Source organism: Opisthocomus hoazin, chromosome 2 (genome assembly GCF_030867145.1).
Source record: "Opisthocomus hoazin isolate bOpiHoa1 chromosome 2, bOpiHoa1.hap1, whole genome shotgun sequence".
NCBI lineage: Eukaryota > Metazoa > Chordata > Aves > Opisthocomiformes > Opisthocomidae > Opisthocomus > Opisthocomus hoazin.
In genome coordinates, this window is record NC_134415.1 from 60119125 (window position 1) to 60407482 (window position 288358).

At 42.5% G+C, this 288358-nt stretch overlaps 3 protein-coding genes across 10 annotated transcripts; 1 reads left to right on the top strand and 2 right to left on the bottom strand.

Moving 5' to 3' along the window:
- Positions 1 to 31620: 31620 nt before the first annotated feature.
- Positions 31621 to 59279, top strand: OPRM1 (opioid receptor mu 1). Of its 2 annotated transcripts, none has more exons than XM_075413821.1 (4): positions 31621 to 32062; positions 50689 to 51041; positions 51977 to 52497; positions 58649 to 59279. In XM_075413821.1, the coding sequence occupies exons 1-4, from the start codon at positions 31719 to 31721 to the stop codon at positions 58685 to 58687; spliced, it is 1257 nt and encodes a 418-aa protein (XP_075269936.1). In that variant the 5' UTR covers positions 31621 to 31718; the 3' UTR covers positions 58688 to 59279. The 2 variants fall into 2 exon arrangements, with proteins under 2 accessions (XP_075269936.1, XP_075269937.1); XM_075413822.1 differs by lacking the exon at positions 31621 to 32062 and adding an exon at positions 33917 to 34073.
- Positions 59280 to 77925: 18646 nt separating this feature from the next.
- On the bottom strand, positions 77926 to 166124 carry IPCEF1 (interaction protein for cytohesin exchange factors 1). 7 transcript variants are annotated; one of them, XM_075413827.1, is made up of 12 exons: positions 166048 to 166124; positions 131725 to 131948; positions 127179 to 127229; positions 120733 to 120769; positions 119896 to 120065; positions 111013 to 111086; positions 109332 to 109403; positions 106297 to 106358; positions 102393 to 102481; positions 96539 to 96905; positions 87192 to 87385; positions 77926 to 83670 (listed from the first exon to the last, which is right to left on the bottom strand). In XM_075413827.1, the coding sequence occupies exons 3-12, from the start codon at positions 127200 to 127202 to the stop codon at positions 83470 to 83472; spliced, it is 1290 nt and encodes a 429-aa protein (XP_075269942.1). In that variant the 5' UTR covers positions 127203 to 127229; positions 131725 to 131948; positions 166048 to 166124; the 3' UTR covers positions 77926 to 83469. The 7 variants fall into 7 exon arrangements, with proteins under 7 accessions (XP_075269942.1, XP_075269943.1, XP_075269940.1 ...); XM_075413828.1 differs by lacking the exon at positions 166048 to 166124 and adding an exon at positions 163410 to 163787; XM_075413825.1 differs by lacking the exon at positions 166048 to 166124 and adding an exon at positions 157022 to 157095.
- Positions 166125 to 176782: 10658 nt separating this feature from the next.
- Positions 176783 to 239190, bottom strand: CNKSR3 (CNKSR family member 3). The gene is made up of 13 exons (XM_075413823.1): positions 239093 to 239190; positions 205331 to 205494; positions 197317 to 197519; positions 195836 to 195923; positions 192966 to 193007; positions 190989 to 191108; positions 189199 to 189258; positions 186378 to 186446; positions 185481 to 185627; positions 183608 to 183732; positions 180750 to 180958; positions 180204 to 180293; positions 176783 to 178692 (listed from the first exon to the last, which is right to left on the bottom strand). The coding sequence occupies exons 1-13, from the start codon at positions 239142 to 239144 to the stop codon at positions 178394 to 178396; spliced, it is 1668 nt and encodes a 555-aa protein (XP_075269938.1). The 5' UTR covers positions 239145 to 239190; the 3' UTR covers positions 176783 to 178393.
- Positions 239191 to 288358: the final 49168 nt, after the last annotated feature.

A 288358-nucleotide genomic window follows, 5' to 3' on the forward strand; every position in this document is an offset into this window, starting at 1 on the left:
GGCAGTTCTTGCCTTTTTATCTGATTTGCTATTGTTTGTAAATTGCTTAGTGAATGTAACCTCTAAGAAAAGAATATTAACGATCAGTTGGGAGCCAGGATAGAATATTAGCAAGAATGTGGCTTGGTAGCTTAGTAGGTTAAGCATTCAGATTAAAGTGAGGAGTCCTGGGTTTCCACCCCTGGTTTACAGACCATTTGTGCATTCTAGCCAATGGCTGCTTGACATAAATACCCAAGGCATTTTTGAAACAGAAGCTCCAAGTTCTCTGTCTCCTAGGTGAACATCCTAAACATGTAGCTAAAGATCAGACCTTTTTTTTTTTTTTTACCTTCTTCCACAACTACCCTCACCTCTTTTATGAACAACACCACAACTGTAACAGAAGAGCATGACAATATTTTCCTAAGACAAAAGCACAGTCCTCGGAGAAGGAAAATATGGATTCCTTTTCTCAGGGGGAAATGGAAAGTGATGGCAGGTAATGCTGAACTCTGCATACGTGATGTAACCAGGGAGTTCTTGCTTAGCAAGGGGACATTTTCTTGGAAAGAAAGCAATGGTCACTGCAATATCACCTGCAACCTGGGCAGTGTGCTCTGAAATTGCCTCCAAGATCAAACCCCTTTATATAGACAGGCAGAGGAACACCTTCAATGACATCTCATAAGGACTTCCTTTACTTTGCCGTAAAATGGAAATGTCACAGTCTGATACAGTGCCTCAGCTGAGGGAAAAGCTGCTAGCAGCTCAGGGGTAGCAACTGGATGCTAGTTGTTTTATTTAATGTCTTCAGGTAGCTGTCAGTGGGGATAGCTGAAATGAACTTTAAGTCAGTGCCAAAGTTCAACGTTAAGTCTTAATTCAGATGTCCACATTCCTTTCACAGATCTTGCAATAACCTAACATTTCTGTAATGCGTACGGCTCCATATGATATTATCTCTGAATCATACACAGCAGCTAGCTATAGTGGTTTGGAAATCTCCCTTTTCCCATTTTCAATATGTCACAATCACCAAAGAAAATTGAATGTACAGATGTTTTACAGAAATTAAATATAAAATAGCCTTCTTTTGTTCTTTAATTTATGCTACATTAAACAAACTGTAAATGCTGAACTTGTGACTTTCTGCTCGTCACAAACATCACCTTTCTCTGCACCTCTCCAAAACTCAGCATCTCAGTCTCCCCTTACAATTATTTTACCAAAACATTACAAAAAATGAAGTCCATGGAAAGCTGATTATATTCCTAACTAGCCCTCAAAGAATCTGTCAGTGGTCAACACTTATATACACTTATATACAGTTCAATTAGCAAGCAGAGAGCAATTTGACCTCAGAGGGAATTACTTGCACAGAAGAAATGCAAACTGGGCCTACTTATTGATTCATTTCTTACTTGTTTAAACATTGTCAGACATATGACATATATTGTTAGTTCCCTGTTTAAAATTTCATAAAGCATGGAGCATTCTATCAGTGCTTGTCTTTCTTGTACCAGTGAGCAGATTGCAGGTGTCACAATGTTCAGTTTAACTCTTCTCAGATTTTTGCCCATGTGGCAATTCTTTCCCCTGGCACCAGAACCAGGTCCATCCCATTCTCAGACAAACCTTGGAGTGAAATATTTGGGAAGACTGAACTGCCAGCAGCAAAGTCTACCTGTTGAGTCTTGTCCTTTTTCTTTTACTTTCAATTCTTCTCTTAACGGTGTACTTCTGACTTCACATAACCAAACCTTTAGGCATCCTATGTGATAATTAAAGATCTGAGCCAAAAGCTGTCAAGAGACTCTACTTTTACCTCTGTCTTTGAAAAAAATTAATATAGAAATTATGGAGATTATAGAAATTATAGCATTGGTGGATAAGGGAAGAGCAACTAATGCCATCTACCTGGACATGTGCAAAGCACTTGACACTGTCCCGCATGCTATCCTTGTCTCTAAATTAGAGAGACACGGATTTGATAGGTGGACCACTCAGTGGATGAGGAATTGGCTGGATGGTTGCAGTCAAAGAGGTGCGGTCAATGGCTCGATATTCACGTGGAGACCAGTGACGAGTGGCATTCCTCAGGGGTCGGTATTGGCACTGGTGCTGTTTAACACCTTTGTTGGTGACCTGCTCACTTCCGTGAGGTTGGACTAGATGACCTCTACAAGTCCCTTCCAACCCAAAGCATTCTATAATTCTATGATTCTATGAAAGGCTAAGAGAGTTGGGCCTTTTCAGCCTGGAGAACAGAAGAGAGACCTTATAGCAGCCTTCAAGGACCTGAAGAGGGCCTACAAGAAAGCTGGAGGGGGACTTTTTACAAGGACTTGAAATGACAGGACAAGGGGTAATGGCCTTAAACTGAAAGAGGGTAGATTTAGACTAGACGTAAGAAAGAAATTCTTTACTCTTGAGGGTGGTGAAGCACTGGAACAGGTTGCCCAGACAAGTTGTGGCTGCCCCCTCCCTGGCAGCATTCAAAGCCAGGCTGGATGGGGCTTTGAGCAACCTGGTCTAGTGGAAGGTGTCCCTGCCCATAGCAGGGGCGTTGGAACTAGATGCTCTTTAAGGTCCATTCCAATCCAAACCATTCTATGGTTCTGTAAGAACACTACTCAGAATGACTGAATAGAGCAAAAAATGATCAAACGAAAAATGACCCTAAAAATGGAAGCTCATCTATTCTGTGCCTCTTTAAAGCAGGATTAGTTGTTGATGAATGATGGGTGGGCCACTCTCCAGCTTTTTTAAAACTTTCCAGTGCTGAAGAGCCTATGATCTGGCTGAATGGCAGAACTCAGAGGGTTGTCATCAGCGGCGCTGAGTCTAGTTGGAGGCTAGTGACAAGTGGTGTCCCCCAGGGGTCAGTACTGGGCCCAGTCTTGTTTAACTTCTTCATCAACGACCTGGATGAAGAGTTAGAATGTACCCTCAGCAAGTTTGCTGACGACACCAAACTGGGAGGTGTGGTAGATACACCAGAAGGCTGTGCTGCCATTCAGCGTGACCTGGATAGGCTGGAAAGCTGGGCAGAGAGGAACAGAGGAACCTGATGAGGTTCAACAAGGGCAAGTGCAGGGTCCTGCACCTGGGGAGGAACAACCTCATGCACCAGTACAGGCTTGGGGTGGACCTGCTGGAGAGCAGCTCTGCGGAGAGGGACCTGGGTGTCCTGGTGGATGACAGGTTAACCATGAGCCAGCAGTGTGCCCTGGCTGCCAAGAAAGCCAATGGGATCCTGGGGTGCATCAAGAAGAGTGTGGCCAGCAGGACAAGGGAGGTTCTCCTTCCCCTCTACACTGCCCTGGTGAGGCCTCATCTGGAGTACTGTGTCCAGTTCTGGGCTCCCCAGTTCAAGAAAGATGAAGAGCTACTGGAGAGAGTCCAGCGGAGGGCTACAAGGATGGTGAGGGGACTGGAGCATCTCACCTACGAGGAGAGGTTGAGGGAACTGGGCTTGTTCAGCCTGAAGAAGAGAAGGCTGCGAGGGGACCTTATAAATGCCTACAAATATCTGAAGGGTGGGTGTCAGGAGGATGGGGCCAAGCTCTTTTCAGTAGTGCCCAGCGACAGGACAAGGGGCAATGGGCACAAACTGAAGCACAGGAAGTTCCGTCTGAACATGAGGAGGAACTTCTTCCCTCTGAGGGTGACGGAGCACTGGAACAGGCTGCCCAGGGAGGTTGTGGAGTCTCCTTCTCTGGAGATATTCAAGACCCGCCTGGACGGGGTCCTGTGCGGCCTGCTGTAGGTGACCCTGCTTCGGCAGGGGGGTTGGACTAGATGACCCACAGAGGTCCCTTCCAACCCCTACTATTCTGTGATTCTGTGGTTCTGTGATTCTGTGATTCTGTGATTCTGTGATTCTGTGATCTCCTAAGGCAAGGTTTAGCTGTCTCCAACCAGGAAGACACTCCTCTGCAGGGCCAGATAATTGTCCCAGGCAGCATATCGTCCTGTCTTGTCTGTGACACAACAGTCCTCAAAGCATCAGGTGGAGTAATGGCCCATTATATTGCCTCAGCTCCAGAGCATACCTCAAAGATCAGGTTTACACTTTGACTAGGTTTTGCACTTAAAATAGAGCTGAACTATTACAATATAAAACGAATCCATCGAATATGAAATAGCACGTTTAGAATGAAACCAGACCTCCTCCCTTAACCTTTCTGCGCTTTCTTTGACTCAAGCCCACAGACCAGGGAAAGCTGAAACAAGATTCTCACCATACTAAGTGCAAAAAATTATTTTGTATCAATTATTCTGATTATTCAGGCTACTAAAATGATTGAGTGATAGAAGCGAATTCCAAAAATATTCCTTTCCTCTAAAAGCTGGAAGCCTACCTGGATAAACTTCAGGCACTGAGTAATACCACAATATGTAGCTGTCAGATTTGGGAGAAAGAAGGGCTAGTTAATTACAGCCTTCAAAGGAATCTCTTCACTACAGTTGTTTCGAGCTACTTGACGATGCATTGAACACCATTTAAAATGCATATCTTTGGCAGTTGTGTGGATACCAACTGAAAGCAAAAATAAATGTGAGAGGGAAAAAATAACTATTACAAGTCAGAAGTCAGAGCCATATTTAAAGCTAAATCGTTAAGGTAGAAAATTTTGCCTAGTATCAGAGGAAGGGTTCGAGGAGGCTTCTGGAGCATGTGGGAAACTCAACATGTATATGAGTTCAGTGCCAGAGGAGCACAACCTTGGCAAAGGACTATTCTTTTATTATCTTTATCATTAATATAAAATCATCTTAACATATATAAAGTGACTGGATAGCATTGTAGCAAACGTGTCATCTTGCATCTTGCATCAAGAAGAGTGTGGCCAGCAGGACAAGGGAGGTTCTCCTTCCCCTCTACACTGCCCTGGTGAGGCCTCATCTGGAGTACTGTGTCCAGTTCTGGGCTCCCCAGTTCAAGAAGGATGAAGAGCTACTGGAGAGAGTCCAGCGGAGGGCTACAAGGATGGTGAGGGGACTGGAGCATCTCCCCTACGAGGAGAGGTTGAGGGAACTGGGCTTGTTCAGCCTGAAGAAGAGAAGGCTGCGAGGGGACCTTATAAATGCCTACAAATATCTGAAGGGTGGGTGTCAGGAGGATGGGGCCAAGCTCTTTTCAGTGGTGCCCAGTGACAGGACAAGGGGCAATGGGCACAAACTGAGGCACAGGAAGTTCCGTCTGAACATGAGGAGGAACTTCTTCCCTCTGAGGGTGACGGAGCACTGGAACAGGCTGCCCAGGGAGGTTGTGGAGTCTCCTTCTCTGGAGATATTCAAGACCCGCCTGGACAAGGTCCTGTGCAGCCTGCTGTAGGTGACCCTGCTTCGGCGGGGGGGTTGGACTAGATGACCCACAGAGGTCCCTTCCAACCCCTACTATTCTGTGATTCTGTGATTCTGTGTCCACTGCATCCTTTACAGTCAAGCTAGTTCTACTGGCTTTCTTGCTTGGGGAAATCCCTAAGTCACCTCTTTTTCTCCTGTCAGGTTTCCAGTCATTTAATTTTCAACTTAACTAATGCTATGCTGACATAAACCACTCAAAACAGTTACTCATATATGCTACACTGCTACTTATATCTTATTCTGTCCCTAGTGGTTGTCATGTTTTATTTCGTATATTATCTGACAGTAACTGCTACAGTTAGGACTGCTAGAAGAATTGGTTTAAATGCAGAAATAATACAACTACCTGAAGAAACTGCAAATTTTGTTTATTTTTAGATCCAGCCCTGGCTTTAATTAACCTAAAGCATGTAATTTAAATAGGAAGTTAATGTATGGATACCCCTCTGGCTGAATTGCAAATCATGAATTCATATACTAAGGTCACAGCTTTCTTAACATTCATAAAGCATGCCTACAGATTCAATTTTTTCCTCCAAACATGGGAACAATTCAAATAACACCAAAAATTAATCCATCACTGGATTTTTGCTCATGCAGTAAACAGCACTCACTTCCTGAGGAGAAACCAAATGAGGTAAGAGTAGCAGTCCTAAGCCAGTTTTCCTCCAGCTGTGAGGCAGGGGCAAAGAAAAATGAAAAGGAAAAAAAGGAGGTGTTCATTTTTTGTATTAAAAAAAAAGAAGAGCTTGCTTTTCCAGTTTGGCACATTGTTTTCTTTGCCAAAAATATTTTTTATAACCCCAAGGCTTTCTGGCTTTGCATGCCTTGTCCCATTAGTTTTCTTAATGGAACAGCATATGAGGACATGCCTAGGAAATTCATTCAGCTTTGACATGGTAAAGGACAATGCTGATCAAAGATTAGGTGCAGCATTAGCAAACGAACAAAACTACTTCTCTGACTCCAGAAATTATTAACAGGAGAAATGTATTTCCACTTTAGGAACTATTTACAAAGATAGTACTGGATGTATGTGTAAAGTATGCTGAGGCAAACTGGGTGCTTGTCTGCGTGTCAGCGCTCAGGAAACTCCTCCATCATGCAGACCTCACTTGGCAGCAGCCCAGCCTGAGACCTGCGAATCAGCCTGAAAGGTGTGAGCTTCCTCCTGCCCCTACAGACTACTCTGAGCTCTTCTAAAGCCAAAACCATGCAAGAAAATGCATAATCTTTGCATCTGCAGTGCTGCCCAGTTATACACAGAGGTTGGTAAAGTCATAACTGGAACTGAGTCAGTGAATAGGGAAGGATACTTCTCTGTTTCATTAATTACAAGAATGCCCTGTAGAGCTGCCTGGCGGTACTGGAAAAAGCTTTTTCCAGCTCCTACAGACCTGACAAAAGATGCTGTTAGTCTCATGTAAACCAGAGCCAAATCAGAAAAGTCAAATGCTGGCATCGTTCCAATGACAACTATTTAAGTTCAGATTTGACAATGGCATGACATCAGGTTAATCAGAAAACCAATTAGAGGTCAGCAAGTCACTGTTGAGAATGCACATGTAGTGGATGGCAAACAGTGGCCAAAAAAAGCAGAATATGATACAAGAAGAAATAGGAATTGTTGTACAAAATGGCTGCATACCTAACATTTTATATATTATTAAATATATTATATATAAAACTCCATCCTTAACTGCATTGCCTACTGGCAGTCATGATGCATTGGTAGAGGAAGAGACACTGACATTTGGAAATATTATATTAGGTACAGATGGGTGTTAATGTCTTTCAGACATAGAGAGCTAAATACAAAATGCCTACAATTTAATTCCGTTGTTATTTACAGCTGACAGTGGATTTCTGTTTAATATGTTAGGATAAAGATAGGTGTAGTCTGCTCTCAGACAACAGAAAATAGCGTTACCATATACCACACCTAGTTGTCTATGAAAAAAATTACAAGATTACAAATGGGAGCCAGGGAAGGCTCACTGACAGTTCCTCCTGGATTATTTTAACTCATTATTGCTATATTTATAATAAAACCTCTTCCACTTAGGGGAAAAAAAAGAAAAAAAAAAGGTTGAGGAATAAGAAATCTAAGCATTCATAACTGGCATTGCAATAGTGAATGGAGAGTGATTCCCCACAATTTCTTTCTGCAATACCTCAGTAAAAACTAGCAGGTAGCTGATTAAAAATGAGCAAAAGGTCACATTTCTCACATAATGGATTGTTAAATCATGTACTACTGAAGGCTGTGGATGGTAAGAAGTTGCATAGGTGCAAAGGGGATTGGATGAATTCCAAGAAAAAATAAGTTGTGTCTTAGCAAATGCAAAGATACCCTTCCTGTCTCAGGAAATCGCCAAGTGAAAACCAGAAGAAAATCTGAGGAAGCACTGCTACATGCTTGTCCTGCTACTATCCTGTTCCCAACAACACCTGCCATTGATCGCTATCAGAATCAGGATTTAGGCTAAACATTTTTATATTCTTACCCTGTCTGTGGTTTTGTGAACCATAAATATTATTCTGGCTTTCCCAAGAAAACACAGCCTTGATCCTTCAAAGGTCTGAGTTCTGCTAAAACATGTCAGTAGGTGATATGTTACAGCATCTGCTTAACACTGGATTCAGTGCAACTGCTGATATGATTCACTTTAGATAAACCATAAGGACAGGATTCTTGTACTATTTAAGGACACTGTGTGGCTGCAATGACACAAGACTTCCTGAAGACACAAAACAGGAGGCTGGGGGAACACTGTATAGGATATCTTTAATGGCAATAGATGTCTATGTTCAAGCAACTGAACTTCACCCTGTCTGGACTGGCCACTGAGGAAGGCTACAACAATTTGTGACTGAGCCCTACAATTCAAGTTCAGCAGCCTGCATTTCACAAAGCTTTTAGGTGAATAACTGTTAAAGAACACTTAAATGTTCTGCTGCCTGGGGACACCGAGAAGGTACTAGTGGTCTAAAGCCAGAGGAGAAAAAATGCTCTGGGACCTGCTCTGGAGAAGGCCAGAAACTTGAAGATTTTGTTCATTTCATTGATTAATGTAATTCCAATACTTTGAACATAATGGGAGAAACAACAGGGACTCCAACACTAAGTAATACAATGGTGCAGAGCGAGAAGATCATTCCACACACAGAAGCAACACAGTGAACCTTATAGAGATGGAGTGATAGAAAAAGACAAAGATCTTGGTATCAGAACTGGAGGTTCTGGGAATACTAAAACATTACACAGAGTGCCATGACTGTGGCGCAAACTGATAATTTTAAAATGTCTGATTTCATATATAATTGGAATGAAAGTAAATCTTCAAAACTGAAATTCTCTGAGAGAATAAATTTCTGCTTTGTGTGTCTCAGAAAGGGATTCTGGATGGGCTTACGAAATTTACACAGGAACAAGTAATTTTAGAAGGAGACAGAAAAAAATGCAAGTAAAAGTAAATAATTGAAATTTGCACTATCAGGCAATTTAAAACTGAATTGCTTTTGAGCCACTGGACTTTTAAATTACATCCAAATCTTGCTCGGACATAAGGAGAAGGTATTCTAAATGAAAGTAGCCAGAGAGAAAAGGCGTCTTGTGCTCTCCATTTGTGGTGTTATTAGTTATATCACAATGGATTATTTATTTTTTGGTGCCCCCAATTTCAGTCTGGAATATAGACTCCTGACTTCTTTTAGTGTTCATCCAGAGAGAGACTTTAGAGGGAGGCAAAGGAGTTGATCTTTTCATCTATCTGGAGGACCATACAGAGGAAGTCACATGTTGTGTACATGATATGTCTATCCACAGGTATTTTTCTTCTCTTTTCCTCTTCCTTCTTCCCCCTTTCCTCTACTCTTAATGCTAGAAATAAACTTCACAAGTTTGGTGGGCTTTGTAGGAGTGGGGAGTTAAAGCCAAAATAGAAATATAGATCCATCTTTATATTAAAGAACATCATATAAACTGAACATTGATAATACCCATGCCTATACATTCTTAAACACTGTTCTGCGATTACAAGCAAACTTTTTTTTAAAGTGAATGGCTTCCAGCCTGCAGGGCACAAATCTAATGCCTAAGATGACTAGAAATGTCTGGTAATGATGCCTCATCCCCTCTGCCACACAAATATCTATTAGATGGAGCAAGCAAATCCTTTAAAAAGGAGATATTGGGTTGTTCTAGTGGCACACTGGGACAAAATCAGCCCTTCACTCTTATAAAAGAGTGCATAAAGCTACTCTACTCATATCTTTCTACACCACCAACACAAGTTCAAATCAACAGTTAAAAATAGCAAGATATTTATGGTGGGAAGACACTCACATCACCTCCTAATATCTGATGACAGATATGGTGATTAGTATACTTTGGTTTATTTGCTGGTGTTGCTTATAGAAAACCACAAAAAAAAAAAAAAAAAAAGGAAAATGTAGAGCAATATGTACAAAGCGAGGAATCAGCCCTGGCACATCCCAAGTGTACTTGCCAGAAGAGGCAGGTGGTACAGTGGGCACCCAACTCCGTGAGGGCACAGCTTGGGATCTGAACGTGTGCTGACAGGTCCAGCAGCAAGGAGCTGTCTGTTGAGGAACCAGACAGGGAATGTGCCCAGCCCCCATTCAGGGTTCAACCCCTTTGTGCAGGCACTGGCGCCTGGAAGCAGAAGCGAGGACTAGCAAACAACTCCTTTTATCAGCAAGTTACATCAAGTCAACTGATCTATTCTCCCCCACTCCTTTCTCAGGTCCACACAAATGGTAAAACTCGAACTACTCCCTCTCAGTTGTTGCAGCTCACGTGCATCCCTTTACCCCTCTCCAGGGTTGTGACAACAAGCACCAGAGTCTGTCCCAAAGGAAGAAGTCGGTACTCTATTATACCACAAACTTACAAGGAAGATTAAGCAGAATGAATTCAAGAGAATATGGTACCAGCTGTATTGAAAAGGCACAAGTCCACTGGCTTCTGCAAACCTACCTCAATTTACACCCATTAGAGCAAAAAAGCTGTTCCTTGCTGTGTCACAATGCCATGGAAGAAAAGAAATAGGCATGTCAAACTTCTGTTGCCTCAGCCTGAAAAACTCATGGTTTTAGTCAACCAAAATTATCCCAGCTTATCCCAGGGTAATACAGGACAGGACATGTTCTCATGGGCAAGTTATTGCACAGGAATTAATGAAATTGAAGTCTACATTCATTTTAATTACATTTGGGCACTTAACAGGGGCACCAGGCTTAGGGATTTTGAGGTCCAGCATGGACACAGTCAACAGGGAGACAGAAGCTTCCTTAGGAGGGAGAAATCCCTCCCACACACAATTCAATGTACTTCCCATTGTAGCTTTGTCCTTTCTCCCTCTTGTACATCCTGCAGTTCTGGGACTCTTTCTCCAGTTCCTGGCAGGAAGGAAATCTCATTATGACTGGGCTGGAATAACAGCAGGTGCCATAAGAAAAGTGATACTGGAAGTTGCAACACTCTTGTGATACTTGAGCACAAATGAAAACTTTCCTAGCAGGACCCGGAAGGGAAGAAATAAGCTCACTAGCTTGCTGAGTTATTTATTACAGCCAGATCCTCAGCTGCAATTAACTCTTCAATATTACAGATGAAGGACTGTATGCATTTGCTTACATTTTATTTTGCACTTATGCTCTAACCCCAAACAGCATTCAATGGTACAATGCTCTCCTGGGTGCTTGCGTTTTGAAAGCTCCATCAGAAGGGCCACCTGACTGATCAAGTGGGCTATTGGAAAGCATGAATCACTGGGGACTCTGAAACTACCTTCATCATACTTGTATATAAAAAGCCTTTATTCATTCAAAGAGGGCAGACTGACTTCAGCCTTTCTTCTGTGCAAATGATTCATTCCAGGACTAATGAAACCTCAAGGTTTTGGCAATCCATCCTCCCATAATCTGCCATGCAAAGACAGTCATGCATGGCAGGTGAAATCTTCACAGTGGCAGGATCATGGCTCCTGCCTTCTAAACTTCCTTTCCTTTGTGCTTATTTTCACACTAACTTCATAGGCTCTTACGAGTTGCTGGACTAAGAATTGTTAAGATTTTCCTGTAAATAAAGTCTTAAAAAATGACTTGTCACTCTCTCTTCAATTGTGAGCAATTTCAATGAGCAAAAAAAATCTCACACCTCCTAATGCTATGTTTGGCCAGTACCATTGCACCAGTTCAAGTGGACTTCTAACCAAGAAAAGAACACTTCTACTCAAGAGTAACTTGCTGAAAGATATATACGCATGAAAAATTATGCATTCAATAGGTAATAATAATTTTGTGTGCTTCCACTGTACATGTCATCTGAGGATTGCAGAACACTTCTCAAATGTTAATTGAACTTCGTAATACCCTTCTGAGATACATAAAAGATGTAATGAATGCTTCAGCTCCTCAGTAAAATGTACTAGCTTCCAAGAGAGAACCAAGAAATGATCTGACAGTATATAAACACTTCAACAGGAAGTGAGAAATGACAGCATATTACTTTGAAATAAAACAAAGGGAATTCAGTAGCAGTTTATTCTAGAAGGCTAATATTTCCTTTCGCATCGGATCTACTGAATCATTAATGAACACATAAGTCAGGAATTCATTCTTCTCTCCTATTAGGACAGCGGATCCTTTAGTAATACAAGTGCCCCCAGGCTCCTTCTGAAATACTGGCGCAGTAACAATTCTGCCAATGTGCCATCCATTGCTTCTCTGCTCCACCTCTTGCAGTATTTGTTATCACAGCATGGTACATATACCATCAAATATGGCTGTTGTAGAACCTCCCAAACCTGTGGCCCTGACATGGCTGCCACATGAGATGGTGTGGCCCCAGGGACCACTAAGTAGGTGAAGGGCTTATGGTTGCCGTTTCCTTTCTCCTTGGCAGCCCCAATCCATAGGACCAAGGCTCTAGTGACCTCGTTTGCCATGACTCTTTGCCCTGGTACTCCACACAATTAGTTAGAGGAAAAGGAAGACCTCTTGCCCCTCAGAACTTGCAGTCTAATAAATCAATATACTAGACAGAATCTGTTCCCCCAGGTAATGACAACTGACAAGTCTTTCCTCAACTTCCTTTTTCCCTGTGCAGCTCCACTCGTTTCAGTGGAACCATACCTTACTCACTCCAGTATATAAAAACCAAATTAGTCTTGTAGTTTACTTTCTCATCAAATGATTTATGGTACATAAAGATAGTGGCACCCACAAAAGGAACAGTTTTGCTATTTGAATGTGATGCTAAGGGTAGCATACCCAAAACAGGCAAGAGTAAGGCTAACACAGATACTACTATTCTATCATTTCAAGCACCTCAAATAAATAAAAATATTTAAAAACAAAAAAATTATGCAACTACAACATCCATGGTTTTAGTCATCTGTCACACGACTTTCCACTGCATTCCTCATGTGTGTTCCCATTTACCTCAAGCAAAAATGCACATGCTTCTTCACTCTATTAATTCTTCTCAGCAAAGACAACATCAGTCACATTTCACAGGTTACAAGAGATCTCAACTTAATAGACTACAGATATTTCATAGGAGAGAGAAATCAAAGAGAGAAAAGATTTTCTAACACAGTTGAAATTATGGAACTTTCCATAAACAGTAATTTCTACAGTCCAAAGGTGAGGGGGGGAAGACTATTTTTTTCTTTCACTTCAAATGTCAGTGTATCCCGAAAGGACACCTTCCTATTGCCAGTCGCTGTTAGCATCCAGAATCTTAGCCACAGATTAAAGGTCATCTTCCTGTATGTCATCTCCTACTTCAAATTAGCTTTTGCAGTCACTAATTGATGAGAAATTACAAGTGCTTATTATACAGACAAGTGTGAAAGCTTCACTTGAAGTTGTTTTCTTTCTACTATTGTGGGGTTTTAGGAATGAATCATCTACGATCTCTTTTTAGTAACTGCAGGCTACTTACAAATAAACACAAAATAGAAAAGGAAGGAAGACGGAACAAAACCCAGAGAAATCAGAAACAAATGTTTCTTTCAAATTTTAGATTTTATGTCACTTAAAAATACCTAAATAAATACAGAACATACTTACAACCTTTCATCCTGTTATAAGTAGTACTATTATCCCTCCTATACAAATGTGAAAACCATGACTCAGACAAGTTGTGTAGTTTGCTGACTCTGTTATGCATTTGATAAGGAAGCTTAATAATTCACTGAGCAGAGTCTATGCATGCTTGCACGCATTCACAACACAACTGCATGCAATAATACATCTTCATGTTCCACGGAAATACTATGTCATGTGGCATCAAGAAAGAGTGCAACCTGTTCCGAAGTTGTCTCTCGTACTTGCTTCAAAGAAGTAAGTTCAGCAGGTATACATCTCCTGCAAAAATTAGTCCGGAAAACTGTTTCTTCTCCTGCAATGTCTCCTTTCACCACGTTCATCATTCAGAATGGATTACTGTGGGAACCAGGCTACAGCAATTTGCCTCCTTCTTCAGCCCATGAACTGGCAAGCTACAGGTGAAAGAAGGATCATCCCAAGATAGTTCTGCTTTCTGAGGCAAGAGAATTGGAGAAGTCTAAGTGCCTTTCTTTGGTACATCATGTAGAGACACAATACTTGTAAGATACAATCTTGAACATTTGACAAAGGTATGACAAGGACAAATGCAAGTAAGCAAGCTCAGAAAGACAAGTGGTGTGTTTTCTGTCATAAATCTAAACTGAAGCTCAGGAGACTACATCAGCATTCTACTGAAGGTATTCTATTTAGACAATGTTATTATCTGGCAACAGTCATCTAAAGAGGATTGAGTGGGTTGAGTTCAAATGCAAGTGTTTCTTTACAGCAAGCATTTGCAAATGTTAAAGGGAATTTGAGCACCAAAATCAGCAGTTCTGCTTGGAACTTAAGTCCCCTTACCCTACAGTAAGGGTATTGATATCAATACAGGCTGGTGGATGAAGGGACTGAGAGAAGCCCTGGCAAGACGGACTTGGGGGTACTAGTGGATGAAAAGCTGGACATGAACTAACAATGTGTGCTTGCAGCCCAGAAGGCCAACCATATCCTGGGCTGCATCAAAAGAAGCATGGCCAGAAGGTTGAGGGAGGTGATTCTGCCCCTCTGCTCCGCTCTGGTGAGACCTCACCTGGAATCCTGCATTCAGCTCTGGAGCCCTCAGCACAGGAAAGACATGGACCTGTTGGAGCAGGTCCAGAGGAGAGCCACAAAAATGATCTGAGGGCTGGAGCACCTCTCCTACAAGAAAAGGCTGAGAGAGTTGGGGCTGTTCAGCCTGGAGAAGAGAAGGCTGTGGGGAGACCTTATTGCAGCCTTTCAATACTTAAAGGAGACCTATAGGAAAGATGGGGACAATCTTTTTAGCAAAGCCTGTTGTGATAAAACAAGGAGTAATGGTTTTAAACTAAGAGAGGGTAGACTTAGACTGGATGTAAGGAAGACATTTTTTACAATGAGGGTGGTGAAACACTGGAACAGATTGCCCAGACAGGCAGTGGAGGCCTCATCCCTAGAAACATTCAAGGTCAAGTTGGATGGGTCTCTGAGCAACCTGGTCTAGTTGAAGATGGCCCTGCTCATTGCAGGGGGGTTGGGCTAGACGACCTCTAAATGTCCCTTCCAACCCAAAGCATTCTATGATTCTATTCTATGATTCTAACACTTCGGGGAGATGCCTCCTTCCAGTTTGAAATCACAGCCATGATTGAGTGCCCATCTCCATGTCACTTCATAAATCACTGCTCCTGCTGTGATGCTTTTTCCCTCATGCATCCTAACCAGCACCACAAGGACAAGAACACCTGCTTAGGAGCTGGAAGGCCTGAGCTCATCTCTCTCGTGAGATCAAAAGGATCTAAACCAAATTTTCAGCACAGTGCCTAAACAGTAGATGATAGTTCAGAGGAGGTGAGGAGAAAAGCAGAAGTGAAAGCTCTTTCTTTTTGGAAGCTGCTCCACTTTGCTCTGGATAACTAACTGTTTACTTACTTGGAGCAGAGAGATAATGATAATTCCAAATTCAGTAACTAAGCAGCATTTCTTCCTGAGGTGAACCTTAGTAGCAGTTGCTATTTGAAAGAACACTATAAGGATAAAAAAATTAGCATCTAGTGATAAATGGCAGCCAAACAGAAGTGTGGAACTTTACATTTTGGAAAGGGTTTGTGAGTTGGTGTTCACATATCTAAACCTTTTGTTCAAACTGACCTTTTGTGGCTAAACTGATGACTTGACTTTTGATGGCCTGACCGTTGAACTGTGTTGCATCTCAAGGCAATTGTTCCCACCACCCGGTGACCCAAACTGAGATTTAGCCTCCCTCACTGTTCACAGGGGTTTCTGTGGCTGCACCTGATGTGTATGAGAAGCCAGAGTTTGACATTAGACTCTTTATGGAATTCATGCTTTTCCGGTGTGTCTCTTCCCTTTCTGTTGTTTACGTCTTTGCTTAGGCTTTAGCCCTGCTCTGCCTTCTGGTCTACATCTGTTAAGTAGAAGCCTTAAAGTGTAGCACTCTGTTACAGAAAACAGGCAGTCTTCCAGACCAGTTCTGAAAGAAGCAAGGCATGCTGCCCGCAGCAAGAGCGCACACGAATGTTTCAAGGAGTATTTTGAGTATTCATTGCCATAGCAGACAAATCAAGTAGGAAACAACAATTACTGTCATGAGCTGGCAAACACAGAGCCTTCTTTTACACTAATTGATATTTACTGGGAAGACAAAAGAGACATTAATTCATCTTACAATATCAGTTAATGTTGAAAGGTTGAGAAGAATAGCCCATGGCGTGCCTGTAGGCAATAGGTCCCAGTCAGGTTTGTTACTGGTGACTTTTGCAAGAACTGTTGTGAGGACACTGCTTTCACGATTTATATGGTCTTCTAAAATTATCTCCCATGAATTACTGTAGATATGCTGGTGAAGTGTGCTTCCTCTGCATGTGGAAGAATAGAGAGATAAAGGCTGTGAGAAGCTGTGCTGAATTTTTATTTTGGCTCATTCAAGTGGTGTCTCAGTTCTGCCTTATGCTTTCATGAGGGAGCAAGCAGAGTATTTGAAGGGCACATCAACAGCTTTCTCTCTTTATCCTCATTTAATATATTTTATTCTACTTGACCTGACAAAAAAATAATGAAAATAATAGCAAAAAAAATCCTAAAATATAACATTTACTCTTTGTTAAGAAACTTCACATTTCTTAGAAAAAAATTTTCTAGGTTTTAAGGTCCATAAGCTGAGCCAAAAAATTCATGTCTTTTTTGCTTCTTAGTAATATAGTTTTTTATTAGCCCTTTGAAATTTTCCACCAACTTCATACAGTATGCACGGTTCCCCAGTGGAACACTCTGAAACACTGTTGTTCCTTTAAATTTTCTGAATGGCGTAAGCTTCTTCTAGGAAGTTTATTTTTTTGTTTGACATGAACGGCAAGTATATTTCTGTTTCTATCAAAATAAAAAGCTGGTGTGTGTGAACAAATATATAAAGATCATTTGGTATTACCACTGGCTTCTTATACTAGAAGCTATCTGAGTGCAAAGTATCACTATAGAGTTTAAAAATCAATAATTATCTGAAAAATACAACTAATATCTCCCCACAAGACTCTGGAAAACATGTTCTTAACTTTTCCAGTGATGCTAAGCAAAAGAGATCACAAGTCCTTAACTAAGACTTAAATTTAAAATACTGTCTTTAGGACTTATTTGAATTCCAAAGGAGTGCTTTATAGGCAAGACTCACACACACACAAAACTCTAAAACACTGACTTAACTGTCACAGCATTGACCACTGTGTGCTTAGCTGACCACCCGGTCTAGCTGTCAAATTGAGAACATTGAGTCCAGGGTTCTCAGTTCCCTATGCACCAAAAAAGCACATTTAGGCTTTTCTGAATGAGATCCGCCGAGGTCTACTGGCCAAGGATGTGACCCCCTATGTTAGCCAACATGATACTACATGTCCAATGGCAAGGACAAAGCTGAGTCTGGACAGTTTTGCCTTGAATATAAAGCTAAAAGGGATTGATTTTAGACAACAGTTAGTAATTCAGAATGAAGACAGACAAGGGTTCAAATCCTTCCTCTACCCTATGAAAACCTCTGGAAAGCAGTCTGATATTCCTGTAGAAAATCCAAGATTCAGTGGATGAAGAAGAGGAAAGTAAGCATATAAACATATAATCTAATAATTAGATCATACAGAAAGACCTCTTCCCCCTAAAAAGAAATTTATCTATTATCACTTAATACAAAATACATAAACAAATTTTGCAGCAGGACCAGAAATCTCCCCAAAGCCCTGAAATCTCCCAAATGCACATACACTTACCAAAATAATCCTCACTCTCCTTTTGTGGAGGCTGAAGTTCAGCTAAGCATAGCAAGAAGTTTCTGAGCAACTTTAAAGGTGTCTATGGATCTCAGATTTCTCCAGGATTAAGGAATAACTGATAGGTTCATAATATGAATCTCAGAGCCTAAACCATGCTGACATCCCGCTGACCAAGATCCTCAAGATATTTTGTATATTTGTCCATGACAGGATGTTATCTGAGTATATTTAAGGCAAATTATGACTCCTAAGTAAACTGTATAGAAACTAAGGGAGTACATAAAGGGAGTGAAAACAAGAAAGAGTGAACTCACTAACCTAAATGAAGCTCACTGAAGACATTCACAGTTCCTTTCAGAAGAACACAAAGAATTCAACTCCCATTCAATGTTCATAAAAACCAATGTATCCATTAGGATGCTGAACACCTAACATTTAAATCTAACTAACCTTTAAAGTATATCTTGGCTGCAAATGAACTCGCCAGAAGGAAAAGCATACATCTCTCCAATTTAGGCAAGCCGCTGACACTGTGCTGTCATCCATCAGCTGCAGTTGTACGCTTTTCTCAGGAATTTCATCTTGTCTCAGTGCATTAAACCCTTGTGAGCAAACAGCAGAGGAAAGGCAATGAAGTACAAACATCATCACACGAAGCAACAATCCATTCCATGCTGCACAAATTGTGCAATACTTCTAGCACCAGGATGTCACTATCAAAAACGGAAAGAAAATTTGCCAAAGCCTTGCCACTCATTAGATTTTACGTTGCCTTCTTGAAATTTAACAAAATATTGTTCCTACAACTTAAGGAGGCAACAGTTCCTGCCATCAAAGAAAAAAAAAAAAACTTTGATAAACAGTAGGAACTTGTAGATTTAATTTTAACAAAACACTTTCAGTTCATGTGGTTAAGCTGTTTTCACTAGGGGGCTGTTTAAAGTAACTCAACCTATATTTTTTCTTTAGTTGCATACACTTAAGATCAAAATAACAGAGACTCTAATCTTGGCCAGCACATAGAAGAGCAATTCCCCAAGTCAGGCCCATTCTGAGAAGTCTGACATTGAAAATTTTCTATGTAAAGATGCATGAAAAACTGTGACTGAAGTCACTGCTGCTTACTGCTTGTGCTATTGGGACTTCCCCCCCCTTTTAGATAAAAAGAACAACTTCACTGTTGCATGCCAAAAGACAAGGCTGAGAATCTGGCTGAATATGACTAAAAGAGGTGTCACAGAATCACAGAATGGTAGGGGTTGGAAGGGACCTCTGTGGGTCATCTAGTCCAACCCCCTCTGACAAAGCAGGGTCACCTACAGCAGGCTGCACAGGACCTTGTCCAGGCGGGTCTTGAATATCTCCAGAGAAGGAGACTCCACAGCCTCCCTGGGCAGCCTGTTCCAGGGCTCCGTCACCCTCAGAGGGAAGAAGTTCTTCCTCATGTTCAGACAGAACTTCTTGTGCTTCAGTTTGTGCCCATTGCCCCTTGTCCTGTCGCTGGGCACCACGGGAAAGAGTCTGGCCCCATCCTCCTGACCCCCACCCTTCAGATATTTATAAACATTTATTAGGTCCCCTCGCAGCCTTCTCTTCTTCAGGCTAACAAGCCCAGCTGCCTCAGCCTCTCCTCATAGGAGAGATGTTCCAGTCCCCTCATCATCCTCATAGCCCTCTGCTGGACTCTCTCCAGTAGCTCCTCATCTTTCTTGAACTGGGGAGCCCAGAACTGGACACAGTACTTCAGGTGGGGCCTCACTAGGGCAGTGTAGAGGGGAAGGAGAACATCCCTCGACCTACTGGACACACTCCTCCTAATGCATCCCAGGATCCCATTGGCTTTCTTGGCAGCCAGGGCACACTGCTGGCTCATGGTTAACCTGTCGTCCACCAGGACACCCAGGTCCCTCTCCGCAGAGCTGCTCTCCAGCAGGTCCACCCCAAGCCTGTACTGGTACATGCGGTTGTTCCTCCCCAGGTGCAGGACCCTGCATTTGCCCTTGTTGAACCTCATCAGGTTCGTCTCTGCCCAACTTTCCAGCCTGTCCAGGTCATGCTGAATAGCAGCACAGCCTTCTGGTGTATCTACCACACCTCCCAGTTTGGTGTCATCAGCAAACTTGCTGAGGGTACACTCTAACTCTTCATCCCCGTTATTGATGAAGATTGTGCCCAGTACTGACCCCTGGGGGACACCACTTGTTACCAGCCTCCAATTAGACTCAGCGCTGCTGATGACAACCCTCTGAGTTCTGCCATTCAGCCAGTTCTCAATCCACCTCACTGACCACTGATGCAGCCCACACTTCCTGAGCTTCTCTAGGAGGATGTTATGGGAGACTGTGTTGAAAGCCTTGCTGAAGTCGAGGTAGACAACATCCACGGCTCTCCCCTCATCTACCCAGCCAGTCATGCCATCGTAGAAAGCTATTAGATTGGTCAGGCATGATTTCCCCTTGGTGAATCCATGCTGACTACTCCTGATAACCTTCTTTTCCTCCACTTGCTTAATGATGACCTCCAGGATAATCTGCTCCATCACCTTTCCCGGGATGGAGGTGAGGCTGACCGGCCTGTAGTTCCCTGGGTCCTCCTTCTTGCCCTTTTTGAAGATTGGAGTGACATTGGCCTTTCTCCAGTCCTCGGGCGCCTCTCCTGTCCTCCAGGACCTCTCAAAGATGATGGAGAGTGGCTCAGCAATGACATCCACCAGGTCCCTCAGTACTCGTGAGTGCATTCCATCGGGGCCCATGGATTTGTGGGCGTTCAGATCGCTTCAGCGATCCCTCACGCAGTCCTCCTTGACCAAGGGAAGGTCATCCTCTCTGTGGGCTTCTCTTACCTCCGGGGCCTGGGATTCCTGAGGGCCTGCCTTGGCACTGAAGACTGAAGCAAAGAAGGCATTCAGTAGCTCTGCCTTCTCTGCATCCTCCATCACCAGGACACCCACCTCATTCAGCAGTGGCCCCACATTGTCCCTGGCCTTCCTTTTGCTGCTGATGTAGTTGAAGAAGCCCTTCTTGTTGTTTTTGACATCCCTTGCCAGCTTCAATTCCAGGTGGGCCTTGGCCTTCCTTGTTGCATCCCCGCATGCTCTGAGCACATTCCTGTATTCTTTCCAAGTGCCTCCTTGAAGAGGCCAAAGTTAGCTCTTCTGAGGTTCAAGGTTTTGATCCTACTTATTGCCCTGCTTCCTCCACGCAGGACCCTGAACTCCACCATTTCATAGTCACTGCAGCCGAGTCTACCTCCAACCTTCACATCCTCAACCAGTCCTTCCTTGTTTGTTAATACAAAGTCCAGCAGAGTGCCTTTCCTTGTTGGTTCCTCTACCGCTTGCATCAGAATGTTATCATCGATGCTCTGTAGGAACCTCCCGGATTGTGAATGCCTAGCTGTGTGGTCTTCCCAGCTGATGTCAGGGTGGTTGAAGTCCCCCATGAGAACCAGGACCTGTGACTGTGAGGCTGCTTGCAGCTGCCTGTAGAAGGCCTCATCAACTTCCTCTTCCTGGTCAGGTGGCCTGTAGTACACACCCACAGTAATGTCACCCTTATGAGCCTGTCCCTTAATTCTAACCCATAAGCTCTCAACCCGTTCCTCATTTGCCCCCAGGCAAAGCTCAATGCATTCCAGTTGCTCCCTCACATATAGAGCAACTCCTCCACCTCTCCTAGTTGGCCTATCTTTCCTAAAGAGTCTGTAGCCATCCATAACAGCATGCCAGTCATGCGAGTTGTCCCACCACGTTTCTGTGATGGCGACCAAGTCATAGCCGTCCTGCTGTATAATGGCTTCCAGCTCCTCCTGTTTATTGCCCATGCTACGTGCGTTGGTATAGACACACTTGAGCTGGACTGTCAATCTCACCCCTGACCCTGGCACGCCAAACCTGGGCTCATCCCTAGTGAGCTGGGTGATGTCCCCTTCCCCCTTTGAACCTAGTTTAAAGTCAAGAAAGATAAATCTGCTTAGTGGTACAGGGGACCTGCCCCAGGGGTAAGTTAATCAACTGTTTAAATCAAATCCTGTCTCCTCCTCTCTCTCTGTCTTTCCAGTAGCCAGGATCCAAACATTTTCACTTTTCCAAACTTAGAAGCTTACAGCTGGCTTTCCTGAGGGCTGAAGATCATGATTTTGCCTTCAGAGCAAGCTGCCATATGTGCTTTACCTAAACTTCCAAAAATTGAGATTCATATCCCAATATTGAGATTGTCATTATGGAACACAGTTATTCAGACTTCGCATCCTATTTTTCTTTCTCTAAGCTGTGGAATTTTAGAAATGCATGAAGGTGCAGCTCACAGTATATTTTTATTAGCTCTCCGCAGTTTTGTTTCCTGCACCACAGCAGCCAAGGGAGACCTGGAGCACACCAGACATGAGTGACTGTATGGCTCTAGAGATGATACAGCCATGGGACCCCTTTTGAGGACCAAGAACTGTTGGGAAGAGATGGCATCCACCTGCAGTGGGGCAAAGGCCCACTGACTGTCCAGCCTGTGAGGAGAGCTTTGAACTAGGAATGATGGGGAGGGAGTGGATGACCATCAATCGAGTGAGGAATTGGTGGACTAGGGTGACACACAAAGTAATCAGGATGATATGAACAGGAGATAATTAGCAAAAAAGGGCATAAGGGGCCCACCCCAAGGGGATGCAAGCAAACAAGCAAGTGCCTACATGACAGCGTGGTAGAGGAAGACCTAACACCTCTTCTGGAGAACCCACGTAATTGAATGCCTCTTTGAAGGGCCTGTGCACTAATGCACATGGCATGGGAAGGCCACAGCAGGAATTAAAGATCTGCGTGCTGTTGCAGGGTTATGATCTCATTGGGTTCACAGGGAAAAGGTGGTACAGCTCACATGACTGGAGAGCTGCAACGGCTGGCTACAGGCTCTGTAGGAAGGACAGGCTGGAACAGCAAGGAGGGGAAAGAGCAGTGGGAATACAGAGCTCTGCCTATGGATGGATGAGGACCCACCTGAGAGATTATGGCTCAGAATTAGTGAACAAACTAATGTCTTAATTGGGCAGAAGACCTAGTGACAAAGCACAAGGAAAAGACCAAAATATTCAATGCCTTCTTCCCTCAGCTCTTACAGATAAAACTGCTGTTCAGCAATCCCAGGTCTGAACCCCTTTAGAAAGTCTGAAACACGGAAGACTTACCCTCAGTGGAGGAGGATCAAGTTAGGGAACATTTAAACAAACTGGACGTACACAAGTCCATGGGCCCTGAAGGGATGCACCCAAGAGTGCTGAGGGAGCTGGTTGGTGTCACTGGGAGGTCATTCTTCATTGTCTTTGAAAGGTCATGGTGATCAAGAGAGATTTTGGAGGACTGGAAGAAAGCAAACATCACTCCTGTCTTCAGGAAGGGCAAGAAGGAGGATCTGGGTAATGACAGGCTGGTCAGCCTCAGCTCAGTCCCTGGGAAGGTGATGGAGCAAATCTTCCTGGAAACCATTGCCAGACACCTTACAGACAAGGTGATCAGGAGTAGCCAGCATAGATTGTTACAAAGGGAAAGTCATGCCTGACCAACCTGATAGCCTTCTACAGTGAACTGACTAGCCTGATGAATGAGAGGATAGTAGTAGATTTTGTTTATCTTCTCTCTAGCAAGGTTTTCAACACTGTCTCCCATAACATCCTCACAAACTAATGAAGTATGGTCTAGATAAGTGACGGTAAGGTGGGCTGAAAACTTGTTGAATGGCTAGTCTCAAAGGGGTTATGACCAGCAACACCAAGTTCAGCTGGAGACCAGTCAGCCATTAGTAGTGTACCCCAGGGGTCAATACTGGGGCCAGTGCTGGTTAACATCTTCATTAATGACTTGGACAATGGGGCAGAGTGCACTCTCAAGAAGTTTGCAGATGATACAAAAATGGGAGGACTGGCTGCTACAACAGAGGGTTGTGCTGCCATTTGGAGGGAGCTCAACAAGTTGGAGAAACGGGCGAACTGGATTCTCATGAAGTTCAGCAAAGGGAAATTCCCAAGTCCTGCCCTTGGGGAGGAATAACTCCTTGCACCAGTATGGGCTGGGGGCTGAGTGGCTGGAAAGTACCTTGGCATAGCAGGCCCTGAGGGTCCTGGCAAACAGCAAGTTGACCATGAGCCTGGAGTGTGTCCTCGCAGCAAAGAAGGCCAGCAGCCTCTTGGACTGCATTAGGAAAAGCATTGCCAGCAGGTTGAGCGAGGAGGTCCTTCACCTCTGCTGAGCATGGGTGAGGTGTGCCTCTGGGTCCAGTTCTGTGCTCCCCAGTACAAGAGAGACATAGAAATACTGGAGATAGTTGAGCAAAGGGCCACAAAGATGATTAAGGCATTGGGGCATCTGACATATGAGGAACAGCCGAGAGAGCTGGAACTGTTCAGCCTGGGGAAGAGAAGGCTCGAGAGAATCTTATCAGTGTGTACAAGTACCTGATGGTGCAGTGTAAAGAGGATGAAGCCATCAATCGGCACAAACTGAAATACAGGAAATTCCATTTAAATATAAGAAAAAACTTTGTTACTCTGCATGCTTGAACACTGGAAGAGGTTTCCCAGAGAGGCTGTGGAGGCTCCGTCCTTGGAGTTACTCAAAACCTGATAGGACAACCCTGAGCAATCTGTTGTACATGGCCCTGCTCTGAGTGGGCTGTTGGACTACATTATCTCCAGAGGGGCCTCCTCACCTCAGCCATTCTGTGATATCTGTGATCTAGGACAGTGGCACCATCCTGAGTATTTGCACAAATACTGAGAGACGGGTTAGCTTTTTTCTTTGCAGTAGATCCCCATCTTCTCCCTTGCAAGGCAGCTGGAGAACAGAATTGATGAAGACATGGAGAACCAGGTAAACGTGCACACTATGACTCATGATACATTCAGGTCTGAACCACTGGTGCAACAAAGTTCATGATGTATGAGAATGACCCTATAAACACACAATGTGGAGATCAAACTGTGCTTGGACAGCTCCTGTTGACCAAAGTATGCATTATCTTTGACATATGGGAACATGAATAATTGTGATTACGTCAGCAGAGATACAGTGGACAGAAGATTTCCCCATGGCAGATCAAATGTACCTCCTTCTTATCACTTCTTTTAAGTGCTGCAGAGGAAATAAGAAACAAGAAAGGATTTGAAAGGAAACATGACATAAGTTTGAAGGATGGAATAAATAATGCAGTCCTAAAAAAGATCCATTAAGGGTGCCCAGGAAAAGGTTTCGGAAATGTAAGCAGGTAGAGGCAATGAAATGTTAAGTTTGATAAACATGTCAGGCAACAAGATCCCACAGTTGGGTTTATGGAAAGAAGCATAAACTCACACTTCACACGGGAGCAAACTGAGACTATTTCCTCATTTGAAAATAAGTAGATCTTGTAAGATTTTAAATTCTGTAGCATTCAACTATTTCTAAAATACTGGAAAATTCTCAGGAACGTAATCAACATTTTCCTTCTCCTTTTTAATCTGAAATTAATTCATTTCTCAAAATGAAATCATATGGAGAAATCAAAAAGCTAGGCATCACCATGCCCACTCTAGCAATTTCACTGGTGTTCTTCCACTCCAATAAGTCAAATTAATTTCTTTATTCTGCAACATTCTATTATTTAATTTCATTAAACAAAGAATGGGTGTCAGTTGCTTAGTGTCGCATAATGCTCTATTTTCAGTGCTACCAAAATGGCATTAAACTGTGATTTAGAAATTATATTTTTTACAGGACAGTTTATGATTTCTCCTCAGAGTCTTCTGTTTATTTCAGAATCCTTTGTGGAACCTGTGAGACCGATAGCAAGTACTTTACTAGTGCATTCTGAGGATTTCCCAAAAGTGTATAATTTTTTTTTAAATTGCCAGTTTGAACCTCCTCCATTCAGCAAAAGCCAACTGTATCACCACAGAAACATTTTTCCCTACATTACCACCTGCAGCTGGGCAGAGGAATCACAGAATCACAGAATCACAGAATGGTAGGGGTTGGAAGGGACCTCTGTGGGTCATCTAGTCCAACCCTCCTGCTGAAGCAGGGTCACCTACAGCAGGCTGCACAGGACCTTGTCCAGGCGGGTCTTGAATATCTCCAGAGAAGGAGACTCCACAACCTCCCTGGGCAGCCTGTTCCAGGGCTCCGTCACCCTCAGAGGGAAGAAGTTCTTCCTCATGTTCAGATGGAACTTCCTGTGCCTCAGTTTGTGCCCATTGTCCCTTGTCCTGTCACTGGGCACCACTGAAAAGAGTCAGTCTCTTTGTGGACAGTATTTCTCCAACAGGTGCATCCTTTGCATATGACTAATACTGTCTCTCTGGTGTACCAGAGAAATCAGTATTTGGCAGTGAGATTGCCAAAGACGACTCTGAAATTATGCTGTATGTGCCTGCATACATGCAAGGAGCACAGAGAGACAGTAAAAAGTGGGGCAACCTAAACGATGACCTGCCCTGGCTACTCCAGGGCCCCGGGCAAAAAGGCAGGTGAGGGAGCCCCAGTGATGCCATGAGAGAAATGACATCTCTCTCTAGACTGTCCCCAGGCTGTTGCAGGTAAGCCTCAGCACCAGGGGTCAGGCACGGCACCCAGCACCACGGGTCAGCCAGAGAGGGGAACCAGATGAGGCCGTTAGTGCCATTTGTGCTTCTGTGAGTGCTGAGTGTGTGTCTGTGCTGGTCTGCGTGACCAGCCGTGTCTGTACGTGTGCGTATGGGTTCTGTACAGCTGTGTGCGTGAATGACTGCTGGGGATGTAAGCCCAGCCTCACTACTGCTTGGACCTGAGGGCACAGAGCTACAGCAGCCTCCCGTCAGTTGAGCTACTGGGTTTGGAAAGCCTAAGGAATGACCATGAATTAAACTTGCAGAGTCAAAATATTCAAGAGTTAGAACGTGTGAGATTGGATGAACTTATGTGTTCCCCTTACTATAGTGTTTAATTATACCACATACTAACTTCTTCTAGACCCCTTTGTCATTCAGTACAGTGGCAGTTTTTCAGAATACCTTTCATTCTTCTCACTCAATATGTAGCTCCAACTCAGCAAGTGCAACATTATTAGTTTCTTCAAGGACAGTTCCATCAACACTGTTCTTAACAAACATTAATGAATCTGCTTAGTAGCCTTGCCAGATGAGGAAGTCCAAAGTCCCCAAACCATGATGCCCTTCAGACTTGTTATACAAACACAAAAGCTATCAGTCATAACTACATTTATTAAACTTTGACGATACATTTTATTTTTGTAAGTGCAGAAGAACTCAGAGATCCTGGAGCCTAAAGTACTTATTTTCAACTAATGGATTTAGTATTTGCCACCCCACAGATTACCCTCATCTGCAGAGCCAGTCACAGCTTAGCAAAGAGACCCAGGTGACCTGGGTCACTAATACAGAAGTAATGCAAATGACTGAGACTGCTTCTTCAATGTGAAGAAGGAAAAAGCTGAACACAGAAACTTCTACTTTCCATGAAGATAATTGACTGGAGACCAGCCTCGTAAATGAGTTACTAATACATTATTATTATTATCCAAATTCTAGAAAATTAAGCAAAAATGTTAGTGTCAAATTTGTTAAAGCATTCAATAAATTTTAGGCACCCAACCTGTAGCAGGCACGTCACATATTCCTAGCATGCCAGAATTCACAGTAGCCCTCCAGGCCATTCGGGCTGTTGGCACTGGTGTCCCTCTAATCCAAAAATCAGTCCTCATATAGCGACTACAGAGCGCAAACTAATCAACTCCAAACATACAGCTTTAAATGATGTGCACATCGATTTTATGCCAGAAGTCAGGACAACTCTCATTTCCCCAAGTCAGCACCTGGTTCCCTCACAGCTAAACGCCTGTAAGACTGAAGCAAAAGCCCTGCTACATCACAGCAGTGATCTACCTCGCATCTAACCTCTCTGACACTGGCTTGTACTAGACACCTAAGCCGAGTCGGTTTTCTCTTTGACTCCATTAGCACCGGTCCATTTCCCTTCCAGTAAGTCACACCGTAGTCCTACCCAAGCCTCTCATGTCCTGGATCTTTCCTTCACTACGACCTTCCTTCTACCACCTGCTCCGTACCCTGGCCTCTGCATTTCTTCTCATTAGCTACACCCTTTTGCCCTAAATTCTTCTTTGGCTGGCTAGCTCTCAGGCTTCCGCTGCCAAAATCTACACAACTATTTTCATTGTCTGTGAAGATGAGGAGCAGAATTTTCAAAAGAACATAGGCCACTGCTACACATTTTTACACATCCTTAAGTTATACGAGAAAAAACATTGAAATCTACGATACTAGATTGTGTGTATTTGTCATCATCTGAATTCTGTAGCTTAAGTCTAAATTCCAGGATTATGTAGCATCATTGTATAAAAACCAAATTTAAAATCCCTATACTTTTAGCAATGGAGATTTTGTTTACTTCAAGTAAGAAAGGCAAGTTTTGGATAAAACACTGCACTGAAACTAAGGAGATGGAGACATGCTGATCTCAATTAGTGTCATTTTCAGTAAATGACTTAAAGAAGTAACAAGACATAGAGAAATTATCTGATCTATGTTAGATAAAATATCAGCCAGTGTGACCAGTCAGCCCTTCTGGCCACTGAGATATTAATTAACAGACTTGCCTGTAAATTCTTAAATAGCATTTTCCATGCCATACATTCCTTACACTGCCTGGTGAACCGGGCTCTGCCCAAACCCCATCCAAACCTGCAACCAGGTCATATAGCCTGCTAGTATCGTACACGTGATTTAAAATAGCCTTCACAATACTGCTACCAAAACACTATCACCATATCACCTTGAGGGGAGAAAGGAGGATGTGTCTTTGGAGGACTTCAGAACCGGTTATAGGCTATCATGCAAATGGCTCTGGGATTACTGAAATAGTCCCCTGCTTCCCCACTCTGGCGTGACTTCTCCTGCTCCTCACTCCTCAGTATGTAAGAACGCAGCACAGGCTTGCTCTGCAAAAAGGAATACTTCCACCAGCAAGGTTGAAGGAGAGCACAGTCTGCTTCCAGAGCCCGTCTTGCCCTGCTGCTAGAAGAAACAGGTCACACCACCATGCTGCTAGTATACAGGCCATGTCTACAAAGCACCAGGCCACCACAACCCATCTCTCAGCTCTGTTTATTAACTAGCCTGTAAGCAAGGCACATGGTTTCCATTTAGTTTAGGACTCACACAGAGACTGTGGAAGTGAACTTGCTACACGAAACTGTGGTTTTGCTACTGAGATGTATAACTGCCTCAGAGTGACCTCACCAACCAGTAGTCCTAGGACAGTCTTTGATATACTATTTTAACCCTAAAATTCTCTGCAAGTCTTGAGCCCTTCTCAGGTCTTCAGCCCACCTGCTTCTAGTTACAGCCCTGAGAACTTGCCTATTCCTAGTGCTTTGGCAGAAAAGAGACTAGAGAAGATCTGATTAGAGATGGAGGCTGTGATTCTGACCCTAACCTGATGTCGAGACATCCATTTAAAACGTACATGTCAAAGCTGTGCACTTCCCTTTCCTGCACGCACTACCCTAATACCCACAAGAAGGAATTACTGGTCTGCAACTTTACAAATACCTTTTCAGCAGAATCTTTACTACACAGTCCTTCATTATCTCAAATTACTTGAAGAAAGGGTCTCGTGCATTATTATACCTAAAATGTCCTTCACCATCTGAAAGCATTATTGTAAAGATTTATTTCATATTGCGTATGTCCTTGAGAAATAACATTTATAATAACTTTGCAAGGAGGTGCATTTGACTCTCATTCCCCTACCTTGAAATTCTGCTTAATGAGGCCTATCTTAAGCGGGCTCAACTCCCAGGGCTTTTTGCCAGTCCTCTCTGCAGCCTGAGTTTTCATCTGCACCTGCCAAAAGGTTGATTTAATCGGGCGTAATAATTCTTCTGTCTTTAATAAAAAAGACTTGTATATCACACTAGATTTACCTGAGCATCTATTTTTGAGGCTTAAGACACCCGTTTTTAATACACCAAAGGCCCTTCCGACAGCGAGGACGATACAAATCTGGCTATGACACAAGATACAGAGTGGATCTCCTAGCAGCCTTGATTTTTGTTCCCGACCTTCCCCAGCCCGGCACAGGTGTGTTCATAGGGCTAAATACTAATTGCGTCCAGACTTACATTAAGCTCTTCTGATGGCTTTGGCAGACCAAAGGGCAAGCACGGAGAGAGGCTCCTGCACACTACGCACATACCCAGAGATAAAAGTCTTTGAGAATGGTCCAGTTTTAAAGCCTTGTTCCTCCCGCTCTGTGTATGACTAAACACACTATGCTGCAGAAGGGGATATAAAGAGGCTGTGACTTTGACCATGCGAAATCTCTGAGTTCTTGCTTTCTTTTCCCCGGTCCACAATATTTTCCAGCAACAAAATAGCTCCTATTCTAAAGCTCTTTTTTTCTGAATATGATGCTAAATGGTTCTCTCCTGTCAATAAAGGATGCTGAAAATACTCTCTCTGGCCATGAAGTAGTACACGCTATCCACAAAAAGTGCCCATTAACAGCTTACTTGATCTTCTTCCTCCATTCCCCTATATGCCTGATAAGGCTTGACAGCACATCACTTGAAAAAAAGGAATAGCAGTTGCCCAGATCTATACCCACCTCAAAGTCCAGTGACACCCCTTTCCCTTCCCCTCTTCTTCCTCCCAACTGCTGATGATCAGAGATACTTTGGAAGAGTGTGTGCTCTACCTCTGCTACTGTTCCCCACCGTAACGGGCACTGGCTCCCATTGCCTGTGGCACGGAAACATGGGACCTCCTCAGACTGAAATGCCTGGGGTTTTGCACCTCTCTGTCAGGGTGCAACTTGCTGCTTCTTCTCCACTTCTGCCATTCCCGCTCTCGAATGAGCAGGAGGTCCATTGCAGGTGGTGAGCAGACACACTGAGCGTGTGTCCGTGACGAGGCAGCCGGAGCAATCACTGCCACTCTATCTCCTCCCTACTCACCAGGAGTTATTTTCCTCTGCCTTACCAAGGATCCCCTCTGATTTCATTGATGAGGCAGTAAAAGAGGTAGGTCCTAGGAATTAGCGATCAGCCATCCAGCAGGCAGTCCTGGAGATGCATCTCTGTGCTCATCTGGAACAAACTGATCACGAAATGAGCTCATGCAAGTAAGCCATGCGCGAGTCGAGCACCCGGTACGACGCGCGCACAGTTCAGAGAATGGCTTTGGTGTCTTTCTTATCTGTGCTATCACATCCAACAACAAGCACACCGATGCCCAGGGGAGAGCAGCCCTGGAGCTCTGGAAGAGAAAGCCCCCTGAAAACCCTGAGGATCCGTGGGATCCGAGCCATTCCAAAGCACGATTCTGTTCACGGTCACCCCTCACGGCGCGGTGCCGTACAGTTCACCACATTCTGTTACTAGCGATGCCTACCCCGAGCTCTGTGGTCACAGAGGGCAGCGTTTTGCACGATCCCTGACTCGTTACGTTAACGAGTCGCGCACTGATCCTCCTCCCCGCCCCGGCCCGCAGCCCGCCGAGTCAGTCTCTCCCGCTACTTCCTCGCCGGTTCCCGCGGCGCTCGGGAGCGGAGCGTGCCGAGCGCTCTGCTCTCAACTGCCCGCGGCAGGGCGGGGGAACCCTGAACCCGCGGGGCGCTGCGAGGACCGGCGGGGCGGGCAGGCCCGCTCCGCAGCAGGGGGGTCCCGGCGGGGGTCCGCTCTCCGCGGGAGGGGGCACGTCGCGGGGGGGGGGAGCCGCGCCCCACCGGGCCGGGAGGGAGCGGAGGGGGACGCCCCGCCTCCCCGCCGCTCCGGCCGCCGCAGGCCCCGCCTCCCCGCACATGTGCCCGCAGCCGGCGGCGGGGCTCGCCGTCGGGGCGGGCGGGAGCCGCCGCCTCCCCGGCCCCGCCACCGCGCTAGCAGCGCAGCGCAGCAGCCCCGCGCCGCGCCGGGCGTCCCTCGGGCGCGGGGAGCCGGTGGTCTCGCCATGGCCGTCGCCTACCTGCTGGGCAACGGCTCCGCGCCGCTCCTCGCCGGCGCGCTGGAGGCCCCCTTCGCCGCCAACACCTCCGCCGCCTGCCGCCCCGCCGCGCCGCCCTGCGCGGCCGCGCCGCCGGGGGCCTGGGGCAACGCTTCGGCGGCGGCGGCGGCGGGCTGGAACCGCTCCGAGCCCTGCGGCGGCGGCAACGGCAGCGCGGGCGGCGGCGGGCCCTGCGCGCCCGCGGGCGGCGGCCCTTCCGTGGTGACGGCCATCGCCATCATGGCCGTCTACTCCGTGGTCTGCGTCGTGGGGCTCTTCGGAAACTTCTTGGTCATGTATGTCATCGTCAGGTGAGTGCCGCCCCGCCCGGCCCCGCAGCCCCCGGCCGCCGCCGTCGGGGCGGGCGCTCCGCCGCGGGAGCCGGGCTGCGGGTCGGCGTCCCGACGGGGGGACCCTCCGGTCGCTCTCCGGCAGGCAGCGGGCGAAGGGCCGCGCTGGGGAGCTGCGGGGGAGCGAGGGAGGGAAGAGAAACTTGCGGCGGGGCCGGCGGAGCCGGGCGCTCCGTCAGACACTGCAGCGGATCCGGGCCCTCCGTGCTGCCGCACCCCTGCGCGCCGCTCCGGCCAGCGAGGGCTGAATCCCGCGGCTGTCCGCGGAGGAGGGCGGGTTGAAGGGGCTTGCGGCGCTGTGAGCGTCTGCGGGTGCAGGGTCGCACACGGACACGCGTCTTTCCACCCTCGCCTGTGCCAGACGCTCAAGCAAAATGCGGATGGCATCGCGGCTAAACGCTTCTCTCTGCCCGGGTTTATCGATCCTCTGCCTCAAGTCTTGATACGTGTGTTTGTGTTCATACGCATTTATGTATGTGCGTATGCATACTCGCGCGTGCACACGTGTACAAACACGACAGGACGGCGGCCGCTGTCCGTGATCCCGGCTCTGCCACAGCGCTGCGCGACTCTCTGTCCCGCAAGCCCACCCGCGCGTTTGCAGGTCGTTCACGGGCGTGCCTTTCACGCGCGAGAGACCTCCCGTACCCGCACATCGGCGCGAAGCGGCTGAGGGGGGACCCGAACCTGGGTGCCGGCGGGCGGCCGTGGCGGGGGAACACTGCCACCTCCCGGGAGCGGCCGGCGGGAGCTGGCAGGGCAGCAGCACCGGGGGCTCTGCACCGGGGGCAGCTCGCCCTTCTTCACGCAGAGCTGGCTGTAGAAAGCGGTGGAGGCAAGGGGGTCTGCAGCACTGCGGGGATGTGCTGGGGATGTCACCGCAGAGCCTGTGCAGCTCATAGAACCTCACGGGGACGCGAGTAGTGTGCATCAGTGGGTCAGACCACAGCAGTTCATAAATCTGGCGGGTTTAGCCGTGCTTGAGAGGTTGCGTTTGAAGTGCGCGGAGCTGGGGAGGTTCTCTTCCGCCCTGTGGTTCTGGTCGGTCCGAGACTCGAGCCGTCCGTGTGAAGACAGAGCTGCAGAAAGGCTTTTGAAGTGAGTGCCATCGGCTGAGCAAGTGCTGAACGCATTCCTGTGGGAGAAGAAGCAGATGCACAGTGTAACAGAGCCAGGACTGTTGTCAGCAGAGAAATATGCCACAGGTTGTCCCTGGAATGATATGTTTGTACCAGGCGTAACCCATACTAGGTTCATATTTCTTACACTAATTAATTGAATTACACTTGCACCACAAAGCCAAATTGAATGAGGCACTTGCATTTAGGTTTCTTATCTAAAGAGAGCAACTTTCCCTGAGATTGCAGCTTAAAACCAAAAACCAGAAGCAACAGGAGAAAGCGAAAACTTATTTTCATTTTGCAGAAGAAAACAAACAAATTTAATGGCTTCTCCAAAACCATCCAGAAATTCTATGGCTAAGGCAGGACGGAACCCAGGTCTCCAGTGCAACAACAACTTTCAGTATGACAGAGTTCCTTCCCAATTAATATCATGCAGCTGTTTACCAGTTTGGAATGGAGAAGAGTTTGCATGTTAATGGTTGAATAGAATCTGTGGTTCAAATCAAAATGCATTTAATTTCTGTGCTTTGCTATAGGTTTAGTGTATCTGGACAGCAATAGGGAACTTTTTTATTGATTTACTTTTGCAAGCTGTAGTAACATGACAGTATTCCCAGTCATACAAGACACATATCTGAAATGGTGAGTATGTGTGCTCACATTCATGTATCCTTGGATCCAGCTACAGAAGACAGACCTTTCACTGGACTGAATTTGGCATCATGTGAAGCTCCCCTTCTTTATGTGCCTTTCACACCATTCCTGCTCAGGAAGAACAAAACATTGAAGTTTGTGTTAATTTGAAGAAGAAGTGAGACTACTGGAAATAAGAGTTTAAAGTGATATTGGTACGTAGTTTGCCTTGAAAATACTAGGAGGTGGGAGGTAGGTGCTAAGATATTTGAAACTCTGTCCCTATTCTGCTTTCACAATCCAGCCTCAGTGAAAGCAACAGTGACTTTGTATTCAGTGTGCTGCATGCCAGTATCTCATGCTTGGCTTTTTTAGAAATACTCTTTTAATAATTATTACATTGTACTTACAAACATTATTCTTACAACTTTTCCGCATGAAGCAGATCCATGGGTTTGGAGCCAGAGCTGTGAAAGTACTTGCCTGCTGTGGAACTGTCACTGTCAGTCCACAGTGCCACCCTGTTATCCCAGCTGGGGCAAACAAGGGTTGGAAAGTGGAGGTGTCCAACAAGGAGTTAGAAACATATTGTCGTTATTGATACGAAAATCAGGCAAAGCAGGTCCATGGATTTCCAATTTATGTATATGTTACTCCATAATTAAAGCTTTCTGATCCACCCTCTTCATTCTTCCGTATGGTTCTTGTTCAGCTGAATACTTTCATCCTTGGATTAATATTTGCGTGTTGTATCTGTAGTGCGTGAGGCTGAACCCCGTGTTAATAACACAGAGCTGTTTCGTTTGTCAAGTAGAAAAAAAAAAAGCCTTCTGAGTGACAGCAGTAATAGTCAGATTTTACTGCCAGCCATGAATTTCCTGTACTCTAAAATCTATAGATAATTTTTATTACCTATTTTCCTCATGCGTTTTGTGTAAGTGTAAATTACTAGTATGAATACAGTGTGGTTATGGCTGTGTCAACAGCAAATGCTACTCCTAGCTGCTGCAGAGTACAACAAGACAGCGTACAATTAGTACCATGTGGTACTGAATTAATTTACAGAGTAATCTGTAGGTTTTTCTAGCTCTCACATCGAGTCAGTGGGATATTAGTCACACATTAGAGTGGGAAGAAGAATATGCCCTGTGATTAAGGCAATATGCTAGAAAGCTGGGATAGATCATAGATGAAAATATTCAGCACCACTGGTCTGGAGGAGAGTAATAGCCCTGGGAGGCCCCGGTCCTCCACGATGCCAGGTGCCCCGAGAGGACTGTAATTCCAAAACAGCCGCTGAAGTCACTCAAGTCAAAGAGTGATTCCTTAATTGCTTTCTTATTAATTTTGTCACATACTGTAAACAAAGGGGCCTAAAGTTCTCCGTTATCCTTCGCCGGAGGAAGGAAATGTCTTGTTTCATTAGAGTACATGATTATGCTGCTTAAAAAAAACCAAACAAAATTAAAACAGGAAAAGAAGTCTTCTCTGAAATGAAGCAATTTCTTTCTACGTTTCTCAAAACAGCCTCTTAATAGTGTTTTGAAAAAAAGAGCTGTGACTGAAACATCATCTGTGCAGTACTGAAACGTCTGGTTGCTTCAGCTCAGCTCACACTTCAGGAAAACTGTTTTACGAAGTAGAATAGAATTTGGAATGAAATTCCAATTGTAGAAAGAATTGATGTCACCAGAGGAATAAATGTTCTCACACATGTTCAGAGGAAGGGAAAAGTGAGGGGTTTGGAAAGAGGTTATAACATACGAAGCAGAGAGAGTCTGTTCAGAGAAATTAACTGAAAATGATCCCAAGCCTTAAAGTGGCTGAAGCAAAGCAAATTTTTCTAAAACACAGGGGTTCTTCTTTGCAAGGTGACCTGGAGTTCTGGATGGAGTGTGAAAGAAGGCCTACAGCATCTCTTTTAGCAGCATAGATCAGGGAATTTGGAAACCAAGAGATGCATAAAATTCATTCTTTTCTCTCCTGTCCACGGCCACATGAAGTCTGCATTTTGATGGCATGGCATTGCATGTGCGCATGTGTCCTGACTGTTCCACTGTCTGCAAAGAAAAGGTTCCCCTGTTGCTAAGAGCTGTTAACTAAAGCCACAAGTAGCCTTAACCAGTCGTGTAAATTATGAATTGGTGCTGCTCACCAGCACAAGTCAGAGAAGGTCTGCGGACAGAACTGAAGGAGCCAGCTTGGGCAGGAACACCACAGAAGCTGAATTAAATGAGTGGCTGGGGGGGGGGGGGGCGTGACCCTCAGCATCCTGAGTTACAGAAGGGCAGGGGTCTCTGTTTGAGCACCGTCTGTGACAGAAGTTTGCCAACCTCTTCTAGCGGGTAAATGTTTGACTAGCAAGTGCCGCCCCCCCCCCCCCCCAAGATCAAGGAAGGCAGACAGATAAAACGGCATGTATACCTTTGTATTCCTTTTTCTAAAAATATATTGGTATGGCTATGGTCAAAATTTAGCCCAAAATACATTAGCCTGCAACCTGGGGATAACCCCCACTTCCCGGAGGGAGCAGAAGTGACTGCGGGATGAGTGAGAGCTCTGCAGCCCCACACCCATCTTCAGACCCTGTGCCACCCTGTGCCCCCCCTGTGCCACCCTGTGCCTGGTCCCAGCGAGCACTTGCCGGCAGGACAGCACGCCTGCCCCCAGGGGGCCAGACCCCTCTGCTCTGCTAGCAGCTACCCCTGGGCACTTCTGGGCAGAAAACATCCCCCCTCAATCAATTTCTCTAGAATGATCCCACTGTATTTTTCCTGGAGTATCATTTTGGTAAAGGCTCTCATGAAAAATAATGTTCAACACTTCCTGATTTGTTTTTAATTTCCTTACCAACTTTTCATGGCTTCAGTAAAAGTAGAAAATATTTTAAGCGCATATTGTTTATATTATGTAATTATTAGCAAGCTAATGACTAGTGAGCTAATTAGCTAACATAATCCTGAAGTACTGCTTTTTTTCAACTTACAGTATTTTTTCAAGTCGTCAGGCATAGGTTTTTCTGAACATTGTTGATAAACTTTTATACTTTTTCTAGATCAAAAGGTGACATATTTATAAAAATATCTCAAACATGATGTGATATAAGCCCAAATGTCTCAGAACCATAGTCTAGCTTACTAACCTCTTTTCCAGCCATAGTCAGCAGCTGGTGTTTCATCAAAGATTGAAACAAATATGAGCATCACTGTGTGAGAATCATTCTAACAGTCTGTTAGGCTGCAGAGAGGCTTTCTGAGCTGCAGTTTGCATCAACATTTTATTCAGTATTTTTTTGTGGACATTTCTACCATGCAGCAGTCCAAACAAAAATCAGAATAAAAAATAATGTTGGCAGTAAAAGGTCACAAATATTACCACATCTGAACAAAGCTGTTTTGAAACAAACATTCTCTAAAGTAAAATTTCAAAATTCTGCAACATTTTTAAAGATTTTAAGTTGGTTATTTTTGAGCTTAGGTGTTCTAAGATGAATGTTGTAGAGATCCTCATTAACAGACAGTTTAAAAAAATTATGTTTCATTTTGATTCCAAGTGATAATAAGTTTTCAGTCCTTGATCATTATAATTGAATTTAAATAAATGAAAGCAACTATTCTCTGAAGTGCTGTGGTTAGGTTGATGTCAGATGAAGTTCTTTTTACAACCATCTGTGTCTTCTTTGGTTTATACCATGAAGTTTGGATTTATGGTACTATAAGTAGGATTGCTACCATTATGTTTCAAAGAGCCTGCTCCCTTTTGGAAGTTGCCTTTTAATGGTGTTCACTAGCAAAGAGTTCCACAGCTTAGCCCAGCTGTGTTAAGAAGCATTCTCATTCATCCGTTTAATGTTAAACACTTTTAAATTTTGTTTATGTTTCCCTTTGAACTTTTATGATGAAAAAAGGTACAGATGACAGACTATAGCTAGTCAGGTAACTGTGAAAGACATGAAATAGCATCTTTTTTCCACATTTTCACTGAGAATTGTTCAATTAGCAGCTGTAATATCTTAGCTGTCCGATTAGGAACAAAAGTTAAAAGAAAAAGTGTTTGAATGTTTGTGTAGAATGGAGCATCGTCTGCTCATTGTGTTGTATGGAGCAATCCCATCTTAGAAGAGTATCTTTTTTGGGGGGTAACAGAGAGCAGCAGTTAGGATATCTTTTCCTGTTTTCCCCTTGCACAGTGCTAACCTCCAGCCCTGGGATGTGCGGCCTCTATAGAAAAATCATCCAAGAAGCCAATTTCCCAAATCCTTCTCTAAAGATGATGGTCTCAGTACCTCCCTCAGAGCCCCAGTTTCAGATGCAATCTCATCCTTGTCACGTGGAGACTAAATCCATGGTTCCTGGTACTTTTGATCCAGTCTTCTCAAAACCCGTAGTTATGCTCCTTCTTTCTGTCACGGCAGCCTCCACCATTGCCTGCTTTCCCCTTTCTTCCTGTCACAGGCGAGTCTTCCTCTGTGTCTGTTCTCTCTTCAGTCCCATTGTCTCACCTCTGTTGCTCCTTTCCAGACCACACTGTACAGCTTCACTAGAAGATCCCAATCTCTTGTATGCGAGAGACCATACCTTGTATACTGACCATTACTTTGATCTGTACAGACCATAGTGCTGCCTCGAGCCCCATGCAACCTCCCTAATGCCCTCTGACTGGGAGAGATTACCACTGCTGTTCCCCATCACGCCTTTGAGGATCTCACATCTACTAGCAGTAGAACTGTCTTGAAATGCTTCCCTGCCGAGCAGGTTCCGGTACAGGCCTCACCTGAGAGATCAGTCTACACGTTAGGAGGAGGGAACCAGCACCTGGAAGCCAGAGAAAATAGCGGTTAACTTGTCCCCCCTAAAAAAATGTCACCGCAGTTGTCATAGACGTAGTCAGTGGTTTTACTCTCAACCACGCTTCCCTGAAAGCAGAGGGGAGAAAGTTGAGCAGAACACACTGGCAGTTTTCCTTTCCATGTCTTCCTAGCAAAGCAAAAACTTTGGCACTAACCTGCTGCTGGATAATGGCAATATGTTGGACTTAGTTTTTTTTAGCACCATTGATTTATTTCAAGAAATGTGTTACACAATAACTGCAAAAGCAGCAACTTTATTGGAGACCCATATATGCCTCAGCACCAGTCAAACAGAGACTTAGCTACAGGTGGTTTAACATCAGGCCAGATTAAGTCCTGGAATAATTGGCAGATAATTTTTCTCCCATTTAACTAGGCTGGAAGGGAAGGAAGTATACCAGCAGATGACTGTTTGGGCATTGGAGCGTACATATTACTGCCATTTGTTTTTTTATCATTAGGTAGCTTTTTATGTCTGGGAAAAGAAGAAGAAATGAGTGTAGTAGGAGTTTCAACATCTTAAATGTTTGTGTGGCAAGTTGATAAGACTATATCTATAAAAACCTGTTCTTGGCTAGTTCTCCTCCCCTTTTTGGGAGAAAAAGAAAGAATGCATCACATCAACTTTATTTTGTATGGATTTCTGCCAGCATATTTTGCATATACATGGAATTAAAAAATGCCTGAAAATAATAAAAGAGAAATAATAATAGTTATGACTACTGTGGAGTTTCTGTGTCCTGTCCAAAGTAATCTCCTTCCTCATTAATCCTCTCAGTCAGACATCAAGGGAAAGGACCAGCCTTCCTCCCCAAAACAGCTATTTTTACCAATGAAACAAGCTTGGTTTGCTTTCTCTGGGGAGGGTCTAAACTCACTGGTTCAAATTAAATAGCGGACAGAGGACCGCTATATGATGCCTTTCAGTAGCAAAAAAGCAGGAAGAGCCAACAAGTGAATTTTAGCCCAAAGCCCAACGCAGTGTTGTACTTGATTGAAAACAAGATGAGTTGGATGCCGTCCCAGCTCTCTTGGTGGCACATCATTCCGAGAAAGACCAGCACCAGAATCCAAAGAAAGCTGACTCTGCCTAAAGGACTTTCATTTAGCTCTCCATCTCACAAAGCTGAGGTCTGAGAGAAGTCGCCAATTGGTTCTGAGTACAGGAGAAATGGCCCTGAGCTGGTGCTCCTCCAGGAGAAGTGGGGTGCTCTGCTTGCTTCTCCTGCCAGGGTCCTGTGATCAAATACTGGGGGACCTGCACATGCCTTCATGCTGCCCTGATGCACAGAAGGGGCAAGCTGGAAAGTCAAAGATGCTAGCAAGATAACCCGAGGGAAGGAAACTGTGGTGAAATTCTGGCTTGATTTCATTTGTGCTATGGACGAGAACAAAGTGAAAAAGAAACTTGGCACTGGGAAAACAAAGTATTAGGGAGAAAAGAGGTAGCAGGTGAAGTAACTACAGTCCAGCAGATACCGGCCCTATGTTCAGATCCACATTCAGCACATACGTTCAAACTCCTGCAGAAAACGAACATCGCCTTGCCAGTGTGTGAGGAAGGGAGGGGAAGGCTGCTCCAGCATAATGTATGTGAAGGCCTTGCTGTGTTCCTGACCAAGTATGTCAGATAACTAAGCCTTGTGATTTTAGATCTAGTACACTCCCTTCTTATGTCATGCCTTGGCACCTGAAGTGGTGGTTGATATCCGTGCGTTTTTTCACCTCTCTAATTAAACCACCTTCACCAGTCACAGCAGTGACCGAGTAGCACCGTGTTGGGAGTCGTGATGCAAGGCTTTAACAGGAGGAAACAACCACTGCCTCTGTCTTTCTTAAAGGCAGTGAAATCTTCCTGCCTTCCTCAGTTCAGCTTTTACCCACAAACTCAGAGTCAACGCAGGAAGTAAGTGAATGTGCTGCAAGTTCCACAATTTCGTTGTGACTGTGAACATTTTCTGCTATAATGTTGTACCTGCTGGAGGGGGGGGTGTTTATTGATCTGTTGTTTGTTTGTTTTCTCTGAGGGCTTGTTATTTTTAAATTACATCCTGGTATATGTTCTCTTCAGAAGAACATAAATCAAAAGGACAAGTAGATTACTAACCACAATATGGCACCTCCAATCTGGGTGGCCTGACCACCTAATAACGTGTAATGGTGGTACACAAATTTATGGTGCTTGTACTCAGAACTTGAATTTAATGGCTTAAGGCATAAGCATTCTGAAGTATCCCTGAATAGAAAAATCAAAGACTAAGTCTTCAAGCTGATTAAACCATATGCTCCCAGACAGGTAGGTTAGGCTTATCCCTAATTTATATGACTTCAAAACTTTAGTAGGTAGCAATCTGCCACAGCACACATCACAACTGTGTCTGAGATACAGGATGAGTCTTTGACTCTATAGAGACCCACTACCATCCAAAGAAAAAAAAAAGGACAATGAGGTGGGATGGCTATCGGTTATGTCTATCCTTTGGGACCCTTTAGCTCAAAGATACTTTCCAGCGTATGGCCTAGCTGAGAGACATCATTTCAGTTTCAAACATATGAATTGGATTGGTGGACAGAAGAAATTTCTGAGGGTTTTTCCAGACCTTCCTGAATATGACATGGTCTTTGTCAAAGCTTTAAGGGCTCAATGAAAATGGAAAATACCTGATATCTGTCATGGTTTAGCCTCAGCCAGTGACAAAGAACCATACTGTCTCTCACTCCTCTCCTCTGGTGGGATGGGGAGGAGAATCGGAAGGAAAAGGCAAAACTTGTGGGTTGGGTAAAGACAGTTTAACAGAACAGCAAAGGGAGAAGAAAAAAATGACAAGAATACTGACAAAAACAATATAGAGTGCAGTTTCCTCACTGCCCGATGCTCAGCTCATTCCAGAGTAGCAAATTACCCTTCCCCAACCAGCTCCCCCACTTACTTACGTAGCAGAACATCCCCTGGTATCAAATATCCTGTTTGCTTGGCTAGTTTGGGTTAGCCCACCCAGCTTCTTGTGAAAATTAACCCTATCACAGCCGAACCCAGGTAAGATCTCAGGAAAGCACACAAAAAATATCCCTCTTTCCTGCTGTTTTTGAGTTGCATGTACAAGATACATCAGAGCAGCCAGGGACATAAACGTTCATTTAAATGGGTTCAACTATTCATACTTCACACGTTTTAATCTTCCCACCTGAGGAGACCTCAACTAATCCAATGTATGCACATGATGATTCTTTATTTGTTTAATAAGTCATTTATGCAAGAAGAACATGAATTTGAAACACTAACGTAATCTCCAGCATCAACAAGAGTTATGTCAGATTGTCCGTATGCGAGGCCGCATTGCTGGCTTTTGTTTGTTTTAGCAGCCAAACCATTTTCACGAACGACTGCTTTCTGCAGTGAATCTCCTGTAATTAAGCCAGTTTTTTTGCATTGCACTTAAACACAGATCAGTTGAAGCAGTCTTTGTTTCCAGATTAGCATTCTGTGGACAAAAGCTTGCATGCCTTTGTGTTGCTGAAAGTAGTGATTACCGATCTATCATCAGCCAGCCCATTTCATAAGTGCAAAAGACTGTTTCTGCTTTTCTCCTCACTATTGTTATTCAGATAGGATCAGTTTTCAAATTAATTTGTAATGGTATATATTACTATATTCATTGGGCTAAACATGGACCTGCTCTTTGGCTTCCTTGCACCAGCCTGGTGGTACAAGGATGCTATAAAACTGATCTGGTACAGAAGTGAAGGATCTGGAGGAGGGTATATTTCAACACATACATGTAAACAGCTTGTGCAAGAAGTGGTAGGAACAAGACTCGGGTAGCAGTATATGAACTGTGTCTAGTAGGCTTAGATAAAGTGTGATGTGAACCAAAAATCTCATTATTTTTTAAAAGATACGGTCTGCATGTTATTTCTTTACTTTTGAGCCATAGAGGCTTAAAATAAAAGACTTCAAAAATTTTTGGAGGTGATATGGTGGAGATTAAACCATTGGAGTGGGCAGGCCAGAAACGGAGCTGTGGCACATGTCTTGCAGAAAGAGACAGGCGCAAGCATGCTCGCATCTCTCGTCATATGTCTGTAAGGTGGAAGGGAGGGTGCTCATGGCTTCTGCTCAAGATGTTAAGTTTTGTGCAATAGAGCTGAGGGTCTCTGTAAGTTAGTTTGGTGAACCTTCTGTTTGGTTTGCAAACTACAAGTGGCCCATGGGCTGCCAGTAGAAGAGGTAATTTCAAGACTTTCTATTTATCCTTGAATGCTAGGAACTGAGTGACTATATGAGTAGGATTCTTACGCTTTTCTCTATAGCTTTTTCTTTTTCTAAGCAAATCCCAGTTGAGTGGACCTCTTCAGCTCAGATCTTCAAACTTCAAGTACATTGAGTAGCTATCTCAAAGGGGAAAAAGAATTCTTCGCCACAAGCTGGCGGGGCTCATTGAGAGGGCTTTAAACTAGGTTCGAAGGGGGAAGGGGACATCACCCAGCTCACTAGGGATGAGCCCAGGTTTGGCGTGCCAGGGTCAGGGGTGAGATTGACAGTCCAGCTCAAGTGTGTTTACACCAATGCACGTAGCATGGGCAATAAACAGGAGGAGCTGGAAGCCATTATACAGCAGGACGGCTACGACTTGGTTGCCATCACAGAAATGTGGTGGGACAACTCGCATGACTGGCATGCTGTCATAGATGGCTACAGACTCTTTAGGAAAGACAGGCCAACAAGGAGAGGTGGGGGAGTTGCTCTATATGTGAGGGAGCAACTGGAATGCATTGAGCTTGGCCTGGGGGCAAATGAGGAACAAGTTGAGAGCTTATGGGTTAGAATTAAGGGACAGGCTCATAAGGGTGACATTACTGTGGGTGTGTACTACAGGCCACCTGACCAGGAGGAGGAGGTTGATGAGGCCTTCTACAGGCAGCTGCAAGCAGCCTCACAGTCACAGGTCCTGGTTCTCATGGGGGACTTCAACCACCCTGACATCAGCTGGGAAGACCATACAGCTAGGCAGGCGCAATCCAGGAGGTTCCTACAGAACATCGATGATAACTTTCTGATGCAAGTGGTGGAGGAACCAACAAGGAAAGGCACGCTGCTGGACCTTGTGTTAACAAACAAGGAGGGACTGGTGGAGGATGTGAAGGTTGGAGGTAGACTCGGCTGCAGTGACCATGAAATGGTCGAGTTCAGGGTCCTGCGTGGAGGAAGCGGGGCGATAAGCAGGATCAAAACCCTGGACCTCAGGAGAGCTGACTTTGCCCTCTTCAAGGAGCTACTGGGAGGAATCCCGTGGGCCAGGGCTCTCGAAGGCAGGGGGGTCTGAGGGTGCTGATCGCTCTTTAAACAACACTTCTTCTATGCACAGGAGCAATGCATCCCCCTGAGAAAGAAATCGAGCAAAGGAGGCAGGAGACCTGCATGGTTAAACAAGGAGCTTCTAGCAGAGATCAGGCAGAAGAGAAAGGTCCATGGAATGTGGAAAGAGGGGCAGGCCACTTGGGAAGAGTACAGAAACGTGGTGAGGGCGTGCAGGGATGCGACGAGGAAGGCCAAGGCCCACCTGGAATTGAAGCTGGCAAGGGATGTCAAAAACAACAAGAAGGTCTTCTTCAACTACATCAGCAGCAAAAGGAAGGCTAGGGACAAAGTGGGGCCGCTGCTGAATGAGGCGGGTGTCCTGGTGACGGAGGATGCAGAGAAGGCAGAGCTACTGAATGCCTTCTTTGCTTCAGTCTTCAGTGCTAAGACTGGCCCTCAGGAATCCCAGGCCCCGGAGGTAAGAGAAGAAGCCTACAGAGAGGACGACTTTCCCTTGGTCGAGGAGGACTGTGTGAGGGATTGCTTAAGCGATCTGGACACCCACAAATCCATGGGCCCCGATGGAATGCACCCACGAGTGCTGAGAGAGCTGGCGGATGTCATTGCTGAGCCACTCTCCATCATCTTTGAGAGGTCCTGGAGGACAGGAGAGGTGCCCGAGGACTGGAGAAAGGCCAATGTCACTCCAATCTTCAAAAAGGGCAAGAAGGAGGACCCAGGGAACTACAGGCCGGTCAGCCTCACCTCCATCCCAGGAAAGGTGATGGAGCAGCTTATCCTGGAGGCCATCATGAAGCAAGTGGAAGAAAAGAAGGTTATCAGGAGTAGTCAGCATGGATTCACCAAGGGGAAATCATGCCTGACCAATCTAATAGCTTTCTACGATGATATGACTGGCTGGGTAGACGAAGGGAGAGCCGTGGATGTTGTCTACCTGGACTTCAGCAAGGCTTTCGACACAGTCTCCCATGATATCCTCCTAGGGAAGCTGAGGAAGTGTGGGCTGGATGAGTGGTCGGTGAAGTGGATAGAGAACTGGCTGAATGGCAGAACTCAGAGGGTTGTCATCAGCGGCTCTGAGTCTAGTTGGAGGCTGGTAACAAGTGGTGTCCCCCAGGGGTCAGTACTGGGCCCAGTCTTGTTTAACTTCTTCATCAACGACCTGGATGAAGAGTTAGAATGTACCCTCAGCAAGTTTGCTGATGACACCAAACTGGGAGTTGTGGTAGACACACCGGAAGGCTGTGCTGCCATTCAGCGTGACCTGGATAGGCTGGAAAGTTGGGCAGAGAGGAACCTGATGAGGTTCAACAAAGGCAAATGCAGGGTCCTGCACCTGGGGAGGAACAACCTCATGCACCAGTACAGGCTTGGGGTGGACCTGCTGGAGTGCAGCTCTGCGGAGAGGGACCTGGGTGTCCTGGTGGACGACAGGTTAACCATGAGCCAGCAGTGTGCCCTGGCTGCCAAGAAAGCCAATGGAATCCTGGGGTGCATCAAGAAGAGTGTGGCCAGCAGGACGAGGGAGGTTCTCCTTCCCCTCTACACTGCCCTAGTGAGGCCCCATCTGGAGTACTGTGTCCAGTTCTGCGCTCCCCAGTTCAAGAAAAATGAAGAGCTACTGGAGAGAGTCCAGCGGAGGGCTACGAGGATGATGAGGGGACTGGAACATCTCCCCTACGAGGAGAGGCTGAGGGAGCTGGGCATGTTCAGCCTGAAGAAGAGAAGGCTGCGAGGGGACCTAATAAATGCTTATAAATATCTGAAGGGTGGGTGTCAGGAGGATGGGGCCAAGCTCTTTTCAGTGGTGCCCAGCGACAGGACAAGGGGCAATGGGCACAAACTGAGGCACAGGAAGTTCCGTCTGAACATGAGGAAGAACTTCTTCCCTCTGAGGGTGACGGAGCCCCGGAACAGGCTGCCCAGGGAGGTTGTGGAGTCTCCTTCTCTGGAGATATTCAAGACCCGCCTGGACAAGGTCCTGTGGAGCCTGCTGTAGGTGACCCTGCTTCAGCAGGAGGGTTGGACTAGATGACCCACAGAGGTCCCTTCCAACCCCTACTATTCTGTGATTCTGTGATTCTGTGATTTTAAAGCTTTGCTGGATTGAAGATAGAGGCAGGGCTGTGCTTTCGCTACAGAATTAGACAGACATAAAGTATATTCTTACTGTTGTAAATCTGATTTATTGTATATTACTACCAGCAAAAAAACACTTCATAAGTATAGATATTTGATGATACAAGACCTGCACTCAGGATATAGAAAGAGCATACCAGTGAGTGTCAGTACTATAATGAGCATAATTAATTTGAATATGTATCGAGAGCAGTATTGAGCTAAATATTCACCAGAAAATTGGTGAATTCCAATCATGTTGGTCTATTAGTCTTTCATTGCAGAATTGTAAAAAGTAATGTGACCCAAAGCCAACTTCTGTCTGTACTTGCATCCTTTCTCATTATCGTGCAAAATTTAGTATACTTAGTGTTTTAGATGCTGAAATTTCAGTGTGATATAAACACCATCATTCAGATTGTAATGGGTGTGCATTTAAGACTCTTTCTTTACACATCTGTTCATTTTCAGATTCTCTAGTGGCCTTGAATGAAAATGTGAAAGCAACCTCTGTTAAAAAATTGCATTTATAAACAGAGTACTTTTGGTATTATAAATCATACGGATATCCTGTGACTTTAATTACATATAAAGTCCAGTCCTTCTGAAGTACAGAAAACTCATCATGTACACATCTGTGTCTGGATGATAGAAATGTTTGTGCTGCTTATTCATATAGGTAGACTGATACCTTAGCAAAAAATTAGAGGAGGTTGTAGTGAGGCAGGTGTTGGTCTATTCTCCCAAGAAACTAGCGATAGGACAAGAGGCAGTGGCCTCAAGTTGCGTCAGGGGAGGTTTAGGTTGGACATTAGGAAAATTTTTTTTACTGAAAGAGTGCTCAGGCACTGGAACAGGCTGCCCAGGTAGGTGGTGGAGTCACCATCCTTGGATATTTTCAAAAAACTTGTAGATATGACACTTCAGGACATGTTTTAGCAGGCACAGTGGTGTTGGGTTGACGGTTGGACTTAATGATCTTAGAGGTCTTTTCCAACCTCTATGTTTCTATGATTCTGTGAAAAGATGTAATAACAGCTAAGGTCAAGGTTTTGAAGAGCTCCATTCTGAGGGACTGTTATTTTTCATGCTGTTAAAATTACTTTTAATCAATTGCTTCAGTATTTATTTGTTCATGCCAAAAAAATAGTCCTGGGGACACTGATAATATACTTATTTGGAAAAATACATGTTTAACTAAATGTACCTTTCAGCAATAAGCCCTTTATAAAATCTTGAAATATTCAGTACAGAGAAACACCCAAATCCTATAGAAGTCACTGAAAAGAATATTGTGGGTTTCAAAAGGCTTTTGTTGATTAGGAAATTGTGGAGGTAAATACTTTGTATCACCGCAAAAGCTCTGCTTCCTTTCTTTGAAAGAACAGCGTGATTAGAAATATAAAGATTACAGAGTACATCAAGCAAAATCCGTCATGAATAGCCTATGGAGCCCATTAAATGAAACTTTTAAGCTTAAACTGGCAATGAAAGCAAGACAGCAAAACTGAAAATCGTATAGCAGCTAAGCAGGATAAGGCACATACCAGTCCTACTGAAGTAACTTTATTCCATTTATTCAGAGCTTTTCCCTGCCCATCGTCTGGCATGCTAACCTGAGAGTCACTTACATATCGGTTGATGTATTTGGTTTTTTGGTGTATCAAGCATTCCCTTTAAATCATAACAATGGCTTTAATTACTGATTAAAAAAACATTATCATTATCAACTGATGACGTCCTCTCCAGACAGAACTGTGCCAGTCGTGCATGATGGCAGCAGCACTGAGCAGCGTACCTAAGCATGCTTTCTTGTCGGGCCATTAAGGTAGGGCAGTCACCTCAGGGGTGAGCATGGATCAGCAGCCAGGGTGAGGGCGCAGGATCCTCGTCGCCTTTCCTTGTCTGTGCAGAATTGACAGCAGCTGCCCCTCCGCTGCTGTTGCTGCCTGAGCAGATCAGACTGGAGTAAGCTGGATATGTCTGCTCACAACACAATCAAACCTCATCGACACTGCCTTAGCTCATCCTGGATCTGTTGTCAGACCTATGGAGAAGACATTCATTTTTGAAGGAACAACAGAGGACATGGGAAAAAGAGGGCTTAATGCAGCACTTTCATTCTGGGTGATTGTAAAGTCAGTATAAAAATATGGCTATTTTCATTCTCCTTTGAAAGATTCTCTGAAAAATTCCCCAGAAATTATTTTGTCCTCCCTCCAAACTGTTTTTAGAGCTGCAGCTTATTGTGTGCCTCTCCCATGCTGCAATCCTGTACATTTTTTCTAAGTAATTCCCGGCACAGAGGGGCATGGATGCTTGCAGCATCTACCTCTTCCTAAGTGTTACAATCATGTTGGATAAATGGAGCACTCCTGTAAGAAAAGTTTCTAGGGTACCTTCAGAATATAGGTTTTGTTTAAAGCTTGGAACTATCATACTCAGATCACACTTTCTCAAGACAGTAGTCAAGAAAGAATCACAGAATCACAGAATCACAGAATGGTAGGGGTTGGAAGGGACCTCTGTGGGTCATCTAGTCCAACCCTCCTGCCGAAGCAGGGTCACCTACAGCAGGCTGCACAGAACCTTGTCCAGGCGGGTCTTGAATATCTCCAGAGAAGGAGACTCCACAACCTCCCTGGGCAGCCTGTTCCAGGGCTCCGTCACCCTCAGAGGGAAGAAGTTCTTCCTCGTGTTCAGACGGAACTTCCTGTGCCTCAGTTTGTGCCCATTGCCCCTTGTCCTGTCACTGGGCACCACTGAAAAGAGCTTGGCCCCATCCTCCTGACACCCACCCTTCAGATATTTGTAAGTATATATTAGGTCCCCTCGCAGCCTTCTCTTCTTCAGGCTGAACATGCCCAGCTCCCTCAGCCTCTCCTTGTAGGAGAGATGTTCCAGTCCCCTCACCATCCTTGTAGCCCTCCACTGGACTCTCTCCAAAGAGCTTGAATATATCTGAAATTTTTTTTTTTAAAAACCACCATAAATTGAAATTAGGGTTTTTAGTGGCTCCTCATGGACAGTGCCAGAAAATGAGAGAACAAAGCTAGTACAAATTTCTTCAGATGTTCATCGTAAAAGCTATCTAGATACATTCAGAAAGAAGTCTGCATTTCTCTAGATCCTACCAAAAAAGTTCTGAGTGTGTGTTCCCTACGCTGCCCTGTCATTGAGGTTTTTTGCAGCTGACTCATGCTCTGAAGAGATCAAAGTCAGAGAGAAAAAATGAAATACTGTATTTTACACTTTGTCTTCCCTGGCAGGTTGCCTGAAAGATCTTTTCAAATGGGCTGTTCCTCTTGCAGATCACTCTGTAAAATGTTTGATCAAACACGATACTTGTTACTGCAGAAAGGGAAGGAAGTTTTATCAAAAGAGCAAGCCATCTGTCCCCCCGAAAGCCAGGCAGCTACAGTGCCCAGGAACCTCGGCAGCAATCAGGACAGCAGGGCAGCATGGTCAGGAACATTACTTAGAGCAAAACATTAATTGTACCACTGCAGAAGTATAGCACCCTCATAAAAAGTGGATTTCAAGTGCCACTCAGCTGACACAACGGGCTTGAAGTAGTGAAGGGCTCTTCAAAAATTTGATGAAACTAAGGAGGAATTTGAACTCTACTTTTAGCAATGTAAATGCAAATTAAAACATAAAAAGCTCCCCCTGCTCAGCTGTGATTGAAATGTGACATATTCAAAATTCAGGAAGCTTTTTTTGGGTTGTTAGCAGCACAGACTTAGGAAGAAGAGTGTGCAATAGCAGCTGAAGAGCCCTCTGCTGAAATCGGCACAGTGGAGCAGAGCGAGCATTCCTACCTCAAGCAACAGGGCTGCAGCATCCACCTGGGAAGGTGGTTGTATTGGTACATTCGATGCATATGGTTTATAGCACCTGTCTTCTCATTTGATTGGAAGAACCTATAACTCTGACTTATATTGGACACGGAGATTAGTAAAGCAGTGTAGTAACCATCGTTACAAATTATTTTAGGATTCTGTAATTATAAACAAATGAGAAAGTCTAAAAGCCTGAATTTTTAGAAACAGTGGGTTTGATAATTATAATAATCTTTTAGGTACTTATTCCCTAAGGAATTACATCATTATTACTCCACAGCCTACAAATGAGCTACCTCTGTCTTTCTACAGAACATGGTTCTGATAGTTGACATGACATCAGCAGACACAGAAAATCTATCCATTTGGTACAGTGTCTGATATGTACAAACACAAGTTTTTTTCAGCTTCTCAATTCTTTAGCATCTATAATATAGTTTCTTCTATGTGTTTCCTTTGTCTCTGCATAAGTTAATCTTTTCTTTTCTTTCTTACACCCTTTAGCTAATGCCTCACTGAACTGCAAACATTATTGCAGATAAACCATAGCAAGGTCATTTGGTTAAAAGCAGAAAAGATGAGCTTTGACAGTATCCAACACATTATTCACAGAAGTTTCTTATAGATGGTTCACTGGACTCAATTTTGTTTAATATTGTCAGTTGTCGTCATTCACATGTTTCGCTGATTTTTTTTTCTAGGTACACGAAAATGAAGACTGCCACCAATATCTATATTTTCAATCTTGCACTGGCAGATGCCCTAGCAACAAGTACTCTGCCATTCCAGAGTGTGAATTACTTGATGGGAACATGGCCATTTGGTACCATCCTTTGTAAGATAGTTATATCCATAGACTACTACAATATGTTCACCAGTATCTTTACACTCTGCACCATGAGTGTGGATCGCTACGTAGCTGTTTGCCACCCAGTTAAGGCCCTTGATTTCCGTACCCCCAGAAATGCTAAAATTGTCAATGTCTGCAACTGGATTCTTTCTTCTGCCATTGGCCTGCCAGTAATGTTCATGGCAACTACGAAATACAGGCACGGTAAGTCTGTCTTTCATTCCTAAATTGAGTATTTCACTGTTTAAACTCCTTTCTGCATTGCTTCATTCTACTGTAGAGGCACTGAATTAACTCCTGACCTCCAGTCTGTATACAGCAGGTGTCAGCACGCATGGACCCCTTCAGCAATTTTGCATACGGCTGTAGCTGACTGGACACAGCACTGCACGTGATGTGTCTTGTACAGCAGGCAGCTCCAGCTCCTTCTGTGGGTCTGTGCGAGTCTCACTGCCCCGCACAGGTGCTGTAGTGTTCGGAAGAACATCTGTGCCTGCCTGCCTGCCTTCTGCTGTGGGGTGGTTACGCACTGTGCTACAGCACAGAAGCCCGTGCTTTACCCAGGATACTCCCATGGAAGGTGGCAGTCATAGGTATGTTGCACCTGGCAAGGATATGATACAGCGCAGAGAGCACATTCTGGATCACTGGTGCTCAGAGACCTTCCATGAACTGACAGGGTCTCAGCATAAATCCAAACACTCCACTGGGCAGTTACGAAGTGTCATGTCACTCTCTTCCCCATTGCCCTGAAATGCTCAAACTCTCAGCAAATATGGTGGTTGTCATCTTTATTTCCACCACATTTTATAGTGAAAGTGAAAATGAGTCAAAGTTTAAGCATTTATGACAATTCAGTTCTTTTTCTTGTCCAATATACATGCAACTCCAAGCAATAAAATGCAAAACAGAACATGTTACTTCACTTTTGTTTTTCTACCTCACACTTCATACATATTCTGCAGCACTGTGTTCTTTCAATGTTTGTGCTGATGAGAGGTCACAAGTTGCTTCATTTTACTTGTTTGCTTAGTATATCTTCGTATATTTGTTTGTGATTGTTAACAAAAGAGGTTTAAAGAAAAGCAAATGAAAAACTGACTCGCTTGTTCTTCTGTGCTGTTTTCCTTTTTCTCCAGGCTCTATTGACTGCACGCTTACGTTCTCCCACCCTGCATGGTACTGGGAGAACCTCCTGAAAATCTGTGTGTTCATCTTTGCCTTCATCATGCCAGTGCTGATCATTACCGTGTGCTACGGGCTGATGATTTTACGCCTGAAGAGTGTTCGCATGTTATCTGGCTCCAAAGAGAAGGACAGGAACCTACGGAGAATAACAAGGATGGTTCTTGTAGTGGTGGCGGTGTTTATTGTCTGCTGGACTCCCATCCACATTTATGTCATCGTTAAAGCGCTGGTCAACATCCCAGAAACTACTTTCCAGACTGTCTCCTGGCACTTCTGTATTGCTCTAGGGTATACAAATAGCTGCCTGAATCCAGTCCTTTATGCATTTCTAGATGAGAATTTCAAAAGGTGTTTCAGAGAGTTCTGCATCCCCACTGCCTCAACCATTGAGCAGCAAAACTCCACCCGAGTCCGACAAAACACTCGTGACCATGCTTCCACTGCCAACACTGTGGACAGGACTAACCATCAGGTATGACTAGCAGTGGAGATGTCATCTCTGGATCCAGGCCTTCCGCTTGGAGATGACATGTACTCTGAAGTTACAGTTTATACCGATTTGTAGCTATTTGAAGGTCTAAACACCTTCAGCATTATATTTGAAACTGGTGTGTGCATACACAGAGACCCCAGTCCTGCATGGTGCTAGTTGTTCTCTAGTTGATGCTTAGAAGCTGAGGGCTTTCAAAGGAACCTTGCACGACTGGGTCTAGCATGCATGCATATACACAGCACACAACATAGATTTTCATTCGGAGGATGTTTACAACAGGTGACTGCTTTAGATCTGGTTGGAGATTAATCACAGATTTCTCTATTCATACTCCTTGTCTGCTGACAGACAGGAATGGGACAGAATATAGATCTCTCTTCTTCTCCCATTCAACAGTGAACAAAAAAGAGAAGAAACTGTGCTTGTACACTTCTGATGGATGTACAAAGAAGGCCTACCTGGCCTTGTTTGTCTTGGAAGACATGCAAGAATTAGACAAAGACTCGTCTGCATGCAGTTCTTGTATCAGATAATTGTCTGTGTTGGCTAAAGTGGGTTTTGAGATACATATATACAAAATATACACACATTAAGGAGAATTGTGCCATATAAGTTGTACTGAGAATCTACCTCTTCCATGTAGAAAAAGCCTTTGAGAAGTAGGGATTTTATGGCACAGCAGATACGAAGAGAAATAGATTTTTTTTTTATTCAGGCAATTTTTGCTTGGCTTTTGCAAGGAAGCTTGTTTGTTACACGTTCAACATCCATGTTCTTGTGATTAGTCCTAAGAATTTCCAATCCCCATTCCTCAGGAACATCAAGCAAAACATGAAGGCAAATCGTAACATTCAAGGAAGTAACTCAAGTGCATCACAGGCACTAGAAAAAGTTTGAGTCATCTCTGTAATTTGTTAAAAAGACTCCTAAAGTCGTAAGCCTAGTTCATTCCTTGCCATATCACCTTTCAGCAATATGCTTAGATTGCTCCTGCACCAGTTTCTCACTGCTGCCACTTCAGCCACAAGCTAGCTGCCTCCTCGAGGTGCAGAAGTCACTGGCTTCTTGTGAAAGCAGCTGCATACCTGCCATCCAGCTGCTGCCAGAAAGCCCAAAGCATAACATTGCCGTCTCCAAACAGACAAAATAGTAATTGCACCAGCAAAGAGGAGGGAGCAGTCTAAAGGGAGAAGGGCTAAAGGGAGACGCTTTATTAAGCATCTGCAGTTAGTGGTGTTGTGCACCAGCATCTGATTCATACGTGCCAAACTGTAGCCTGTGAAATCAGTTAGCACCTGCTCAGTCTTACATTTTCTTTGGTGGTCGAGCAGAACTGCCAGACTTGGCATAGGCACATACATATATGTGTGTATGTATATACATGTAGTATTTACTAGGTGTAGCAAAAATTTATTAGACAGATTCAGCTGTTAATAATGCATTTGTAACCCTCAATGGAGTCAATTTTGTGCATGTGTCTGACAACAGAATTGTATTTATATCTAGTACAATTCCAACTTTTTACAGTGCAATGTGTATGCACACATTTTCTACATTTAGTTATGTACCTTTATATTCTTTTTAGGAGAGCTGTAGCCTTCTAAACTTCTACCCTTAGCAAAGATTAAAGTGGTACTGCCCAGACACTGAGTGAAATAAAGTCTGTTTCCCTGGGCACTGAGCAAGCACAGAATATAAGATGATCCTGCCCACATAGATCTTTCAACCTACACCAACAAGCAAAAGCCAGCTGAGGCAGGGATAGACTAAGCAGTTGAAGTGAGCTTTATAGTGGCAATAAGGAGGAAGCGAGTCTCATAGGTGGGTCCTTTGCTGGTTTGGGGTTTTTTTCCTTCAGGGAAGAGTGATGAAATTAGTTGAGAAGAGATAAAGCATATGTAAAGAGAAGTGGAGGGGAAGATGCTGACGGGAAAGGGAGGCGAGAGGAAGAGTGCAGAGGAGAAAGGGAAACGTGAAGAATGAGGTCTGAGTGAGGCAGTAAGGAAGGAAACTGAAGCAAAGAGCCAATACACACAGAACAAAAAAAGCATATGCAGACTGTAAGAAATTGTTTGACTACCCAGCTTTGACGATGTTGGTAGCTCTTCCTAGCAACTAGCCATCAGTTTTCCCCAGGACCAGGGAGAAGATGATGACACTTGGAAGCTCATGTCCTCGTAAATGGGTGGATAGGTCTCTTTGCATGGTCTGGTGTTTGAGAGCATTTGAAGTGGCCATAAATGGGCCCAATTTCCGGTCCCGCACCACCTCCCTACAGTCCTTGCTTTGGCAGCTGCTGCCGCTGGTTTATTTCTGCCAGATGTGCTCGCTGGATGCTGACCTGAGCCTTCTCACTGCTGCGCTCCCCGAAGTACAGCACACCAGCCATCGGGTGCAGTCTTTCTCACTGTCTACAAAGTCTATAGAATACATTCACACCAAGCCATGTTCAAACTTCAATATTAAATTTCACTTTTTTTTTTTCCAGCAAACATTTCTGGTAGAGACAATATTTTTGTTGTCTGCTATTATCAGAATGACAGACTAATCTACACTAAAAAGGTTCTCTGGGACAGTACTTAAAATTGTAACATCTAATATTTATTATTATTACTGTTTTTTAAACAGAGAAAACCCTAGGGTGAATGCAGCTTTTGCTCTCAGAAAATAAACTTAAAAAAAAGAAAAAAACCTAAGCAAACCACTGTTTGCTCAAACAATGAGCTTTTGTAAATTCTATTCATAGGACATTCTTTTCACAGGTAAGTGCTTTCTGTACAAGAAAGTCTAGTTAGTATATCTGTATTGATCTAAGTATACTGACAAGCTCTTTGTTGTATAGACGAGGCCTTGGAGAGCATTTGGTATGAATTCTAATTGCAAGGCTGTATAGTACTCGGCACAGTTCAAGTCATTTTCGAAGAAACAGATGTTCCACAACTTGCCTTTTTGCCAAGTGAGAATTCTTTACTCCTGCTACAGTTAATGAGAACTGCAAGCACTCAGTCGCTCAACAGCTTAGGGCCTCACACTCGAAACCCTTAAAAATAAACATTCAATGGTAGAAGGAACAACTGTGTTTTTAATCAGTGCAAAAGCAGTAACAGGAAGCATCACAAATATTTGTATTATTCTGAGTTAAGATACTGGCCTTTGGCCTACTTAATGGCTCCTTGGCATTACCATAAAGTTCTTCTAGATTAAGGGTTTGATTATTGTTTTATAAGCATTTACAAGAAGTGGAAGAGCAGAACAAGTTCAGACTTCCTCCAGAAATGTCGCTTCTTTCAAATGCAGAGAGTAGCAGCTGATCCATAACACTGATGGCGTGAGCATTGGTAGAAACAGTACATGCTCGGTAGAGCAACGTAGTTCTGAGGGAGAAAAGACGGTGGCTAATCAGGCATGCAGAAACTGGAAGTGTTGTAAGACTGAGATATTTCAGTCTGTGGGGGAAGCATCCTGTGTTATACTCAACTAACTCCTGCAGTAAAATGCATAGGTTACATTTATTCCAAAATGAGCTTAAAGGCTTGGCTCACTTTAATTTTCAGGCAGGCCTACGCAATCTTATAAGAGCGTTTGCACGAGGAGTTAAAATGAGAGTAGGAGTGATGGAATCCTGGAAAAATTGTTTACAAAGCAGAGCTGCTTACTTTGAACTTTTCACTGTATGACCCAATATTTGTAGGGAATGGTAATAAAGAACCAAATACCAACTTTTGCAAATAACTGAAGTTTTTTTGGTGTCAATGACATTAACCTGATAACAAAGACCTTAACAAATATTTTGAACTAGCTTTTACTTCAGATGCACAAACACTCTGCATTAATTTAGCTCCTAGATTATTGACTGTCTTTTAAAATTTGCAATTCACGGATAATTCTTTTTTCCTGAAAAGTATATTTTCCAAATACCTTTTATTTTTGTTAATATCTGTTAATAACAAAAAAATCCTAAGTACTCAGAAAAATAGATTATTAACAGTTATGGAAGTCTGAGACACTGAATTTGTTTCAGTGAGTTAATTTCTTTGTGACCCATTAAAGTTTTTACAGCAGCCTCACCTGAATGTATCCAAGAAACTAAGCAAATCACGTATAGGCACATTTTCAGAACTAGCTAGTCATCCTATGTAACTACTTTTTGTATTTTTAGTTTCTGATGCTTTCTCCTTAACCACTGAAGTGTCTAAATGCCATAATAGAAGCTGCAAGTCCCTCTCATACGCTGCAAATGAGGCCTTAGATATGTTCTCTAACCAGAAACTCTGGTGTTTGTGTTCAGCCCTGAAAGCTTTGCCTTTATTGCTGGGATTGATAGCCACATGTAGAAATAAAAAGGATATTGGATTAAAGAAAAATTATTTTAAGTAGAAACAAGGAAAAATTGAAAGCTAGTTTCACTTTGATTAACTAAATGAAGAAAGTACTTCCTTACACTTTAATTTTCCCAGTGCTATTTTGCAGATTGCAAACAAATATGGTGAATGCTGATGAGTCCTATGCAGAAACATGACAAAAATTGTGCAGATTCTGTAACTCCAAGCCTTGGTAGATTAACATCTACCTGTATTAATAGAGAATGGCCTTAGAAAAAGAATGTATCTATCTCCTTTGTAAATAATACTGTATTTTAATAATAATTACAAAGTATTGATTTTTTATAAAGCCCATTTCTGGCAAGATAGTGACATCTATGAGAAGCTTGTCTAAATTGAATAGATCGTTAAAACGAGGCTTGCTTTTGTAGCTCATTTGCACTGACCTGGGCCCTTTGTGAATCTTCTAGGTAGCAGAGAAGACAGAGTATGTTTGTCAGACTATTTCATGAAAGGAAACAAGAATAAACTATGCTGTGAGGACCAGAACTAATTAGATGGCTTCTAAGGTTTGTGGCATTCCTTAAACTGTGAATTAGAATAAACAGGGAACAAAACATTTCATTTTTTTCCTTAATAAATTAGAAAAAGTTTGTTGGTAAAAAAAATTTGCTTCTATTTTATCTAATCCCTAAAGACAGGTGAAAATGGATTTCAAAAGTAATTTCTGGCTCTAGACTTCTCCAAACGACAGGGACGTTTACATTTAGGATCAGGTCAGTTTCTGGCCAAAAGGAGCTGAGGAGAAATATTCCCAATACAGACTAAAGAAAATCCCTAAATATAGAATGTTAAATTGAACAAGCATTTGACTTATGTTGTGGCCTTGGAGCAATTTATCTCCAAATCGAAAGTCCCCACAGCCTCCACTCTGCTGAATGTGCTTGGAAAGCGATCCAGTTGGAAAATGGACTTTCCTTCTCCCTGCCCCCAAATCCTTACCCGTGTCCCATTACTTTTACAGGAGCACATTCCCTCTCCGGTCTCAGGCAGGCTTCGTCTGTGACTCTGCTTTCCATACTGTAAACACTTCATTTGCAGTATCTTCCACAGGTTCTAGTGCTGCAGAACAAATTTGCTGGGCAGGAAAAAGGGTTGCAGATTTCAGGGCGTGCTGTGCAGTAAGCGGATTTTCTTGATGAAAACATCTGTAGTGCTATTGAGCCTGTGTGCAAATGGCACTTAATATGGATGCTGTGTCACACACAGGGCTGAGAGGTTGTTGGGTTTCTTTGCTGGTGTAAGCCCACCCCACACAGAATTTAAACTAGACTTCAACTGCAAATCCAAAGGTTACCTGGTGTACTGATGTGAGCACAGAATGTATCATCTAACATACTAACTCCCCTGCAATTGCCACAAAAAGCATACAGGGAGGGAGCAAAATCTTTCCATACTCATGAAATTCAGAGAGAGTTCCCCTCTAGAAGGAGAACAATTGGCTTGGTATGAAATATATTCTGATCCTAATTCAAATATCAGATCTACTAATGTTTTTGTGTCTTTGAAGGTCAGACATGAAACTTCCTCCTCATCGTTTCCTCCTGCCTTTGTTGCTTCATGGCAAAGGCATAGCCTTGCCTTGGTCTCTGGGCTACCTGTTTAGCTTTGTACAGCAGGACAGTAGCTGCAAATGAGAAGGAAATTCCTGGTAGAAAAAAACCCACACATGCAAACACATACACAAACTTGTGGGTGGGAAGAAATCCAGTAACTGTTCATTGTATTTGCAATTTCTTTCCTTTCAGTTGGAACTTCAAGAAGCTGAAACTACTCCACTGCCGTGACAGGGTCTCCTGCCGCATAGCTCTCAAAGCAGTTGCACACCAGTGCCACGGTGTGTCTGGGCAGTATGCTATGGGAACGTTAGGATACACTTTCCCTCAAAAAAATAACACAGAGGAAAGTGCCTGCATTTCCAGTCTGTCAAAAATTGCTTCTGCAGCACTTCTCCATTGCGCATAACAGAAGCATGAAACTTAACGGCAAGCAGAGCCAAGAGATACAGGGGCTTGCCAGGCTCCCGTGTTCAAAATGGTCATGTCTAACAGGACTACATACATTGGTCTAAAACAAAGCTACTGCACCTGTAGCGATCTGACATGCTTTTGACAAGTTAGAAAGGTTGGAAACAAAAATTAAAAGGCTAGACAGCTAAGTCTGAAAAATGAAGGTGAGCTTTTAATGATGGAAAATAATGGGAAATGAAGGTGTAATGCTGTTGGGTACTCAATTTACTCTTAAAATTTATTTGTAGAGATGTTTTCTGTGCAGGTTATTTGTATGCTGAAGTGTCTCACAAGATCATCTAGAACAATACATTTGCAGTTCAAAAGGTCTTCTCTTACAAGGACTGCATGTTCCACAATTTCAAAGGAAAAATAGTACTTTCAGTGCTCACGAAACAAAAACAAAACTCCAAGCTTCACCTTCTGTTTTTGTTTCTCACATAAAAAATAAACTTTGAAATCAAAACTATGAGCTATCATTTGTTCTGAAAGAGATGAGTAAATGAACTTATTCCATGTTGTTATTTATTGTCAAATGATCTCCAAAACAGCATAGACTCTATTAACATAAATTCCTATGTGAAAAGAAATCTAGCGATGAGCCTGTCAGAGCTAGCACAGGCTAATGATGACTTCTCTTTCAAGCAGTTTCTCAAATGTCGGCTGCCCTGTCTGCAACATTTTGAATTTGTAAGTCATCGACAGTCCCTATGTGAAGTGCTTGGAGCGGTTAAAAAAAAAAGTTACATTTTGCTAGACATCTATTATTTTTTAGCCAAACCCATACTATGTTTGCTTTTCTAGCTAACATAATACAGTCTGCCTCTCCATTTTGTATCAGCTGCTAAAACACATTAAGGTTTATGAAAGAAACATTGTACTGAAGTAAATGCCACCTTAGCTGTTTTTTAGTATGAAAAATAGAAATATCCATGTAGATAATTTGTGGTGCAATGGTATTTTCTAGCCATTGTTTGTTACTTGCTTTGTAAATAAATCATCAGTAGTTAAGCAAGGGAAAATGTACTTTGACGAATTTAAGTGTATTCTAAAATACAACTCTATGGAACCAGGGTTTTGTTTCTTTTTATTTGCAGCCAAAATGTATGTCTTATTTTCATTGTCAAAGTCTATGTAACAATGTGCTTTTAATGTGAAATTGTTTGTTTCTGCCATGGACTGCATAATAAAGATTGAAGACCAAATCCTTGCAAGTTGTAAATTAAAGTAGCATTTGAGATTCATCACTGTGTTGCAGCTAAATATGTAGCCCTAGATATCAGCTGAATACAAAACTAGATATAGCAGAAGTGCCTTAATTTTTTTTCCCTTTTCTGTTGAAAATTGCACTGTGCTGTCATAGGGATTTAATATTTAATTTTGTATTGGTTTAGCAGGATCTCCTCATAGTCATCATTAAGGTTTAAACCAGAGTCATCACCTTCCTAAGAGGTTTTGCATCTAGATTTTAAACAGCACAAGATAGGCACTTGGAAGGATTTGACATTGTTTTGCTCTGCACAGCAGTATTATTTAGGTAACTAGAAGAACACAGAACACACAAGAAATGCAAACGGATTAACGTCGTACAACATCATTACTATCTGGCGGGTTCTGAGTAGTCTGCTGTGCTCACGTACAGCAGCCTTGCAAAATTGAAATACATTGAATAACTATTTGAAAAGTCTTAATTGATAGACCAGAAATATGTTTAACTAAACCTAAAATCGTAGTTTCATGACTAGTCCAAAGTTCATCACCTTTCACAGAATTTACATAATGAATTGAAACCATTATTTCTTCTGTACTTAGTATGGAATGCTCACAGGCAAAATTCAATGCCTTGCCAACAGACTGCCTGATATTTTTGAAGATATTTTCAGTTTCTGAAGTCCAATAATTAATTGAGCAACTTGACTGGAAATATTTTTAGCAGTAGTAATGTTGTTATAGTCTTGATGGTCTAAGGATATGGGGAAGCAAATTTTATTAGCAGAGCATTAGCAAAAATAAGTAAAATGTCTTACTTTTTACCAGAAGGCTTGAATGTTCATTGGTAGTGCTTTGCAGTAAGTAGCATATTGTTACACAACTTCTGTATCTGCATTATAAACCTTTAATAAAAATGTTTGTGTTTCTCATATATTTGCAACATATTGTATTCAAGTATACATTGATTATGTCATGCCATACATTAATAGCTTAGCTTTAAAAAATGCCATGAAATCAACTGATAACAACACAACGGCCTTGAAGGTTCTCAGATGACTTGACTGCTTTAAAGAATATGCTGTATTTTTTTATTTTAAATGGGAAGTCTCAGTCGTTCATTATTTTAAAAAATATTTTAAAAAGCATATGGGCAGAATTCAGTTTTGATCAAAATCGCAAGTGTCCCTCTCGCTGAAGGGGCTCAGCTCCAGGAGTCAGCCAGCGCAGGAGCCTGTCTCCGGCAACAGAAGGACAGGGTGGGCAGAGGGAAACTTTCCAGCTTCTGGCAGACAGAGGCTTCCCAGGCTCGTTCATATTAAATTAAATAGCCTGGGCATGTGGGCAGGCACTGGAACAAGCTTGCCTGTACCGCAGACCTGGAGGCAGGGTAGAGGCTGGTGCTGCTGCCTGGCTCCCTGCTGACCTGCGTGCTCCTGTGCAATTTTGGAGGCTAAAAGAATTTACTAGCGCTAAATGCAAGCTTCATTGTCCCAACGGGTCGTGGTGTCCTGACAATGTTACTAGGCACATTTTCTCTATTGTTGTAGAAATACTAATAATTTTTAAAAGACTTTGGTGTATTTTTCTTTATGGAGTGACTGGACAAATTCCTTAGTCTATAAAATGATAGACGTTGTTACCTAAAATGTCCTCTAGCAAGGAGTGCCATGGTTGGGTTGTGCTGAAATATTCATGTTTTGTTGATTTTAAAAGTTCTGCCAGACATTTTTGGGGGGCATAACTATTTTTTAAATTCAGGAGAGTGGGGGAAGTGAATAATGGCCATTTAGTATGACATTTGAGCGAGATGACATGAATATGACTATTCAGTAAGGAATAATCATGACAATTTTTATGCTCTTCTTCATTCTGGTCATGATTTTACATATTTTATTTTATAACTCCTCAGTTGTTTCTTCCCTAGCATGCTCATTGCCATTTTGAACACTGTTGAACACTGCATGTGTGTTTTCAGGGGACTTCCCACAATGACTCTTAAGATCTTTGGCCTAATCAGCAACACCTAATTTACTACCCACAGCTATACATATATGGTTGGGAGTTTTTTCCTACACACACACACATTGTTTGGTGTATATCAGCTTTGCATGCCATCCATCGTTTGATCCCCCAGTCATCCAATACCATGAGCTCTTTTTCACATCTGGCCTACCTTTGGCTATTTTAAATAACTGCGTGTTTTTATAAACATTATTACTTCACTGCATGCCCCTCTTAGGCGAAACATATGACAAAAAGGGACAGCAACTTTCCGAGACATCACTGAAAACCTCCCTTCCACTTGCTATTCATTCCTACTGTTTGTTTCCTGCCTTTCATCCAGTTACTAATTCATGAAAGATTTTTTTTCCTTTATATCATTATGCTCTGGTTTCTTTCAAAGCCTTTGGTGAGGTACAGTGTCTAACAGGTTTCTCAGAACTGATGCACACTGTATGTCAGCTGGATCACTTTTTTGCACATGCTCATCAGCTCCTCCAATGACCTCTGAAATGCTGGGTCACTTCTTCATTCTGTCATACTTGCCATGTATCTATCCATTCTGCTCTTCCACCTACCTGGCTTACTGAAAAACCAGAATTATCTGTCAGTAGCTCTCCTTTCCTTAGGCTCTTCTATTTTTGAAAATGTGAGGTTCCCAACTGCCACGTATTATTTTAGTTATAAAGTCAATGTTAAAGTGCATAATACAACACAGTTGGTATCTCAGCAATTTCATACCTGAGTTCTTTTAGAACCCTTGAGTGAATAACATCTAAACCTCACTATTTAATCCTATTGGAAAACCTGATTTAGTCTAAGCCACTTCAGCTAATACTTCATTCTGAGATGCCTCTTCAGGCTTCTTCTCCATGAAGGATGTAACACAGAAACTCTCCTAAGTTCCTCTGTAATGAACTCTCATGTGAAGGATTGACACTTCTCATTTTCCACCGGATCTTTTATTTCCTAGTTATTTATTGGACCCTTGGCAGCCTTCCAGTCTGTCATGCTATGTTTACTCTAGATCTGAGTATTTGTTCGTATTACCAACATGTAACAGGAGTAGTCAAAGTAGCTAAATCCATAGCAAAAAAAGCTGACTGATCTGTGATCACTGTCAGTTAGACACTGCATCATTTGGAGAAATATCACAAATAACAGAGAAGTAACTCAGTATATCCAGAGATCCCTTCAATACATCATTTCTATTATTCTGTGATTGCGTAGTACAGCACTGAGGGCCTCAGTGAAGTTTTGGGTATAGAAGAAGCAAATGCTCTGTATTAATGGCCTTGCTTTATGTCCATTCTTCACCCACATTTCTCTGTCAATAGAAGTGAGATCAAGCAAGCCAGCAGGTGCTGAACACACTGCTCTCAGCCATTCCCAGCCTGCGTAAGCCCCCCGGAGCAGAACCATTGTTCTCAAGGAGCATATCAGCTGTCATTAGGAACTAGCCTAATGACACAAGGCAAGAGGATCCTGCAGAGAGAAAAAAGATGATACAAAACTGCATCAATCCCCAAGTTCCATTTGTTTCATAGACACCACCTGGTCAGAAAGTAAGAGAGCATCCAGACAGAGTAAACCATGTGCTGATGTCAAGAAAGGATGGGGAGGTAACATGAGAGAAACCACAGCAGGTTCGGTTCCCAAAGACACATTTGTATGTAGTATGCAGCCACAATTGGTCAGCCCCCCGCACCTGAACTGTGGAGCACGGCCTGAACCATGATGCCACTTTGGGCAGCACTGACCATTCAGTTTCTCCAGCCTTCAATCTTTCAATGGTTTGGTTGCTTTGGAAGAGGTGAAAGCCCAACTGTGTGAGTTTACATCTTCCCTAATGCACTATCTACTGCCTGGATAGGAAGCAGTGATAAACGCCACTTATGATCCAAGGGAAGCTGCACAGACACTGCGCAGCTCCCCAGCAAGACATAGCTGACCTCTGGGGTCTAGAGCTGTCTGCAACCTCCCAAAGTCCCACGGTAAAATGACTCATCAGGTTAAGGGCAGGACATACTGTTTTCTTTGGATGAGGATCTTTGCAACTTTTTCATACTCCTACTCCCCCTGCTAAAGTTTACAGTAAGGATCAGTGCAATAGCTATACACAAACCTGAATTCAGTTTTTAGTGTAGCATCAAATTAATTCCACTGCACCAAATTCACCTTTGGTATTAGCTGAAGGAACAGAAGATATTTTTTCTTTGTTGGACAATTCACTAAAAATTTTGGTGTGATTTGTAATATCAGACGAAGTTCCTAAGTGCTACGTTAGTGAGGAATATACAAGTACTATGGCTAAAGATGAAAGACAGACATTTATTGTGTATTACTCCAATTAATTACTTCTTATCCGACAGCCTTTTCTGAAGTACACATAAATTTGAACATTCACAGAGATTCACAGATTATTGTGCTGAAATTTATTGCAATAAAACAAAACACCTTGAGCTTCAAGAAAGATGTGTTCACAGAATCACAGAATGTTTGGGGTTGAAAGGGACCTCTGTGGGTCATCTAGTCCAACCCCCTCTGACAAAGCAGGGTCACCTACAGCAGGCTGCACAGGACCTTGTCCAGGCGGGTCTTGAATATCTCCAGAGAAGGAGACTCCACAACCTCCCTGGGCAGCCTGTTCCAGGGCTCCGTCACCCTCAGAGGGAAGAAGTTCTTCCTCATGTTCAGACGGAACTTCCTGTGCCTCAGTTTGTGCCCATTGCCCCTTGTCCTGTCACTGGGCACCACTGAAAAGAGCTTGGCCCCATCCTCCTGACACCCACCCTTCAGATATTTGTAAGTATATATTAGGTCCCCTCGCAGCCTTCTCTTCTTCAGGCTGAACAAGCCCCGCTCCCTCAGCCTCTCCTCGTAGGAGAGATGTTCCAGTCCCCTCATCATCCTTGTAGCCCTCCGCTGGACTCTCTCCAGTAGCTCTTCATTTTTCTTGAACTGGGGAGCCCAGAACTGGACACAGTACTCCAGATGAGGCCTCCTTAGGGCAGTGTAGAGGGGAAGGAGAACCTCCCTCGACCTCCTCACCACACTCTTCTTGATGCACCCCAGAATGCCATTGGCCTTCTTGGCAGCCAGGGCACACTGCTGGCTCATGGTTAACCTGTTGTCCACCAGGACACCCAGGTCCCTCTCCGCAGAGCTGCTCTTCAGCAGGTCCGCCTCAAGCCTGTACTGATGCATGAGGTTGTTCCTCCCCAGGTGCAGGACCCTGCATTTGCCCGGTTCCTCTCTGCCCAGCTTTCCAGCCTATCCAGGTCACGCTGAATGGCAGCACAGCCTTCTGGTGTATCTACCACACCTCCCAGTTTGGTGTCATCAGCAAACTTGCTGAGGGTACATTCTAACTCTTCATCCAGGTCGTTGATGAAGAAGTTAAACAAGGCTGGGCCCAGTACTGACCCCTGGGGGACACCACTTGTTACCAGCCTCCAACTAGACTCAGACAACCCTCTGAGTTCTGCCATTCAGCCAGTTCTCTATCCACTTCACCGACCACTCATCCAGCCCACACTTCCTCAGCTTCCCTAGGAGGATATTATGGGAGACTGGATCGAAAGCCTTGCTGAAGTCTAGGCAGACAACATCCATTGCTCTCCCCTCATCTACCCAGCCAGTCATATCATCGTAGAAAGCTATTAGACTGGTCAGGCATGATTTCCCCTTGGTGAGTCCATGCTGACTACTCCTGATAACCTTCTTTTCCTCCACTTGCTTAATGATGGCATTCAGAATGAGCTGCCCCATCACCTTTCCTGGGATGGAGGTGAGGCTGACCGGCCTGTAGTTCCCTGGGTCCTCCTTCTTGCCCTTTTTGAAGATTGGAGTGACATTGGCCTTTCTCCAGTCCTCGGGCACCTCTCCTGTCCTCCAGGACCTCTCAAAGATGATGGAGAGTGGCTCAGCAATGACATCCGCCAGCTCCCTCAGCACTCGTGAGTGCATTCCATCGGGGCCCATGGATTTGTGGGTGTCCAGATCGCTTCAGCAATCCCTCACACAGTCCTCCTCGACCAAGGGAAAGTCGTCCTCTCTGTAGGCTTCTTCTCTTACCTCCGGGGCCTGGGATTCCTGAGGGCCTGCCTTGGCACTGAAGACTGAAGCAAAGAAGGCATTCAGTAGCTCTGCCTTCTCAGCATCCTCCGTCACCAGGATACAGTGTTAAAGCCTTTAAAATTATTGAACACTCACGGTTTTTTTTGCTTCATAACACTTTTTGGATATCATTTTATTTCACTGTTCTTTTCATCATGAACAGAGGAAAACAGTGATGCTTCTCTTTACCCTCTCATTGATATCTCTGCAAAAAGCCCAGCAACAGGCATCAAATACATTAATAGAAACTATGCATTTAAAAGGACAAATCATTTCCAGAAAGGAATAGGACCAGAAAAAAAAGCATTACGCAATGAATAGACGATTGCTGCTGTGCTGGGGAAGAAGCAGCAGTAGCTCTGCTGAGCTTACACCAGACAGGAGGTAATATAGCAACTACAAAGCAGAGGCAGTAATGTTAGAGGGAAAGGGGTGGGGGAGTGGGAAGGGGAAACTTTAGTCAAAAAGCCTGTGGAGGTAAGCACCTGCGTGACGTTTAGAACTTGCCCTGGGTTTTACTCCACTGCAGGTAATCCTGATTTCACTGAATTTTCCTGCATAATAAATTCACTTATACTGTTCTGTTTGTTTTCTTTTTCTCACCCACTTCTAAAATGTATTTTATTGTTGATGTACATTTGTTCAGGGCCTGTAAGAGATTTGCTGAAGTTTTGACATGGTTACCTAAACTCTACTGCTGCTTGTGGCTTATATTATTACTTTTAAACAAAAGCACTCTAAGGATTTCTTCAGATGGTGTTTTACTTATCCCTTATGGGCAAATTCACCGATCCAGAGATTTGAAGGCCAAAGTCAAATGCTATACCCTTCTGTTCAGACCTTCTACAAAATCATTCTGCCTGTCGTTTACCAAGTCCAAATGATCCCACAGCATGATGTAATGTTGGTGGGTTTTTTAGAAAAGTAGGTAGGGAGAGTATTCTTGATTCAATGAGTTTAAAGGACAGAAATCCCATTACATGATCATGATACCTCTGCCCAAATCATGTATCTGTGACATATATTTTACACAGGGAAGCTACGTGAATTGGCCGTTGCTTCCCTTCCTACCTATTGCAATGCCTTTTCTAAGAGTTTAAGGACTCCCTGCTGTTAGAAGTCACTTCCTTGGATATTGGCTTTGTAGGAGCTGCTTCTTAGAGGAATAACTTCAATCTAGCAAATTTATTATCCCAACTTTCCCTTCAGTAAATTCAAGGCAGAGAGGCACGCTCCTACAGGGCTGTTCAGAGCATTTATCGCTGGGGCCTCATCTGAACTGGGGTGAGGTTCAGCCTCATTAGGAAAAAACAGACCATTGCAAAATCTTGCTACTTCTTCAAATACATTAAATGAAACACTTATGAAATGAATACTTCTGAAAATTAAAATTCTTAATTTTCTTCCTATAAGGCATGTTTTCCAAATTTCCATTCATTGTGGATCACTTATTGCCAACTAGCCTGCTAATACCAGTGTCTGTGTTGGTGTGGAAATGAGAACAGTAACCAAAGTTTCAGACGTGGATGACATTTCAGAAATGCATCCATATACTAGCCACTACCCTTCCTGAAAAATACATATTTAGGGAGAGGTATATTCATCCAAGGGCTTTATTCACTTTATCAGCATCATACTAGGAACTCCTACTCATTTAATTGCTTACTTTTATCTATGAATGTGTCACAGTTACTTTATTTCAGTGATTTTTTTGTTCCCAGATTCATGATTTTGTATCTGCCTGTATCAAAACATACAAGGTTCAAATGAGTCTCCCTTGCCAAACTCGTTCATCAAAAGCCAAAATAATAATAATGAGCAAACATAAGTTTGAACATGAAACTGAAGCAAACTCTTCAATCTCCTAAAAACCAACTCGAGAAAATTAAATGGTGATAAAATTAGTAAATTTTTTTTTAAAAAAATCTATTAGCTATCCACATTCAAATTTAAAACTTCTAGATGGTGAAGGGTCTAGAAAACAAGTCTTATGAGGACTGGCTGAGTAAATTGGAGTGTTTGGTCTGCAGAACAGGAGGGTGAGGAGAGACCTTACCGCTTTCTGGAACTGCCTGAAAATAGGTTCTAGCAAGGTCTCTTCTCCCAAGTAACAAGTGGTGGAATGAGAGGAAACAGCCTGAAGTTACAGCAGGGGAGGTTTAGATTGGATACTAGGAATCATTTCTTCACTGAAAGGGTTTTTAAGCATTGGAACAGGCTGCCCAGGGAAGTGGTGGAGTCACCATCCCTGCAGGTGTAGATGTGACAGGGACATGGTTTAGTGGTGGATTTGACAGTGTTAGGTTTACATTTGGACTCAGTGGTCTTAAAGGTCTTTTCCAGCCTAAATGATTCTATGATTCTACTTCAGCGCAACCGATGCACAAAAACACAGGTGGTGTGACTGCAAATTTGTATTTCTGCTGTTACTCCTCCTATTTTAATACAATTAATGTAGAGTTTCTCTGCCACTTCTAATGCATGGCTTTCTCAGGACAGAAGAAAAGATTTCTTACAATTATCGCATATTTGAATTCCAAATGATAGCGAAAATGATAGCAATTTAAAAAGGAATGTAAATGCTCTATCAAATACTTTAAAAAGTCTTGTGTTGCTCTGTAATGAACTGCATTAAGCCAGAGACCATCAGCACAGAGGGAGGTTATACTTATTAGTAACACCAATGGGAGGCCTCCTGTTCAGAGTTCTTCTAGTGACAATACTCATCTTCTCCATTACCAGGAATAAATGTCAGTGCATGAAATTCTGATCCGTCATAAGTTGATGCTTAGATTTGACCTGATCCTCTCTCGGAAAAAAAAAAAAAACCCAAAACCGAAAAAAATAGAACTCTAACAATGTATAACAACTTTTGTGTTAGTCGGTGTTATGATGCCACCATTCTCTGCTTTTATGTAATTGCATTGCGATACACAGAAGCAATCTTACTTTCTAAATCTTTCAGAGCAAGAGGGTTTGATTGCCCTCATCATCAGACCCATAACACATTTAGATCCACGAGGTTGTATTTATCCCTCTGACTCAACATTCAGGGAACTGGTAAGAAAGCTTTCTTCTGATGCTGCATACTAACAACATTACAGGAGAAACATAAAATAGATACTTGCATAAAGAGGCTGTGACAGTAAAGAGAAGTGCAGAAACACCCAAGTAATGCATCATTTACATGTGAACAGTGTGTGCTTTCAGCCTTCCCATCCCCTGGTCTTTTGTCTTCTGATTCTCTGGAACATCAGATACACGGAATATTCCAATGAAGGAATATAAAAAAAGTAATGAAATTTGAACAGCCTGTATCATCTCTGCACTATTGATTAAACTAAGCAAACATTCAATAAAAGAGGTTGAGTAGGTACTTTCAGAGACTTGTTAAGCAATGAGAGAGAATTTGGATTATCCTGAAATAAATCGCACCTTGTTCAGAAATATATTGCTTCTTCCAGAAGTTCAAAAGAAAACACTAGTTGCTAGAAATCTCCCGGGGGGACAGAGGGAGGGGGAAGGAGAATAATATGAACCCATACCTGGTAAAATTCAGCCAAAATATATGAAAGTACAAGTAGTTTTGCCTTCATTCTATTCGCTAAAATGTGATATATGGAAGCACTAATCAGGAGAAAAATTTACAAAGGTCAAGAGAAACGGCAGATGGTCAAATTAGGAACTGGATACCACTGGAAGATAAGGTGTTGATCTTATCGTCTGGTTTTGAGATTTCAGTACTGAAAATCCCTATATGATGTATTTTCCAATCTGTTATCAGTCCTGCCATAAGACTAATCAATTTGATCCTCTATGATGCAGATACAAGTTTGATAAAAAACAAAAAATGGAAGGAGGCCTTTCAGTTTGTTTGTAGGAAAAGGCTTTCAAGAGAACTCAGCATAACCTTAAAAAACATAGTTAATGGAAAATCAAATAACTGAGAAGTAAATCACTACAAAAATTATTAACTAGTCTTTGGAAAATCATAGCTAATCTCTTTTCATGTTAGTTTACCAAAACAGTGACCCTACATTGAAACCTTTTTTTGGTAAAAAAAAAAATCCAATCCAGTGAACAGTAAGTAGCAAGGAGAACAGGGACACCCCCAAGGGACCGTGGCTGCAGGCAACACACATTGGGGCAGGGACCCACCTGAGGCCACCAACACAGTATTTTGACAACTGCAGCTAGCACATTTTAGTTGATTTCCAGAGCTTTTCCTCAGTACCTGAATCCTGCTGAAAAGTTTCTGTTATTTGGCAAGAATTAGTCGAGACTGTTTTGCCCATGACACAATCTGCTATCAGCACCCTATATTTTTCTGTTAATTTGGAGACTTGGAGGGGCCTGATGTGGATTTCTAAAGTAGCCTCCCATTATTCAAAATGAGAGTCTGATGCCTGTAGCACGGGTAAGCCTCCTCATGCTGCCCTGACTTTAGTAATGATAAACCAAAAAGACAGGGAGTTCAGCTGTTGAGCCCCACTGCGCAGGGTGCCAGCTGAGCCCACCCCTCCCTTCATTAGCTGAGTCAGCTGGCACAAGCCCGCTCAAAGCCAGCTCAGTTGCGTATTTCTTCTGCAAAGGCATCTGCAATTGCACACAGCCATGTTCTGGCTGCAGGAGAGACAGTCACACAAGAAGAATTGGGCTCATGGGATCTAAGTCTGCAGTGGACGATGTCAACTCCAGGATGCAGCGCCTCTTGTCACACTTCAGCAGTAAATCTCTTCAACTTTCCTCTTCCTTCCAAAAGTATATAGAGGCCTCTGAAAGTATATAGGGAATTGGATAATGTCATTGCCAAGCCACTCTCCAGGATATTTGAAAAGTCATGGCAGTCAGATAAAGACCCTGGTGACTGGAAAAAGGGAAACATTACACCCATTTTTAAAAAGGGTAGAAAGGAGAACCCTGGGAACTACCAACGTGTAAGCCTCACCTCTGTGCCTGGGAAGATTATGGAACAGATACTCCTAGAAGCTATGCACGTGGAGGACGGGTAGGTGATTTGAGACAGCCAGTATGGCTTCACCAAGGGCAAGTCCTGCCTGACCAACCTAGTGGGCTTCTGTGATGGAATGATGTCCACTTCAGTGGGCAAGGGAAGAGCTACGGATGTCATCTATCTGAAATTCTGTAAGGTCTTTAACATGATCCCCCACGACATCCTTCTCTCTAAATAGGAGAGTTATGGATTTGATGGGTGGACTGTTCAGTGAATGAGGAATTGGTTGGATGGTCACATCCAGAGGATAGTGGTCAATGGTTCAATATTGAGATGGAGACTGGTGACAAATGGTGTCCCTTAGGGGTCTATATTGGGACCAGTGCTGTTTAATGTCTTCATCAATGACCTAGACAGTGGGATCGAGTGCACCCTCGGCAAGTTTACAGACGACAACAAGCTGAGTGGTGCAGTTGACATGCCTGACAGAAAGGATCCATCCAGAGGGACCTAGACAAGCTCATGAGGTTCTACAAGGCCAAGTACAAGCTTCTGCACCTGGGTTGGGGCAACCCCTGGTATCAATACAGACTGGGGGATGAAGGGATTGAGAGCAGCCCTGAGGAGAAGGACTTGGGGGTACTAGTGGACATGAGACAGCTATGTGCACTCACAGCCCAGAAGGCCAACCATATCCTGCATCAAAAGCAGGATAGCCAGCAGGTCGATGGAGGTGATTCTGCCCCCCTACTCTGCTCTGGTGAGACCCCACAAGAGTCCTGCGTCCAGCTCTGAAGCCCTCAGCACAGGACAGACATGGACTTGTTGCAGCGGGTCCAGAGGAGGGCCACAAAAATGGCCAGAAGGCTGGAACACATCTCCTGCAAGGAAACGCTGACAGTGTTGGGGTTGTTAAGCCTGCAGAAGAGAAGGCTGTGGTGAGACCTTACTGAGGCCTTTCAGTACTTAAAGAGGGGTTATAAGAAAGATTGGAATGAAATTTTTATAGCAGGGACAGTTGCAATAGGACAAAGGGCAATGGTTTTAAACTAAAAGAAGGTAGATTTGGAGTGAATATAAGGAAGAAATGTTTTACAGTAAGAGTGGTGAAACACTGGAACAGGTTGCCCAGAGAGGAGGTACATGCCCCACCCCGGTAAGCATTCAAGGTCAGGCTGGATGGGGCTCTGAGCAACCTGGTCTAGTGGAAGATGACCGTGCTCACTGCAGGGGGGCTTGGACTAGATGACTTTTAAAGGTCCCTTTCAACCCAAACAGTTCTATGATTCTATATTGCCAGCAGCAACCCACATATGAGTCATCAGTCCTCAAGATCTGAAAGATTCACCAGGTTACCATTGATTGTCACAGCCTATATTGGGAACTCTGTGTCATCCTCTAATGAGTGGAGTAGCACTGCTGGATTTACAGTCCTCTGCAGCAGACACTTCTCATCACCAGGTTACAAACAGGCGACTGACTGTGTGGGTAGGAGTGATTTAATCAATATTATACGTGTTATCTGTGACTGGAAATTAAACTTTGGTCCTTCAAATCTACATCCAACATTGTACACCTTAAATTATCTTTTCCAGCCATATGCATTTCCTCTGCACAACAACATTGCAGACAGGAAATTTATTATTATTCAGAGTATACCAGACACATTCTTCTGGGGTGAAATAAAAAAATTACATTACACTGCTACTTCTAACTTGACTGACCACCCAAGGCCATGTTATACATCACTTCTTTTCATGCACTGTTACCTTTGCTGCCCAAAGAAACACACAGCATCACTTAGGCAGCAGGGCAGGAGGGCTAAACTCAGAGCATGGAATGACTGTGGAACATAAATCGCAAAAGGGCTACTGTCATCTCCTTTTGTCATTCTAAAATATCCAAATATACCTTTTTTTTTCTGATTTTCCACAGCCAAATTTTTTTACAGCAGAGATCCTAACAGGAAGGTGGAAGTCCATGGGTAGCTCTTTCATGGCAACCCCACCTATAAACTACCTTCCAGTGACTCCATGTTCTCCAGACTCCTTGAGCATGTGCTGGGCTTCTCTGCCTCTCTGCCCGCACCAGACCCGACCCAGTCCCATGTTCTACCTCAGTGCATTTAAGAAAAGATCCACCAGAAACTTTAAAGTTCATTCTGACAATGTGAATGTATCAAATATAGCAGTTCTCAGTATTTCCACATCCACATCCACAGGTGAAGCTCTGTCCTCACAAAGCATTCAAAGTCCCTTTATTTAGCAGGAAGCAGCTGAGGTCACCTGAAGACACAGAACCCAGACACCAGTCTCCAAGGCTGCGCAAGTTTGGTTTTGCTTGAGCCAATATCTGCGTTCTTTTTGTCGGTCCCCATTTACATCAAAAAAGAACAATTATGAAACCCCTTTTCGTACACAAACTGTGACTTCCTCTGTCAGAGCTTACCCAGGAGTTCTGTCCTCTGTCTCCATCTTTGCTGAGGCACAGAACTTCCCTCTAGAATAGAGATAAAATTTTAGGGGAATATTTATGATTTTTGAAGCAGTATTCGGTCTCTGAATACTTCGGGATAACACTCATGTAATCAGGGACTGATGAGCCTGCAGTAGTGCTGGGTCTTGAAAGAGACTTTTAGTTACATTTAAGGCTATTACAGATAAAAATGACAATTAGGGCACAGGTAGAACAGGTCTAGGGTGGACACACACTAAGAAGAAAAACATCAGCACATGACCTAACCCTAGCCCAGATGTTAGTTGTCACCCTAATGGGAGAATGCCACCAACCCCAGATGAAAATTAGAAGAAAAGCAACAGCCTGTTCTAATCCTAAAATATCCTCTGAGCTTTTTCTGCTATCTGGAAGATAATCTGTACATTCAGCTCTCACTGTGCCAAACTGGAAACAACCCTAGTTGTGTCTACCCCTGGATCTCCTGTCTTAAATTGATCCTGTTTGTTCATGAAGGACCTAGTAACAGAGATACTAAATTATTTTTCCTGAACCCTGACACAGTCTAAGACTAAATTCAATCATGAGCATCCCCTTGGCACACACCAAAGTCACGGCTAGAAATAATGCAAAGATAGGTGCATGATGCAGTGCTTGCTCACCTCTGTGACCTCTCCTACGCCCAATATTAACTCACACTTTCTCTGACACAAGAGATAATCTTAACTTTAGACTAATCTTAATCAGCAAGAGCAACTGGACCAACACTGAAATACGAAAAAGAAACCCTGGCCAGCCTTAGATGCAACTGCAGTCCAAGGGCTTTCACAGGATAAGGCCAATAAACCAGGCGTTTCAGTCACTCCCATCCTGCACCCCACTGTAGATGTGCACAGGCAGAAATTAAAATGCAGAACTAGACCAAATTATCTAAGCTGGGTTTGGATCCACAAGACAGCATCGTGTCAGAGAACAGCTAGCATGGGTGGTAGCGTCCACAGGAAAGGCCTGGCCATGTTGTCTTTCATTCCTCTGGCCCAGCACCAAGGCTTGCCTAGGGTATGGCCCAACCAGGTTGCCGTGCAATTGCTCAGAGCAGCCATGTTCCCAAACCAGCCAATACCTGCCCGCATCTGAACTTTGTTCCCAGGTCTTACTTCACACTCAGATTTTTGTATGGACAGTGCTGTCACACAAACTCTGCCTTCATCATTCCTCTGATTCCTCATGGGATTGGCTTCCTTTCTTTGTTTAATGAGTGAAGTTCCCATATCCCCTTTTCAAGACATATATGTAATTTGTGTGACTGTCTCCAAAGTGCTGAGCTTTGTTTGCTGCCTCAGTCTTGAGACCCTTGCCTACTTCTTCCAATCAGTATCAGCACTATAATTCATCCTTTATTGTGTGTTAGAAAACACAGTTCAGAAACAGCACACAGGACAGAGGCACCCAAATTGCCTCAACTTATGATCAGCAAGATGAGCAGAATAAATTATTTCACAGAAAATAAATGATGCTCACAGTGAAATATCACATCAAGCTGGAAAGGTGATGTGTGTGCTTTACAACAGTGTGAAATCTTATATAGGGCTCCTGCTGGCATTTGTAGAGCAAAATTTTCAAATGACAGAGGAAAGGACACCACCATCAGGGTCATCTTCATCACTGCTGTAATTTATGAACTGAAGTGCTAGCCAAGGTGAACTGAATTTACTGTCTGTAATAAAAATAAGATTTAAGAAAAAATTCCTTAGAAACATACCTTCTACTTCAGCAACAGGACCCCAAGAGCACGGAAAGGCCTGTGGATTTCTGGGATGTAGCTGCCATTGCAAGGGCTGAGGACATTGGAGATGCCTTTGAATTTTCACGTCTTCCTGTGCCACACCGTGATGGTGGATTTTGGGTTTTACCAGACTTGTGCAGAGGTTTCACAAGGGACAGGGCCATGCCATTGTCCTTAACACCAGCATGAGAGCATTTTCCACAGAACAACCTCTGACCTCTAAACCCTCATCTTTTAGGGTGGTCTGCAAAACAGCTTTGACAAGTTACTGACTGACATTCATGGATGTTCAATAACCAGATATTAAAGATCATCTGGTCTGAGACATGAATTGTATGGCATGTTATGGGTTTCCACTGATTTCATGCCCCTCATTTTCCCATAGGCAAGTATTACCCCACCCCTCCGCCATGCCCCAGATTTAGAACCTCTCCTTTCCTAGCGCCTGCCTCGGCTCCTCAGGTGTTAACTTGCTTTTCCTCAGAGAGCATCTGTATCCTCAGACTGTGCTTGGTTTGAGTTTGCTTTTGTTTCAGGTCTGGAGAGGGCCAGTGTGCCAGACAGTGTCTCCATTTTTCCACCTACAGCAAATACTTTCACCTCCCTGTAAACCTTGCTCAGATGTAGACCGAGACCATCACGCCTACAGCAGTAACACTATTGCTTCCACTTTTACATATAAACCTGCAATCTTCTCCCTTGCTTGCTGTCTCGCCAAGAGCCAGCAGGCTGTGCTAAGGGATCAGTTTTCTCCATCTGAAAAACTTGCTGAGACTCGTTTGCAAAAAGCTGTTTTCCCACCGACAATACAAGGCGAACTTGTGTGTCTGCCCGAGACTGACACTGCTCTGCCCAGAAGTGGAAAGGGGAGAGACAGACGTTTCCCCTTCAAAATAACAGAGCACAGTATCCCATGCACTACCAAGGCATCTGTCAGACAGTTTGAAACATCCCTTGATGACAAATAGGTAACCTCTTGAGCACAGGAAGATAATATAGGAACTTTCCCCCTGACAGTAGGCACTGTCTTCCAGCAATAAGACTCAGCTCATGATAATAATGTCAGAAGAATGATGACTGAGCCTTTCCAAAATGTGAAAGGATGAAATAGGGTCAGATGCCAGGAACGGCACCTTTGCCCACTGTGTTGCCAGTGATCATATTGACCCCAAACTCCTGCAAAATGTCTGGAAGCCCAGGGAAGCCCAGCATTGGTTTTTTTTGTTTAAAGAGACGAAAGACAGATGTCCAAATCATGATGAGCAATTAATTTCTATTCTTATAAAACTTTGGAACCGGTTATATTTTGTACAGCCACAGGAGGGTGTAAATCAAAACCCAGAGGAGAACAGCAGGCAGTCCAAGCTGGCGAGGTGTGGTTTCATAGGTAGCGTAAAAGGGTGCACATATGGTGCTCCAGCCCCAGTCACTGCCTCTCTCATGCCTGCACCAGCATCCCACAGCAAGCATGCCAGGAAGGATCCTAAACAGAGCATTGGTGTTTGTAGATATCGGCTTTCAGGCCCAGAAACAAAGCTTCTGTCCACGCATCAGGCGTGGAAAGCAAGAGCGCAGGCTAAAGTCACAGTAAACTCCGCATGAAAACAGCTCCCTCAGGTTGTCTTCACAACAATGCGTTGCAGGGGTAAAAAAGGGAAATCAACACTTAGTGAAAGTGAAGCTACAGCTTGGCAGGAGGCTGAGTCAAGCCAATGCTCTACTTCTAAAAGGAAGATATCCTCCTCTTCCCTCCCGCTTATGCAGCTCTTCTTCCTTCTGCTTCTGCCTACAGAATCCAGCTGCCTCCCTCTTGAGGGCTCTGGCAGGCACTGAACTTCTCCATAAGCCAATTTTATTCACCATCGCAGTACATGACTATCCAGCTTGCTGTGTCTATTCTTTGCTGCCTGACTCGTTTGAGCTGATAGAGGTGCCATGTGATGAGCAGATTAGCCCAAGACAAGCAGTGCGAGCATGTAGCAGATTGGGGGAACAGAGGGGGGCAGGGACATTCTTCCTTCGGGGCAGTTGAGCCCTTAGACAAGCTCATTTCTTAGGAAACACACCTTCACTGTGCTGCTATCTGGCTCACCTACCCAGCTGAACAGAAACTCTTTCAACAAAGATCCCAATCCTCTTTTAATTGAAACAGGCTGCTCTGTGAGCTAAAAAAAAAATAAAATCCAGCAGTGTCCCAGGCCTGTCAGAAGAGACTATCCTTCCTTAATTGGTTGCTGTAACCACCCTTAAAGAGAGTTAAGTAATTTAACAGCAGTTTCAAAAATTACATTGCCAACTGTTGGAAGGCATTCTTCAGTCAGACCATTCATTGACTCTTCCCGGTTCCAGATTATTCAACTTAATAGTAGTATTAGTCCCAAGGGAAAATTGCTTTTTTAAAGGACCAGTAAACCCTAATTTTATTATACAGCAATAAACTGAAAAATTTGCCGTGAAAAGTGAAAAAAAGGCTGAGCAAAATATTCTCTCATTTCAGTTTTTAATTGACAAGTGCAAACATAAGGCTCTCATTCTGCAAGATGTGTGTATCATTCCATTAAAATCAAGTCACATGTGTGGGCAACAAGCAGTGAAAAGGCAGTGCTGAGTGCAAACATTGTGCTTCAAGTTTGAAACCAGTGAAAAAAAAATAGACTCAGCAGATAAAATACCAAATTGAGATTCCATATAATTTCATGGTGCTGCAGGCCCTGCCCCTGCCTAACAGATCTGCTTGCAAATACTTCCTTCCCTGTCTACACAGAGGGTAATGGAACAGACACCCCCATTCCTCAGCACTGGAAGCTTTGCACAAGAGCACTGCTGTTAGTATGCACATATGGCATTTCACCCGGTGAGCTGTTTTACCAAATAAGTAAATAAAGTGACTTACCTGAATCTTTCCTAGACTAGTGCTAGTTTCTCTTCACGTGAGAGTGGGAGACGTATTTTCATATCCTCTTTTCTTTAGTTTTAGGTGGGGGAAGGTAAAACTGCATAAGCAACTTCAAGAGTCAGAATAATTTGTGTAGGTCCTAAGGCATCTAGGACACAGGGAGTGTTAGAGTTCACATGGTTCCTAAGCTGTGGTCTGATGCCGTAAGCTATCTGCCCTATAGAAATGCCATACAACTACATCCTCAGAATGGACGTTGTGTGGGCCACATGGGGTACTTCAGCCTCAGATGCTGTGGTAGCTACAATGGTTTCCCAGAACAAAGGATTTTCTGCATTAGAGGCTGAGTCATCTGAAGTCAGTCATTTCGAGGTAATACATCAAGGTTGATGAACTATCAGTGAATTGCGTATTTCATTTCTGCCAGCTTATAAGCCACTCCTTTTGGATTTTTACCAAGAAGAAATAAATTATTAAAAAAATAAAAAAATCACTCCTCCAGAGCACACAGGTCTTGGAACTTCTCCCATAGCAAATTTCAAGGAATGTAGTACTCTCCTCAACACCTGACAATCTTTTTTCAGTGTTGAAATGCCTAGATTTTGGCAAGCTTGACTCCCATTACCTTTATGCACAGAGAAAACACTCCGCCTGGTCTTAGGTCAGAGCTTTTCTGTTTTGTTTTTCCTTTTCTTTTTTTCACCTCAATTTTGTTTTAGTTAGTAATGAAGCTGGTTCTTAAAAACACAAAAATGTGGCAGCTTGGAGCAGACCAAAATGGAATATATCCTCAAGCCACCAAGGAAATGCTGGCTGACATCTTAAAATGTCTGCTGCTTCAAAATGCCCCACACATAACAGGAAATACCACTTTGGCTCTACTACAAGAAAACCATTTTGGCTTCCTGTTAACAGAAAGACATAAATGAAGTAAGCCCAGGCTCTCATTGCAATCAGTCACATTTGTACCAAAAAAGCAAAACAAATAAAAAAGGCAAAACCCCAAATTTTAACCACAGTACATGGAGTTCTTCACATAGAAATATGCTTACATGGATTCTCTTGCTACTTTAAGAGTTAAAAAATACAAGTTTTTATGTTGTGTCTGTAATAGGCATGTAAGCTTACAGGCTCACACAATGGATGTAGCATGCCCATAATTTTTCCTAGTTAGAAATCATGTTAAATTCCGAAATTCCACATAGTTTCAAATCAAATACCACCTCTTTTCTTCCCTTCCCTCCCTGGGGGTCCCAAAGCAGCTTGGTTTCTCCAAAAATAAAATTGTTGGGTGAGGGGGTGGGAGGGGAGGTTGTAGCACATCATTTATTCCTGTTTAGTCCTGTTTCAGGCAAAACCCAGTGTTGAGTAAATCATCAGAACAAGATGCAGAAATTATTCACAGTCCCCACATGAAACCTCTCCCATCTTAGGAAAGGAAATGTGATCCCAGCTCACTCTTGTAGCTCATGAGATCTACACCACCAACACAGATTCTATTTCAAGAAAAGCCACCAGAGACAGGGTGCAGAAACAGCTAAAGTTAGATATTGTCATTAGTTACTCCAAAATCTGTGCTGCTGGACCAATGTGTGCACCAATACCAAAAGGCTTTACCGACAAAGGAATAAGTTTGCACGTGCACACTTCCATCCACACACTTTCTCCTGAAAAAAAGTACACAAAACAAATCCCATGAGGCAGATAGTTAAAAACTTTTAGACATGCACTAGGGATGCACGCTTTCCCTACGCTATGAGTCAGTAGTGCAGGCCTTCAGAATTCAGGCCAACAGATGCCATTTACCCCAAGCATCACTGAGTGGAGCACAGAGTTGTCGAAGTTTCTCCTGCTGAGGTGACTCCCCATTGCATCCACTGTTTGTAGCTGTCGGCTTCTGTACACTTCTTTCTTCGACTGTGGCTTTCACGCTGCTGCGCAGCCTGTTGTGATGAATCCAGCACCAGGTCAAAACCGTCACATTAATTAGCAGTGCTGGAAGATGAATCCTATTTTACTACAGTTTTCACTTCACATTTCCCAAACTTGCCATTTGTTTTGAGTCTTAACAGTAGCTGAGGAGAGTGGAGATAGACTCCTAGCATTGCACTTGCATAAAACCCACACATTTGTTTTCTTGAACACATAGAAATTTGTTAAAATAACAACTGCATTAAAGTAACCCTGTTCAGGACCTTTCTGTAATTTTCAAAGAGGATGATACAGCGCTTACTCTGCAGGTTTTCAAAAACTCAGCAGTTCAACAATAAGTATCTACTCACCATCTGAGAGTCATTTAAAATCTATTTTGGGCTACGTAACCTTATCAAAACCAATAGCAGAGTTTGGGCAGTTCAAGGACATTTGTCTGTATTTGGGAAACCTGTTTTGTACATGCTTAGAAAAGCACAGTGTGAAAACAGCCAACACAGCACGTGCAGGCCACATAGTGCTTTCCTGTGTATAGTGCAAATCTACTTCAGCAAACAGAGTTGATTAGGACTTTGCTCAGAACTGCAAGGCACTGACCAGCCTGGCTCAGTTCTACAGGCCGCTTAAGCACGTGCTTGTTTTCAAGATCTAAGTGGAGATGCTTTTGAAGAAAAGTGGTGATTACATGTTTTGTTTCATGAAAAACTGAATGGTTGGCACCTGCAAGAGAAAATCTGAAGTGTACATTCAATTTGACCTCCATTATTTATCAATTATTTAGCACCAAGTAGTTAAAATTCAGATGGACTAAGCAGCTTAATCCCTACACTCCTAACTTCCAGTTTGTGCTCAGCAGTTAATTGACATCCTGTCAAATTCAGGGGTTATCCCTCTCCCACCTATGCATCTGCTTTGAAGAATTTCCTTCAGGAGCAGGACACTCACAGAAGTCCAGTGTCTAGAAGGTCTTCTGGGAACAGTGAAAGATAAAAAAACCTTAAAATGGGCTCAATTTTTAGGAAGCGATTACTCTCAACCAAGTTGTAACAGGTATTGAGCTTGCTTAATTTCTATCACCTTCTAGTTAGAATTACTGAAATGATGAAATCACCGCTCATATGACAACCTTCTGAGAACAATAATAGCTTTTTAACCAACCTGGGTTTTATATCTGCTTCCCCATTTAGTCATTGTCACCCACTTCCAGATCTCAGCTAACATTTGTTCCCCACCAGCAGATTAGCCCTAATTATTAAGTCCTGACCCAATATCAGCTCTTACCCCTCACACTCCTAAACCCTATTATACCTGAGACAGTGATGCTATCCAAAGCATAGCTCTGCTTCTGCATTCAACCAGCCCATTTCCCCTGACCCTCTCCCATTAAAGCCTATATCAAAGGAGCCTACATTCTTCCTCTGATTGTAGCTTACTGTCTGCTTCTCAGTTCTTACACTCCACACAGCCTTAACTGCAATTTTGTTATGCATTGAGACATAATTCCATGTCTCTATTTTAATAGGAAAGCTGCTGAGTGTTAAAAATGCAATATCAACAGTCAGACATCACTACACAAGTGGAAAAGATTTCACTTTCCCATTAACACTATTAACTTGTTTTCTCAATCAAGCAGTGAAAAAGCATATAATATACAAAGACTGGTGACTATGGCTGCATCTGTATAGTGTATTTTGCTTTAAAAGGTAGACTGTGTTGAAAACTAATGGCAAAGAATATCTTTACGAAATAGCCAACGGAAGTGAAGATTGCCACAGTTCCTGTAGTGGCATTAATTTGAGAACAGTGGGCTAACTCTTGCTTTTCAAAATTCAGCAGTTTTCAAACTTCCTCATACTTGTACACATGCAGAAGATGTGAAGGCAAAAAATCCAAACCTTGTACTGAGGACAATGAAGCCAAAAAGTTATGAACCTGCAGCAAAACCTCTTAACACTTATTTCTGTTTGCCCAGAGGGAAATCCAGGCATTTTATAGAAAAGTGCTTTTCCTGCCCTAAACTGTACAAATTTTCTGCATCTAAAACTCAAAGCTGGAAATACAGAAGAAAAAGTTAGAGCAGATGTACAGCGGAATCTCAGTTATAGAGTCATTACTGTGATTCATAATGGAACAAAAAACAAAGAAGGATCTCAAGTTGACCTGTAAGCACTCTCATCTGGGTGGGTCTGGTCCATGTGTGCCTATCTACATTAGGAAATACAGCATATATAAATATATAAATAAAACATATATACAGTAGTCACATTCATATAAGCCAGAAAATGACATATATTTACAAAAATATTTGCAGCTATATTTTACACTTTCAGGTCCACATCAAGATTTCAATTATTTAACTTCTGCCTTGTGAACTTGATCACCTTCCCAAGTAGGAATCTAGGATGAACTTGTACCTTATATATTCGCAATTGTCAAAAATAAGAAAGAGAAAATAATCTTCCAAGGAATTCTGCCCAGTCCATAAGAAAAGTTGAAACTTATTGAAGCATTAGCTGCCTCACTGAAGAGTAAATACATGTTAGCAAACACTGAGATACCTTCTCTTCTTCATGTAGAAAGCCAGTACCTTGGTCTAGTCCATAAATAAATTTGAAACTCAGAAAACATCAGGCAGAGCACAAACTGGATGCCTGACAGCTCTCTGTAGTATAAACTCATGCGTAATTACTATTCTATTTGTTTCAGTTGAAACTGGTAGAGTGGTGAAAGTGAATGAATGTAGAGATGAAAATGCATACATCAGGTTACCTTACAGGGTAAAAAGGTAGAGAGTAGACTACATAATTCTGTTGGCATTGCTGTAGCTTCCTTTAACAGTAAGTTATGTGTTTAAAACAACCCCAAGGATCTCACATTTATACAGTTCATATTATACAGTTCTGTGATTTCCAGGAGTTGGACATATTCAATTTACTTCTCCGAAGATGGAAAAACATTTCTTTGCTGCTTCACGAAATAGTCTTCTTAGGTATGCAGCCCAGGTTCGGGCACGCTTTTGTAATTTGGGGGATTTGCCCTTTTGACATGAAATAAGTTTTGCAAGAGAAATTAAAACTTTGGAGAAGGGATTGTTTTCCTTTCAAAGAACACTTGGAAAAAACAAACCTCAAAATGCAGCAGTTTAAAGTGCCTGTATGTGAAGTCCCATGGGGAAAAATCTTGCCATGAACCATTGAACCCTGGCCTCAGATAGCACTTTCAGCAATAGGCTGTGGAGTCATCTCCTGCTCCTCGCTATTCTCTGTGGACACGTCCTGGACCTCCTGCTGCTGATAGATATCTTGGACCAGCATGATGTTTGTGTTCCTCCACTCTCTGTACTTCATTGCCGTCAACTTTGGGTCTTCTAGCAACTGGTTAATTGTGGCCAGGTCATGTTCCTTACACTAGGAAGAGAACAAGTGGTTATTTCCCACAGAAACTGTCAAGCTCGTTGTCCGTAACAAAAACACTTTGGGAACATTAGAGAACCATGTCACAAGGAGATGGCCAATTATCCAGCCTCTTGGCAACTTGTTCCCATTTCTAGAATCTAGATCATCAATGTGAAGTCCACAGCAGAAATTCATCCCAGTTGAAGGCAAGACTGTGACTTCAGGTAGTGTTTTTTTTTTATAGGATTCTTTGGAAAACTTCATGAGAGAGAATTCTTGTGAAAATTAGACATTGTTACGCTGTCTCACAACAAGCTAGTACTTGCGTGATAGACATAACAGCATGTATTTCTATAGTTCACACCAGTTCCAGCCTTCTCAAAAAATACTTATTCCCTGATAATATTATAAATGGCTCTTCTCCGAGAGCTAGACAGAAAATAATTTTGGATGTAATTCACGCACCGGCAGTAGAGTTTCTGGATGGCTAGAGCACATGTGGCTGCTAATACATCTACAGCCAGCTACTACTAACAAATCTGGTCTCTACTTTTAAACAAGAGCAGCTCAGACCATGTATTGCAGGCACCCTGGTTCAATCATGAGACAAACAGTTACTGATACAGGGAGACTGAGATCCTGTATGTCACAGAATCACAGAATGGTTGAGGTTGGAAGGGACCTCTGGAGGTCATCTGGTCCCATTCCCCCTTGCTCAATCAGGGACACCTAGAGCAGGCTGCCTGGGACCACGTCCAGATGGCTTTTGAGTATCTCCAAGGATGGAGACTCCACAGCCTCTCTGGGCAACCTGTGCCAGTGCTTGGTCATCCCCACAGTAAAAAAGTGTTTCCTGATGTTCAGAGGGAATCTCCTGTGTTTCAGTTTGTGTCCATTACCTCTGGTCCTGTCACTGGGCACCACTGAAAAGAGCCTAGCTCCATCTTCTTTGTACACTCCTTTCAGGTATTTGTATCCATTGATCTCCTCACATTTTCTGACATAACAAACCACTTTGCTTTTCCAGCTCTTAGTGCCTATCCATGGAGTGGATAGAGAAGCCCTATTTAGCAGCTACAATTTCTTAATGGAGGCACCGTGCTGCAGTAACAAGCCTTTACTGCTTTTGCCTGGCTCCATCCCCCTCAGTCTGTGTGTTAAAGCAATGGAACAGTTCTCATCATCTTCTCCTGCTGCCACCCGTTTCATCATGTCTGAGGACACTGTGGTAGTGGCTGCCTTGAAAACACCCTGAAAATACTCCTACACATTCACAACACTTCCCCGATAGTAGCAATCAGCTGCTTACACATCCATATCCCACTACTACTCTAATGAACTATGAACTACTCTAATGCCTGTGATGCCTGAGCTACTTTTGAAACAGAAAAGCTTGTTGAACTGTTGGTTTACACAGGTCCTACCCTCAAGACCTAGTGCCAGCCCTTGTAAGAGGGCTTCTGGCATCGATGCAGAGATATGTGCAGTTAGTCTAATAGAAGAGGAGATAGGGAGGTAGAAGGGACAGAAGAGTATTCCCAGTGGACAAACTTGGTGGCAAAAGACCATGCCGTGGAATTTTTCTGTAGCACTAAATCTATTTCCCACATTCATTAAGACTGCGATGCATTTGCACACAGCTTCCCTCTCTTCCAAACTATCCAAAGCATGTTTTGTTAATGATATATTGTGACAGCAACATCAATCTGTTGTTAAAGACATGGAGTCAAAAGTCCAAAATTAAAATTGCCACTGAACCTTGCATAAATCACTTGTCTCAAACTAATAGGGTTTTGATTAAAGCAGAATAAATGTGGATCATACGCAAAACTTCCCTGATTTTTAAGTTTCCAATAGATCATTTCCAATTATCTCATGTCTCATGTCATACGTTAAGAAAATTTACTTTAAAAGCACATAATCCCACTGATGCAAAGAATGTGGCCCTTTCCCACTGCAGGCATTTGCCTTTCAGACAGGCTAACTTAAACACTGCTGTGTACAGAACTCTGTATCTGTGTGAAAATGTCTGTGCTATATTTGTTTTGTCAATACTCCAATTTCTTAGTTTGAAGAAAGCAAAAAAAGATCAACACATTTTATACATTATGAACACTCTAAAAATGTTTTTTTCCATATTAAATGCAAGTGTTAAAGAAGTCTAAGGTTATAAACACTACTAATAACAAGTTACACAATACTCCCGTGCTAAATCAGTGCAGAGCTGTCCTCCTTGCTCATGTCTGGCAGTAAGGCTTCTAGGCTTTCATTCAGCTTCATACTAATGAAATTGATTGTCCCACAAGATACAACTGCTTTCTACTAACTGGCTCTTAGATTTATTAAGTGAGGCTCCCATTGGGGTAAACTGCAGTATGTTTCTATATCTAGCTTCCTGTCCCATTAAATAGGGAGAGTTTTTAAGCAAACTTTCTGTTATATGGTGGGCTCACTTTACTGCTGATGTAGGTGAATACGGCCATAGTCAGTAATGTCACTGAAGAATCTGTGATGCTGAGGAGAGATTTCACCATGTCTCATACAGACCCTAGAAGCCCTACAGCAAGGAGAATGCCCATATTCCCACTTGTCTTTTGAATTGTATCTTTAGGAAGTTTAATACAGGCCAGGGTGCCACAGCCAAGCTCCTCTTCCCACTAACAATCAATTCAGTGATTGTGCTGGTAGGAGACGTTTTTCATGCATTTCTCCAGCGTATCATGCCTGAAACCAAACACATGCACTTGAAATAAGATACTCAATTCCTGCTTCTAATGCATACAAAAAGAAACAAGTGAAGCTCCAGGTTTGCATTTATTCATTCTTCTCCTTGCAATTTAAGTTTTATGGTTAAGCTTTCTGTTTCCCTCAGTACCACTCAGAAGCAGGCTTTGAAATCCCGTGACACTTGAAATTATGCTGGCAAGTAAACAGCCTCATAAATCCGCTTACTCCAGATAGATTTACTGGCCCTTTCATGGAACGTCCCCTAAACCCCTCCACCCCTCCAGTTCATGATATGTTTCCAACATAAAAGCAGGATGCTTTTGTTATTAAAAATATTTTAGTTACAGGAGGTCTTTACAATAGCTTTGGCACATCCTGTACATTCTCCAATAATCACATAAGGAAAACTTTTTTTGGCTCACGGTCATTTTCATGTCCTTTATCATCAACATTCTTTGTCCGCTCTTCCTTTTTTAAGGCTCCCCTGTTTAGTGCATTCAGCTGAGCTTGCACATTTTCCAGCTAAGAGAAACTTTCTTTATTAAATTTTCCAAATGGGCTGGAAGGAACTTCTGCAAGAAAAGTCCCTTCTGAACTACTGGCTCTGCTTCCATTTCAGGTTTAACAACAAAACGCAGATCAGTATTCAGAATGAAGTAGAAAACAATTCCAAAAACTTAACCAAATTCTCTGGGGCTTTAAGTAAATATGTAATTAGAATTTGGCTGAAATCTGGGCTTACTTCTTTTTTCAGCCAAACTGTTTCTTTCTCTCAGGCTTTTTCTTGGCTTGCTCTGAGACCTCACCTTTAACGTGCTGTTCAGCATTCGAATCTTGTGGAGTTTCTCATTAATGGAGGGGTTTTTGCTACGTTTGATAAATGACTTTCTAAGCTCCTTCTTCGTTGACAGCCGACGATCACCAATGGGAGACAGGCTTGCTTGTTCTAATGACTTGTAAAGTCGCTCCATCTCATCATCATCACCACATTTTTCCTGATCTGCAAGGAGAAGAACAAATCGGGTATGAGAACGTGAATATGGCAGCAGATAGCAGAAATGTTAAGTTCAGCCACCGGGAAGGCTCTTAGCCAAGTCAAAAGCTAATGGTATTAGAGTTAAAACTAAGAGCAATTTTTAGGGTAATTTATAGCGTAATAATGCACATGAAAAAGACATACTACCAGATTCAAATGTTTTTAAGCATCAGGTCATGATTGAAACAGATACAAGCGTGTATTTCCACTGATAGAGTGCCACTTTAATGCTCTGAACATATCACAGACTTTGATCAACTGTCACTGATGCTACATTTGAATGAACACGAGTTTGTTGGTATCTACATCCATTCACCTTTCCCTGCATGCTGCACAGAGTGAATTACATTTCTACCTGGCAACTCACAGGTCAAATTCTATTTGGTATACCAATTCACTGCCAGGTTTTGGTAATTATTGAAACTAGAGTTTAAAAAAACTGAGCAATGAAATTAAACATTTCAGGGGCCCCAAAAGAAGATCCCTTGAAAACAGATTAAAGCAGGAATCCTTGGGGCATCTGATGCCTAACCCCTGAGTTTCACAAATTGAAGCACAGAATTTGGTTATGGTGCCTCACAAGCCTTGATTATCTCCACCTTAATTATTCTGATGGGTCCCAAGATGCAGCACCATGTTTCACAACAAAGAGGGAAAGAAAGGAAAAGCTAGTAGGCAGCTGAGAATGCAATAGCATAAAGATAAAAATTGAAGCAAAGACATTTTTCAAAATAAAACAACTTATAAATGAACAAACTAAAAATGTACCAGACATACACAGGGTCATTTTGGCAGAAGGCCATTTTCAGTGACAGACTGCACAACTCACTTCTTGTCCCTCAGTCCACATTGCAAGAAAGGAAAATCTTAAAGATACTGGTGTTTTCAGGGTGCTAATGAGTCCTTCAAGATCCTCTGGGATAACATTTGTTTTTATTTCACTGGGGATAGTATTGGTGATTCTTCTCGACTGCAGTCCTCCATGTGCCAGTCAAACTGGCTGAGCACTTTTTTCATTTACGGAAAATCAACTTCAGGCAGCCAACACTTTTTGAACAAAAGGAAGAAATCCTTTTTTTCACTCATACTGCAGCAAAAGGACTTCTCCAACATGTCAGCACACTGAGGCTGTCTCTTATCTTTTCCATGTTTTAAAAAGTCAGCATCCTCCTACACTTCTGTTCTTTCTAAATATTAAGACTAAAAGAAAGGTTTATGATATGCTACAAATATTTGCCTTCCCTATGTTGCTGGCCTTTTTTTCACTACTTTGTGATTATAAAAAGCCTGCTGTAACTTAACAAGAGCTAAATATAACTTCCAACATTGGTACAGTGCTGGGGGAGGAAAAGGAGAACTGTTGTATACTTAACAAGCTTCAGGAAATAGAAAAAAAATGCAAGTGTAAGGCATAAAACATGGCAGTAGTATTTCCTGAAAACTGTCATCTCGTGCCATGAGGCTCGCAATTATAACCAATTTCCTGCCTACTTTCTTGGGATGAAGCAGCTGTTTGTTTCATTAGCCATCTCCTGCACAAGACTGGCTAAGCTCTACTGTAGACATCACCAACCAGGACTGTACACACTATCACTTTCAGAGATAAACTGACCTTTATCAGATATCCAAGAAAGAGTATAGAAGAAGAAAAAAAAATTGCATTGATCCTGTCCAGTGACTTTAAAAACAATCAAGCCATGGGGGACGTAAGGTCCCTGCTCCAGGTATTTTCTGAGGTTAACCTATAGTGCTCGTCAGTGTCCTAAAAGGGTTAACAAAGCAGCAAGTGTGAGAAAACACCCTCACTAAACACTCTGCTTCCATGCTAAGTGCTCTGATGTCTTCCATGCACTTGTGGGTGAAGGTGACGAGGACAGTAATACTCAGCAGAAGTTGAGGAGGACAGTAATACTCAGCACAGAACAAGATGGAGCCAAAGTCAGAAAAGCCCTGCCAAAGGCTCTCAGATGACGCACTTGACCAACAATACGCACTCAGCTCCTGCATTCTTTTGAGATTGAAACCTTAAACACCTCTCCTATTTCTTATTCTTCCACCACTCTCACCCCCAAAAGATTGATCAGGGTCAGGTAATTACAGAGGGGAAGGAATACACGAGATACTTCAGATCAGGTGGATGAAGGGAGTGACAATGGAGCAGCTAAACGGGATTTCAGGAAACAGCTGGAAAACAAGCATGAGTGAAACCTACTGGCTTTGTAGAGCCAGGTATGAGTTATATAGTACTTTTTTCTCCATCTTTGTGTGCACTGATGAGCAGCGAACTTCTCCCACAGCATTTAAAAGACAACAAAGCAGTATCTTAATACTGTGTTTTTGTATAGAAGCAGATACTGTTGCTGTTGACAAAGAGTAGGTCTGCCAATAAACCTCTAGAAATTGAGGCCAGACTGTCTGATACCTATCTGAACTTTCACCTTCACTGTCATGAGTTCCCCTGAGCCTAGCTCAGAAAGCAAAAGCCCATGCTTTGTAGACTTGAAGCTGCCACTGAACACAATAGATAGATGCTGTAAATCCAAAAGGAAGAGAGGTAGTGGGGGAAAGGGAGAGGCATTATGCCTAGAAATCAAGTAACAAGCCCAATAAAATGATCTGTGATAAGAAAATGTATTTCTCCTCACTCACACAATGGTGCATTACAGTATTTCACAAGCCTCTTAATGCCATGAAGGTAAATGAAGAAAGCACTACCGGTAGTTTGCTTGCTTGTTTTCCCCACAAAACACCCAAGAGAAAATTAAGGTTGGATAACAGAGATAAAGCAATGTGACTCAAGGCTTAAATACAGACTGGACTTTTTCTCCAGCTTCAAACATTCACACAGCACATTTTCCCAGAACTTTGTATTGCTGAACTCCCTTGCACCTGGAGTCAGAGCACTGGCCTGCAGATAATCAAGTGTCTAACAGAAGCACAGGCATTCACAAGTTCTGTATATTTAGGCTTCAGTGATTTGGATTCCTCCTGTGAACCCTGGGCTGTCTAGACCATACTACTGAATTGTTACAATATATTTGCTTTCCATTACAACGTAAAAATTTACATAAAAAGCACATAGTGCACAAGATCAGGCCCCAGTGTAAAAATGAACAGATTGTCTGTGTCAGCCTCCCAAAGACAAATGTACCACCCCTACTCTGAGCTTTATTAACCTCCAAAGGTTTGTAATGATGAATACATTACGCTGACAAAAATTCTTAAGAACATGGACAGGTTGGGCCCCACTAGCACTGCTCTGGAGTGAGTCTCTCCATCCGGGCCACACAGCTAACGTCAGGCATGTTCAAAGTCACTTCAAAATATAATATTGCAAATTATCTCTTCTACCGGTACTCTTTAAGCTAAGCACTTTCCGTCTCAGGCACGCAAGTTCAGAAACTCAAATGCTACTACAGCACTTCTTTATCTCATCCTATTCTAGAGATAAAACACATTCAGTTTTCTCTCAGGACCTACTAAAGAATTAGTGGTAAGGAACAAATGGCAACAGTGGAAGGATATTATATATTGTGTGCTTTTATGAGCATGTACATGCACACAGGAGAATGCTTGCGTTGTGCACTTTTCCCTTCCCTTGGCAGTGTTAACTATAAGCAATTCTGTTGAGTGATGCCACAGGAGGGATCAGTCTTCCTGGGCTGCTGCGTAGCGCCCTTCACTCACAAGCCTTGCAGCCTGCTAAACCTTCATAGCACTTCTATAAAAATTATATAGTATTGTATGGCTCTCAACTTTGTCAGACTCAACAGTGGGAGAAGTGGAAAAGAACCAGTGCTGATCTGAGGAAAAGGGAAGTCCTGACCTGAGCTATTTTAACATTCAAGAGAAAGAGACCGTCTAGGTTGGGGTGAGGAGAATAAAGTAATATTTCAGGCAAGTCAGAACTTCTGACAAAATCTGTTTCAGGAGAAGTAAAACACAATTTTGTGGCTTGATGCCACTTGTCTGGAATTTCCCTCTAACGTAAAGAAGATATCACAGACAGGAGCAAGCTGCCAGATGTTCAACACGCCAGTTCTTCACCTCTTCAATTTTCAGCTTCCACTGTCCTTATGGCCAGCTTGCCACAGATGGGAGACATTAAGGTATTGAGACTCCCCACCTTGCAGCAGTAATACAGGAGCCTGCCCGAAATCTCAACTTTAATACTCTTTAAGCCTACAAAACTGACATTATCCAGAACTTTTCAAAAAGCAGCTGTGAAAAATCAAGCTGATTGTTTCCCAGAGGTAAAGATACAGAAATTGGCAATGTTTGACAGAAAGAGCATTTTGCATTGAAAACCACCTCCAACAGAACATATCTTATTAACTCTAAGCAGAAATGTAAATAGTTATTCTCCCATTCTCTAACTGAGATCTCACAGCTCTCCAACTGTGTATTAATCCCAGGGAAAAAAAAAAAATCTGCTTCTTCCTCTTATCTTTGCTACTTGTAGCTGATTCTGCCAAAACATTTGATGCCAATGGGATAACATATAGAACCAGCTGGGGACAGGAGAGGAAAAAATCATAAACCACTTTTGCCCATACCTACCTACCTACACACACCACTCCACACCCATCCATTCTGCATAGTGGTAGTTGATTTCTCAATGGGAATATGACAACATCTCAAGGAAATCACATTTTCCACAGAACAGAAAAGACAGGAAACATTTGAATTAGGAGGGCATAGCTTAGGCAAACACCTTACTGGCAAATGTAGAAATAAAGGTAGGAGACAGTGAGAGAAAATAACAGGAAAAGTGTGTTAACACCACCAGTTAGATGCTCTTGACTATAATGCTATAGCAAACTCAGCAGTGAGGGATGCCATTTTAACAAACTGTGACTGAACTGGAAACAACACAAGAGAGTCACAAAACCGTAACACCATGCTTTCGTAGTAATTTCCAAAGCCTTTATGATGAGTAGCAAAATAATCATTCAAACACAGTTTTTTCTCTCCACAGTTGTTCTTGCCATAGGCATACTTCTTGGCTAGTCTCAGCTACAATCTAGCTATTTTCTGTAACTTTTGCAGAAGGAACAAAAGGGCCAGAGCACACCAGAGAATCTGTTCTGGCTATTACTGGCACAGGCAGACTTCAGAGGGGAAAAGGATGTCAGTTCTGAGAAAAGAAGGAATTGACTGCATCCAGCTCCTATTTAACCAACTCCTTCCCACAAAACCAACCCAGACAAAATTCAAATGGTGCGTGAAAAGCTTTTCAGGTTTTTCAAAATACCAGCACACACCAGATCTTCTACCAGCTACTGTGAGCTAAGATAAAATGAATAAGCCAGAAGTGGTGCCATAAGAATTCCTTGCCAAGACACGTTAACTTCCCATGATCATAAAACCCTCAGAAAATGCAAGGAAGAAGGATGTTATTGCTGTAGTAGAAGATCCCTAAATAAATACAAACACACATTTCTCCGTTCTTATAGTAACCTCTCAGTTTCCGTGGCTTCCTTTTGTTATCATAGTTTTTGATGATGGTGGTGGTGTGTCATAGTCAGATAGTTTTTGTTCTAGCGGTTGCCAGAAGAAATACAAAGGATGGAGTTTGGCTGCAGAGTGCATCTAGTCATCCCAGACAGGACAAGGCCAGCTTCTGGATATAGAGCACGTAGTCAGATAGTTGTTTGTATGCTCAGCCGTTTCTTGTTTGCCTTTCAGTTTCTTTGTGTCACAGGCAGCTTTGAATCCTTTGTCACTCTGCTTGTAGCAAGCTGCAACATGGAAGTATTTAATATTCCTGCAAAGTAAATGGAAACCTAATGCTGATCTCCTTTCAAAAGAGAAAACTGTTAAACTCTCCTTTTTTGTACCTTTGTCTTGCCCCCTGGTACGTAACCTCTTCCCAGTAATCAGCGCTGAGTATTAAGGCTTAGAATTATCATAACACCACCAAGAATGGCTGGAAAGTTTGTTAAAAATATCGTATGATACAGCTCCTTGCACCAGACACTTAGAGTTGCTTAGCACATTTCATTAAATACTTTTCACTGAAAAAATAATCCATGATCATTTAGTTGAATCTGTAGTTTCTCTTGCAGAGATTCATCCATTTATCTCTGAGAATTTTTTTTCTTTGTTTAACTCATTGCTGAAGTTTCTTCACTACATTTGTATTTTCACGATAAGCTGTTCCCACAAAGCCACAGCTACTCTTTCTTCCTTCTAGGTGCCAACTTTTCATGTTTTGGCCTCTGTTTCTGGCTTTTGCCAACAAAAGTGCTCTTCAGTTCTCGAAAACTTTTGCCTCAGCTCCAGGGTGCTATCAGCTACAACCACAAATTCCTCATGGGGTTTTACTAAGCAGAATGTGGCCACAAAGCAGAGTGTGTGACAGGTTTTTTCTGTTCTTTCCAGGAGAAGGAGAGAGCATGAACACACATGAAGGCTCTGAGGGGAGTGGCTTCAAGGGGCACATAGCTGTTTCTGATAAGAGCAGGGCCAGCTTTACAAACACGGGACATGCGCCTTCAGGATAGATGCCGATGCAAGACAGACCTGTCTCTTCTGGATGTAGTCTCATTACTCTGAAACATGATGAGCTGTCAGAAATGCACTATTCAGAAGCATTGTAAAGCAAACAATATGGACTGCATTGAGGTATGCAGCCTTGTTTCGCATCAGATAACAAGGGTGTTTTTACGGGTGTTTTTATTAGTTATTGTAAGGAGGAGGATTTGCAGCTAGCATTTACTCCACAATTTGAACTCATCTCACAGTACTTGTGCACACCCCTGTCAACTAGCTGGAGGGGGGAATTCTTGGGGGATAAGCCACAGAACCAGAACTGCATCCTTTTTGAGAACTTTCATTTGGAACTGAATTGCTACTTTACATTAATCCTTTTTCCACCACATTCTCAAACTGAAGTAGCTTAACTGATCTCTTTGCAAATTATTTCATTTATTTTTTCAGTGGCCATTGGAAGGAGGGGGGGACACAACCCCGCACTGACGTGCTCCATCCTATCCCCATCCATACTATGCAGACTGATAAAGGAAAGAAAAATGCGTGTATGGTGTACGTCTCACTTGCTCAACAGCGGGTTATGATGCAGACAGCAACTAGTGAGGTTATGCAGTTTCCATAGTGACTGCCTCACTGAAATGATCTATTTCTGGAATTTCATCAGAGATCACCAGTGTGGCTAGAATGGAAGTGTTCTGCAATCAGGGTCAGCCATCAGCTAAGTAGTGAGCAACGGAAGAATTCATTTCCCCAGGAATATTTTTTGGAAAATTAAACCTTCTTGCAAATGGCAGGAATATACCAAAATGTGCCTTGCTTTACATTTTAATCCCTTTTTTACTGTTAAGTATTACTGAGTCTATCAAACTGTGCTTTAAATGACTATGAATATGTCATGCTAATTCTATGACCATCCATAAAATTATCTGTCAGCCTCAGGTTACGATGGAAAGCATTAACCTATGCATTATTGCAGGATTTCTGACAATACCAGAGTAACAGATTCTAAGCAAGAGTTTAGATTTCTGAAGAGCAATCACTGAACCTTGCTCCAAGGGATCTATAAGACACCATGACGTATATGGCCTACACTCCAACAATCCACTTGAATGTACCTAAAATTTCTTCCCAAAGGCATTACTTGGCCAAACTTAACCCAGAAAGTCAAATTACAAAAGGCAATGCACTTACTACATCTTCGTGACATTTTAATTAGGGACCCCATGTCTGCCAGCCCCAGCCATTTCCCTGATTACAGTGCCAGAGCTTATGGGAATTAGATTCCATGGGAACTCTCTCAAAACATCCACTCTTTTCCACCACATACAAATACTACATGTGCTCACTCTCAGTTTTGATTCTTATTGATCTTCATTGCGACAGAAGTCTCTAGCAGAGCAGCCTAAAAGATGGATAATGAAGCTAAGTTCAAAATACTCTGAAATTAATTTTCACTTTTCTTAAGATCTGTACTTCGCTCAATTTCCTTTTTTTTTGTAAAATCAGAAAAATATATGACAAACTAAAGGGGTGCTAACTATTGATATCTATCAAACAACTGGGAGACTGACAATGTAACTAATGTTCCTTATACTATCAGTTATGTGATTCAGCTCTCAGTGGCCAGTTCACCTACAAAGAAATACCTGAAGTTCCCAATGAGTCCAGTGCTGTTTCTTTCCAAATTTGCGTTACCTTCAGCCTAAACTTTTGGAGGCAATGTTGTTTTGCATTGAACTGAGACTACACTGCTCCTTCAGCAAAGTACTCCAAATCTTTATAAGGAATTCGAATCATGGGTAGAGCCAATGCACAAGAACATCATTCTTTCCTTATGTATTCTCTCTCCAGGGAGCATGCTGAGTATCTTCTCATTTCAGAATATTGTATGCCAGAAACGCCTCTTGTGCTTCAACTGCTTTTAATGCAGGAAGATGCAACTTTGATCAAAAGGCAAGGCACATTGCCTCGCTGTGGTAGGAGAGTTATTAACAGCAACAATGACTAAATTCTGGAACTGTGCCACCTTTTTAATTTAGCAGTACACTTTGGTAGGAGGATATCTATGCCGATACCCATTGTCTTAAACAAAATCCAGTCTTAATGGACTTTCTGATTCAGGATTGCAGTTGTTTCCCCTTGACTACAATGAAGTTCAATGAAACAAATAGGGAATACGTACTGGAAATAAATGCAACTGCTCTTATTTTTAAAATTGGATTGACCTAATCCCACGTTCACCACTTCCTAGGTATGCCATTTTGCTTAGGGTGTCAGTTCTGTGACACACTTTCTTAAATTTTTGATTCAATCCTAACTAATAAAAGACAGTTGTATTGAAATAAAGTAATAAAAATATGTCTATGATAGGATTTAATACACAGGCTATGATCTTAACATATAGGTAAAATTTGAGAAAAGCTGTAAAGGTACTTAGCAGTTAGATACTAGGTTATACACTTAATGCACCATAACCCAAATGTTTGTTATAAATGATGTACCGCTGGAAAACTCTTCAGTGAAGACCATAAAGGAAGGAAGGGGAAAGGAAGTTGAGGAAAAATCCTAAACTCCCACAGTGTATGGCTCTGCAGACAAAAGTCTCCACTTTCATTAGCTCACCTTTGGCTAGTGATCTCTGTCCTGTTGCATCTGGCACAGCTAGACAATGCGTATCCGGATCTAAAAAAGAGTTTGGGGATCCACCACTGGACTTCGAAAGCTGGATCTCCTCACTTTCTGCTGCTTCTTCAGAGTCTACTTCTGGCGGCTCATCAGAGTGAATCTGTACGCAGAAGGTTAAAGGCTGATCACCCTCTTCTGTGGCAGAGCTGTTAACTAGGTCAAGCCAGGACTGCCTCTCGGAATAAACCACTTTGGACGTCAAGGAAGAAGACGACTCTTGAGAGTTGAAAGTGCTTTCAGGAGAGGAGAGAGAACAAGATGCTTCACTTGACACCGTTGAGGTGAAAGAAGACTTCTGATCCTGCTTTCCAGGAACAAATGGAACAAATTGGGGTGGGTGAAGGGAGAGGAGAGAAAAGAAAATTGATTTTTGGAGTTATTCCTGTTCATAGGTTCTACATGTTACAGATATGCAGCTGAAATGCTAACTGACCAAAAATTGATGTAATCTGATTAATTATCCATCCAAACAAGCCTGAGGTATGGCAGCCAATCTCCTGCAGAGCAGTAGTTGCAGAACTAAGCCACAAGAAAGCCAGAGGCAAAACAGATAAAAACCTGACAATGCCTAGAAACAAAAGAAGGAAGAAAAATATTGTGTTGAATGTAGCATTACGTGCTAGGTCTCCTACTCACGCTCACTCTTTACTTTGTCTTCATTTTATTGGTCTAATCATGAGTGTGGAACGGAAAGTCTGAATTAGCCATTGAATATGAAGTTGTCTTGAAGCATTCAATAAATCCACCAATGCCATAACCACGGATAGACAGAAATGGGCACAAGCACTGAAGCACCTTCACCTTCTCAGCACACAAAGCCATTTTACCTGGTCCATTCAAGGGACTAATCATTCACCAAGGCAAGGAAGCTGGCGAGTAATATGATGCCAAGTTAATGGTGGAAAAGGAAAAACAGACAGCCATGGAGCAGAGGGCAGGATAAGGGGAATGGCACAAGATTTGTGCTGCTCATTCACCTGCTAAAATTCATTCTTCAGCACATGAATCTAGAAAGGGACACAAACATCACTAGAAACATACCAGAAATTATTAAGACATCCTAGGGCCCTCCACACTGTACTTGTCACTGTGCCTTAACAAAAGTGCTTACAACCAGAGAGGTCTCAGAGACACCTAACAGTAATCATTAGGAGCTAGGAGTGGAATGAAAAAGGATGTGGTAGATGTATAGTTCCATGTAAAGAAAGGTTGAGAGAAAGAATAAAGTTTTGAAAAGTATTTAGCTTCCCAGACAAGCAAATAGATGCCTAGGTCTTTGTCTACAGTAGGCATGTAAGTTGATTGAGTTGTACTATTATCTGGTCACCAGAAGCAACTGACACAATAAGAACTAGCACTAGTCTGCTTCTTAGCCACCAAACACCACGGAAAAGATGAGCCAAGAGAGTCAAATACACAAGTAATACATACACAAACACACAAATATACATATAAATACCCAGAAGAGGATTAATTGACAGTAATAAATAAAGTAATGGAAGACAAGGGGAGACAAAGCATGATAGTGAAGCTCTCAGCAGAAACTATCAGAAATCGTGATGAGATCATCATGATATGAAAGTCAGATTTCTTGTATCTGCTACTGCAGAAATTTACTCCTTCTGCAAATCATCTGCTACTGGCAAATGCCAGAATCAGAATACCAGACTAAATGGACCACAATTCTGGCGAGTTTATGTTCTCAATACATATGTAGAATAGATCTGTGTAAGGATTAAAACAGATGATAACTAAACTGGAAGTACTGAAAATTACTGTGAAGGTGTTGCTAGGGAAACCCAGACAAGCTCCAAACACAATAAAGGGACCATCCTGGAATACTTGTTAATAACCTGGTAAACTACGAATCAGATGTTTTCCTATAAACCAAACCAAGAGTGACAATTTTTTGGATTATGATATATAAGCTTCTGCAATTCAGTGTTGCTGTAATGTATACAACTTCCTTTTTACATTAAGAAAAAGCAAATTAGATTTGCCTTCCTGTGCTTCTGGTCTAGCTGTATCATGTAGCTACTAATGAATTCAGAAGATGAGAATGACCAATATCAGATTGTGAGTCACCATTTGTTTGTAGCACTTTCTTCACTTTTGTAAATTTTCAAAGCCATTCCTCAAAAATTGTCCCAAACACTGTGGGCACCAGACAATTTATATTGCTATTATGAGAAGTACAGCATTGTGTTTCAGGTGCGTTTTTGTTTTTATGAAGGAAACCTTCACAAATGCACCCTAAAGCAAAGGAGAAAGAGATGCTATCATAAACTACAAGTATGAATGATGAAAACACCCTTGGGAATAAAGATGACCTGAAGCATTTAATCTAAGAGATCCTATTGCAAAGACAAATTGTTGAAGCATTTCTGCAGCCAAGCAGAACAACTGAACAGTAAAACCTCTTGCTCACGTGCTGGTTTAATTTCAATTATTCAAATACAAGGAAGGAAGATGTTAGATCACACCTCTATTTTTCTGGCATTCGTCCATGTAAAAGAAAGTGCGACTGAAACAAATACTGTGCCTCACTGAGTGGAATATATTTTTGTTTTCATTTTCATTCTGTGTTAAATTAAAAAAATTTGGGTGAGAATAAAGATGACTGCCAGCCAGAATGTATTCCTCTTTCTCTACATGTGTGTTGGGGGGGGGGGGGGGGGGGCGTTCTTTGACATGACAACTGTTTACCTAACTTACTCGAATGGTTTCTTTGGAAGTTTTGCAATCATCCATATAATAATAAATCTCCGTTTGGGGACATTTTAAAAAGCAGATGCTTAAGCCAGCAAATCATAAGGATTCCACTGGAGAATAATGAGTCTCTAGGCATCTTTTAGGGAAAAATTATCACCATGAAACACCTCAACAGTTATTTTGGGACTGCTGCAATCTATTGTCTCAACATAGCTGCTGGTTTCTGAACTGCAAATCCACTCACATGAGGAGAAATTAACACAAATGTTCAGTTTAACTTCTGTCCTGCAGATGTTAAAATTTACTTCTTCCTCACTTGCTTTTTTCTTCCACAGAACCCAAAAGCATGCATAAACATAGAAAGTTTATGATCACTTCTTTTTTGTTTTTCAAGTTTCAAAATGGTTTGGGTCAGCAGAGAACAGGACAGCAAGTGAAAACTTTGTGCTAGAAGTACAGCAAAAAGTTTGCTGCTCTAACACGTAACAGAGCTTGCACCTGGGTTGCTATTAGTTTCTGGACTAACAGTATTCAGTCTGGAGTTGATCTGAAAAAGTTTGGAGGCCTTTCTGCTTAAGACAGCAATAGTTTGCTTTTCCAAAATGTCCGTAGCTCCTAATTCCTATTTTGCAGAAATCCTTTAGCACTTGGGAGGAAGAAGTTGTGCAACTTTCAAAAAAAAGACAGAAATAATAAAAAGAAATGAACCCCAGTCAATGCCTGTGGCATTCTGGATGCTGGGCTGGGTTTTCAGGGTGGTTTTCTCTTCCAGTAGCAATCAGAAAAGATTCAAGCAGGCCTCCCAAAAGTGATGTACCCACAGAGTATCAACCCAAACCCATCACATGGTTGGGACCTCACAGCTTGGTTGAAAAACCCTGTAGCAAATAAGCAAGCAGCAAGCAATCTTTAATCAGCCTTCCCTGAGACAACCAAGAGCTCCACTCCTAGAGCTGACTTTCCAGTGGAAGCTGTGCTTGCCTGACCCTTCCAGTGGTTTTCTTGCTCCAGTACTTCTTCAGAAGGGAAAGGGGCATTAAATCAGGTATTTAAAAGATGATTCTGACTTGTTGTCAAACACATCGGTGTTGGTACCTAACTGTTCCAACCCACCACATAAGCAAGCTGAGCACAGGGCAGACCCATAGCAGCTGGAGCTTATTCCAGTGACCACTTCTGGGGTGAAAAGATGACAGCTTTGCTCAGGAGGAGACACTAACCTTTGTCCATGGGAGAAGGGATTTTAACATTAGGATGAGGAGGAGAGAAATCAGCTGAGAGAGGTAAACACTGGAGGGAAGCTGACCTTTAAGGGAAAGGCTGAGGAAGCAGGACCCCCCGGCACCTGCAGCATTGCCTGCCTCCCGTGCATCCCCTGCTAAAACCTGGAGGCCAGAACTCAAGAAGAGTGTATGGGAAGGAGACAACTGGAGATTGCCTCTGCAGCAACGGACTGACAAGCAGCAGGAAGCCAGAAAAACAGAAAACTAAAACACAGCACCTGTTTAAAACCCATCATCTGGAAAAATGCAGGCATTTGCTCAGAGATGAGCAGACAGAAAAGACATCTACAGTCTCTTAAAGGCAAGCGACTGAGGTATAGAATTCAAGACACTTCATTAGCGGCCCTCAGCCCAGAATATCTCTTGGAAATGTATTACCAAGGTTCTTATTTTCTCCGATATTTATAGCCACTCAGCCACATTTAACTTCCAGTTAATGCAGGCAATAAAGAATCATGTTCTACACAGCAGCGAACACCGTGCACTCCCCGAGTGCCAGCTGGATTGTGATTAACAGTGATTAACATTACACAGCCCTTTCAGGAGAGGAAGTGGAGACTGACTTATCTGACTGAAACAGAAGGGGGCAAGTGGGTGACAGTGGAAGCAGATACGCTCCCAGCTTTACGCGAGCTAATTAAAGATTGCCAGAGAGGCAATTTCTTTTTATTATTGCCTGTGACCATGCAAGCTTCTCCAGCTCATCTGTATATTTCAAATTTGTTCCTGCTTCGCTGCCTCTGTGCCCACCCCAGCTACTGGATGTCATTTCAGCGTGCCATACAGGAACCTGTACCACACCAGTGAGGCAGCAGACACTTCACTTACATGAGATGCAATGTGATGATTTAGTACTAAGTATGTTTCTTCATACCCCTTGATGTTAACTTTCAGCTGGGAAACGGAAAGGCTTGAACTCAGGATTCCCTATTTTAGCGCATTACCATCCCAAACCAGATTGCTCATTTCTAAACACAGAATTAAGTAAACCTCGTATCTTAAAGAACATGTAAGGGGAGATGAGATCACTGGGAAAAGGAACAACACAGAAACAAGATTAATAGGGCGATAAGTGGCTAATAATTAGGTGAGTTAATTTGATTAGACACATGAGGGTGCATAGTGCTTATTCTAATTTATGAAATGAAGCTAGGCAGGAAGGAATATTCTGGGCAAATACTCTACAGCAAGAGAGAAAAATAGTAAGATTTTGGGAGGATGCCTATTTTCTTTTTTTATAGTCTATTTTTCAGATGTAAAGGAAAAGACCTGATTTTATCACTGTAAGAAGAGGCCTCTTTCCCTTCAATTCTCTTCACTGCCACAAAAGCCGCTTCAAATTCTGCAGTCTTAAGAACAGCTCACTCAAATAAATACATACAAGTCTGTTCGATGATGCTACCTGTGTCACAAAAAGAAAGAAGATTTGGGACTGATTAAAAAAAAAAAAGAATAGAATGAAAAACTAGGTTATGTCAGCATGTTAATAACCTGGTAAAGAAAAGACACAGTGTGTGTATGAGGTAGGGTGACACCTTCCTTTCTCCAGCAAGACAAATATGCCTCCATCTGAAGGAGCTGTTCTTTTACAGTGTGAGGGTCCCGGCAGTGCAGGCTGCAATAACCGCGTGCTCTGCCATGAGGCAGGGACAATCAAAGCACCCTCATTTCACAGGTGCACAGGGTGAATATTTCCAGCCACTGTTTTAGGTTATTCCTCAAAGGTCCACCACCTCAAGAAAGTTTTGTTCCAACTGGCTAGCAACAAGAAAAAAGATAATTACTGAAACACTTACCGAAGGAGGAGGTGGTTGCTGGACTGTGTAGGGAGGAGGCGGTGTGTCTGTTATTTCTGGATCATCATGTTCACTTTCGCTGTAGCATTCTGAGGCAGACATGGAAAATGAGGAAAACCAAAGTGTTAGACCAACACTCATTTATTCCTCACAGTGCTCTGGTAACCAAAGAGCACCAAGTAGGATGCTCGGGGCTGAGGACCACACTGTAACTGTCTCCTACAGTGAAAATTAACCCACTTGTGGTAATGCTACACTACTTCACAGCAACATTTTTTTCTTTTTCAGCAAAAAAAAAAAAAATTTGCTAATTTGCTATGGCAGGAAACACTAGGTGGCACTGCTCTAGGCAGCTTCAGGAATTAGTTTGGGTGCGTTTTTTCTCCTCCCTTTGCAGTCTTTAAAAGAAAGTCTGTATTATTTGCAATATAAGTTAGGGAGACCTGCTGCAAGTAGCATATGCTGTCCCTTAATCTCTGTAAGCAGTAAGTTTTCCTGGAGCTAGCAACAGGCATTGGTATTCTGGCTGCAGTTTTGGAGAGAAGAGATTGCTCGCATGGTGCTTTGGAAACCACAGAGCAGCCTTATGAGAGTCTTCTGTCACCACATGGTAACTCACACAGGCACGCCACGTGGCATGGCAGTACATATGCAGAGCTAGTACTAGAAGTCAATGCAATACTCTAGGACTATACACCCCACTTTTTTTTTTTTTAATAAAAAGCAAGCTGAGACAGACTCAGTATCTCTTGACATGAGGCAGAGAGGCAGTCATGTTGTTATTTGCTTCAACTAGCTGTGTAGCAGGTGAAAACATTTTCTTAATTTAATCCACATTTTAAAAGTGGATTAAATTAAGTGATAATCACTGATAAAATGAGACACAGAAAAGGGGAGGCAGTAAGTTGCTGGTTCCTATTCCCAGGAGCTGGCTGTAACTACTGGGCAAGATCACTTCCCTCTGCTGAATCTCCCAGCCCGCATCAGCCTCTCACATCCAGCCTTTACAGGAGCAAGTGCTTGCATCCTGCCCTGCACCACGTGTGAAGGGTGACAGCGCTCACCCTCGCCCAACTGAGCTGAGGACATGAAAGGTTGCAAAGACATAGATGGAGCTTAATGAGGACAACATGAGCGAGTGCTGAGTGCGACAAGAGCCGAGGCTGCCCATGCGGTCTCCATGGGAGCCGGCACTCTGCGCTGCCTCTCCCTGCGCTGGCTGCATGCAGCAGCTTGTGCTGTCCAAGAGCAGCTGGGTCTCTCCGGTGGAAGCCACCAACCCTCCAAGCTCTTTCCCCAAATGGGCAAGGGTTGGTCTTGTTCTGGGAGCACTGCATAAGAGCTGGACTCAATGGGTTCGCAGCACTAGAAAACAGTGTGTTAGCACAGCCTCTGGGAAATCACCTGTAATTATGTCACCTTTCAACTAAATTAATACCCGCACACTTTCTTTTTGTGCATGTCATTTGGGGGTTTAAGCACAGTGCAAGGCAAACAAAGTTTTGAGAAGAATTTGATACAGGAGAGAGAAGTTTCTAAGACGTTAACAAAGTGAAACTTAGAGATTCATTACTTTTGCTCCCCGTACCGTTTGCAGAACTGTAGGGGGTTTTAACATTATAGCTGCTACTCTTTTTAGTGGGAATACGTGCTGGCACATCTTAGCATAAAAGACTGAGACTGGCTGCAGTAAAGCCTGTATCAAATTCTAAGGCTCTATTAATGCCTTCTTGACTAACTCCTAGTAAAGAGCTTATTGATTCTACAGCTCCCCTTTTAGGCACACAGAAGAACTGAGAAAAAAAAAATCGACAGCTGTTTCTCATACTCTAAACAGGCAAAAAGGGGCTGGGGGGAGGGTGTTAAAATGCATAGAAAGTACATGAATACACAAGAACTGCCATAATGAGAGCCAAGACCCTCCTGCAGAGTTATGGTGTGTGATACAGAGGGGAGAACTAGGTCAGCAGAAACATAAGTGACTGTGAGTAATGACAGTGTTTTTCTGAACCATAGCAATGCCTCTGCAAGGGCATGTCCAGTCAGGCATGTCGGTGGGCTGCTGAGCCCATGGTCAAGGCAGCTGCTGGAGCACCTGTGACAAAACACACATGGGAAGACAAGGGGGAGTATGATGCCAGAATAAGAGTGCCTTTTTCTGAAGGGGAAATGGCCCATCAGCTTTAAAAGCTGAAGAAATCTTGGCCATGTTCTGTTTATTGCAGAGTAATTAGATAACCTGCTGCAGAGGTTATTAATGGATTATTTTGTATCTTTCTGTCATTTTTTTTAATTAAGATTAGTGGGCTGACTAATTTTGAATTGTTTTATAATTCTTGGCTCAGCAAACACGACCAAAACTACATATTATGAGGCTTTAAAAAAAAATATTTTTTTTCATGTACAGAATTTTGACAATCCTCATCTTCCAAACGCCTCCTTTGTGAAAACTTGGACAACATGTTTGGACACTTCCTCCCCAAGTACAATGACCATGCAGTTCTTGCTAGAAAGTCTAATACTCAATATCACAGAATCACAGAATCACAGAATGGTCGGGGTTGGAAGGGACCTCTGTGGGTCATCTGGTCCAACCCCTATATATTCTTTTATGCTAATTATCTCAGACTGTTTTGATTAAAAATTGGGTTCAAAGAGGACACAGGCATTTTGGAGGAATTTGGAGGTATGGAAGTTAATAAGTTTCCTGACAAAAAAGTAAGAAAGAACTATGAGCTGAACACAAAGAAATTGATGAGACCTGCTGAACCTCCAGTGGTATATATGTTTACCAGGAAATTGGTGGTATGTGTTTATCAGCCCCAAAGCTGCTTTTAATGGCAGAGTATAAATGAAGCAAGAGCACAAACAACGCCAGATCAGGCTAATCAATAATGGCATTACGCATCCAAAGCCTGGACATAAACCACAACCTTATTCTGGGAAACAGCAGAAGGAATGTGGAGAGGAGCATTTCAGTGCTTAGACAACACAGGTTGCATCACCTAAGTGTTCATACTACTACAAATACCAGTTTCTTGTTCATAATGCCAGCTCCTTCACAGGCTGAGGCTGAGCCATTCTAAAAAAGGTGCTGGGTACCAATACTCTAATGGAGGGTCAAAAACCCAGAAGATGATACATTTCCCTCAGGTCAGAGTCCATCCCTGGTTTGCTAAATAATATTACTCACAGCACTTCTCATTCTAAACCAATTCCCATCACGTGTGTCTTCACCAGCAGCCTTTCCAAGCACTCTGACAGGTGACTCACTTCATCCTTTACCCAGATTTGCGATTCAAGTGCAGGTATCCTCCCACCAAAAAGTTCCGTTAGGTCAGTGTGCAAGTTAAAACAATAAATAAATTGCTAAGGAACTTTATAAATAACTCATTCCACAATGAACTCTTGGGCTTGGCTCTGAAGGAATTTGTATGCTTCAGTACACCACTACCACCCCCACCCCTCTTACACTGCTGGTCTTGAAACCCACAGAAATGCAGGAGACACTAGGGACAGGTCTACATTGAACAAGATGTTCCCAAGCTTGCGAGCTCCCGGGCTGTAGCTGAAGTCCTATAATTTACTTTACCAACTCAAAACCCAGAGTAGCACAACTGTTTCTCTTCGCATTTGGTAGGTTTATCAAGCCAGCAAACTGCCAGAAGGTAGCTACACAGCTCTCATTAGATCACCGAGTGTCTCTCAGCGGCACTGTTTCTACCATTGTTTCTTTTTCTGTGATTACTCTGTGCTGTGTCAGGGCAGTTCCTGTGAGCTCATCTGGTAGACAGTCCCAAGCTGACAATTTAAAAGAAACAAAAGAGCTGACACAAATTTGGCCAAGCAAAAACTGTGAAGAAAATGATGTAGTTACACACTGAAACCACCGCTAGGAGCATACCTTCTTCATTCTTCCCGTTGGGTCCCTGAGGGTCTACAGCCATCCCCAACTTACTTAGCCACCTGTGTTTGAAACATAGCGAATACAGAGTTAAGAATACTTGCATGCTGTTCGGACAGAGCTTTGCCCCTTTCAGATGTGTTCTACATCACCACATCTATTTTCATTAACTTGAAGACTAAATGTCAAAGTTTCTTTCTATTTCTTAGGTCATCTTCTAGAAAAGCACCAGTTACCTGAATACAAATATTCCCTATGTGGAGCAGGACTAGTTGCCTGGGACATCTTCTTTCGCTGATCCTGAAAAAAGCACTGCTGATGACCAAGGAGTAGTGTTCGTGGAAGCTAAAGGCAAAGTATGTGCGCTATAACACAATGTCAGTGGCTCAGCCCTGCTGTTGAGCTGTCATGTTTCACCTGAAATGGAGCTAAAGGCACAAGAGCCATAGAAGATGACGTCAGCTGCCCTGGCCAAAGCACAGTCTAAGAATGTCAGCCATTTAAAACCAGACTTTCAGACCATTACATACTGCTTTCTTCAACTCCCTGTGTACTTTTGTTTTTAGTAAGTCTCACTTCCTGTGTTGCTTTTGGTTATTAACAGGGGTGTTTTTTTCATTTCTCTTCCTTTGTGGCTGCATTTTTGTAGTGCTAGAAACAATCCCTAGATGTACGTTTTGCATGTTGTGTTTGCCTCTAGGTCATTCGGTTCTATCCCGGTTTTAAGAAACTAACAACCAAAAAAACCTTAAGTCTTTCAGATTAAAACTCAAGGCATAAATAGGGAATGTATGAATGGCAGGAATTAACTCTGAAAAAACATTGTGTCTGATCTTGATTCTACTGAAGCAATGGGAAATTTGCTGATAAGATCAGTGTTAGAGTAACTGAATTTTTAGACTGCAGTATGAACAACAGAGCCACGTAACAATTCAAGAAAACAAAGTGTCATGTCTATGACAGTGCATTACTGACTTTCTTCTAACAGCTAATCATAACAGAATGGGGTTTTTTGAATAAAAAATCTTAGCAAAAGAAAAAGTTTTCTGAAAAATCCAGGACTTCATTAACCACAAGGTCAGACAGATCACTAGTAACCATGTGCAACAGGCCAGGTAAATGCACGTAGCTAGCCAGCACGCGTTTATTTTTCATGTGTGCGTGACGATGGCAAATGCATGTTAAATTAATGAAGCAAATGACTATATTAATAAATCCACTGTTGGTTTCATAGATATATACGCATGAAGAGCTACGAAAGGTCATGATCCATCAAGCATTTGTGCACACCAGTAACTCGACACAGGCAAATGCCCCAGTGAGTTCAGTGGAACAACTCACACGCATATGTATTATGCAGTATTGGGATTGCAGCCAAGAGAACAGATGTCTTTTAGTCTGTTTTGACATATGCGTGAGTATGCGTGTACTTTATGTATTAAATGCACAGATTTTATACCTTGCCAAGGAAAACATCATCAGTTACAACAGTGAGGAATTAGTGCAGTAAGGTGCAAGCTGCTCTAATGCTAGGCTGCCTAGCTTTAAGCCAAAATTAAATTTATTTGAGGAGTGGAACGTGAAGAAAATTATTCTGGGGGCATAAAAGCTGGGACACCTGCATAGATACCAATCACTCACTCACACGAGACTAAACATTTCAAAAGTGTCATTAATACACTGAGAATTTCCATCTGGGTTCCAAATCGGCTGTTAGCACTCACTAATGTCCCCCATCAGCTCTAATTTTCCCTTTCCTTGTCCCTACATCCTTCCCTCTCTTCTCACTCAACCAGGGTTACTCTCTCTACAGAAATACTCCTGTCCAGCAGTCGCTCATTCTCAGTCACCCTCAGCCCATCTGTCTTGAACTTCTCACTGCTTTCAAGAGCACTGGTAAGAAACACAACACCACAGACATGGATGGTTATCTCACCACCAGTATGCTCTGTGTTGCTCCAAGTTGCAAAGGACAACACATTCTTTCCATCTATATTTACTTGTATGCATCTATAGAGTACAGATTTATGAATATATATGTACATACACTACTGTAGTATTGTACATTTCTGTATTTATAGCCCTTTCAGAAGGTCACACATGTTCTCTCAACCTCTGTCCTTTTCTGTTGTGGTAACTATGTATGAGATCTCCTCTTTATAGAGGGAAAGAACAGTCAGTGACCTAACAAGAATCACACAAAGATCACCAGCAGAGCCATGATTAAAATCCTGACCTGACTACCATAGGAGCTCTCTTCCCATTTAAACTGTACCGCTTTGTGTCCAGTGTTCGCCCATTTAATGCAATAGCGTGGGCACAGATTGCAATCTGAAGTCAAGAAGACAAAGAAGACATGAGATGTACCTAAATCAGCCAAAACTGGATCAATAGCAAGTAATACCTATTTCTGATAGCTCAGTGGTTTCTAAAACAGCAGTTTCATGTCCATTTTTACTTCTTGCATTAAAAGCTGCATGAATGAATTGTTGTTCTCACAGACGTTTGTGGAAAGAAAATTCCTAATCTGCCGTGAGGATTGTTTAACTGCAACATAGTTTGGTGGTGAAGTAAATGCTTACTTACATTAAATAAACAGCCCTTTCTATATCTTTCACCCTCCTTGCTAACTGACATGCGACTCTGAAAGCAGACAATATTATGTTCTAGTCCTAGATCACTTCTAGGACAAAACTATATTAAGCTTTTCCCTCTCTCGCCCTTCTTCCCTCACTTCTCCCAAGGTGATGAACTTGCTATCAAACCTTTATGCCTCTCTGATGGAAAGGGATTTATACCAGGAAATGTTGAGAAGATCAGTATCAAAATCAAGCTAATAATGTGATACTGATTTCAACTATCATTAGTGAACAAATAGCAGTATTTTCCTTCTATACAGTGACCAGGAAACAAAACAGACTGAGTAATTCCCCAAATAACTGTGTCAACAACTGCTTGACAGTGAGAGAAGGAACTTTCAAAGGGTGTTCTCAGGTGTGAGACAGGATGAAACATGGCCAGTTGTTCCTACTTACGTGTTCATTTCCAGAACATTTTCTGCCGCAAAATAAAATGTCTTGATTTGTGGGTGGCTGATCTTAATAGCACTTTAAAAAAAGAAAAATAGAAGAGATATGAAGAAAAGTAGTTTATATAAGAAAAGAAAAAAAATAGCAGAATGAATTATTTAAAATATTTATTCACTCCACTACATTAATCCAGATCAGCTTATCCATCCATATAGGTTTTTCTTTACAACTTTAGTCTATTTTTAGCTCATTTCCTATGCCACACATTATTCAGAGTGTATGAACTACAGGAACTAAAACGGAAAGAATGAAGAATAGAAGAAAGACTTTCATTATGCCGTTACATATTTCAGTGGTGTGCCCACATCTCGAATACTGCACACAGCTCAGAAAAGCAGAGTAAACCTCAAAAACGCTCAGAGAAAGCACCAGAGGTGACCCAAGGTGTGAAACAGCCTCCATCAGTGATTAATCAGGCTAAGACCCCATAGCATGGAAAACTGATGGTTGAGAAAAGGGAAATATCATACAATGAAATCACAAGTGGCACGCAGCAGGTGAATAGGGAATGACTCTTCACTGTCTTTTCCAAGACAAGTTTTAGGAGGTACCAAAGAAGCAAGTAGGTGACAGGTTTGAAACAAACAAACTGGAGGCAGTCCCTCAATATACCAATAATTAAGCTGCTGGCCTCAGCCCCAGACTATGCTTTATTTGAATAGCCATCAGTAAGACTTTTCAGAGGGCTTTTTTTCCCCCCCTAAAACATAGTCTCCAATCCTAAGACTGTGTGGCTTCCCTCTTGTTCCTCATTAGATAACTGACTTTGTCCCATGGAAGCACACACTATTTGACTGGGCCCCAGCAGCCCTGATCCCTCTCCACAGTTCTCCTAACTTACTGTCCCATGTAAGTGATGAGCACGTGTTTTCCTCCCAGTCACTGACAGCCAACAGCTGCAGAAGTGAAGGGCAATGTTTTCTTGTGGTCCTGTACTGTGTGACTCAGCCTTTCCTCTGAGAAAACAAAATGGAACTCCCCATATTCAAGAGAGTTGTCCCCTTTCCTTGGAAGAGTCAAGCCTGCAGTTAGTCTCAAGAACACCTCCAGCTAATGTCAGCATGAGAGCCAAACAGAAGAATGAAGGCTTTCTCTTGAGGGACAGAATAAAAACCATGCTGAACTTTAGAACTCTGAACAGCAACAACACTCGTCCAAACCTTTGAAGGGTACTCAGAAGCAGCTGGAAGTCAGTGCTACATACAGAGTTTGGAGACAATATTTTGAAACCTGTATGCTGCTAAACAAAGTTGCACCACAGCAGCCTAAAGAATAGTCCCAGCTTTGAGGGAAGCAGCATTAATTGCACCACTGTTGACCTCCCCTTCGAAGAGAAGGTATCTCAGATAGAATACAACTTACTCATATTCAGCAAACAAAGAGAAGAAAAAAAAAAGCTTTTGGCATACTGATCTACTTTTTTGTTTGTAGCTTTAACAGAGCACATCTGGCAGAGATGTTCAAAAATATTTTTGCAATATGGTTTTCTTTCAGTAGCTCAATTAATATCTCATTATTCATACAACACAGAAGAGCTCCCTACAGCTTCGTTGTCAGGCACTACTGATATTCAATTCTTTACAACATTGTAAAAATCATGAAAACTGGGAGCAAGAGATAAACTTACTGCTTTTTTTTGCATTCGGTCGCTCGATCAACACTGAAGTCTGGAAGTCTGATGAATCCTTCTGCTTTTTCAGCCTGCAATAAAAAAAAAAAATTAAAATCACCACATCAACCAATTGGTAAACTACCAGACTCCAATGCTTAGCAATATTTAACATGCATGTGCTTGGTTTTGACAGCTTTTTATAGTGAGAAAATATATGCTCATCACCATGGGGACAGATTAGCACCTGATGTTTTGGCTGATATTTGGGAAGAAGAAATATTTCTATACCAGCTACTATTTGTGCAAGTCCTAGATGTTAGAAAGCCACCACTCCTGTCTGTGCAAGTCGCAGAGTGTGAGCATAGGATTTGTTGTACGCTTCCAAATATCAAAGCACCTGAAAGAGGAAGGATCATCAACTCCTACAACAGAGCTGAGGTAAATTCCCCCTCTTCCTCACCTCGAAGTACTTGTATCAGAACACCCTTATCTAAGATCCATGATTAAGTCCTAAGTCTAGTCCAGAGTCTGAAATTGTCAAGGGTAAAATTTAGGTTTGAATCAAACCAGGACTAAAAACGTCAGGAAGGTGGAGGAACCTGATTCCTTTGCTGCCATCAGTGACCACATAACTTCTTTTGACAAAGAGACCAGCCACTCTTTGTGCATAGACCACAGAAAATGAAACTACTGAATCTCAACTCTAAAAACAGAAGCCTCTCAAAAGAGATGGATGACATAAGAAAGGGCGAATAAGGGTTATACCATTCATTCAGGTCTGGGTGTTACATACAGTCTCGAAGGAGCCATTATACAGCCTGCATGCGGGTAACACAGATGTGTAACAGCACTGCAGATAATGACATATATGTATTTGAAAAATACATGTCTGTAGCAATGGGAATTCAAAAGTGACCCAAAATGACCCTAGACAGAGATGGAGGAGGGTCTCCCCTGGGTAATTGTAACATGGACTGTTTCATAGCATCACCTATGTATGCCTGTACATGAGCAAGGCAGAGGCAATGTGGGCTGCTCCCATGCCAGGAGGTCAAACAGAGCAGGGAGGTGGTTCCACGCAGCTGAGCTCTATTGTTAAACAGAGCAAACCAGCCTCAGATGGCTTTGGCCATCCAGCTATCGCTCCCCCACCAAAATTTGCAGGCAAGGTACAGGAGGCAGCAAAAGCCAGGCAGACATTTTCAGTACACTGTTTAGATGCAGTCACCCTTTTCTGAATGGGAGGGAGTTTACTGAGCATTGACATCTGTGTTCCGGGTCAGCCAGACTCTGCGTCAGAGAGTGGCTCCAGCAAAACTGAAGTTACCTGTTAGCCTCAAATCCCTGTTCTGGCTGCCTGTCTGAAACAGCTTGCTTTACTACATCTATCTACATTCACCCCAACAGCTGAAATAAGACTACAACTCCTCTGAAGAGGAGCACTAATGTAGACAAAAGTCTGGAGCGCACAATGTCAGGAGAAAATGTACTTCCCAAAATGCAGAAAGTGTTCATTCCTGAATCACTTTCTTGCTGCTCCCAGCCCTTGTCCCTGGGTACATCAAAATTCTGAAAAAGTAGACTGAGTTAAAGCAGGTAAAATATACACAACAATTACAAAGACAGAGGATAAATGAAGATGACTGACAGCATTTCAAGTAACATTGTGCATGAATAAGATGAGACTATAAAAAGACATTCATCAAGACAAGTCTTTGAGCTTTAATTCTTGGAAGTATGAATCTCTGAGAACTGAAATATGGATACAGAATGGATCTTTCAGTGCGTAGCTTCCCCGCAGCTCTGCATATCTGTTCTTTTGTACACAATAATTCATGGCATAACTGTCATTCCTGCAGTTTACATGTATCAAATATTCATACGAGAGGTTTATATTTTGCATCTTCATCAGTAAATGGTTTTGCCTGCTCCAGGACCAAAAAAAAAAAAAAGCAGCAGTGGAAGCAGTTTCTTTGTTATTTGCTTTCGGTACAGCAGAAATAGTACTGTTTATCAGTATCTGGGCTGCAAAAACTGTGATTTTGCAACATGGCTTATTTTGTACCAAAACCTGCTTATTTGCTATTGTGGGTTTTTCATTTTCTCTGATTGTATTTATATGTGTCAAGCTTGTTTAAAGCCTGGCTTGAAGAGCTGTTTCTTCATGCCACATCTTGGAATTCAATGGGACTAATCTTATTGAGATAAAAAAACAATTAACTAAAGAAAAACAGTGACAAGATTTTTAAAAAACTTTTTTTTTAAAAAATGTATATTTCAATCAATCAGACCTTAATCTAGTATTTTCATCCCAGATTGATAGTACACTAAGTATATAGGGATGAGCAAATGAGTAAGGATGAGTAAAGGAGGAGCTCTCTTCATGGGCTGCATTGTACTAAAGATAGAGAACATGCTATCCTGCATTTCTGTACCAAAAAGTGTGGTCACTTACTAGACCAGGTGCAGCAAAAACACCAAAATACCTGTTTGGTTCCCAAGACCAGTCTAAAAACACAAGAGACAACCCTCAAAAAAGCAGTTCATGAGGTATTGTTATCCGTAAATGTAAAACTTCCACTTACTAGAGTGATTGTAATTAAACTGAAGTAGATCCTTGCTGTTTTGAGAAGACAGCAAAGCTCTAAGATAAAGGACCATTATTACACACATTGCTGGATAAGAAACGTATACAATGCCAGTTGTTTCTCTGCAGTATGAATCAATAAAGCCAGTTTAAAAAAAAGAGATCCAGAAGACCCTGTGTGAAGGAACATACCCAGGTATCTTCTCACCCACACACCAATAAATCCATGGCCTGAGCTAGGTGAGCCATCAGGTGGGCGAGTGGGTGACTAAGGTCTGGGGTGGGTTGGCCTTATGTGTTACGAATGCAGTCACAACTCAGCCATTTTTTGATCTATTTGTGCAGTAGCCATTGGTCTAGACTGCATCCTATAAATTGCTTAGGGTGCTGCACAAGCACTCATGAGGCAATTAAGTCCATGCACTACACAAGTCACTGTCTCTACTGTCAACGCATACAAATATTTGAGCATTCAGATTTTGTATTGCACTAGTGAACTATCAGGATCCTGTGAGCCAGTGTGAGGACACTCACCTGGGGTACTCCCACCCATGCAGAGATGGAACTTGGACTCGAACCACTGACATATCCAATGAGTATCTGAATTAGAGGAGTACTCTCTGAATTCCTAGTGAAAACAGGTGTGTAGGTTTTGACTTCAGTAATTTACATCTACCAGTTTTATAACAGAGAAAACTCCAGACTTCTGATGCAGTTTTTGATATGTTCCAGCTGGTAGAAGATTACATTCAATACATTCAGGTTTTATGTTAATTCTGTCAGTGATTTCACATTTGTTCATTTACATGAAAAAATTACTGTTTCATTTTATGTATGAGTGCAAGAAAGGAGGATAACAGTGTGATTTTTTTTTTAATGCATTATTGGTACACATCTCAGATGTGCCACCTATATAACAGAAAACAGGGGTTTGATGGGTAGGTAGTTCCATAATTGGCAGAAAAAATTAAGGAAAAAAGGAAACCAAATCATAACAGTAAAACCTTTTAAGTGTTATTACAGTCAGCAAATAGAATTCCAAATAAACACTAGGAGCAGAATATGTGGAAGTCATCTTTTTGGTCATTCTTGGAATTAAAATGACATTTTAAAATGTTAAAAGTGTATAGAAGTCCTAAATGCTTTTCTCTGAAATGTTATCTTTAACACGACTTTAAGAATGGTATTATATAACGCACACATTTCACTCAAACTTCCTTCATATTTTATTGCAATGCTGTAAAATAGTCCTAAAAAAACTCAGATTAAAAGAACCTTGACCTGTTTCCTATTTAATCAGGATGATTAAAAAAATAAGCTGTTATCTCATGTGGGTTTTACGCAGGTTAGCAAAACGTTCAGATTTATATGTTAGGCTATGCCTAACTGTGGGAAAATAATTTTAATAATAACAACAGTCTCTGCAAATGCTTGGGGCAAAAAGAAAGCAACCATTTTTTTGCAGAAAAAGCTTTTCCCTCAAAAAAAAAAAAATCTCAAACATACTTATGAAACATAATGCATGAATGTAATGAAAGAAGCTAATGTCCTTTTTATCCTGCCTCAATACATTGTCTAAATGTTGTGTGTTTAGGAGATTTAGTAAATCATTTAATAGACTTTTTTCAATATTGAAAGTGAATGTAATGATGCAGAAAGGTTTTAAAAAATAGTGTTGTAAAGTGAAAATATCTAGTTATTGTGGAACAGCTCCAATCTGCAATTCAGGGTACTCCTCATGGCTTGACCACAGTGTTTTAGCACTGCCCCCAGAAGACCCTGTGGAGGAGCAGATCAGTCCTCACGCATTTTTGGTCTTTTTTCTCTCTGACAAGTACATCAGTGAGGCAGCCTACAGAATTGTGAATAATTTGTGTAAGAGATTGGACCAGAGGTCCTCAAAGCCCTTAGCACAACCAGATGACATCAATGACATTTTATCATTCATGTAAGCAGCTACTATAACTCAAAGGTAAAAGGTTTCTATTTTAAAAGACTGCAATTATACAGCTCCTGGCAAAACTGTTGGAGTAAGGACCAATTTAAATGCAGTGAACGGGTAAAAAAAAACCCCAAAGATAAATAGTGACAGTAGATCACAGCCTGCAACCCTTTGATTTTTTATTTATATTTCTTTTCAGCTGAATCCCCATGGCAACCATCGTTAACACATCCAGCAAAACTATATTTCAACTCTACTTGGAAAACCAGCCAAGCTGTCCTAAAGGCCCACAAGACAGAGGCGTTTAGTCCTCTGTCTGTTTCCAGCCAATGCTATTCAACACAGTCGCAACAAGCACAAGAAGCCAGGAGCCTGGGATTACATGTGACAGTCTTCCCCACCACCTCTCTTCCTATGCAGGAATATTGATTCCCTCCAGGGTTTCAGTAGGAGAACTAAAAGGGGCAGACTCTTTAAACACTTGTCTTCAAGACAGCTCCCTGCAGAGAACAGTACTTGAGAGAGGGGACCAAACGCTAAAGAAGAGCTGTTGTCCAAGGAGTCTGGTGTTCCTGAATGCACCCAGAAAGTCTGACCGCTCAGATCCATTTTCTGACAGTTTCTGTGTTTCCATTGCAAAACCAACCCTTCTGTCTTTCTTCCTAGTCCAGACAGTTTCCCCTCGCCAGATTGGGTGCACATCCATGCTGCAAACGAAAGTTTACCTGCCTCATGTGGTGTCCATGTTTTTATAGAAAGGGCAAGAATACGGGGGAGGAGATTTCAGGGCAATCTACCCAAGCTTGCTGCAGACCACCGGGGCCCTAACTTCACTACTCTCAGTAACTCAGCTAGCCGGTCAAAAGCTAATTTGGATTTGCCTTTGCCTGTGTGCTCTGGTTTGCTTTCAGTGAAGGAGAAGTTTGACTCTCAGGCTGTCTGATCTGCTGTTGCTGATCCTTCTCAGCATTTTATTATTTTTTTTCCTCTTTTGAATTGTGGCTTTTGCAACATATTTCATGGTAAATTGAAGGAACTACCATCTGCAAATGTCACCACAAATGTCCTATATTGCCTCCCCCAATCTGCCTCATGTGAAAGACCCAGAACCAGACTGGCTTGAAGGCAAATTAAATCAGGGTGACAGTAACATCCAAAGCTTCACAGGAGCCTGAAGACAGACTTCACCAAGAACACGATGTCAGCTGAAGTTACCTACCCAAATCTGGGAGAATGCACGTTCCTGTACAAATTCCACCCACTCCCTATTTTCTCCATCTCCATCAGAAAAACAGGTTAGGTCCAGCACCCTGTTGCTATGCTACAGCTGCTAGTGTCTGGTTGACTGTGGTTTCCACACAGCTGCAAACAAAACAAGCTCGTTTCTCACAAGAACAAAACTGGTCAGGCAGAGCTACAGGCAGCTAGTGGCCCTAGTTCCTTCAGCCTCAGCCTTGCTCCTCCACCACCACCTTTCACTTCAGCCCCAAAGAGGCACTGTCATGGGAAGCCTTGGGCACGTGAGGAGCAGGGCTCCTCCTCTTTCAACACAGGTATGTTCTTATGATTGTCATCTTGGTTGCCCTGTTGGGACCAAGGATTAACTCCACTGAAGGCAGTGGAAGTGCAGGCAATATTAAAGCCAGTCCAGATAATAAAAAGAAACATGAAGCAAGCAAGTGAATATGTCACTGCTCTTTCTGCTTCATCAATCTAGAAGTGAAAATATCTGTGAAAATACAATGGGTCTAATTCATCTCAGATATGATTGAGCATGGCTCTGGTCTCATCAATTTAAGCAAGCAGATCTTAGCAAAGGACATCTCCTCTCCTTCCCACACCCTAGAGTTACTGCCATTCTGCAAACATTGCCTGAATCTACAGTTACGCAGAGGCTGCACTTTCAGTCATCCAAAGAAACCTCGGGCTTTTAACATCAAGTAGTGTGTGGAGAGTCAGCAGAATTTGAAAGCAAAGAGGTGCTACCAGCTAGCATGTTTACAAGCAGAACTGTGATAGGCGAGATGCCAGGGCTGACATAAACCAACAGTATTCTGAAACCGTATGATCTCTTTAAAGCATATGAAATAAAATGGAAAGAGGCTGCCACCCATTCTTCAGTCTTGTTCATTTGGGGGCAGTCAGTGACAGCCAGAAAGTAGGCATGGACTAAAGGGATGAGTTCACTCAATTGACACACGCTGTCAAGGAGCACTGGGATCAGCATGACCATGGCTTCTCTGGATCCCAAGAGTGGAATCGAACCAGTCCACAACTACTAAAGGAAGCAGAGGAGATTGCACCTCTCCCTCACTACTCGTCTCTTCACAGAAGGCAAACTTTGCCTAGTCTTGCTTCATTTTATTTCCTCCCAGCTTGATCACTCCTCAGAATAATTCCTTTCTGATGCTTCCCATGTTTAAAAGGCAAATTAGCCAGCCAGCTCACCTTTCTTAATACTACTTGGCCAGAAGTACAACTGCAAGCAGTGATTTAGAACAGCCAATCCTAAACAAGGGTTTGCAGGGTATTAACGCCGCTGATGAGTATATCTACCAGGCCATGTCTTTCAAGCAAAGATATTGTAAGCATTGGAAAAACAAAGCTTTTTTTTTTACTTTTCCTGTATCTTTTCTTTGTCTTTTCTCTTTCTCTTGTGCATGTATTTGACTTGGTCTTGAAAGGAAGCTAAATCAGACCACCACAACACCACAAAAACCAGCAGGCCAAGACCAGCAGAGTTGTTTGCACTTTCCCCAGAATAAAAGCTAATACCATCTTCAAATGCCAGTCAAAGTTGTTATTCTGTTAAAAAGAACCACAACACTGCACCCACAGCTGAAGGGAGAATGTGAAATACTCTTTATGAGTAAAGTTTTGTTTAGGGTTTGGGGGTTTTTTTAATGATTTAAACTATTTTATTTGTTCCCTGAAGCAGCAAGATTTTTAATTGGGATTACTGCAATAGAAATAAACAAGTAGAAACAATCCAGATGATTGCATTTAATTTCTTAAAACGCACTAAGAACTAATAAGGGTTTCTTTCATCTTTCATCCTTTGCTGGGCCTGTGACATGCTGATTTCCAGAGCAGCCCATTTGCATTCAGGAAATCTGATGCCCATCCACAATTCCACGTTGAAGCTGCTGAGTTTCAACCAATGTTGTTGCTGATGTCCCCTAATCCTATGCACATCCCAATTCTGGGCTCTTTCAGTCCATCATTTGAATGTGATAGGAGCTTTCTTAGAGGGAGCAGTGCAAAAGAGCAAAGATAAGAGAATAATTATGTCTGAATCTTCCTAGGACAGGCAAGACACCCTCTCTGCCCAATCAAGGCAAGCTGTAGCAAACAGCCAAGAATAAAACCAGCTGTTCCCTGGGACTCACTGCTTCTCTGCACTCAGCCATAATCTCACATTAAAAGCGTTCCTCTGGATTTCTCATTACATCATCCCCCCTAACACCCTCCCCAACCCACCTGCCTCCCCTTTTTCAGCTTTTAATTCCTAATTTCTTCACTTAATCACAGGAATTGAGGACCTGCTATTCTTTGTCTCACACTATTTCCCACTCGCACTGTAAGTGCAGTGGGCTACTTGGGCTGGATCTTCAGGAAGAGAAATGCTATCTATACCAGCTGTCCAGAGGAAAGCTCATCCTCTGAAGAGAAAGCTGGACGTTGAATTCAAAACACTGTGTCCTCCTACACATTTGACTTTTAGCATCAACTCATCAGAGCACAAAGTTAAAAATCAGCAGAACATGAGAACCTTTAATTAGAATGTTGTGGACGAGACATCAGCAAGACCGGGAGTAAAAACATCACCGACTGACAGTGCTCATATCTACAACCCTACTAGTGCAAACTGTGGATAAAGAGAATGAAAAAAAGAGAAGAAATTAGAAAAAAAAAAAAAAAACCACCACAAACAAACAGATTAATGTCAGTGTGGAAGGGGATGGAGAGAGAAGCAGAAGAGAGACTTCTGAAAATTTAACTAATTAGAAGCAAAGAAGCGTTCCTGTTTTGAGTCTTGATAGCAAGTGTCTGCAGACTGTCCAACCCAGGAAAACCTTTCCCAAATTCAAATGTCACAAGTGCCTGCAAAGAGCAGCTCTTTAAAGGGCAGAACAGACAGCAAGTTAACATTTCACAAGTACTCACTGAACTAGAAAACACAGTTTTCTGCACGTTTCACATTCATATAGACGCTTCCCAGATTACAAGAAATGTCAGGGCTGAGAAATAAACCCAGTCATTTGTACATCTCCAGGGTGCATCTAAATTGTGACCCCAGCTCCCCTTCTCTCCGTCCCAGCAGATGCTGTTTGTCCGGCACCCCGAGCTGGATGGATGCTGTACTCACCAGCTGGCTGCTGTACCAATATAGCGATGACTCCTTCAGCACACACCAGAACTTTTTCCATTTGTTGCCAATGAAAGCTCCTTTTTCTTTCTTTTTGTAGAGCCATCCTTGGCAATCAGCTTGCCCCAGCTCTTTACACGATATCCTCCTTCGGCTCATTATAAAGAACCCTGTGCCATTAAAAATACAGTATTCTGCTTGTTTATAAGTGCATTACCAGGAAAGATGTTGCTGCCAATTAAAGATATCAACCTTACTTAGCAATCTCAGCAAGTCATCCAAGCGTATCTTAAAAAATACTTAGAAGTCATTCAGCTTTATAATGGCTGTGACAGTAACACACATTCATTTGAAAGGCATTCTGATATGCAGAAACAAAATAGTAAGCTATAGATAATGCAGACACTAATTAATTCTAAGATAACTATGCACAAGCTTTTGTAAATTAAAAATACATCCTTTGATCCTTTTAAGAGAAGCATGCATATATTTCCCTTCACACAGCTGCACTGAAAAGAATACATCTATTTAAGTCAGCTAGAGAAAACTATTATGCCAAGTACACGAAAACCACTAGTGTGTGTTTATGTGCAAGCAGCTGATTCCACCTTACTGATTTCCAGCTTTGATTCAATTAACATACCACAGGGATTTAATCCAAAGGAACAGCCCATTGTTATTTTTCTCAGAATCGGTGCAAGAATCGGTGGAGTTAAAAAGCAGCCTTCAACAAGCTGAGTAGCAGTATAAAGTCCTCACCCTCCCGGGAAAAAGACATACTAAGAAAATAACAAAAAAGGAACCCAGAAGAGAAAAGAAAAAACAATCTCTCATTACCTTGACTTTTCTTTTTTGTCTTCTGACGCAAAGGAACCTGTAAGAAATGCAGGAAGGAAAGAAAAGAGGAAATTTCAGATTGTGTTGCAACATTTGTGTAGAAAGGGGAGGGGGAAGCTGGAGAAGGACGTGGTGGTGATGCTGGTGGTATATGCAGGATGGAAACGCATAACCCACTCACTGCTGAAGGGACGCTAGTAGCTGAAGCATAAAATGTGTTAATTAAAATTGATGTATAGCTAGCTGAGCAAGAGCAAATGTAACTCTATTATATGTGTGTCTATCTACTAGTGCTTCCTGTTTCACACCCACGGGTAGCTTCTACTTTGCTGTGTGTTTGCCTGAATTGTATTCTCTGTTCAGAAGTTAAAAAATAGAAGTTAGAACTCAAACATTTTAATGCTTCATTACACTCCACAAGGGGGATTTACAAACATGGAGAGATTAAAAATACATGCCAGGTGTCTGATTGTACTTTAGCTCATTCTAAGAAATCCTGAAAAAGAAAAAAATTTGATTTTCCACTCCTCTCTGTTTATTTAGTGCAGAGAATGCATTTACCCCTATGTAAGGGTTTCATAATATTGCTTTAAAAAAAAAAAAAAACCCAACACAAACCTTACAGATTATCCAAACCATAAAATATAAACATGCCAGAAGTTTACCATGGCATATATGAGAGTTTTAGTCACAGCAAAAATAACACAATTGAACTATATTTACTCTTTTGCAGTCTATATATTTCATCCTACATAAACATATAGAAAATGAAACTAACAGAAGACTCCAGACTGAAAAAGAGGTCATTAGAAATGCAAGGTCTGGCTTTTGGACTAAATTCTCCCCAGACAGGCTGGCTGGTTGTGCAGTTGTGGACCTGAGTTCTCTTTGCCTCAACCTTTCCATCTCTAGCATGGGAACAAAAGCATTCACTTTTTCTATTTATAGGAAGGTTTTGAAGCCCCCGGATGACACATGCTGGATAGGGTGACATATGATTTAATATGCTCGGCCACAATGTTGCTATGCAAAGCCGGTAGCTACCTGATCTGCTGCAGAGCTACGCTATGAACATCCCTAATGCAGCCCCTCTGCCTAGCCAACCGCCTTTCCAGGAAAACAAAACCCCATTTCATATTATTCTTGAAGGATTTGATGGCTCTTCTCACAGGCATATTAGAAGTGAGTAAAGCTACACCATCTGGAAACAGTAATAGAAGACACCACTGCCACCAGTATTTACAAGAACTAGAACTGTCTCTAACCACTAATCTTCGCAGCATGTACCAGAGTGCAGAACCGCATGTCACAGTCGTGTGCTTATCTGGTGCCTATTTGAGTTGACCTGAACAACACACTTGTGGGAGGCTCTACCAGGAACGAATAATCCCAGACTCCTGCTTAATCACCACATATTCTTTTTCCCTTTTTTCCTTTTTTTTTTTTTTAATTCTATCACTGCCTGCCTCTCTCTCAGACTATTCTCCATGACAACAGACATAGAAAAGCAATGAGAAAACACAGTGGCTCTAACTGGAGGCTCCGCTATTTCCCCATCCTATACAGGCCGCCCTTTATGTCTTCATACCGAAGAAAGTAATGCCCTATTTAGGACATGTGGAAATAATATGTGGCCTCAGTGAATCAATGGCTCATGCAGTCACACTAATTAGTTTCCTTTAGAGCTACCCAAAGTGACATTAACAAAACCAAATATGAATCAGCTCTCCTTGCACAGAAACTATGTAGTGGGGCAATGTCACATCCTTGCCATGATACTACAGTGGGGTCATTTCATCTTTAACCAACATAAAGTTGTACAAGAAGAGCAACAGTGAGACAGGATGTGGCTCTCTGTAAACAACCAAGGAAGAAGCAGATCTTTCCACTAACCTTATTTATGATCTACAGCAAAATAACATGGTCTATGGTTCATTTGTCAAGAAAGGGTTAATATCCATATTATGTAAATAATCTGTTAAGGCCCACTTTACATACATACTGAAGGGAAAAAAACCTGATTACCTAACAAGAGCTCGAGGTAGCAAATAGAATTCAGAAATGTTCATTTGTTATTCAGCTGTAATGATGGTATCCTGTTGTAAGTTGACAGGGATGATGAATCCCCATCTCTTCATATTCTGTGAGAGGAGCTGGAAATAAGTGGGGGGAGGAAGTGCAGTTTCCCTGACCTGCAATGCCTTTAGTTTGCTTGGATAAAACCAGGGATAAATCTGTAATAAAATGACTGCTGAGTGAGATTTTGTGAAATAAGACACATTTCTGGTTTTCTTTCCCTGTATTCCTGAAAGCTGAAGTAAATTTTCAATAAATTAATGCTAAACCTGGAACTCAGCAACTTTTAATTGTTTTTAGTGCTGTTCAGAAGCCCAGTGTTGTCTTATAAAGAATATCTCTTTTGCTTTGCACAAGAGAAACCTCTAAACCCAGATTTCAGCAATGAAATCCAGTGTTATTCACAAGATTGTCTTCCCAAATTTTGTTGATTTAAAAGCAAACAAAAGCAACATCTTTCTCCAAAGCACCAGTGTTTGGAGTCAGATAGATATTTTATGAAATAAACAAACAGTTTTCAGTAAAACAATTTTGATCTTAAACTGACATAAAACCTGTATTTAAATGAATCCACCACAAAACTCATAAAATGCCTCACCAGCAGGATTTGGATTCAGTTTTCCACAAGAATACAACACATTAGCAAGTCTCCAGTTGCAACCCTTGCCTCAAGAAGTAAAGTTTCCTTCTCTGAAAACTGGCTTATGAGAGTCAACAATCTTTCATTTCAGTGAACCTGAGTGAACATCGATTAAGAGATACTTTTAAGTTTCACTCCTAATAGGAGACATTAGCACCAGTCCAGAACAAAGAGAAGACTGCAGAAGGCAGAGTTATTACCAGTAAAACCAATGGTACCGACCAGGGGCGTAACAGCAGTTTCAGATGCGAATGTACTGTAACTACCACATACAGTCACTGGAACAATCTGAAACTAAACCAAATGTCACGATTTTACTATGCTGCTGACAAAGGTGGACGTTTCTCTATACAGCTCAGTTTCCTGGCGACAAACAATTTATTTCATTATCACAGGTTCAACTGAAAAATGAACCAAAAAATCAGATCTATTTCTAGCTTTTGTTAACAGGGAAAATCCGAGACCAATAATCCTCAGAAAGCTCTGAAATAAATGTAAAACTACAGTTATTTGCATCTTTTGGAGGGTTGTCATTTTTGTGCAAGTCTAGCAATACCGTCTAGCTTGTAATCTTTTTTGGTAGTTTTTGGTTTACTCATCAGTTTACTGAAACCTGAGGACTGAACAGGATGGAATAGTGATCCTGCAGGACACTGCAGGCCTCAAGCTTGCTGTCCATTGCTGCTCCACTTGGCAAATACACCCATGAGCCAGCTGCAAAGGGAGCTGTACAACTGAGCGTTGTTCACAGCCACATCTGTGCCAGGCAGGCTCCACTGATGAGCAGAAACTTACAAGAGAAGCGACAGCTTCAGTGAGACACTTCTGTCAGTTTAGAGATCCTATTTTTCCACAAAATCACAGTACAGCTGAGCTTGGAAGGGACCTCTGGAGGTCATCTAGTGCAACCCTGCCACTCAAGCAAGGACACCTACAGCCAGTTGTCCAGGATCATGTCCAGAGAGCTTTTAATTATCTCCAAGGATGGAGACTCCACAACCTCTCTGGGCATCCTGTGCCAGTACTTGGTCACCTTCACAGTGAGAAAGGGTTTCTTGACATTCAGAGGGAACCTCCTGTGTTTCAGTTTTTGCTCATTGCTTCTGGTCCTGTCACTGGGCACCACTGAAAAGAGCCTGGCTCCGTCACCTTTTCACCCTCCCCTCTGGTATTTACATTCTTTAAGAAGTCCTTTGCTAGTAGACACATATGTTTCTCATATATTAGATGCTCTAGTCCCTTAATCATCCTTATGGCTCGTTATTGGTTTCTCTCGAGTATGTCCATGTCTGTCTTGTACTGAGAAGCCCAGAACTGGACACAGTGCTCCAGGTGTGTCCTCACCAGCACTGAATAAAGGGGAAGGATCACCTCCCTTGACCTACTGGCAATACTTTGTCTAATGCAGCCAAGGTTACCATTTGCCTTCTTTGCAGCAAGGGCACATTGCTGGCTCATGTTCATCTTGATGTCCACCAAGACTCCGAGGTTCTTTTCTGCAAAGATATTTTCCAGCTGGGCAGTCCCCACATATACTGGTTTCCTCTGGCAGTATCATTTGTACACACATTGAAAAAGAGCAGGGGGTAGAAGTTAGAGGGCTGGATAAGCTTCGGCAATCCCTCCACAACATCCTGGATCCTGGCCCCTGCCAGGCAGCAAACCTCTCTAGATGGTTATCCAGGCCTACAGACAGGTGCCTCTGTCTCCCGCAGCAAGGAGTCACCCATTGCGATGACTCACTGTTTCTTCCTGGTAACCTTGTATAGTTTACAGTTAGGTGAACCAGGTCCTTTGCTAGTAGGCACATATGTCTCCCCTTTAAATCTGAGGACAGTCAGTCTACTATGCAGTTGCAAGTTCTTAGGTGGGGGAGGAGCCTTCATCTCGCTACTAGAAGTCATCAGCTTCCATCCTTTCCCTTCTCCAGCAGTTTTTCTTACTTTGATAGCAGAGGTAGACACTGCGTGCTTCTTCATTGCAGATGGGGACTGAGGCTTTTCAAGCTGTTGTGTCTCAGGGAAGACCCTATCTATCACCCTTTCATTTTCCCTGATGATGCACAGTCTGCTCACTTCCTCCCACATCTCTTCCACTTGCCAGCAGAGCTCCTCCAAGACTGGACACCTCCTGCAGAGCAGAGGACCCTCTCTCCTGGCCTCAGAGAGAGGTTCCAGGCACTTCCTGCAGTCTAGGACTTGGAGGGCTGCATCTGCCATCTGAAGCTCACTCTGTGTGGAAGACTTTGCCCTGGCAGGGACAGCTGCTCCCACATGTATTGGGGAAACTGCTTTGTTACCTCCATGCCTAAGACTTACAGCAGCACAATTTCAACTGAGGCCCCCTTACTTCACTCCTCCTTCACACCCTGCTGCACAAACTGCTGGGTCTGTTGGCTGTGCTCTGGGCCTGACTCAGGTCCCTCCCGAGCACAAGTTCAAGGGTGCTTGACTCTCCTAATAAGAGGGAGCTGCATCAAAGGCTCCAGGCACCCTGGGTCACAGGCCACTGATCATAATCATTAGAAGCTGCTAGAGCTTCCTTGGGCCCATACCCTTGTGGCTCCCCTTACCCTGTCCTTGCCTGACAGCAAGGAATTCCAAATATATAGTATGAGGGCTACATGTTTCCAGCCTCCCTTCCAAATTGGTGGCCATGAGCAATTGTCTCTGGGAACCAAACTCGGGTGGGCAGCATCCCTCTAGGGAGCTGCCAGGAGCAGTCAAGGATTTCCCCAGGGGATGTTTCTGCCTAGAGACTGAGCAGCTTGCAGCCTACAAACTCCCCAGGAGAAAAAAATGGGGTGAAATAGGTGCATGAGGCAGTTTCGAGGGAAAGAAAAGATTGTTCTACACACAAAAGCAGGGGCATTGAGCTAATACTGAAGACAAGACTTCATGTCTCATGAAGTTCCACTCACAGTGCATGAGTCTGAGAAGGCACCAAAGGCAGCTGTGATCAGTAGTTCATGTTCTACAGAGCTGTACCTTCCTGAAGCTTACCAAGGGTTAGACAGATGTGTGGCTAAGCAAACCCTTTGCTAAGCTCATGTATCCTAAGTTACTTCTTTCTCATCCATTGACAAGTAGGACTTGGAAATGAGGGCACCCCTGGCATCAGGCTGTCCTGGGTTCGGCCAGGACAGGGTTAATTTTCACCGGAATCCAGGAAGGGACACAGCCCGGCGGGCTGACCCCACCTGCCCAAACAGAGCCGGGTATTCCATACCATGTGCCGTCATGCTGGGTTCCGGTAGGGGGGAGCTGGGCGGCGGGAACGCACTCGCGGCTCGGGAGCACGCAACGCTGGTCCGGGAGAGCGGTTCTCTGGGTCGTGCGGTTTGTGTTGTGTTTTCTCCTTATCTGTACCATTGTTGTTCCTATTCCCTTTGTTTGCTGTTCTGTTAAACTGCCCTTATCCCGACCCACCAGTTTCTGCCTGTTTCTTTCCATTCTCCTCCTCACCCCAGCGGGGGGATGGGCGGCCACGTGGCGCTTTTGTTGCCGGCCGCAGCCAAACCAGAACACAGGCCCATACAGTAGACTTGCTTTCATCCTTACCGCAGAACTGGGTCAGCCTGTGGCAGTCTCACCACTTGGCTTGGCCCATAAGCAAGGTCTTGTTTGGATGTTGATGTTGCCCACAGTCTTGTATGATTACAAGGACACAACCCCAGCATATGACCTTTTCAACTGATCAGTAAATATGGCATAACTTCCATTACACTTACGAGAGCGTTGCCATCAGGTTCCATGAATGGTTTCAAAGCTTAGTGGGAAAGCTGTAAAAAGAGAAAGATATATTTAGTTAAGCTCTATATTATATTTTCATATAACATAAGTCTTGACAGCAGACTAAAAAAATGTGTTAATACACTTTGACCTGCTATACTTTACCCTCCCTACTCCACCCACCCCCTCAAAAGAAAGACCTTTTCCTACGATAATGCTATGTCACATGAACTGATTTTACTGATTTAGAAGTCAGCCAGTGATAAGGAACACTAACTCAAATCTCTCCAAGCTTTTCTATGAAATAAACAGAATAAAGCTTATAGATGTGGTTGGGGGGTTGCTTTTTGTTTGTTTGGGTTCAGTTTTGGGATTGGGTGGTTTAAGGAAATACATAGAGAATAAACAAGGCGGTTTGGGGTTTTTTTGTTCATTTTGGTTTTTACTTTGAAAGAAATTGGTAAGATTTTTATTTCTGCTTTGGCTGAGTAATTAATTCCCAGTGTTTTCTAGGAATTGCAATTAGGTAATCTATCAGCTCTTCTGAACGGGATAAGATCTCATACCAAACTACTCATTCTATGAAGAATTGCAATTTTAAGTTCTGGAGACCAAAATCTGTGCAGTCCAACAGCAGACAGCAGGCCTTATTTTCCAAAGATACACAAAGTTAGCAGTGATCCATTTAGGTGATAGTTCAGGTGATTTCATGTCTTATACACAACCAATAGTCAACTCTCTATATGATTTTCCTTTGGCTGGCAGAATGGACAGATGATGAAAGAATCACTGCAGTCTACAAGATGAAGGAAAACATACTAAATTTTTAGTGCCAGCAAAGTTCCTATAAAAATCACTCCTCTGCATACGAAAGAATCGAGTGAAATAGGAGAGGACACGAGACTGTTGAAGTGAGCAAGAAAGGATTTCCAGAAATAGAGCCACACTTCAGAATAATTTCTAACAAGAACTTTTTCCTGTTACTAAAAGCAGTAATTTCGGATATGTGCCATTCCTCATATGTAATATTTGTTTTAGTTTGAAAATAAAATCTTAAACCAGAAAATAAAAACCCACCTACTGGCTTCCAGCAATTTCAAACCAAAAATAGAAAGGCAAACAAATACATATTTTTCTGGCTCCCTACTGTTTCTGTCCAAAAATAGAAAGAAGCACTTTCTATAAGTGGCTCAAATCCAAGTAATATCATGATGAGGAGAGATGTTATGGTAATTAATTTCAAGGATGTTTAGAAATCATAGCTAGTACAAACAAGCAGAGGAAACACCTTTAGTTACACAAGCAAATTAACATCGAACCTCAAATACCAAGCCAGAAAGCAAGGGAAAAACAGACCAAGTTATAGTAATTACTCTGACATATGGCCTTTTTCCTGTCATTTCTTCGTTTCATGTGTGCTTTGGGTTCGAGGAGGGTGAGGTATAATTATACGAACTGCATAGATTTGAATCAGCCACAGTACCAGGAGCAAGAGGAGAAGTGTTAGTTAACTGGCAAGGAAATATTTCCGCCTGCATGCTTTGTGCCGAAGGAATTGAAATGGATTTCAGCAGAGCCTTTCAGTGACTTTAACTCCAACTTTTGTTTACTTTCCAGAAACTGGATAAGCAGTCTTTGAGCCAGAATCGAATTTTCAAAAGCAACATTGACTTCTGTCTCATTCTCGTTAAGAGTATGAATTTATTATTCCCTGTGTAAAGAAAAGTATAAAAAAAAATCACACGTGCACTGCAGAAATAACTCTCATACATGTAACCTGAGTTTATTTCTCCTAAATAAACCCAACCTGAGTGAGATTAGTTACACTGTGAAATGTTATGTCCGCTCAAGTGTACTCAACTCTTGCAAAACCAACATTTCAGAAGGGCGTAACATGTTTATCTCTGCACTGCAGTAAAATATGTCTTTCTTCTCAATTTTCTGGAGGTGCACTGTGGGAAAACCATCTATCCTTTCTGAACAGACAGGTGAATTAGGAGAAGGAAATGGATAAACATAGCCACTCAAATAGAGCTAGTCTATACCCACCTTACTGGGTGGTTCAGGATGAATCTACAGCGGCTGTCTCTGGGAACCATGGCCCCTAACATTCCCCTCCCACAGGCTGCATCCCCTGCTGAGCTGTGCCCCTCACTTGCCCTCTGTGCAATGGTAGGTGGTCATGCCATGGCAACCTGCAAGCATGCCCTGGGATGGCAGTTTTGCTGGCAGAAGGGCTTCCCAGCCCATGAAAGCTACACCCGAGCTCAGGAACTAGGTAAGCCAGTGAGAGGTAAATAGGAGACAACACTGAGTTCATACCACCAGGAGGGCATCCCGATTCCTAGCTGAAACAGCTGCAGCAGGAGAAGACTTGGCCCAGACCACCTTGTTTCACAGCACTCGGGGTGCTGTATTACAGACTGGAGACACCCGTGTCAGTGCCCTTGTCCTGACTCTGGTGGACATTGAGTTTGAAGCAGGGTCTCACCCCTAGAGATATACCCTAAGCACTGAGGTGAGGATGTGGGATTCCGGCCCTCTCCCTAAGCCTCTCCATTTGCAGTGAGAGAAGATCTAGGAACAGGAGGAGAGGGAAACCCTCCAGACTACAGATTAAGGCGCCCACATTGAAAGCGTGCACCAGCATTGCAGTCTGCTGTGATGGATGTTCAATTCACTAAAATTGGAAAGTGGAACAAACCAAAGAGAGAGAATAAAACAAGGCACGCTGAAACCTCTCCCACTTCAGATGGCTTTATAAAGGAGAAAACAAACTTGAATCTCACTTTCTGGAGGATAAAACGTTATGAATCTACTGGATAAAAGCAAAAAGGCTGGATTTACATTATGAGTTTGTAAACCATGCCTACATTTCTTCAGCTTTTCTTAGATGTACCCAAAACAACTCATTTAATTTCAGGCTGAATTGAATATAATATGTCAAAAGCAGTTTCAGCTAAAAGATTTCTAATTCAAGTTTTTGAGGGTTTTTTATTTTGATTCAACAACTGAACTATAAATACCAGTTTGTTTAGCTCTATTAGTCCCACTTCACTCCTGCTCTTTCAAGAAGAGTAATAAACAAGTAGGTACATGAGTAATAGCTGATACAATAAATGTGGAAACACAGCAAATGACTTATCAGAAAAATCTTGCAATTATTTCCATTTGACTACATCGTCTCTTCTGAAGTAAATAGAAATATCTCTGTTAAAGATCAAAGGTAGTGTTAGGAGTGGAAAAAAGGAAAAAAAAACCACTGAGGTTCCAGTGATTCTAATTTCAACTCATGTGGAAGTTAAAATCCACAAGGCCTGACACAGCTAAAGTGATCATGTCAATCTGCAATGATATTGGTAGAAGTCTGCCAGACATGCCTTCCAGGCATCCCTCAGATGACATCCAGAGTGGGCATATGCCTTCCTGTTTCTGAGCAAAATATTTGAGATATGTAACATGACTCAAACTATTTGTGTTGAGAAGCACCCAAAATGTGCATAGCTCAGTTCCTGTTCAGATGGCATTGACACAGACTACTCAAAAAAAATTCCACTTTACCAAGCACCAAGTCAGGGTTACGAGACAAACTGGAAGCTAAGCTTTTTGCCTTCCATTTACTTTTCTCACGCTGGTCACCAACGTGAATATCTCTGTTTGCTTTCTGTTTATTTGGCTGCCTGCAACAATCCGCACTTCAATGGGCAATGAATCGACAGGCAATATGAAACTAGTGATAGCTACAAAAATTTCCCTAAAAAAAAAAAAAATTCAATGATTACTTAATCACATATCTCACTTACGAGGCATTAGGAATAGCATTGCTCCAAATTACAGTAGCGCTTGAAGCACTGTCCTGTGTCAAGAAGAAAGACTTATATAATAGTCCTAAATTATCATATTACCTTTAACTGAGGTTCTTGCAAAAATACAGGGGGAAAGTAATCACAGTGATTGTAAGATCATAGTTGTCCTCTGGGTTACTAGAGATCAATTTAATCTGACAGAACCTTACCATTAACTGCTAATTAATCAGATCTAGGCAGTTACTTAACTGATTAATTAGCTGTCTAAATCAACTCTCTTACATGCACAAGGAGTTTCTTGATCTGTAGAATTTCTCTCATTTACTGGCTTACCAGGAAAGCGGGTATTAAGCTGATGCTGTCTCATGGGGCAATGACAAATGAACGTTAAGGCACTTCTCACTTAAGCTCATGGACTGTCCCACCCTGGTTAAGTTATGTCCCACCCACCTTGGTCCCCATGACCTCACGTTTCCAACTGCAGATGAAACTACATATTTACTATTAACATTGGAAGCAACAAGTCCATTAAAGTATAATCAGAAGTCACAATTGTCAGAATATACTTTCAGCTTTGGCCACAACAGATAAATTTAAGCTTGTTAAATAAAAATTACCCTTTGAAAAGTCAAAAAGGTTCTTATCAAACGCCTCGCAGCAAGAAACTCCATTTGTCACATTATAACACCATTGGTTATAATCTTATTCAAGTGCATTTGAAAGGATTCAATCCCCTCACCTGCAAGCAATTCAAAAAGACAACGTCTGAGTCCATTTGGGAGAGGGCCAGGAAAAACTGGAACAAAGTTCACTGCTCCCGTCTCGGAGACATCACCCTGCTTGGATCTCGGCCAGGTCCTGTCAGTCCAGCCGGGAAGCCCAAGAGTGGCAGGTTACAGGCGTTGACAGCTCAGAGCAAGCCGTTGCAGGAGCCCACGCTCACTGCCTTCGGTAGGAGAGGGGCTGGAAAAAAAGCAGAGGTTCAACAGAAGAGAGATGCTCCAGCTGCCTCTGTGGCCTCATAGACAAAAAAGAGAAATCAAAATGGCATGCTTAGTGAAGTGTGTCTGCCCCAAATGTGAGTTTGCATGCAGGCTCCTTATGCCATTGAGCTGATTCCTAGTGCTGCTATGTTTGAAGGACAAGAAAACATTTGTAGAAACTTTAAGCACAATACTGCAATTGCTACTGCCTCCTAGCTGGCTCTTTTGCTGTGGCAGGCAATAAAAGCAGGCAAAGTTAAACTGGCTGCAGAAATAAACAAAGAGTTAGTGCAGTTAAGGGGTAAGGAAACACTCCAGGTCTGAAGAAGCGCTTCCCTGGTGCTCTACTCTCTTCCAAAGATGCACAGTTCTTTGCTGGCCCAGAAGATGAAACACAGAGGGGAAGCGGGAGAAAAAAGCCCAAAGCCTATAGCCCCTCCCGAGGTAACCACCTCAGGGCTTTCCCTTGAAGCAAGTCCCTTGCAAAAAGATACAGATGAGGGGAGAGGGAGCGCCGTTCCCTCCTCTGTTTTTTCAGATCATCTGTTCAGCAAACACAGTTTAGAGGGAACACTGCAAGGTCCAGCATCTAAAGAGAGGACGAAGGGGATGTTTCCCCCAGCACAAAGGCGCAGAACCACTGTAGTAATTATAAACGTGGATCATCACTGTGACAGGAACCTGAGACATCCTTGCTGGAAGGCAACTGTGACAAGCATTTGCTGTTAAAGCATTGTAGAAGGTTTTATGCACCCAATGGAAGACAAAAATTGAAAAAAGTAATCATGGCAATAAGCCGCTGCAAAACATTTTGTGAATTTGGAGGATGAGGTTCAGAGGAAAAAAGAAAACATATTGTCAGCAAAATGAACCAGATTTCCTAAAATAAGCCTAATGAAAAAAATTTCTGCCAGATATTGCTGACAGGGGGAGGCTGCTTGACACACATCGGCTTCCAGCTGTGCCCCGCGCCGTTTCAAGAACAAACTTACTTTGGGCCCCTTTGCCTAGCACAACGCAGTGACATTTTCCTTTTGGAGAATTTTTACCCTGTCCCCTCCAGTGGCCTTTAGGAGGAGGCCACTGTGGAGGCAGGAGTGCCCCAGGCAGGGAATGACCTCCCCACAGCCCCACCAGGCTGCCCAGAGGGGCTCAGCCCCCACACACACGTTGCTGGAGGCATCTCGTGGGCAGTGACAATTTGGTTTAAGGAAGCAAAGCCAAGGCTAGAACAGAAGCTCACCCGTCCTTCCTACGTTTACAGCTGCTCTTTCACTGTGGATGGAGTTTTCTCCTACATCCAAAAAAAACAGTTACCTGAGCATTATTTCCCAAGCTGCCACCTTGGCGAGAGATGTATCAAGAATATTCAGTCCCGTTACAACTTCCACAACTGCAATGTACTACATCAGGATAACATGAGCACACTTTTGGCTCCTGCATTTGAGAACAGAAGGCCAAAAAAAATTGCTACTGTTTGCAGTCTCTGAAGCTTGGATGTGAATCTCCTCTTCCTTTCCTCCTTCCAGGCAAAGTTCATTATATTGACAGCTCTGTGCAAAAGGCCAGCATTCACACTTCCAGAGAAATGTCAGGAGAAGAGCTTTTAAAGAGTAAAGCAAAATCGTTACGCTAGTGATTATGAGGATGAAGTAATGAAGAAACAGCTGGGGGACTTGCTGCTTCTTCCATTAAAGACTTACACTCCTATGCTCAAAGTTCACAAGAAACAGAAGTCTAGAAAGTCCTGTTTCATTCTTCATTAAAAGATCAGGAGCATTGAAGAGTTGATCTTCCTTCCACTTTTCACAGTATGCAAAGTACTTGCACTGTACTCACACATCACCTCTGCAATAGCACAATCTCAGTGGGGGAAGGTATGCCCTAGCAAACAGCCCTAGCAGGTTGCACTGGAGGAGGGTGAAGCGGCTCCTGCGCTACAGTGAAGCCTGGTCAGCCATAGAGATTTACATGTGATCTTCTTTTCCCTGTGGGTGAAAGGCATTTCCCTAGGAGCAAGATGATTCCCCAGGAACTATGATTCTTGCTTCTTAAACACTATAGCCTTTGCCAGAACATCTGCACACAGAAATAAATCATTAAAGATGACTACTTGTTACTCCTGCGAATGCAGCTCTGACTACACCAGACACTTGCTTCTTCAGTCTTACTGAAATAAACACTTTTCCTTACTCTTTTTCTCTGGGGTTGCCCTCATAGTAAAATCCAAAAGGAAAGCACTGAGCATTTTTCTAAATGAGAAGGTAACATGGTGAAACTACAGAAGACTAAAAAAAGGAACTTGTTCTTTCATGGGAACAATTTCCAGGTTTTCTCAGATCTGGAGTTTTTTGATCTATGAGCTGTATTTCACCAAATTATTTCCCTTAAATTCCACCATATTAGAGCTCTCCCAACACTTTTTACAAAGTTAAGTCTCTGTCTGAGTCTCTCCCTTTTCTTGTAAGGAGACATTCTCTCTCTTCTTTATTTTTCTTCTAAACCAGTCCCCAGCTATTTATGTCCTTTTATATTTAGATGAGTGTAGTCCAATATAGAGTACCTCCGTTTTTATAGCTTAATTGTAATACAAATATCTTTTGTTTTACATAAGAAAAACAAATAGACAAAATAAATTTTAGACTTTCCAGTGATAAAAAATGTTCATAAGGACAAAATAAAATTACTATTATCAACTGTTTAATGGCAGTGTATAGCTCACAGTAATTGCAGCCTCAATAGTTACTTTCTCTTTTATGATCTTCTTTAAAAAGATTATTTTTAATTGTTACTTCAGTTCTCCCTTCTCATGCCATGTGCCATTTTGGCGACAAAAAAATTTGACAGTTAAACCCCCAGGGTGGTACAAATAATCAACAAGTAGTAAATGCTTGGAGGAAAACAACCCCATACTTGGTATTTCCCGTTGCAGCAGAGCTATAATTTATGCCAGTTGAAGAATCTGAGGTTAACTTCGGGATTTGAAACACCCATAATTTGAATTGCATCAGTTTAAATCAACTAGCTCGATGACATAACTTTCAACGCACAGTCTTTCTGACACAGGGAAGGAATGGTGTATTTGTCTTCCAAGCTGATCTCTCAGGCTTTACTCAAGCAAGTGCCATGACGCATCCTGTTTCTGTTGGCAGCTAGATAGCTTCTCTTGGCCTTCTGACCAGATACTATAATTTAGCACATCTGTTTTGCAAGCATTGTCAGGCACAACAAGGCTGTAATGCTCCTGTCTTGTTAAAGTCATGGAAAAGACTGGAAAGATTGAAAGATCATAGAAAAATTTGGGTACGACTCCTCTAGGGACATCACTGGCAGAAGACAATGGAATTACTACCTCATGATGGGTGGTGGCACTTTTCAGACACAGGGGCATGACCAGAAACACCTCAGTGAGCACACAGAGCTTTGAGGGCAACATCTGAATGCAAAAGTCCTACTCAATACCAGTAAGCACTTCATCCTTCTGGGCAAGAGCCGTTACTGTCCATTCCACCTGCATTTTTTCAGGGACAAAGAAATATCTTGAAGAAAGTCTAAATGGGAAAAAGATAAGCATCATACTTCAATGACTTTAACATGCCGATATGACAATCTTAATCTCATCAACTAATGTGAGTTTTATTCACTAAGAAGTTAACACCATAATCATGACCACAGAAGATTTCTCATCTTCAAGCTATCATTAGTTCTACTTTGTATTTTTCTTCCACAGAGAATCTCAGAGAAAACAAGGTTTTCATTTAAAAAAAAGCAAAAACAATTGCTCTCTGCCCAAAACTCAGAGACTTTAAAACAGAAAATATAACAAGCTTTGTCAAAAAATATACAGCTTTGAAGGAACAGTCTTGCTTTCTTATCATGAAATAATGAAGGGAATTGTTTTTATGTTAAAAAATCAGATAAGCAGTCTAACAACTAAAAATCTAATTAGACAAAAATAATTTTTTTCAGTTGTATTGTCTCACAATAGTGTTTCCTTATTTTCATTAATCTTTCCTTTTGCTGAAACATATAGCCCAATATAGGATGACAAAAAAATTAACTGGAATCAAGCCACATTCTCATGTCTAAAGTTCATTATGTCCTGATTTTAATTTTTTTTTTTAATTCTGTTACAGTCTTCAAATTTCAATTTGCTAAAACTTACATACAATTGAGCAATAATACAAAATGCACCCAAATTCCTAAGAAGGTTAGCACAAGAAAATCACTTCTTACAAAGTGGACAGACATTTGACCATCAATCTGTGATTTGTTGAGATCGATAAGGACGAAAAAATCCAAGCTACTCCGAACAAGAAAATCCAACTAACTCCAGAGGACTCACTCTCAAAATATTTGTGTTTGCTGGGGTTTTTTTTAAATGTCTGCCACCCCAGACTCTAAGCCTCAATTCTTAGCAGAAGACAGTGAGCTGACCACAAATATTAGGAAAAAAGAATGCTGAAATTTGAATTCAAGGTAGCCAAGGCTGAAACTCCACAGGGCTTTGTAAGTCAGGTCAGAAGGTCGAACAGCTGTTCAGACTGGATGTCAGTCAAGTTTTTAGCACATTTCATAATGTGTTGCATGTACAACCAATATGTTCCTACTGTGTCACTTCATTAAAAGTGAAAGAAAGGGGAAGCAGCAGTGGGGAAGCAATAGAAACTTTAACTGAGCACCCGCTGTCGTTGCACATCTGCAGGCAGCAATATAGGGCCCAAATATAATGTGATATAGTATAAAGCAATACTATAGGCCAGAAGAAGGAGCAAGATAGTTAAGCATGGTGAGTAGCTGTCTCTAAAGCCATCCAAAGGTTTCCATTAAGAGACAAACAGGCTAGAACGCAACTACCACCTGAAAGTAGGTCTCGTCAGAAATTCTCAAAGTGGAGGAACTGAAGAAAGCCCTACAGACTCAGCAATTAACCAAAACAAGACAAAGATGTCTCCTCTGTGGTTAAGTTAGACCGGGGTGAAGTTGCTGTGATTCACTCTGTTTCTAGGACTGTACCTCCACAAAGCATCTTTACTGGAAATGCAGTTTATGCCAGGCACAGACAACGTATCTACCAGACAGAAGACTGCTGGAGGATCTTACTTACCCCTGTAATGACATGGACTATGCGGCACTTCAGAGTACAGCTTCAATCTTCATCTCAGAGGAGGAAAAGTGCTTTAAGTGAGCTGGTAGTGCACTTGGGTGCAACCCACAAGATTCCAGATAGAGACACAGGACAAAAATCATAGTTTAAAACAACCCCTCCAGTGCACTAAATTGTTAGTACATAACAATAATAATTTCTGTTTCCTCATTCCAGCCCCTTTCCCTCCCCTCCACTCCCCTCCCAATTCCCTATTTCGTTCTTAACTGAAGAGATGTTCAACAACAAATTTGAGAAGTGCTGCTTCCTACTTACTACAAACATCTTCACACTGTTGCTTTCTGAGAAAATTTGACTATTCGAGATTATCTCCATCCTCCTTGCACTTTGTGAGATCCACACAAATCATTTAAAGACTGCACTAGGGAGCTACGGAAAGCTCAGAGCACATAAGCAAGTTACTATGTGTCGGCTGAGACACATTAACTACAAGAGAGATTTAAGCTAAACTGAACTGCCTAGTCACTGCATTTGTTTTAGATTAAGAGAAAAAAAGCACAATTAATATGACTCAGCTGGTACAGTATTTTGATGGTTCTTGTACCCAGAAGCTATTCCTGGAAGAAGCTTATAGACTTGGATGTACCAAAGAATGAGAGCAGGAGTTCTCCTGAGACCTTGCAAGAAAGAACGAGATAATGAAGCAGGTACACAATGTAACAAAGCAGGGAACTATGTACAATGATTTACAGCATTACCGCCCGAAATACTGTTGAAGAAACTTTTCTTAAGTATTAGAAATAGGGATTGAAGTATGTTTCTTTCCATTATAAAGGACTATGTGTCAGGTACTGTAGGAACATGGAAGAAAAGAGAAGGTAACTCTGCTCCTGGCAGCTTCCAGTTTAAGACAGGATGCAAGAGGAGGATGCAGACAGGAATCAGATGGAGTCCAAGATACCAGTGAGACAACAGTCATCAGGATCAGCGTGCCTGAGGACTGTTAGTCTGTAGCAAGTGGCTTTGAAAAATAATGAGATACAATGGTTTCAAGTGTTTGTAAAACAAAGAGAGCAATCCCAGAGAGTTCAAAATGAGAGTTAAGGCTCAACAGTTTGATGCTGCCTAGAACTCTAAATGAATAGGCTGGGAGATTCAACAAAGGGAAGCGAGAAAATTATCCTCGCAGTGAGTTTCTGAATTGATATAAGGGGGTGAAATTACATTTGCCAAGGCCAGAGAACAGCAGATTTCACTAAATGTGACCTGAGATAATGACAACTTGGATGACAGTTCATATCTGTGTATGGAGAGTGAAGACATTTTATAGTGTGTGCAAAATTTAAACATAGCTTGGAAATGAGAACACAGAGAATTGGAGAAGACTCTTAGAGCACAATTTCATTGTCAGTAATGAGCAAGGATGATTTAGGAGAGGCAGAAGTTGATCATGCTGGATCCAACTAAAGGCTGAGCCATGACATATCAGAGAGACTGTCCAAACTCTACATTTAGTCAAACAAAAAAAGACACCTCTGTGTTATAGGAGTAGATCTGCCTTTCACAGGAGAAGAAGCCATGCTGATATTTGAGAATAAAATTACTCAAGCACAAGGTGCAGAGGACAAATGGATCAGAGGACAGGATCTTTACTAGACCATACACAGTATTTTGGGTTATACCAGAAACTTCTGAAAGGCAATTTGTAAGTGTGTCTCAGAAAACAGGTGGAGAATCATTGGCAGACAGAATCACAGACAGTAAGGTTTTAAGAGATTTTCAGATACAATCAAAGGTAAATGTCAGGATAAAATAATGGCAGAGAACAGAGGTTTTTATTGCTTGACTGCATTTAATAGAAGAAATAGAAACATAATAGCTGAGAAAAGGGAGAAAGACTAGAGGAGATTCTGGGGAAAAGCAAGGGAAGGAAGTCAAAGGAAGATGAGCTCTGCCCAGATGAGGGAGTCATATCTGCAGGGGAAGAAGCAGTTAAAGTTGGTGACACAAGGCCATGTTACTTCGTTATTTCCCCTCCCCCCTTGGAAGCAACCAGCAACACCTGTTCAGAGAGGAGAGAGACAAGAACATGGAGACAACTGGACATGTGTGCAAGAGAGAGCATGACTCAGCTAAGCCGGAGATGGCATAGAGCTAAAGGAGGACAGACACACTCATCGTGGCAGAAGAATTCAATTTATTCATAGGACCTATGCCAGAGATGCCCCGCAGCAAATGCAAAAGGAGTAGACACTGGAGGACAGCCAGCCTGTAACTTGATGATAGGAAAGAGAAGTGAACAATTAGAGGGGAGAGGAGGCTGCAGAAGGGAAATATTTTTAGACATGTGTTACTAAGGCATAAATACAGTGCGTACACACAGGCACTTTGACGACTATGCCTTTAGCTGCATGTATAGACTTTCAGAAAAATCCTTAAAAGACAGAAATTTGGCTCTGCTTCAGCTGAGAAAGAAACTGAGATGTGGAAAATGGTAATAGGTATAGTTTCACATGTGACATTACCTCAGTGCCCATCTCCCTGTTCAGTGATTGTGTAACACTCAGCATGATTTCATTAGCAATAAGTGATGCATCAGGCAGGACACTTGCTCCAGGCTCATAACTAGTACTAGCTACACTGGCCCATAAATAGTACTAGGTGCGCTAGCAGGTGGTTCAGTGATCCTCTGAAGACTGTTCCACGCACAAAATAGTGAAACTATTCACCATGCCTTTTAGCGACACAGCCCTCTCTGGGTTACTGCTCCTACCTCAGGGTCCAACACCAACTGAGACTCTCCTAGGACCACCACATGACAATCTGATCAGCAGCAGGTTGTACATCTGTATCATTTAAACAAGTGAGTGCACGATACTGCTGTCTGTAGTGTGCTACTTTTGCATCTTTATCCAAACAAGTCCTCATTCTGTTCACCCACAACCAAGTCATTGTCAGTGCAGCTAGATCATGTGGGAGTGTGGAAGGGATGGATTTGGGAGCCAAGAGGAAACATCTGGAATTAGCAAGGACAAAACAGAGAGCATCTTAACAGCTGTGGAAGTTCTTCAGCCCACATTGGCTCCGTGCCTTCCCCAGCCACCTCGCAGGGACTGTGCAGGCGCCGGTGGCGAGCATGCAGTGCTGAGCACGCAGCACCCAGCTGCTGCACCCACTCAGAGGAACACACTCCGAGAAGTGAGATGCAAATGCTGCTTTCTGGCCACCGGACAGCCTCACAAGAAACCAGGTCTCCCAGTATGCATGGAGACAACAGCAATCAGCTTGCTCAAAAAGTTCATGTGAACATTAGCAGCCTGACATTAATGGCTCTTGTCATTTATAGCGTGACACAGAGCTTTCAGGCACCTTTTTTTTCCTGGCTTTGGTACAGATGCTGTCATGAATCATGCTTTTGCAGAGAGTATACATTTTCATGTGCCCTTTCACCTTTCCCACCCACGAAACCAGTATGACTTTCCAGCAGAAAGCAGGTGTTGAAACACAGTGTGCGAGGATCCCCTCTCCCTGCTTCGAGGAGCAGACCGCGCTTTCAGGGGCAGGGGTGAGGCAGCACGCTGGACAAAGCCAAGGCTTTGAAAGCGGAGAGCTTTGACACCCCTGACCTGAGGCACGCAGTTTCGGCCATGCCACAGGACTTCCCCCTACCTAATCGTGCGCAGCTCTGTCACCAAAGTCAGCACACAGAGAGGGGCATGGTCAGACCCTCTCCTTCCCAGAGAAGGTACAGGGGGAAGGTATAGAAAGGCCATTTCATGAGAAGTTACCCAGCAATTTCCTTCTCCTTTATGAATTGTCAGAAACCATTAAATGTTGGCATAACTGGCAGACAGGAAAATCCTACTGAAATGAACTGCGGTCTCTGAGCAGCGATAATAAACCTTCCAAGAGCTCCAGTTCATATAACTGACCCCAGTAAAGGTACACATTATCCTACAACCTGAAAAGGACATTTTGGAAGCAAGTAGGTAAGTGAATGATTAAACAAGCAGCTAATCTCAGCTTTCACCAGAGGCACATTTTGTTGAGGAAAACTCTAGTCCTGAGAAGCAATCAGTGTTTGGGGTTTTCTGTTTCAGTGCAAAGGACAGGAAATTTTAATTCCAGCTGTCCTTTTGTTCATGGTGTGGGTAAGCCCATTCACATAGTAGGTTTGCTACATCTTTACTCACACTCTTTCATGTCTATAAGAAAATAATTACAATTAATGCATTCTAAAATCCTTTTCACGTTAAAAATGGAAATCGATCTGCTCAGTGCTGTCATGACAGCACATTACATTCTACCTTCATATTGCACCCAAAATACTCCTTACACTATACTAGATTTTTAATTTTTTCTCTAAGAGCCTAAAGTCAATAAAGGAATTGCTTCCATTTCCATATTGCACACTCGTCTTCACAAATATTCAATTTACATGAAATAGTCATGACTGGACTGTCACCCTGTCCTTTGATGCATCTTAAAACGTAGCTGAAACTTGTCCAAAACAGGAATCATTCACATATGTGCTGCCCCTAGTCCTCAATCCACAAACAAACCCCATTATTTCTAAAGTCTTTATTATTTTTAAGTAATGCAGTTGCATTTTTTAACTAAAAGGGGGTAGAAAAAAAAGGAAGCATATGATCTTTTATACAGCCCTTAAAAAAAGGCAACTATGTGCCAGTGGGAACTTCCTTTATTGTACCAAATAAGCATCATTTTCATCAGATGAAACCATGAAAAAAATAGTTGTCATTAGACTGAAACAACTAACATTTGTCACTCCAGAGGAAAGAAATAAGCCACAACCTTACCAGCAAGGAATTCTGATGAACAGCCACTCTCGTCCCGTCAACAGCCACACCTCACAAAGCAGAGAGGAAACTCTTACCGAAATCGGTTGCAATGCTGAAATTGCCCAAGAGGAAACTGGTGTCTCTCTTACAAGCCATGACTATGCAAACCACAAGCCAGGCATCAAAGCAAGTGCTAGAAGCCATGCCTGCCAGAACTATCAATACTAGAACCAAGCTAGGTGGAAATGGGATAGGGAACAGGACTAAAAAAAAAAAAAAAAAAAAAAACCAGGTATCAGAAATATTCCCAGATAGCTATATTTTTTTTGTTTCACAAATTGAAGTAAGTTTAAAAACTGTAATATCAAATACTTCTGAGAAGAGGCTCAGAGTGCATGGTGGGTGACAGGAGAAAGCATATTACAGGTGTCCCCAGACAACTCATGCTACCCAGGTCTCAGAGCAGTCCCTGTTGCTAACCCGCTCCCCAGAGCACCCCTTCAGCCCCAGTCGCCCGGGGCCCGCTAGGGTCCAACCCTGCACCCTGAGGTGCGGAAGAGCTCAGGCAGCCCGAGCCCAGCCACGCCAAGGCCAGGAAGCCCTCAGGACAAAAGGAAGGATGGGGCACGAAGCGCTACCGGTTTGTTTTTTCTGGGTCAGCTGCAAGGTGTGTCCCAGGAAGCGCTTTCCATGCAGAGACAGGGTGGGTAGTAAGCTCAGCAGAAGAGCACGTGGGTCTAATAGTTTCAAAACAACCACCTTTATTTCCCATTTGTCATTTTTTACAACCTGATGCAGTGGCAAGATAAAATTAATGGCCCTATTCAAAATATGAGACAGATGCATCCAAGTTACATTTTCACAAGGCTTGGAAAAGAAAGAAAAATAAAAATCAGGGCCTTGTAGCTTTGGGTACTTTTCTAGCTTGTGTATTCAACAGTTTCAGCCACAGGTATATGAACTTCAAGAATGAATAAACATCTAACTATAGCACAAATATCTAAATTGTTTTTATTGCTCTCTCTAGACAACTCTACTTATTTCACATACCACATTAGTCTATAAAAGACAGAGCACGCGCTTTGTTAAATCTCATCCTTCTTCAAAGTGACAGGCAGCACTAAAAATAAGGTAGATTATTGCATGCTTTGAAGTGATTTTTTTCCTTTTTGACTCACTGAAATATTGCAGACTGTTTTTTTCAAAGCAGGATGGAGAGATGTTGCTGTCTAGGGATTCTCCTGTGTTTCCTCAGATGTCTCCCCGCTGTCGCAGGGAAATTCCAGGGTCCAAAGGCAGGTAAAGGAGAAACCCAGAGATCTGAATGCTTTACTATTCATGACACTGAAATTACAGTGCCACCTGTAGGACACACAGAAGAAATTTAATGTGGGCCTTGCTGCTGCCATAAATGCCAGTTGTTATAATTATAAGGCTTTCTAGTAGTCTTGGCAGAAGCATAAGAACATGGAAAACGGATGATTCATGCCAGCCTATGGGGAGTAACTTGAAAGCCTTGTTCACACTGAGCAATACACATTGTTTTAAGTATCTCAGTGCACCCAGAAGACGACATTTTGCTACGAAGATGAATGCTTTGTGAGAGGGGGACGTGCCAGTACTATGCACTCATAGTACATCCACCTTGGAGCTTGTGCCACTGTAGGTAGGAAAGAACTGCCACATTCTCAACTGCTTCCAAGAGAAACCATCGGTTTCATCCTTGAACAGATGAACACGAGGAATGTTTCCATTATAGCTGCACACCTTTTTTCCTTTTTCTTTTTCTTCCCCACTTTCAATTTACTTTTTAGTTGATGACTATGTAACTTAAAGCATCACACTTTGGTGACAGGTTTTCATGTTTCATGCATAGGAGACTTTGCATCAGCGTTGGGAAGCACTTGTATATCCTTCAGAATATACTAATAAACTTATTTTATGTTGCTTTCTCCTTTTTTTTTCCTCCCCCTTTACCAACAGGCTAATTTTCCACTTTTCCAACCCACAGCTGAGATGATGACTGTAAAGCCTTCTATCCAATGTATCATTTGAAGATACACAGTAAGACAAAGGTAAGTATATGCACCTTTGTTGTTAAATTTCCAATAATAACATTTGAAATGGAAAATAGTCAACTGATTAACTTAATAGCTCTGTTTCTGCAAACAAACTTAAAAGAGAAGGTGTACAAGATGTTCAAAGGCAGCTTCTGCTTAATGCTCAGCTGTGGTCAAAAACAGAACAAAATGTTCAGACAAATGACGAAGGGAATGGTGAATAATATAATGGGTTTCAGGATGCTTTTGTTTAAATCAGTGGCAGTTTTGTGTGGAATATTATGTAAAATAATCACCACCACCAAACAACAAAAAGAATTCTGTAAGACTAAATAGCAAAGAGTGAAAAAAATAATCAAGAATTGCCAGGAAAAAAAGCTCTTATAGGAAGATGGATTTTAATACAAACAATGCTTTGTAGCATGGCATAACTGATAAGGCATTCAACATAAATATTTAACATTACAATTTATACAGGGAAAACACAACTCTTTCTCAGTCATCAAAGACAAAGAAAAGGAACAAACAGTTAAAGGTGAAAAATAAAACAGACAGAAGGAAACGGGTTTGAGCACAGTACTTGGAACTCACTGCTGCGGCGGAGCCTGGAAGTTGATGCAGAATCAAAAATACTACTCTGTGAAGCAGAGCAAGTAGTGATTCACTGTGTGTAGAGAGCAGTAGATGAGGTAATTTCCATGAACATTAGGCTGAAACATACATGGCAAATTTCACAGCATAAAAAAATTATTCTCTCAGTTTTACTAGTTTCTTTTGGCCACATCAGTGACAAAGAGTAAGAGACCTTCAGTAACTTTTGAGGTAGTTGCCGTACATCACAGGAATAAAAATTTCAGTAAAAGGAGTGATGCAAAGAGTTAAAAAATGCTGCACAAAATTGTGCAAATACCTGCTGTAGACATCTTTAGGCTTCCATCCAGGTGGGTGGGGGAGACTGAAGCAGAAGAAAGATTTCTGAAGGGACTTCCAAGTCCTTGACAGCTTTCCAACATGGCTACAAGGACACAAGAAAACTGGCCAGGGGGAAACCACAAAAATTTAGGAATTCCCCATTCCAATTTATCTGGCAAGCTCCATGTGAAGAATCAAGGGATTGTGGAAACAGAATAATGAAAATGTACTGGGAACACGAGGGCAGTTCACACAGATGAGACGAGTAAGGCGTGGTGAAAGCAGGCAGATTAAACTACTTTTCCATTGTGTTCCTACAGCAGATTTCAAATCCACTGGATCTGGGATTGTTCAGGGGAAAACACATCTGTCTGGTTGAAAATTCGAGACATAGCATTTGTATTTTCTCCTTGAGCCAAGCAGCAGTTGTCACAGAAAAAAAGTGACCCAGTTCGCAGCTTGTTTGCAACACAACCCCATCAGACACTGTGGCTTTTCTATTAAAAAATGCTCTGTGAGTGTCTGTTTCTTACCAGATAAGAGAGTAAGGTATCATTTAAGCCTTCCTTTGCCTATTCAGACAACTAAGTAACCGATGAGTGTGCTAAAAGGTATGGGAAAGCCACTAAAAGCACATTACAGATCACTTACCGACAAACCCTATTGGTTACCCGACTACTGCCACAGGCTGCAGGGACCACAAGTGGGATGATGAGATGACTCTCTGTCAACCAACATGATTCATATTTGCCATACCCATCTGTTACATGCAAACCAGTTGCTGCTGGCACTTAAAATTTATGATTGAAAGCTACCAACTCCCACTACCAGAAAGTTTTCCTTCTAAGCAGTAAAGATCTTCTACCACCCCTGTTTCTTTTCTGTTTTAACTTTTATTCACATAATGAAGTGAATCTGAAACTGAGAGCACTACTGGCTCTTGAACACTCTGGTGTTGAGAGAGCGGTGGGGTTTTATACATATCACTTCAGTCTTGTATTTCTCTCTCCCTCAGATCAAGTCAACCTTGTGGAAGCATTTGGAAAATCAAAGAAGAGAAAATCAGCTCCACATTTACCTCTACCAGTTGGCTGAATCCCAGTGTGAGACTCTGAGAATAAAATTCTGATGGGACAACATGGGACTGGCAGCCTTTGAGCAGGGAATGAGCACTTGGATGCTCCAGCCCCAGCTCTGGCACTGACTCACCACTTGACTTTGAACTGACCACATCCACCGCTTTACCTCCGCACTTCTAAGGGAGGTACACAGTAATTACCTGCAGTGGAGGAATGTTATGAAAGTTTGCTAATTAATATCTCTGAAGTGTTTGGAGTTCCCTAGATCAACAGTTTCACAGAGGGCAGTATATTAGCTATCTTTACAATGACAGCATTATCAGAAAAGAAAAACAGGACATCTTTAAAATGACCAGAAAATTACTTAAACGTCCTGAAAACAAATGGTTGCCAAAGTTAAACATTAGGCACTGCTTTTAGTGCAGCACTATACCAGTCAAGGAGTTTAACATACACACAGAATCCTAAATCACACTATTTGCTTCAAAGTCATTTCTTGTGCAACCTTATGCCACTGTTTTCCTTTCGTATCTGATAAAAAGCCTTCAGCCATTCCAGTCACACTAACACTACTGCTGCTTGTTGCAGCTGTGTACATTCAAAATGCATTCACCTGCCAGGGAGCCTGCAATAGCTTCCCATTGTAAATATTCACATAAACAGTTTCATCACTAACCCTGTGACAGAAACTGGGTGTTCCGGATACACTGGGAGTGTGGTGGGCTTGTGAGAAGGCCAGCAGCATCCTGAGCTATATTGATGGGACCATAGCCAGGAGACTGAGAGACACAATCACACCTCTTTTTGCCCTGTTTGAACCAATTCTAAATACTGTATCCAGTTTGGGACCCCCCATTACAGAAAAGAGTGACAAACAGGAACAAGCTCAGCAGGGGACAACATGATGGATGAAGCGAGAGCAGCTGTCCTGCAAGGAGAAGCTGAGGGACTGGGACATGACCCGCTTGGGGAAGGAACAGCTTCAGGGGCCACCTGACAGCAGCCCTCCACCACCTACAAGGTGGTCAGCGGAAGGTGGAGACAGGCTCTTCCCAGCGGGACATAGCAAGAGGATGAGACACAACAGGCAGAAGTTGAAACAGGAGAGCTACAGAATGGATATAATGAAATCCTCTTTCCCCATGAGGACAGTGGGACCAGTCACCCAGAGAGGTTGTGCAGTCTCTGTCCTTGCAGGTTTTAAAGACCTGGCTGGATAAAGCCCTGAGCGAGCTTCTCTGAGCTCACAGCTGAGCTTGCTGCGAGCAGGAGGTTGGACCGAGACCTCCCCGAGCTCCCCTCCAGCCTCAGTACTGCAATGAGCCTGTGATTCTCTGTTAGATCAAAGCCCATCTCTAACCAGCAGATCATCCACAAATGTGCAGTGAAAATATTAAAAAAATCTTCCCAGAAGAAGAAAGCAGCATATATTTTCAGAAAGCAGGATACGGATGAAAAAAAATACAAGTTTAGGAGAACCTGTGTAGTTGCACACATTTGTAAATCTATGTATGCTAAAATCCAACGACACAATATCACTGTTAAGGATATGGTAATGAACTGAGACTACATAGCTTCAAAAATACATTCCTTTATAAGTTTTCCTTTCTCACTAAGCCAACACATCCTTCTCCCTCATTCATACATTTCAGTTGTTCAGCCAAATCATCCAAACTTAAAGTTTTTAAAGCATGTTTTTTTCATAGGCAGAAAAAGGAATAAGACCTTTATACAACTATTTCATATTAAAAAAATTATTTGAGAGTAGAGGGGAGCTGCTGGATGTAATGCTTTTCTTGAGAATTAAAAAAAATAGTTAAATCAGAAAAATGAACAAACAACACACAGATCCACCATATTTTTTGCATTTGCACTCAGCAGTTTCTATTCCAAACACAGGGTCATTTCACAAAAGCAGAAACTGAAAAGGAAAAAAACTAGTATATTTCTTGAAAATTAAAATATTTTAAAAAGTTTGAAAGTCCTCTAAAAAAAAAAATCATTAGTTTCACACCTCAAATTATTTTTTTAATAACTCTAGAGTTGTGCTCTAAGCTTCCGAAGGCTAGCCCATCTAAGTGCTTATAAAGAACCCAAAAGAAGAATGTCACATCCCATGAGCTGCATTTAAATTCAAATACTGTCATGACACAGCCATCTGAAATGCAAACTCTAACTATTGCCTTCAAATATCTTTCACTTGCAAAAGGTCTATTTTTGATACAGCACTAAGAAAAGGCTGACATACTGTGGCCTTTTCGTTTGCACATCTATTTATCAAGTAATGGCTTTTCAAAAAATACTATCATTAGGTATCTACACATCATCTGTATTCATTAGGATTAACTGAATTTCCCCAGATCAAATTCCCTCCATCCCATCTCCTTTGTGCGCATTCTTGGGCTGAGGGAAGCTGACTGCTAAGCTCTCACACCTCCGAGGAGCAAAGAGGGTCATGCAGCAACACTGCTGTGTTCACCAGGAAGAACACCAACATCAGCTGCTTGTTTGCTGTTTCTCATGAGTTTTTTCTGCTGAGGTTGCAAAGCGTCCACATTTGCTACTTCCTTTCTCTCTCATCCTCCCCCACAGCATTCATCACCAGCACAGCAACAAGCCTACCAGGATGAGGAGGATGAAGGATGCTCTTCAGTCATTCTTTCTGCCTAGCTATGATTTTTACCCTTCCTCCACTCCCCCAGCTTATTTGCATTTTTCATTGTCAACAGTCAGTCATAAAAGGTGAGAGAAGGGAATAAAAGCATTTTGTGATACATCTTAGTAAGAGTTTGAGTCATTGTGGTCTTGTGGTTACAATCTCTCTATATATTTTGAATATGCTCCTGTGCTAGTACCTAAGCACTAGGCTTCAAGAAATGTAATTGGGACTCGCTGTTCCTTTTTTACCAAGTCATTTTTCTTCTAGGTTCACATGTGCCTCAATAGGGCACTTCACCTTGGTAAAGTCTGGAGATCTCTGAACATCTTGAGGAAGACAACTAACTGTTAAGCCCATTGTATAGACAAGGAACATGACAGCGTTAGGACTAGATTGTGCCCTGATTAAACAAAACCAAACAAAACTCTAAGAACTTGTGTGATACCTCGGCTAGCACTTTTACATTGCTAATGACAGCAATTCTGTGCAAAAGCACTGAAACCTTCTTGTGCAGGCACACTGAGGATATCCCGCTAGTTTCTGCTTTGTCATCAGGGAGCAATTGCTTAACCAGCTCTCAGAAAAGCCTTCCAAATACTCCTTGATTAAAAAGACAATGTTATCTGTGGTGTCGTCAACCCTAACTTTCAAGATCATCACCAACTATCAGAAATTTATTTTCCTTTTATACCAGAACTGACCAGCCTTTACGCAAGCTCCTCTGAAAGCACCAAGATTCAAGCTATTGGGAACAATGGAGATGAAGAGCCTGTCTGCTGCTCTCCATCCCTGCAGCGAGGGTGACTCAGTGGCATTGCCACATGCTGGCCTCTTGACAGTTCAAGCAGGGCTCAGAGCTTCTCCACCCCACCACTACTCCTATAGAGTCGTTCCACTGCTATAAACAGCTGCTGAGACCCAAACAACTTGTCACACAAGGGTTTGGGCACAACAGCACTTCAAAAAACCACTTCAAGCTCACATATTATATTTTTAGTTCCAGCAGTTCCTGTTATATAGGAATTCCTTGCCCATTTAAAAAAGAGACAAAGTGGAACAAAGATGAATGGTTACAGAAAGATTGAAAAAGGTGAAGTGGGAAGGCAAGAGAGAAGGTGTGATTAGACAAGCCAATAGTACAGAATCCTGCTTTCCCACACACCTTTTCTCCTAAAGCCCACACCAGTTATTTGCTGAAGAGTTCAAAGGATCTTTGGAACTTTGAAGAGCACCATATCTTTTGAGGAGCTCTCCACAGCCCCCTGGGCAGTTTCTGCTTACCAGGACACCCACCCACCAGGTCTTCCAATTTCAGGTCTCTAAGGAGCTCTACATGTTTTCCCCAGTGTCACCACTGGGGAAAACACACAGTTCCCTTCCTGTGGCACAGCTTGCTACAACAGTTGTAACCACAGCCATAACATCCTTGGTGCTCCCCACAGTCAGAAACTATCAAGGTACCCTATGAGCATTCTTGCTTGTCTCAGTCTTTATCAAAGGACCTCTCCATCTGCCTGATGGCCCCCCAGCCACCTCCCTGCTACCACTGAGCTTTGGCCCAAACACCCAGGGCAACATCCCTCTCGATGCTGACAGAGCCAGTATGAGCAAGGCATTTCCCCACATCTGGATACTACAGCAAGACTAGGGGTTAAAGGTGGTGCAGGAAGACTGAGAAGACCTGTGCAAGACTTGACAGCATGAGAATCTCCAGAATTAAAGCAAGCTTCTCTGGCCATTGCAAAGTAATGCAATATTGTTCGAGAAGAATACATGTGTGCAGATTTCATTTCTAGAGTGCTTGGCCCAAGGCCACTATATAAAAAGAAGTATGGATAATACGGGTATCCCGAGGGGATGCAGCGGTGAAGCATCTGTATTTTCAATAATAAGCTGAGGAAAATTGATCTCATGGGTTATTTTTTCTGAACTACTTACATGCCAGATTTGGAAGGGAAGCAAAATTGGAATTTTTACTCAAGGATCTGAACTAGGTCAAAGTAAAAGTAATTACAAACCCTGTCTCTTAGAGTGGCCAATAGCAGATACCAAAATAGAGAGCATGGAAACAGACACAATGAAAAGTGAGACCTCCGTGAGGACTTCTGTCCTTCCACAGTCTGGGCGCATCTTGAAGGAAGATTTGCACAGCTTCATTGTATGCAATAGCTCTCAACAGCCCTACACCTTTTTTTTTTCCCCCTATACTTTTTTCCTTGCTTTTCAAACCCATTTATACATTCAACAAAACAAAACCCACAACTCCCACAATCTAACTGTGTGACGTAGAAAAAAGTACTACTATTTCACACTGTCCCTCATGACATCCTTGTTGCTAAATTGGAGTGACATGGATTTGATGCATGGACCACGTGGTGGATAAGGAATTGGCTGGATGGTCACACTTAAAGAGTTGTGGTCCATGGCTTAATGTCCACAGGGAGACCAGTGATGAGCAGCGTTCCTCAGGGGTCGGTATTGGAACTGGCACTGTTTAACATGGTTGGTGACATGGACATTGGCATGGAGTGCATCCTCAGCAAGTTTGCCGATGACACCAAGCTGTGTGGTGCAGTTGACACGGTGGAGCGAAGGGATGCCATCCAGAGGGACTTTGACAGGCTTAAGAGGTGGGTCCACGAGAACCTCATGAAGTTCAACAAGGCTAAGTGCAAGGTCCTGTACATGGGTTGGGGCAATCCCAAACACAAATACAGGCTGGGTAGAGAATGGACTGAGAGCAGCCCTGAGGGGAAGGACTTGAGGGTGTTGGCTGGCAAGAAGCTCAACATGATCCAGCAGTGTGTGCTCACAGCACAGAAGGCAACCCATAACCTTGGCTGCATCTAAAGAAGTGTGGCCAGTAGGTCAAGGGAGGTGACACTGCCCCTCTACTCTGCTCTGGTGAGACCCCACCTGGAGTCCTGCGTCCAGCTCTGGAGCCCTCAGCAGAGGAAGGACATGGACCTGTTGGAGCAAGTCCAGAGGAAGGCCACAGAAATGATCCAAGGGCTGGAGCACCTCTCCTACGAAGAAAGGCTGAGAGAGCTGGGGCTGTTCAGCCTGGAGAAGAGAAGGCTTTGGGGAGACATTATAGCAAGCAGCCTTAAAGTACCTGAAGGGAGCCTACAAGAAAGCTGGAGAGGGACTTTTTGCAAGTGCATGAAGTGATATGACAAGGCATAATGGCTTCAGACTGAAAGAGGGCAGATTTAGATTAGGTATAAGAAATAAATTCTTTACTATGAGTGTGGTGAGGCATGGGAACAGGTTGCCTGGGGAAGTTGTGGCTGCTCCCTCCCTGGAGGTGTTCAAGGCCAGGTTGGATGGGGCTTTGAGCAGGCTGGTCTAGTGGAAGGTGTCCCTGCTCATTACAGGAAGGGGTGAACTAGACGACATTTAAAGGTCTCTTCCAACCCAGACTATTCTATGATACATAGGAAAGTAGTACAATAGTCCATCACCAACGAATTTGTAGAGTAAAATAGGTGGTGCCAAGGCACAGCCATAATCTAGTCTCGTGGACTGATCAGCAGTGCATTCCTGGAGCACATCTGATTTAATTTTATTTAAAGCATATTCATTTCATATAATGTAAGAGCAGTCTGTTGTGTGAATCACTGCAAGAAAATTGGGGATAATCAGGAGATCTGCTTCAGAAGTGCACTCCTGATCTGAATTAATCCACTTACAGCATCACATCCTCTATCAGCATTTTTGGTTTTGATTGGTTCACGAATCCAAAGAACTCTGGGTTTGTGAAGAACATTATCTTTACCCCAAAAACACCGAAGTTAGGATTACTCCCCCTGATACACGTGAATACATCTGGTTATCAATTTGCCACTCTGTTCCTTTGGTACCCTGTAACTAATTCAGCTAATAAATTACCTGCCATAGTACACAATTTTGCATTTCCTTTTCCCAGTTGCTTTGGAATTCTGCATGAACACTGCCAAGTCCTAATGATCTATCAGCCTTTTTTACTTCTTTGTTTTAAAATATGTTCCTGTAGTATTTCAGTTTGAGACAGTTCCCTAGATTTTTTTTATCACAAAAAGGCTCTCCTCTGGAAACATTCAGTACAAGCGACCACTTAACACTCTTATGGTCTTGTCATGTTTTCCTACTTCTTTTACAACTGAAACAGTATCAAAATCTCTCTCTCTTTTTTGTTTCTAATGATCTGAAAGGATTTTTGTGTGTCCCCCTCCCCAGTTCATTTTTTATGACTTCAGTAATCAAACCAAAAAGACTGACAACTTTATTTACAAGAACTTAACGTCTTTTCTATTTTATTTCTTATGACTTCCATTTTTTGCAAGACATCTTTTTATTTCAAATAGACTTGTACTTCGCTGTTTACACATAGCATATTTTTCATTTTATTAGTAGTACTTTTTAAATGTTTCTTGATAAACCTTTATTCTTAGTTTCTAATAATGGCATGTCTCAACAGTCTTGATGCCATTTCAAACAGCTTATCCTTTTAGCTTCTCCTCTTATTTTTCTCTCAGCACAATTTCTCATATTATTTAGGTCTACTTTTTAAAGTTACCTTATTTAGTTTCTTAACTACCAGATTGATGCTGAATTTGAAATCATTGTGGTTCCTAATGAAAATTGGTTCTTACATCTTATACCAGCCTGCTGTGCATTTCCCAGGCTTCCCTGAAAGCTCTTATCTTTTGATTTGCCTTATTAATCATGTCAGAAAGGAGTCGTTTATGGTATTGACAGTAATAGAGCTACCCTTGGTTAACCTAATGAAGATGAGAGATTTGATGCTTTTTTTGGCATTCCCCCTAACCACTACCTTTTTTGTTACTGACATTATGAATTAAAATTTTGTCCAGGATGTTTTCTTTCTTCTTAACAAGCACTTCCTACTGAACAATCTTTATAACTGAGAGCTTTTGTCCACCCTCAGAAAGAAAATCCCTATAGATTAAGTACTGATGTTCGCTTTCTCAGAAATCCTGAGATGAAAGATCAATAATAATAATAATAATAATAACAACATCAGCAACAGCTTCACCCCAGAGGCGGGGCTTGGGGCACTACTCCCCATGCAGCTCCAGCATGGCCACAGGGAGCCTGGGAGGCCGCAGCGGGTAGCAGGGCACTGCTGCTGCTGCCCTGCCCTGGGGATGTTGCTGCTGCCCTCCCCTGCCCTGGGGATGCTGGCATCTGGCAGGAGAAGGCAGGGGATGGTGGCACCTGGCAGCAGAAGGCAGGGGCCTGGCTCTGCTGGGAAGCAGCACCGTGCCCCAGCCATATGCAGAACAGCTGCTCACCTATTCTACTATGCAAGCTACTTATTTGCTTAATAAATACCACATATGCAGGCACACATTAAGCATACATTTGTACAGCAGTGTATTTACAAAACTTTTCTATTCCATCCCTTAAGCTGTCTGCCAGAAACACTCAACTGAAGTGGTTCAAGATCTCTCTACAGCCTAACCCCACATGAAAAATTGGAACCAGCGCATGACCCAGCCTCCACCAGCCATATAGAGTATTTAACTATTAACTACTCACTGGACCACAGTAGATTTATATCAGCAACACATTTACTGGTCCAGCCACCGTGTTACAGCTGGATGAAGTGCTGGTTTAAAGAGAACACGACAGCTGGTGGAGTGACCTCTTCCAGGAGAGAGGGAAGCAGGGACCTATGCATGAACGCAGAGCTCATCCTCTGGAAAGCTCAGGTTTCAGTGGGAGGATCCCTTGGACCTCTTATGCTCTTAGGTGAGATAAGGAGAGTCTAACAAGACATCTGGTTTCTGTGCATGACTCCATCAGCTCCATCTGATCAAAGCACAGTAGAAGCTGGTTACGCTGGAACAGCATTCAGTTGTGTAAAATGTTAGAGATTACAGTTATACAAGGTATTCAGGAAAGCACTAGTCATAACCAATTTTTAATCCCATGGATGGCAGTCACATCAAAAATTTAAGTGTTCTTTCCCAGTCCTGCCTTATCACATACAGGGAAATCCAGAAGGACCATTACACACTGCTAAAAATTCTTGGGAAATACGCCAGAAGGAAGTTTGAGCGAAGTGTCACATATAAGCCAGAGACTCTACCAAAATCTGTAAAAGATAACATCTTTGTTTCAGTAATTACAGCACAGCAGAGACTCCCCCTCCTGCAGCTGTCTACTCAGCCTTCTGCTGCAGAAGGTGACAACAGTACATGTACCTTGTCGCCAAAGAGACCACGCTCTACTCACACACTAATAGAGTGGGCAGTGGAAACGCTGCAAACCACAAACATTGAGCCTCTTTTTACACACCTTTTCCATACCACAGCTCAAACCATTTACTTCCCCCTTCTTCAATAAGGAGAATAAATCTGGAGTACTGTGTCCAGTTCTGGGCTCCCCAGTTCAAGAAAGATGAAGAGCTACTGGAGAGAGTCCAGCGGAGGGCTACAAGGATGATGAGGGGACTGGAGCATCTGTCCTATGAGGAAAGGCTGAGGGAGCTGGGCTTGTTCAGCCTGAAGAAGAGAAGGCTGCGAGGGGACCTAATAAATGCTTATAAATATCTGAAGGGTGGGTGTCAGGAGGATGGGGCCAAGCTCTTTGCAGTGGTGCCCAGTGACAGGACAAGGGGCAATGGGCACAAACTGAGGCACAGGAAGTTTTGTCAGAACACGAGGAAGAACTTCTTCCCTCTGAGGGTGACGGAGCACTGGAACAGGCTGCCCAGGGAGGTTGTGGAGTCTCCTTCTCTGGAGATATTCAAGACCCGCCTGGACAAGGTTCTGTGCAGCCTGCTGTAGGTGACCCTGCTTCGGCAGGAGGGTTGGACTAGATGACCCACAGAGGTCCCTCCCAACCCCTACTATTCTGTGATTCTGTGATTCTGTAACTGTGCGCATTCTAATCAAGGAGAATTGAACAGAAATAAGTGTTGGACCCTGACCACTTCTGTTACTGCAAAAAGAAAGTGGAATCACTCCAAACAGGTCAAAGTGGTGACTAAAAATCTCAGCAGAAAATCAAAAGTCATTCTGGACAGAGAAATATCCAACCAGATGTTTTTCTCAGTGCTAATTTGCAGACTTAAGTTTTTAGTGTTCTTCCTTAAATAGGATTCCGACAAATCCTCTGCAGGCACAGGAACCCCATCAAGCAGAGGTCATTTCAAGAACTAAATAACTAGTAGAGACCACTACTGCGTACTACTGAAGGATCCACAGCAACTGAATAGTTAAGAGATTGCCAGCAGGGAAGATAGTCCAGCTATAGAAGAGCACTATTTCACAACTCCAGGGCTTTCCACTCCCACATTTGCTTTGCAGTGCTGAGCAAACTTGGCTTACCTCTGTCTCAGCTCCCCAAATCACCCAAGGAAAGCGATGGCTGTTCTCTTCCGCAGATGGAAGCATTATGAAGAGCAGACATAAATCCACTAAACACTACAGGGAACCGTGGGGACTGCAGTCCCCAGGTACCACCCAAAACAAGTATTTGCTGTTGGACACCAGCCTAGATCAGTCTACCTCATTAATAGCAGCAGTTAACCTTTCAAACAGAGGAACTAAAAAGAAGCAAAGGCTACTAGTTGCTTACCAAACTGTCATGATTTTAAGTTAATAAAGCTGATGACAGTGCCATAGCTACAGTGACACAGAAGTCAGCTCTCAGTGCAAGAACAGGAGGCACTCGCTCACAGAAATGCCTCTCGTCCAGGAGCTACCAGCGCTCCAGTTCTCAGGAGCTGCCATGTCACAGCGTTAATGCCAACACATTCTTGACAGTCATTTTCCTTAGGGTTATATGCAGTGTACATTTACGATCTCTGACAGCAGAGCCTAAGGATAGAACTAAACCTTCTAAACCTACCGATTCTTCTTCTGGAGCAAGAGAGTTCCCTACTCCAAGCGTTCAGCTTCCAGGTACTCAGAGCATAAGCTCCTCTTATTTCCTTTCCAGAAAAGGCAGGTGATGGAGTTGAACCTGTGTGTTCAATTCTAGTTTCACAGCACACTGTCTCAAGAAAATGCTTGCTTCCCCCCACAACTCCCCATTTAAAAGTTTCAGACATTGCTAAATAATGAGGGAGTTTCCCCGACTTACATAATGCTTTCCCTTCTCCTCCTCTTCCCTTACATTCTCCAAGCCGGTGAAGCAGACGACATTCCAAAGCCCCAAGAAGTCTGCATGAGGAAGGGCAGTGATCGCCAGTCATGCTACAGACCTCCCAGACCTGACCGGGAGATGAGGTGAGCGCCGGACTTTCTCTACCACGTGGGGATGCTCCACATCAGATACAGCTACACCTCTGCTCAGCAATTCACTTCGGAGAGACAGAAGGAAAAGACAACTCCAGACAAACACATACGGCTTGCTTTCTCTCTTCAGACCTAGTGACATCCCCTTTTCCTACTCTTCAGTTCAAAGGATTGTAGTTTACCTGCAGTCCTTCCTCCAGCTCCAGGAACACCTGGATCTCCAAAGATCATTCCGGGCAGCTACTTCTTCCATGCCTCCAGCAGCCCGGCTGCAGGCAAGTTTGAGTTCCAAGTGTGACAGCTGAGTGGGGAGAGAAGCTCTGGGAGTTTGCTCAGGCGTAGGCTAAGGGTGGGAGGACTGGAAGAGGACTGACGTACCAATGCCTGTATAAGGCCTTGTGACAACTAGCAGTTGTCTCAGTGGTTTTACAAGTATCAGTTGTATTTACTCTAGCTGAAGTGTTGCCATCTGCAATAGAAATTCAGGTTTCCTATGGCTGCTTCCAATTCAAAATTCATGAAACATCCAACACCCTGGGTCAGGATCAAGGCCTCATCATGGTAGATACTAGGTAGATAAAGAAGATGACATCATCCCACCCCAAAGACCTGGCAAAGATAAAGAGGTAGTAAGATGATGGCACTGTTCCTGGAAAGGGGAAAAACAAATCCTCCTCTTGGCGTCTGTCAAAATAATGATTATGTGTAAAGCCTTGATTGTATGTGTACACGTAAATAAATATAAAGACTCGAACTCAGAGTCAGGAAGTTGTTCAGCTGAAGTATGCAGGCTCCTGTGTGTAATAATCTTCCTGCCTTCTGATTAGAGCCAAGAAAAGGGTTTAGCATTTTTCCTCTTCTCTAATCTAATACTATTTGTAAATGCATTTTTCCTCCCTCCTGTCTTCCCAGTTGGTTTTATTTACGTAGACATGCCAGTGTGGTATACTTCAGACCTATAATTTGTTGCTTCCTGACTTGGGGATTGTTCTGAAGTAGTTCTCATGCGGCTGTTATCCCAGCTAAATATTTACACATGTATACACTGCGCATAGCTTTTACTTATGCGCATGGGCAAGGGCTCTGCATGCTTCACATAATTTTTCAGAGCCTACATGTGTTTCCGATCATGACAACACACTGAAAATATGTGCCTACAAAACACATTTTAAATATATTTATACAAAAGAGTATGTGCTTACCCTTGAAGTATTTTCTATATATAGAAAAACTGAAAATTAGACTTCCCATTCTCATTCTTTCCCTTCAAGTTCTTGTCTTGTTATTCATTGTATCCAGGATTCCATTGTGACTCAGCTATACATTATTTTTCACTGGCATGGAATCAGCCCAAATGTGAATTCTGATAACACACACGTACATGATACAGCATGAGACTAACCCCTAAAGAGAGATCTGGACTTTCAAATTTCAGTCAGTTCAACAATAATGATGGTTCAGGAATGAGCATCATTCTCCTGCTCAGTGTCTACTGAGAGACCACAGCTTACAAGTCTCCAATGTAGCAAAAAAGAGTATACTTACAAACTACTATCAACATTCGTCGCCATGATATTTAACATATGTATGTTCTAAATCTCTTTTATTTGAAAAAAAAAAAATTCTAAAAATTTCAGTCTTGTCTACTTTTAAATAGTCATTTAGCTCCAAAGCCCTTTTTCTTTGGCTGTTTTAGCTTGTGGATGAGGCCAAACAGGTCATTCTAAGTTTTATTCCTAGGGGCAAACCCAAAGGTGTTTCTTTATAAGAAGTTTCACATCTGAACTTCACAATAAGCTACATGCGCTATCAAATATCAGTCACCCTGTTCACCCCAATTAGGAAACATAAAAAGCCACGGCTAGTTCTTGATTGTCTCACAGTTTTGAAAGTATTCACTCTTATAAGACTTTGAAATATGAGAGTTAAATGTTACTTTCTCTACCACGACCTTCCTTTTCCTACGGCTGACATGCAAGACTGCAGGCAGTCTGCAGCAGCCCTGGGACCTGCGCTCACAACTTGCAAGTTAACAGTCTGGGATAGCCTTCTCCTTCTTATGAAATACAAAATACATATGACCTCAGCCTGAAGACACTAACACATTTAAACAGATCAGATTTAACAAAATTACTCTGGGTATTCCATAGCCTTTGGACTAAGATTATAAACTCCAGCAGTCCTCTAGAAGTCAACAGTGCTACATAAATGTATTCACACACTGGTAAATGCTTGCAGGACCAGGGCCTAAATTAAGTAGATTCTACAGACCTCACTGTTATTTGGATTTACAGAAGATGATCTATTTAACTTATGTTATGTTCCTTTTTCATCATCATTATCTTGAATGGATTTTTATTTATGTGCATGACTGGGCAGTCTATGCTTTGTATGAATACCCACATTCATCCACAAAGGACAATAAACCATCTTTCTTCCACTGCAGAAGCTTGCGAGGGAGCAAAGAGAGACTGACAGAGCTCAGCCAGGCAGTCAAACGCCACAAATAATAAACAGGAAACCATGGAAGCAAACAGTTTCCGAAGGACTTGTACACCAGGCTGCTCGACAACAGCTGCTTGTTACACTTACAGGCGACAAGTCAATTTGTATGATCCAGATTCTTTTTGCAACCTGAGATAAACCAAAAGAGAGGGCTGAGCAAACCAGAAAACCCAACCAGCGCTGGTCGCCACTGACAACTCCTCAGTAGCCCAGCTAGCTGAATAGTTGCTGTTGTGTGCTCCTACTACAGAGTCCTACAGATAAAAGCCTGACTGCCCAATCAGTAAGACTGCAAGCGCCATCTGCTCACACAGCGGTATTTGAAAAAATGTTAAATAATACAGCAGCAAAACACTGTCAGAAGTTCCAGATGAGAGCTAGCCTTTTGCATGGATCCATTTGAAATAAATCTAGAGAAAGTGATATGAGAATATGCTGTATAAATAATACACATGTTGGTAGTCTCTGTCTGCACGCTCACACAGAAGTTCCCATCTTGGCCAAGACAAGCAGGGACTGATGTAGGGTCTGCCAGGGTTACCAGCACCACGTGCTGCAGTTTGCAGAAAAGCACCAGATCTCTCCAGCTGTACCTCTAATGTCCTCGGATGCTCTGCGGAGGGGGCAGGGTCCAGAGGCTCCAGCAGGCGAGCACCAAAGGGCATTGCATCCCAGAGAAAGACCTTGCTCAGACGTAGACCACCTGGCCAGTGCCACAGGAAGTCGCTGGGGAGTTACTTGGTGCTGATGTCGGAGGAGCAAGGTTCAGTGGTGGTAGTGCTGCACCTGTTTTCACCTCGCACGATGGGAGTGCTGCCTGGATGGACTCTGCAGACATCACACATGCTTTGGTGTGGGGTATCCTCCGCTTTGTTCATATCTACACACCTCCTCAGGGATCTTCAGCAACATCCAGTGCTCCCAGCACAACAGGACAATCAGACAGACACCTCCATTATTCCAGCCGTGATCCAATCTTTGCCACGGCAAAGAGGAGGCACCACTCATCCTTCACCTTCACCCTCCTGAGCAGGACCTGGCAGCTGCTGCAGCCCTTTCCCGGCATGGCAGTAGTCCAGTGGAGAACCACAGACATCAAGAGGACAACTAGCTCTATTGGGATCTTTCTTGTAGCCCATTGGTACCAAAACAAACTCCAGACTACACCCTCTCTCACCCACCAACTGTCTCTTCCTAAACAAAATGCTGGGCCCAGGACCTGCTGGTATGGTCAATGGGAGGAGGAAGGTACTGACAAGGAGCTGTTCCGGGAAGCAACAAGGCAAAAGGGTGCATCATGGCATGTTTTGGAGAGAAAGGCTTGAGAATGTCCTGCCTGCACAAGTCTTCCTGATGAGCATCCCTGTGCTGGCTGCATCTTCTTCCCAGCTATGCTTCAGCCTCTCAGTGCCATTCAGGTATCAAAGAGGCAGAGATCAAAGGTAATAAATAAATAAATAGCCCACAGTTTCAAGCCAGAAGCCATTTGGGGTGAGGGCTTTGTTCCTTGAAATATTTACCATGTTGGAGACTTGTTTTAAGCTTGGATGGAAACTCAGACCACTGTTTTATCCAAATCTACTACTTCACGGGAAAAATATTTTTTCCACTAATGAAAAATTTAGGACTTTTAAGTCAAATTCTCTGCTAATAAAACTAAGAAAAACTTCAATCTAGTTTCTCCCATTCTGGTAAACCCATAGTTTGATAAACTCTCTAGTATTACAAATTTATGATTCTATGATTCTATTACAAATTTAATTCAGAATAATCCACTACTTCTATTGATTCTGATGAGGATTTCTTGAGAGAATAAATGGATCTTTAAGACAACAGGAATTGAAATAAAACATTATTTAAAAAAGGTTAAGTGGCGCCTGATAGTCTACAATATGTCAAGTTAAGCAAACAAGGAGAGGGGGAACTCTACCTTGTAAATAAGGCAATCACAAATCTAGTTGCTACAATCTGGAACTAAGCCAAGATTTAAGTACGAAGGATTGAGAGGAAAATCTGTTGTAAATTCCTTCAAGTGAAAGTCCCTATTTCAGAGGCAGAGAATACCAGTTTTAAAAAGGTCATGAAGTCACCTCAGTTTTTTCAAAGCACAACTCTAAATGTCATTTTGACCTCTTTTTAAAGGCAGACACAGCTGCACTTCAAGTGTAAACCTAGAAAGAGAACAGCGATGATTAACAAGATGTTTTGCACTGAACTTTGTGTAGACAGCCATAAAAAAATGTAAATACCTACTCAGTAGGCATCATAACCTCAATGATCGTGAAAATTTATTGCTGTATATTCTCACTTTAAAGAAACAAAAGCAAAAGAAATACACCTCTTGTACAGGCATAAAGTTGCAAGTTACACACAAACTGCATCATTTAAGCTTTCACTTGAGCCTAGTTTTACCCCCTTTCTAGGTAAGGGGACCTGCTGTGGGGACAGGGAAACGTGGCAATGGGCAGATCTATGTGCCTTGACTATGGTTTATAAATCTAAGCTCTCTGGGAAGGGTTGTAGCAAAGGCAAAAGAGTGACTCCCAAAGACAGAGCTGACAAGTTCTGCAATTCCATCTCTGACAAATATTATAGATAAGTAGTTTAAATTCATGCAGGATTCAAAAATACCTATACCCACAGACATACACACACATAAAGGCACTCATGTAAAGCTCAGGCAAATTCCACTGAAACTAGGAAGCCGGACTGGAAGATTCACTTTACATTAAGCCTTTGCATTTTATTCACAAATTAAATAGACTGTGAGTGTTGTGACTAACTGGTAGACAGTAAACAGGCACGACATGGTGTTTACCATGAGGTAAACTGTTGCTTCTCCTGATTTTCAACCGGAGGTTAATTGAACTCTGGTGCACACCACTATAAACACGTCCTGGCACTAAAAACAAAAAGACAAGGCATAATTTCATGAATGTATTCCCACAGTCCATCAAACATTCATCATTTCTGTTTCCCAGATATACTGTCAAAGGTGATAAACGCACATGTATCAACGACAATAATCTGATATTCTGCTCCCTTCCCCATCACAGACGTACCTCATCCTGCTTTCCAAGGGAAGTAAAAGCGTAGGGTGTTACCACATTCAAGCACGTGAAAGATCTGGCTCTAACTCTCCAAAGCCTTCCTGAATATGTAATAGTATAACAGAATACCTTGATCCTGACCCTCCGTCTCTATTCACCTTACAGGTAATTATAAACACATGCAAAAGTGACTATGAAGTAGATATAAAAAAGACCTAACAACTTTTCGAACACACATCTCCTACATAATACCAGAAGGCCTCATGGCAAGAGGTAACTTGCTGTTACTCCCAGTCAGGATGCTGGCAGATCCCCCAGAGGGAAAGAAAAAAAAACAAACTGCAAGAAAGAAAAGTCCGGGCAGAAAAAGTGATGGTAAATCCTAGAACAAAACTACTGTAAGCACCACAGGACACGTAGGTAGACTCAAACAGTGACCAAAGCTGCCAGATTTCAGGTAGTACATATCTGAGCATCCCCAACCTACCCAGAGTTGCACTGTGAATCAAGCAGAGATGAAGAGACACAGATATCTCATTTGTAGCTTTCTGCATTCTTTGAAAAACAGAGGTTATTAGTTATTGTTTTTTAGCTTATCATGTTGTTGTTCTCTTGCATTGCTACTTTGCTATGTATATTATCCTTCCCTCCAAAAAAATAAATTAAAACACAACGCCCTTAATCACAGGTTATTCCCACTAATAAATTACCTATATTTAATGTGTTTATATAGGCTCTTTTCCACAGTACGAGTCATGTTGAAATTGCCCTAATTAAAATATTTCCATTTATTTGCATGACTAATCAGTATTTATCAGTAACATGGCACTTTATATCTTCAAAGCACTTTAACTGCATACAAATGGATTATCTGAAAACTTGCCCAAGAACATATCTCGGAATCCAATGCACAGACTCAGCTACTGCTTCCTAAAATAACTACTGCCTTTACATGTGCATTGCATCACAGTGAGGGTAACAGTGACAGGCCTGAAGAAGCATACGTGTTACTTACGGAAAGCATGAATAGTCCATAGAAGAGATAAGGACAGCAGACCAGACACTGTTCAGTGATGACTTGGAAAAGCAGATGGCTCAGTCCTTTGAGTGGTAGCAAAGACCGAGTCTATCCCACTTCCCACCATGCTTTTTGCTGAATAGAGCTGTCGTACTCGTGTGCAAATGAAGTCCCACATCTCTAAAATTGCTTGCAAGAGACTTGCCACCATTCTTTCACTTCCTCCTCCTCGGAGCTTTCTACGGACTTGCATGCCAAAATATTCAGGGCATCTGGTGCTGCTTTCTGGAGATTCTGGCCACTAGAGACTTGCACTGTGTGGGAAATTAATTTCTCAGTATAATGCCATCACTGTGTCTCCCCACAAAGCTCTTCTCCCTGGGCTACCCACCGTTTGAAAGAAGATAAGGGTGGTTACTTTTTGGCTTCACAGTTTGTTTTAACAAGGAACTTCTGTACAGAAAAAAGCTGCTTCCATAAGCACTGAGCTGCCCTGTCTGTCTGCAAGTTATTTTCCTTTTTAAAAATTAAGGATTACAACAGGAATTGGGGGAGGGGGGAAGGTCTTTCAACTCTATCATATTAAAGGAAGTGATATAAATGTTACAAAAGAGTAGATTTTTAAGATCTGTTGTTTTGGTTTTCAAGGACTAAAATATCTTTTAGAGCTATCAATATGCTCTCCTTTGAAGACTGGAAAGTGTAGAGCCATCTCTAATACTCTCCTTTAGTTAAGGGGGGGAAAAAAATATATAGTTCCTCAAATGAAATAGCTATGTTTTTTCCAATGTTCTGCAGGTGCCCCTACTGAAGGCATGACAATGGTAATTGCAGAAGATGACAATTTTATTCCAGACAACTGCAAATTTGCAAAAGTACTGATTTCCACTGTACTGATTGTCATTTTTCTACTGAACTGAATCTTCTCATGCATTCACTCAATTGCCTCAGGCTTCTTTAAACCTCAAAACTTCACTACGGTTTTAGTGATTTGAAATGCATATGGTGGTTTTTATCCAGAACAACCTGCAAGGGCTTGATGAACTCTACCAGGATGCAATTATATAGGGCCTACTCACATCTCTGCAGATTCATAAGGCTGGAAAGAGACATCAAGGGCTCATTAAGTCTGTCCCTCCCAGCAGGATCAATTATAGTCGGGCTATTCCTGACAGAGGCTGCCTAACCTGTTCTTAAAGACATCAAATAATGGAGGTTCCACCTCCGTTCAGTCTAAACCGGTGCTTAATTCTCCTTGACTTTAGATTTTTCTACCAACTTCAAGCTCCATGTTGTAATTTAAGCCTATTATCTCTTGTCCTATAAAAATCTGTCCTATAAATTTCTTATATAAATCTTCATGATGCTTTTTCTTATGACAACAATTCAGTCACCTCCTCTTAAGACTATGCAACATCATTTTATTTAATATTTCCTCAAAGGCCAATGTTTTCTAAGCAAAGAGCCCTAAGGGGGCTGTTGCCCCCCCTCATTAGAAATACTTGCTGTAGCGAGTACTTCAGGTTACATGACTGGCACCGCCAGCCCTAAAATGACAGTCACCAGAAGGAACGGAAGTGCCGCCCTAGCAGAGTCAATGAGAAACTCTTCAAGAACCTGCCTGAAACAAGATCTCTGGTCCTTTTCTTTGTGCTATGTTGGTTAGAAATACAAGCAATTTATCATCATTTCCCAGGCAGATTATTGTTCATACTAACACAGTCACAGATGTTGATATAGACTCAACAGAAGATTTGAATGCCTGCTGGTTGTGCCCCTTTTCAGCTTTGCAAAGAAAAGAATAGAAAAACGGAGCCAACAAGCAGATCTCTGAGCACAGATGATCTGCATCGCTTTTTCCATTCCAAACCAAGGCTCTTGCTGCTGCTCTTTAGGCTTTTTGAACTGTATTATTACTGTGCAGTATGAAAGTGCATTGAGGCCAATTAAGTCACCAACCCAATGTGCTCAGGAAGTTGCAACTGTAAGATATGGCTTGCTACAAGAGAAAAAAAACACCTTGCAATCTAAATAGATGAGACAGACTGTAATAAAGCAATAGAGCATAAAACAAACAGTTAACTTGCTTGCCAAAGTCAATGTAAACAAAATATCCCATAGAAAATTAGATATATCCTATAAGTGGAAAACTAAAGATGTTGCAGGGAGTGTGTGTGTATGGGGGGATGTGTAGTAGACACTACAAAACTACTGATGTCCCCTCAGCCCTATCACCTGTGTGTCGCACGCCTTCGCAGGGAGTTTATCCTGCATTAAACCGCCCTTCACTACCATTGAGCTTACGTAGGTAAGTATGTAAATTAAGTTTACAACATAGGCAGAGAAGAGGTAAGTCAAGCTACCATTTTGTGGCTGGAGAGGCACCAATCTCACAGTTCACCTTCTGATTTTGAAAGGGGAGCAGGAGACACAGAAGCCACCCACTCTAAAGGATCCCCAGCCCTAGCATAACTCCAATGTCGTCCCCATGACGCACTGCTTGAAATATAACTTACACTAAGCAAATCACACCTGAAAAACATATAAAACACTGTTACTGTAAAATAAAAACACTTTATAACCTAGTTGTAAGACATATTGCCTCTTCAATCCTCTGAATACAGTTTTAACTTACCACAAATCTAGAGATCTCTCAGGAAACTCGTACAGCTTGCACATATGAACCAAGAGGGCTTCCCCCCCCATGGAGACTCTTTCCCGTCTTCCTTTCCTTCCCACCCCCCACCCTGGCCCCGAATACAGGAAGAGAGATCACCAGCTGCCTGCTGAAGAAAACAACCACTGAATAGTGTGCATCATTCAGATGGCTTGGATGATTCAGTTTTTCCATGTGAACTTTACTCAAGTTGCACACAAATGCTGCTTTGTGCATTTCTGAATCAAACGCATAATTAATAGTCCAAGTACATATCAACACAGTTTCTATTTGAAGAACAACTTTTCATCTAAAATGCAGCAGTGTATCCATTACCTTACAACGGTTCCAACTCTCAAACCTATTAACAGTTACATCAACCTCTGCTTATATACCGCAGTATCTCCAGCCTTCAAAAATCCATTTGATATTGTTCTCAAAAGTTGCACCAAACAGGGCAGTGAAAAGAGGATCTAGTGACTAGCTCATAATTTTGAAAGCCACCTGACGTGATGTGCATTGGTTTTAGAGTGGGAGGGCTGGGAAGGAACAGAAAAGTCAGATGTTGCAAAACGTCTGTTCTCCCAGATACAACAGCACAATAAGCAGATACTTGATGGTAAATGTCCCACAAAGTTACCCTGCAGCTACATTTTGAAAGTTCAAGATATTCTCATTGTCTAGAAACTCGCAGGAGAATAATATTAAAAGTTTCCACACAGTAGGCTGAGAGCGAAAAACACACAAATGCATACATGTTTCCTTGGTGTATTCTTGTTTTAGCACTACTCAAAGATGAAGAAACAGTGCCTGTTTTTATTTCTCTAATTTCCTTGGCCTGTTTTCATTTGTTCAAATGTGCACTTGAATCCTCTTCATCAACAAGATCCTATTTTCATTTCACCCCTGCAGCTGTAAATCAGGAATAGCTCTAATAAACCAAACAGATTTGACACAAAAAGTAAAAGGAAGAATTAGACATAGTGCTGCCTTGAACAGAACCTCCTGCCAGACAAGCCCTGTTTACTTAGCAGGAGAAATGCTTATTTATCCTAGAGAACCAAAGCAGCACGAGTACATAGAACACAACATTGCCTTCTGCAGGCACACAAGTGTGACAATGCAGAAACCACCCAGGATGCTCAGCAAGGGCAGCCAAACCAGAGGAAATATCTAGAGAAACACACAACGGTTGCCCAAGTGCATGTGCAGCATTCATGCCACCACAGGCCACCTCAGTTAAGCATAGGGAGAAGGCAGCAACAGATTGAATGGACTGGTCATCACTGGAAGTCACTCGAAACCTAGAGAAAAATAACAGAAATACTGCTTGGGCTGGCAGCAGAAGGAAGCCTTTGGGGACACCTAGTTTGTCCCTTTCCATTAGGGCACCACATGGGATTTTGTCTTTGGGGTGCAAACTAGGTGAGAGTATCAGAAAGCAACCAGAGAACCATGCTTTGGCAGCATCTCTTCTTCCACTAATGGCTTTTGCTTGTTTTTTTGGTTTTTATAACTGACTCAGTTTTCAGATGTAGGCTTGCTATGTATGTCCAATCCAAAGACCTTGTATCAAACTAAGTCAGGCTGGTGCAATTCTCACCTTGCAGCTCCTGCCCCGAGTTAACACTGCCAGACTTGCCCACCCTTGCACCAAGATGCGTCCGATCACACCCAACTACGTGAGCAGCAAGCACTGTGTGAGATCAGAGGGTGCCCAAGATCTTCTGCATTTTGAAAACATGTGAAACGGAAACTAGACAAAAAAATCCACATTTGCAGGAGTGAGCTGGGGGAGATGCCATATGCTTCTGTTAGCAAGGGTGGATCAGGTTTTCTGAACTTCAAATTTCTGGTGACAGTTTTTTCATTCCCCATCATTTCTTGATAGCAACCTCTCACCATGGCTTCCCATCGCACTTGCCCTCTTTGGTCAACCACTGGGAAAATGAGCCATGGCACTGAAACCTGAGCCTCTTCCGCATCCTGCTAGAGGCCTTATTCCCCACACACAGGCCATACCCATCCCGAGCACAACAGCAGACTCCAGTCAGTAGCAAGTCCAATGCGTTTCTTGTGCACAGGCTCGCCCATGTGGGAGCACCCCTGGGTGTCTGTCTCAGTGCCTCGCTTCGCCGTCTCCCCCAGACAAACCCAGCTTACTTGCCCACTGTGCTTTAATAAAGACATTTCTGCGCAGCACTAGGTGAATCACACCTGTGCCATATGAGAAGCTCATATGCTGCCAGATCTTTTTTGTTCTTTAAGTAACGGCTCCCCTTGCATTACCTGTGCGTTAACACCATGCTGTGGGACACACTATCCCTTCAAACTGTTCCCATGCTTCCATAGGAAAACAAACTTTGCAAATCAAAGAACAACTGCTCCTGTATCTTACCACACTAGCCTTTCAATCTGGTTTTTAATTTTCCAGATTCATTTGCTATTCCAGTACACTCCTAAGCTAGTTCTGACCTACAGCTCGGTGGGAGCACAGGCACAGCAATCCAGCCCAGGTTGTTCGCCACGCAGCCGATGTGGACCTGGGGCATGAGCCAGGACACCACACCAGCCTCTTCCCTCTCTCCCCACTCATGGGCAGCGGGTCTCACCTGGCTTCCAGCTCATCAATAAGCAGCACTGGGAGGGAAGGAAATCCCCTGCCTGACTACAGGGCAGCAGGAAGCTGTCAGTGTGGATGCTGTTGGTAAAAGTCCAGTCTGTTCCTGAAAAAAAGTCACAGAGCAGCCCCTGCATGATGGCAGGAGAGGGGCCACAGAGCTCACCAGTGCCCTGCTGCATCAAGGGTTGATGCCCAGCCACATCGATGTCAAGCCTTCTGACTGGGAAACAATTAGTTGCACTTGATCCTATATTCCTAAATGATCGTACTTCCAGTCTTTATTACGTCTAAATAATGCCTGAACATTTTCTCGTCTCTTCTGCAACCAAAAACATTCTAAATTTGTATTTTGAGAGCTGAATCAGAGGTGCATCGCTCAGCTCCTGAGCGGGAGGAGGAGGAGAGAGGGACTGCTGGTTTAGCTGCTGGGGTCCTCCTCACCTTCTCGCCCCTCCATCCTGCCAAGCAAAAGCTCAGGCAGCAGGAGAGGGGCAGGCAGGGGAGGGCAGGAGGTCTGTGCAGCAGGTCCACACCCACATCTCCAACATGACCCACAAATCCAGAGTTACAAAACTCAGAGTGAGGAGAAAAAGCAGACCTTTCTTCCTCTCCAGCGATAAGCTGATGTGTTTGGACCTAAAGGGCCGAAGACTGCTTGGGGTGGTCTAAGCAGCTTCAAAGCAGAGTCCAAGCCGACAGCTTACTAAGTGGAGAGGAATTCTTATGTGAATAAAGAGTTTGAAAATACTGTCGTGCCGGCAGCGCTATTCTTACAGGAAAGCTCTGGCCAAAGCTGTCTCAGACAACAAAAACAAACTAGATTATGCTATAAATATTAAAAGCTTTATAGCTGTTTGTTTGTGCAAGAAATTCCTGGAAAGTCCATTGGCCTTAATGTAGGGAGAAGAAGGTCAGACAGGAAGAAGGAAGTAGGGAAAGGGAAATAATTCATTTTGGAGACGAATTATTTTGTTCTCATCCTACCCACTTATAGCAGCTTAGACCAACTTTCCAAAAGAAACAAATGGTCAATAACTGTGCCAGAAGATATTAAGACTTCGGTGCCTTCAGTGGAATATTCAGTGGGCTTGGGGAAGATGGTCTCAGCTACAGCTGCGTTATGTTTAAGAAAACCCTTGTTCCAGTTCTGTGGAGAGAAACACCACAGTTGCTCTACAAGCACCTACGACACCTGCTGCCCTCAATTCCTACTACCATGTAATAAAACCAAATAAATCATTCAAGACACAGCCACTAAAGTTTGGCTGGTCTTTTCACCAGGGTGAAAATCCTTAGTTTCATTATTATTATTATTCATTAATTGATTATTCATAAGGTAGAAAAAAGCGTTTCTTCCTACGCTTTGGTTTTTGCTGTGGGGTTTTTCTGGCTGTGTTCTTGTTGGCTTGCTTTTTACATTTTACAGCTAAAACTTTATTGCCCATTTGTGACTACTTCGCATTACTAACAGTTTCACTGAAAATATGTGAGGATTTCATTAGCAGCATTTGCACTGGATGGAAGAGGGAAACACATTAATAAGTAGTACTGAGAAGCATGCATTTATTTGAAAAAGCTATTAAATAGATATAGACTATGGCATTTTCTATGGGTCTTAGTATTTCCCAAACAAAAAGCCTCCAAGCAAAGGTCACGAGGGCCTGAGGCTCTCTACCTGCAGAGCCATTCCCTGAGTGCACCCAAACACGTGGCAGCTGAGCGCCAGCAGCACGCACAGCCCACTGCTTCATTGGGTTTGCTCCCTGTGCCCTTTCCAACAGGCCCTGCGCTGGCCCATCCATACTGAAGGAGAGCCACACACAGAGAAAAAAAAAAATAAAAGCAGCAGTTAACCCACTTTGCTGAAAGTGGCCCTATAAATCGGACTTGGTTGTCCTCTGACTCTTTGGCTGCTGTCTGGCTGCCAAACTGCCACCATACGTGGTGAACATTCATCCTCAACAGAGCCCAGCGAACAAACAGATATTGCAATCAAACTGACCCCAAGGATTTTCCCTGCGAATCAGCACTGTCCAGCATTTTTCTATGGTTAATTCCTCCGTCTCCATACCCAGTTAACAAACCATGTAATCATCTAAGATATCTTTGCCCTCTCCCAAAAAAATACATTATATTTGCTCCATAACCACTTATGGGGGAAAGTCAGTGGCTTACATCATCCTGAACAACTGACGTGGCCACACAGGGAGGTTTAAAAAGAAATGTTCACATCTCTTGCGTGTCTTGCTAAAATAAACACATTTCTCCCACTGGCAGGAACTGGAGGACACCCAAAGGTCCGGGGTTTTTTTCCTCCACCAAATATGTAATCCTCATTTTTCTTTCTAGTGGCAAAGTATATGCAACAGACAACTCCTGCCTGTTTCATATTTAGTATGTAAAAAAAAAATCCCAACTCTAAGTGATACTAGCCCAGCAATATTGTTTTTAAATTTGACTTTCCACTTCTGGACTGAGTCCAGAGTAACCCAAACTAACCAAGCTCTTGGACCACTGCATGAGGCGCCATGGGAATGACACCTTCTCACCAGCAGTTACCAACTGTCACAAAAGGCGGCAAAACTGATGGTTACACTCTTGCCAGAGAGCTGGGTTCGCACTCTGCAGGCAAAAGGATAAAGAGGGGTTACTATTTTAAACTGATGCAGCAGCAGCGTAGGCAGCAGAATTTGGTGAAATTATATATTGACAGCAGCTCTTGAGTGCTTCTGTCATGCATCTTACAGCTCAAGTGCTGTGCGTGGAACTATATATAACTGCTTTGAGTGACTATCCCTGTTTCATATTCCAGCACCACACAAATGCAGCAGTAGAAACAAAATGGGCATGTAGCACTTGTGTGGGTTGTTTTCTCTGCAGTCACTGCTACACAGCCGAAACGGTGTTCGACACAACACAGACCCATACATTCAGCTTAGCCGACCCCATCTTTCATCATTGTCCAAACTGAGCCTTTTTGGAGGGTCTTTCTACATTTCAGTTTAAGTCGATGGCTTTCTTGAGAGCTCTTGTCCGTTGTAAAACCTCACAACCTGCAAGATGACAAAGGCATTTCTATGTGACGGCCACAAAGAGTGCATGCTCCACAAGCACAGGATGTGCAAAGGAAAACTCAGACTAAAGAGAAGAAAGAAGTCATAGCTGCACAGCAGGACAAAGTCGGTTTACTCCACAGGACCCATTGCGTCTTTCCAGCTTGGCACGAGCATTTCTAACTCACCCTCTGAGATGGTGCACTAGGACCTACGGTGGAAGCCGGGGGAAGAAGTAGACAAGTGCAGAAACCACAAGCACAAGCCCACGCTCCTCCAAGCTACAAATCCTGGTGGCAAAGGCAGTTCTGAGAATGCATGCACATAAGAGTCTCACTGCCCAGATCATGCGTAAGAGACTCCAAAAACTGACTGATGAATGCAGAAAAGCTCCCGAGAAAGTACAACATCCAGAAAAGGTATCAGCTGAACTTAGCACCAAGGTCAAAGTTAAAGCCTGATGAGGGGTTTAACTTGGTCTATTCAGGATGTGACTGCAAGTATAGAGCAGTTTGTGAAGACTAACTGTTGGCAATGTAATAAAAACAGGACATAAGATTTGGAAAAAAAATTATTTTTGTAAAAACAAAAATTCTTTATCCTCTCCATCTATAAAGCTAGTCTTCACCATCTGTTTCCTGGTTTGGCTAAGTTTTAGATTTCTTTTTTCCCCCCCTCCTCTTTCTGCCAAATGAGCACCCATCTTATGGAGTATATTGTTTTTAAAACAAGCCCAGCTTAGCAGGAAGAAAAGGTTATCAGTTCATTGATTAGTATAAAATTAGTATAATACTCGCAGTACTCTGTCCACCTCTGTTGGTCATCCAGAATTCAAACACTGATTAATTTCATTATTCATAATATTAGAGGAAACACATTGCTTGAACAATTGCCCTGAACTCTGTCTCTACAAGCCATTTGATACCTGTAAATCTTCAACTCTGGCTTTTCACGGCATCACATTAGTATTCATTTTTATATCTTATTTCCTCTTGCACATTACCACCTAGAATAGTATTTTCTTGCAATGATTCTGTAAGGGAACACCCAAGGTACTGGCTTGCAAATACTCTACAGACTAGAACAGAAGTCTGCTCAATATTTCTGAAGTGCACATTCCTGAAACCTCACTACACATACATGCAAGAGTACCAAAGATTCTTTTTCACTTTTGTGGGTTTTACAATCTTTTCCAATTAACTGTGTTGTTTTGACACCGTGACAGAGTATTCAGAGCACTGTACCATGAGAGGATATAAGGATACGTATGTTGCACTCATCAGGGAAGTCAATCTAGGCATAGCTTTTGTTGTAACAGAAACATGTACCGTCAATACCAAGAGATGAGCCAAGTTTCTGCATAATAGCAGTTTCTAAGTTGTTAACTACATTTTTCTCAGGTTAAGCCGGGAAGATGTTGCCTGTGACTTAATTCAAGATCTGTGGGTATTTTTTTTACCCCCAAACTAGAGAGCACCTTCTACATTCACTATACACAATAAGTAGTTCAGCGATCAACATCTTTCAAATTTAACCTCTTTGACAAAGAAAGCACACTAGTCTTCGGGAGTTCAGAGTTTTCAGATCTTTCCCTTTGCTTTTCAATTAATATGGTACAAAGAGTAAGAGCAGAAGAGGTGGGTAGGATAAATTATTCCACAAACATAGGACAGATTTTGCACTCTCTGAATGAGATTAAATTGCAAAAGGAACGATCTGAAAAAAGTTGCATTTTTAACACTTCTCTACATACTAGAACTTCTGACAACAGCTGTTACTGTAAAGAAGAAAAATAACCACACTCAGGAATATTGTGACAGGCACTTCTACGGGTCTTTCCTGCATTTTAAACCATTCTCCCAAACCATCAGTGGCTTTTCTCCCAAGTGGTAACGATAACAGTAAACAATCTGTGACATACTGCTCTTTGCTAAACATCATCTGTTTAATATTGCACATTGTGCACAGACATAGAGACAGCTGTGGTTTTTAATCTCTATCCTTTGCTAGGGAAGAGAGGTCATGTAGGGAAGCAAACCATCTAAAGTCCGAGTACTTTCCATAGAACAGTGTAAAACCCGCTCTTAAAGGTCTGCTTTCTACGAGTTCCTTGTAACTCCACTTTACCTCTGTTACTACACTGGTACTTCTGTTTTCCCCCTCATTTGGTGTTCACGCAGTGAGGGTCTTCAATGTTTCTTTGAAACAAATTATAGGAGTTTATTAGCTTCCACTACACATCTGCAGCAGCTTATTCAACTGATTGCATTATCATCCAGTGGCAACAGCACACCTGTTCTCTACACAACACCAAGCCCATCTCCAGATCAGAGCCTGACTCCCCCACCTAACCCATCGGTTCTCTTAGGAAGACCTTTCTAGTATTGTTAACCATAGCATCATAGAATGGTTTGAATCCACAATTCATACTGCAACCTAAAATGGCCTATGTATTACTACTGAGAACACCTACTGGAGCTTTACCAACTGATAATCAAGCCGGGGGGGGGGGGGGGGGGGGGGGGGGAACAACCCTCTTTCAAGGCCAATAAAACAACAGCTTCCAAGAGAAAGATTCCTACATACCATACATCATACAAAAAGGTTTGCAGCATAGTAAGCAGTAAGCAGTACTTGCAGACAAGAGTATGAAGAAGTCAAGGTAGCTTACTTGAGCATACGGCAAGTTCACAGTAGTAAGGATGTGGCTTTTGCAACAAAAAAGTTATACCATATTCTGCTATATTTATTCTGTATACGTACACTTCAATGGCCACAAGTCCATCAGTAATCATAGAATCCATTAGGTTGGAAAAGACCTTCACAATTGAGTCCAACTGTAAACCTAACACTGCCAAGCCCACCACTAAACCATGTCTCCAAGCAGCACATCTACGCGTCCTTTAAAGATATTAAAAAACTGTCTACACATGGTCCTGGGCAACTAGCCTTAACTGAGCAGAAGGGTTGGACCAGATGACCTCCAGAGGTCCCTTCCAAGCTCAACCATTCTGTGATTCTGGCAAACTGCAACACCACTCCTGGTAATTTCCAGAAAAGTACCTCTATTTTGCCCATTCATAAAAGCCAGGCAACTCTTTCACTGGACAATCAACTACTGGATATCCATACGACTGACAAAAGGTCAAATTCGGTACCTTAGTTCAGCACAGTTAGGACACTGGAGCATGGAGAGGACATTGGTTGGCTGGATGGTTGTTTGTTTTGTTGGGGAGGGGAGGTGTGGTGTGGTTAGCTTATATTTAGGCAATAAGGCAGATTTTGAAAGTTTTGTTCTGCCTAAACGCTTGCAAATCTTTTTTTCCTCATAGCTGAAAGACATGGAGCTGTTGGAGCGGGTCCAGAGGAGGCCACAAATATGATCAAAGGGCTGGAGCACCTCTCCTATGAGGACAGGCTGAGTGAGTTGGGGCTGTTCAGCCTGGAGAAGAGAAGGCTCCGGGGAGACCTTGTTGTGGCCTTTCAGTACTTAAAGAGGGGCTGATAAGAAAGATAGGGACAAACCTTTCAGCAGGGCCTATTGCAACAGGACAAGGAGTAATGGTTTTAAACTCAAAGAGGGGAGATTTAGACTGGATACAAGGAAGAAATGTTTTACAATGAGGGTGGTGAAACACTGGAACAGGTTGCCCAGAGAGGTGGTTAGATGCCCCATCCCTGGAAACATTCAAGGCCAGGTTGGACAGGACTCTGAGCAACCTGGTCTAGTTGAAGATGTCCCTGCTCACTGCAGAAGAGTTGGACTAGTTGACCTTTAAAGGTCCCTTCCAACCTTTATTCTACGGTTCTACGATTTAAAGTTACCTGTTAAATTAGAGCAAGCTTATTTCACTACTCTTAGATCAAACTTCAAGAGAACCAACCAAACCAAGTAAGCAAAGTTGTCAGTGTCTTAAAAGAGTGCCCAGGTGCAACCCAAAGAAACCGAGTACATCCATAGTTTCTTCCACATCAATATGCACGACGCTTCTCTGTTAATTTTTAAACCATGGAAAACAAGGCATTAAAGATAAGCAAAAGTTCCATTTTAAAGTCTTGCTTAGACAACATCTGACTTTAATCTAGTTCAGTAACCGTGATTTAAAACAGTTCAGTCAATTTGGGGCTGGACTATACAACACCACAGTGCCTACAACACAGCAGTTTCAGCCCTCTCCACAGAGGCAGGGCCCAACTGATCTAGGGTTCAATTGCACTGCAGCTGTGTTTGGCCACATCTCTAGTAGAGATTGCCATCCTGGGGAGGGGAGAAGAGCGGCACAAGACAGACATATTGTAGTCTGCTTCGATCAGAAAGGTCCATACCAGCCCCCACCTAAATCACCAGTGAGTCACAAACAAATGTAATCAATTGAAAACTGAATTTAACACCTTGTCTCTGCAGGGCTGTAGCGCAACTTCATAAGCTTGTTGCAGCAGAATGGTCACATCTTCACAGCCAGAATTATGGTATGTTTTAAACAGTCATGTTATCACATACAATTCCTGCCCCAGCCCTAAGTGCAAACTAGTGTTCAACCTCCCTCTTTCCCCACCAATTTTTAAATATAATTTATTTTTCTTTTCAGGAAGACCAAAGGACTAAAGGCTGCTGGCAACATATCATCTATGAAAATAGTTAGTCTTATAATTAGCAGGGAATACAAAAGACTTTTTTTTTCTTTTCATTTGACTAATCTGTGCCCAGTACCACAGACAGGAAGGTACAAACTGTATCTGTTTAAGTGTAAAAAATATATACAACTGTATTTAACATTTAAATTACTTTAAACACAACTGCTTGCATACTCACAATCTTACGTACATTCAGTTTTAAACAATACCTCTCTAATATCCTCTTCTTTTGTTAAACAAGTTTTATTTTCCTCCCAAAATACTCAATGCTACTTTAAAATTCTAGAGGGGGAAAAATTTGAGCTATATAGAAAATAGCAAGATGTCTTACAATTGTAATGTATCATACCACATATTTTTCATAAAAACAACACATCATTCAAAAACTGAACCACTGTAATAGTTCTCGTAAGTCCAACAGGACTGTCTTTAAAAGTTTACTTTGGTTAACAGCAAATCATTCTTAAACAATTAAGGAAAAAATATACATTCTTTTACCATCTCTACAGATGCATTTCCTTGGCATGTTGTAGCAATCCATATATTTTTACGGATGAGCACTGCAGTTGCTCAGCACTCTTTATTCGTACTGTGATTTCAATAAAATGGATTATGTATCAGGTTGGATTGATTTATTATTAAATTAATCCAACTTCATAAGATCTCTGAATAAGAGAACACTCTCCCTAAGACTTCCTAAGATCCGTCTGAACATGAGGAAGAACTTCTTCCCTCTGAGGGTGACGGAGCACTGGAACAGGCTGCCCAGGGAGGTTGTGGAGTCTCCTTCTCTGGAGATATTCAAGACCCGCCTGGACAAGGTCCTGTGCAGCTTGCTGTAGGTGACCCTGCTTCGGCAGGAGGGTTGGACTAGATGACCCACAGAGGTCCCTTCCAACCCCTACTATTCTGTGATTCTGTGATCTCTGGATGTCAGAGAAACAATGGCAACGCTACTACTACTTCCTCACATGGCTGATCTCATGCAGTCCTTGCAACAGCATCACTAATTTGCATGAAACTATGTCCTGTCCTTGTTTCGGCCTGGATAGGGTTAATTTTCTTTCTAGCAGCTGGTATAGTACTGTGATTTGGAATTAGCGTGAGGATAATGTTGAGAAAACACTGAAGTTTTAGCTGTTGCTAGGTAATGCTTTTATACTAAGTCAAGGACTTTTCAGCTTCCCATGCTCTGCCAGGCAAGGAGGTGCACAAGAAATGGGGAGGGAGCATAGTCACGACAGCTGACTCAAACTGACCAAAGGAATATTCCACACCATATGACATCATGCTCAGTATATAAATGGGGGGGAGCTGGGATTGCTACTTAGGGGTGAGATGGGCATCAATCATAGCGTGGTAAGCAACTGCACTGTGCATTGCCCATTATGTGTATTTTATTATCATTGTTATTATCTCCTCCTTTACTGTCCTGTTAAACGGTCTTTATCTCAACCCAGAAGTTTTACCTTTTTTTTTTTTTCTGATTCTGCTCCCCATCCCACTGGGGCGGAAAGAGGAGTGAGCGAGTGGCTGCGTGGTGCTTAGTTGTTGGCTAGGGTTAAGCCACGACAAGCTGCCACTTTCCTGCTTATCTTTCCTGGTCAGGAGACTAACACCACTTCTGCTGAGCTCTACGTACTCTGACACCCACCCTCTGAGCATTCAGACAACTGAAGCACCACTGGACTTTATGGTAATGCAATGATTTCCTCCGAGTCATTATGCATATTTCAGGTCACGTGTGGCCTCTGTATCACTGAAATTTTACTCATTTCCAGGGCAATAAATGTCTTTAGCTTTTGGCCAGGAAGAGGAACTTGATCTTTATCTTTCTTCCCTCCTTGCACTATGAAACCCTCTGATCCATCAAAAAGCCACAAACAAAAAAGTAAAAATGTGAGATTCTCCAGGAAAAGAATACCGCATTAGTCACTATGCACCAGTTAAGCTGAAAAGTAGCGAAGTCTGACCGACGAGCAAAGGCACTTGGTAACAGTCCTGTGAACAACAGTCAATGAGTCAACAATTTCAGTCTTGTGATCCAACTGACCAGCAGCGAGGGCTCTGCAGGTGAAGATTTTGTGGATGATGTAACAGAGGACTTTTTAGCACCTTCCTCTTGAAAAGGAATTGTTGCACTGTTGTGGAGGTCTGTATTCATAAAACACCTGCTGCCTCGAATATAATCCGTTCCCCTCACTAACTGCTTGTCAGACACTGGCCTTGAGAGGGGGTGTTGTGTGGAGGGGCTTTCTTCAATGATTGGGGGTATCCTTTCATTACTGAAGTACCTGCAGAGGACATCTTCACCTGTGCAAACAGGAGGAGGAAAAACAATTATTGCTGGCTTCAAAACTCTCCACTAACATTTTCTATTCTTATTAAATTATTCTGATTGCATTTTAGATTACCCAGATTTTGGTTACCTTTCATAACACACTTGGACATACGCAGCTGTCAATGGATTTATAGCTTTTTCCACCTTTAATATTTTTTAAGCAACACACAGAATAACAAAAGAAATTCACACACAAAGAGGATACTATCTAACTGTTAAATTTCAGATTCACACACATCAAAACTGCAAGTACAGACCAGCTTCACGCAAATCATTGTCATGAGACCTAGCAAACCTTCTTGTAACATTCAAGATGCTGACAGACCGAAGCTGAACCCACGTTTATCTGAATGTAGCTCGAGACAAACTTAGAAGTTACAAATATTACTCTGGACAACATAAATTAATTTTGCAGATAAATATGTAAGCACTTCCCTCTTGTTGATCATTGATTTGTGATGCTTTCTCTGTTTTTACTCTTCTCTAGACACCTGACCACGTCTGCTGCTAGAGACATCCTGCTGGGCTACACAGGTCTTTGTCCTGACCCAATACAGATTACCTACAAGCCTGCAGCACTTAAGTACATTTCAAGTGTTAAAAAAAGCCAACACAAAACCAAAAGCAAAATGAAACAAAAAACCATGCACACAAAAACCAGCCCTGCCACCTGGTGATCGTTCTGTTAGAGTTGTTACTTAGCGTGTTGTTCTAATAGCCTTCCAGATTGCTGCTTCTTGTTATTGCCTTCTATTTTTGCATTAAAATAAAAGAATTAAGTTTCTATTTTCCCTAGAATTGCACATCAGCTTTCATAACTGATCTCAAGAATAAGCTAAATAGTCATCCTTCCTTATTTCCCACTCTAACAAGATTCATAGCCTTTCAGATGCAATAGGGGGGAGGGAGAGAAGAACAGTAGAGGAAGCAAAAAAAGCCACCCAGCCTAAACACCCAACATTATCAGCGTCTGTCTCTCTCATTCTGTGACATCTGCAGAACATGTTGTTTTCTAACAGCAGTCATAGCAAAAAGCAGCTCCTAAAAGGCCCTACATTTTACTTTTGAGAACAAGCTTACTTCTACAACAGCCTCCACAGTGAGCTAAACATAAAGAATTGTCAAAAAACAGTTTCATGATCAATATTAAATACAGAAGAAAGGGAAGGGAGAAGGGTGAAAGAGCAAAATGGTAAACCTGTGCTATAAACAGACAAGTACAGATCTGCCCTAATCATTCTAGTCTATTTTTAATGCTCACAAGAATTCTAAGCTGGAACAACAAAAGTTTGAGCCCCAGCGCTGACTAGCCTCACAAATTTCACAACTAACATCTGGCATTCCTGTTAAAACCAACCATCATCATTTTGGTTCAGCAATACAAAAACACTAATCCTTCATTTCTAATTCAGACACATCCATCCAATTCACCCCAAGGAAATTTTGGAGAGAAAGCGAAGAGAGATGAGACCATAAACCTTGCCTTTTCTCCCTGGTGCTCGTGGCCTGGAGAAGGGTTCTGCAGCTCCTATCCAGCTGCCATCAGCAGGCATTGACAAAGGACGAGGTTTCCCTAAAGGCAACAGAGAAGGTTATGAGGAATTACAATAAGTTTAGACAACTAATTTTTTAAATTGATACTTTTCACAACAAGCAAAGGGAGAGATACAGCAATAAGGTGTTAAAATTACAGGAAAAAAATATTTCAGTTCCACTGGTGAAATAGAGGAAAGCAATGTGCTGAGGTTAAACAGCCACACTCCTGCTCGTTTACAGCAGTAGGGATATAATAACCAAAACACATGTAACGGCCAACCGTAGCAGCAGAGTGCAGCTGAATGACATTCATTAAAGAAGTAACAGCACTGAAGTGAAATTATTTCAGAGGTGGAATTTCATTCACATTCACAATTTGCTCCAACTGCCCTTAATATCTATCAAGTCTAACCCGCAGTTTACCAACATAAATTACTCCAAACTGACCAAAGCGTTTATCATAACAGCAATAATGAAAGAGGAGTGAACTCACCATAGGACTGTGTCTTTTCCCTCATCTTGGGTGGCAGGATATTTGCTTCCATGGGATAGCCAGGCAACTGATCCGAATCAGCGATAGTAAACCTTCTCCTTCGACTCTCCTGATCCAGAAAAGAATTGGGAGACTCAGCGCCCTTGGACCCAAGGAGTGGCTGACTGGGTTTCTTGCCTCCTCCATAGACAAAACTTCCCTTTTCGTCTCTGAAAGGACATTTCACTTCAGTTAGTGGCTTCAAAGAATTTCACGCTACAGACATGACTAGGTTTGAAAGATAATTCTAGCCCCCATCACACTCCTGACAACTGGCATTGTGCGGCAAACAAGCTGAAAAAAGCCCAAGTCAGGTGATGGAAAATTTCATTATAAACATCTTTACCAAGGAGAAAAGAAAGCTACACCTCTCATGCTAATTCACTTTTAATGAGCTACTAATTTAACACACAGAGAAGTTTAGAGATACCACCCCTGAAAAAGCTTTTGAGAAATGAGACCTTTCTGCCCTTAGGGTATCAAAGCTCCGCATTCACCGCCTGTTCAGCACACAGCTGTGACAGAGAGGAGTGCATGCATTGATTTATCCATCTCTGTGTAACAGCAACATCCATCACCTCCATCTGAGGGACCACGTTTTCGTTTTTCAGGCATTCTAAGAGCCCAGTAATCACCACTGGATATTCATCACTTCAGCCAAAACTGAGACACCCCTTGAGAGTTTCAGTAATAAATTCATAGTGTATAGACATATGATTTTGAGCAATTTCTTCAGGAACTCCTTTCCCAGAGCAATCATTCATTCCAAAGGCCAGGAAGAGTCTTTTTTTTTTTTTTTTTAGAACTAGTCCTCGTGAGTACTTTTGGAAGAATAGCTACCCTTCAAGTTGAGATTTGTCTAGGGGTTTTTTTCCCCCTTCTCTGTACTTGCTACAGTCTTATTGCTTGAAGCAACCATCAGACAAGTCATGTATAAAAATACACAGCTGACTGTCTAAGCACGTGCATACCCCAGTATTCACAATGGCCCCCTGGCCAGCACATACCACTTTTTCCAGCTCTCCACCAAGGACAATGCTAGAGCTCAGTGAATGGCAGGGAGCTATTTATGGAGATTCGGGAACCAAAAATTGCACTGAAGTGTTACACCACAACTGGATGTACAGAGAGTGCTCTCCTACAACACCACCCTGTGGAGACTGTGTCATGAGGAGTGAAACCAGCCACTGCTCTCTGCCTCCCCAGCGTGGACCACAGAAGGTCCATGACAGGAAGGGAAGAGAACAAGCTGATGAGGGGGGAAAAAAGAAATGACCACAGAAATGCATCACATTTTCAAGAGAAGACCAAAACATGCAGAGTTGAAATTAAACAGCCAAACAGAAGGTGAGAGAACTCTCCTTTCTCCTCTTCCTGGCTGCCACAGCTTCCCACATTTGCTTTCTTTAAAAGTCAAAGTCAAGAAGCCTTCTCCTTTCCACACATCATCCAGGACAAGTTTTACAGCTCACACTGCTACTTCCTTCCTTGTCAACCGGGATTCAGGTCTAAAGGCATCTGAAACTAGGTATAATTTTGTGACTTTTTAGGAGAGAGATAAACAAACTGAGCACATGCACAAAATTCACCAATGAACCCAAAATGTAAAAATTTAAAGAAAAGACCAAGGCATTCTAAACTCAGCTGTTAAATCCACATACTTGTTTTTATGCCAAGGAATTTGATTATTTAAAAAAAAAAAAAAAGAACTGCACACGCATAAACATGAAAAACTGGGAGACCGCAGGTCAAGGTGAGTCCTGCTTCAAAGAAGAGACCCTACCATGGAGAATCCCTCATCCCTCACCCCGGTACTACCCTCAAGACTGTGGTAATACAACCTCTCTCTCTGTATCAGGCCTTATAAGACAGGAGGCAAGCTCTCCTCTCACATGAGTCCTGCAGCAAAAGGTCAGAGTTTCTGTGCTGGGCTGTCAATGTGTACCTAAAGCATCAGGGCAGGCCAGGAAGCATGCCCTGCCTGAAAACCCTTTTGTCCATCACCTTCCCAGGTCAGCTGGCAGAATTCTGGCATGAATCAACATGGCCCTGAGAACAAACACAAGCTAGCCATACAATGTTCCCCCTTCCCCTCTTTTTTGTACACAGGTCTACATTTTTATAGCTTACACCACAGGGAAAAAAATAAAGTCGAATGCATTGACTCTCCCTTCCCATCAGTGGGAACATTCCTGTTCTACACAGCTTGCAAGTTAAACAATTTAAAGCAAGTTCTTTTCCACCCTAACTCCCACAACAGTTACTTAACTTCCTAAAAAAAACCCGAACAAAAAAACAGTGGAAAAAGATACAAAATGTCAGAAAAGTTACAAAAAGTCTAAAATTACTTCTTGCTACATGCAGTCAGATTTAAACAAAATCAAAAAAATAACTCCACAACAACACTAGGGATGAGATCCATTCATGTTTTGGGAACAACTCTGATCTATGTGGCACACAATAATCCTCTAATAATAAAACTTATTATGCTTATGGTAGTTTCAAAGAATCACAGAATATTAGAGGTTGGAAGGGACCTCTGTGGGTCCATCTAGTCCAACCCCCCTGCCGAAGCAGGGTCACCTACAGCAGGCTGCACAGGACCTTGTCCAGGCGGGTCTTGAATATCTCCAGAGAAGGAGACCCCACAGCCTCCCTGGGCAATCTTAAGCAATCCTATGCATTTAAGCAACTGGAAGAAAGTCTGTGAGATCTGCAGTTCCTCAGGTTAATTTGCACAGAGCTCTAACCGCAAGCCAGCTCAGAAACAAGCATAATAAAGGAGTTTTTTGTTCAGTAGTGCACATTTATTTGCATACCGAGGAGAATATGGAACAGCTGGTGGAGGTGGTATGTACAGATCCAAAATGGCTGGCTTCTCTTTTTTCAGTGAGGTATCCATGGTGCTTTCTGGTGACTGGGTTGAAGTCGGCGGAGGACTGGTCTGAAATGTTAGACAGCTATCAAACATCTCAGCACTGATTTATCATTCACAAAAAAGATAATTCAATAATCAATAGTACCATTTCATCCCTTAGCAAACTATTATTTCTATGCTTAACAAACATGTTAAAAACTCCTAAAATTTACATTTTCTTCCTCCACCCTAAGTTTTGGCTACTTTTGCAGTCCCTCCCACAGATATCCTATCACAGGTAATGCATTGCTCAATAGTATTTTGCTCTTTCCAGTTCTATTTTTCCTGCAAATTCCATAGACAGAAAAAGCAACAGAGACAAAAACCCTTATTCTATTTTTAGATCCATTAAAATAATGTAATTTGTTAAATACAGATATGATCTGCAACACTTACAAAGCCAGCTCACGCTACCCTTATTCTGTACAGTCCAATGCCTGGGGCGTGGGCAGGAATATGGTAAAGTTCACCAGAAATTGCATGAAATTATATAACTAGGGTAAGGGAAGCAAAGGAAAAATGTATTTGGTATTGCTCATCTGAGCAAGTTTGCCATTTCACTCTTTGTGGCTCACTTCTATGTCCCCAGCATCTTGCCAGGCTCCTGTCTGCTTCTAGGAGAGCAAAGGCTCGAAGGGCCCTTTCACCTTTTGTCGGGCAGGAGGACTGCACTCTCCCCTTCTTGCTGAGGGCCTGCCCAGGCTTTCACTCTGGCCACTCAGTTAGTGGCACCCCTGAACAAGCATCTGCCTTTTACCGGTCAGTATGCTGGAGCCCAGAACTGCCAACAGGCTTCTCCAACCGGCCATTCCACCAGGAAAATGTTGCCTGGCACAGCCTATATCCCAGCCAGCCTCAGCCATTCACACTGGTAAGCCAGTCCTCACTTTGGGTAACCCCGGAAAACTCAGTTTTTTCACTGGCGTTTTTCTTTTCTTTGATTAAATGGCAGGCACAACGCCACAAATACAAGACACAGGCATTGGTGAAAGGAAAGATGAGAAAGGAGTCAAGCGTGCATTCTCTACCCAGCTTGAGAGAAATCTGCCTGCCTCGAGACACGACAGCCACTGGCTTTTCACGTGCTGATAAATTATCCTCACAGCTGTAGGGAGACTTGTGTCAGAACAAGAGTAGGCATGGGAACTCTCCCCGCTTTTCTTTACTTCAGGTAATCAGTTTAGATTCAGTTAGGTTATTTTCTCCTTCAAGCATTAAGCCCTAAGCTTCCTAATACAACATGTAATTTCTCCACATGGTTGTTTAAGTTAGCAACTTCATTTTCTGTCTGCTCATTACCCAATCTGCGAATTGCGTACAACCAAATCTTATTTAACCATGTAGTTTAAGTAACTTCTTGAAAATCACTCACTCTTTCCCACCATTCACCAGACTAAAAAGATGACAAATATATGGAATAATTTAAGTTATTTCAGAATATATCATAATATGTCATATCAGTGGTTTCAGCAGTTTTGCCTCAGATAAGTTCTCCCAGTGGCTTGCTGACTGATTAAAATGCTCAACACACCTAGTCCCTTTGGGTATTAAGAGAGCATTACCTGAGGTTTTAAAAAAAAAAAAAAAAAAAAAAAATCACAAACAAAAAAAAAAGAGAACATTTTCCCTTTTACCTAGGAACCAGAAGAGGACAGCCATTTCACCTAAACTTCCTTAACTACACTCAAACATGGGAGCATTTCTGATATTTCTCTTTTTCAAGTTGCAACCAACGCATTCCCATCCCAATGTTAGTTGAGCCAGCAGCCTCTCACCTGCACCAAGGGTGGTTTCCAGCGTAGGTTCTTTAGCGGAGCAGGAGTGAAATGGAAAGAGCCAGTAGGACGTTTCTTAAGCAGCAGCCTAACTCCAGCAGGATTCTCTCGCAACTTTGCCACCAGATTTTTGAGTTGCCATCCAACCTGGAAGAGGATAAAGACATCTTTTATTTGATAGTGCTTTTCTGAAAGCGAACACACAGGAAAAAACTAAATCCCAAGTCAAACTGTCTGTTGTAACATGAACCTAAAGAGACGTAAGAGATCCAAAAAAAAAAAGCTAGAATAAAGAGAAAATTTTTTTTTCCCTTTTTTGGAAGGATCTCCTTGTTTTGTTTCAAAGAAAGATCTCTACTTAAGCTGTAAATTAAACATCGAGATATCAAGCAGTGCTCTTTATACCTCAGCTCTGGTCCTAAAAGGATGCATGAATGTGCCTAAATGGAGTAACACAATAATTCACAGTAAACTACTTCTGTCATCTTCCTTTCTCACGTCAATAGGCATTGCTTACCTGCGCTAAGCAAAACCGTAATCTTTTTACCTAACTTCCCAGATGCAAATGTTTTAACAAATACTTGGAGTTTTTTTAAAGCTGTTTTTATCTGCATTCCCATAGACTGTCAAGCCTTAAATACAACACGAAATATTTGAATATGATGCATACAGTGTTTAAACACCAAATATTGCATATTTATTTTATCAAAACATTGCCAAGAATTAATTTTAAGTCCAAGTAACATGTGTCTTGAAAGCAAAACATAAAAGAAGCTTCAAAGACTGCAACAGGAAAACACCAGAACCGTCTTCCGACCCCACCCATTCAGAATCTGTGGGAAGTGAGCTTTGCAGAGCAAGTGTAAGGGACGACTGGCAAGGCTGTTTGTTACTGACCACAGTTTGTCGATTAACCTGGATCACTTCATCACCAGCATGAATCTTCTGAGATCGATCAGCAGGGGACTACAAAGAGGAAAACAAGAGCCATGTGCTTCAGCAGGTTTTCTTCCCTTCCATAACAATCCCAACCAAGTTAAGCCAAAGGTTGTATCTATAACGAACAGCATTGCCACAAATTTCCATGCAGCCAGATCACACATGACATTCACTGATGACTTGAGAAATGCAAACGAATTCAATTAATGATTTTTTTTTTATATATATATACCGGGGAACTACATGACAAGGGAGAAGGCATAGTCTACATCTGTCGCAGGCCAAATTGTACTTCAGTCATGGGATGGCCTCCACTGTCTTTCTGCATCCAGTTTGTGCTGTAGTTCCAGACAGCAGTGGCAGAAGACTGAAGACAAGGTTTGGGTCTTAACACAGCAACTGTCTTAAACTTAGCTTTCAAATAAGTGTACACTGATTTTAAAAACAAAGTACACACTAAGATTTTGAATGTACAGAACAAAGGACCAAAAACCCTCCAACCCACAAAACAAATCCATTTCACTTTCCCTTTTTGTTTCCTAATGTAAATAAGAGCTACCACCTTTTATGTGAAATTACCTGCCTGCATCAGCAAGGTCAACAGATAAAATATGTTTGCACACATCAAGTGTTCGTAGACAGGTATTTTTCAAACACCCATCTAATAACAATACACCTTAAAATACAATTTTTTTAGAACAAAAAACAAGCTCTGGGGAACCATTAGCAAGGAACAGCTAAATGTGTCAATATTTATTTAGATTTATCTACGGCTGGTGCCATGCACCAGCTATCACTGCAGTTATTATAAACAATCTCACTGCTATAACACACCAACTTGGACCAGCCTTGACAACACCCAAAGCACAGTGGCATACTGCCTTGGTATACTGGACCCTGGTCACAGGACTTGTCCTCCCATTCCCCCCCACCCCATGAGTAACCACCTGGCAGCAGGCCAGCTCTTTCTAGTGACTCCAGAACTAAGCACTTGGATTAAGGACTCCCTTCTCCTCGTCATCACACCTTCAGAGCTCAAGTAAGGTTTTTGTTAAAACGAACTGTAGGAATAAACAGTGCAACAAGGGAAGAAAACGTGGGGGAATTTGTGGGAGGCTCCAGCTACCATGAGTAATCCCATTTCTTCATTGTCTTCTCGCTTCCTCCGAGAGGAAATGCCTCCGTGGAAGGCTGCATATATATGAGTCAACTACGATCATGAAAAAATGCTGGGCCAAAATCGACTTTGTGAAAAACAAAGCTCATTTCAAGCTGTCCTTTGGGCAATCAGCAGCCATCTGGGTGAGGGACCCTTGCACAGAGAACTCCTACAGTCAGCGCCAGCTAGTACAGCAGACACTGCAATTGCTTTGTGAGAATAGAGGAAAGAGCAAAGTTTAGATCTAGGCCAGCGTGACACGGGAAGTCATAAGCAGGACTGCACAATGCAGGAATCCTCTTGGCTGACTGGTATCACATGCATTGACCTCCCCCGTCCTTCCAATGTACAGTGCTGTTAATTTTGGGGTGCAATTCCACTGCACTCCAACACAACTGCTTCTGGGGACAGCTACTAAAATACCATCCCAAACCTAGCAAGGAAATTGAGCTAAGAGCCAGCCTGATCCCATGCCACCAGAAAGATACCAGTTGTTTGCAGCTCTCCATAACTTCTCAAGTGCTGTTGCTCCAAAGGAAAGAGCATCCCCAAAGGAAGAAACAGTGTTCATGAAAGAAGTGGATGTTTAGGTCAACACTCAAAGCTATAGGAGCAATACAGTCCCACTCCTGGCCTCCAAAATATGTATGCACAGGGAGTTTGGTGGCAGTAAGTGTTACATTCTTACACATTTATCAGATGTTGAAATTGCTGTCAAAGCGGCCTTGATCTATGCTGCAGACCCTATACAGAGTTATTCCAGGGCAACAGTGTAAAAGCTATAAAAGCTTTCAGTTTTCACTCTGAACTGCAAGCACAGATTCCCACCCACTCCTCCCTGGCCCCTGGACTTGGCAGGGGTACAACTAGAACCACTGGTTCTTTCCTATTCACAAAACAAAAAAAAAAAAAACAAAACAAAAAGCAGGCATCACTGCAAAAGCCAAGTTCCTCTGCTCCTTTTTCTTTCAGCCACTGCTCCTGTAGAGCATCACATACGAGCCCCAGCTGCTGGACAGAGGTCCACTGCAATGACTGCCCAGACGCCTTTAATAGTCTTAGCTACAGCGAACTCACAGTATAGGAATAAAATAAGCAACCATCTGCAGCAAAAAATAGTTGCCTATCACGCCGACCATTTCCTTCCAGCAGACTGCTCAAAGTCTTACTTCTTTGCAGTCTTTGTACTTTGCAAGGTAAATTTGTCACTGGACAGCTCATTGATTTCATTACTCTCTACCGCATTTCGCACACTACACCCAGACATTCCCTTTGGAGGAGATTGCTTTTGCCAGCAGAGAGCAAATATGTTCAAAACTTTGTTAAGCAAGAAACCATAAGCACTCGGAACAGCAGATACAGTAACATATTAAAGCAATTTATTTTAATGCCAAGCGTTTGAACTCATGTACTTGCAGAAACTGGTTTAATTACACTAACAGTGAAACATGCAGACACAAAATATTTACAAATTACGGATAAACAAATGATGTATCACACAGTATTTAAAGCAGTAATATCATGAAAGTCATATGTATAACAGGAAAAAGTAGTAAAAAAGTCAAACTCAATCAAAGCTTCTGTCAGATAGCCTGAGTTAAACCACATTTGCTCACTTACGTTCTCTGTAGTTCCAGTAATTACATGTAATCCATCATAAGTTGATTTGATGTACATTCCCTAAATGTAAGCAGAAAATTAAAAACAAGGTTAAAGGCAAAAGATGGCGTAACTTATCTGATTAAACACCTGTTGGCAACAGACTCAAAACATTATTAAAAACACTTAACAATTCACACATTTACCCTAGAAAAGTGTGTGGTCTAATAGTACAATATTCTAAACCTCTTCACAGATCACTTTTATTGTAATTAATTATAATATCTATAATGCAAAAAAAATGTATGGACTGCAATTTCACTGTCTGGTTGGTAATACCAAACACTGTTGGTTTTGCTGCCTTGTCGGTTTTGGCCTTGAACAAAACTTTATTTTCTTAATGCCCTGCCTCCATTAGAGAATTACAGGTTTTAAAAGACGGCCACCAGCTCTCTCCATGCAAAGCACACTTACACCAGTGGGCTACAAATATTGTCTACATATTCTTTTACAATTTCTCTTGGCAAGTCAATATACAGAGTGCCTTGTAACCACAGTGCTGACATCAGCAATAAAAGCTCTGCCAGAACCAAGTATTTGTGTCTGTATATGCTAAAGCTGAGTGCAAATGCAAGGACAAATACAGATGAAGTCGGTGATCATATGAACACCAAATTAAAAATCACCAACAGGCTAGTAACTAATAATTGCACAGATTTCCCCAGAAGAGGTGACCAGTACATTGGTTTCATCATGTCTCCGCTTTTCCTACCTACATCTGTTGTTAGAAGCACTCACATGAGCTGTAAAGAACCAGCTGTTATTCAGGAGTTGCAGGCAGATTATCTGCCTCATGTTACCACTTTTGCTTACGAGTATAAGGAAAAATACAAGATTTTTTTTTTTGCCCCTTCGTCTCCAGCCAGTTGTCTTCCTTGTTTGCCTGCCAGTATCCAACTGTGTGCAGCTACCTCCTCGTTTCTTACTTAGTCCAAGCTAGGCTGACTCTGCTTCATTGTAGCATAGAAGTCCCCATAAATTCAAGAATGTATGACCGACTCAGTCAAACCCACTGGCCTAGGTAAAACTATATAGCACGCTAAGACTGTAAAGCTTCCTCTTTACAATGTTCATCTCTTCTGCCTTCAGGGCTGGGGTGAATACAAATGCATTTAAGAATTTAAATTCCCTCCAACTCTTTCTAACATGTCTGTTCCCCAGATAGGAAATCTTGGTAGATTTTAAACTCGGTTTCTCACAACCAGCACTCAGCTGAGCAGCATCTACTGAACTAGACTCAGTAATGCTACACAGCCACCGAACGTTTAAAAATGATTTCTCATGTTCCTGCTAACAGCAAACCTCAAAAATCCTCATATTCTTCACAATCTTTCTATAAACACACATAAACATGTGTCTTTCAAAAACACAAACACCATTTCACATCACCTTGATAAATGCCCCCCCGCCCCATCCCCAGAAAACAGCTAGTTAAGGTAACGTGCAAAAATAAAACGACTGATTTCACAAGCGGTTGTAAATTACCCAGTATCCTGGTTAAGACACAAATCTGCAATACTTCACCATCAAAAACTGTATTTGGGATCAAACTTACTAACATGCACACTCATCTCTGGCAGCCACTCCAGCACACCACATGAGAATTTTCAGAGTTCCTCTCCAGGTGACCTTCTGTTCCCCATAGGATATTAATGGTTTTGAAATATCTTGCAATACACACACATACAGTGGCTCACGAGACTACCTGTTAAACACTGAGGACATCAGGACACCCCAGAATGGGTTCTTACCAAGCCTTCCCCAGGTTTAATGTTGGTTAAATGAACCTCCTCCAGACATGCACACTGGCTCATCAACGGGTCTGTAGCTGATCGGATGGCTTTGTCGCAAATGCCATTTAAAGTCTTGGCCTACAATGAGAACATACAAAAAACAGTTACAAGAATTCTCTCCTGGCTTCCTCCTCTCTCAGTTTTTAAACAGAAACGAAAGGAGTTCTAGAACTCAGTCCACTGACAAAGGGTAGTTAAGCATCACCAAAATAGAAGACTCATTTGTACAGATCTATTCTACAATATATTTACCTTCTTACTGTAACCTAGTAAAAAACAACTTGTTTCCATTAGTGCCACCTCATCATCACTAACAGATGCCAACACATCTCTGCTTTAAAAAAAAAATATATACACGACAAACAGGAAAAAAAGGGGTTTGGAGCTTGTTTGCTTTAAGCAAAATAGAACCCATTAAAATACTGAAACATTTTGATGATTTCTTGTGGGAACAATTGACAGTTTTTCATATTGTTCTTTATTTCTGCTATAAGAATAAAACTCACCATGTGTCAGAAAAAGTGAGGTGCTGGCCACTAACTTACCTGCACAAAGCTCTACAGTATAAGGCAGGACATCTAGCATTTAAGTGTTTCAGCTTCACTTCTCTCCACAGTGTCTCTGAGCTGACCTCTTCTGGAATGCTTACGCAAGCAAGGTTCATATTTCCTTTTGACCAAAACATAATTGATCCTAAGCCAACAATATAACTAAAGGCAAATTCTGACCTTGTGTGTGTGTCAGTAAATGACGTCAGAGGCAGAACGGCTTTGTCTTGTAGAACTTACAACTAGCATAATGGCTAATTAATCAGGGGGAAACAAAAAAAAACAAATCATAGTCCAAATTTCATTAATACCCCACAGCGTATTTTGGGTCTTGACATTAACTGAAACAACACTGAAGCTCAGAGTAAGGTACAAAAGCTTAAAGGAGAGGGGAGCACACAGTACAGTAGTTCGTTACACATAGTTTGGGAACCAGCCACCAAGGGGCTTGTATCCCTCAGTCAAAGTACACATATTTCATTACAGAATGGGGGGAATTGGCTCGTAGGAAGACATTGGTTTGGATTACAATGGTCTCTGGAAACAATAGTTCCAACGTACTTCGTTTTGTTGTACATCAGATTTATAGAGCAACAATAAAATAAATCAAAACAATGCTTAAGTGTGAATGCGAGGAACTGCTCAAACAAGGGAACTCCCAAAAACAATGCCTACTTCCAGTGTGGGTGTGCACAAACGGAAAAAGAAAGATGCAAAAAAAACTCCCTTTTACGTGGTCTCATTATTCATGGACAAAATTATTTTTAGTTATTGTGCTACTAAATTCCTAAGCATCTATGAGCTAGCGGAAGGCCTTATCAAAGAGCACAGCCTGGTTCATATCAAAAGCAGGAAGCGATGATTAACTGTTACAAAATATAAAAAGCATTCCATTACGCTCCTCATTTGGTCACAAGGCTGCTTCAAATAAACCTGAAAACTCAAGCTCAAGTACTATCAGAGACAGAATTTCAGTTCTGTGTCAGGGCAGTTCTTTTACATGAAGAAGCTTAGTAAGGCATAGTGTCCGCTTAAGGCACTAAATGCACATCACAGGCATAATTGGTTTATTTAGCCTAGAATCTTTCTACAGTACTAGGCCTTCCTTGAAAATCTGATGTCTAAATGCTCTTAAAAAAAATGACTGTGCAATGAAACTTCAAGCAATAATTGACCTGGTGCTATTACACACACTACTCATCTGTTCAAATTTCATTGATTTCCTGTACAGTACAGAATATTCACAAAATGGCCCCTAACTATGTTTACTTGCATGACATGCTTGTATGTGTGGGATTGGAAAGCTGTTGTCAGTACAGGCAGCGTAGAAGCCACTGAAACAAATGTGAACGCAGGCAGCTGACTTTCAACAGAAACATGTGCTTACCACAGTCTGAACTTTATCTTCCATGTCAGCTACAGTGCAGTCCTAAAAACGAAAGAGCAAAAGCCCTACATTAACCAATACACATGTAAATGCATGATCCCTCAAAACTGTCACTTCAACCTCAAACTCAAATAGAGTCATTCATGTTGCAGTGATTAACCAGATTAGTTTCACCCAGTGGGGCTCAAATGTACTGTTAAACAACTATTTTCTGGCCCTGGTAGAAAGCAATAATAAATCTTGAAAACTAAAAGAACATGAGATTCAATTACAGAAGCAGCTTCTTCCAAAAAAGCAGAACCCCGCACAATAAAACGCCTCTGAGAAGGCTGGGCACATGAGCTTGCCTTACACCAATGAACCCCGACTCAGGCACTCCTCTGTCCCGTGCATCAAAATGGATCCAAAACATATTGTTAAAAATAGAAAAGTGATTTTTTTTTTAAAAAAGATGCTATCGACGACATTCCTGAGGGCCAGAGGACTTCACACAAAGCATTATTTACACAGCCCAGGTACAAAAGTCTTTGAACTGAAACAAGTTCTTGTAACAGACTACAGAATTCGTCATTGTTTTCTGCAAGAAGAGATGAACTACAGAATAGTATTAGATTCTCAGATTAAAAAGTTAAAACAGCAAGTAAATAATGAAACAAGAGTTACAAAATCTATAAGGAGAAAACTCCCAAACCCCAACCATTTAAATAAGCTTAAATTCTAAAATGTTTGCCATTGAGGTCTCAACCTGTGTAACTACCACACAATGCCGGAGAGATACATCCAGGAGCTGTTAATTGAAGCTGTTCGACACTTCTATTCATCCTCGGCACTTCTTCTGTTCCTTCCTAGCTCTATTCTCTGCTTTTAAATACAGAAATCCAAAGAAAAAAAACAACCCCATACAGTCCTGCAGATATGGACACACCAGGGATATACAAAACAGCTCAGTTATGTTCTTTTTTATGTTTTCATAGTAAACGTTCACTGTTTCATATCTGTTCACTGTTGTAATGACCACCAAGGACTGAGGTCATACTTTTTACATTTTGTCACCACAAGCTTCAAGACCTTTCCTGAACACTACTACAAAATTTAGTCTTCATCATTGTGCATCAGCATAATTTTTTCTGCTAAATACATCCGCATGAATGAATAGTGAACGTCATCTACAATAATGCAGCCCAACTGCTCAATATTGCAAAGTCCTGATTATTATTCTAACTTTAAAGTTTGCCATAAAACTTTAAGAAACAGTGAAATAAACTCTGTTCCTTGTATCTAGCTAGCTGTCATTAAAGTCAACTAGAATCTTACTGCGTTCCCGCTTTGCTTTATTATTCACCCACTTTTAGGCATCATTAATGGTTATGCAGCACAGCATTGGTTCCATAAGAGCCACACTGGTCTCTTCTCCATTATGAGAACTGACCATTTATTCCTAACACCACTCTATCCTGTAATAAGTAATACTTCTGAAGTCTGAAAACTCACCTAAAGATTTTTCAATGCTATCTCTCTCTTCCATATCAATGGACTCCTTCAGACCATTCTAATATATCTGCAGTGTCCCCGTACAACATACTGTTGATTCTTCCCCCATTCATGCTTTTTCTCACATGCACCAATCCCCTTCTTTATTATAGCTCATATCACATTGGCAGAGAAGTACTCCGATGCTTTTTAAAAGGCTAGGGTTGTATTCGCCAGCTTCCATTCCCCTGCCATCAAAGGCTGATTTAACTGACAGATTAGACACCATTTTTAGTAGTTTTATTAATACAGTTCAGCAATCTCATATCTCAGTTCCTGTAGCACTCTGGGTGAACACCATCTGCTACCAGAAACGCTTACTGTTCTATCTCACAATCTGCAAATCTGTAGCTGTAAAGCACTGCCTTTCTGCAACTGCACACACAGTGACCGAACAAGAAGGGCATTCAGCAGCAAGCCAAACTTCTGCATCTTTGAACTTATAATATCCAGACACTACCCTTTCACAATGATCCAACTCATATAATAGGGTGTCATCATAGCTTGACAACTCACAGGATATTTCTGTCCTTTAACATCATCCCCCCAAAACAGGGAGAGAATCACCCATGTCATAGGAGGCCATGGATTAATGGCTATGAGCAAGCTCAGCAGGAGCCAAAGCCTGCACATCGTGTTTCACAGCCAAAGCCATGGCACGTTGTCAGAATGGTTTCTAAAACAGGCAGTATTATTCAGAGAGCAAAATTATGTCATTTGCCATGACTGCCACAGTTATGTGTTCTTTTAGCTGTTACCAATATGAGTGCTCATCACGCAGCTGATAGATGGAAAGTGGTCTCGCACTATGGGCAGAAGAAGCGCGGCTAGCGGGATTTGTATCATAAAGGTGGCAGCTCCTTCTACTACATGCAGCATTTCCCATCTGACAGCTCAAACACTCTGTATGGGACAAGACCTAAGAAGTCTGCAAGTATGAATATAATAACAAACATAGTCATATTTTTGTTTAGAGTTAGCACTGATAACTGGTTTTCAACATGTTGTTCGGAACTTGAAGATCTTCAAATGCAGACCAATTATTTCAAAAACTAACCCTCTTTCCATTAAAGCTCAAGAAAATATGAGTAGTCTTTAAACCATAATCACTTAAGATATGGCCAGTGATAGCAAAATGGGAAATTAAGTGGAGAAAAAAACCACAATTCAGAAAAATGGACAACTGAAACTGAACTTCGTGGACCTTTAAAGTTTGAAGTAAGCTCTCATTTCCAGATCTGCCTTCCAATTAGCACTCTGCACACAGCAAGTACATTATTTCTCCAAACATCCCCCTTCCTTCCTTTTTGGAAAGCAAAGAGGAAAAGAAATCAGCTGACCTTCTGAACAGTAGTAGTGAGATCCAAGCAGAGCTGAATGATTCTGTTCTTCATTGATGAAAAGTCAGCAATACCTGTAAATGGGGTCCTGTAACAAGAGAAAACTCCCCTTAGATCGAAGGGACCAGTCTCCTCCCATCTTACCTTGTCAGCAAGGAACAGAAGGTGAGAGCAAGAGCTGTAGTTCCGACATCCACACAAGCATGAGGACACAGTTTTACAATATAAATATTCCTGACTGCATAGCCCCCCTCCATCCTTGTGCCAAAATTGGTGAATGTCTAACCCCGTGGTAAGCAAGTTCAGAGAGCAAAACCAGAAGAAACTGTCAATTTTCCAACTATAGTTTTCTCAGATGTATGCTCGAGTCAGATCACTGACTGTATTGTAAAAATCACACCCTTGGAAGGTAGATATCTACTCACTTGGGCAAACCCAAGTCTTTGATTACTAAACTTAAACTGCAGAGAAATAAAAATTCTCTAAAAGAAGAAAAACTATTTTCTCATTTTACACTCAGAGGTGCAGTGAGGCTCAATCTTAGAAAAGGATCATTACAGGTAAGGCAGCTTTAGAGCCTATAGAGTCTCACCTCAGATCCTCCAGACAGCTGAAAGGGCTAGAAGGGTGGTTCAGAAGCAACCCCAGCAGGTTTGGGAATGGTCAAGCCAGCCACCTTACTGACAGTGTGTTGCAGAAGCGATTTAGGGCAAGCTGCCAGCAACAAGGTGAGGGGAGAGGACCAGGCAAGAGGCACAAGCTGTTAACGTCACTGCCTGGACACAGAAACAACTCCTTGATGGAGAGCAGGGCTACTGAAGGACAAAAGCTCTCCTTGCTCCGAGTCCCCATGCAGCTCTGCTCCTAACCTTCCTTCTCAGGAAATCTGGCAAAGGGTCTGAGAATTTACGGTCATCTGTTATCATGGACAGCATCCCGGCCAGCACCCGACCGGCTCTATTGCCTGTTTGCTTCCGCTGCAGCTGTCACAAAACAACTCTGGCTCTTGCCAGGAAAAAAAAAGCTAAAGAAAAACAAAAAAAGCCCAACAAAAATACAAACCACAAAACAGGCAGAGGGAGAGTTTCTCCTGCTGCTCAGCTTTCAAATTGCAGAGCTACAGCCATGATTTCAGAACATCAAAAAATCTTTTAGAAAGGGACCTGCCAATGACAAGTAATTTAAAAGCTAGGAGGGGAGAGGAGGAAGTCACTTATATGAGAAACTGACCTGAACAGGAAGACTCCTACTTTTATAAATATCAGTTTGGAAGCAATGTTAACAGTTTCACTGGGTTTACCAAGAGTGGGAGAGCAAGAGTAGATACCCTAGATTAAATTTGTGCACTAAAGGCCTTCTGGCAACACCATAAAAAGGGATGAGTGAGGTCAAGAAGATCTTTATATGCAAGCATCTAGAAACTGCCCTACAAGGAGAAGCAATTTGTTATAGCAGTAAGTTAGAACACATTTTATTCTTACCTGTCCAACCACGCAAGCAAGGCTTTAGCAGCACCAATAAGCTCTACCACAGAAGTAAGGAATTCATTGGGGGGCTTGCGAGACGTATTTCCATCGTAATTTGAACTTTTTCTACGGCTGCTGATGTAATTTTGCAGGTTGTTGGATGATGCTCGCAGCTTGAGAACCAGGTTCTTCATATTGTCTGTTTCAAGGCCATAGTTCTGCAAGGAATATTAAGCTTGATAAATCATAGAATCACAGAATGCTTTGGGTTGGAAGGGACCTTTAGAGGTCATCTAGCCCAACACCCCTGCAGTGAGCAGACATAAATCTCCCTATTGAGTGCTCCTATTTATTATACCACAAGTTAAACTCATATGGGGTAAGAGGTCTGAGGATTTGTCCAATTTTTTCTGTTTTTTTTTTTTTTTTTAAATTAATTCTAATATTTGTTCTACACTACAGCCACTAAACAACACTTTTGTGGGTGCCAAGCCCCCTCAGTTTCTGACATTAATGAGATTTGAGGACACTTTTCAATCAGAATGAAGTCCCAGTGTCCTATTGGGACAGATGTCATTTACCTTTAAAATTCAGTTGGAGTAACAGGATTGTGTTGTTTTTATTTTTGTTAAAGGAAAGCAAACGTTGTTTTTTCTTAAAATGTTATCTATACTGCGGTACATAAACACTCAACTAACATTTCATTCACAACTAAAGATAAGTTTAATCTGGCAAGAGAGGAAAACATCAAGAGGAAGCAAATGTAATTTCACAGTCAAAAGCTGGAATAAATATTTGGATCACAAGTTTTTAGCAACTGTGCTCCCTGATTACAGCAGTGCAATTATTTGCAAGTTTGAGGACTGAATTAACACTATGCATAGTAATTAAAACCATTCTTAAACATTGTATTTTTCATTCAACAGTATTTTTATAAAAGTTTTTGAAACCTAAAAAATATGTAAATCCTGCCTGTAACTTCAACTCTATAAATTCATATACAACCAAATCACACTCCATAAGATTAAAACCCAAATGTTTTAAGCAATACATTGATCATCTCATTCAAAACACATCAGAAATGCTATACTGTATCTGCTCTGAAGACAACTCAATTTTGTAATCAAGATTTTCTTCCTTTTGTTGTCAGTGTGCAAATGTGTGAACTGCGTAGCACTGTGTTGCCGAGTATCTTTGTTTCTGAGTCATCCCACCTTGCAAAACCTCTGAGGGCATCTTCTGAAAGTTCTCCCAGGAAATGCTGAGCGCTTTTAGAGCTGTTTTAGAATGGAAATTCCTGCTTTTCTTAAAAAAAAAAAAAAAAAAAAAAACACACACCAAAAAAAACCACACCACCAAACACCAAAACAAAAACAAAACAAAAAATTCCACCCAAAAATACAAAAAGCTCTGCCTTTCTGCAGATTCTTGCTTCCAACCTCCAAGTTCCATAGTCAGCTATACTATCTACTCTTTCTCCTTCCCCCCTCAGAAAACTCAAGCAACTAAAGCAAATCTTAATTCCATTTAATTCCAAGTTTCCAGGGGTTCCCAGTGCCTCCACTCAGGATCATAGCATCACCCAGGCTGGAGGGGAGCTGGGGAGGTCTCAGTCCAACCTTCTGCTCGCAGCAAGCTCAGCTGTGAGCTCAGAGCAGCTTGTTCAGGGCTTTATCCAGTCAGGTCTTGAAAACCTGCAAGGACAGAGACTGCACAACCTTTCTGGGCAACCTGATCCACCCTTTGACTGTCCCCAAGGTGAGAAAGTGTTTCCTTATGCCCAGTCTGAACATCTTGCTTCGACTTTTGCCCGAAGTCCCTCATCCTCCCACCATGAACAGCCCAGCTCTGCCATCCCACCAGCCATGTTCCCCCGCACGGTGGGTGCTGGGGATCTGCTGTCAGGCCTCCCTGAAGCCGCCTCTTCCCCAGGCTGAAGCAGTCCCAGTCCCTCAGCCTCTCCTCATGAGCAAGTGCTCCAGTCCCGACCAACCTGGTAGCCCTCCGCTGAGCTTGCTCTGGTTTGTCCTCCTCTTCCCCGTACTTGGGGACGGGGGGCATATGTAAACTAATAAGTGCCAAGTAAAGGGTGCTAATCACTCCCCTCCCTCTCCCAGCCATGCGTCCATTAATGCATCCCGGGATGCTGCCGCCAACTTCTTTGCTGCCGGAGCACACTGGTAACTTGTGGCTCCTTTCCCTCTACAGTCAAGCATACATAACACAGGCTGGAACATCTCAGATTAAGTCATTCACAACAGATGAAATAGAACCTTTGTCCCAAAGAAACCCACCAGTGTAAGGAGAGGTTTTGGCTACTCAGCTGCCTCTAAAATACTTACCACCTCCTATGGATAAAATCCCAGTGGGTGCAAGCTGCACAAGTGCCTCCCTCCTCCCCCTGAGGGCTCTTGGCAAGGAAGTACCCTTAAAGTGCAGCCAGGAGTAGGGGTTGAGAGGATATATCACATTAAAAAAATGCCACTGTTGCAACAGCAAAGGATATCCTTAAATTTTCCAGGATTACGCAGAGGGAAAGATTTGGATTACTAAAGAATGTTAAAGTACTTGCACACTGTCACGTGTGAATTTATCACCTTTTAACAAAAAAAAACAAACCAACCAAACAAGAGCATCATTCAGATGCATTTCTTGCAGTTAGTTTTCTCCTCCTCACAGACCATTGCATATTAGCCTGTTTTTGGAGGAACACCCCACATCCAGACCTGTTGGTGAAAAAGTAAGTTCCTGTGACCACAAGAATTGGAAAGCAGCCATGTGCCAGATATCTCCCCCTTTAACGGGGGAATTAGAGGATGCTGACCCCATTCCTTCCATAAACAGACAGAAAATACAAAAGATTTTTTTTCTGTACAGTGGTATAACCACCTAATCACACTTGTCAGAACTTGACAGAGTCTTCACATATTTAAGTATCTCCAGCTCTTTCTTTCTGTCATTCAGGTGCAGAAATTGTGCCCATGACCTGTGGGTGCCTGCAATTAGAGATGGCCCCAGCATTTAAGCAGACATATGTCGATATATCAAGTCAAGATTTTGGCTTTGGCCCCAAAACACTTACTCTTTATCACACCTCTCTCACCTTATTTATACAGCAAGTCACTCTGGTATGATTTTTCCAGTTCTGCTACTTTTTAACTAAATTTTTCATGCAGTTCTCAGTTTTCAGGTGGATTTCAGCAACACAGATGTTGCCTCTGGAGGTGTAGTGGCTCCAGCTTATGCAACTGGTCTCCTCAACAGCCTGTCAAGGGCACATCACAGCCAAGCTCTCCAGTCACTGCACTAAGCTTTCCTCCAACTGCCCCCAGAGACTCTGTGGAACGCACCTGAGATACCTAAACCAGCAGTTTGTGCTCTAGGAAAAGTCTTGGCTAAGCACTACGCCTATCCAGGGCAACTGGGAGCACTCAATAGATGCGACCAAATTCTCCAGCTACGGATCAGCCTGGAGGGATGAACTCTCCCAGAACAAAGCGTCATCACAACCCAAACTACCTCTGCTTCAGGGGCAAGCCAGTCCCCACACGTGTTTGCTCTAATACACAGAAAACATTAAGTCCCTTCACCAGATATAGCAATGTTTCTGTCTAAGCTGACGCTATCTGCCCACCTCACAAATACCTACCTATTTCTGCTATTTCTTGGCTCCTTCACTTGCAGTGTCCAGTCCATTGGGAGGGCTGGATTAGGGAACTAAACTATTCAAAAAGCCTATTCCCTTCTTTACCATAGCGTGCTCTCAGCTGGCTTAGCTCCCTGAAGTAGCTCGCCTCAGGGTCAGGTGAGTGCAAGCACAAAAGATCACTAATCCGGGGGCAGGAGGGGATGGAGGCAGCAGCTGACTTGGATTAATTTAACTTGTCATGGAGCTGTAGCCCCAGTTCAGGACAGATAGGAATGTTGATAGCATGGCAGAACACCAAACAGCCTTTACAGCGACACACAGTTGAAGGGCAGAGCTTAGCAGGCTTTTTTGAAATATTTCTACATGACCGAGGGTGAAATATTTAACAGATTATTATTTAAGCAACCAAAAGGTTTTAGATGTTGCTCATGAACCAAAGAACGTGTCACATTTTCCTATTGCTCCCGATTTAAAACATCAAAGTCGCTTTCATCGAAACAGAGGCTGAAGCCCGCGGTCAAGAGCACCCCATGTCAAACATTCCCAGGCTGTCACTCATTAACCTGGGGAGCCACACGCAGGGCTGGAGCCAGCGACAGCACGCACACGTGCACGAGAGAGCACATGCGCACAACAGCGCACACTTTCAAAACTCCATTACATTTAATGAGAAAAAGTACACTGACCAAATAATCGCCCAAGGTCAGGCAGTCAACATAAAATAAAAAAATAGAGAAAAAAAAAAAAAGAGGTGTGGCTAACTGAAGTCAAAGGAGCACAGCAGTTGTGTCAGAGCAGTAGCAGAGCACCAGGTCAGCATCACCCTCCCCTTCACTGCCACGTTCTTGTGCCGCAGGGTAATGAGCTGGATCTGCCGACCCAGCCAAGCAGAAATCAGCTCTGGCAAAAAAATGAATAAAAACAGACTGAATGCCTGCTCAAAAGCAACCCAACACACTGCATGCCTATATAAACACTAGAGTTAATACAAGGTACTGTCACAATCACGCATTCTTGCTCTCTCCCTTTAAACAAAATTGTATCCTAAGGAATCCTTTGGAGTCTCAAATTACCTAATAAACTGTACTAAATACCAGTTGAGACCTCTAGAAAACTGAAATCTTATGAGATGGTGCATAGATGTTGTGCTTTTGACAAGGATTAGCCACTAAAGGTAAGTCTTCATGTTCTATTTTATATTATATTTTATTGCACTGCAAATATGCTGGAAGAACATTATTACCAATGAAATTATCAAAAGGCACAACACTAAAAACTATGTTCTTTTTGTTTTGTGGCTTGTCTGGGGTTTTTTTAGATTGCTTAAAACTGGCATCTCTTCATTATAACCTCAAGAAAAATCAGCCACTTTTTTGCTTCCAAACTCTTCCATCACAGTGTAGGTAAAAATTCAGAAATCTAATCCAAAGAACACATGAAAAGTGAAAATATTTGCATACGGTTTCCTGTTAATGCTTGCATTGTTTAATATTTATTAAGCCCAAACAGGCAAGTCTACTCATCAGGGAATGATGAGTAAGTATTCAGTTTTCACCACCACTCTAGATGCTTTATATCCTGATTCTTTGGCTGAGAAAGCTTGTTTTCTGGATCCCTGACCCTGCTTTTGTGGTTTTGCATGAGTTTCAAAAGCATAGTTATGTATGTTTATTCCTCCCTTCCCCAAATACTTCAGTCAACTAAGAAGTGTCTTCCTCCCATCCCTCTTCTCCCCCAAGCAAATACTGTTGTCAAGGAAAAGATGGAGACACTCGAGTTGATGGCTTTTTCCCCTCTGAGGAATTAGTTTTCTTTGATATGTCCTTTAAATCCCTTAAATAAGTCTTCAACACCTGTTCAGAAAAGTCTATTAGACCAGCTCAAGAGCAACAGAAATGTGTGCTCACAGGAAACCTTCACTTTTATCCCTGTCCACACACACTCCGGCTGCAGCTTTGTTGCACATGCGGCCACGACTGCAAGGAGATGAGGGAACACTGTCTCATCACCAAAGCAGCAGAGAAAGATGCATTCATTTCTTTTTCAGCTATAGGGGTTCTCGAGTTTGCCTGCTGTGACAGCAAACACCATAACTTGCAGACCTATCTTCAGATTGACAGTGTAGCTACTAAAGAGGGCTCTATCCCTGTAAAATCCTGGGGGGTGGGGGGGTAGGGGGGGTGGGGGGCAGGGAACAAAACACCGAAGGTGGTCCTTTCTCAAGGAAAGGACTACTTTCACACTGTATTTTTACAACGGATCTACTGAGGCTGGAAAACAGGCGTGTATGGTCAATGCTTGAAAAGAGCTACTGCAGGAGAAGGATGCTCCAAAGACAGTTGCTTCACTGCCTTTTAGAGCCGCAAGTGGTCTTGCGGTGTGAGGGAACCAAAGCATTGATCTGAAGGAAGCTCAGTTGGAAAACTGCCAAGGCAAAACTAGATAAAAACTAGAGAACACCAGGACTGGGGAACCACCAAAACCCTCTCTCAGCGGTTCCCTACCACCCCCCCCAAGAACGACAACTTTCAAAGCCTGACCTCAGGCTGGCCCAGCGAATGCCACATTTCCACAGTGTGACCTAAAGGGATAGAGGCGAGGGCAGAAAAAAAAAAAAAAAAAAAAAAGAGAAAAGATCCCCTAAATAGTTCCTTTGCCTTTTAACTCAAGGCCCCAAAAGATAAGGAAATGTCACCATATATACACATACACAAAAAAACATCCGTTAAATGATATGAAAGTGGGTCTGTGAAAGAACTACTACGGGTAGAACAGGGAAACCTTTATTCTGTCACACAAAAAGAACAGACAGCAAAATAAAAATCGGCTGTCACTAGAACTTAAAACACACCATCCCCTCGGGAGTAAAATCAACAGTGATTTTATACAACAATCCCAAAAACTCAAGGGAAGGGGCATCAAGATGGTGACAAAGGGCATACCTAAAACACGGGAATTCTTCCTCCATTTCTTAAAATGGAACAAGGACATATCAGCTGCAATATGTGAACTCTGTCTAATGCATTAACTTGAGCTACATTTCACAAAGGATTTCCAGAAATGAGTGAGGTCAAAACTTTTGTCTACAAAGGAAATTAGAAGGAAATTGTAGGAGATAAAACACAGCTTTAGGTTCTGGCGGTCATCCAGCTTTGTTCATTTTATTCTAATATTTTAAACAGTAATAAGAAAAAAGTGTCTTTGGGGGCTGCCACTTTCATTACTTCAGTCAGGACTGTATACAGCACACAGTACATTTACTAACTCACCAGACCCCTTCACTTGCCCGGCAGATTATCCCCTTCCCACAACATGAACTGCATTTCAGGCTAATTACTTTCTTCAATTAGCTTTTCAAGTTAAATGTTAAAAGTTTTTGAGAGATCATATGCTGAAGACGAAAGAACATTTTGCAAATGTAAGAGCAACTCACTGGGAAACATTGCAGATTGTGATTTCATTAAATATACTTCTTTCAGTACAGGCTATTGAGTTTGTTCCTGGTTATGGAGTACGAGTGATCCCCATTGCACATCTCTGCAGCAAATAAAGGATATATCACACAGGCAATAAAGACTCTCCATTTTAAGAAGAGTATGCTCAGTGCTGCACATCTTGCCTAATGAAGGGAAGGCAGACCAGTGCTGGCCGAGGAATCATCAGGCAGCCTTTCCCACTTCTCCCTGATGTAATCATGTATATCTCTGGTGCTCATTTGCTGCGTTACATCAAACAAGTCTTCAAGACTGTGTCCAAACTACGGTCTTTAAATAAAGCTTGCACTAGCAAAACAATCCGAAATATATGTATTCTTTTCAGAGTGTGTTTGTTTTAAAAGTATCTGCACAGTTATATATCAGGAGAAAGACAGAGGAACAGCTTAATTTCCGAATCCAGTAAGCGTTGAACTCGACTGTAACTGAGTTAGCAAAACATCTCTCATTTCACAAACATTTTCTTCACTTTGTATGAAGACTACAGAGCTGCCCTAAACCCATTTCAACTGATGTGAGGAACCATTAGCAGCTGTCATTTCAACAGTATGTCTGTCTTCTATGACAAATTCACTCTACTCAACTGCAATTTTAATTGCTATGTTTCCTAACAGGAGCCACAAGATCTAGCAATGCTACTCAGACAACTTGTTTCTTTAGAAGTGCAACCAAATGAATTAGTGTTGCCTCTTAGCAGGAAAACGTTCAAGAGCTATCAACACAAAGCTTGCGAGAACTAAACAAATTCTTACTGTTTTCTTTTACCATGATGTGTAACTGAAAGCAAGAGACACAGGTATTCTGGTTTTATCAGACCCACCTTATTTATTCACCCAAAAGAGCACTTTAAGAAATTCTTTGCGTGTCTGTTCACCACTTAACTAACCAGTGCACACAGGAGATCCACAGCCTCTAGAACCAGTTCCTGGTGTCCGATCCGTGAGACACCCAAGTCTTCAAGGTCCTGGTGAGAAATCTGTAACAGCTGTTCACCATTTATCTTCTCCCGTTCAAATTTATGGACATACTGCTGCAGGCAATCGTCCAGGCCTATCAAAGCACAAAAGAGAGACAAGGGGATGGAATTACAAATTTCTGTCTTTTCTTCCCTTTCCCTCCAACATAAAAAAAAAAAAACACCCACACACAACAAAAACTCTGTGAAAGGCACAAATTGCAAGTTCACACAATATGCAGTGCCATGTTATGAAAGAAACTTGCAGTGCGACTGAAGTTGTACCACAGGGGCACAGAAACGGAGCACACAGGTTACACGGACCTTTGGATCACCTAAGTCAATGCATGACCCACCCACTCCATGCGGATCAAGCTCAGCAGATAAGAACGTCCCTTTGGGCTCTGAACAGGCAAAGCTATCACAGGGCATGCACAGACTCAGTTATCAGGGTAGCCCAAAACCCTGAATGGCAACCAAAGCAACAACAACGAAAAATAATACCTGACCAAAACAAAAACAAACAAACAAAGACTAACACAACAAGGCAAGAACAAAGTTCCTGCCCAAAGCCTAGTTAAACAAGTAAACAAAAAACACAAAAAACCACAGCTCCCAATCCACTTGTATATAAAAGGGTTGAATGAATGATGAGAGGAAAATGGAACAATCAAAGGCAAAGCAATCAAAATAATGTTTGGCTCATCTCATTATTCTCCTGATTTATGAGACCCTGCGGCTTCCTGAATCAGCCATTCCTTTCCCTTGCTAAGGATTAACAGCACACACCAATAAGAAATCTAATTCACTTTTGTATCTATCAAGTATTTCTAAAAGTTTATTTTGTCCCAGCAATATCCCCAAAATCCTCACTTTAAACTGTGATTCTATGATCCTGTTCTCTACAGTATCTTTTCCCCAGTGATTACAGAAAGGATTTCTGGTTTTTTCTTTGTTTTATTTGACTAAACTTCAAGTGTTACTCCTGTTTTCTTTCTCATTCTGCTCATTTCCTCTGTTCTTAAAGATCCTGTAAGCAGCAGCAATCTGGGGAAAAAAATTGGATGGATGTGTTATTTTAAAGCTGATGCAGTGCTCTTGATGTTGTGTTCCACACCAAAATATTAGCTAGAGCAAAAGGAACAGATGCAATCAGATCTGTTTTGTGGAAATTCACCGATAATAGCTGACACAAGCAAAAATTCAGATTAGATGTTCAACATCTACTTTGTAGCATCCACAATAGCTACATTGTTTGACCATTCAGTTTTAAAGAAGTTGAACCTTCAGCTGTATAAAGGATGTTTATCCACCAGGCTGGCTCCAAAGGAAGCCGTTGAGATGGACAGGATGTCGAACGCTGCAGATGAGAAACACGAACAGCATCCCGAGCGACAAGGCAACAAGAGCCAGAAGACCAGCCCTCAGCTCCACTCATGGAGCCGCAGCAGCAGCCTGGAAAACAAGCACTCCCAGCACACTCTACTGCCAAGAAAACATTCAAGACAAATCACAAGCGGGGTTCCAGGAGTCGCATGGAACATATTCAATCCATCACAACAGCAGCACGAGCTGCCTTGCAGCGTCTGGTCACAGCAGATCTGTAGATTAGGGACTCTCAAAGGCACAGGCTTGCTTACACACATCACTTGCCTTGATAATGCTTGCTCAGAAATTAATAAAGACAGACACCCTGGCACTTTGCAGTCACCCCTTTACATGACGCGGCCAAGATTAATTATTACAGTACATCAAAATCTGGCTGAACAAGCTTGACTCCTCCACGTGCAGAGCTACTAGTGTGCCCAGCTTGATTTTTAAGCATAATTATGAATGGGAAAACCCGCATGCAAGATGAGCAGAGTCTCCCAGGGCTACAGTTGTTTGGGGTGCACTCTTGTTTCTTCCCATCTGTCTTGGCAAGGCCACATAAATTTTGAAAATCGAGCCCAGTGTTCTCTTTCCCACAGGCACCAAATTCTCCCTTAGGCTATACAAACTCTTTTCCCAGGAAAAATAATAAAAAGATCTGGCCTTCATTGTTTAACAATTTATGTTTTCAAAACAAATTCTCAACTGAGGTTGACATACAGTGCACATATTTGGCATTCCCAATTTTTAATGCTGTCTTGCAGATCACTGTTTCCCATCATTTGCCATTGTAAGCCCATAGTTCCCACTGCAAACTGCACAAACACCTAAAATAAAACACTTTATTCAGCATGCAATGAAGATTTAATTTTTTTTTTCCTTTGGATGCAGCATTGCTTTTGCCTACTATCCTTTCTGCGTGTTGACTCAACTTTCTAGATCTCCATTCTATGCTGAAACATGAGACTCACAAATGTGTATTTCCCCCAAAGAAATACAACTATGGCTTTCAGCTTACCCACGCTTTTTTTAAATTTATATTTGCCTGTTCTTCAAGGTCTATTACAATTTGAACAGCTACCTCAATTTTTTTTTTAACAGAAGTCCTTAACAACAATACTTCTACAATCACATCGTAAGACTATATTTTCTAAAATGAAATAATACAAAATCACAGTTAATTCAAAACAGTCAACACAGAGGCACAGCTGCTCAGCTAGAAATGTATTTAAAACTAAGTGACCAAAAGTATTCAAAGCAGGAAGTGAAGACAGACCCAGACACTCATGGCAAGCACTCACATATGGTTTAAGATGAGCTTACTAACATTAGTGTTGTTGTTATTTTTACAGAGAAACATATGGGAAAATCTTAAACAATCTAATTGAGATTGCAACCACATTTATAGCCTATTGTTTAATTTTCCATCATATGAATGAAATGTTTAAACATGATAGGCAAACCAAAAAATTCCTGTTTCTCCAAGAAGGAAAGAAGGGAGGAAAAAAGAGACTCATAAATCAGCTCAATAAACTAAATAATATTTAAGTACATTTTAAAAAGTCAGCATTCAAATGCCACTGGTAATCTAAATGAACTGCTCATTTTTAACTTCTTCCATACATCTCGGTTCTTTCCACGTATTTTCTCTGTGAACTTCAGAGCCTCACGTAGACTTGGTACTGCCCATTAGCAAAGTACTGCCCATTAGCAAAGTCTGGATATTTTTAAGAAACAGAGATGAATTAAAGACTATAAAAAGCAGTCTATATCACTCAGAAGACGCTTTTTACATGCCAAGCAATTTTCAACAATGCAGTATTAGAAGGTTCAAGCAAGAAAATAGTTTTCTCTATTTCTGAAAAAAATACAATTAAGACTGACACTGAAAAGCATATCTATATTCACCTCCTTTACCCACTGAAGAGCCCTTCTGAAGCCCAATCTATTCATTTTATGCTCAAAGAGTGTTTAAAAAGCACTTGTCTGAACTGCATGTGAGAAATCTTTCTATTATTCCTTGCACATACATCAAAACCATGCATGAAAGCTAACATCCTTCCTACTTACATAAATGTTAGAGAATGAGGGAAGATCGAAATAGAAATAACAATTGCAGAACGTTACCCAAGTTTTACAACAACAGTAGCAGTGATATTCTGGGGAGGGAGGGAGAGAGAGACTAGTCTAGTTAGTGTTACTCGTATTGTGAAAACCCTTCTGAGGAACTGCAGTGCAGCTTAAACAAAATTCCCTTCCAAACTTTGGCAGGTGTAGAGATGTGCAATTGATCCTAAGAACTGTCTAGACTTTTCTGTCTAAAATAACCTTCCACCACCATGCAAAGCACCCTAGAAGACATTCAATACCCTGCATTCATGCAAAAACATTAGGACTGGACTTACACTTACAGATTTGCAGTGATACCAATCTCAGTCTGTTTCTGAGATTAAGGAAGTTATTTTGAATAAGAATTGAGGGGAAAAAAACCAACTTCGACAGGGTTAAGGGGGAGGCTTGGGTCTTAGCCATAACTATCAGTTTACTATTCACAGAGAAGTAACATATCTACTGTTGATAGATGTCAGCCATTCCACAATGACGTATCTGACTCCCAAAGTACTATAGATGTGTGTTTTGTAAGTAGAGTCATTAAGTAGTTTCACGCTTTTCACTCAACTTCTGTGCTGGATGTTACCTACCACAAAGCAATAAAAACAGTTAACTAATGTATTATGGCCACAGCTCCAAAACCAGCTTACTCCCCATGTCTTCTTTCCTCCCACCATCCCACTCTTCCTCACTCTCTTCTCCTGTGAGACCCCAGAGTCTATATAATCCAACATGGGGGGGTGGACGGGACAAGAAAGGGGACATAGACAGGGCAAGGAACTGAGGAAGGAACAGGGAGGGTGAACTGGAAGGTGACAGGCATCACTCTCGGTTAGTTCAGGAACTTGAACAGATTTTAAGGATAGCTCATAAAACATCAAAGTTGACAAGAGGATGCAGGAGGAACACAAGCCACTTGTACAGAGGAAGCACTCACAAGTACAAGACCTTCTCCTTCACATAGCACCACCATGGGGATCACTGTCTCCAGGAAATACAGCCTTATTATTATGAACATGTACTCACCTCTTCTCTGTTGGGTGACTCTAACAAACTGGCAGCACCTGGTGCCTCAGGGTAGCCCCATGGGTCAAACACAACCCTCTGCCTGTTGCAGGGCTCCCTCGAACCTTGGATAGCTGGTTAGGTGGGACTGCCAAAGACTTTTTTTGCCTCATCACCTTAAGAAAGACACATTCAAATGTTGTAAGAATCTGAACTTCTCACCTAAGAAAGTCACTCTTATTCTGGTCTCCCCTTCAGGGTGTATTCAGTTGCCACTTTTAGTCTCCAAAGACTCCTTGCACAGACCAACTTCAATCCGTAGTCCCAAGCTTTGAAAGACCATCAATACCAGGAGAATCTCTGACATACCCGGTGGTACATGCCATTATACTATAATTTATATTCCACACCATTTTATAACTAATACTGTGATAGCTTCCTCCCTTCATTTCCTCCATCTATTTCCAGAAGTGGAAGAAATTAATAAAAGAAAAAGCAGGAGGGAATCAAGGCAGCAAGTAAACACTAGAAAGAGAGAAGAGCTACTTCACAAGCAGGTGAACCAGCACCTGAAAAGGTAAATGAAAGTAAGGAAAAAGGGTTTGCAAGACAGCTGTGAAAAGCTAAAGCAGCTCAGTAGGACAGGTACAGGGTGAAAAGGAACAAATTTAAAAGTTCAAGGAGAAAGAAAACAAACATACAGGTTCCTTTAATATAGAACGCAGTGGGAAGGTTGTTCCACTGTAACACCATAGAGGCTATTCTCTTCCTACAATATTACAGACAAACAGAACCAGGGATGACTTTAACAAAGAAATTCAAGGTCCTTTAAAAGGATGATAAAAAAAATAAATCTAGAGCAGTCAGTGAAAACTTAATTCGTTAATAACTTGAGCCTAGGTAAGAACTGACGATCTTGGACCTACATGCCTGATTGTTTCTTAGCTATCATGATTATTTTAGCATTTATCTTTCCATAAGTTTTCAAAACAAATGTTTAGTTATCAGTTGGTGTGAGCCACCTACAGGGGCCAGAAAAGAGTACAAAGGCCTTAGTTTGCCAAGAAAAAAATAAAAGCCTTCAAGAGATCTTTGAATTACTGCCTAGCGTACAAAGGTAGAAAAACTTCCTCCAACTTTTTAATCCAAGTAGTTTCACAATCACTCATAACACTGCCATCAACTGCAGTATCAATCACTTCAACAAAAAAAAAAAAAAAACACACACAAAACAGAATTTAAGAGCAAAAGCTACTTATTATCAGCATCACAAAATGTCTCCTGCCTAAACCAGCTTGTTCATAAAATAAGTTCTCCTCATGTAGTCACTTGCAAGCAACTCTTCCACATTTCTGTTTAATCACCGGCACCCTAGCCAAGCGGGCACGGCCTGTCGCCTTACCAGGCATTAGGTCTGGCTTTGCTGAGGACAGGCATTGCCTAGAACAGCCAGAACGGTACTGAGGTTTCTTCTCTGCCCCCTGCTTCACACAGGGATGGAACCAGACAAGTTGCTGGCCTCTGCCTGCCAGCGGGGATGCGAAGGGCAGCTCTCTCACGAAGGTCACAGCAGGACAGAGGGAAAGGGCAAAGCCTTCAGCTTTGGTAATGAGTGCTTTACTGTCCCCTCTGTAATCCCCTCTGACTGACAGTTGCACAGAAAGCCTTTTGCAACATGTTCCTATTTTCAATATTTCTAACTAACATATTTATCCTGGAAAAACAGACTACATACACACGGGCTCACACTACCTCAAAATAAATCCATTCATTCCATTCAAATCCATCCATAAATCCCTTAGCTTCTTTAGAATGCAAAACTGAAAGCTTTGCCTTGTAATAGAAGAACTGGTGGGTAAGTTTTAGTTGTAAGCCTTCCTGACCAGAGGAGCGATGGAGACCAATGTTTAACCTTTAGTCGCTCCATATAGATGCAATCTCAGATTGACAGGCCTTTCACTGTGCTATACTTTTTAGCAGTCCTCCCTACAAAGCCGTTGATTGAGACCATTTCAGCAGTACCCATTATCATGCTCCAGCCTGTAGTTTTGAGGACCACTATAAACTTCAACACTTCACAGGGTAAATCACGAAGTGTCTTAAGGAAGAGTCAAAATAGCTTTTGTCCACACGCTTGCCAAACCCTCACAAGAACTCCAGCAGGTTTGCAAAGCAAGACTTCTGTCTACAAAAGCCACAAAAACCCACTCAGACTCCCCTCACAAGGTATTTTCAGGCAACTAGCCAGACATGGAGCAAGTAAGAGTGGAGACTTCACAGAAGAAAAGATTGTAGGGAGGAGAAGAACACGATAAAGGCCTGTAAAGCCAGAAGTGGCATTCAATAAGAAATAAAACAAACAGGACTGATTATACATTGTCTCTTCAGGAGAGAAGAGCCAGGAATACAGGAATTAGGAAGAGCCAACAAAGCTAGCATGTAACAGGTCCAAACAAGCAATAGAGAGTGATTCTTCACACAGCAGTATGCAATGAATGTTCAGCATCCATACGGGTTTGGGGGAAGGTGAACAGGTTCACAAGAGAAAATGCCACAGAAGTCATGTCTGACTCTGAAAGACTGCAACAGAAATGGTTGAAGCATTGAGGAAGCCTACAGAAGGAAACACACAATATGTCATCTTTCCTACAAGCCTCCTTAATGTATCCCTTTTTTTGGCAAACGTTCCGGATGGGACACTGAGCTAGATGGCACAGAACACAGGACTTGCACAGCTTTGCCATACACAATACCAAAATGTAGATGGCAGCTTCCTTTTAATTACTTTTATCCTAAGACTTAAGAAAATTATTATCCCTTTGCTAGTGAAAGCTACTATTGGTATTAGTATTTACTGTAATAGCGACATAAGATGCTCCCAAAATTGCAAAAAATCTACATAGAGATATAGAAGGGGTGGGGTGTATGAAGGAAAAGGGTAAACACTAATACTGAATTGTGATATCAATTTCAGCCAAAGATATAACCAAAGCTTTTACAGAGTGGTAAAAAAAGAAAAAAAAAACAACCCACACAGCAAAAATAGACCCTAGTAATACTAGGAAACAGATTACAGTGAGTCACACAGCTGCTCTTGTGGGTTGTAATCCAGCTTGAGATATTAAGAGCGAGTGGGAAATTGCAAGAGTGAATTAATTTGGAAATTGTACCTTCAGTTGACGATTGAACTTGCATCAGGACTGCAAAAATATATTTGACATGAGTGAATGGCAGCATAAACTGAGATAAAAGCAATTCTATAATAAATGAAAAGTTAATGGCATTTAATTCCAAAAGCATTTCAGCTAAAACTGAAAGTTGAGTTTTCTTTCTTTTTAATAGCTCTTTTTCAGGGAACTCATGAAAAAATTGGGGTGGGAGAAATCTATTTCTACTATTTTCCATAGGAAGGTTCTTATTATGACATAGCTTTATGGCTTCAAATTAAAGGCAAAATTAAAATATAATGCTATAGAAATGGAAAAGTGAATTGTGCTGTTACGTTTCTAAAAAAAAGAAAAAAAAAACAGTACACTGCATAATGACATACAGGTTTAACGAGAAAAATTTCTCTTTATAAAAGAGATACAAGCATGAACACACAGGCCAATCATACTTTACTACACTGAAAAATAGATCACTATGCCACAACCACAGAGAGAGAGAAATTAAAGCCTTTCTCAGTTTGACAGGGCATTCCCTCTAGATATGAAAAAGTAAGAGTATAGCAGAAAACAAACAAACAAAAATATCTACTGTGTTACATTCCCACCGATGGGAAGGCAGGTGGGTCAGAATACACAGGCCACCACGTTTGTTACCAGCAGAGCTGGATTGGGGCCCTGCTAAGGTCACCCACCTCCCTGAGAGAATGTGACCAACTCCACCTCTCAATATTAGGCCACCAAGTATCACCTGGCTTCTCATGTTGAAATTTTTACTCACCCGGAAGGAACAGGGAAGGTGTGAGAGACATCCTTGCCCAGGACTCACCTCGCAGCCCCAGGCAGCCAGACTCTGCAGAGCCACCCCAAATACTCAACTTAGGAAAATGGCTTTCCAAGAAGGAAGAATAGGAACCACAAACAAGGGCTCATATTCAAGACCTCAGACACCTGGCAGCATGGCATCTTGCTGGCCGTATTTCAGCTGTAACTCTTTGCTAATCCTAGCCACCACCAGAACAGGACTGCTGACCAGAGAAAGATGAAGTATGAAAAAAAAGAAGAAAACTGACACACATCATTTTTTCCTGCTGACTTTGGTGTATATTCTCTGTCTGTATCAAGGATTAAGTTCCATGTGATGAAGTAGCTTCACACAATACGACACTCCTGCTTTGGTCTTGCCTTTCAAGAATCAACTACTTTACTCACTGACCAGCTACACTTGGCAAAAGCAACCTTTCCGTGCTTTAACAGATCTTGTTTGGCAAATTAAATAAATGAGATGGAAGCATATCTGTATGTTCTCTGCAGACAGACCTGGCACACGAAGTTTCAACAGAACATGCAATGAGAGCCAGCATTCAGCAAATGCATGCAAAACACACCTGCCATGGGCCGACAAGCCCAAATAGCTTCCTAGCCAATACCACAAGATGTCTTCAGGGACACTGCTGACAGCATCCTCCCCAAGCTCACAGTGAAAACAGTATCCTACTTGTGGCAAGGCACAACTCCTATTCATCCCCTGGGTATACTTCAGCATGAGCAAAGCAACATGAGCCAAATAAAATGGCAGTATGTTGTAGCTGTAATGAGGCACTTATTAAATCAACATTTATTGCTCAAGTAGCACCTAAGAATTACTATAAACTCCAAACTGAAACAAGAAAACATCTCTTTGCCCAATATACTAATAAGTGTAAAGGTGTGCCTATTTGTCTGTTGGTTGCATTTAAAATAGTTGTAATTAAATGGGTTTAGAATGGCTCTCCACTGACACAGAAGCAGTTCCAGCAAGTATGACCCAGATCTTGTTATTCTTACTAACCCTAAGTTTTTTACCATTATATCTAGCAATCAACTTCCGGCTCCCCCCCCGAAAACTTATTTTAAACTCCCAGAGCTTGGCACTGCATACTGTAGCAGACTACTGCAATGGCAGAAAAATTTACACTTAATTGTTACTAAAAAAGATTGTTCTTGAACTCATTCATTCAAACTCTTTTGACAGCCATCATGTCCACTGAACATACCCTAGTGTTTGTCACAACCTAATAAATTCATTTTTGTGGTGAAGATATGACTGACAGCATCAGCAAGTATGGAGCTTTTAAGTATGGCAAAATAACAATCACTCAATGCGACTTTAAAGTTGCTTGCCTTAGGGGAGGCAAGAAAGATGACTAAATAGCTGTGGTGAGAGATAGATGCAACAGGATTTAAAAAGTCTAAAAACACTGCCAGCTCCTTCCTACACACTAGAAAATTTTCTTCTGTCTTTTTTATTCCTTGCAACTGATGCCTGTGTCTAATCAAGAGGTGTTGCATAAACAAGGCATCAAGAGAAGTCAGTTACTCTATTATGCCAGCAAAGAGTGGCTTCATTAATTTCACTCGAGCAATGAGTGTAGTACTGTTCCAGATACATCAGGGTAAATTAATGTATCCTGCAGGCTATTAGTGATAAAAAGCATCGTCCTCACCTACTGTATCAAAACTCTGACAATGAAACTTCCACCAAAGTTTAAATGTGGAGACTTTGTTCCACCCTGGGCTTGAAAATCTTACTCTTCTTGGATGCTCAGGAGTTGCTTCCCAATGCACATGGGCTCAAAGAACCACTAAGTCTTTCTCCAGCAGGAAACAAAGTCAAGTGGTCAAATCAAAAATAAAGAGTGGAGAAAACTAGAGGATTCCAGTATTCCTTTTTCTCACCCCACTAGAGCTTTTTCTTCATAAAAAGTACACTTTAAGACATGCTGGCCAGTATGTTTTAAATTATACTCAAACAGGAATTTGCTACTTCTGTCATCAAGGCAGGTCTGTTATTCTTTCTCACTGAAAAACTGTTTGTTCCATTGATACAAATAACAGCTTTGCCTAGGCACAGTAGGGTTTTGGCAGGAATAAAAGCAGAGTGGTATCTGGCCACTGAAAGCTGCAGCTGAGAAGAATCTACAGACAAGACCTTTGTCCCTCCCTCCGTACAGTGCTGGGCTTTGTAGGGAATCAATCCGCCTCACCACGTTCCCTCTCCGGTACAGAACACACAGGATGACTACCTCAGAAACAAACCGACCATGGATATACCACAGCATGTGTCTCGTCTGCAGCTAGGTGGCAACAAGAACTGAGGGGAGACCAATTGCCATTCCATCTTCAGGCTGGTCCAACACCCTGACCCACCCTTTCAGTAAGGAGGCCACACGCAGGACAACACAACATCAGAACATTCGCTTTATTGGATCCCAGATGGCACAAAGAGATGACCGATTTGTTACTGCCAATTCACTTTTATCCAAAACTGAGGTAAAACTCCCCTGCACCACCAGACGGATTTGTCCCAGCCACTTAAGGTCAATATCTTGACAGGAGAAGGCAAGCGGCATGGATGTCTGTGCTTCAATCACTGCCAACAGGACCTTCACAGGCTCAACATCAGCAGCAGCTTCAGCTAGTTCAATGGGCTGTAAATTGGGAAAAGATGTAGGAAGACACAACCTGGTCTACTGTCCTTGCTGCAAAATTACTGCAGAGGATGAGGGCAGAAAGTTGCAGGGGGATGGGAGATAAACAGCAGACAGTGGCACAGCTATGCCCAGCAAAGAGCTCATCTGTCAGAGACCCGACTGGTACCTCGTGAGACCCCCCACGCTGCTCCCCACTGGACCGGCTGCAGACCCCACTTACAGAGAGGTGTATTTCCTCACATCCATTCACAGCTCCAAAGAGAAGTCTTAAAGAAATCTTATTTCTGCTACTAACAGATACAGATGTTTTCACTAAATCAAGTCAACCGCAGCGAAATACATTTCCCAGAATTTTCCAACTACCACAATCATGCCGAATTTGGTGGGTGGTTTCTTTTTTATACCACTATTCTAACATACACTTTTTACAGGATAACTTTTACTCAAAACAAGCCTTTAAAACACTTTACCATTTTACTTACAGAAGTGTAATAGCACTGAACCTAAAATAGTCTCAATGGTAGCTGTGGAGTCATCTATAAGATTAGGGGAACCAGATTTTCTTTTTTCAATGGAAACAATTTAATTTCATTTTATTTTTCTAGTGAAATACATATTGTAGCTTAATCCACAGCAGGCATATGGAACCATTTAAGTCGCCAGAGGAAAAAACTCCAGAAGCTGTGGAAGTTACAGAATTAGGACACAGTCTGTCAGTCATCTTGTATGGCTGAAGACCACCTCTCTAGGCTCCCATCGTCCATTCCACTCGTTCTCCAACATCCCTGATCCCCTTCTTTCTCACCTCAACCATACCACTACCCCCTTGCCAGAAAACATTTCAAGTCCCATCCATAGCAAAAGTGGTGACAAAGGGCCAAACTAGAGGTGATGAGGGGCCCCACTGTGAGACAGTAGTGGAGAGAGAGAGGAGTGAGACGATGTGAAAGGAACAACTCTGCAGACACCAAGGTCAGTGAAGCGTGGGAGAAGAGGTGCTCGAGACACTGGAGCAGTAAGTTTTCCCTTGCAGCTCATGCTGAAGACCATGGTGGGCAGGCTGTTCCCCTGTAGCCCATGGTGGAGCAGATCTCCACCTGTAGCCCATGGAAGGGACCCCATGCCGGAGCAGGTGGATGCCTGAAGGAAGTTGTGACCCTGTGGAGACCCCACGCTGGAGCAGGCTCCACCCGTGGAGAGAGAAGCCCACACCAGAGCAGGTTTGCTGGCAGGGCTTGTGACTCCATGGGGGACCCACGCTGGAGCAGCCTGTTCCTGAAGGACTGCACCCCATGGGAAGGATCCACCCTGGGGCAGTTCGTGAAGAGCTGCAGCCTGTGGGAAGGACTCACGTTGGAGAAGTTTGTGGAGAACTGTCTCCTGTGAGAGGGACCTCATGTTGGAGCAGAGGAAGAGTGTGAGGAGTCCTCCCCCTGAGGAGGAAAGAGCTGCAGAGACAACGTGTGATGAACTGACCATAACCCCCATTCCACGTCCCCCTGCGCCACTCGGGGGGTAGGGGGGAGGTAAAGAAAATGGAGTGAAGGTGAGCCCAGGAAGAAGGGAGGGGTGAGGGGAAGGTGTTTTAAGATTTAGTTTTATTTCTAACTGTCCCACTATCATTTGATTGGTGATAAATTAAACTCCCTTTTCTCCCCAAGTTGAGTCTGTTTTGTCCGTGACGGTAACTGGTGAGTGATCTCTCCTTGTCCTTGTCTCGACCCTCGAGCCTTTCACCATATTTCCTCTCCCCTGTCCGGTTGAGGAGGGGGAGTGATAGAGCAGTTTTGGTGGGCACCCGGCATTTATCCAGGACAAACCAAAGCATTTTGGCTGTGTCTCTGCATCTTCTGGGAAGTACACCAGTCCACCAGAGAAACACTGCAAATAGTGGGCTGGACAATCTCTGTGCTGAGGACCAACATACACCATCCCCGAGACACCAGTGCACAGCCTGGCAGCAAACAATACCACGCCAGGCACAGGTTTTGGGAAATATACTACATGGGTGCCATACAGGAGGAACCAGAGAGATGCCACAGGAATGTATTTGGCACCATGGACGTAATGAATATAAGAAGGTACTTCAACGACTGATGGAATGTTGGACAAGAAGCAGTGAATGCCACGAGACAGAGGACCGTGAGGAACATGGTGTGGTGCGGGATGGAGGGTTGCACAGCTAGTACGTTAATACATGGTCCTACAAAGTATAGCTGACAATCTTATTTGCCCCTCTATTTGCTGGGTGGAGAAGCAGATGGGTCACAGATAAAGAAGGTCTCTGCACTGCCAGTACTTGACATAACAACAGTAAAGTCCCTCCTGCATGACACTGCTCTCACCATATCCTCAGATACAAAATATCCAAGACACACAAATTCTACTTACTGCCCAAGCATTCAGTGTTTGCTGTGCTGTGTCACATCCGTGTCCAAGGTTGCTGGTCAGACTGGTCTTCTGGGACACAGATGTTATTACCATCAGTCATTTTTGTATAATATTGCTTAAAGTGAAGCAATATTTCACTTCTTACTAAAGTGTATGTCCTTTGACAGGTTTCACCCCATCCCTCACATCTCCTTGTTCCAGTTTTCCAAGAAGCAGACATATGAAGTTAAACTTACCAAGAGGTAGCTCCCTACCACTGTACTTTTCTAGCCGAACTAACTTCGTTCTTACTGTACTTTAAAGCAATACACAACCAAATTTAAAAACAACTTTCACAACAGCACCAGACATGGGAACACTCCTGGACAATTTGGTGAGCCATTACCCTTATAAAGTCTTGTAATTTCAATTGTAATGTTAATGCATTCACAGTAACACACGGATTACATCAGCACCATTACAAAAATCAAACTACAAGGTGTTAACCTCAGTAGAGCACAGCCACATGTATTTCCACCTATATTATCTTTTGCCTGCTGACACTTCAAAGTGATGCTTCTTCAGTTCATTATGCTCATCCATTTAACAATTCTCTTTGTCTACATGGCATCATTGATTTCTTATGCATAGTCAATTTTCCTTCACACTGAGTTTTTTCTGTGCCACTATCTGTTCTTTTTTTTTTTTAAAAAAAAAAAAAAAGAGCAACGTTACTTCCAAAGCTTGTTTTAGCAAAATACCTTTTTCTTTCTATGTTAACATTTTTCATTAGGGTTGGCTTTCATACAAAACAAATTCATAATCAATTTTTTAAAAATCACCATTCCCATGCTCATGTCAGTTAAGCATAAATTCAACAGCTGAAAGGACAGGAACTGGTAGAGAAAGCCAACCCTTACAAGAGGCAAAAACAGGCAACACCTCCTAAAAACTGACAAGTCACCCAGACAGAAAATGTCTGTTAACCCAGTGGCTGGTCCACCTTGTAAAGACCATATTTCTCCCTCACCCCAAATATTACTCATTCAGATTTTAGTTATATCAAACTTCACATCAGCCACATCTACATCTGTACAGTAACCAAGGGGGAGGATTCTCTAAATTGGATTTCAAATAAGGATAAATAGTTAACAGTTGTGAAAGTGACAAACTAACCATTTAACAGCCCTACTTCTAAGAGAATATTAAACAGACAATCTCCCCTTACGGCTTTGAGTCCTGTATTTGCAAAACAGATGCACATAGGGATGAAAGTCCCATAAATGGTTTGCATTCTTAATGTCTGACACAATTTAGTCCTTGGGGACTGCACTACGTGTGTACATGCGTGTATGAGGGAGATTGCATGCAATCTTTTACAATGAAGCCCTGATCCTGAACCTGTAACATCACTTTCAGCACCAAAAATAACCTATAGTTCTGCTGCTGTATTAAGAGCATTGATCAAAATGTCATTTACTAACTTTCGCATCACTATGCCAGGTTTGTGTTCCTGCTTCACAGCAAATCCAGTTGCTCTTCCTCACTCTTCTTGGTTACTCTTTTCATAAATAAACAAACCAACCCCACAGATACTTTTTGTACACTTACGTTGACAATTCAGAGCCTATTGCAGTTTCCTGAACGTAGACCCTGCTGAGTTAGCCCAAGCACATAACCACAAGGATATGGCTATTTAGTTGGACACTAACAACAGGAGGTACCTATTAACCATAAAATTATACAGATAAAACTCTTTCGTGTAATGTCCCCAGCCTAGGTTACGAAGACATGCAAGAGAAACTGCAAGAGCAGGGAAGGGATGACTGCACTTATTCTTAACACAGTAGTTAATCACAAAGAATGAACTCGATCCAGAAGTCTCTGAAACAGGTGAAAAACAGGCTAGGAACAAACAGATGCAAATACTATCCTAAAAACAGTGGGTGCAATAATTGTTGCACCTGTTTTTTAAATCAAATATGCTCCCCTCCCCAATTTCTGTTTCTAGGGTCACCTAGACATTCATTTCTTTCTTACTGCTCTTCTATTTATCTTTCAAATAGCATTAAGTTTTTAAAAAAATCCAGCACCCTGTTGGTGCTCAGAGGTTTTATGCTGTCCACTACCAACTATTACAAACTTCAATGTTTTTTGCAAATCAGTACAAAGAGTAGAGGTAATGAGAAGTAGTAAAACTGAGTGCCTTGCGTAGCTCCGTGACTAACATTATACTTGAAGAGAAGAATGGGGTAGAAAGAAGAACTAAGATATATTTCATGAGCACTGTAAAATTCTCAAACCTTTGCTGTTCCTTGAAATACTGAATTGGAAGAAGCCCATCCACTTTATTCTAACAAATACTTATCTTGTTTTCAACATAACGTTCCAGAGCAAAACTATGCTCGCCTCTTCTCCTGATCTTTCAATGGAGTTTATTACCTTAATCACAGAATGGACTTAGAAAAGCCATTAATTCAAAACATAAAAAAGAACTGTACATTTTTGAAGGAATTTTGTAACCTTTTACCTCTCCTCCCTCTCCATTTCCCATCTTTAGAAGGTGCACCATTTTCATAAAAGTGCCATATGATGGGTATAAAGACTGTAGAAAACAAAGGCATGGAAACTTAGAAGAAGCAGTTTGCCCACCAATAAAAAGATGTTGCATTTGATCCAGAGTTATCATAAGTTTTATTCAAATACATTTATTTGTTTGTTTTGACCAACTCAGGGCTGCCTGAGCAGCCTCTCTCCCGGATGCATACTTTATCTCAAGTATTACAGAGCCTTATTTCCAAGCTACCTAAAGAGATCATATACAAGCTAGAGCTTATTTCCACAACTTGGACTTCCACAAGTTGATCTGCTGCATGGTTAGTACTGCATAGCAATCTCCAGCTAGTGATCAAATTTTCACACTTCCAAATCATGAGAAATTGCTCACTGTGCCCAAGGACGTATTTGGAAATGTAAATTCAGAAGTAATACTTAGGTGTGCTACATCTTAAGGGGAGAGAACACGCAATCAGGTTCATCCTCTTCAACCCCTGAGAGTACTCCTAGTACGGCGATTTATGGAAGCCTGTTTGATCACTCTTGGTCTTTGTTCTTCACTTACAGACACTGTAGTGACCTTATTTACACCCAAGTTAATCATTAGGCCTTACAGAGGGTGGGGAAGAGCAGAGGAAGGTAAGGGGTGAGAAAGTAGAATTTCTTTTCTAAACTAAAAGCATTCATGATTTTTAGAAGTTGTTTCTTTGCTGCTGTTTCAACAGTTTCACACAGATACTCTCCCTTTATGCACTTGCCTTCACATCCCTAAACCAAGACTGCTACTGAGAGGATGGCACCATCCCCACGTGCTCTCTACCAAAACTTCCAGAAAACCCACCATTCCAGTGGTGCCCTCTGCACAAGCAACAGAGACCTGTAAGCAGAAAGCTGTGAAGTACCAGCTTATTTCCAAACTGTCACCACAGAGGCTACCAGGCTCTGCTGTCTTCTGCTTACCATCAGCTGGAAAAGAATGAAGGCTCTCCACACAAGGGCTAATGCAATTCATCAAAACATTTGCTACTCTTTGCACTTCTATAAGCATCTTCTTTACCGAGGAAAAAAGTCCAAAATGCTCTCCAAACTGCTATAAAACAGTCAGGAGACAGTGAGGCTGCTGCTACCCAAGCGAGACCAACATGACAAAATACCACCTAAGAAAGAAGACCACATGACAGGAAAATACCAGGAATAAAGTGAAATACAACCATGAGAGGAAAGATGAGGAGAAATTACAATTGAAAATTTCAATTTGAGAAACTCACCCAATGGAGACCATTTAACTGACCTTTAAACAGTCACACTGCTTCAACTGCAGTAAGCACACAAATTTTTTACATGATTTTGCTATCTTCATGTTTATTTCAAAGTGACAGAACAAGCAATATCTCAAAAGCAAGCAATCCACAAAAGATCATTATGGGCATATAATAAACAGGGTAACATAGAAGTCCCCAAGTTACTCTCTCTAGACATCCCATCCCGCTCACATGAAATAAGACAGACATTTAATTTATCTTCAACATTTCTGAGTCTAATAAATATAAAACTGTCATCAACCTCTTGCTCTGCAGACACCAAACTTCAACTGTTGTTTCCCCCTCTCATGCACACATGCTAATCCTGGTGAAAGATCCTGGAATGAGAGCCACAGAACCAAGAACGTGCACTTACTTACAGACCAGAGCTGACAGCAGCAGCTCACACCCTCCTCTTCCCAGAGCAGGAATCAGCCAGGCCGGGAGAGCTCTGGGACCGGCCAGACCCCTACCCAGCTACGCTCTCCATCTCTGTGCTGAAAACCCCAGAGAGGGAAGCCTTTGGAGACATCTGCATAGCAAAACTCCCTGGCAAAGCAATAACCCAACAGAAAAAAATACCCACTCATTCCACTTGGAGACAAAAATCAAAACTTCTCACTTTATCCAGAGCTGGACTTCCGTCAGTCCGTACTTCCCATCACCAAGCCTTTCGCCATCTGGTTTACTGTTGCTAGCAACTTCATCACAACAGCATGGATAAATACTCTTCCAAATAAAATGGAAGCAAGCATAAGCACAGAATCTAATCACGTGCAATATTAATATTAATCACAGTAATTACACACTGACTACAGGCAACACAAAAGCACTGCCCCCTTTGAAGCATAATTCCTAAGGCGGCTGCCTCCATGGCTTGTCAGCTTTAACATATTAGGGAAACTAGGTCAACACCTTTCCAGCAAAAGTAATTTTTACACTCCTTAGCAAGTACCAAAAAAGGCCTTTGCTGACCCTAAAAATAAACATTCTCCTTCCAAAGGTCAAGACCAAAGTCATTTCATTTTCTAAAAGCAGTAATAGTACACTCCACATGTTTGTATCTCTAGTGCATGAAAGCCTGTGTGCCTGATAACTTTACGTGGTTAATAGAGCACAACAACCCTCCGCCCTAGGGCCTTCATCTCAAACATACAATTAAGAGCTTGCCATTTCAAAGTTCCAAGGTTTTTGTGGTTTGAAGGAGTAGTTCATTAGTCACAAGAGCTCCTTTTCTTGAACTCTGGTAATTAACACTCTGATGCCTGTTCCCACAGTGAAAACAAGAGGTAACATTACAAACGTGCCTGCCTCTCAGCTCCCAAGAAGAAATGGGGTGATCCCTTTAATTTGGTTTGGCTGCCTTCTCGCACCACCACGTGCAACTGTTTTGGTGGATTGCAGCAAGGTCCATTTCTAACATCTGCCTCTCCTTTGTGTACGCACCCTTGTGAACGCTGTGTTTGCTGTTACACCCATGGGCTAGCCAGGGAGCAGTTCGCTGCAAGGCAACAGCTGATGTAGCTGCCAGATAGCCAGCCTTTTAGATGACAACCTCCTACACTGTTACGAAACATTTATGACTAGCATCTTACACTCTCACGGTCAACAAGGAGGTGTAAGTACGGGCACATGAGAAACACCAGCCATCAGCACCTGCTAATCACATTAATATGTCATAGCAAGCTGAATGACATTAACAGAAAAATGCTGACAGCGCATATCTCTTTCCATCATGGACAGATTCCCAGGGGTCACTACTGGATTCTCCTAGGAGACACCATCATTACTTCAATGCATACATTACTTCATGTTAAAAATCCCCACAACATTTACATCAGGACTTCTAGCTTCTTAAAAGTTACTGTTTGCTTTATTTTATACAGCACTTCGGAGTCCCTTCCATGAGCCAGGACACACAAGGAGCCTCAAGACCCAAGAACAAAAACCTCAAATCCTGTCCAAAGGGAGCTTGAAATGGAGAGAAGAACATAACATGAGGAATGACACTCCACCCTGCTGGACAGGTGACCATTTCACTGTGCTAGCCATCGCCCTCCACCTGCAAAGGGAAGGTTGATGCCATCACAGCTGACAGATTTGAGGAGAGCTTCGCAGGAACGTGAAAATATCAGAAAGCCTAAAGGTGTTCACAGAAAGTAGCCATTGGGTTCCCGAAGATGTGCAGAGCAAGACTAGGAGTAGGCCTGGCCCCAGAGATCTCTGAGAGCAAAAGCAGCCCTTTTTTCAAAAGCATACATTTTTCAAAAGCATTTTGAAGCAATAAAGGCAGCAGCAGACAGAAGGAAAGCAAACCAATACAGTTCTCGCACACCTACCTAGACAAGAAAAAACACACCACCACCACACCAGAAGAAAACCACCAACAATTTGCAGCAGCAAAACATGCCACGATAACATTGACCCTGTGACAGTACAGACCTGCCTTGAGGCACCCAGTACAATAGGCATTTTAACGCATATCACTGAAGCACCTCAGCTTCCTTTGAATAGACTGTGTCAAAAAGCAAGATTTATCAATTGAGCAGTCAATCACCAAATCTCTCAGCTTTCCCATATTTTTCTCTTCCCCTTATTTTTATAATTGCTTTAAACAGCTACAGCAATTGCTTCAAACAATTAGCTGCCTGACACATTTTCATTATTCTATGTCATCTTACAGCCCTATTTAGGTGTGCAGTGATGATGCTACTTCCTAAAATAGCAGAGACCTCAGTACCTCAGTGCAACACCCCAACTGTAAGAAAGCCAAAGGCATTTAAGATCAAGGGCAGCAGAGCTGATTGAGGGCTCTGTCTGAATCATACACAAGTCCAAAATACCACCAACCTGACCAGGAGCCCTACCTTCTTCCCAGATGTAAAGTGGAGCCGAGGAGGGCAGGAAAGAGGCCTACATCTATTTCAGCCACTCTATCTGACATCCTCATACAGTACTTTTTGTCGTTATGCAGAGGCAAGAGCACGAGCAGGTATTCCACCCTCTTAGTAGGGTCGTGACAAGGTATTTCTGACCCTCTGCTGAAGCTTCAAACAAGTCTTCCTGAAACTTTTAACGCACAGTAAAGCACGATTAGGTATTTGTAAGGAAGTCAGTAGATTTGATTGATGGCTACTTGCTTCATTCTCACAGGATACTTGCTTCCCTCTCACAGCATTTCAGCTAAATTGGGTTTTGTTTGGTTTGCATTTTTTTTTGTTTGGTTTGTTTATTTTTGGTTTTGGTTTTTTTTGGATTTTTTTTTTTTTTTGAAAGATCTGTTAGAGATTACAGCTTTATTGGTCCAGCTTCTAGGAAGTTCATGATTCCTCGGTGTCAGCATCTCCAGAGATGCTTCTCCCTCACATGTATGGCTAACAAAGCTGCTAGGGTGATGCTGCAGGCAGAATGAAAATAGTTTAAATCTTAATAGAAAACTAGTTTTCAAAAGTTAACAGATTTCTGAGAACACCCAATGACAGGGGGAATATTAAAGAGCAAAATATATTTCAGTAAACCCACAAGAGATAGTTAACTAAGTGTCCAACTACCATTTCACACTCTTCATCCTTGGAAAATTGAGGATGATACTGGACAATAAAATTACATGCATTATGCTCAGTTATACATGGGTTAGAAACCACACAGTCCATTCAGTATTCTGCAGCAACCAAACCACATTAATTTCAGCAAAACCTGTAAGCATACATACAAGCTGACAATCTGGGAAATTAGTACTTCTGTAAATGACAGCTCATCAAAAGTCTCCAGGTATGCCTAGCACAGGACTGAGCTGGAATTCCTCTCCAAATATACAGCCCTGAGAAGCCAACACTAACCTTACTACACTAAAAGCTGACACCAGTGTTGCTAGTGGTACTATCGCCACATCACAGTGTCCAATTGTCAATTACTTTGTTTTGACAGACAATTTTATACACCAAAGATGCTCACTAGCTTGGAATTCAGGCACTGTGATATGGTCTAAGACAACAAAATATCAAACAGCTTCCCAAAATATTCAAAACTAGCTTCACCAAAGGTTTGGTTCCAGCAACATCAGCGGAAATCACCATTTTCCAACTGGTTTCCCATCACGGCTAGCACCATAAGACAGGAGGGTTTCTTCTGTAAAAAGAATCCAAAGTAGCCCCAGAAGACTACTGCAAGTGTTTCTAAATACATCACAAAGATCTAAAAAGTATCAGCTACCCCTGATTCAATTACAATTGTTAGATGCTGTCTTTTCATGCAGTAACAGGTGGTGCTGCTCCTCTTTCAATGTAGCTTTACAAGGTAGTCCACCAATTAAAGACACCGCACTGGAGGTGACAAAGTAGAAAGGACAGAAGAGGTCAGTTATCACATGTGCATCTGTTATTACTCTCACAGGCAGTATTTCAAGAACTCTGTGTTAAAACACACCAAGTTTTTCATCAGATGCTGAATAGCTCAAGATATAATTACAGCTCTCCCACATACAGGTCATGCTGATTACATTCAACAACTCTTTTGAACATCAGATGCCTACTGACTAGCAGTATTCCAACAACCCTAAATGCAGCCATGTTCTATTTTCTTCAGCACGCATACACAGAATTTTTAAATGAGCGTGCCCCCTCATCTGTTGTTGTGACTTCCTGCACACTGGCAGTTCTCAGGTGACCAACAGCAAAAGGAGGATCCAGTAACTGCAACGCTGAACCAGGGCCTGCAAGTTTCCTCCTCTGCTGCAGACATCATACGATGGACCCAGCTGGAGACTGACATGCTTAGACTCCCAGGATACTCAATGGAGACCTACTCAATACTCGATGGGAGCCCAGAGCGTGATTCAACTCACCTTGAAACAGCCACAGAGCACAAGATGTGCTGAGCCACTCTAGGCTCCAGTGACTATAACAGGAGTACAGATATCTAAATTAATCATGCCTTAATCCCAATTTGAATGCCTCCCATTGTATGACCAGAGACAAATCCCTTTCTTTCACCATGTGCTCCACAATGCAGAGCCATAAATGGACACCTGAAGTAGCCCAGATAGACGTTTCTGTTTATAAGCAATGTAACTACATTAGAGGATGAAAATAGCCAAGACAATCATGCTAATGCTGCTTCTACTACACAGATAACCTATTTCAGGTTAGTTGGACCTGCACTTTGTAAGATGGGCATACCCCAAATTCCTCACAACGCTAACTCCCTATCTTTAAAATGAAAATAACAGCAAATTCCTACCACGAGAAGTGCTGAAAGAATAAAATAAAGACTGCAAAGCACCATGGACACTGTGATAATGATGCATTAAGGTTAAATCAAGACAAGAATTGCACAAGGCACAAAGCGAACACTTCATCAGCCCCTGGAGACTTTGTTTCTCAAGGCTCTACTCCAGTCATCTTCTCTTGATACTTTTAAAATCTGAATAAAAGTACCACAACTAGCCAGAACCCTACCAGCCAGCATCAGTCTGGTACATGCACTTTAATAAAGTAGTAAGGAGCAAAACATTTAAGAAGCATGAAACTATCATAAGAGCAACCATAAAAATAGATCCCCCACTACTGAGAGCCCCCACCACCTGCGAGTACCTGCTGCGGAAGCACAGCATCCATCTCAGTCCATTTTAATGGTCCAGCCTCGGCACTGCTGCATCAAACCCACACCTAGTCTCCCGAATAAGCAATGAATCTCATTCTCAGTCAAATGCCAGTATTACATGTTTCTCCAAGATTACCGTTAAATCCTAATCATAACTGAGGGTAAACAGTGTTCTTAACTTTTTTTTTTAAATGCAGTGATGTCTAACACATGTTATTGTGAGATACAATCAAAACCAGCAAGAAATAAAATGGTTATTGGCAGGTTTATCTCCAAGTTACTGTTTCAATTACATATGGATTTATTCATCTAGTGTTACTGTATGAAATAGCGTAAAGTATGTATAGTTAGAAAAAAGATGAAGGATTGATTTTAAATACAAGGAAATAACTAGGATGCTTTTATGTTTATACATGGATCATATTTCACAAGAGGTATAATATTACATCCTCTGGTAAGTACAGCCCAAGTCCAAATACTACATGGAATACTACAAATTTTAAAGAAAAAAAGATAAAAGCCCACAGAATTTATAGCATATTTATCTTTTGTCTCCTCTTTCTTCCACAGTTTCCATTACAGCTTGCGTTACAAATGCAAACAATGACTAAGTTTTATGTTTTGCCATAATCCTTTTAAAATCCTGCTTGGTGAAGCTAACAGAATGCAAACAGCAAGAATCCTGCATGTTACAAATGATGGGGGAATGAAGTAGTGAATACACCTCACCACTAGAACTATCCAGGGGGAAAAAGAAAGGCAAAAAAAAAAATAATCCCACTCGTGTCACAGTAGGTATCTGCATTTCACTAGGTTCCCACTTTTCCCCTACAATAGTCTCCAGGCACAGCTCCATTCCCTGGTCCCTGCACACATTTTACAGTCTACATTCTTCAGGCATGTCTGAACTTGTTCTTACATCCATGCTTCCCGCAGGGAAGTCCTACATGCGGGGGGTGGGGGGGTGGCAGGAGGGAAGTCTCCATCCCTTATTGTTCCCTTCTCCACCCCCAGAGCCAAGCACAGGTCTTCTCAGCAGTGCAATGCTAAGATACCTGCTCAGGTATAGCATTCTGCTTCCCACAGCAGTGGGATAACAGCCAATTCTAAATTAAATTTTCAAGGTGCTGAAGTTGTAGATACTGCTGTTCCGATGAAACACACTGGTAGATTCACATTCCCCCATTTATGTGCCCACCTGTCACCAAAGGGTTGCCTTTTGGTCCTCACAGCAAGGGCACAGCTCTTTCACAATGCCACTTCAAGAGGAGAAAAAAAGAACTGCCAAGACCTGCAGCTCAAAACAAAGCATCGTTGGAAAGGGCAATAGCAGTAACATCACAACAGAAACCAGAAATCCTCTCTTACTAGATACGGGTCTTTTACAAGCTGCAAAAGCTAGAAAGCCCAACAGAAGCCCTTAACCAGTCTGCCTCACTGGCCCACTAGACTTCTAATGCACCCAAAGGAGGCCATACCTTGAGCCCTTCTGTTCTGGCCAGGAAAGCATCTGTACCAGACAGGATATCTTTTATTTAATGAAAAAATGGGCATATTGCAGAGCTTTTCATAAAGCATTCACCCACCAACCTTCATTCCAGTAATACAAGACTCTATGAGATAAGGAAAGATACTAATGATAAAAGGATGGCAACCTAAGCAACGTTCAATTTGCACACACAAGACAGAGACATCAGGATCATTAGCCTAGAAGCATGTACCAACACCTGCTTTAGCAGAGCCTTAGCCCTTGATGAGCATCAATTAAGTTTTAAATGGAATTCTTTCCTTTGATCGAGGAGCAAGATAAGATCACATTTATGCCAGAGCTTTGATTGCAACAGCACACCAGACGCTTTGCTTACCTACACCTAACTACTAGTATAAGAAACAGTCAAAAAAACCTAGAGATTTTGTCATTACAGTGATAAAGAACTGTCTTCATGTAAAAGGGTATCAGAGAAGCACATACAAGAAAGTACGTGAACTCAGCGCTGATGCAGTATTATAACATAATTCAGCCAGATACTGAATGAATGTCTGTAGACCAAAGTTACCAAGGTCAGTGATTTGATCTCACCAAGTCACACAGAGATGCTTTGGTTTTGTCCAGCACACGTGACGTTTGATGAAAATTAGCTACACTGCATAATATCATAAATATCTATTTTAATAGGTAATGAATGTTTTAACGCCAGTGAAACAGATCAGGCTGATTCAGTGTACGTCCCGCAGATCCCCCAAGCTGTGAAAATGCTATTGCTTGTACGCTGAAAAGATGGGGGCAGGCATATGGAAACCAGCAGGCAATTTCCTCGTGCAAAGGAAGCGTGGCCCAGGGATCTGAATGACAGCCTCAGACTCCAAAGTCATCTCGCTCTGGTAATGAGAGCCCAGATGACAAAAGGACTGTATACCCTGCCTAAGGCAGACAGAGATACACAGTCAACAGCATTTTTATATGAATTTCCTATCTCTTACTGCAGCCCTGTGGACAAACCCACTAAAACCTGTGAGCAATCCTGTGACCACAAGAAGCTGGGTCTCGAAGAACTACCGTAAATATGTGAGAGGTTGCTACAGAGGCCCCCGTTCCGTTAACCCCTGTCCACCCTTCCTTTCCTCTCCCCAAGTTAGCCTTGAAAACATCAGTACCTCACTACCTCCTCCTTCTGACATGACTTATGTATTTGGCATGTGCAGAGGACAGAGACAGGAGACACTGCAAAAACACCATTCCTCCAGGGAGATCTGACTGTGTGACATTGTCAGGAAAATGCAGTGTACAAATTAAGAACGATATCGTCCCTTTTATGGAAAAAAGTCAATGTTGATCAATGTTTTCCACTAATTCAGTGGTACTGTTTAGACTTACTCAATAATACACCTTCTGCGTGAAGCTTCCCTGCAAGCGAAAATCTTATCATAGAATGCTTTGGGTTGGAAGGGACTTTTAGAGGTCATCTAGCCCATCCCCCCTGCAGTGAGCAGGGACATCTTCAACTAGAGCAGGTTGCTCAGAGCCCCGTCCAACTTAGCCAGGGATGGGGCCTCCACTACCTCTCTAGGCAACCCGTTCCAGTGTTTCACCACCCTCATTGTAAAACATTTCTTCCTTACACCCAGTCTAAATGTACTCTCCCTTAGTTTCAAACCATTATTCCTTGTCCTATCACAACAGGCCTTGCTAAAAAGATTATCCCCATCTTTCCTACAGGTCCCCTTGAAAGGCCTCAATAAGGCCTCCCCGGAGCCTTCTCTTCTCCAGGCTGAACAGTCCCAATTCTCTCAGATCATTTTTGTTGCCGTCCTCTGGACTCACTCCAACAGATCCATGTCCTTGTTGTGCTGAGGGCTCCAGAGCTGGACGCAGGACTCCAGGTGGGCTCTCACAAGAGCAGAGGGGCAGAATCACCTCCCTCGACCTGCTGGCCACGCTTCTCTTGATGCAGCCCAGGATACAGTTGGCCTTCTGTGCTGTGAGCACACATTGCCAGCTCATGACCAGCTTTTCATCCACCAGTACCCCCAAGTCCTTCTCAGCAGGGCTGCTCTCAATCCCTTCATCCCCCAGCCTGTATATTGATACTGGGCGTTGCCCCAACTCAGGTGCAGGACCTTGCACTTGGCTTTGTTGATCCTCATGAGGTTCACACAGGCCGACCTCTCCAGCTTGCCCAGGTCCTTCTGGACGGCATCCTGTCCTTCTGGTGTGTCAGCTGCATCACTCAGCTTGGTGTCATCTGCAAACTTGCTGACGGTGCACTCGATGTTGCTAAGTCATTGATGAAAATGTTAAACAGCACCAGTCTCAGTATGGACCCCTGAGGGACACCACTTGTGACCGGCATCCATCTGGACATCGAGCCATTGATCACTACCCGCTGGCTGCGACCTTTCAACCAATTCCTCATCCACTGAACAGTCCACCCATCAAATCCTTATCTCTCCAATTTAGAGAAAAGGACGTTGTGAGGGACTGTGTTGAAGGCTTTACAGAAGCCCAGATAGACGACATCAATAGCTTTTCCCTTGTCCACTGATGTAGTCACATCATCACAGAAAGCCACAATGTTGGTCAGGCAGGACTTGCCCTTGGTGAAGCCATGCTGTCTCGAATCACCTCCCTGTCCTCCACGTGCGTTAGCATAGCTTCTAGGAGGATCTGTTCCATGATCTTCCCAGGCACAGAGGCGAAGCTGACAGGTTGGTAGTTCCCAGGGTCGTCCTTTCTATCCTTTTTAAAAACAGGCACAATGTTTCCCTTCTTCAGTAACCAGGGACTTCGCCTGACTGCCATGACCTTTCAAATATTATGGAAGGTGACTTGGCAACTGCATCAGCCAATTCCCTCAGGACTCTGCGATGCATCTCATCAGGTCCCATAGACTTATCTACATCCAGGTTCCTCAGGTGGTCACAAACCTGATTTTCCCTTACACTGGCAGGGGCTTTGCCCCTCTGGCCCCCATCTTGCAGTCCATCAACCAGGGAGGGGCGAGGAAAGAGGCTGCTAGTGAAGACTGAGGCAAAAAAAGTTGTCAAGTACCTCAGCCTTCTCCTCATCTGTTGATACAAGGTCACCATTCTTGTTCATCGGGGGGGGAGGGGGGGATACACTTTCTCCAACCCTCCTTTCCTGGCTGACATACCTATAGAAGCCCTTCCTGTTATTCTTAGCATCCCTTGCCAAGTTCAGCTCCAGCTGTGCCTTAGCCCTCCTGACCTCATCCCTACACAACTGGGCAGCACCCCTATACTATTCCCAAGATACCTGTCCCTGCTTCCACTGCCTGTGCAATTCCTTCTTGGTCTTTAGTTTGACCAGCAGGTCTTGACTCAGCCATGCTGGTCTCTTACCTTCCTTGCCTGACTTCTTACACCCGGGGACTGAGAGCTCCTGTGCTCTGTGGAAAGCGCCCTTAAAGATCTGTCAGCTCTGTTCTGCTTCGCTGTCCCTGAGGACCATTTCACACAGGGTTCTACTGACTAAGTCCTTGAAGAGATGGAAGTTGGCTTTCCTAAAACTTAGGGTCTCGACTATACTCCTCACCTTTCCTATATCCCTCAGGACTGTGAGCTCCACCAATGCGTGATCACTGCAGCCACCTCCAGTCTTGATGTCACCAATGAGATCACTTGCACTGGTGACCATCAGCTCCAGTATTGCATCCCCCTGTCCCAAGACAATGCAGCAAACCAAAAACTAAGCAGTCTCACCATCTCTTCTGCAGTCCCTAACTGTCACTAGTCATCATCTGTTTGGCATGCCTAGGAGGAGCTCATCTGTTAGATCATGACTTAAACCAGGCAATCCAAAAGTTCAGACTAAAGAAATCAAAAGCAAAGAACAAACACCACCCAAAAAACCCACATACTTTGAATACTTGGTAACAGGCTGTATGCGCGTGTCACTCGTAACTGCAGTCCATCTAGTAGCATGTGTTGGATAACAGCCTTTTGTCAGGGTCTTTTACTTCAGAAAATAAAACACCACGACAAATTTCAACATCCATTTTATTCAGTGCCCTGTACTTTGTCTTCCCTTAGCTCTTGCAGTGTGCTAGACAGTGTACAAACAGAGAGAGGCATGATACTCGGCCAAGAGGATTTACTTGAAAACATGAGGTCTCAGGCAGAACTGCAAGGAACAAACACATAGAAGGAGTTATGAGAATCTGACACACACACAACATTTCATCAGAAATGAGGCTTTTCCTACAGAAGCCACCAACAACAAATACAAATTATTTCCTGTCACTCAAGGAAAAGCTTTAAAGGAAGAAGGAAAAAAAGCAACCGACCCACTGGCCAATCTCTGCACCTTTTACTCAGCAGTTAGAAGAAATTTCTCTGAATAAGTATACCACCTTACATCTCTAGCTGGTTAATACTGAGCAAGAACTTCTGCTCTTAACACTACTACTTACGTTCAGCTACTACCTAAATATTCCTTGTATACCTAAAATTCATTATCAGAATTTCACTACATTCCTCTATAAAGGTTACAGTCAACCCTCTACTAATGCCCGCTGTGATTTTAGCATTTAAAATGTTGCTTTTCCAGACATCATGCTGACAGCATTCAACTTTTAGACTTTCTGATGTTTGGTTAAAATAGTTTGAACAGCAACTTAATGGCAAATAAACAGTCCTGACTGTGAACATGAAAAGATCAGGAGGGAAAAAAAAAAAAAAAAAAATCATCGCAGAACCCACAAGCAGCTGAAGAAAGTGCAACACAGCAAAAAACATGAAAACATAATCCAAACACATGAACACAGAGGCCACCTATTGGTTTATTTTTTTTCATACACATTCACTGATCTTAGCAACAACGAATGAATAATTTCAAGACTGCAGTAGTACAAACTCGTTGTGCAACTTTTTACTTTGTTTCAACCCACAAATAAATATAATTAGAAGTATTTAGTATATTCACCTTTTGCTAGTACAACGTTACGGGTCAGTTATGTTGTGAATTTCAGCTGAGATCTGCAAAGCATAGCTATTCGATCTCATTTTCTGATCTATTTAACAAATACTCTATTCAAGTATTTTTTAAATAACCAAGTTACTTAAGAAAGAGATTCTTCTGCAGCCCCAGTTATGGGCAGCTCTCTACTCATCTTCACTTAAAGCAAAGTACTCTGTCTTAAAAAATAACCAGGAATTTCTTATGGTTAGATTTTCCCAAATAATTTGAACACAACAGCATTCACTGGAGAGCACCTAAAAAGAAAAGGAAGGCTAAAAAACAACTCCAGTGCTCTGCGTTGCCCGTAACTTTCCAAAATCCAGCTATGGTTTGCAGCTCCCAGCGCACACAGCTGACATGACTGACCTTGTTGAAATCTCCCTGGGTAAGCAAGATAGCTCTAAATAAAGAACACCAGGCCCTTACAATTAATTGCTAACTATTAGTAAATGAGCATATTTCTCCCAGGCACACCTATAAATAAATATAGTTGCCCAAGAGCTTTACCAGGAATGGAAATCGGAGTATTTTATGATATAACAGGCGCAGGAATAAGTGATAGCCATGAACTACTGAGTAAGGGAGTAACTGAACCCGGAGCGCAATAAAGAGACCAAAGCAGACGTGTGATCCCCAGCTAGCTGAGTCTACAGCTACAGCGACAAAGGCCAAATTGTAACGGAGCCTCACAACAACGGAGGCTTCTAACCACAAGCGCGTCAAACTGTCCTTACCGTGTAAAATTTGGCTTGAAGTCACAACTCACATAAGTATGTGAGGCCTGGGGGCAGGGGAAGAGACGGATCAGGCTACAGCAAACAAAGAGGAGGCACAGAGATGTTCTCTAATAAGACAGTGACATTTCTCACACAGGAGGCTCTGTCCCATTCGCAGCTTTCCTCCCCCTCGCATCTTTTGAGGAACAACCTTAGCTGTGGCGTTTTCAGTAGCCATGGGCTTCCGAGACCACAGAAAGTTTCTCCATGTCACCAGATCACTCCGTTTCCTTCAAATTGTTGCTACGCCAGTAAAATTGAGCCACTTTTTCACTGGAGTTTTCTCCATGTGCACAGCCCTATGGAACTAAATGGGTTCTTGCAGGATTGCACACCCAGGATATCCCGGAAAACTGCAAGCCCACAATCAAACAAACACCAGCAGTTCACAGTGAAGATGTGCTGCAATTTCCATGGCCACACACCTGTCCCACGATAACCTGAATAACTCCCAGAATCCCTCCTGAGGAGCTCTGGGGGAATTCAGTCTTGTGGGCACACAAGGGAGAGCTGTGAGATACAGGTGAAGACTTTGAGCCCACAAGCATCTTAACCCTCACAGGAGCAAGACTGCAGGTCAACCGCAACACGATCCAGATGTCAGTTTCTACCCCAATAAGCATGAACTGGGGGAAAAAAAAAAAACAAAACACTACACACCATCTTCTCAGTATAGTCTGGAAAACAATGCAGGCTATATCAAAGAGCATAAACTCCATGTCAATCGAGCCACAAGTCAAATCAACACAGCATCCTAGCCAAAGTACCTCTTCATTGCTGAACATGGCCCCCAAACACTATTTGAATGTGTGTCACACTGTAAGAGAAGCCTGTAACCACACCATCACTTCTTCCAGACAGAAATCGAGGAGGTGCTTATAAAAAAATCTCGTAATTTTTCAAACACTGATGCTGTACCTAAAAAGTTATCACATCCTTGGTCAAAGCTTGAGAAATGCTTCACCTACACAGAAAACTGCTAGCAAGTAAAAGCGCAGCTCTTCATCAGAAGCTCAGACCCACTCTTTTTAGCTACATAGCCTGCTACTGTCAGTAGAGCGCACGCCAACAGAAAAAAACACCCTTGTTCGCAAAAAACAGCAGGATGCTAGCCTGAATTAGCAAGAGAAGACAAGCAACTGTGTTTTGTATCAGCTGTTGTTGGTAACAATGAACAGAGCACTTTTTATTTAAAATCTAACTACAAAAATCTAAAAGTGTTCATGTTTGGCTTTACTAATTCTTGATAGGTTCTGTTTTAAATTCTAGATAAATGCTATTTACAGTATTTACCTAGGAGTAAACAGCTCAAAAAAATCACAGAACAAAACTCCTCAGGACAAAAGTTACCTTGTTAAAAAATAGGTTAGTTCAAAAGCCACTTTAGCAAAAAAAAAAATTTAAAAAAGGCAAGGTCACCAAGTGCAAATAAGCTAACTGTCCAGCAGTGGTCATACAGCTTACTTTTGGACTTCGGTTTTTGGGGTTTGTTTCATAAAATGGGGGGTGGGGGGGAAGTTTTCATGCTTCTTTTGGTTTGGAAAAGTTATTTCAAAAAAAAAAAATCAATTTATAGGTGTTTGATTGTAAAAATACTTGGAAGAAAAAAAAAAAAGGTTCCTGGAGAAATATTCTCAGTTTTACATTCAACATTCATTTTATATTCAACAGACTAGATCAGGCCACTTATTTCCACTACTCTCTACATTTCTCCAAGCTGTTTTTACCTTTGTACAATAAGCAGGCATCATTACCTGCAAAACCAATCTCCCCGCTGAGAGCCGGCATCTCCCACCACGGTTATCACTGCTTGACCAGCTCAGCGAAGATCATGGCACATGTAGGTAAACAAACGGCATAAACTCCCCTCCAACCATTTGTTTTCTAAAACTAGCATTGAGAATTAAGTACAATACTCATAAGGCAATATATAGAGTCTTGGTCTTTGGTCCAACATAAAATCCAGTGGCTGCTAACTACACAGCAAATAACCATTTCAGATTACAAACAAACTATGAGACATCACGCTAATAAGGCTGTTTGCTAGCTTTTAAAGTGTCAGTCTTAACGTCCAGAGATGAAAGCTTAACCATAAAGAAAAATTTTCCACATCTTATTTCTTTATTACAGCCTTGTCACACGGGGAGCGACATAAAACAACGCTGTGCACCAGAGAGGTCAAAAGCTTACCTAGAAACTGAGCAACAACAGCAGAAACAAAAGTCACCGGCAGTCTTTAATTTATTCCTTTGCATTTCAAAGGACACGTGTTTGCATTAGTCAGAAGCTCCGTCTCCCAACTACAGCCAGCTCTCAAATTATTCTGCATAACACTAATTGAGGGTCCAGCTAAAGAGTTACCTGTTCAAGGAACCTGCGAGTAAAATAAATTATGCAAGAAAGCAAGCCAAGCATGCTTGAGTATAATAAAGCCCTTTAAAATGATTAGCAGGTTTACTCTTTAATCTGGCAAGTTAACAAACCTTCAGCGCCCAAGAGAAAAAACACAATGAGGGAAAAGCTTTATATAAATACTGCACACGCCAAAGCAAAAGGCTTATTTCCTCGGAACAATGCACCCCTGTTCGAACCAACACCAATCCGAAACAAAAAAAAAGAAGAAAAAAAAAAAAAAAAAAAAAAAAGAGGGGGGATCTTTCCGTGGAAGTTATTTGTAGTTTAACGCACAACTTCGCGGCACGCTTGCAGGGAACCCTCTCTCCGCGCGGGCTGCTGGCAGGGTCCGGCCCCGGCCCCGGCCCCTCGGCGGGCTGGGAGCGCCCGTCCCGCGCTGCAGGGGAACGCGGGCCTGGCTTCCGAGCCCGCCGCCGCCTTCGGCCGGGCCGCTGCCGTCCGACCGCGCTGTGGTCCGGAGACGGAGGAGCAGTGGCTCCTACGGGCAAGCGCCGCTGCTAACCCAGCGAGACTTTCGCCCCCGACAGTGTTCCTAACCTCGCATCAACTCCAGCAGAGCCTCCGAAAACACTCTGCGTGACAAGAGGCCACCGCGCCAAAACGCCGTCCCACAAGCGAACAGCAGTACTTAAGTCGTAAGCCCCTCGCCTAACTCCTGCTTCCCTCTCGATCGTTTCCCGCGAGTGCGATGTCCCCGCCGGCGCCCAGCAAGCACCCGCGGGGTCCGGCCGGAGGCGCCCGGGCGGAGCTCCAGCCCGCCCCGAGGAACCCCAGACCCGGTCCGGTCGGAGCAGACCTCCGAGACCAACAACCCGCAGGCGCCGGGCGCTGCAGCCGTCCCCCGTGGCCAGAGCCGGGCTCCTCGCTCCGCAGCCCACGCCGCCTCCCGCAGCCGGGACCGGCTTCCTCCGCCCGCCGGCCCCGCACCGGCTCTCCGCGGCGACGGGAGCAGGGTTAAGAGCTCTCGCTCGCTTGAGCTACCTTACAAAGCTACAAAGAGTCCCGGGGCCACGGAACAGCCACCAGGTCAACCCCCTTGAGCCCGACACTGGGAAAGCTCCCGCCTCTCACCCTTAGTCCAGTCCACCACTTGCTTCGGGCTCCACTTGGTCACCGGCTCCATGGCGGAGGGACCGCAACCGCGCTCCTCCGGACGCCAACCCCTTGCCCCCACCCGCCCCGCTCTCAAGCTCCCATCCCGGTAGCGTCGCTCCGGGCCCGTCCCCTCCTCGGCCTGGCTCCTCCCGCCGGGCCGGGCCCGCCCCGCCGCCGCTCCGCCTCCAGGTGCCGTTCCCCGCCGGGCCGGGCCGGGCGCAGCCGTCAACGGACGGTTCCGCCCCGCAGCCACCCCTGCGGGGCGGAACCGTCCGTTGACGGCTGCGCCCGGCCCGGCCCTGGGCTGAGGGAAAGTTACACGTGGTGGTTGAAGGTCTATTTCCATTTCTTGGTTATCATTCGTTACAGCTAATTTATTGATTTGCTCTTTCACCAGAGGGCTGTGCTGCCATTCAGCGAGACCTGGACAGGCTGGAGAGTTGGGCAGAGAGGAACCTGATGAGGTTCAACAAGGGCAAGTGCAGGGTCCTGCACCTGGGGAGGAGCAACCCCATGCATCAGTACAGGCTTGGGGTGGACCTGCTGGAGAGCAGCTCTGCGGAGAGGGACCTGGGTGTCCTGGTGGACGACAGGTTAACCACGAGCCAGCAGTGTGCCCTGGCTGCCAAGAAGGCCAATGGCATCCTGGGGTGCATTAGGAGGAGTGTGGCCAGCAGGTCGACGGAGGTTCTCTTCCCCTTCTACTGAGCCCTAGTGAGGCCCTATCTGGAGTACTGTGTCCAGTTCTGGGCTCCCCAGTTCAAGAAAGATGAGGAGCTACTGGAGAGAGTCCAGTGGAGGGCTACGAGGATGGTGAGGGGACTGGAGCATCTCTCCTATGAGTAAAGGCTGAGGAAGCTGGGCTTGTTCAGCCTGAAGAAGAGAAGGCTGAGAGGGGACCTTATAAATGCCTACAAACATCTGAAGGGTGGGTATCAGGAAGATGGGGCCAGACTCTATTCAGTGGTGCCCAGTGACAGGACAAGGGGCAATGGGCACAAACTGAAGCACAGGAAGTTCCGTCTGAACATGAGGAAGAACTTCTTCCCTCTGAGGGTGATGGAGCACTGGAGCAGGCTGCCCAGAGAAGTTGTGGAGTCTCCTTCTCTGGAGATATTCAAGACCCGCCTGGACAAGGTCCTGTGCAACCTGCTGTAGGTGACCCTGCTTTGGCAGGGGGGTTGGACCAGATGACCCACAGAGGTCCCTGCTAACCCCTAACATTCTGTGATTCTGTGAATCATGTGCTGAAATACAATGAAATATTCTTAGACAACATTTTGCCAAGCAGGATAAACAACGCTTCCACTCAAAGATACAAATTGCAGTATGCTGACCTCTCTAAAAGATTTGCATCAGTAAGAAAAATAACTTTTTGCAGCCCTGAAGAGAAAACACACTTTTTAAACCTGGTATATGACCTTTGGCTAAACACTTGTGTATTCACCCCTCTAGAGATGAGCTAGCAGCGGTCACCTTTCTCTGAGGAAGGGGCTGATGCCTCAAAGCTGCATCCCTGCAGGCAGAGAGCTCTGCAGCCGTGCAGAGCTGCTGCTTCTGCCCATCTGCACCCATGCTCCCTGAAGGGACCTGCTGCGTGGCGCTGGGAGCGGGCAGCAAGCTGGCAACGGGCAGGCTGCGGCGCAGCGCACGGGGGACACGAGCAGCCAAGTGATGCAAACCGATAACCTGGTCCAGACTCACTCGGCTCTAACCTGTTCAATGAATTTTGTTGTGTTCTTTCTGCATCTGCAGGTCTTTGTGCTGGGTCAGACGTTGTCTGTCCCCCTGATGCCAGCTTAGAATTTGAACACAATCCTTGTCATACACCTCGGCTACTTTGTCAGAGCTGTGACCACCGACCCACCACGCATGACTCGGATCCAAGCTGGTGACCTGGGAGCACACAGATTCAATGTGGAAAACCATGGCCTAAGAGGCAGGGTTGCTCAGGCTGTGTTCAGATAAAATGGCAAATCCAGTGTTAAGCCAGACTAAAGCCAACCTAGCTGCTGAAATGATGTTAAGTCTTTCCAAAGATTCAAATACACATTTTTTGGGGGAAAGGCTAAGTTTTTCCCAGCAGACTTTCTGTTCTAAAGAATCACCTGCCCTCCTTCTGACCAGCTGCCAGGACAGAAACCTGAGGGTGACAGACACCGTGTAGCCTCCTCCGCCAACTAGCCAGGGGTGCAGCTGCGGGTTTATGACTGTTTCGTTCGTCTTTGCTGCGGGGTGACAGGAGAGTGCACAGTGCTGCGGCCGTGACTGGAACCGTGATCCTGGCCCACACTGAGCTGCCTGTTGCCAGACTGCCCATGCAAGCTAGCCTGATGTCCCTCTGAAAACCTGGTCTGCAAGGGGAAACAGAAAGAAAGAAAACAAAGAAAGCGGGGAATCAGCAAACAGTTGGGCTGAATCTCCGTCTCAAATCAAATACCTTTTATTGCTGGAAATTTATAACCAATGAAAAAATGTGAGCTTCTGGAGAGCTGGCAGTCTGGTCCTTGCCACAGCAATGAACTCCGCAGGAGGCTGTGAGCAGGGCAAGGGAACTGACATTCTTCCTGACACTCCACACTGGCACAAACCTCATACACTAACCCGCAGAGCATCTGAAGACACGCGAAGGGGCAGTTATTTTTTTTGATGTGGCATTACTGGAAAACAGACAGAGTTGATTTTTTATTTTTAAATGTCTTTAGCAACGAGCATTTTTTGAACATAAATCTCTTATTCTACAAACAGAACGTCTAATTGCATCATGCCGATTGACTACCAGTTAATCTCATCTCAAATAAAGACAAGATTGAGATGATGCAATCATGAGAAAAAAGAGTTCAAAAGCACAATTGCAATCCGGGCTTGGAGAGGGTGACGCAGGTAAGCAACTCTGCTATGAATCCCTTTGAGGAACTGGAGACACGCTGCCTTCCCCGGTCAGCCCCATTTCATTCATCCGGAGCAGGCTGTGGAGCAGCTGGTGTCAGGGGACGTCACGTAAGAAGAGAATCACAGAATCATAGAATGTTAGGGGTTGGAAGGGACCTCTGTGGGTCATCTAGTCCATCTCTGCCCAACTGCCCAGCCTGTCCAGGTCTCGCTGAATTCATGAAAGGCTTGTGCATTTATTTGTTTAATACTCACAGTTGAAAGCTGTGAAAACCAACAAATTTAAACAAACTAGCTTGAACAAAAGCCAGTATATGGGTAGAAAATCCGGTTTGCCTCTGTTGACAATCCGCAGACAATCGTTAGGGAGTAGTCATTCCCTGACCTTTTGTCACTCATAATGTTTCAGAGTCCATCACTACTACTGTCACTACAAAAATATTAGGATTTATGTATGGTTTTCCAAGCATTACCTTACTCACACACACTGTCCACAAAAGTCAGTAGGACTTTTTGCACAACAGCAAGAGAATTTTACCCTACCTAACTAAAATTTAGAGCTTCCCAGTAAGGTCAGTGAGTATTTAAAGTTCATTTGGAAATTGCAACAGGTAAATTAACTGAGTCAGAGTGAGTCAGGTACAGAACTGGGTTTGGTGCTCTAACCATGTAATTAAAAAAAATTCACGCTAATGGGAAACTGTTGTTGCACAAGAATCGACATCCTACTTCTCGCCTTGATACCGGGATTGTCAGTGATGGATCTCTTCTACACATGACAGTGTGGGAGTTCTTGGTGTGGCCTGCTGAGATAAATGGGTCTGCCTAGTCCTCTTTTGAGTACAGTGTATTCAAAGAGAGTCTTCTTCAGCTGGGTGGGGTAAGGAGGACAGCCGGAGGGGCTTCCTGGCTTGAGCACTTACTTTGGAAAAACAATGTCCTGGTCATGCCTTCCCTGTGCCCTAGAGAGAACAGACTGACCAAAGTGCACTGTCAGTTCATGTCATACTCTTATGAACTCAGAATGGTTTTGATAAAGCAATTAAATTTTCAGTAAACCAAAAATAGTCATTTCAGATCGGACCAACTCTATAAAAAGTCTTGCTTGAAATTCAACACTGCTTGCCAAGAGAAGGAAACATCAGAAAGGTATGAATTTTGGCCCCGGTGTTTGCACCAGTTCCGCTGGTGACCTGGATCAAATAATTTAATCTCTGTATTTCCATTTCCTCACCACCCAAAGGTTAATAATCTCACACTGGTGAGAAATACGCTATTTTTCTTTATCTGGTATATTCTTTCCTTTCTGAATAACTGAAATAGCTACAGAAATAAAAATAAATTGTTAACTCCAGTTAATGGAAAGATTTCCAATCATTTCTACCTGAAACATTTCTACCTGAAAAAATTTCTAGGTACAAAGGAGTAAGAAATAAATAAAGAGACTGATGCGAAGTGGTTCTAATGATTTTGCTAAATTAATTTAATTTTATGCATATCTACAGTTGGCCATAGTACAACACATACTGAATAACAGGGGCTGTGGTTACGGCTGGTTCATCAGTAACCAAAGTTAGGTTAGGAAGACCTACATATATCACTGGCTTTATCAGACTTCTCATAGATGATCTTTTTTCCCATTATAAGGTTCCTGCACTATTTATTTCCCAAGGACAGAGCTATATCGGATGCTATACTTGGATTGTCCCTATTTTCTTCCATTCAGGTTTAAAACAACCTACACAAAGTTCCTAGTCAGGTGAAAGTTGCCACTGCCCGCTGCTATGGGTGTATGTATATGTCTATATATAAATATATGTGTGTATATATGTACACTGATGACACTGTGCTAACCTGAAGTAAGCAGCAACAAGAAAGGTCTTCTCCTGAAGTTTTTACTCAAAGCAAAATCCTCTATAGTTTCCTGAGTGGGTTTTTTTCCGTTCAGGAGTGCAGTAATAGGACCTGAATTGCCATATATTTACAATCCGCTAGGCTATTTTATTAAGCGAGTCTCAAATCGCTGCACAGAAATAATTTACTCCACTGCACCTTGTGCTGAGGTAGCATGTTTTAAAAGAAGATCACAAACCTGTTTTGCAAAATATAAGTTTATTATAAGTATATTTTATAGATAATAGAAGTAGGATTATAAATGTATTTTGGCCTATGTCTAGTCCCTTTACCTGGATATGAAACTATCTGACTCTCAGGTAAACAGAGCACAGAAGTGATTTGTGTAAAATTACAAAACTCACCAATTTCAATGCTTAACAGGAAATTTGAAGTCAGATGGCAGCATTTTCGTATACAGAAACAGGGAAAGGATTTTACCTGGTCCTCGTTTCCCCGCCCAAACAGTGCACAAGAAGACAGATTTGTCTGGAACACGCCCCGCTGGTCAGTCTGATCCAGTACAGAGGAACCTTGTTCCCGGATGGAAACCAGCTGCTGGGAGTTTACCACCAGCAAGGAGAAGGTTATGGCAGCAGGGCGGGGAAGCACTTTGCCAGGCCGGCAGGAGCAGCGCCTGCCCTGTCCGTCGGCCTTGGCTGTTTGTCCGGCAGCCATTGATCAGAGGCGCACGGAGGCGGCCTTGGTTCCTGTCCCGCCTGACGCCCGTCATGGCAGCAGGGCGAGGCATGGCAGGGTGCCGTACCCCCACGGCGAGGCAGGCGCGGCGCGGCCGAGCCCCTGGCACTGGGGCAGCAGAGGAGGCCGCGTTGCCATGCTGCTCCAGGCCAAGGAGGTGCAGGGGAGAAGGTCGCCAGAGCAGGCGGGATGGCCGCAACACCACTGAAGCCGCACGCAGGTGGTGGAAACCTCCTCCTCCTCCTCTGAAGGAGGACTTGTGGGCCAAAGCGGGGAAGACCATTGCATCAGAGAGGGCAGCAATGCACCCTGCCCCACGTTTGTCTGGAAACTTGCTTGGAACAAGGTCTAAGAGATATGAATTTACTGATGGAAACCAGAGCTATTCCTGCATGCAGCATGCTGATAGTCCTTTTTCTCCTGTATTTAAAGACCCTGGTGCAAGAAGCCTATGTTCTGCTTAAATCACTCCAACTCCTCCCCTGCCCCTTAATTCAGTCTTCAAACATCAGGAAACAACAGCCAAAGGGATTTACAGCCAGGCTGGCTCAGTCTGGGTCTCCATGCCCAGGCAACAGCTAGAAACAGGCTTTTTGAAAAGCTGTATGGCCTTCAAAAGAAGACAGAATTTCTTGTTCTCTTTTGCAGTCTTCCTCTTGCTTCTTCTTTTTAAAGGGTGTTGGATATGCAAGTATTTTAGTTCGGCCATTTTTCTTAATAGCCTAAATTTGTCTGCAGACCCTGAAATGTAGGAAAGGTGCATTAACTCTACCTGCTAGAGCTTTGCTTGCAAACAGAAGTTACTTTTTGGAAGGGGAAAAGAGCAATAGGAAATAAACAAATTATTTGAATATTTGTTTAGCTTTAAAAATAATACCTAAAATCTGAGCAGAAGGTTTGATTTTTTTTCTTTTGTTTTTTCACTAGTTGTTGTGTATTTAAATGTTTTAAGTAGAATTGGCGTCAGTATCACAACTGGTTACTGCAGCCAAGAAAGTCAACCTAATCAGGAATCACAGACCCCATTAGCTTTAGCAACAGTTTGTCTAGAAAGCTGGAAAGCAAGCTACTGTTGTAGTATCTTCTATAGCATTCTCAAATCTTCAGATCTTAAAACAGGCATCAAACATTAATGAGCAGCCTCACAAAATACCTGTGGTCTTGTGGTTAAGACAGCACAACTCAATTTCAAAAGAAAGAGGTTCAAAGCCTTGCTCTGTCACAGCCGGCTCATGCAAGACGAAGAAAGGCTCTGATCCTGAAGTGCTTTAAATTCGGGCATGAGAGTAATCACGTTAAATTCAGTGGGAATAACGTGCTTAAATGTTTTCAGATTAAGGGGATGTTAGGGTACCTTTGGGTTCAAAGCCCCAACAGCCCCCCTGCAGCTGCTAACAGCCTCCCCTCCGACTGTCCATTGGAGCACCTGTGGAGCTTCCAGAAACAATTCCACGTGCTCCCCTGCAGAGGAGGGTCTGCGGCAGAGTGTCCACTGGACGGAGCAGAGAGGGGGTAGGATGGAGAGCAATGATACCTTAAAACACGGCTGTTTAACTGCTGCCGCAGCTGTCTTGGCACAGATCTGCCCAGGCCCTCGGTCCAGGCTTAGCCAAGCTCTGCAGAGCAATGATGCTCTCTTGACCAAGGCCTTTTCTGGGTTCACGTGCTAACTTTGTTCACTTCCCCGTGGCACACGGGGATCCTGAATTAATAGGCATATTCAGAGTAGGTCTGATCAAACCAGTTGGGTGGAACTGCTGGGGCTCCATCCACCAGCTGGGCGAGCCGCAGCCTCACCCAGGCTGTGGGGCACCTCGGTTCAGCTCCCCCCTCTGCCCCACAGCATTTCGGTTTGCTTCCTGGGGTTGTTTCTCGCTAAAGGTTTTACCCCCCCAGTCTAGCCCCCGCAGTGCTTCTCAGTGGACTGGCTCAGCTAGTTCTTTCAAAGCTTTTCAGATTTTGTGGCTTACACCCTTTATGTGTACGCGGCCGGCTCTCCTCACGTGTTGCCTATGTAATCTGAGAAGAAAGCAAGCGCCTCGGCTCTCTGGCACTTGCCCTTGCGGCAAGTGCTGTTGGTACTGGCAGAGTACCGCTATTGTAAAACACTGCTTGAAAATGAAATGGTAAATCACACTCAACAGTTTGCTTTGTACATTACAGCTTTTTTATCATTGTTGCTGAGGAGTTTTTACCTGTCATTCCTTCATCGTGGAGCAGCACTGAAATATTTCCTTTACATTCATCACAAGCTTCTTCCTTTAATAAATTACTACATTATGTATAACGCTTCCTTAGACTGTATATTACTCTTGCTTCTGCAAAGAGTTGGCTCATTGGTTGTGTTGAGCCTGGGATCCAACATAAAGCCCTGGGGACAGGAGGTTGGAGGAATGGAGAGGAAAAAGGGGTCAGTTAATCCTCTGAAAATACAGTTTTGCAGAGACCAAAGAGTAGGTCTGTCATTGAATCAGTGACTTCTCTGAGAGCAATAAAAATCACAAACAAATGTTGGTACCACAAGCGTCGGAAGATCTTATAAATCATATGAGAAAGGGTAAAGCAATTATGTGAAGTACAATAGTCCTTCTTGAAACATACTGATCTTCAAAAATAGGTTTACAGCCTCCCATCTGGACAATAATTTTCATAGCAGAAGTCTGGTGAAAAACTTTGGAAACCACATGCAGTAAGTATTCTTTGTCTCCACTGCAAGGATAATTATGTTTCCTTTCCCTTGCTTTCAGGACTTTTTCCCCAAAAGTTGATAATTTAATTAGAAAATGTAGCAACAGGCAAGGAGTTCACGACACTGGAATTGCAAGTTTCTGCAAGAATCATGTCTACAATGATCTCTTGGTGTAAAAGAACACTTTGGTCACCTCTGCCTCAGTAGCAGCATCCTAAACATGAAACTGTAAGACTTGAGAAAGGTACAAAAAGAGATTGCAGGGCATATAAAGATTTGAACATAACAAAAAAAAAAAAAAAAAAAAGGCATGGAAACAGCTTTAAAATGGCAGATTTAGTGGACAGAAATTAGGCCAACACATCAAATATACATTGTTTATTGTTGATGCCTGAGGCCACAAAATTACTTGGAGTCTTTGGCTTTCTGTGTGCACAAGATGACGGCAGAAGCCAGACAATGGACTGATGTTTGTTCTTTCAAACCCAGCCACCAAATGAGTGGGGTTGTTATTTTTAAATGTTTAGTGTTTCGTTGGAAGGCTGGCACCTCTCACATGCTCCTTGAAAGAGAAACAACACCGCAAGGATCCATTGCGAGTTCAAAATCCTCATTCGGCCCTCAATTATCCGTCCCTCCCACACAGACAGAGCTTTGCAACTTATTAGTTTGGGGCCTACTTTGTTTATTGTGGTTTTGGTTTAGTTTATGGCACTATATATTTTTGGCATTTGTTCTTCAATTTTAAAGTGATTTTCATGGTCACGGGAGGACACAGAGACTAAAAGCTCGCACAGAGCAAGGCACAAAAGGCACGGCGTGCTGAGCAAGTTGGCAGCAGTGGCCTTCGGATCAGGGTCACAGCAAAACCCACTTTCCCTACACAGCCTGGCCAAAGCTCTGCAGCCCTGCTGCATCCGGACAAATTATTTGTAAGGACCTCTGCTTGTGTTTTATCCAAATGACTTAACTTTTTGAGGAAACAGAGGTGAATTCGCCCAGCCCCTGGGAGACGCTCATTTTAATATCAGGTCCTGCATGAGCATCTGAGTAACAGTATTCAAAACAAGTCCAAGAGGAAGTTGGATGTCACTCAAGGTCAGCCTTGCCTAGTGGCTTCCTTTCTGTAGTCGCAGGGAGAGATCACCACAGGGCAAATATGTTGGACTGGGAAGGGGATGGGATTAATTCCTTCTCCACAGATTTACATGCAAAGTGTCCATCAACAAGCAAGATTTGATCAACAGTTAGCAAGATTTGATCACTTAAGTCCTTCCAGTAATCTTGAAATACGTCTCTCTAATTTTCAGCTCGATTTGGGACGTTTTCTGACAGTTTCAAGAAGAAAGAGAAACTGGGGTTTCCCTAGCTTTTGCGTTGTTTATTTTGCCCTCCACAGCTGCAAATGGAAAAAGTGGGCAGATATCGCAAAGTTGAGCACCTTCAGGTTCCAAGGGACAAAACTGGAGGTAATTTTAACCATGATTGACAATGATGCTACAGGTTTTTAACATCAGAAGTGGAAAGGGCTTACTTCCATGCAGGAGTCCCAGCAGATTTCTGGGGTGAATTCTGGCTCTGGAGGCCAGGAGCAGCTTCTCCAGTCACTGACTCTTAGCATGGTCAGGATTTGCCCTATAAAAGCCTGATCAACACTGAAGTGAATGAGATTCTTCATTTACTGCCTACAGCAGGTTTATATGAAGCCTACATCCTCTGGATCCTTGGCAATTTCTTCTGCAGTGTTTGTGTGAAAACACAAACCTCTTCTTAATGAAAAAGGTCAACAAGTACACTGCACATGAAAGCGATCAACAGGAACTTTTTTCTTGAAGAAGCAGGGGAGAGCCAGGCAGCACTGTGGACCCTTTGTTTATGTTCTGAAAGGAGCCAAATTCAATGGAAAAATAAAATATATATCCCAAAGGCTTCATGACTCTCTTTTCATTCAGTGTTATTGCACTGGAAAATTCTTTTATACAGCAGTATTTTACTATATTTTGACAGCATTCTAGCTTTACTGTGATCATTTGCTGGGATTTTAATGCGCTACTATATGCTTGGTACCTCAATCTGTACTTAAGGCTGCTGCTATATGTTTAAGCAAAATACATTTAGAAATGGACTACCTGCCTGGTGAGTCTTTTTCTGTCTTTGTGTGTAATTATCCAACAGGCACAGTATCACTGTACTGTATATTTGACTATTATCACTATGTCATCTGTTTACTGTCAGTTGAATCATGGATTTTTCCCACTCGTTTTCTTGTTTTGAAGACCTATGCTATAAAAAAAAAAAGGCAAATAAATGTGATCCAGAGCAATGCATGTTTGCCAGTTTTGCTGAAGCTGCTGATTCAACAAGGGCCTTCAGCATTTGTAAATTTAGTGGCATGACGGATGGGGCTATTTTTGAAACAGTACCACTAGTCATATATTTAAAGTTACACTTGTGTTTAAGTACTTTTTGTGGAATCAGACCTTAATGCTGTGGGCTAAGAAGAGATGACTCATTTAAGGGAAAACATCATATATATGAAAAAATATTCCCACTTCCTGATAAGTCATCAAATAGCTGCTTTTATTATAACTCCAGAAATGAGCTTCTCTTAGTTGACTGCACCATTGTGAGGCAGGAAGCACAAACCCCAGTAATATTATTAATATGTGATTTAAGAGGATTCAACCCCATAAGCAGCAATAAAAAACAGTCAATGTAAATAAGAGATAATTTGTTAACTCCTTAAGGAAAAACTCTCTAATGCAAAACATAGCTGATCAATGTATTTAGCTAACTTCAAGTGAATAAACAATTCTGAAAATGTAGGTTCATGATTTTAAGTGATGCAGAAGGCCAAGCAGAAAATGCTGGTGCCAGATAGGCTGCCCCTAAGTCCGTAAATTCTGTGAGCATGGTGTAGTGTTGGGTGTTAAGTGTCAATCTGAAACCTTCATCAGCAGTTTCTCCATTGGCAGGCCAATTTTCCAGATGGTCTTTGGATGATCAATTATGTTGCTCCTAATTGCAAGTCCCTCCTCTATGTGCCTCCTTCCCTGCTGCTTCAATATGAAGAAGTGTAAAGTCTTTAACCATTAAGCAGCTGGCACAACTTGTGTAAACAGTTCTTAGCACTGCATTTGAGAATGTTTACAAAACTGGTAAGGCTCAAGTGGGCATTTAACTTTTAGGATCTGTTTTTCTACACAAAATATCTCAGAAATAAAAACAGGTAGTGCATTCTCAGCTCTTTCAGATTCCATATGTTTTTTTCATGAATGCTGTTTACAACAGGTAGTTCTTCCAAACATTGTAGCTGCAGGAACAAAAAGTGCAGATGAACAACGGAAAGTTCCACGTTTAAGTAATACTGTCTTCCTCTGCCAAGTAAACCAAAATCTCTAATGGCTGCAGTTTGGGGCTATTTTTCACAGATTTCTGTTAAAAAAAATGTACAGAAATGCACTGATGGAGCTAGTGGGATTTTGCATTTAATTTATCCATTTCTTTATGGCAGCAGAATGATAACTTTTTATTCTTTTTTTAACATCATGAGTTCTTTACTTTGTTTACCTTTTAAAATCACGCTTCAGAGGATTTGCTTATAAATGAAGGAATGAGGTCTTTAGGATATTTGGAAACTTTGAACGACTTCTTGTCGACATATTTAACTGTTCATTCCAATAGCAATATGATCAGACCTCAGATGAATCTTCCCCCAGACACATAGGACCGCATTCAATTTTCCCATAGTCTCTTAAAACATGCAGTGTTTCTTGCGCTTTTCAGACAGTTTTGAGATACCACACGCACGGTTTATGGCAACTGTTGGGTATACTCTTCAGGGTATACAGACCTCTGTTAAGACTCTTCTGGGTATACAGACCCTTGTTAAAATACTAAGCAACTACTACTTCTAAAGACCGATGGTCTCATTCGGATCTTTTAATTTAAATTAACTAAGCCGCATTTGGTGCTAATCTCAGATGTCCCATGTTGGTCAAAGTCTGCTGAGATTTAGTCAAAGTATTGACTGTGACATTTGCTGTCACGATTTGTGATATTGTGTACATCTCTGTTTTTCAAATGCTGAAATAAGGGTGGTTTATAGTAGTCTCTGGTGACACAGAAGAATGTTTTGTACAGGAAATCAGTGAGTGATCTTGCACTGACTTCAGCATAAATAAAATTAGATTCAGCATTCTGCACTTCAAAAGGTAGTTATAGGTAAATAACCAAGTTATTAAGAGTTTATCATTTGAACTAAAAGGATCCTCTGAATCCTTTGGGAAACATCCCTCTTTAGCTATCATTGGGTAACTATGTTTGTGAATCTCCCACCTATTTATTGCCTGTTTAACTCCTTAGTCTTCTGAGAACTGACTAATAGTTGATATTAAAGCTTCCAAATCTATTGAGACTTTTGCTTAAAACAGGAGGTGGCAATAATTACCTCGGTCTTCTTGATGGCTTCAGTAGTGACTTGGCAGATCTTTTTTAGGAGGTTTATATAAGTGACAGCATCTCTAACCAGACAGTTCTTGTGCAGTCTTGATACATTTAGCTTATCCAGAAGTCTGCAAATGGATTGATCTGTTTTCATTTGTCCAAATATCTGGCTATTTACATACCTGTAGGAAGGAAAAATAAAGAACTTGAGGCAGCCAAAATGTTCCAATGAGTCAATCAGGGCAGGCAATATATATTTGATCTGTGCTAAGCTTTGAGGAGCTGGATGAACTTGTTTTAATTTTTTTTAATATTTTCTCCATACAGGTTAATAACCCTTTAAATTTCACATACTCCTTTTCCTTCAGTGTGACTCACAATTCCTTAAGCACTTCACTTTTAAAACCTGCAGCTGGGAAAGATTTTAACAGCGTAACAGTTCCTGGGTTTTGTGGGCTGGTATTACATTTATTACTCGGAGCTACGTGCCAGTGGTGTACGTGGGCTAATACAGACAATAGCCTAAGGTTAACCTGTGCCTCAAGGAGCTCGTCGTCCAACCAGACCGAGGTAACCACCAAACTGCAAGCACCTGCCTAGCGTTGCAGTAGAGAACTCATGTTTTCCTGGGGGTGGAGGTTTCCAAAGAAGAAGGCAGGATTGTTTAGCTTTGGTTAGCAGTACACTGGAGCTGGTAGTGGCCTTGCAACATTTGTGTGTATTAGAGAAAGAACAGAAGGCTGGAGGGGCCGGCACTCGCTGTCTGACTGCCAGGGACGGTGTGACAGAGGGACAGAGAAACTCCAGGGAAAGGAGCTGGCAGGCCCACACATCAAAGAGTAGAAAGGCAAAGAGTGTAAATAAGACCACAGATACCGCAGAGGAAAGTTACAGGGTACCCAGGCAGTTAGCCTGTAATGCCTGCTTTTTGGCAATGCCAATGTCCGTGTCTCCCAACAGCTGCCCTTTGTCCCTCAGATCCCAAGGAATGAGACAATGTGAAAGTTAGTCCCCAGAAAGACCCTGCTCACATATAGAAAACTCATGTACAGAAGTAATGAACAAGATAGCCATTTGGATTACACCTCATGTTTCTGTAAATGTGTGGAAAAAAAGGTTCTGCAGAGAAAGAAAGGAGAAGAATCAAAAGGAGAGCTTGCGTTTTGATAAAGCAGATAATACAAATTAGACATTTATCATGATCTTTAGCCATTTGTCCATATTCAGTTCTTTCTCAAAGGTCATTTTGTCGTACTGGCCTCAGCAATCCTGTGAAATACAGTTCTCTCTGTCATTTGATATAAGACAGAATTTGGTCCAAGTTTAAATAGAAAAATGATGGCTTTTATCCATTTTTTTCTCCAAAAATGCTTCGGCAGTGTTGTCATAGATCAAAATCTGTGCTGCCAAATAAATACATGGAATTCCTCATGCTAGCGGAAACTGAGCAGCCAAATTCTCATGCAATAAGTTGAGATGGACATCTGTATCACATGCATATTGGTGGAGAAGAAAGAAGACTCATGTATATCACACTGTCACATGTATTTTAGTGGAGAAGAAAGAGGACTCTTTTTCATCTGTTTTATCATGATGTTATAAACATGAGGAGCAGCTGCTGAAACCAATCCTTTTACCAGAAGACAACTTTATTTTTGTTACTAAAAGATACTTCAAAAGCATTATTGCAAAAGGCACTTTGAGGTCTCACTGACATTAATGAAAGTCTGGTTTCAAAAGGAAAGGGAAAAATATAATGTTGACCTTCTCAGGCAAAGCTAAGCGAAGGAATATTTTCCTTTCACTGAATTACATAGTGATACTGTGTTTTGATTTGTCCTTGCATATACTGTCACCAGAGGAGCTCAAGTTCACAAATAACTGAGTCTCAGAGAGTAGAGAAAGTGATAAACATGGACTCATTTGCACATGGCCATTCAGAAGTCAATTGCAGAGAGAGGCCCAGAGCTCACAGCTTCTGGCTGCAGCAACAGCCGTGCTGCTGATTCAGGAGCACGCTTCAGATCGTGCCTGGCTTACGCACGCAGGCTCATTCTGAGCACCTGAGTAACTCAAAAGCAGAGAACACACCTCGAAGCAGAGAACACACTCAAGCACATTTCTGGATCGTGATCTAGCTTTGCTTGCTCGGGAGCTTGGTGAAGCTTACACCGCACTTGACTTCTGTTCCCATTCAGTCGGCAAACAAAAAAGCTTCGGGCTCTGGCTTGCCTCATCCAAACACAGCCATCACTGCAAGAGACCAAAGAAGAGAAATCATCTTTATTTCATGAGAATAGCCACCATCGGCTGACAAGTATAAGTACAATGATTTAAATTAGGCTGTTGAAATGCACCTCAGCCCTAGCTCAAGCCTTGTTTATTTGTGTGCACTGGAACAACGCAGGCACAAAGACTGAGGCTGCTTGGCAGCTGGGCAGCAGAGAAGATGAGCTCCAGTAGAAAGGTGCAGTGGACAGCTGGTGGGGGGACACAGCGGGGAAACAGACTGATTCAGAGCAAGGCATCTGTCAGAGCCTCAGGTCAAGATTGGAAACTTGAAACCAGTGATAGTGTCAGTCCCAGAAGAGCCCAGCACAAGGTGCTCTACAGGTTTCATGCAATTAAAAAAATCAATAAAAGATGGAATGAATAGCGTTCTAGATTTCTAGCATCCAATAAAACTGTCTCATTTTAAACCTCAGTCTAAACCTACTTTTGTTCTGTTTTTATCAAAACGATATTTCAACAGTGATGTAGGCAACACAGTGCGTTTAAATCAGAGAGCCTAGCTGGCAGTGGGAGCTGTGAAATTCAGTTTCTTATGTCTCTGTATGACATGTGATTTATTTCCTTCTGTAACAAAGTTCAGTGTCTGATCAAAGCATTTCCAAATTGCCATTGTCTGTCTCCCACCTGGCATTTTCTAGTGGCTGGTATTACAGCTGAGCTTATTTATAGAAACTACCCTCAGCAGGGGCACAAATTTTCCTCTACTGCACCAAATAACTTCAATGAGCCTTTGCACCTCAATGAGAAGTTTATAACATAGAGTTGCATTTTCAAAAGTTCTTAGTTGTCTTGGTCTTTATTTTATTTCAAAACATCTGCCAAAAAAGTTTGGTTTTTTTCAGCAAGATCTGGAGTAAATTCAAGCAACTCTCTTCTGCTATGACCTTACAACATTACACTATAATACCAATAACACAAATTAAAAAAAAAAAAAAAATCCCTGTCTTCCGTTAAGCACTGCCTATTTACAAGAATAAGCTAATTTTGTGAAGACAAAGCAGGGCTTTGCATGTCATAAAGGCTTATTTTAAAACTTGTTTGATTACATGGATCAGTTTGCACCCTTGTCCATCAATAAATGATTGAAAAATATCAGCAGCCAATTTGCCCCAGATTTGTAAGCCCTAGGGATCTAGATTTCAAGGAGAAAAACGAGATAATGAGAGCAAGTAATATTATTTACACTGAGCCAGGTCTGTTTCCACTCTGCTTTCAGACCTGCAAGTTGAGGAGAAAGTAAGGGATTCTTTATTAAATAATTACTTAAGTCCTAATTAGTTTCAGAAGCGCAGTGAAGGGAGTAAACTAAAATCCTCCCTATGGATGAATTTATTTGGACATCTTCGCTAAGGTTACTAACAAACAGGAGCAAGCATTGCAAGAAAAGATTCATTTGTGTGATGTAGACAGAAGACACAGGAAAGCTTCCAAGCACTCAAGAAAGCACCCTCTCATATCTGTCAATAATCATAGCTACAATAACATTATTGCTACTGCTCCTGTACTAACAAACAGTGTTGGCAATACATCCTATTACGCCTTGAAAAGGCAGTTCTTATGCTTACCTGGAAAAGACCCTCCTGCACCCTCTAGCAAGAAAGTCAGAGCGTCCCCCAACACACTGTGTAAAGCATCAAGGCACAGGAAGAGCAGACAAGGTAAATGCAGCCGTCTTCGAACTAACCTGCAGACAGCAAGAACAAAATATGTGCTGATCTACCTTGGAGTCTGCTATGTTCATATGAAGGGCACATCGTCCAGGCTGGTGCGAGGAATTAGGAGAAGAGTGGTTCTCTCTTCCCAACAGCTGGAAAGGGAAAGCCAAGCTGACATGGTGGCTTAGCAAATTAAAGCTTTAGCCCGTTAGACCCCAGTGGCACAGTAAGGTCAGCACTGCTTTTACTGTCAAGTCAAATCATGCCCATGTAACTTCTGTTTCTGGGAAGGAAGAAATATTTACGTTTATTTATCTTTGCATGAAGAGGCAAAAATTCCCATGAAAGCCATGAATGACTTGCTGACTCAGTTTAGCAGCAAGAATGCCTAACCGTGAAGCCAAGTGTGTTGCACAAATATGTTTATTCCTTCAGGTCCATCCTGATTCCATCTTGCATTATTCCCTGAGGTGGACAAAACTCTAAATCCTGAAAGTAAAATTAGGGTCAGAGTAGCATGCAGTCATTCTCATCAGGATCCAAGTTCCACAGCATGGAAATCCCAGCTGGCTTTAAAGCAAGCTGGAAATATTACGAGAACAGATTCTTTTCTGACTGTTGGGCGTGTTTGTTTTATCTCCCTGGGGAGAATGTGGGTTCCCTAAAGATGCCCTCTGCATTTGGACTCTCTACCAGGAAACCCTAGAGAGGAAATTCTAAATCACAGCTTTCTACACGCTGTATTTGACAGCTGGGTCTTGGAAATCTGCAGCATCTCTGCTGCTCTCCTGGCTGAAACCAACAGGATTTCTACAAACGATCTAATGGATTTCCCACTGGGGGCCAACATAGATGTTGCTAATATCAGTTATGATGGAGAAATCTTATCCTAAGCATTCTTCTCCTTTGTTTCTCTTTTACAAACAGAAACAAAAAAAACAAATCTACCTAGCTCATTTTAGGAAGAAAGAGTATCATGGCATTGATTTCATGTGTACCTGACTAGACCAGGTGTAGAAATGAAAGGCTTTAGATAGATACTACTATTTCCATCAGTGATTTTGCATCCTTTCTTTATGTTCTTCGTTAAATACAATAAAACTTGGCAATATTTTAGCTTGGCACCTTCCCTTCAGCAGTTCTAAAGAAACAAAGATTTTTTATTTCTGCTTTTAAAGGAACTTTGGGTAAATCAAACAAAATTCCAATTAATTTAGAAGTGGTATGACATGTCGTCTCAGCTTTCAGCATGTTCACAGAGAAGACTCGATGTACACTGGCTACCTCAACAAGCTACAGCCCTGTAGCTTATTTTGTCATGTGATTTGACTTCCAAAAACTCACATTTTTAGGCAGCATATTGACCTGCCCGTCTTTATAAGATGTGTATACCAAGAGGCCCTGCCTTTCCTCTAGGATTGTGTAATTTTTTGAACTACTTATGAGAGAACAGGACCATGACATCTGCTGGAGAGTACTAAATGATACTTACATACATCAATATAATCCTCAAGCAACATCACCTATTCTGAAGGCAAGCCAAGTTTAGTCACCAGAGGAGGTGAGAGATTGGAGAGGTAAAAGCTGGGGGTAAGAATGAAGATTTCAAGGCATAGATTTGCTTTGCCTGAGCTCATTCCCCTCCCTTGCACAAGCTGAAGGTTGGCAACTGGAGTGGGGCTGTCACTGTGGAGATCTTTGGTGTTCTTCCAAAACACCTGGACCTCCACAGCATGACCTGCCGCAGCTGAGCATCCTGCAGAGCCCCAGGAGCTCTCCCATGGATCACCATGCAGTATTTGCATCCCCAGTGAGATGTACGCTGGGGTTTTACCTGGCACCTGTTGCTGTGTGATGATCTGTATTTCTTCCTGTGGGAAAGAAAGGTCTGTGGGTCCTATTTGTGGCAGAAATCTCATTTATTTGAGCACAGGTGAAAAGCTGAATGAAGCTAAACTGTGTTTAGGAACGTTCATATAACATGAAAAATCAATCAATGAAAACACGCAGGAGTCAACTTTTACTTAGGCTAGTTTGAGGTTAGTCAATAGATCAAAGCAGTTAAAACAAAAGTAATGACTTACAAAGACTAAGGATAGAGAATAAGAACCTGTACAAAACCAAACAAAATGCCTGCCTGAACTTGAGAGTGGCAAGGGAATGATCCACAGTGAAACACATTTCCTGAAACATGTTTACATGAAAATTGCTTGGAGGTTGGGAACACAAAGTAATTAGCTGAAAAATGATGAGGTGGGTGAGGTCAGATGATCTGTTTGTCTAGTCAGGGTTTTAGGGCCAATGCAATGGAAGGAGAAAAAGGGAACGGAGGGCGCTGCAGGTGAAAAAAAAGGAGCAAAGGACACATTGGTTTATTTGCCAGAGTCAATAATAATACCCCAGAAAGCTACAGTGCTTAAATTATTAGAGCTGATCAAGGATCTCTCACTGTAATGCCTTTCCAACAGAAAATGTTGTTCCCATAAAGCTGTTGCTTTCCAGAGGAAAATTATATTTAAATATCACTTTCTGGGAAAAATGGTACTTTGAGTTGTTGAATTGACTCAAGATGTTTTATTGTAAGTCAGTTTGCTAAATTGTTTTTCTTTCCTATGGCAAATTTCCTCATATGAGCTCTAGACCAAGCACCTTGATGTCTTAGGGCTGGGCTGCGCATTGTGGTTTTAAAACATCTCCAGTGACACAAAGCAGCCATCGCCTGACTGTATGGCATGGTGCATCACAGGATTCACTTGAACAGAGTTTGTAAGGAGAGGTATAACTCAACCAGAAAGCTTGTCCCTTAAAATGGAATGAATATTGACTACCATGAGGAAAAACCAAGGTTCATCTGCACCAGATAGTGTTGGTTATGCACTGTACTGAGCATTTATGGGCTGGACTATTACAGGAATTATGATCAGAGCACCCGCAACACTCAGAAAACAGCCATACGAAGTTTCTGAGCTTCAAACGCTGGCTATCACATACGACAGTAACGCTCACAGAGCAGTCTGCCCTTTCAAGGCTGGGTTGAAGCTTACCCCTTGCAAGTTTTTCTAGTAATCAACTTTACACAAGAAAGTGTTACCCTAAAAAGGTACATAGAGGCAGCTAACTACTTATTTCTGGTCCTGATAAAAGCATTGATGGCATTTTAATGGGCATCAGTCGCAGCCTTTTGCATCCCAGGCAACTGCCACACCAGGTTGTGGGCAGCGCTGGATCCCCGCAGCGCTGCTGTGCGCACCTTGATCTCCTGGAGTGTCAAAAGCTTGCAAGCACTGGAGCAATTTCAGGCGATGTCACAACACAGTAAATACCACGCTCGGAGTGGGTGACACAGATGGCATTTCCTGTCATCCAGATACTGATTTTAAAGTATGATCTTTACTGTCACCGAACGAGACTTTCCTTTCCCCTGCCTACAGCTAGCCTGGTCTTTATTATAGGAACATATGCATTATTCTTATATTCTTTACTATACAGTACCTCTGGTCTTACATTGATGTACAATGAATTGGTGAAACATCAGAAGATGATAGCAAAGTCTTCTTCATCCATTGGTGACCACACCATTGGCATTTATTCCATCAACCACCCTGGAAATAGGACCCTTCCCCCCCATCTTTAGCCATTTCTAAACGCAATTGCAGTCTGCTTGGGAACCCCGTGGCCCTGGGTGCAAGAGCTCATCTCAGTGACAGCGCCCTTTCTGGTTGCGTTTTCTCTCTGAAGAACAGACAGCAATGCCGCAGCTTAGCTAGAAAGAGCGCAACTTAGCAAAGTCCTACTGCAGGAAACAAGCATGTGCTTGAATCCCACTGACTTAAACTTAAAGCCTTCATACTGCCCTTGGAGGGAAACTTTTCCTGAGCGGGGGTTTGATGCTTTAACCAACTTACTCTGTTGAACTGGGTTAATAGGCTGCATGGAGTCCACGCAGGTGACTGTAGGCTGTGAGTTTAACACGCTTTCACCACAATGGAGATCTTCTTAAAAGCTGATCTCCTGCATCACTAGTCATGGGTATTTGCCCCCATTATCATAATGCCATGTGTGGGCAGAGTGCACAGTTAAAAGAAAAATAAACAAATGAAATTGCCAAGTGCTGGCAAATGCCCAAAGCCGTGCCACCATCTGCCCACCCCACCCACTGATAAAACAAATCCCCGGCATTTTGCCTAGACTCAGGAATGCTAAATTAAATAAGTATTCCTGGTTGTGCATGCTGAAAGTCAGAAAAACTGGACCCTAATGGGTAAAATGAGGAAATGACTCAACATCCCAGGGACTTTCCACTAAGAAACTTCTACTTCTGGCACCTGGAAATTCAAATCTGGGGAGTAAGCCTAAAATCATCCCAGGAAATATTCCTGGCTAGCCCAGGTCGTATGAAAAGAGGAGAGCCCCAAGTCCCTGAGACTGACCCCGAAAAGGTTGCAACACCTTCCCCGAGTTCCTGGGGGAAATCGGTGAGACTCAGGGGTGCTCAGTAGTTTATGTCAGTAGGAGCACCTGGGGATTAAGGCAGATTCAATGCCCAGTGTAGGAATCTGTGACGGACAAGGTCATCCACTTCTCCTTTCACCTTTGGGGTAGAGTCTGTCCACAGGCAGAGCAGAGATACGGTGTCCACCTCAACCTGCAAGGGCAACGGCTATGTCACAGGGGAGGTGGGACCTGCAGCTCCAGTGCGACAGTCTGCAGGGACAACTGGAGCAGCCCCTTCCAACATGTCTCATGTCCCCACCTAGGCCAAGGCAAACCCCTTGGTGCAACGGGCTGCAGCGTCAGCTCTGGCTCCTTGGAGAGGGGAAAGCTGTGAATGACCCTGTGCACTGCTTCTCCTGCCAAGCACACTTTCCACAGGCAGGGGCAGGGATCATCCAGAGCCCACAGAGGCACAAGCCGTCCCTGTTTCCGCATCACTTTCTTCATTTGATAGCCAGGCATCAAACATGAGTAGATCCCCAGAATCATTTTCCTGTCTGGTTTTCACCCCATCTCTGCTGGTTTACACCACTATAAGAAAAAGGACAATCAGACCTCAAGTTTCTAGTCCATGTATGATAATCATAATCTAAACAGCAAATGTATCGATACACAGAGTGCTCAGCTATCAACTTTCTTTTTGTACTAAGAAGAGCCACTTTTAATCGTAACCAGGAATGTGTGTCAAAGGGGAAGGAACCAAAAATAGCTCTGGATGAAAAAAAAAAAAAGAAAAGCAGCACCGTAGCTGCTATTCTAACAGCACATGTATGCCTGTTGGTCTGGTAACCTTAAGGATTTGCCAATAGTAAGGGTACATGTTTTAACTTGCTATAAAATGAATGTGCCTATGGGTCAGATTTGTATCTTCGTTATAACTATGTAAAGCAGAAATAAACTTCTTTGAAGTTGTTAGACTTATTTTGGATTTATAGTACTCTGAGATCAAAATCGGAACTGCGTTTTAAATTGAGATGAGCACAACAATGAACGAGGCAAAAGATTCAGATGGCAATGAATACAGCAAGATCTCTAACACAGAGCTCAATTCTTCTGCGCACAGCGTAATGAAGCAGGGGAACATTGCTGGCTAGATGGTTTGTATTACTATGTAATGAAGTTAGTATATAAATTATTGCATGCAGACACACACGCTCTCACACGCTATTTCTTTGGCTTGTATTTTCATGAGTTTCTCTGCCTTCTTTGTTCCGGGAAGCAAGTAATAAATACAAAAGTGAATAATATATATCTAAATACACAAGTACTAAATATGTTTGGAAGCATAATTGTTATTTCTTAATTCTGTTTTCCTTATTCCATGTTACCTAGAATAAGGAAGACAAAGAAATATATGTCTTTCACTTCTGGAAAACAAAAGTATTTCCAAAGCATCTCTCTTCTAGGCAGAATCCAAAGAAATATGTATAGTTCTGGTATACACAGGGGAATGCCTTCAGCCAGGATTTTAGAACACTTTAGAACATTGTAGTACCAACATGATGTATGCCTTCTCATCTTTCCCATAAGAAAAAATAATTAATGAATAACAATAATACGGACAATCAGTGAATCATCCCATGTGATACACTGACTTGGTTAATCTTCTGTGATAAATACAGAAGCTAAGACAGACACATAAACAAAGGCCATAATTAATGATGGGTGAAATGGATTTTAATGTTCTTTTCTGTAATAATAATAAATTTATGCACCTAAAAGCACCCAAAGGCAAATTGTTTGTTAACAAAATAGAGCTCTTAAACTGAAATTACCACTTCTGGTTGTTTTGCTTTTTTAGGGTTAGCTGAGATGCTGAGTCTGAGTTCTAATTAATTTCTAATAGTCTCAATTTTTCTCAATATTTCTAAAGGCTTTAATGGGACCTGAAAATATGCAGACCCTTGAAAAGTCAGCCTTACTCTGCTAAGGAAGTATGGACCAGAAAAGCATCTTTCCCTCCTGATAAATGTGAGACTGCTAGACAAGAAACTCTTGACTGCTAGAAAAGAAACTTTTCACTCAGCTTCCCAAAGCAGTAGCCTGACACACGGAATGAACGACACCATGCTTGCCGTGATGCCCCACACCCAGCATATATGAAGGTTCCTTTTCTGCATGTTACTTTGTGAATTCCCAGTGCAGGTTTTGGTGGTTTTAAAAAAAAATCTATTGAGGATATATAAAACCACCCCAGCAACAGGGGTGGGGGTTTTTTTCTCAAACAGCTGCTGTACCCTTACGTTCTGCCAGGAAACTGCTTTTGGTGGGGACGTTCACTAGTTTGGAGAAAGCCAGCCACAAAATGTGTATTGTTTTGAAAAGTTGGTATTATTTCTGCTGTTCACATGCAACCGGCCATGGCACACACTGTTCGTTAGGAAACATCTGTCTATGGGTTTTCACAGTCACAAGCACTTTAAAGCATAATAATGATTCTGAAAGGAGATAACTTTGAAACAGTTCTATGCAGGCAGGTTTTAAAAACTAAATAAAAGTCACACATGGAAAATTCATGTCACTGATGAAACGTCAACATGCTGATGTACAGGAAGACAGAGAGGGACATCCAGTCCAGTGATTGCTATGTAATGTTTCTTTCTGTTTGAAGGCCAAAAAGGTACTTCAAATTCTGCGCATCAGAGAGTTTCCATCTCCATTTTACAGAGAAAAATTAAGAAAAAATAAACTCTTAGAAAAGGCAAATAATTTTCAGCAAGACATTTTGTTTAAGCATTAGCCAAGACAGATTTGATTCAGAAAGGATACAGAAAGAAGGATAGATATATGGTTCAATACTTTTTGCACCAGTTGTACAGGATTTACACATTCTGTGTGAAGCTGAGTCAGTGAAAGCTCACTTTTGGGTAACAGTGTTTTGGTTGCATTACAGTGGTAAAACATTGGAGTTCGCAAGACTGTTTCTGAAGGGAGAACACTTTTCCCAGATTCTGACACAAAGAAACTAGGTTTTGGGACAAATGTTTTTTGGGCTCTAGACATGGGGATGCTAAACACCAAAAAAGTGAACGAAAAAGGAATTCTTTTTTTTCAGTGTGACACACTCAGCAGAGCAAAAATTCAGCTTCAGCTATCATCCAGTAGTCAGACATTGAAATTAGACAACCAGCCAGCAGAGTTCCTAATTTTTAACATTACCACCTACTCTTCCGCCCACAACCCCATTAAGGGAAGCAGAGTTCGGTTTTAAAAAGTGCTAAACATTCTTTTTAGATGCTCAGATTTTCTCTGGAGTCACTAGTGATCCAAGGCATACAAAGCTTCACAGGACTGAAGTGCAGACAGCGCTTCCTCCAGCCCAATAAGTAGAAGTTATGCATCTAATATTACTGTCACGAATGATATTTCCATCTGGAAGAAGTCGTCATAGAAGAGCTGCATAATATTTAATAAGAATAATAGCTCTATTATAAAAAAGTTTATTTGTTTTATGCACCAAGGAAATCCAGCACAAAACATCTGTGTGTCTTATGTTAGCTATATGCAATAGACCTACATACTAATTAAATATGGCCAACAAAGAAAATATTTAATTATTCATCTTAAAAGTTTACATTTCTGTAGTATCTCTATCACAGAATCAGACTGAGTTACAGCATTCTACTGCCTTCACCCCTATTATGCTTTTATACATTCTTGGGGATTTTCAGTAGTCTCCATAACTAATATCAAAGCATAGATCATTTAGCAAAGATAATTTGATGATGCAGTATTATTTCCAGAAGGAGGACCAGCTAATCTGTTTACAGTAGGAGTGATACAGCTGCACAGCAGCAACTGCACAGGACAGGCACCCGCACAGCCAGAGGAGGGACTGTATCCCTCTGAAGCCGTCTTGATACAGAGATGTCTGACCGGGTGGAGTGAGAATATGAAATTCACTGCAATGGCCTATTTCACCACACTTATAACTTAACCGTGTCTGTAGTAATAATCACCATGGTATGAATGCCAAAACAGAATGATGGACAATCTGGACAGTCAAAAAAACAGGATGTTGTTGTGTCACAAATGCATCTCTCTCACAGTCTAGGCATAACCTCGATCATTTGGAAAAGCTCTGAATCTCAGAAGCAAATTGTCAAAGTGCAAGAAACTTGTTGAAGTACTTCAGTGTTGACACTCAAAGGGAGAGAGCAAGAATTCCTCAACATCCAGAACAACCACACTGACAAATCAATCACTACCAGGCTTTTACCTCCTGCCACCCTTTCCCGAGTAAAACATAGTGGGAGAACTGTGAGAACCCCAGGAAGGTGACAGGGCAGGTTGTGGGTCACATACAATTTTCAGACACATCCATCAATGTTCTAATCTCTGCCCTGCCAGCAGGTGGTTCTTATGGTAACTGCTAAATGCTGAACATCTGCTTCCACGTTTTACTGATGCTGTCACAGCCACTCAGGGGCATACAGAAGGTTCAGCCCTATTCTTTATGCTACTGTTGTCAAGGATTTTACCCCCAAAAAGGCTGTAGAGTTGCCTTAAAATTTTAAGAACTCAAATAAGCTAGACTAGCAACATACTTACCTGAAAGCTCATCAGCTTGAGAGATTTCAGTTTGAATTCTTTCCCTATCACATCAGAGTGCTTGCAGGCAGGCTCCCAGATGAAACACTGTGGATAAGTGTTGCACATCTAGAGAGGGCTGCAATCTCTGAGCTGTATAACATAACACTGCTACAGACCCACTGACAGGCCATGCACAGCCAGAAGTTGCCACAACTAGATTTCATTGTTCATTCTCTCCTGGCTGCTGAGTGATTTCTTAACATATTGGATTTTCTTGAAATGCAAGTACCAGAGGACAATAAAATACAGATCAAGTAGATGCAATATTTAGAAAGATGCTACAATATCTTATTGTGCGCTGGAAGACCATAGCAAGTACTAGCATTCTTTCTCATTTAGTAGAAAGGACACATAGTTAATACCATTTAAGGGGAATATATCTTTCCATCCCCAAAGGGTTCCAAAACAAACAAAACACAGTTGAGAAGTAGTTGCCCTGAGGTTCTAAGGCAGGATCAGCACATACCAAACAAAACAAGAGAAAAGGTGGGAAGGAACATAAGACACTAAAACAGTTTTTTCTCCTTAAAACTACTTATATGGGTCCTTACATCTGAACAAAACTGGATTTTAAACTTGAATCTTACCTGGAAGATTCTCAGCCGTTACATCTTTCTCAGAAGACTAAAAGGGCAAGTCAACCATACTGGAGGAAATACAGAGCAAATACATAATAGTCTAAAACTCAGCCCCCAAAAGTTTAGCTAGAATAAAAAGTTGTTCTTACATCTAGGGAGCTTCATCAATGTACACCTCTGATATAGACCTACAGTAGCACCATACCTCAGTGTGGCTGACCTCTTCATAAACCCTGGAAAACTTTGACACCTGTTTGGCCCTGAGTGAATTCAGTTCCATGAGGACAATACAATATCCTGCCCCCCTCAAACAGACACATCTTATTTCCCTGGTGTTTGCTAAGAGTTCATGGGAAAAAGAAGACTCTTCAGTATACAATGAATTACAATAAGACAAGATCATAAAGAGAACTTTATAATAAGATTATTTTAAAGACAATCTACCATCTGGTTTAAAGTTTACAGCACTGCAACTCAGAAAATGCATTTTCATTGTTTTTACGTGGAATAGCTCAAACTCGTAAGCATCCAAAATTCAGCAGAAATTTATTTGTTGTACATAGAATGAATAGCAAATGAGTGAGGGTAATTGTTTCCACCTTTAATATACTTCTCATTCATTAACTCAACAGAGAATATCAACTATTTTTGAAGTAAAAATCAAAAGATAACCTTAGTCTGTGCTACTTACTATAAGCAGATGGCAATGCAATAGCCTGTTGAACAAAAGAAAGTAAAAATAATGAAATCTAATTCTGCTTTTATACATTTCGCAGCCTTGCTGACTATATTCTTATTCAGTGTCTCTGCTATTAGCTGTGTTATTGCTCCAAGCTGAAACCAAACTCCTTCTGTCCTTTTGCTGGGATTTAATGTTTAGAAATAAATGTTCTTAATCCTTAAGGATTTGTAGAACAAGCTGTCATTTTAATCCACTGTGATGCAACTTGCCTAGTATCTGAAGAAACTTCACACATTTCTTTCTAGGTGAAAATAAAATGTGGTGACTGTCACATGGGAGTGGAATCACTGCTTACTTATGCTGCAAGAAAATTCAGGCATGGACAAACCAAAGCTCTTGCTATCTTTTCCTGTACACAGCAGACAGGACAGTGCCAGTCCAAGCAGGTTTTTCAGTAGCCGAACCCTGAACACAGACTTCTTTTTAAGACTTTTCCAGCAATTGTAAGGATCGAGCAATAGAATTGTGCATCCTTGCACAGATAAGCACTGGCTTTCACCAGAAGATGAACAGAGGACGCAGAAACAGAAGCCCAGTGTCTCAGCGTGCCCGCTCACACAGGGCACTGCACTGACACATCACGCATTGTATCTGCTGCGACTGCTCTGAGGCACTCTTAGAATTCCTACTGAAAAAAAAGTGTTATCTGTGTCACCACACAGATTAAATTGATTTTTATATACCTCCTCATTACACTAAAGTGTTGTGTTAGTGAAATTAAATGGATTGAGAAGCCGCCACATTTTATATATTTGTGGCAGAGGGAGCTGGATGCTGTTCTCAGCTCTGTCAGTTGACTTTGAGCGAGTCACGTAGTCTCTGCCCCAGTTCTTGCAGACATCAGTTGATGACAAGAACACTTACTTGTCTGACAAGAACGTTGTGAAATGCTTTTCATTAATGTTTGTAAGAAGGTTTTAGAATTTCATACAGGAGCTCTACAGACCAATTTTCCAGGTCAATATTACTACAGCATGTCAGTCGTCTTTGCAGAACCTGTCTAATCAATAGACAGGCAAAAAATGACATCCAGATGTTTACAGTCATAGTGGAGGGGTAAGAGAGGATGATACAGTGAGGTTTTTGCCCTTGTCCTTTCAAATTATGCTGCTATAACGTTGCTTCTTGTCTTGTTCACTGAGGGGAGAGCCTGCCTGTGGAAGCAAATGAAGCAATAAGAACCAGTAAATTCCTCCCTTGGCTTTATGTGTGAGAACAATTGAGTGTCCTCTCGTTATACAGAGATAACCATTTGCACCAATAGTCCTGGAAAATTTAGGTTAAAAAAGTAACAATTGTGTGTGATACGCTCTTCTTTTCCCACTTCCAAACACTGGCTGAATTATATGACCCTTCATGGGAGGAGCAGAGAGGCTCTAGTTATTCCCAGTACAACTTTCTGTGCTGCCATGCAAGTTCATTGCACGACAAAGGTTTTCCATGTTGGGAAGGTCGCACGTTCTTCACATGCTTGATCCATAGCCAAGCTGAGTCTTCGGGTTCAGAGAGGGCTATAACCCTTTCGAAGCAATGAGACACTTCCAGATTAAAAAAAAAGGGAGCAGCTTAACTTGGGAGTGCCGTGCTTGAGCCCAAGGTCTCTGCGCACCCAGCACAGTTTGCTCTCCCACTCCCTGGGTTCTGCTGCAAGGAACAGGCAGGAATAAATAAGTCCGTTCACAGCCTGGCAGTCAAGGACTATTTTCTCAGCCTAACCAAAATCCTCAGCTGAATGCAATTACTAGGATTTGTCTCTTTCTATATTAATTAATTTTTTTTGTCTTTTAACCCTGCAAGTGTCACAGGACAATTAGAAGGATGAGCTGGGAAAATGCTATTAGGGACTTACTCTTAAATGCAATTTCCATCTGTCTCACTCTTTTTTTAAAAAGATTTATAAACCATGTCATCTGTCAATGATAATGAGCCAGAGGAAAAAGCCAGGAACTGAGATTCAGATGATCACGTTTTTCCTTATCAGAACTGCCAACCACGGGGTGTGTCTGACTCAGCAGTGCCCTTCAGCTCCTTGTGTTTCTGTTTGATTTGGCTAATCACACAGCATGTTTGTTGGAGATACTGTAAGTGTGAACACCGTGGAACACAATAGAGTCTTCACTAGCATCTTCAGGAAATACCGTATAGTACATAGTAAATCTTTTGATAGCAGTTCCCAAATTCCACCTAAAGAAAGAGACAAGATGACCCTTTATTGGATATGAGGGTATGTCACTTCAGTTAGTATAATCTGAGTGAATATGCTTTTTGCTTCCCTTTTCCAGGAATCCAGCAAGGAAAAAAAAGAGTTCTTAGATAGCAGGCGAGTAAGAATAAAAGAAAATCCTTTGCTTCCATACAGAAATATAATATCAAGAATAGCACCCTTGAATCCTGTCTTTCATCCTCTGTCACTCAAAGAGGTCTCTAGAGCCATACAGGCTACTGCCACCAGATGGGAAGTAAAACGGAGCCTCTCACAGCCGACACAATATTACAAAAATATGAAGAGGCTGCCTCAGCTTGTTCGTGTTCTGACCCTCTTAGCTGCCTTAATTAAGAAAATCAGAGTCAATAAAATTGACTATACTCTGAAAGGTGAACAAACAATAAACTGGTAATTTCATTGCACTCGGTTCCCTTCTCATCTGTCAGTGAAAGGACACGACGTCACCTGTGCCTATAACTAACACGACTACTTGCGCAAGTCCAAGCTTTATGGACTGTGTAAATAGAAATGAAGAACCTGCAATAGCCAGGATAAAAACAAGTCATGTGATGAATCAGATTGGTGGCTGTGGGAATGGATTTCAGGGCTTTTATAAAGCAATGTGACCTGGCAGAAGCCCAGCTGGGGTGAGGGAGGAACTAAGATAGGGAAGATTTGATTGAGGAAGACACCAGTGACACATCTAGCATTATATATGAAAGTGGGAGAGGTTGGAAGTAGATTTTTAGAGTCATCATCACAAAGGTGGCAGCTAAGTCTATGGGAATAACTAAAGTAATCTCACTTATTCATTTATCTGCCCACACACGTACACACCCTTGCTGACTTCCTAATTGACGTTGTGACCAGAGAAGAAGCACTGAATTCAAAGAGAGGCTATTTGTATTTTATTTCTGATCCAGCTGGACCCAAGAGGTGCCAGGAATCTTGTGAAAAAGGCTCCTTTCAAAAGAAATTGAGCTGTATTTCAGGCAGTGTGAATTATGGTTCTCTGAAACATCCAGTCATTCGAAAAATATTTTTTTGCTCACTAAGGCAGCATGGTAACTTAACGTCATAATGTACTACACTATCAGATAGAGAATTCTTTTAAAATTCCTGTACTGTGGTGTTGTAAAATACCAAAAAAAGCAAATTATTCCATGAAAACTACTGAATCATTTTTTTCCTTTTGAATTTGCATTGTTTCTCAGGCATCTTTTTACAGCTTACCCTTTACATCAGCGCTTAACTTCCCCCCAACCTCAAAAAGACCCCTGGTTCCACGCTGTGCTCTCTCACTAATAACTGCGGAGGGGCAGGAGGTACCGTGGCTGGCTCCAAGCTGTCTCTGTGCTGGCCAGCCAGCCGCTACCCACGTCACTGTTAGTCAATGGACACCCTCATGCCGCAGCCTGTTCCTCAGTGGGGACACCCCTCTGGGTCTTGTTCCACTCCCCAGGCACCAATTTGCCTTAAATGTGCAGAAGCTTCATTATCTCTAAGCTCTTTATGCCTTTCTCCAAAGTAGCTGAAATGGTTCAAAAGCGCTAGAAGGCCATTGACAAATACAGCAAAAAAAGAAAAAAGGTAATAGTCAAACTGAATTTGGAAGCCTTGAGTTGAAATTTCCCACCCAGTTCCTACCCTTAGTTTAAAAAACATTTTAACATATAGTTCTTAAGATAAACAGAATTCAGCTACATCACTGTTTTACTGAAATGTAGCTCATGCTCTTCAGGTGTCCCAGGCAGCTACACCATAACACAGTGCCTATGCCATGCCTTCAGGACACATAGCCAAGCAGTAGTGCTGTTTGATTTCAGTGTTAGTTTAACTGATATAGTCTGTTTTTTTCTGTGAGGTAACTATGCACATTAAATTAAAAAATGGGCCATGCTGTAGTGGGTGCAGTCACTGGTCCTTCTTTCCTAATAATTTGGATTTTTCAGTCTCTAGTGTGATCTGCATTAGATGAAGTCAAGTCCTCTTCTGCCTTGCTAATGCCAGATGTGCAGTGATGTGTGTAAGCAAGAGAGTACTCACTCCCTGCCCATTACTGATGACTGATTTGGGATCCAAAACCGTCAGCTCAATGCTAGGTTTTATTTTCATACCTTCTCAAGCACTATATTTTATTTAAAAGATTTCCATTTTTAGCACTGGAGGATGACTGGAAGCATCTGATAGTGTTGTTCTTGCCACTGGAGCAGAGAATGGCTGTTAGGCGACGAGTAACGGAGATGTCTGTCTAGCTGGCAGGGGGCTGGGGCGCGCTAGGTTTTCATCCCTCTTGAACACTTCTGGTACCTTGTCCTAGGTTATTTTTCTTGTTTCTTTCTTAGACAGTGAATGTAGCACTACTCCAGCACCAGTAGGCTTCCCAGGAGCTGGGTGTCCAGGACCACAGGGGCTCCTCACGGGAGCAGCCGGGCAGGACTGGGCAGCCAGGACACATCCCACTGCCCCAGCCAGGAGTGAGCAGCCAGGGGCACCAGGGCAGCCCCATCCCCGGGCACCAGGCACCTCGCTGGGGACCGGGATGGGCCGAGGCTGGGTGGGACAGCAGGTTCTGTGAACAATTTGGTAGAATTAAACTGCAATGTTGGTAACAATCCCAAATGGCTTGATGTATGAACTGGTTTCTGTATTATTACTTTGGATATTACACCTTAAAAATAGTGGATAAAGATCCACAGAAATACATTTTGCTGCTTTTACAAGTTCATTGTATTTGTCCATTTGCAAATGCAATCTGCTGTAGCACTCGCTGCATAAAACCTCCAGCTTCTCATCACAGAGTCAAGTTTCCTAAGAGGTTTCTTTACAAGCAGTTCTCCATTCTTGACTAGCCGGAGTCCTTACCAAGCTTACAATGCCATTTGTTGCCATTATTCTCTCCGGAAGAGTCTCCCAAATGTGCTCCTTTTGGAGGAATAAGGCATCTAATTAAAGACAAGCTTTGCCAAATTATTCAGCTGGGCATTTTGACCCACAATAGTCACTATGTATTTGCATCTATTTTAAGCTATCAAAATGTAGAGGGAATTACACATAGATAAAAAGGTCTAAAATGTTTCTGCCTTGCTAATCTCTGCTATTGAGTATAGAATCAGAAAAAGTAAATTACTTCATTAATTGTTCCTGACTTACATGGTTAACGTAGCCTGTGTCAATATATTCTGATCCAAAGATACTATCCTTGTTCTTAGATGTACTCCAGCTGCTTTCATTAAAAATCTCAATATTTATGCTCTGGGAGGTGGCAAAGTGAAGTCTTGCTTAATAGCAGCAATGTAAACAGCATTACACCTCCCTTCAGCAGGAACTATTCACACACCTGTCTTTTTTGGAAGAGTTTCAGTTTGCTATATTTATTTCTCTATGTTTGTGAACTCAGTAGGTTAAGGACTCTTTTTTTTTTTTCCTTTTTGATACATGTGCCAGCTACACCTTTCTTCTAATCCTTACTTGATCTGAGGGTAAGCATATCTAATCACAAGAGTGTTTGAGGACCTCAGGGTATAGTGAATATTTTGCATGCCCAGCCTACTTCCACTGTGCTAGCTGCTGTTATCTTAGGAATAACTATTACCTCAGACTTGCCAAGTATTAGGTATGTGACATGACACGTATTTTCCCACAATGTCTTGCTCTTCTCCTTAATACCTCACTCAACCGTGGGAAATATTTCTTTGTGCACTGGTACAAGGAGGACAGCTGTGAATATCATAAAATCAGCAATTCCCATTGCCTGGAGTTTCCCTGTTTCACTATAGCACAAGTACGTCTGACTCAATGCAGTCTGCATTGTCCTCCAGGATTTGCAGGTGTCCGTACGTGCTCCCTGATATGTCTTTGTAGATGAAGGTACAGCAGAAATTGGGGGGTGAGGCCATTCCACCATCCCTCACCCAGCACTTATCTCCATGGTAAGCCAGGGAGTCACAAATTACAACAGATTCTATTGAAAAATACTTTCAGCAATAGAGTTTCTCCCGGCCGCGCAGTTCAGTCCTACCGCCAGAGCAAAGGCAGGCTCCCTCCTTCTGGGGGCCAGCTTGGAGCCACTCCACGGCTGAAAGCACTCTGTGGCCTCTCAGGCTTTTGGTGCTTCGCACCGTCACTACTGTTGGTGCGGTTCAAGTATGGGCAGGGACAGGGACAGTGTTAGTGCAATAATAATACACCTGAGTATTTCATAAAGGTTGTGACACATCTTTTGTAATACATTTTCAAGCTTCCATAAAGACAGCAAGTCACAAACATGCCTTGCCATTAACCTTGAACCCTGGAAACCAAACATTTATAGAAGAAAGAGTCCTGTAGTGTATGGCTAGACCCCACCAATGTCACATCTGCTGACAGAAAGAACGGGGCATGTCAGTTCCCTGGAAATGGAAATATTTCCTCTGTGGTGCACTAGATGCTTGAGGACCAGGAGAGCCTCTGTGCCTTACAGCTGGGGCTGCAGGCAGGCGATTTCAATAGAGCCTCCCAGAGACGGCCCAACCGCTCTCCCTGCCTGCAAAGGATTTCCTACATCTTTGTTAGTTACCTAATCTTATGGTAAAGGATTATTGCGGTTAATATGCAGTAATCTCATTAATCTAAATTTAAGAACACTAGAGGATCAGCGATAGGTTTAGTATATTGCAATGTTTGTAGTATGTCCTGAATTCTTCCCATATCAGCCAAAATCCATACATTAGTGAGTGACGTAAGGGGGACTTTGGAGATCATCAGTATGACAGATGCACAGGCCAGGCACAAACTGAAGATGCAAAATCTCATTGCAGGGGACTGTTTTCTAACTGGGTTGGATCAATATCTAAAACACTTTAAATTCTGTCACTGAAAAAGTCATAGTGCAGCATAACCAGACTTACGTCATTACAACATGGATATACTTAAAGCATACAATTCTGTTACTTAACAGGCATGAAAGAAGAGCTGTTTTCAAGTGCTGCCCATCTAGACAACACATTGCAAATATTTTAAGTCAAGTACTGGAAACCATCTGAACTTGGTCTATGTTACTGCTTTCAGTGCTACCACCACTGCAATATTAGCTGGCATAAGGTGGGGAGCTTCCAGGGGCAAAAAAAAGCTATTGCTGGCATAGCCTTTAGGCTAGGAGTTAAGTTTAATTTGCTAGAAAAATAATATTTCTCATAAGCCTTGTGAGACATTGAACAGCAGCTCTTATATACCAGTTCTGACATACTATTATGGAAAGACCATTAAACCTAACCAGTTTTCTGGCAACTTTCTGACATAGAATAACTAATTACTGGAGATTTGTCCTCTGATTACTACTGTACCTTATAAATAATAATGAATAATTAAAATTTATTTACCTCTGAAGTGACAAGAAAATACATATACATATTTGTTTTAAATTATATTACCACAAACAAGATTTCACTGTGTTTTTTTCTGTACAGAGAAAAGAAATAAATTTGAAAAAACCCTAAATCAAAAATGTCATGGAGATTGTTGTCTCAGTGGTATCTGACAGAAAGAGAATCTGAAACTGGCAAACAGAGAAGTTTCATCAGAAACACTCGCTGAGATTGTTAGGTCTCCTATTGCATACATAATATTTTGTTTATATTTTACTTCAGAAATTGCTTTTTAAATGATTGACAGAGAACTTTGCTGACAAAAGTAGGGAAGAAAACCTTTTAAAAACTGTTACTGTCTACCATGTAAATTAATATTCATTTATGAAGTATAGCACCTAGCTATCAGGCCATAACCGTAACAACTTTAATCCACTGCAGTCTGTAAAAAATGGGAGAATGGTGTCCTCCTCCAATTACCAATAATGGTTTCAGAGCATCAGTAAAGTCTGAAAGAAAAATTCTGTATTGTACTGATTTGGGACTGCACATTACAATAATGTGAGAAATATGTAATATATAAAAAATCTCTAATGCATAAATGTATACAGACACATGAACATATGTGCACATTCACATGCACATACACTGAGCATATCTTGTCACAAATAATTGGGAAGAATATTTGAAAAGGGCTGGATTCTCTACTGCGTGTCTCCCATCTTATGCTGCATGAGGTTCTCTTGTCTGAGCCTGGGACTCCCCATGTTAAAGTGGAATTGCATAGAAGTGACTCATCCAAAGTGCTTGGATCACAACAGCTTTGCTACAAGTCTGTAGATAATGTCTGGGCAATCAGGAAGCCTGAATGATTGTGCAGTTGCTCAGAAGCAGGGAAGGAAAAACTGGAGATCAGGATATCTCAGCTGTTAAAGAAATGTGTTCCTTCTGTGTTCAGTTTCTAGAAAAGCAATTTCTTAAAAACTGTAATTTTTTTTTAATTTCTGTGATTATTTTCTTCTTTTTTTGAAATCAGTGTGAAAATAAAGTCCATACATGAAAAATACGGGTTTTTCAGGACCAGTACTTTCCATGTCACATTTCAGATAGGAATTGTTTTCTTCGCAGATAAATTACGTCACCTCATAAAGGATTTAAAATGCCAATAGACTTCTGAGGAAAAGCAAAAATAATAGTAGTAGAAGGCACTTCTTTAGAACCAGAAGGCCACTAAGAGCTAACATTCAACAGTGTTACCTTAGAGTAAAATTTTTAGTTAAATTTTAGTAGGAAAGCAAGCTATAAAAAATAGATTAAAACATCGTATTCCAACACCTGAAATTCTAGCATTCCCTGCAGAAATTTATAAGCCAGATATCCTAGGAAACTACATAGCAGAAGACAAAAAAACAGATCCTTAATAACTTATGATTTCTTTAACATGCAGCGATCATCTGTTAAACATAATACTAGTCTTGGGACCTTAAACGTAGTATCACCGGTAGTATGCTATGTGCCTATAGTGTTTCTTTCTCAGTGACCTGACGCATCACAGAATCACAAAATGGTAGGGGTTGGCAGGGACCTCTGTGGGTCATCGAGTCCAACCCCCCTGCCAAAGCAGGGTCACCTACAGCAGGCTGCACAGGACCTTGTCCAGGTGGGTCTTGAATATCTCCAGAGAGGGAGACTCCACAACCTCCCTGGGCAGCCTGTTCCAGTGCTCCGTCACCCTCAGAGGGAAGAAGTTCTTCCTCATGTTCAGACGGAACTTCCTGTGCCTCAGTTTGTGCCCATTGCCCCTTGTCCTGTCACTGGGCACCACTGAAAAGAGTCTGGCCCCATCCTCCTGACACCCACCCTTCAGATATTTGTAAGCATTTATAAGGTCCCCTCTCAGCCTTCTCTTCTTCAAGCTAATCAAGCCCAGCTTCCTCAGCCTTTACTCATAGGAGAGATGCTCCAGTCCCCTCACCATCCTTGTAGCCCTCCGCTGGACTCTCTCCAGTAGCTCCTCATCTTTCTTGAACTGGGGAGCCCAGAACTGGACACAGTACTCCAGATGAGGCCTCACTAGGGCAGTGTAGAGAGGAAGGAGAACATCCGTCGACCTGCTGGCCACACTCCTCTTCATGCACCCCAAGATCCCATTAGCTTTCTTGGCAGCCAGGGCACACTGCTGGCTCATGGTCAACCTGTTGTCCACCAGGACACCCGGGTCCCTCTCCGCACAGCTGCTCTCCAGCAGGTCCACCCCAAGCCTGTACTGATGCATGGGTGTAGCTGTTGGCTCTCTGTTTCTACTTCCTTCACACATGATATTCAGTTATCATGCTGAATAAACATGGCAGAAAAGACAAGTCTTACTGTTTCCTTTTACAAATTCAGAAATATTTCTAATTTTAGTCCTCCAGATTTCTGTCCCAAAGCTTCATAGGACGTGGTAGGCATTGCAAAAGAAACTTAATGAACCTTCCTTTTCTTCAGCTTATGCCTATTTATTTTAAGCCACAGCCTCTGACCTGCGTCCTTCGCAGTATGTGGAAGTTTCAGTCATCAAAGCAGTTTGAGCAAGACCTGCATGAGTTTCCAGACCTAATTTCTTCATGTGGAGGAAATGGTATGTTTTCTTTTAGTAACTGCATTTTTTGTACTATGATTTGTTTTATTTGTTCAGTGATTGCAGATGGCACCGTATCTTCCTAATCAAAGAGAGGATGTTTCTTTTCAGTGCCTGTTCTTACCATCAGTGATGGGCAAAAGTTTGGCAGACAAATACCCAGACTTAGAGGCTAGGCCCATCACTGATGTGAACGTCTTTTAGAGAAACCTTAGATACAGAAGGGTGATTTATATCTCGTAAACATCCGTGAGTAAGCCCGTGCTCCTTGGTGACTGTGATTCGATACAACTGTTCCTGCTGTGGTCCCACTGGTATCCGTGCTGCGTAAGTGGAAATGCCGCTCTCTGCAGATTTCCCAGGCACAGCTGCGGTAAAAAACTTGCACAGACCTTTCACAGATCTAAAGGACTGTACAAAGACAAAATTCACCTGGCTCCGTGGCATTTAAGTGGATATAAATGGAAGGAGACTCAGTTTCAAGAGTTTTCTGTCATTTACATAACATAGCTGGGTTGAATAAGAAAAATGTGTACTCTTTTGCATGTATCATGTCTGATTTTGTCTGCCATGTCTTATTCTTGGTGAGCACCAGAAGCTAAAACACAATGAAACTGTTAATACGAAGTGCCCAAGGAAGGATAGAAGGGGCATTGTGTGTGCCTCTGAAGACAGGTCTAATCTAGGCTTGCTCCTCTCGAGCAGACAGCACTGGTGCTTCTTCATGCCCAGAGCTGAGGTCAAGGTGGATTTTACACACTAACGATGCTAGCTTGGAGGGATAAGCTGCCACTAATAGCAAGCAGAGAGGAGCTCTGGGCAGTCAGGCAGCATAGCAGGTAGCAGGCTTCCCTACCAAGCTGAGGCAGAGACAGGCCCACAAGCAGGTCAAGCTAAGCTACAGGTCTTTGCTGTTTAGGGCACTTCTTTGGATGCTCCTTTGGTAAATAAACACGACTTTGTTTTGGATAAACTGCTTTCTGAGTCCCTTTAATTAACTGCTGTCACAATAGAGATAAAGGGTGTGTATGTGCCAAATCCAGTTAGGCCTGTCTTGTTCACCTTGCCGGTAAACAAGCAAGCTGAAGCCTTGAAATGTCACCTGAAAGTGGGAGCATTCATGATTCGCCTGAGAGGGACGAGGTAGCCAGGCGCATCTATCTCCCAAAGGGTGCATTAATGGGAGACAAAAATAGGTCACCTTTCTGGATGACCACAGCTGCACTAGGGAAATGAAGAGAGACCTCTCGTTGTGTCCTTTAGGCAGGAAAAGAAAAGGATGTTTCCTCTTCCTAAAGGGTGGGAAGTTGAAGAGAAGACTATGTCATCTCCTACCAGCTAGAAAAGGAAGGCATGAAGAGGTGTTTCTGGTCACCTGTCATTCAGATATTAAAATGGCAATCCATTGTGATTACATCATAGATTATTGTCCTAGAAAAGAAGCTTCTGCAGGTGTCAGCGACACAGGGAGCGTGCAGAGGAATCAGCATGCTGCGAACCAACACACTACGCAATGGGCAGGGTCGGGTGGCACAGGAAGGCAGGAAGACTCTGGCTGGCTCCACTGCCACCGCCTTTTAGAATTTCCTGGTTTTGTCTTGAAATAAAAGAATTGTCTTGCAAAGATGAAGTAAAGACTAAATACTTCAGAGAGCTGGCAACAGTTGGATGTACTACCACAGGGATAGTTACGTTATACCTCTCTTCATCTTACACTGATACCTTCTTCTGTCCCATTAGTGACCCATACTTGGGTTTCCCCATGACCTGAGAACTCCGTACAGGATGGTTGGACCATCAGAGCCGTTTGAAGCACATGCAGATTATTTTTTCCTAGCAGTGGTACAAAAAGTGCCAAGACCTTTGTCATCTCCGTGGAGATCAGTGACATGCATGAATGCTTGACACCTCTCCAAAGGAGGTTGATGCCCCCACTTCAACATTTTCATTTATGGTAAGGAGGCTGGTGGTTTTCAGTCAGCTCTGTGCTTCCTCAGTTCTGTGAGGGCCTCACTGCTAAATCCCACGGAAGAGTTAGTCCCCTCATCTGTGGCAGAAATTGCATGATGCTTTTCAGTTGTGTAGACAAAATTGAAGTTTGCAAGCCCAGGTGCTTTTATGGGAAGAGAAGAGGGGTGGGGAAAGACACAGAAAACATAGTGAATCTAGAGGGAAACTAGGAAAAGGACACTAGGGGAGAACCTCAGAAAGCCAGCTTTCCTGCTTCTGCTGTCACAGAAGGTTTGGAGGGGCTAGAGGGGCATTAGCCCTTTTGGCATTATTGCTTCCCTAGACCCTCTGATGTTTTGCTTGGACAGCGGCAGTGCCAGCCTGGCTTTTGGGGCTCTGTGCTAGGCACAGTGCCCCAGCAGTCTGCAAATGCATCTACTTCATTTGCCTTTGCCTCAAACCAGTCTGGTCCCCTATTACCCCAGCACCTGCAGCATGCTCCTTGCTGCTGAGTTTTCTTTTTTTTTGAGGAAAATGTGATTCTCCCATAATAACTAGAGTCCAGAAGCTGGGGCTTTTAGAAGAAGCTGATAGCATGACATTTACAGCAAAGCCTAGTGGGTTGGCAATTTCACTTAGACCATAGACTTAATCCTGTGCAGATGGTTCCTAGTGGGCCCAACAAGAGATTTTCTTTGATCCAGCGTTTGGGAAGGGTTAAAACATTTTGTTTGCAAAAAGACATTAATTATAAATGTTCTTTAGTGCTGCTAATTGTCACTAAACTGCCATATGTAACTATATCCAAACATCAGTCTCTAATTGTCTAACCTCATGCTTCTGCAAATTTGCACTGTTTTGCTAATTGAACTTTGTCTTTATTTGGCTGAAACTTGTTGTGACTGGAACTGTTACTCCGTGGTTGTATGGAAGCCAAAAGTATGGAGGCTTGATTCCAGCTGGAAACTGTAATTGATATTATTATCTACATTGCAAATAATTATAACTTAGTGTACTTCCTCTTCAGTAGGTTTTTCTTGGCAAGACGATTTGATCCTTACTTTTGAATTATTCATTTTCTCCCCACTTAAAATATATGTCCCATTTCTTTATGCCACTAACATGGCAGTCCATTCAAGAGCTTTGCCAAATAAGGCCCAGTCCAGGTACATTTTGAACCTGTTTAAAGCTGCCTTCCTCCTCATCGGGACCTGCATAGTATCAAAAAATGCCTCTCTGTCAAATTTTGTAAACAGAGAGCAAGCGAGGTATTAACAAATCAGTTAATTATATGAAGACTGCAAATTGGGTATAATTTGCCAGTGAACCTACTGTAATCTGCATGCAAACAAACTGTAAGTGAAGTACAAACAAGTAATACAGCAGCTTGCTAGGTATAAACAAACTTGAGGTGGACAGACTACAAATTAGGCAGAAAAGAGAAGCACACACTGGTTACAGGCTGAGTACCAGCAGTAAGACCATGTGCTCGCCTATGCATTCGCCATAGCATTTGCCTCAGCAGTTCTCCACCACCACCAGAAGACTTCAGAAACTGGGTTGCAGACCGGTCCTTCAGCGTGAGCTTCCTCCGGCCCAGTACAGAGAGACAGCATTGCTGCTTTTGTACAGAGGCAGGCTCTCGGTCTTCGGGAAGGGAAACTTTCCCCCCAAAAATGGCAATTGACAGTGCTCCAAAACTTTCTTCTCTAAGCGACACTGGCTTCCTCAAACCAGTAAAATTTCCTGAAAACTAGCCAGGCTTTGTATTAACTGACATCATCGTCTCAGGTAATGCTGTTGGCTAGTAGCTGGTATCTCCACAAGGGAGGAGGTGACTTCAACATAGGGTTGCAAACACCTGTAAAATGGGCTTTCTGCTACAAGGGGCTGAGTTTTATCTGTAGGAAACTGTCTGAAAGCACTACTGAAGGGCATTTGCCTGCAGTCTTATTTCCAGTGAAATCAAGATTACAGTTCTGTAATTTTCTTAGATTGCCTGTGGTCAGACTGGGGAAGGAGAAGGGCTCCTGCTCCACTACAAGAGGGATATTTTGCCAACTCTTTTTGTTTCCAGTTATTAAATCATATAGCTAATCTACATTTATAACACATACTACGTTACATTATATTACACTCATATATTAACTGCTAAAATGTATTTCTAACTGTTTGCAGGGAAGTCACCAGTCTTATAGCCATAGGGATGTTACAAGATTGAAAATTAATTGGGCTGCCACACAAATGAAAGTAGGAAACACTCAGGGGGACGTTGTCCCACAGTCCTACAGCTGAGAGAGTATGTGGAGAGCTGTTCAGTGGATGTCCCTTCCCTCAAACCACAGCAGAGGTTGAGGGAAAATTTGGCAGGGTATCCTCGGTCATCTCCTGATTGCAAGCCCTTCACATTCCAGAGAGCTTGGTCCCACTTCTTCTGCCTGACAGATTTTTGTCTCATGTCCCAGAGTGCCCAAGAGATCAAATATCTCAATTGCTTTTTCTTCAGAACCTCTCAGTATGTCCCAAGCTGAATACTCAGCCTCCCACACCTTTTTCTCAACATTCCTCCCATTCACAGCATCACCATCCCCAAAACTCTTTGCTCCTCTTAACTCCCTTCTCCAACCCACCCAACCCTAAGCTCACTATGGACCCCATACATCCTATTTCAGGCCCCCATTCTCCTTGTTCTCCTCATGTCCTCCCACTTTTCAGCTCCCCAGCTCCTGCTTCTGTTCTGCTTTTTCTCTGACCTGCTGTCCTTAATCCTGCCTCAAAGCACCTCCCATCTGCAACCTCTTCTCCCCCCACAATCTGGAGCATCCTTATTTCTCTCAGTCCCTAGGCCCTCTGCCCTGTTGTAAGGCTGCCAGTTGGAGCAGATACATCTGCTGTATGTGGATGAGATGTTTGTCTTCAACCTGTCATATTACCCTTAGCCATCAGCACTTGCCTCCTGCCTCCTATGTATATGAGAACATCCTGGTACTCCTGAACTTGCTTCAGATGGGTCAGGCTGGCAAGAAACAATGAATAAATAGGAGGCAGGGACTCAAACATTAATTATTGACCCTAATTGGACACAAAGGATAGAAAAGGACAATCTGTCTGAGAAAAAACAGGTATATGGTAGCCACAGGAATGCGGGGATAGTGGCTCACTTCATCACGTATAGTCTGCACGCTGAAGTGAAGTAGGGCCCCCTGAGGCATATGCTTCAGGCAAAGAAATCAGCAGAGCAACACAGCTTCTGGTTATATACTAGTATGTACTAGCTCCTAGTATGTTGGCAAGCCAGAAGCTACACTCAACTTTGTTTGGGCAACACTAGCGCTGAAAGGAGCAGTGTCTGGGCAAGGGTTTGCTTCTGCATTTCTTTTCCTGTTATACTAAGACATCCTTGCCCTCAAAAGCCTTCTCCTGTGATGGTCAACAGGAGATAAATGTAAGGCAGGAAAGGGAAAGGCTCTGGGGACTTTCCCCCCTCTGCCATTCAAGTCATTAGGGCAGTGCCTTCCTGGAGCCCTTTGCTTTCACAGGAGAGCCCAAAGCAGTAATGCTCAAGTTACCTTTTTCTGGCTACCCTTGCGGCTTCCATTTGCAGATTTCCCTCTTTTCTTGGCCAGAACAGTCCTTCTCGTTCCTTTTTCTTCATTAACTGACCTGCCCTGCCAAGTGCTGGACTTTTGTGGGCAATAAATGTTGAGGTCCCTGACAGCAGCCCACCCAGAATGTCTTCCTGAGAGCTTTGCTAAGACAAAGATGTTGCTCATATTACTGAGCTGGTGGTAAACACCACCTATGAATACTGCAAATTTCTTGTCAAGCTAGAGCTTTTACACTCATAGCTGCAAAGAAAGGGAGGCAATTAGCTTTGCAGAGTGCTTTTAGTGCCACAAGCTAAGCCAAACATATGCACACCCAGTCAGGTTTGAAGTCTTAGTGGATCATTAAGCTCAGCCATTAGAGCATCTAATACTGCTGGTTACGCAACAGAAAGGAATTGTTATTGTCGTTAGAATATTTCACCTGCAAAGACACTGGTTGGATCTCTTCCTCTGCCACCCTGTGAGTGCTGATGAGGTCTGCACCAGTGGCGGAAAACAACAGGCAAGGATTTTGGCAGTTTACAGGAAAGACCAAGGTTCAGAAGGTCTTCATGGGAAGCATCAAGCAAGTGAATAAATGCACATCCTCAGTTTCCACATCTGAATTCTGTCACATGAAATCACATATCTCTCCTGTGGATCCACCATCATTGCTGTCAGTCTTTAGTTAATTAATCTTTTAAAATAAATGTTTTGAAATTAATAATTTTGATGATCAATGAGGTGATGATGCTACTGAAAAATGCCAAGGCACCTGGAAGTGTCAGGATGTTTTAAAGCAGATTTTAAAACTTTACTAGAGCCTATTGGACAGGAAGAAACAGTCCAAAGACACAGCAGCTTAGAGAAACCCAACACATATATCCATCGGGAATGTTACACTCCATCCCAGTCTCATTTCATCTTACTCCTGAATAAATTTTTTGAGAATGGGGAAAAGGCATTAAAAAGTTTAAGGGTGGTTTGAGATAGCACAACACTAACAGACACAGGGACTGAACAGCACTCTTGAATACAAGTGCCATGCTTTCCTCATAATAATCTCTCTCAATCTGTGTTTAAGCACCATTAGACTGTGAAGATTTCATACCCTTCATGCCCACAGCAACCTGTATTAACAACCTAAGAACACATTTCATCCCAGTTGTACATAGACACTAAATAAAAATGCAAAAGGGAAGCACTTCAAGTAAATTGAAAAATAGTTTGGAGTGAGAACAGCCTAACTGCTGGGAATGAGAGCCAGGAACAAGAAGCACTTTCTCCTACAAGGGTTTTAGCTGGAAAGGCAGAAGCAGAGAGCATTCTTCCACTACGAATCATTTCAGCTCTAGTCTTTCAACCTTGACCGCAGTAGAAAGGCCAATGAAAGAAAAATCAAGCCAATCTATTTCTCCATTGGTAAATGACTTATTAATGTTATAGTGGAAATATCTGATATATTGTTTACAAAGCTCCAGCACTACAGATTAGAGTTTTTAAAAAAACGGTTTCGTTTTCTAAAAGAAGCACAGTTTTGTGGCATTTGGCCAATATTTTCAAGATTAGGTGCCTGATGGGAAGCACTTAATACCAGGGGCTGATTTCCAGAGTTGCTGATTGTCACACGAATCTCACCTGTATCTGTGGTTTGCTGTGCCTCTTGCCACTCCTGGAAATCAGACTGCTTACCTGTATATATCACCATTGAATGTAGGGCTCTGACCTAAGGCACGAGAGTCTGAAGGGGTTTTCTCACTACTTCATGCCTGAAAAATCCAAGGATGGGAACCAGGTGTACCTTTCTCCTCCACAGGTATGTTCATTCCCTGTCCTTGCTAGTTTTCTCCCCAGGATGCAGTTCTACAGTTAGTGAAATATAAAGAAGGAGCCACAAACCTACCAAGGGCTCCAGCCCTCCGAAATGCATGCCACATGACTGCTTGAATATTCAGAGCTGCTTTGCAAAAGCCAACAGTAATACAACCTAGTTAACAATGGAAGATACCAGCTGTGACTCGCAGACTCCAGGCCTCAGAGCTCTTGAACTCCATAAACCATTTAAATGAGCACATAAACATTTCCTTTACAGTTGCTGTATGTAGAAGCACTCCAGGTGTTCAGTGTTCAGTTAGGTTCAACAAGGGCAAGTGCAGGGTCCTGCACCTGGGGAGGAACAACCTCATGCACCAGTACAGGCTTGGGGTGGACCTGCTGGAGAGCAGCTCTGCGGAGAGGGACCTGGGTGTCCTGGTGGACGACAGGTTAACTATGAGCCAGCAGTGTGCCCTGGCTGCCAAGAAGGCCAATGGGATCCTGGGGTGCATCAAGAAGAGTGTGGCCAGCAGGACAAGGGAGGTTCTCCTTCCCCTCTACACTACCCTGGTGAGGCCTCATCTGGAGTACTGTGTCCAGTTCTGGGCTCCCCAGTTCAAGAAGGATGAAGAGCTACTGGAGAGAGTCCAGCGGAGGGCTACAAGGATGGTGAGGGGACTGGAGCATCTCCACTACGAGGAGAGGTTGAGGGAACTGGGCTTGTTCAGCCTGAAGAAGAGAAGGCTGCGAGGGGACCTTATAAATGCCTACAAATATCTGAAGGGTGGGTGTCAGGAGGATGGGGCCAAGCTCTTTTCAGTGGTGCCCAGTGACAGGACAAGGGGTAATGGGCACAAACTGAGGCACAGGAAGTTCCGTCTGAACATGAGGAGGAACTTCTTCCCTCTGAGGGTGACGGAGCACTGGAACAGGCTGCCCAGGGAGGTTGTGGAGTCTCCTTCTCTGGAGATATTCAAGACCCGCCTGGACAAGGTCCTGTGCAGCCTGCTGTAGGTGACCCTGCTTATGCAGGGGGGTTGGACTAGATGACCCACAGAGGTCCCTTCCAACCCCTACTATTCTGTGATTCTGTGATTCTGTGATTCTGTATGCACACAACAACTGTGATGCCCTGTATCCATAATATCATCTCTGTTGTAGGCTACATTTATGCAGCTGCTCACAAAGTCTTCATTCCATTCAAAGGTTTTCCTCTATGACTGAATTCTGTTTTTCTTGAGTGTTCATAGTATATATTTATGATAATATATATCTCTCTCTGCATCTTTGCAGCCCCTTGACCTACTGCATTTTGTTCACCGTGATACAAATTATCAGCATTACTTCAGGTTGTTTTCCTCCTCCTTTTACTATGCTCTTCACAGCCTATCTTACCAGAGTGGCTCAAGCGAGCCAGTGCCTCCCAAGGAACACAACTAGGCCATGCAGACAAGTCGGTTCAGAGGAATCACTCTGCACAAACTCTTAAATTGACTGCAGCTAGTAGTTTCATACTGTAATGATGATTAACCTGCAGCTTCTTGTCTATGATCTGCCAGCACCTGCTTTCATTCTGTTCTCATACAGAAACGCAGCGCTTGGATGCTCAGAAATATCTGTTGCAATATACTGTTGGGATTTCATGCTACAGGAGCTGTCACTAGGTAAATATGAATTAAAATGATGGAGGCATAGAAAACATACTTGCAATATAGTTCTCAGTCAATTAAAGATTACCTTAACTAAGCAATTAACAAATGAGAAGGCCTTCATGAGACAGCTATCCCATACTTTCCCCCCTCTTGGGATTGCAATCTTTTTCAACATTGAGTACGTACGAGATGAATAGAATAGAATAGAATAGAACAGAAACTATTTAAGTTGGAAGGGACCTACAATGACCATCTAGTCCAATTGGGATGATATTAACTGGTTAGAACTTGTGTGGAGCATTGTGTCTTATTTATGTATATGTGAAGTTTTTTGTAAAGAAACAGATCCAGTTGAGGAAAGTTCAGTGCTGTTACAGTGGCCTAAGAGACTAGCTCAAAATTAATAAACACTTTGAAAAGATAAAATGATGGAAGTACAAAGCACTCTGTAAACATCTTTTAATCCTCAGATGTTCCTGTGCCAGTTTCCCCTCCCTGCTTTATAAACCAGGCTGTCCAAGGCCACACAACAAGTCAATAGCTAAGCCAAGACGGGCTTCTAATGCTTAAATTCCAGTTCTCAAGTCCCAGTGTTCCTCTCCTTTTTTATACTTCACCTTTCTTTCCACACTATGACTACTACTCAAATCTCTCTTTTTACTGAAGAATATGAGAAAAAGGTTATTGTAGCCTTTTGACACGTGTGGCTTGCAAGTCCAGTCCTGGGCTGCCAACATGCTTTGCAGAACCCAGAGCTTCACAGTTTTGCCGTCTCCACAGATCAAAGTAACTTTGATCCCAGCAGGCATCAGATGTTAGTTTCTATTGCCATATCCCATACTGGCATCTGAACTCACAAATTCTATACCCTTAGCCACAATTTTATTTTGTCCCTAGACGTGCTGGGAAACAAGCAATGGCAGGAGGAGCAGACTCCCAAGAACACAAGTAAGCAGTAAAACTAATAAAACTGCCAGACAGGCAACCAGCACTTCCCAGGTTGGAGATGTCTAGGCTCACAGTCGTGCTGTTATCTTCAAAGACAAGTGACTGGATTGTTTGTGTTCCTTCATCATAGCAACAGCTTCCTTTTCTCCCAGCCCAGCAATGGCATCTCCCATCCTCCTTGTCTACAGAACACATCCCTGCCTCTAGCATTCTGCTGGTGAAGAATTCTGCTTTCCTGATTGCCAGCCAAGACTGCTCAGATGTAAGTGAGAGTGATTCAAACTTTTGAATAAACAGTCTTAAGTTCCTGCATACCTGAAACTGAGCCAGATTCCTGCAGCAGCATTGCACACTAGAGCTAACTACCATCTCTAGATCCCAGACAGCATTTGAACTAAGCTCTCTTGAAAGAATGTCAATGTTGAGATACACCTTTAGTCCAAATAGTAGTGAACAACCTCCAACTTTGATTCTCTCATAACAGATAAGGCTGCACACTTCTTGTCTTTATAATATGGACTTTTTGTTTAATATACTTTGTCCTACTCCATGTATCAATAGCACATATTTTGATAAATGAAAAGCATTAACATGCTGCCTTTTGATGAATTACCTGGTTGTTTTACTAAATCATCTGTCTAGTTTCAGTTTAGCCTGTGTATTAAAGACTTCTTTAATTCTAACCACAGAAGTATAGAAATAAAGAGGATGATTGCTTTGTTACACTTGGAGGCAATCACAAGCTCTATCAGGTCCCTAGCATATTTGCTGCATTTCCTTCCTCCACTGTTCTTTTTCCCTCTTTCCTCAATGTCTCTGTCTAAAATATACTTATTGCATATCTCAGATAGCCAGGTGAAATCTGTTTGCACTTCTCTTACAATCCCAAGCTACGAAAAACTTTTCAACATGTGCCTATGCCATAGGCGTGAGTAGGACGTGTTTTCTAGAGGAAACTCTTATAAAGGGCAGAAAATCCACTGTGCTTGGTGTGATTGTTGTTGCACGAGCACAACATGAGCAAACCACGAAGAGCCTGGGAACTCGGCGTGGCAAATGCAGGAGACTGGAATCGGGCATTCAGCCAGAGTTGGGCTTGTCCAAAGGTCTCTGAAAGACTTACAAGTGAAAGGCAATGCAAGGCAAGGCCAAGTATGCTGACACAAGCTTCTTAGGTGGTGTTTGCATTAGACAATCACAGAATAGTAGGGATTTTGGTTTATGTTTCAAAACGGGCTGTTCAGAGCTGAGAGTTTCAAAGGCCATCAGGGCTGGCTGTCAAAAGTCAGTAAAATGAAGAGTCAGTGTTATCACCAGAGGTGCAGGATCTTCTGCCGTTCTCCTGAAGATTTTGCCACCTCTAAAAATTCAGCACCTCTGTGGCACAGTAGTGTGGCAGTTGACTGAGTGAGGCATGAGAAGTGTGTTCGTGAGTCTGCTCAACTCCCAATAGATTGTGAGGTTTTTCAAAAATACTTTATGCTTCTTTTCCCCCTGTTTCCACTTCCCTGTGAGTAAAGTACTTGAAGATTAGTAAGTGCAGAAGACATTTATCTGAAGGGAGAGAATTAAGTTTTCAAAGACACTGTAGTGATCCTCTCTACAGGAACACAAACCAGACTTACACGTGAGTATCTACCTCATATGGAAAACTTATGCACCTACATCACTGCTGTAGCTTTATCAGCTCCTGGAGCTAAAGCAAAAGCAAAGTCTTTTGGACAGCATGAGATTTAATTTTTTTTCTAAAAGTAGTGTATTTATTCTCAAATTATGTTGTTTATTATGTATAGGAGGTCACTTATTTCAAATGGAAAACTCTTCAGGAGTGGCAAGAGAGGGGAGTCACTTCCAGTGTGAATAATGAAGGAGCACTGGCAACTAGAAGCCCATTTAATAAAAAATAGGATCTTCACACAGTTTGAGATACCTTCCTCTCTTTTGCCGTTGAATAACTGACTCAAACAAGGGAATGCACTCACTATCACTGAAACTAAACTGAGGATTCATACGTGTATTAATACTTTATTCAGCTATGAGAAATGTTTAGCTATAAATTATTGAGAAAGTGTTGCTTTCTGACAAAGAAATTGGTCTTTTGTGTTTAGAGTTATATATATATGTGTTTATAGTCGTTACAATCCTA

Coding starts and splice junctions, on each gene's coding strand:
- OPRM1 (XM_075413821.1), top strand. CDS start 31,719: ATGGCCGTCGCCTACCTGCTGGGCAACGGCTCCGCGCCGCTCCTCGCC. Junction 51,042..51,976: donor AACTACGAAATACAGGCACG/GTAAGTCTGTCT, acceptor CTTTTTCTCCAG/GCTCTATTGACTGCACGCTT. Junction 52,498..58,648: donor TGGACAGGACTAACCATCAG/GTATGACTAGCA, acceptor CTTTCCTTTCAG/TTGGAACTTCAAGAAGCTGA.
- IPCEF1 (XM_075413827.1), bottom strand. CDS start 127,202: ATGGAACCTGATGGCAACGCTCTC. Junction 120,770..127,178: donor AACCTGATGGCAACGCTCTC/GTAAGTGTAATG, acceptor CATTTCTTACAG/GTTCCTTTGCGTCAGAAGAC. Junction 83,671..87,191: donor TGCTGAACAGCACGTTAAAG/GTGAGGTCTCAG, acceptor TTCTCTTCCTAG/TGTAAGGAACATGACCTGGC.
- CNKSR3 (XM_075413823.1), bottom strand. CDS start 239,144: ATGGAGCCGGTGACCAAGTGGAGCCCGAAGCAAGTGGTGGACTGGACT. Junction 195,924..197,316: donor TTGCTTGCGTGGTTGGACAG/GTAAGAATAAAA, acceptor CTCTTGTTACAG/GACCCCATTTACAGGTATTG. Junction 180,294..180,749: donor GGAAAAGACACAGTCCTATG/GTGAGTTCACTC, acceptor TGTTGCCTTTAG/GGAAACCTCGTCCTTTGTCA.